Genomic DNA, 260929 nt, shown 5'->3' with positions numbered 1-260929 from the left:
CCTTGCGGCCGTTAGAAAAAACGCATAAACCGCAGGGTTGAAAGCGTGTGAAAAAAGTTGCAGCTTGGAGGCCGGAAATTACGATACAAAACTACCAGTAATACTGCATTCATAGATGCAATGCAAGGTATACTTTTTCATCTGTTATCGTTAGCTAATTGAGCTTTTTTTTTTTTTACTCCGTTCATAATGCTAGCAAATGTTAGCAAAGCTACGGCGACATGTTTTGTTAGCATAAACCGGTTAATGTATGACATTGAAATAAAATTCAATTTTACCTTTGTATTTATGTAAATTTTGAGTCGCCACTTATCGACTTTTACTGGAGAAAAAAAATCGGCGTTATCCATTTTTGTTGACTTTTGATCAGATTTCTTTTCCGACGGCACTATGTCAGACTACTAGCATAAAATCTTGCCGCATCTTGGAAACAATACACCACCATATTATTATGATACCCCCATTGTTGTTGTTGTTTTTTTTAATGACTCATGCCCCCCCCGCCTCCTTTTTCTAACTTCGCTACATTTTTCCATCTATGCATTCAAATATCTACCACAAAAACCCTCAATTAAAGAAAGATGCTAATAATCAGTACTTTGACTTTTTACCAGTCATTTCTGTCTTTATAATTTTTTTTTTTTAAACATAACTATCTGTTCTTATCCTCAAGTACAGAGTGTGGGCACCTTTGCCACCTCTGTAAAAATAAACAAGTGTGGAGCGGGCGCAACGAAAAGGGAACTTCCTGTTCACTTTTTTTTCTTTTTTTTTTTGCCAAAAAACAACGTAAACAGAGCGGACGTGTAGAAACGCACACCAGCCACTTTCAACGATTTCCTTCGTTATTCCGCGTGAAAGGCGGCGTCCTGCAAATTGGCCGTCGGACCGTTTTTGGGAATGACGTGACGGCTTTACATCGCGAGTCGCAAGCAGGCAACGGATGATGGCGTATTTCGTGTCGGCGCGCGCTTCTTTTTAGTTTGTAAGTCACACCGATGTGCACTTGAATACGCTCTCCGGCTATTTTAGGCCCATCCAAGGTTGCGCCAGCTGCCAAGTCATGTGACATCACGCGACATTTTTCAGCAAGTGGATAATTTGTAATCTTGTTTATGAAGAGCTCCGTGTCGCCATTTTGGTTATTAACAGTTATATTTAACAGACCTGCCATTTTTTTCAAAACATTCATTCATCTGGAAACTTTCAATAAAAGATGAAAGAGTCTGTACTCAATTAATCAAATAATTTTTTCTCATTTTGGAAAATATAGTTTTCCCTTGACGTATGAGTTGAACTCATTCAGTAACGACTTTGTACCTCAAAGCATCCATATCGTTATCTCTCCACGTTGAGAAGAATAAAAATGCCTTTTATGCATTTCAGTGCCCCTGCGCTAATGCTAGTGCCATTGCGCTAACGCTAGCGCCGCGCTAACAGGGCCGGTTAAAAAAAAACAACATACTGGTAATAATCATTAAGACACATAGCAAATGCTAGCGCAGCGCAAACAGGTCCGGATCGGTAAAAGTCACTTCCTCAGCACATATATTCCATCTGTCTCACTCTTACCTTTTCCGCACAAGTGTCCCCCTGCAGCCGTGAGAAAAAAATGCACAAATTAGCCGCATCACTGCATAAACCGCAGGGTTGAAAGCGTGTGAAAAAAGTCGCGGCTTAAAGGCTGGAAATTATGTTAGAATTATGAAAGACAAGACTGTCACAACTGAGTTGCAATAATATTTCGTGTTTTTTTGTTGTTGCAGAGGATAAAGAATACATGCGCGTCAACAACTGATTTAAGTTTACAATTCTTGTGATAGCCACGCTAGTTTCACTGACTCTTGAATGGTGTTTTGCATTGCGTGTTAGCATTAAGTTAGCAAACTTTTGCAAGGCAAAATTAATGTGCTTTGGATAAATACATAAACATATCATTCTCTTAGTTTCACGTTTAGTTTTACTGTAAAGAAGAAACAGCTTGAAGTCTTGAATTGTGATTGTTCCATATCACATATGTCAAACTCAAGGCTCGAGGGCCAAATCTGGCCCGCCACATGAGGTTATGTGGCGCACGAAGGCAAATCATGGATATCAACTTCCATGTTTTTTGTGATAATGTGGAACAAAATTTCAAATTGTCACATCCATCCATTTTCTTTGCCGCGTATCCTCACGAGGGTCGCGAAGGAAAATCACGTCTATCAACTTCCATGGTTTTTGTGATGATCTGTAACAAAATTTTAAATTGTCACATCCATCCATTTTCTGTCGCTGCTTATCCTCACGAGGGTCGCCGGAGCCTATCCCAGCTGTCAACGGGCAGGAGGGGGGGTACACCCTGAACTGGTTGCCAGCCAATCGCAGGGCACACAGAGATAAACAGACGCACTCGCAATCACACCTTGGGGCAATTTAGCGTCCAATGAATGTTGCATGTTTTTGGGGATGTGGGAGGAAACCGGAGTGCAACCCGGAGAAAACCCACACAGGCACGGGGAGAACATGCAAACTCCACACAGGCGGGTCCGGGATCGAACCCGGGACCTCAGAACTGTGAAGTGTAAATCCTTCAGGTTTATTTCCGATGTTCCAGGCGAAGCAACGCGAGGGACGCCATTTCCCGAGCGTGACCTTCACTCCCAAGCGAGGAATTGTTTTGAGACGGTTTAAAGGTGCAAGTGAAAGTTGTTCTCGACGGACTCCACTTGATGGTGTGTGCACGGTGTCGAGTTACGGCGCAAGGTCAGGGCACACCGTTGGGCAAGGATGGCGCGCTGCCGCAAGCTAAATACAGCGAGCAATTACACGCAAAGGAAGTCAATTACGTGCTCGCCGTAACCGCAAACATGTTTGTATACTTTTTTTAAATTTCATTTTAATAACGCCGCCGACTCCAGCCTTAGGGAAAAGAAGGCAAAACGTCTCTCGGGGCGCAAGGCGACAAACGCGCCGCAGGCCGCATTCCCGAGAGCGGATCACAATGTACCCGGCGTGCGGGGTGGGGTGGGGGGGGTTTGAACGCCTCGGTCGCCACGGTAACGGAAATGTCAAGGAGGCGGACGGAGAGGACCGAGGGGAGGGAGGGCGACACCGGTTGGGAAGTCACAAATCTTCAGCACCTTGTTGCGCGTTATTAATAATTATGCCGGTGAAAGACGCACGCGGGCAATCGCGCCACCTTCAACGGAGATGACGCGTAAACGTGACATCCGAATGGCGTTTCCTCGAGATAACGTGCGTCGGAAAGAGAATAATCAAAGCATACATTTCAAAGCTAAACTAAACGGTTTTCAATTCAAGGCGGTGTCGTTTTGCTTCGTTCAGTGGGCGAGAAGAAGCAAATGTTGCGGCGGGGCGACTCTCGCCGGCGTCACCCTGGCAACACGCCCGCACGCTCGCAACGCCCTGAGCATCCTCGCCCACTTCTTGGCTCTGTGTGATTTCTTTTTTCCCCTTCATTTCGAAGACAAGATGGCCGTGATGATGACACTTTGGATGACCCCAGGAGTGCATGAAGGTGTGGAAGAGAAGGCCGGCGATATGTTTGACACCCAGAGAAGTATCCATCCATCCGTTTTCTTTGCCGCTTATCCTCACGAAGGTCGCGGGGCAATGTTGGAGCCCATCCCAGCTGTCTACAGGGCAGGAGGTGGGGTTACACCCTGAACTAGTTGCATGCCAATCGCAGGGCACACGGAGACAAACAGCCGCACTCAAATCACACCTATGGGCAATTTAGAGTGTTCAACCGAGCGTTTGTGGGATGTGGGAGGAAACATGATCGTCCGGAGAAAACCCACACAGGCACGGGGACAACATGCAAACTCCACAGAGGCGGGGCCGGGATCGAACACGGGTCCTCACAACTGCGAGGCCAACGCTTTACCAGCTGTGACGCCGTGCTGCTGTTAGCACATTTACAATCAAAGTCGATGATCATGATGACGCGTCGTCACGCGGCGGGCCGAGGATGTCGGACACGCTGGCTATGGTCACGATGGCCGTTATAGCAAAATTAGCGAAAGGGCCCCCCGAAATAGACTCTTGGGTCACACGCGCAGCGCACCGTGATGCTACTTTTGGATCCAAATTGGTCTTTAAAAATACTTGGACTGGTAGTACAAAAACCCCCGCCCCCACCGCCACGCACCTCCCTCGAAACACACACTAAATTTTGATAGTAAATAATTTATACATGGCGCCACGGTGGATCAGATGAAAAGCGTTGGCCTCACAGTTCTGAGGTCCCAGGTTCAATCCCGGATCCGCCTGTGTGGACTTGACATGTTGACCGGTTTCCTCCCACATCCCAAAAACATCCACCGTTAATTAGACACTCGGAATTGCCCAAAGGTGTGATTGTGAGTGCGGCTGTTCGTCTCTATGTGCCCTGCGATTGGCTGGCGACCAGTTCGGGGCGTACCCCGCCTCCTGCCCGTTGACAGCCGGGATAGGCTCCAGCACTCCTCGTGACCCTTGTGAGGATAAGCGGCTAAGAAAATGGATGGATGGATAATTTATGCCCCAAAACAAAAAGGAACAATAGTTAAAGTCCGACGGATCTGAAGTAGTAGTAAGAAATGCGACAGTACAAACAAAACTGACGAGGAGGAGGAGGGTGAGGGCCGGAGTCCCGGTGGGGATGAAGTGTTGGGTGGTTGGGCCGGGGGGGGCGGGGGGAGGTGGGGGTTTGAATCCCACCAGTGTTGTGGCGCTTTGAATCGGTCAGCACTTTCTCAGAGAAACTTCCCAGCAAAACACAGCGTGACTTCACACACAACACACACCACAACAGACTGACTGCGGTAAACAACAACAAAAGCCAACAACTGCTCTTTGTTTACAAGGTGTGGTTTTTGTTTTGCTTTTCCTTTAGCCGATGGTTATGAAACCACTTTGGCAAGCATTTACCGTAATTCCCGCCCGACAGAGCGCACCTGGTTGCAAGCCTCACCCAGTACATTTGTAAAGGAAATACCATTTGGTACATACATACGCCGCAGTCGTGTAAAAGCCGCAAGTGCCCACATTGAAACACGAGACAGTACACAGAGAGTTTAATGCTAGCGCCGCCGCGCTAATGCTAGCACCACGCTAACAGGGCCGGTAAAAAAAAAAAAAACATACCTGTATAAATAACTGAGACACGGGAATAACACGCTAACGCAGCGCTAACAGATAAAAGTCACTTCCTCGGCACGTATATTCCACCGGTCTCACGCTTACCTTTTCCGCTCGAGTGCCCCCTTGCGGCCGTTAGAAAAAAAATGCAGAAATTAGCCGCATCGCCGCATAAACCACAGGGTTGAAAGTGTGTGAAAAAAGTCGTGGCTTATAGGCCGGAAATTATGGTAAATTAACATCTTAATACCCATTAAAAAGCAACTCAATAGGCTGAATATGCACGGTTAACCCCTTACATACTCAGAAAAGTTTGTTTTTCTTTTAGCCGATGCTTATGTAACCACTTTTGCAAGCATTTACCGTAATTCCCGTCCGACAGAGCGGACCTGGTTGCAAGCCTCACCCAGTACATTTGTAAAGGAAATACCATTTGGTACATACATACACCGCAGCCGTGTAAAAGTCGCAAGTGCCCACATTGAAACACGAGATATTTACAAAGAAAGACTAGCGCCGCTGTGCTAATGCTACTGCTCGCGCCGCCGCGCTAACAGGGCCGGAAATAACACACCGGTAAAAATCAATGAGACACGGCAGTACCACGCTAGCGCAGTGTGAACAGGGCCGGACCGGTAAAACTCACTTCCTCGGCAGATATATTCCACCAGTCTCACTCTTACCTTTTCCGCCCGAGTGCCTCCTTGCGGCCATTAGAAAAAAAATGCACAAATTAGCCGCATCGCCACACCGTATGTGACGTCACGTGACTCAGAAAGCGTAACTGCCATTGGCTGGCTGTTCGGTTCTGACCTGAAGTAACCCCGCCTGGTGGCACAGACGGTTGAATTTTAGACAGCGAATTGTAGCAATTTTTGAAAATGTAATTACATTTCAAATTCAAATCCTGTTTTTAGTCGCATTTCGAATTCAAATCGCGGTGGCACACATTTACTTCGATACTCTACATCAGGGATGCCCAGACTTTTTTACCCCAAGCTCTACTTTACTTCCATAGTACCGCTGTAGCATTGAGAAGGAATTAATTGTCCGTTTCTTGACGTCAAGACTGGCTAGCAATAGGCTAGATCGGGGAAAGATCTGCCGTCTATAATTTGACGTAGACAATTATTATGAGGATACGGCTCGGGAACTGAACATGTGTAAGGCCTCAAAATAAATTGTATCATAAGCTTTTAATACACCGAGTTGAAAACGATTAGGAAAACGTTATCTCGGCGTGGACGGGGGATGCCGTCCCGTCGGATCTCCGGTTGCACAACAGATGGGAAAGCGCTAAACGGACCAGACGGGAAGGTGACCGGGTTACAGGGCTAAGTGGGATCCCGACGGCGGGGCGGAGACGAGCTCCCGTAAACCGGGGGAGGGGGGGGCCGGTCCGCTTCTGCGCCGCAGCTGTCGGCGGCTGGAGCGAAGCCGTCGGCTGCCGGGAACTTCATTTTTTTTTTTTGTTCTTTCAAAAAAACACAGCGCCACTTGTTGACATATCAACTTGGATTTTAGCGATTCCTGGAAGGATTTTATCAGGATTTTGACGAGAATTCCGGGTTCATCCGTTCATTTTGGATCACAGCGCACATTCAATCCATCTTTTATTTATATAGCTACACATATCTAGCTTTCGTGTTCACAAAAGCAAGACAAAGTGGAGTATGCACGTATACTGGATATCATATACAAAGTCAACACACCCCTATTCAAATGCCAGGCTTTTTTGAGGTTAAACTAAAAAAAAAAATACAGCACGGATCAAAACTTTGCCTTTTCTCAGCACCAAAACCTATTTCACGAATAAAATGTGCCGATTTGTATACTGTATATGTGGTTGTAATACACTGATGTCAAACTCAAGGCCTGGGGGCCGGATCTGGCCCGCCGCACGATTTTATGTGGCCCCCGGAGGCAAATCATGTGTATCAACTTCCATGATTTTTTTGTTCAAATCTGTCCCAAAATTTCAAATTGTCCTGTCATGTCATTAGCCAAGCCACTTATCCTCACATGGGTTGCGCGAAAGCTGGAGCTTATCCCAGTTAGCTTCGGGCGAGAGGCGGACGACACCCTGAACCGGTCGCCAGTCAAGTCGCAGGGCAGATATCGCACGCCGCTCCCACCAAAGGCAGGCGTGTGTAACCACTACACCGTCAGTGACTCTCAAATTTCAAATATTCATGTCATAAATGATAACGTTGAGCTAGCAAAAGCATTTTTTTTGTGCTACCAAACAACAATAGCCGGAAAAACCCATTACCCTTGAGTTCTGATTCCAAAACTACAGCGAATACTTGGTTCTCGAACGTCCCTGTTCTTGCACAAATTGGTTTTCTCACGAAAATTTTGCGATTTTTTTTGCTTCTGTTTTCAAACGAAAATTGGTACTCGAACGCCTGCGACAAAACCTGTGAATAAAATAACTGAGCCACGACACGGGTCGTTATTGTGTGTAACGCAACCTCTGTACGCAGACGTGGGAAATATCCATTCGGTTTTTCGAACAAATCGGTTCTTGAGGAACGGATTGTGGTCGAGAACCGAGGTCGTACTGTAGTTCATGAATTCCATGTGTAAATATGATGAGACAGTTAAATATTTTTATGGTTTCATAACGGCCCTCTGAGGGAAACCCTAAGGAAAATGTGGCCCATGACAAAAATGAGCTTGACGCCCGTGCCGTAATACATAACATAAAGGTCATAACCTACGTCAAACAACCTCGTCAAATCTTTTGGGTCGCCCTACAACAAGGATGACATAACACGTCTCGTGTGGAAAGCGAAGCCAAGTCGATGGTGCAAACACGACGCCACAGCCTGCGGCCAACAGTATTTGTACCATCAACATGCAGATTTTGGAGACGCGAGAAACGGCGCTTGTTCATTCACGGAGCAAAAAAGCACAAAAACATACCGAGTGCGATGAGTTCAGTTCGGGAGAGTTTTGCACTCGCGTCGCGGCGTTATCTGTTTACACAAAAAACAGACGCTTGGCACCTTAGTCGCGCTGCGTTGGGTCGGAAATCAGAAAAATGTAAACATCACCCGGGCGACTTCTTTCTCTGGCTCACTGGCGGTCGAGCTGACACGACGAGGTCACCGGAGATTATTTAAAGGGGGGCACATCATGGAAATATGAATTTTAATCGCTCATATACAACCTTTCTGTTCTCAAGTTTTATGTTGCATTGAGGCTGATTTCCATAGAAACCACCAACACGCCGAGTTTCCCCACGCAAGCTAGGCTGGGTGATGATCCAGAGGCACTTTCGGGTGACTCCTGCAAGATGAAATACTATCATGCAGGAACAGCAGGTTAGAGTGAGGAACCCTGGAATATATGAGCCGAGGACGTGACTTTTACCGGTATGTTGTTGTTTTTTTTTTTTTTACCGGCCCTGTTAGCGCTGTGCTAGCGTGGTGCTGCTGCGTTACTGTCGCGTCTTAGTGATTTTTACCGGTGTTTTTTTTTTTTTTTTTTTTTTAAACTGGCCGTGTTAGCGCTGTGTTAGCGCTGCACCAGCGTGTTTCTGCCGTGTTACTGACGCATCTCAGTGATTTAAGTATGTTTTTTTTTTTTTTTAACCGGGCCTGTTAGCATTGCGCAAGTGTGAGGCTGCTGTCTTACTGCCATGTCTCGGTGATTTTTACCGGTATGTTTTTTTTTTTAAACCGTCCCTGTTAGCGCTGTGTTGCCGCAGTGTTACTGCCATGTCTCAGTGATTTTTACTGATGTTTTCTTTTTTTTTTTTTAACGAGCCCTGTTAGCCCCGTGCTAGTGTGTTTCTGCTGTGTTACTGACATGTCTCAGTACTTTAGGTACCTTTTTTTTTTTTTAACCGGCCCTGTTAGCGCTGTGCTAACGTGTTGCTGCTGTGTTACTGCCGCGTCTCAGTGATTTTTACCGGTATATGTTTTTATTTTTAACCGGCCCTGTTAGCGCAGCGCTACCATGTTGCTACTGTGTAGCTGCCGTGGCTATTTTTTTTTTTAACCAGTTCTGTTCATACTACCATGTTGTTGCTATGTTGAGCTAGCTAAGGTATTAAAACTTTAAAAACTCTGTGTACTGTCTTTCTTTGTAAATACCTCGTGTTTCATTGTGGGCACTTGTGGCTTTTTTTTTTGCGGCGTATGTCTGTTTACAAATGTACTGGGTGAGGCTTATAATCAGGTGCGCTCTGTAGGCCAGAAATTACGGTAATTGCCTGTTCTACGCTTCAGCTTTACCTGGGTCGTCATGGTAACAAAATCCACACTGCCATTGGCCCTTCAATATACATCCAGTGGTGTCCAATCGCTCCCTTGCGCGAGACAAGTTTGCCTTCTCAAACTTTCTAATTTCAGCAAGACAAGAAATAGATGTGTAACCCGTGCTAGAATTATTTATACTTGTGTAATTTGGATGAAAGTGACAGAAATGTTACCCTAACGGAGACGTGAACTTCATTAAACTTCAAAACTAAATCAGAGGAATGTCCCTTGAAAGGCGGTGTTGAAAAAGCACCGATTTACACGGTGTAAAATGTCCCACAACGGAAATTGCGGCTCAAAAACGACAAAATCACGCCAGTCGGCGTTTACTGCGACAGACTGCAAAACAAACAAAGGAACCCAAAAACAAACGTGGTGTTGGTGGCCGGGTGGCTGCCTGAACTCACACACACAGTAAAAATGTTTGACGCCCACCTACGGGTGAAAAGATGCGCCCCGATTCTTTTGTTCGCAGTAAAAAAAAAAAAAAGGAGGCCAGGGAGTAGCGCAAACGGGTGAAATACAGACTTGCAAATATAAACACCAGCGGGCGAGGCAGGTATCCTTTTGTGCGCCCCGATTGATGGCGGCGCGGCCCCGCCCACTCCCGGCGAGACCGGGGGGGGGGGGGGGGGGAGGCGGACCATAAAACACCTGTGACCTTCTCCCTTTTTTCCCCCTCATTTGGACGGCGGCAAAGTGCCAGTCTCCCGATTCCCACCCGCGCTCCTTTTAATACGAAACTCAATATCTAGCGGGCAGCGCGGTGCGTAAATTATAACGGTTGTCGCTTTTTGTGTGTGTGTGTGTGTGTGGTCCTGTAACGGGGGGAGGGGGAGATAAAATGCCAACTTGGGTCACGTGTTCGAAACCAATCGGTTCGCTTTCAGCGATCCGCAGTCAGGTCTGAAAAATTGCAAAGGATATTGCGTGGAAAATTTATGCGAGGAAAATAACGACGACATCCGGCGGGACTATTAATGACGTTTCCATTTCTTTCAATTTTTAGTTTTTAATTAATTCTAGTTACAGTACAACCTTGGTTTTCGACCATAATCCGTTCCAGAAAACGGTTCGAGAAGTGATTTGTTCGAAATCCAAAACAATCTTTTCCATTGCAATTAATGGAAAAAGAAATAATGCGTTCCAAGCGCAAGAAATTTAGCTTTTTAAAGCATTTTTTTTTAGCTTTTCCTGATAATAAACTGCATAATAGAAACACATGCACAGTTTAAATAATTTATATAATTAAATAATTTCAGAAATATATTTATTTTGTGCTTAAAATGTATGCTTTAGTAGTAGAGTAGGCTAGACTGGGAGTGCGTTGCCGGATCTGTCGCGACTCGACCCCAGTCTTGTAAACTTTTTTTCATGAACAACACTGCAGAATAACTTTAAACAAGCAAAAATGAGGGGTGGGGGGAGCAAATAAATTTTTTTATTTTTACAAAAAGTAACATACAAAAACATGAACTTGTAACCTCGAGTTAACGAAATCTTTGAAACAAAACAAAAATGCAGATATGCTCATGGAACAGAGCATTTCTAAAGTTCACAAGAAAAAGCAATCCAAAACCACCCATCCATCAATTTTCTTTGCCGCCTATCCTCACGAGGGAACGGGCTTGTCAAATGTGAGTGACTGATACTCAATCATTACTCCGCACGTGTGTAACGTGAATGTACAGAAATCAAATACTATATAAGAAAAAAAGGCCATCCAACCATCCATTTTCTTTGCCGCTTATCCTCACAAGGGTCGCAGGGAGTGCCGGAGACTATCCCAGCTGTCAACGGGCAGGAGGCGGGCTACACCCTGAACTGGTCGCCTGCCAATCGCAGGGCACATGGAGACAAAGAGCCGCACTCGCAATCACACCTACGGGCAATTTGGAGTGTCCAATTAATGTTGCAGGTTTGAATTTTTTGTTTGAAAACCGATTTGTTCAAAAAGGTCTGAAAACCGAGTATTCACTGCATTATGAGATGAAAATGAACATTCGATTGTGCTGGTTTTTGGTCTTCGGGAGAGTTCCGCGGCGGTTCTCGCCGGCGGGCCTACGAGTGTCGCCGCTTTCGTCTGACCGGCGGCGCCGAGAACAACAACAAGCCCGCTTGAGAAAGCCGGGTGTCCATTTTAGGGGAAAGCAATCATTCAAAGTCGCCTCCGTCGCTTTTAAAAGTCAGCCCGGTCCGCCGGGGAGCGGCGGGAAGCCTTCCAACAATCAGTTCCCCGCCGCGGGTGGACTTTCGGCCGGCCAGAAAAATATATTAGGAACACGAAGAAACCCAAACAAAGTCTTCCAGGCGGTTTTACTGCACTGAATCCGGCCCTCTTAAGATAATACTTGTAAATATTTGTGGCGGTTTATCAGCATGCCAGCGTTTCCATAAAAAGTCGCTATCGCAGGGGAAAAAAAAAAAAGCACTTTGGGGAAAGCTTGGGAAAAACAGAGTCAGCGGAGGAACGTTTCACTTGCAGCTCCTCTTTTCAAGATGTGAAAAGTCACGGCGTTAAGCAATCGCGGATGAGAAATCGTCTTTCCAACAAAGACAAAGAACGGACGGGAACACGAGCCGAGCGCTCGGTGGTCCATTTTCTGCCGGCCGGGCTCGCTTTACATTCACAACATCGCAGACGGATTCATTTCGCATCACGGTGATTATGTTAGCATTCGTTATTATTATTAATATTGTTATCACAGCGTTTCTTTAAGTGTAGCGGTACACCGAAGAGACTCTACAAGTCAACAGATCCATATTTAATCAGTTTGATTTCGTGTTCATGTTTAAACTGCGCAACGGTGGACGACAATAATATAAAAGGTTCTATTTAGGAAGGGAACAGGAAATAGGCGGCACGGTGGATCAACTGGTAAAGCGTTGGCCTCGCAGTTCTGAGGTCCCGGGTTCAATCCCGGACACGCCTGTTTGGAGTTTGCGTATTCTCCCCGTGCCTGCGTGGGTTTTTTTCCGGGTGGGCACTCCGGTTTCCTCCCGCATCCCCAAAACACGCAACATAAATTGGACGCTCTAAATTGCCCCTAGGTGCGATTGTGATCTTTGTCTCCACGTGCCCCGCGATTGGCCGGCGACCAGTTCAGGGTGTACCCCGCCTCCTGCCAGTTGACAGCTGGGATAGGCTCCGCCACTCCCCGCGACCCTCGTGAGGATAAGCGGCTAAGAAAATGGGTGGATGGATGGAAAGGTAAATAATCCAATCACTTTTCTGGGAACTTGGTGTAAAACCTTGAAGGAAAATCATTTCTGAAAAACGCATGACAATGGCTCGTCCTGCAATTTGAATAAAAACATTTTTTTAAAGGGCTCACAGAGACAGAACCCAGCATACACACAAAATCTAATTAATAATCATATTAAGTATTTTTTTAGATAAAATATTTTATTCATTTCTGTTTGGTTTATTTTTAGAAGAAACTAAAGGGACTTAAATAAAAAAAAATAATGGGTATTATTCTTGTTCAAATATATTCATGATAACATTTGATAAGATTTTAGAAAAATATTTTGAATAAACAAAATATTGGTTTAACTTGAAACAAAACTGGCTCACATAAGGAAAGAACACTGAACACCAAGTACTGACCACAAATTTAAACAATGTTAATAATAATTCATGATATGCAATTATCTGTACTTATAAAAATGCAAAAACAAAAGTGTCCCATTCGGTCTGAGTGTGAATGCTTGTCTCGGTCTATGTGTGTCCAGGATTTAGTCAGGCCCGAGCCTGACAGAAATAAAAATCAAGATTCAAGTCCAAATCGGTCATTATTATTTATTAAATTTTATCATTTATGAACAAAGGCTCTCCTCAACATTTTGGAAAGAATGTTTTTTTTAAAACTTTGTTTTTGGGTAGACAGCCATCTAGTGTCTGTTCAACACAATCGCACAGTCAACCGCAGCAGGTGTGGGGCAATCTTTTTTTTCCCCCTGAAAGTTTAGATGTCAATCTTTAGTTAATTCACTTTTGCATCGAGAGAGATGATAGAGAAAATATCCATCCATCCATCCATTTTCTTAGCCGCTTATCCTCAGAAGGGTCATGGGCAGTGCCGGAGCCTATCCCAGCTGTCAACGGGCAGGAGGCGGGCTACACCCTGAACTGGTCGCCAGCCAATCGCAGGCAAAATCGAGACAAACAGCCGCACTCACAATCACACCTATGGGCAATTTAGAGTGACCAATTCATGTTTTTGGGATGTGGGAGGAAACCGGAGTGCCCACCCGAAGGAAACCGGTGCAGGCACGAGGAGAACATGCAGACTCCACACAGGCGGGTCCGGGATTGAACCCGGGATCTCAGAACTGTGAGGCCGATGCTTTACCAGCTGATCCACCGTGCCGCCCGCTCTGGAAAATATGAACTCCAAAATGATGAATTTCTCTCATTTTGGTATTTGTAGGTACGCCGTTGATATACATTTATGCATCCCAAAATTAAGAAAAAATATTTTAAAACACACGTTTGTCGGACAGCAAACAATATTGTCGATTGTAATATTTTTAAGTGCCTATGAGATGAAAAAAAATCTGAAAATTAAAACAGAAATAAGTCAGGGAACTAAAATTATTCGGTCATGAAAGACGAATAACGGGGAAAAAAAATAAGAGGCCTGAACGTAAATGGAGTCCCCGCGTGTACCACCAGGTGGCAGCAAAACCCAATAAGAGTTTTGATTTTTGTCAGTCCATATTGTGCGCTTATTAAGTGCTGCGTAGAAATTCCACGCGAGGTCATTTTTGCCCGAGTCGAACTTTCGCCGTGTCATTCAAAGAGTTTCTCATCGCATCGGGCACAAAATGAGACACCCGAGATGCCGGATTGGCCCAACAAATCGCTTAACACAAAATAATTTGAAAGGTGGGCCCGTCCAATCCAGCCCAGTCATGTAATTATGTATTCATTTACTGTAGGCGGCACGGTGGATCAGCTGGTAAAGCGTTGGCATCACAGTTCTGAGGACCTGGGTTCGATCCCTGTGAGGATAAGCGGCAAAGAAAATTCATGGATGGATGGATTTGATTTATGCCCCAAAACTCACCAAAACAAAAAGGAACAACAGTTAAGTCCGACGGATCTCAAGTAGTAGTAAGAAATGCGACAGTACAAGCAAAACCGACGAGGACCCGCGACCCTCGTGAGGATAAGCGGCAAAGAAAAGGTATGGATGGATAATTTATACCCAAAAATCCACTCAAACAAAAAGAACAGTTAAGACCGACGGATCTCAAGTAGTAGTAAGAAATGCGACAGTACAAGCAAAACCGACGAGGACCCGCGACGCGACCCTCGTGAGGATGAGCGGCAAAGAAAAGGGATGGATGATAAGCATATGAAGTTGGAAAAGTGGAGTCGAGGGAGTGCACACGCAAGTCCTCAAATATCAGCGGTCTCGCGGTGCGTCTCGCGGGGGCTCCCGGTCAACGTGACGCGACGGAGGCGAGCGCGCATTCCTGCAAGGGAACCGAGACCCGTTTGGCTTGGAGGGCGCAAAAGGGAAGCGCACAGCTGAGCCGTGAAGAACCCACCTGGGGGGAGGGGGAGGCTCACGGTGGCTCCCGGCGACCGGCTCCGAAAAGCGGCGCCGCCGCGCGGCTTCGGGCCCCCTCGTGGATCTCTCGAGAGGAGGCGGCCCCGTTCCCGGGGAAGGGAAGGGAAGGGAAGGGAAATCCCCCCCCCCCCCACCAACCTTCCCGTCACATTTTGGAAAATATTTCTGCAGTTGCTAATATGGATGGGGGAGGGGAAAAGGTCTGCTGAATGAATGTTAATAGAGGGACCTCGGCATCATCCAACCATCCGTTTTCTTTGCCGCTTATCCTCACGAGGGTCACGGGGTCCTCGTCGGTTTTGCTTGTACTGTCGCATTTCTTACTACTACTTGAGATCCGTCGGACTTAACTGTTCTTTTTGTTTGAGTGGATTTTTGGGTCTAAATTATCCATCCATCCCTTTTCTTTGCCGCTTATCCTCACGAGGGTCGCGGGTCCTCGTCGGTTTTGTTTGTACTGTCGCATTTCTTACTACTACTTGAGATCCGTCGGACTTAACTGTTGTTCCTTTTTGTTTGAGTGGGTTTTTTGGGCATAAATTATCCATCCATCCGTTTTCTTTGCCGCTTATCCTCACGAGGGTCGTGGGTCCTCGTCGGTTTTGCTTGTACTGTCGCATTTCTTACTACTACTTGAGATCCGTCGGACTTAACTGTTGTTCCTTTTTGTTTTAGTGGGTTTTTGGGCATAAATTATCCATCCATCCGTTTTCTTAACCGCTTATCCTCACAAGGGAGTCCTGTAGCCAATCCCAGCTGTCAACGGGCAGGAGGTGGGGTACACCCTGAACTGGTCACCAGCCAATCGCAGGGCACATGGAGACAAACAGCCTCACTCGCAATCACACCTATGGGCAATTTTTGTTGCGTGTTTTTGGGACGTGGGAGGAAACCGGAGTGCCCAGAGGAACATGCAAACTCCACACAGGCAGGTCCAGGATTCGAACCCGGGGCCTCAGAATTGCCAGCTGATCCACCGTGCCACCTATTCTTCTCATCTTTGGGGTTTTATATTGTTTCACCGATGATTTTTTTTTTCAGGGTGCGTTTGTGCGCCAGGGTGCGCTTGCTACCCCACGCGACACGATCCATAATTTGCACTCGTTGGTGTGAAAAAGAGACACTGTGAAGATATTTTCAGTGTGAGCGAGGTTGAGGCCCTGAGGGGGTGGGCCGAGTTTTTTTTTTTTGGGGGGGGGGGGTTAGCTGCAGGGAGATCCTGGGTTTTGATTTCTTCAGCTCCCGGGGGGGGGGGGGGGGGGGGGGACGCGAGGTAATTTGTTGTGAAATTTCCAGTCCGCTTTTGTTTTGCAGGTGCCGGAGAGAAGCAATTTGCTATGCGTTGCGTTGTGAACGCGGGCGCTGCGTCGGAAGGGAGGCGGACTCGAAACCAGCGGTGTCAAACTCATTTCCCCGTCGCGGGCCGCATTTTAGATACGGTTTTCGTCAGAGAGCCGTTACGACTGCGAAAGCATAAAAATCTTTGATTGGCTCATCATATTCACACACGAAAATGATGGCGTAGTATTGGAATCAGAAATCAAGGATAATGCTTTTCAAACATTGTTTATGTTTGGCAACTCAACATTGTTTATAATATCTCGATGTTATCGTGAATGATATATGACAATTTGAAACTTCAGTACAGATTTTCGCAAGAGTCGTACAAGTTGATTTAACTTTGCGGGCCACATAAAATCATGTGGCGGGCTGGATCTGGCCCCCGGGCCTTGTGTTTGACACCTGTGTTCTAAACCAACGCCGCGTGATATTTTAATTTGCGTCATCATGATGTACGTGGGGCGGCACGGTGGATCAGCTGGTAAAGCGTTGGCCTCGCAGTTCTGAGGTCCCGGGTTCAATCCCGGACCCACCTGTGCGGAGTTTGCATGTCCGGTTTCCTCCCACATCCCAAAAACATGCAACATTAATTGGACGCTCTAAATTGTGATTGTGAGTGCGGATGTGCCCTGCGATTGGCCGGCGACCAGTTCAGGTTGTACCCTGCCTACTTCCTGTTGACAGCCGCCACCCTCGTGAGGATAAGCGGCAAAGAAGATGGATGGCTGATGTACGTGCGCAGTAGTCACGTCGCAGGGTCTGCTGCGATGTTGGTGTTCTGTAATATACGGTGAAGCAACTGTAATGTTAAAAGTGAACAGCAGAGGGAGCTTTTTGGGGAGGCAGACAATTGCGAGTCCTCAAGGTGCGTTCAGGGACACTGAGTTCTTTTGTAACGCAATACATAACTGTAAACATGAGTTGCTAGGGAAATTATTTGCGTCAGATTGCTCTCGCTAAAACACAGTACGATCGCACAGTGAATTATTACAGTGGATTATTGTTTTTTTTTGTAATATAAGAGTAGAATATTGATTTCGTTATTATAGTCAGGAATCTAGGAGACGCATAATCCACACAGGATTCGGTTTTGAAGCTCCTTGACAACCAATCATTGCCTGGCATTGGCTGGTGGGGGGGGGGGGTTTACCGCACTGTATTATTTTTATTATTAAACCACAAACAATAATCGCATAATCTTCCAAGGAAGAAGCAGAATTGCCCGGCCAACGTAGCTAACGTACATTAGCATCCTCAAAGAGCCGAAATTGGGGAGAATAAAAGGAGTGAGTTATATTTCTTTGAATATTTGAGAAATAAATATGTAAATATCGCCTTATGAGCACAGGTTCATACGCGGGTATAAATATTATTAAGTATTACAGCAAAACACACATACACACGACGTGCATCCACGCATTCGGCCGTGTTGCTAACCCAAAACGAATCCTTTCGCCTTTATAACGTGGGACCGCACGGAGAGTCGAACCCAGAACCCGCGGACCGCGAGACACACGCGCTAACCGCTCTCAGTTTTTCAAAGCAGCAGAAAATTCCCAAAATGAAAATATTACAAATGTGCGTGGGAGGTCACACGCGCCAGCAACGTAAGGATTCAGGCCAGAGCACGTTTCGGGGCCCGCAGACTTCGTCGGAGTGGCTTCAATTTAAGGGGAAAAAAAAAAATAGAAAAACTCTTTGAATCGAAAGCCAGAATAAGGAGAGTCCAATTCGAGCCAGATGTTGCGGCACCGCTCAGTGAACCAACTCACAAGGTGTCCCGCAGAAGCAGCCAAGAGTCTTTTTCTTTGTTTGGACTGCGCTGATTGCGTCTTATGTTGTAAAACCGGAGTCCATTAGGGAGAAGGCGGGCCCGCGCGGAACAAACGGTCGCCGGGGAGCTGCCGAGAACCGAGCCCGACGCATCTGGCCGGAGAATGCGACGCTCGGGCCGTCGCGTTCCAGCAGAGGCGTCTTGTTTATCTTAAAGTCCGCCCGGGGAACCGATCGGGTTAGCACCTGTTTTACATTCCGGACCGAGGTCGGCTTGCGGCGAGCGGTTCTGCTCCGTTCTCGCGCCGGCCTCGAATCGCGCAGAACGTACAAACGGGCTCGTCTTCACGTTTCGAGAAATCGTGGCACGTGCATATTTTGCCGGCCTGCATTGCGCAGTTGTGTGCGGTTCTTTTTGGTGAATTGTAAAATGGGGAATAAATGTAATCATTGAAATTGAAGTCTTATTAAATTCTTGAGTGCTGTCTCGAAACTTGTGTGTAGATTACACACGAGGTTATTGAAATTGCTTATAATTTTTGTTGTAATTTTTTTTGGTTTTAGGGTTTTTTTATGTTCAATTTTCGGGAAAATTACTGTAGTAGTTTTTGTAAATATATATAAAAATAAATACATAAAAATTACAATAATACTCAATCCCCCAAATTTCAAAATGTTCAGATATTTTTTTTTATTCTAAACAGTTGATAAATATTGTCTAACATTTTTTTAAACAGCTTTTGAAGTGTTCCAAAAAATTTCCGTGAATCTAATTTTTCCTCACTGCAACGGTTTTAAAAAATTAATAATATTTTTCCAGTACATTTTCTCCTCAATAAAAACAAAAAAGTCACTACATTTCTCAAAAATCAAACAAACTTTTGAGGATTTATTTTAAAATAAATGGGGAGGATTTCGCCACTTTCGCGCATATATTTTAATGAGGCTCTTTGGAAAAATCGTCTTGACATTTTCTCCACAATCTGCAGAATTTAGTTTTATTAAGTCAAAAAAAAATCAGCCAAAATCTTTAAAAAATATGCTGTTCACTCCTGTAAATGGCATTGATTTTTTTTTCTCTCAAATTATTTTTGAAATAGTTGAAGGAAAAAAAAAACGTATTTGCAATCTTTTTACTGAACGGTTTTCCACGTTTCATTTTAATTTTTATTTTATTATTCTGCATAAAAAATAATTTGAAAAAAATAAAAGTTTGCGGTTATTGCAGGTCCAAATGCAATTTCTCAAGCATTTCCCCCTAAATTTCCGAAAATCTTTCCTCAAAAAATTCTAAATTTTCAAGAATGCTGCATATAAAAAAAATAAATAAAAGTTTGTGATTATTGCAGGTCGAAATGCAATTTCTCAAGCATTTCCCCCTAAATTTCCTAAAATCTTTCCTCAAACAATTCAAAATTTTCAACAATGCTCTCTAGTTTTTATCACTTCCATCTTTTTAAAACGCACAATTGATTAGGTTGTTGCAACGGCTTTTCATTTCCTCCAAGAAATTTCCTCCCAAATATTTTCTCCTGAAGTTCTCCAAATATTCTGATGAATCTTTTCAACATTTTCCTTGTGCAAAACGCCGCGCTTTCGTCTCAACGTCGAAGTTCTCCCGAAAGCCGCGGTGGTGCTTTTTGTCGTCTCGGCGTACTTGAAAAAAAGTGACGGGTGGAGGTGGGGAGGGGGGCGCATTCGCGGTTGTCGGGACAATGGAAAGAATCCCGGGAGAGACGCTAATGGGTCGGACATGCAGCTGGAAATGACGGCAAACAAAATGGCCCTCGCTATCTCCCTCTTCGGCGTCTGATTGGACCTGACCCGTGAACCTCGACGACTCCTTCTCTGCACCCTCTGAACGGCTGTCCCAAAGTATTTATCGCCCCCCCCCCCTATCTCTGGGCTTCCACTCATTTCTGGAATGACGGCCGTAAGACAGCAAGGTCTGAGGCCTTTTCATAGCACGTAGGCGAGACTGATCCAAGACCGCGGATCCCGAGCGCAAAGCGGCGCCAGGTGTCGCCGGCTTATTTACGCGCCGTTTCCACGCAGATCATTCGCTGCCGCGAGTTCACGGTTACAAACAAGACTCGACGGACGGGAAGAGCGGATGCCTCACGTCGGCGGGCTATTCTTGTGGCCCGTTTAGTTTGTACTCCACTTGTGGAGTCGAAGATTGCAAAGTGGGGGGTCGGGGATTAACAGTGAAGCGCCGTTCATCATGGGGGCGACATTCCAGACCAGATGAAAATCGGCTATTTTGGGAAAACATTAAGTTTTACTCTTCCCACACACATCAAAACACATCGAACGTCAGGGGCGGACTCGCCATGGGACAAATACAGACCACTGCCCGGGGAGGGGGGGGGGGGGGGGGGGGGGCGGGCGCAGAAATCCAAAGGTTCCCCCACCCCCAAGCGTCTCACAAAAAAAACATTATTATTATTATTTCAGTTCGTTTAAAGTGCTTCAAACAGATGCTTAATCTATGATGATCGTGCAGCTCATCTTCCCGTTGCGCGCATTCGCGAGTACGAAACCAGTCGGAACGGTTGCGCCGCATGAAATGTCGCTTTTCGGCGACGGTGAAAGTGACGGGACGATTCCCTTGTTTGATCATAATCCTCAACGAGGATTTCAAGGACTTTTGCAAGCTCATTTCTGCAAACACACTTTTTAGTTGATAAACATTCTCATTAAAAAACTGTTGCAGTTCATGGATACGGAGTTATCAAATGACGACTGCAATTCCCGGCCTACAGCGGGCACCTGATTATAAGCCTCACCCATTACATTTGGAAAGGAAATACCATTTGGTACATACGTAAGCCGCAGCCGTGTAAAAGCCGCAAGTACCCACATTGAGAGAGACATGGAAACACGAGATATTTACAAAGAAAGACGGTACACAGAGAGTTTAGGTGTGTGTGTGTGTGTGAGCTGTGGTCAACAGCAGCACCTGTGTGAGTATGTGTTGAAAAAAAAAATGAATGGAAAATGGAAAACCTAATGGCTTCCCTTTCCCACTTGTGAGGGAATTGCAGTTTAAAATAAAATTATACAAATATAATCCATTTTTAAAATAATAAATTAAAATATAAAAAGTATTACGTACAATGGACCTGTACTTGGGCAGGGATTCTTTTGCTTTTCCACAAAAGAGAGCCACACTTTCACTTTTTCACTTATTTTTTTCCTCTGTAGAATAAATACACTTTGTATTGTGGAAATTTGTGGTTTATAACGATCATTTTTATAATTAGTAATTAATAATAAAAATAATAAATCAACTTCTTAGTAAAATACATTTTCATTCAAGGGTTAAAAAACTTTTATTTAGCTAACATTTTTACTTATTTTTTTATGTACAATGAATTTAAATAAAATCATTATTTGTTTCATAATTTCAGGCTTACAGTAATATTAAATTTATTTTTTGGGAACTTTCACTTCTACACTTATTTTTTTCCTCTGTAGAATAAATACACTTTGTACTGTGGAAATTTGTGGTTTATAGCAATCATTTTTATAATTAGTAATGAATAAAAAATATTTATTAACCTTTTAGTAAAATACATTTTCATTCAAGAGTTATGAACTTTTATTGAGGTAACATTTTTACTTATTTTTTATGTGCAACAAACTTAAATATAATCATTATTTGTTTCAGAATTTCAGGCTTACAGTAATATTAAATCTATTTTTTGGGAACTTTCACTTCACTTATTTTTTTCCTCTGTAGAATAAATCCACTTTGTATTGTGGAAATTTGTGGTTTATAGCAATCATTTTTATAATTAGTAATGAATAAAAAAATATTTAATTAACTTTTTAGTAAAATACATTTTCATTCAAGAGTTAAAAACTTTTATTTAGGTAACATTTTTACTTATTTTTTATGTGCAACAAACTTAAATATAATCATTATTTGTTTCAGAATTTCAGGCTTACAGTAATATTAAATCTATTTTTTGGGAACTTTCACTTCACTTATTTTTTTCCTCAGTAGAATAAATACACTTTGTATTGTGGAAATTTGTGGTTTATAGCAATCATTTTTATAATTAGTAATGAATAAAAAATATTTATTAACCTTTTAGTAAAATACATTTTCATTCAAGAGTTATGAACTTTTATTGAGGTAACATTTTTACTTATTTTTTATGTGCAACAAACTTAAATATAATCATTATTTGTTTCAGAATTTCAGGCTTACAGTAATATTAAATCTATTTTTTGGGAACTTTCACTTCACTTATTTTTTTCCTCTGTAGAATAAATCCACTTTGTATTGTGGAAATTTGTGGTTTATAGCAATCATTTTTATAATTAGTAATGAATAAAAAAATATTTAATTAACTTTTTAGTAAAATACATTTTCATTCAAGAGTTAAAAACTTTTATTTAGGTAACATTTTTACTTATTTTTTATGTGCAACAAACTTAAATATAATCATTATTTGTTTCAGAATTTCAGGCTTACAGTAATATTAAATCTATTTTTTGGGAACTTTCACTTCACTTATTTTTTTCCTCAGTAGAATAAATACACTTTGTATTGTGGAAATTTGTGGTTTATAGCAATCATTTTTATAATTAGTAATGAATAAAAAAATATTTAATTAACTTTTTAGTAAAATACATTTTCATTCAAGAGTTATAAACTTTTATTGAGGTAACATTTTTACTTATTTTTTATGTGCAACAAACTTAAATATAATCATTATTTGTTTCAGAATTTCAGGCTTACAGTAATATGAAATCTATTTTTTGGGAACTTTCACTTCACTTATTTTTTCCTGTGTAGAATAAATACACTTTGTATTGTGGAAATTTGTGGTTTATAGCAATCATTTTTATAATTAGTAATGAATAAAAAAATATTTAATTAACTTTTTAGTAAAATACATTTTCATTCAAGAGTTATAAACTTTTATTGAGGTAACATTTTTACTTATTTTTTATGTGCAACAAACTTAAATATAATCATTATTTGTTTCAGAATTTCAGGCTTACAGTAATATTAAATCTATTTTTTGGGAACTTTCACTTCACCTATTTTTTTCCTCTGTAGAATAAATACATTTTGTATTGTGGAAATTTGTGGTTTATAGCAATCATTTTTATAATTAGTAATGAATAAAAAAATATTTAATTAACTTTTTAGTAAAATACATTTTCATTCAAGAGTTAAAAACTTTTATTTAGGTAACATTTTGATTTATTTTTTATGTGCAACAAACATAAATATAATCATTATTTGTTTAATTATTCTAGGCTTACAGTAATATTATATTTTTTAAAATAAATCATGTATCTTAATTTTCGATGAACACTTGGGCCTTCTACGGTGACGATTTATTTTATATTATTTTTGTGTTCCGAAATGCTAAAATAGCAGTAAAAATGGCAACAAAACAACACCCCCAACAATTAGTTTGGAAGTTTTATGAGGTAATGAGAACCGCTTGCCGCTGGGACCTCATAAATCCTGCGAGGTTTTTTTCTTGTTTTGTTTTTTTCCCCCTCCTCGGCTCATCCTTCTGAACTGGAGCACGTGAAATTTCCTGCCAGATGTTCTCGGAGGGGGATCTTTCGAAAGGCTCTCGACGTCTGATGTCGCTCGCACGCGCAACGATTAGCGGCGACGTCGACGTACCGGCTGCTTCGGCGATATTAACGGGTCACGGGGTTTGGTTCGTCTGTGCAAAAAAGTCCAACCCCGACTGCAGTTTTCTTGGATACTGCAAAAGTGCTGGCGGGAGAATTGAATTGAAATGACCCCGATAACCTCAGCGAGCGGCTGCGGAGGGGGTTTCGTTCCTCAGCACAGGAGACGTTGAGGCATTTTTTTTTAATACTACTGTGTTTGATTACCGTAATTTCTGGCCTGCAGAGCGCACCGGATTATAAACCTCACCCAGTACATTTGTAAAGGAAATACCGTTTGGTACATACATACGTCGCAGCTGTGTAAAAGCCGCAAGTGCCCACATAACACAGCAGAAACACGCTAGCACAGCGCTAACAGGGCCAGTTAAAAAAAAAAAAAATTAAACATACCGGTAAAAATCACAGACACGACAGTAACACAGCAGCAACACGCTAGCACAGCGCTAACAGGGCCGGCTAAAAAAAAAAAAACAATTTAAACATACCGGTAAAAATCACAGACACGACAGTAACACAGCAGCAACACGCTAGCACAGCGCTAACAGGGCCGGTTAAAAAAATATATATATATATACCAGTAATAGTAACACAGCAGCTACACGCTAGCACAGCGCTAGCAGGGCCGGCTAAAAAAAAAAAAAATTTAAACATACCGGTAAAAATCACAGACACGACAGTAACACAGCAGCAACACGCTAGCACAGCGCTAACAGGGCCGGCTAAAAAAAAAAAAAAAATACCGGTAAATATTACTGAGACACGGCAGTAACACAGCAGCAACACGCTAGCACAGCGCTAGCAGGGCCGGCTAAAAAAAAAAAAAAAATTTAAACATACCGGTAAAAATCACAGACACGACAGTAACACAGCAGCAACACGCTAGCACAGCGCTAACAGGGCCGGTTAAAAAAAAACATACCGGTAATAGTAACACAGCAGAAACACGCTAGCACAGCGCTAATGCTAGCGCAATGCTAACAGGGCCGGTTAAAAAAAAACATACCGGTAAAAAGTCACTTTCTCGGCACACATATTCGACCAGTCTCACTCTTGTGTTTTCCACTCGAGGGCCCCTTTGTGGCCGTTAGAAAAAAAATGCACAAATTAGCCGCATCACCGCATAAACCGCAGGGTTGAAAGCGTGTGGGGAAAAAAGTCGTGGTTTATAGGCCGGAAATTACGGTAGTTCCGTAGCCACACACGTACACTCAAAATAATGGTATCGCAAATCATCCCCCTCCTCATATAAACATATTGAAATATCTGCTAATATTACTTCCATCTGCCCGAGAAAAGAAAAATGAACAAAAACGTCCCATGTACTTTAAAAAACTATTGAAAGTACAGTATAGTCATGAAAAATAGAAGGTAAAGAATAGTTAAAATATTAAATGTTGCCAAATTTTGTGCTTCAATTCAATGGACACTAGTCTGCACCTTTTGGTGTTCTATTTGTTAGCTTGTCTATGGTGTTTTTGCTAGCATGCTAAACCGAGGGTGTCAAACAAATTTTTCTCGCGGGCCACATTGCGGTTCCAATTTCCCTCAGAGGGCCGTTATGACTGTGAAACAATACCAATATTTAATCGTCTCATAATATTCCCATCATCAATTTATGATCTACTTTTGCAATCACAAATCAAGGGTAATGTGTTTTTCCCACTATTAATATTTGGTAACACAAAAAATGTTTGGAATATCTGCAATTTATCATTTATGATGCATGACAAATGGACATGTTTGTACAATTTTTTTTTTTACAAGAACAATTGAAATTGACACTCTCGATTCGGCTTCGCGGGCCACGTAAAATCGTGTGGCGGGCCGGATCTGGCCCCCGAGCTTTGAGTTTGACACCTGCGTGCCAAACAGACTTTGATGGGCCATTTGGGAATCACTTTTAGTGCAGTTACAGCTCATCTGAAGATAAATATGAATTACAAAAATTTACATTTGTGAGGTGTGCATGCGTGGGAAGAAAATGGAAAAAGCCAAATATGGTTAGAAATTCCCTTTTTTTTTTAAATGACTTCATTAATGCCGATGATTAATCCAGATGATTTCATTTTGAGGATATTGAGTCGATCGCAAATTCCCTCAATGGAACATTCAGCCGACGATGGTGATGATTTATTTTAGTGGGTACGTCGTATTCTACACGCGTAACTATAGAGTATTCCGAAATATTAAAATAGCAGTAAAAATGGCAACAAAACAGCCCCCATCGTTCGGGTGCACCCCGAGCGGGCGTCGTCGTCTTACAAGGTACCGGCCGCCGAACAAAGAACGGCTCACAAAGCCGCCACCCTTTTTTCAGGGTTCCTGACGGGAGGCCGGAGAGTCCGATCCCTGAAATCTGGGCGACATTCAAGCGTCAGATGAAATCACGACACGTTGTAGCGACGCGTTCATTTCCCGGACGGCCTCCCGAGACGAACATTGGACACGAATCCTTCAGGTCGATTTCATGCCGTGCGTGCATTTGTTTTTTTTTTTTTTGTCCCGAATGAAAAAGACAACGCCGATCCTGGCGGCCTTCCTTTTGTGAGTCGTGATTTGAAGTCGCTTTGCTTTTTCGTCTTCCCTTTCAAAAACAGAAGTTCAAAATTGCCTCAACAGCGGATCGGAGATTTGGCGGGATCCAGCCGCCGTTCCGTCGATCGGCGGCGAAAAGTATTTGCCCGGTTGTCGCTTTCGACACAATCGTAGTAGTCTTGAGGGTTTGTTGGATTTTGGCACTCCCCTTACACGCAGGTGGGCTCGGTCCAGAAGGGTCCAAAGGCCTCCGATGCGAGCCGCAAAGGTGCGAAATGACCAGGTTGCGGGTCGACTTCCATGATACAAAACAGCGACACGGAAGAAATTCCCCCACTTTTAAAGGCCGTGTAAAGGGAAATACAGTATAGTGATCGTATTCAAGTAGTACGATCATTTTGAGTAACTGACATTCATATTTGTCACCACAAAATCCGACTATCCTGATAAAGGGGCTTGTTTACTTAAAAAGTATTTCCATAAAATATGACTTAGTATGACTAATCTTGAAAAAAAAAAAAAAAAACTTTGTACGGTACATAAATACACATTTATCCCTGAATATTGGAATGACTATATTTGTAAAAATGATTGATTTTTTTCTCGTCTTGTATACGGTAATTCCCGGCCTACAGAGCCCACCTGGTGATAATCCTCGGTACGCAGAAATAGTTTAATGCTAACGCGGTGGTGCTAACGCTAACGCGGCGGTGCTAATGCAGAGGTGCAAACGCTAACACTAGCGCGGTGGTGCTAACGCTAACGCAGCGGTGCTAACGCGAACGCGATCGCGGTGGCGCTAACGCTAACTAGCGCGGCAGCTTTGAAAAAACTCGCGGCTTGTAGCCCGGGAATTACGGTATGTATATTTTCTTCCCTTTTTCAGTCCAGTGCAATATTAATATTAACTAATATTCCTTCCTTATATTTCCCTTTTTTTTGTATCAAAATACTGCCGTGGCGACCACGTTCGCCTCTCAGTAAAGAGTTCCTCGGTTCAAACCTCGGCTCAGAACCTCGTGTGTGGACTCTGCATGTTCTCCTTGTGTTTGTGTGGTTTTTCCTCAAAATAGTCCGTGAGAGTGAATATGAACTTTTACAATTATGAATTTTATACAGGTGGAATTTTTCAACATTCATGGCTTTTTGTATTGAATCAAATTTTTGTGCCTGTGTAGGAATGGCTCATGTAATTGTGTACTTCATTTCTGCATATCCGACATTCATCACATTGACTTTTGTTGCCTTTATTTTTGGTGTTTTATTCACAAGAGGAGCGAAAAAACACTCGTCCGATTTTACGTCCCCGTTGTCCGCGGATGTCACGCCAGGGCTACGTGAGTTATGAAAGATATGCGTACTATATTCAGGCAACGGCGAGCGTATGAAGTTTATTTAGGTGAAAACAATCCCTCTTAGAGCTTTTGTGTTGGCATAACAACCACACAACCGCGATGTTGCGCTGTAAATCTTGAACCCGGATGCAACCGTCTGAACGCTGATTTTTCAAAAATAATTCAGCTGAAAATATGCTAAAGAGCAAACAAATAGTCCGTAATACAATTGCCGTGACCCAGAGGCGGGTGGGTCAAAGGTCTTTTATGCAAAAGTATGCGCTCGCTTTTGTACGCGGTGTTGTGTCAGTTCGAAAGAAACGTGGAATATCAGTCACGCCGATGCGTTCAAATGCTTTCGAGACGAGTGAAGCACGCGGCCCGACAAGAAAGACCGCTTACGTCCGTCGTCCTTACGGGACAATGACTGGACCCAAAAAAATTTTAAAAAAAATTAAAAAAAATCAATAACAAGTCCACCACGACAAGCTGAGAGAACAGCACAATAATATACGGTGAGGCATATTTCCTGGCGGTTGTCGTACGGCTATATTTTCTCAGATGGTGTCAATACACAATTAGATGTTATATTACTATAGCAGGACGGCACAGTGGATCAATCCCGGACAATAAAATAAAAAGTGATTTAAAAAAAATATATATATATTTATTTTAATTTTTATTTAACCCTGAAAAATCTGACACTTTCAGAAAATTATTCTCTGGACTCCAATTTTTCGATGATATTAAACCTGTTGCAAATTTGCAACCCCTGCCCGAAAACGGAGTCATTTGTATGATTCATTTAATTTTTACTCCACCACTTATTTAATGAAATAATTCTGAATGATCTATATTAGCAATTGCTGGCATTTATTCTTTATAGTGAAACAATTGTTCAATAATTTATTGAGATAAAAACGAATAAATACATTTTAACCAATTTTGCTTCACAACTAATTTTATGGGCAACACGGTGGCTCAGCTGTAGAGCGTTGGCCTCACAGTTCTGAGGTCCCGTGTTCGATCCCGGCCCCACCTGTGTGGAGTTTGCATGTTCTCCCCGCGCCTGCGTGGGTTTTCTCCAGGCACTCCGGTTTCCTCCCACATCCCAAAAACACGCAACATTAATCGGACACTCTAAAATTGCCCATAGGTGTGATTGTAAGTGCGGCCGTTTGTCTCCATGTGCGCAGCGATTGGCCGGCGACCAGTTCAGGGTGAACCCCGCCTCCTGCCCGTTGACAGCCCGGATAGGCTCCGGCACTCCCCGGGACCCTCGTGAGGATAGGCGGCTAAGGAAATGGATGGATGGATTACTATAGCATAGAAATTGGGCCATCCAGTCAGTTTCAGCAAAATCCGGCCTTGTATTTCGATCAGTGTGCTGCAAAAGACATTTTGTCTGGAAAGCAAAACTGGTCGTTGACTTCAAGTCATGCAGTTCAACTATGGAATCGTTTGCTCGGTTGCTGGACGATTCCTCTCATCGATTTTGCTTACGTCGCGAAGGAGCGAAGACATCACGCGCACGTTTTTGGTTCTGGACTGTTGTTTCAGAACGATAGCGATCATGATTTTTTTTTCTTTAAATATATACACTGTATGACAATTTGAAATTCTGGTGCAGATTTTTGCAAAAATTGACACTCTAGATTTGGCTTCGTGGGCCACATAAAAATCATGCGGCGGACCAGATCTGGCCCCCGGGCCTTGACTTTGACAACTGTGCATGACATCATCGCTGCTCTCCACGGATGAGCAACCAATAAATGCTTTATCAAACTATTACATTCCTGTAACAGTTGGAGTAAAATTTCAGCCCTGCGCTGATTCTGCGCTAATCTATTGTATTATCACGTCATAGAATGATATTCTGCATATAACGCTAAATATATTATATAAATCATTTGTATTATTTTGTTTCCTCACCTAATAAGATTGGATGAAGAATTATTTAATAAGGTAGTATTTTTTTTTTCAATTGCCATCCTACCTTGTTTAGCCTTCATACAATATCCACCCATCCATTTTCGTTGCCGCTTATCCTCACGAGGGTCACGCCTATCCCAGCTGTCAACGGGCAGGAGGCGGGGTACACCCAGAACTGGTCGCCAGCCAATCACAGGGCATATCGAGATAAACAACCGCACTCAGAATCACACCTAGGGGCAATTTAGAGTGTCCATGATTTGGGGATGTGGGAGGAAACCGGATTGCCCACCCGGAGAAAACCCACGCAAGCACGGGGAGAAGATGCAAAGTCCACACAGGCTGGGCCGGGATCGAACTGTGAAGCCAACGCTTTACCAGCTGATCCCACCGCGCCGCCCCTTCACACAACAGAACACCAGAAATAGTTTTGCGCTCACCCGCATTTCACCCCAAGCAAATTTGCGAGTAAATTCAGACGACTTACTGATAGTTTCATACAATGTAACAATTTTGGTGGTACGTCATGAGATTTTTGTGCGCTTTTGGGGGGAAAAAAAGATTTAGATCACACGAGCGTCAGGCTGGACAGGGCTTAGCGTGTCTGTCTCAAGGTTCCGAGGTTCTGGGTTCGAATCTCGGATGGCTGCCTCTGTTGCGACGCGCTGCAGCGAACGAACGGCAGTGGGACTTCCCAGCGTTGCCCGGCCCGGTTGTTGTGGCCCGATTTGCGCTCCCATGGCTACGGCCGCAGCACACAAAGCCAAACAGGATTCCTTTGTATGCGCTGAGCGCAATGCACACATTCTGCGTGCGAGCGCGGCGTCAACGCGATGACAAGGGCATAAGCCGTTTTCGACCCGGAGGTACCGCAGCTCTACTTTTGGCTCCGGGCGACAGCTGCTTCTCTATTGTCAGTCAGCGAGGCGTGACTATTTTTTTTTCCCGGCCTATTTTTATCATTCATATTCAAAAGGTGACAACTGCGACCTTCCCGAGACCAAGAATGTTGTTTGGAAAATGACGTTATTATTGTAGATACAAGCCCGGATTTGTTTTTTTTTTTTTTTGTTTGTTTTTCAAAAAAAAGGTCATAAATCCTTGAAAACAAAACACATAAAAAGGATTATAAGCAAATATGTTGTAATTAAAAGTTAGATACAAGTGTATTCTGGTTAAAAAATGCACAGTACCGGATTAAAAAAAAAAATTTTATACCACAAAAGTATAATCTCAAAAGATACTTTGTTCTCAAAGTACCGTCATCGTGACCAAGATTTAAATACAGTAGCATAGTAGGGCCTAGTGTTCATCAAAAAACCAGGAATACTACTAGGACAAAAACTTTCCCTCAATGATCCTTCAATGAAAGAGCACTATATAAATATTGAAAAAATTTTTAAATGAATACTCGAAAAGATTAAATGCAAAATGATTGACCCAAAACGTCCTAGTTTTGAAAAAATAGATGATCAAAGCGGGTAGCATGGTGGCTCAGCTGGAAAGTTATGAGGACCTGGGTGCCTGCGTGAGTTTTCTCCGGGTGGGCACTCCGGTTTCCTCCCACATCCCCAAAACATGCAACATTAATTGGACACGCTAAATTGCCCGTAGGTGTGATTGTGAGTGCGGCCGTTTGTCTTGATGTGCCCTGCGATTGGCTGGCGACCAATTCAGGGTGTACCCCACCTCCTCCCTGTTCACAGCTGGGATAGGCTCCAGCACTCCCCGCGACCCTTGTGAGGATAAGCGGCTAAGAAAATGGATGGATAAACGGATGGATGAAAGAAGACGTTTAAGATACTTTACTTAATACGACAGTAGTGCCTCGGTTCTCGAGCACAATCTGTTCCAGGAGCCGGTTCGAGAACCGCAGTGCGAGTTATGTTATTTCCGGGTTTTTATCGGGGGTTCGTTCGAATTGACAATAACAAAGAGCTTCGTGGTTGGGTCAGCTGGTCTTATTTCCGGGTTTTGCTAGGGGCGTTCAAGTACCCATTTTCGTTGGAAAACCGAAGCAAAAAAAAATAAAAAAATCTCGAAACTTTCGTTCGAAAACCGATTTGTTTGAAAAACGAGCCGTTCGAAAACCAAACATCTAATTCAGTGATTCTTTTGCATATCACTAGAGGGAGCCAAAGTACTACGAGCGGTAATCGTACCACACTGAGGACCACCATCTTTTATTTGGATCTTTTCTCAATTGTCGGAGTGATGGCGCTTCGTCTGTACGATTGCATTGCGGCTATTCTTAAGAACAAGCAGAAGCTTTGTGACGGCGGGCAAACAAAAACCCTTCCGGACCTCCAACACAGCCGTCAACACTTATGAAAGAAGCGCAACGTCCTCCGTGTAACTTTACTACGCCTGTCGCCGTTTCCAGGGCCTCGTCATCGTCACCGTCTGCTCCTCCTCGACACCCGGGGAGATTTCCGAGGCGTTTGTCCGAGTCCCATCGGGTCAATCGATTGCGGCGCCTCCCGTGAGCGACAACAGCCGTCCTCGCGATAAGACCCGAAGACCTCCGGACAGGAGAACTCCTTCGGGGTGGGATTGAGCACCAGGATGCGTCATGTTAGCGTGGAGATAGCCGCCGTCGCTAAGCAACCGAAGCCCACAGGCCCACTGAAGGAAGTGAACAGACATCCTAAAGACGGGGGAATCGCCCGGAGCGGAAAAAAAACTTCACATGGATGAAGAGTATTTACAAAGGAGAGAAGACCAAAAAAAAATGAAACGATGTGGGAATTGATTTTTCTTTGTCTTCAGATTCTTCTTCTTCGTCTCCTTTCGGCTTGTCCCGTTAGGGGTCGCCACAGCGTGTCATCTTTTTCCATCTAAGCCTATCCCACCCATCCTCCTCTCGAACACCCGCAGTCCTCACGTCTTCCCTCACAACATCCATCAATCAACCTTTTCTTCGGTCTCCCTCTCGCTCTCTTCCCTGGTAGCTCCATCCTTACCATTCTCCTACCATTTTCCTCACTTCTCTCGCCTCTGGACATGTCTAAACCATCGAAGTCTGGACTCTCTAACCTCGTCTCCAAAACATCCAACTTTGGCTGTCCCTGTAACGAGCTCATTTCTACTCCTATCCAACCTGCTCACTCCGAGCGAGAACCTCAACATCTTCATTTCTGCCACCTCCAGTTCTGCTTCCTGCCACCGTCTCTAATCCGTCCATCATGGCCGGCCTCACCGCTGTTTTATAAACTTTTCCCTTCATCTTAGCGGAGACTCTTCTGTCACATAGAACACCAGACACATTCCGCCAAGTGTTCCACCCCGCTTGGATCAGTTTCTTAACTTCCTTACCACACTCACCATTGTTCTGGATTGTTGACCCCAAGTATTTTGAAGTCACCCACCCTCGCCATCTCTTCTCCCTGGAGCTTCACTCCTCCTCCTCTGCCCCATATATTCCGTTTTACTAACTAATCTTCATTCCTCCCCTTTCCAGTGCCAGCCTCCATCTTTCTAATTGTTCCTCCGCCTGCTCCCTGCTTTCACAATATCATCTGCGAACATCATAGTCCAAGGGGATTCCAGTCTAACCTCATCCGTTGGACTATCCATTACTACCGCAAACAGGAAGGGGCTCAGCGCGGATCCCTGGTGCAGTCCCACCTCCACCTTAAATTCTTCTGACACATTAATGGCACATCTCATCGCTGTTCTGCTGCCCTCATACATGGCCTAACATATTTCTCCGCCACGCCGGACTTGCGCATCCAGTACCACAGTTCCTCTCTCAGTACTCTGTCCTCGGCTTTCTCTCGGTCTACAAAGACACAATGCAGCTACTTCTGACCTTCTCTGTACTTTTCCACAAGCAGATAACTTTATTCTACTATTTAACAATACACCCCACATTATTTTTAGTGAAACTTTTTGCGTGTATTCGCTGGAGAGATGACGCCTTCTCATAAAACAAAAAAAAAAAACACCTCGACGGTGGTAAACCACGATGCTCGGCGTTCCGAAACCTGAAGTACGGCAGTGCAAAAACAGCAGCAGGAAACGACTCCAAATTGCATCCAGAATTGTGAGTTTATGAACAAATCGGTCCATGGGGGGGTATCAAATCATCCAGAAAATATCTGAGACCTGGGTGAAATGATATCTTCCAACAAGTTATTTATTGATATTATTAAAAGTAGTGTCCATTACGACTGCAAACAGGAAGGGGCTCAGCGCCGATCCCTGATGCAGTCCCACCTCCACCTTAAATTCTTCTGACACACCTACGGCACATCTCACCACCCGATGTCCAAAATGTATGTAATAATAATATATATATAAAATGACGAGTCTTCCTTTAAAATGCGACTTATCAACGAGAACCTAGCCACGCCCCCAAACGCACACATGTCCAACAATCGATCACTACAGTACGCAACCAATTGATTGTTTTGGATTCTAAACAGAAACTACTCGATACGTGTCGGCGGTTTCAGCAAATGGCGCGCTTTGCCCGCACGTCGGCGGGGACCCGCGGTAAACCGGAGATGTGTTTTCGCGACGTCTGGTCCCGCGCGTCCCTTTCGACCTCGGCCGCCGAGCACGCAGACGGAGTCGAGCGCTTTCAGCGGCGTAACGAGACAAATTGTTGGCTTCCTCCCCGACGCTCCTGCAGGTGCACTTGGGCCTGAAATTGCTTTGTTTAAACTTGTCAGCCTGGAATGGAGAAGACCTTGGCTTTTTTTTTTTTTTACATTTTGTTTGCTTTTCGACAGCTGAGCCCCCATTTAAGGAGTCAAGACACTTGATGAATGCAAAAATATGTTTTGATCATGAGGACGTTGTCTTTTTTTGTGCGTGTTTTCCCAAGTGTTACAGATAAACAAATCCAAGTAAGTGTTTTGTTTCAGATGACGCTGCAAAAATGAAACTCTGGCCCCCGAAATTGATGTGTGATGTTTTCCTTTCCCAATTTGTTCAGAGGACAAAGGTCAACGGCGCGCATTCCTGAGAGCGTCCGCGGAGAAATTCCTTTCGCTGTTTATAATTGGGCGCAGCTGTCAGTCGAGTCTGCTTGCAATGCGTCACCTTCAACTCGTCGGGAATGCGTGCAGCAGTTTTTTGTTTTTTTGTTTTTTTAAAAGGCTTGTAAAACGGAGCGGAAGCTCGGCGGCCAGTTTGTGTTGACTCGGTTTGAAAAAAAAAAAAAGTGAATCGGTGCGGTTGTTTGCCTCCCCGGGCCTGGCCTATTTGTTCATCATCCGTGGCTCGTCGCGGGCGCGTCGCCGACGTTTATCTTTCGGAGCAGAAGACGGTAAATACGGGCGCTGTCATGTCTCTTTTTATGCAGTACGGCGTATCTCTGCTGTCTCGCAGTATGCGGTTAACGCTGTTCAAACAGCCAGTTCTCGGGGGGGGGGGGGGGGGGGGCTACGAAATCCGCAAACGTGATTCGCACAAAAACGTAGAGTACCTACAAAATGAAAATCCCGTGTGCGAGGGCCATGATACCGTGCGGTGGTCTGTGCAAGCCACGCAGACAATACAGCTCGTGCACCAAAGTCACGTGACTGGCAGGAAGCGTCGGTCAAACAAAGCATCGCTCAATGCTAAGTCGGTCGGAGACGACGCGAAAATACGTCTTATCGCGCGACGCCCGGAGTTTTGTCCGATAGCGTTAAACATTTCAAAGGTGGTAATAAACGAAGGTACGTGGAAAAATGAGAGACGCTTGGCATAGAGGGACCCATATTTAATGTCGAAGTCGATGTTTTCAACGAAAAGAATGTGGACCGAGCTTGGACAACTGGATCTACGCATGTATCTGCTCAGTAAGTCGTCGGGATGCACACGGAAGAGTTTGGAAGCGTAGGAAAGTCTGGAGGCATACAAATACTTCATTGCTGGATCTGTTCTAAATCAATAATAGATAAATAACACATGGTGATGGGGCATACACAATACAATTTTTACTGCCATACCAATATTTAAATAAATGATCTCGTATTCATTAACTATGATTGGGGGAAAAAAAAAAAAAAGACAGCGAGTTGGCTCCTCGTACATGGAAGCGTGTTGGAGCCACATGTTAAACTTCCGTAAACCTCTCCGTGACAGACTTAAAAAACAAAATGCATTGTTCTCAAATGAGTCCAATGCGTATTTAAAAAAAAAAACAAAACAAAAAAAAACGCTGGCATAGGCTTCAGCCCCCGTACACAGAAGCGTGTTGCGGCCACACGTTAACAGAACTAAACATCACTGTGTGAGCGCCAGTTTCTTTTCTTTTTATAAATACGCATTGGACTCATTTGAGAACAATGCATATTTAAAAAAAAAAAAAAAAGTCTGTCAGGGAGAAGTTCACCGAAGTTTGACGTGTGGCCGCAATACGCTTCCGTGTACGTTGGCGACGACTCCCTGTCTTTTAAAATTTTTTTATTCTTTTAAACGCTTTGTTCTCAAATGAGCCAACTTGGCATAATAAATACTTCTTGGTAATTTGAGATTGAGAAGAATAATTCCTACCTGAAATGAAGCGATCGCTACACGTTCATGTGTGTTTGTTTGGGCAGAATTCATCGATATTTAATTGCCGAAATCCATCAATCTTTTCAGCTGGTATTCCGTTGAATGACGTATTTGAATATCTGCCTCGTCTGTTGTGACAGCCAACAGCACAACAAGTCTCGGGCATTGTGAATATTCTGCTGCGGTTCAATGCCCCCCACACTGTCGAGAAGTTCTTTTTGACCTGCAATATGGCGCCGTGAAAATGGTGACGTCTCGTGCACCTGCTCTCAAGACAGAATTGCTGCGAGAGCCGAAACAAGGAAGTGATAAGCTTCCTCCTTGACAATCGCAACATGTTTTTTTGCTTCAATAAAAATTCTGCGTCAGAAGTTTGCAGTTGGCAACTGTTTGCCAACTGCAATTTTTCCGTGACGGTCCATTTTCGTGAGTTTTCGCTATTTGATGCTAACGAGATCTATAACGACAATTCCATTCCGTGATTGGTTGAATGTCTAACAACAATTGAAGAATCGCATTCCCTTTCCAGTCACAGCGACAATGCGTTGATTGTCCACGGCGTCCATTAAAAATAGGCGTTCTCGCCATGCGTGTGCGCAGCTGCCCAAAACCAAAGACATCGGCTCCACCTCCGATCAATTTTTTTTCGGTAGACGCTTCACGGCGGTCGTTTATCGCCACAGACTCGAACAAAAGCGGAGAGGAATCAAACACACGGCGGGTCTTAAATCAAACGGCCGTGACACAAGGTAGTCGTTCTCTAATCCGCAGAGGCCGCAATCGAGTAAACGCACAAACGCTTCGCTACACCAGTCAAGTGCTAAATGACAAAAAAAAGCCGACAAACAAGACAGAACGACGCGGAGCAGCCGACAAGCAGTGGAGCGCTCGTTCAATCCAAGATAAACACTTTGGCCAAAGCCACAAAATTACAGTTTTTAGGCTTGTGGGCAAGGTAATGGTAGTCGAGTTTTTTTTCGGGTCTTTTTTTTTTTGGCTTTTCTTTTTTTTCTTGGAGATCTTTAGGAACCACAGAACCAAGCAGTACTTGTCGCCAGTAGAGGGTACTGCACTTGGGTGTCGGTTGTCAATTTTTCCCCCCAAAAATGGCATCAAATTGAACTACTTCTACAATTTTAAACAATTCTGGAGATTTCAGTGTAAAATGCACTTGATTCATCAACGAGGACATTTAAAGTTTCAGAATGAAGATGAATTGAAGACGATAAAAGCAGGGGTCGGCAACCTATGGCTGGCGAGCCACACCTGGCTCTTTTGGTGGTTGCGTATGGCTCGCCGAGCGCTCCGTATACAGCCGGGGTGTTCAATGTGTCCATCGCGATCGACCGCAAGGAAGTTCTGGTCGACTTTCTCGAACAACGACCTGATGCACGGCCACACACTCTCGTTCCTAGTTTACCTTGCACCGCCCCCCTCCGCTCTTAAAGGGGTACACTCGTAATTACAAATGTTGCAGTCCTTGCGCAGCCTATCAATGTGACTTATAATGACAGAGTGCTTACGCGCTGCCCAACACCGGAATTTTGAGACATGCCTCTGTCGTCAAGCATTTTTTCCGAACACACATAAGCGGGGACGAATGAAAAAAACTCAACCTGCAGACCAGCTGATTGTGAAAACTTGGAACGCACTTCCCATACCACACACTGCGGCGTGTGAATGTTGCTGTACTGACAATGTTTGGTTCTACCAATGCATATGAAAAGTCTTTCTCCCATCAAAAAAATATAAATTAAGACCAACCCACGTTCACGAATAACGGATGGAAGTCTCAAAGGCTGCATGACGTTTCATTTAATGACGTATGAAACAGACGACTATCAGCAAAGAAGTCGCATTAATGGCAAAAAGTACTTTTGTCGTCATTGGTTAGCAATAGCATAATTATAACATATATCTCGGTATATTGGTTTGGTGGCCTCCGCATCGGATCTTCGCTCTTTGCGGATGACGTGGTTCTGTTGTCTCCAGCTCTCACTGGAGCGATTCGCAGCCGAGCGTGAAGCGGCCGGGATGAGAATCGGCACCTTCAAATCCGAGACTATGGTCCTCGGTGAGGTGTTCCGGACATGTCCCACCAGAAAGAGACCCCGAGGACGACCCAGGACACGCTGGAGAGACCATGTCTCTCGGCTGGCTTGGGAACGCCTCGGGATCCCTCCGGAAGAAGTGGCTGGGGAAAGGGAAGTCCGGGTATCCCTGCAGAAGCTACTTCCCCTGCGAGCGGTAGATAATGGATGGATGGATGGAAGTTGACGTAAATATTTGGTTAGTTTTCAAAATATTGGACGGCTCTTTTGGAATTACATTTGAAAATATTTGCCGTTCGTGGCTCCCTCAGCCTAAAAGTTCCCCGACTGACCCCTCGCGATAAAGTGAGTGACTGACGAACGTCTCCAAATGTAATTTAACGGTAAACATTGCCCGAAGACGTTTTTCAGGTTTATGATGGTGAGAGTTTCACAGAAACTTATTTTCTTTCACGTAAATTTTGTTTGACCTCACATGTCGGACTGAAATGTTTTTGTTTGTTTATTCTTCCCCATGAAGATACATCTCGGCGTACGCTCGCCGAGATGACTTTTATGCTAATGCGATGTTTGGGCTGCGGCGTTCCGACTCAGGGTCGGAATTGAAACAGCTGCCTCCGCTGCTTCGCCTCCAGCTGCTCCCAAATTGTCCCGCCATTAAGCTATTACACATTTGCGAGCAGAGCGCCGGGCGAGCCCACTCGGCGCTACGTGGACTGCGTGATCTCCGCCCTGTTCTAAAATGGGTCATTACGCGGCGTTCTTATGATCCAGCTTTCGCTCCACACCCCCGTGATACAATTAGGTCCGCTATCTAACTGCAGAGGCAGGTCGGGAGGTCTCTCTTGTAATCCAGATGGTTCGGTTTTGCGCTTCTCGTGAGGCGCAAGGCAAAATATATCACAGGTAATTCCCCGAATCGTCACCGTGACGTTGAATTTCAAACTCAACAGCTGTTTTCATCTGGGTCTATGAGAACACCGGGGACGCTATGAATGAAACCGCTCCAGTGCGTCATCTTAATTAAAGATCCATCAATTTTCTACGGCGCTTTTTCCACATTAGGGTCGCAGGTGAGCGAGGGCCCATCCCAGCGGACTTGGGACGAGAGTTACGGTACATCATAGATATGAAGACGAGATCAGCCAGCGCGCTGGAGGAGCTCCGCTAAGCGACGCCACGTTCCATGGATACTGAAATTACCGTAATTCCAAGCTTACAGAGCGCACCTGGTTACAAGGCTCACCGAATTTCTCGAGTGCTAACATTAGTGCTAACGCTAGCGCCGCGCTAATGCTTGTGCTAACGCTATGCTAACGCTTGTGCTAACGCTAGCGCCGCGCTAACGCCAGTGCAGGGCTCACCAACGCGGTGCCCGCGGGCGAATGGTAGCCCGCGAGGACCACATAAGGCGCCCAAGAGGTATGTTCTAAAAATACCATAGGCCACAAATTGTTACTATTACTTGTGCTTTAAATTCTGAATCTGACTTGCTTACGTGAATTAAAAATTTTAAATACCTGTAATGTCATTTGCTACAATAAATTAAAACAAAAATATTTTATGTACGTGTAAAGAACCGAGTCCGAAATTTGCCGCAGACAGGTCACGTAGCCCCTTCATACGATCGGTGCTCACGAAGTAGCCCTCAGCCTCAAAAAGGTTGCTGAGCCCTGTGCTAGTGTTAACACTAGCGTGGCGCTAACGGTAATGCCGCGCTAATGCTAGTGCCGTGCTAACGCTAACAGTGCCGGTTAAAATCAAACTTACTGGTAAACATCACTGAGACACGCCAGTAAACAAGCAGCAACACGCTGGTGCAGCGCTAACAGGGCCGGTAAAAGTCACTTCCACGGCACACATATTCCACCGGTCTCATTCTTAACTTTCCCGCTCGAGTGCCCCCTTGCGTCCGTTTGAAAAAAAATGCACAAATTAGCCGCATCACCGCATAAACCGTAGGGTTGCGACTTGTAGACAAACATTAATTCATCCATTTTCTTGGGCGCTTATCCTCACGAGGGTCGCGGGGAGCGCCGGAGCCTATCCCAGCTCACAACAGGCCAGAGGCGGGGAACACCCTGAACTGGTCGCCAGCCAATCGCAGGGCACATTGAGACAAACAGGCGCACTCACAATTAGAGTGTCCAATTACTGTTGCATATTTTTGGGATGTGGGAGGAAACCGGAGTGCCCGGCCAAGGTTCGAACCCGGAACCCCAGAGCTGTGCGGCAGACGTTGCCAACTCTTCTCCGCCACGCAAACGACGACACCGAAACGTCTTCTTTTATTGCAGAGACGCGGAGCGGCGAGGGGCAGACGAGAAGCACAAGCACACATTGATTTGATTCGGAAAAAGTCTCTCGTTTTGGGGCGCATCCAAAACTCGCAAACTCGTTGAGGCATCGAGCAAGGCGGCAAGCAACTTCTCCCGCAAGTCATTCCAGGCAGGGCAAAAGCCGCCCCGTCGTATAGTCGGTAGTACTTCATTCGGCATGTAATGATTTATATAACTGGTACGCTCTCTCATGTTTGTTTCCAAGAGTGGTTTTGTTGTTATTTTAGGGCCCCCCCCCCCCCCCCCCAAAAAAAAAAAAAAAAAAAAAAAGGCCGCATGCTATCGAGGTGTTGCACTGTTAGAAATTCAGGTCGGGAAGACATCTGGCTTTTGTTATGACAGCACTGCTTTAGCTGTAAACAGCGGCTAAGCAGTTAGCGGCTTGGGAGGATTGGAAACATTCACCGAACGCATGTTTCTGATTAGGGAAGCCGACGGGCCTAATTGCACCGCGCTCTGCATCGGATAGTGCAAAAAAATAAAAAAATGAATAAATAAATCGATTTTGTAATGATTTCACGCCCGCAGAAAAATGAACCTCTAAAAGTTACATCATGCAGATGGCAAATCTACGGGAAAACAGGCCTTAAAAGCCACATCGGCAGAATTAAAACTGCGGTTGTGCCACGTTAGCATATCAAAACCAGATCGTCTGTGCATTACCTCCCAAGTACAGAGACTTGCTAGTTTTACTTTGGTATTTTTTGTTTTCCTTATAGGACATTTTTGCCGCTACTGATCTATTTTTTGACTGAAGACTTTGATTTGGAGCTTTTAAGATATTTAAAAGTAAAAGTATTGTTTCAACTCCTGCAACTTTGCACTGCACTACTGTACTATATAGAGAAAAAGTATAGATTCTGAAATGTAGTTACCGTATTTTCCACACTATAAGCCGCACCACATTATAAGGCGCACCTCCAATGAATTGTCTTTCTAAAAACTCTCATATATAAGGCGCACCCAATTATAAGTCGCATAGAATAGATGCTACAGTAGAGGCTGGGGTTACGTTATGCATCCATTAGATGGAGCTGCGCTAAAGGCTCAGTACTGATCCATGTATAAGGCGCACCTCGGGTCAGTATTGATCCATGTATAAGGCGCACCTCCAATGAACGGCCTTGCTAAAAACTTTCTCATATATAAGGCGCACCCCATTATGAGGCGCATAGAATAGATGCTACAGTACAGGCTGGGGTTACGTTATGCATCCATTAGACTGCGCTGCGCTAAAGGCTCAATATTGATCCATGTATAAGGCGCACCTGATTATAAGGCGCACCGTCTGCTTTTGAGAAAATTAAGCGTTTTTAGGTGCATCTTATAGTGCGGAAAATACGGTATCCTAAGTTCGAAAGTAAGTCAAAACGAATATTTACTGTCAATTATATCGTGTCTATGGCAGGGGTCTCAAACTTGTGGCATCTTTCAGTGAAAACTGATCGTGGTGTCGCCATGGAGAGTTTCATGGCTAGTTTTGCACACACCTTGTTTACACCAGCATCCTTGCTTATCTTATTTTTTGCAAAAAAACAAACAAACAAACAAAAACAAAATAAAAAGATGGGTTTTTTTCGTTTTTTTTTTTTATTTTTATTTCTCATTTAGCTAGAATGTGCCCAGAGCGGCCCCCCGAGGTGAATTGAGTTTGAGACCACTGGTCTCTGGTGTTTGCATTAAATGTTAACGACAAGTTAATCACCTTTTGTTTAATTCTATTTTGTTTATTGGTTTATTTTTCATGGCGAGGTATGGCCGTACTATAACCGCACACAAATAAAAGTTCAAAAGAGAGCAAAGTGTTTGCATTTTGGAATAATGCACATTGATATACATTTTTCACATTCATGTCATGTGTTTTCCTGATTTCAAAATAATGAAAAAAAATACAAAATTGAAAGCCATGTATTTCAAATAGTTGACACTCATTAGTACGGAAGCGTATCACTACCACAACCAAAAAAAAAAAAGGTCACGTTTCACATAATTATGTAAAACTTTTCACATAATTATGTGAAATGTATTGAAGATCTGGGTAGATATACAGGATTATTTTATATGTTTGATATATAACATAAAAAGGTCTCCACCAAACTGAACCGGAAGTCTTTTGAGGGTAACGTTTCACATAATTATGTGAATTTGATTCACATAATTATGTGAAACGCGACCTTTTTTTTTTTTTTTGGTGTGGCAGTAATATGCTTCCGTACATTATCAATCATTGCAGTATTTTATTTTATTTTTTTACTGACCAGTACTGTTGCCCTTACATTTGTCGTGGATTTCATTTCCTATTTAAATGCTTTTTTTTTTTTTTTTTTTTTTTAATATAGCGCTTGCCATTGAAGAGTCTTTGAAATGCAGAACGGCGGCAAAGTGTTTCTGGCAACGCGGAAGGCCGCGTGGATACGTGCCACACGCTTGCAACTGGAGCCGATCGCGGCTGAGGCCTTCCACGACTGCAACGTTTAACCGGGATTGTATTCGTGTGCTTTACAGTAGAGTCTGCCAAACGTTCAATATACACATCTTACCGCTAAACGTACGCATTCAAAGACAGCACTGAATTACATTATTACTCGCAGAACTGCAATTATGATCTCTGGGTCTACCATTTGACACGAGTGCCTTTGTTCGTGGGCACTCAAGAAAAGATTGCTTATTTTTGTGAGTGGGGTGCTGTTTTGCGGCAATCCTAAGTAAATGCTTTTTTTGTTTTAACTCCACGCAGAACTCGGATTAAGACTGTCTCGACCTAAGACGTTTCGACTCCGTCCGCCACTTTGTCCGGCTAATTCTTGCCGGTGTTCGTGCGCCGGGACTACCTTCGCATTTTTCGCCCTCCCTTTTAGACATTATCGCCCCAAATGAGGAAGCTGCGTCTTTTAGCGATGCGTCTGCGGCCAAAAGAAATTCCGTTACCATGGAAACGAAGCTCAAGATCATGTAAAGATTGGAGAAAGGAGAGACAGCAACACCACCAAGGCTTCAGTCGGGCGACCGTGGTGACAATTGTTAAAGACAAATCCCGTATTTTAGCGCATGTGAATGGTTCTGATCCCATGTCGGATACGACCATCACAAAACAGGTTCTTTGGTACTTGTCGAGATGGAGAGGATTGAGGACCAGGCTCCGTCGCAATACCTAAGAACCGCCTCCCCTTCTTCTTCTTCTCCATCCACCTCTCAGCAGTAATGCTAAGCACATCTTGTTTATTTCAATGTCTTTGTCTTTTATTACAAAGTATTTTGATATAAATACTGACTTTGGTGGTGGAATCCGACTTAAGTCGCTACTGCAGGAACGGACCTCAGTCGTAGACCGAGGACTCCCTGTATCGCAATCCGTCGAGGTCATTTGGGAGGACGGTAATCGTTATTCAGGGTTCAGAGATTGATTTCTTCGGGGGAAAAGAATTGTCAAGAAGCGCTCGTAATAGAATGTGCGAATAACAGAGCCGCTCAGGAGCAAGAACAAAACCCGCCGCAATCACTGAAACTCGACTCGGCCGGCGACCGGGAGGAAACCTTTCTACGGAGGCGTTCGAGCGTTTGGAATCGACAAGAACACGGCCGGCAAGCTAATGAAGAGAGTTCAGCACCCGGGACTGAATGAGCCGGATCCCATTTCAAATGTTGTTGACTTTTCATCAAGTCGCGCAAGCGGGAAGTAGAAACGCTGATTGGGATCCAGGCCCAAAAACGGCACATTAGTTTGCGCAATTAAAACGGACAAAATACTTACAGTGGACCGCTCGAGCCGAGGAAGCCACAGCAGAATGAAATGAGCGGTTTGTAGAACTGCAATAACGTTTCGAAATTACAGAATTACCACAAACTACTGATGTTTTCTTCCAATGTATTTTTTTGGGTTCATATTCACAGCTGGTCGGTTTTCCATTTCAACATATCGCAATGGGAAAATAAGGTTAAATGTTCTAGTAGGGTGTCTTTTGCTTTCTAGGAGAAGCCAGAAGTTTTTTTTATTTTTGTATGATTTTTGCAAATACAGTACAGCCTCGGTTCTCGAACGTCCCCGTTCTCGAACAAATCGGTTTTTGAACGAAAATTTAGAGATTTTTTTGCTTCTGTTTTCAAACAAAAATCGGTACTCAAACGCTCCCAACAAAACCCGGAAATAAGTGAACCCACGCGGCAAGATCAGCTGACACACGACACGCTTTGTTGTGAATTCCCACCCCGCCGAAAAAAGCCAAAAATAACAGAACGCAGGAGGCCCGACCAGCTGACCCACCCACGACGCTCTTTGTTATTGTCAATTCGAACCAACCCCCGAAAAAAACCCGGAAATAACATAACTCGCGCGGCGGTTTTCGAACAAATCGGTTTTCGAAACGCCTTCGAGAACGGATCGTGGTCGAGAACCGAGGCTCTTCTGTGCTGGCTGCTATTCGGAAGTGTTCATAATACCTTCCACCTTGACGAAGGCACGAGTTCAATCTAAAGAAGGCGAACCCCAAACGATTACGCTTCCGCCTCCACACTTCACTCGAGGTTTGGTGTTCTTTTACTGATGAGCAGAGTTGTGTTTCTGCCAAATTTCATCAGACCATCTTTCGTCTTTCTTCACCCCCCCCCCCCCCCCCCCAGCCCAGAGAAGTATAAAGAATTTGCTCCATACACTAACCAGCCAATACTTGTCTGGAATTTCTGCAGCTTCTTTATGTTGCCACCTGCATCGTGGCAGCCTCACTAGCATGTTTTTCATCAGTTAACGGGAACATTAACCAGTTCTTGGGAATGTTACGATCTTTACATCTTACCCAAAAAGAAAAGGGGCAAAAGATCAAACTTTTAGAAGTCTTACTCCATCCATCCATCCATCCATCCATCCAACTATCATCTACCACTTTTCTGGGTCGGGTCGCGGAGGAATTTGCTACAGCAGGGATACCCAGACTTCCCTTTCCCCAGCCACTTCTTCCAGCTCTTCCAGAGGCTTCTCGAGGCATTCCCAAGCAAGCCTAGAGACGTAGTCTCTCCAGCGTGTCCTGGGTCGTCCTCGGGGTCTCTTTCCAGAACACCTCACCGGGGAGGCGTCCGGGATGCATCCGAACCAGATGCCCCAGCCACCTCATCTGGCTCCTCTCAATGCGGAGGAGCAGTGGCTCGACACCGAGCCCCTGCCTGATGACCGAGCTTCTCACCCGTTCCCTAAGGGAGATCCCGGACACCCTGCGGAGGAAACTCATTTCGCCCGCTTGCATCTTCTTCTCTTCTTCAAAACAAATCGCTGAGCTCAATTGTCACGCGCAAACATACTGTTCGGTTTTGTTTTTCTTCATAGTCTACAGTCTACTGTGCACCACATCAAGAGCGGCAACGTAGCTCGGGAAGAGATTCAAAGATTAGGCCGAGGCAAAAACAAAGATGGCAGGCTGCCAAGGCGCTCGGGGTTCGTCAATTGCGTCAATACTCATCGGAGTTCCTTCTTGTCCACTGGATTATTCGGCACCCCCACAAAATTCAAGTCCCCCCACCAAGCGTCTAAATGAATAGCACAAGTAGGGTTACAATAATACCAATAAATATGAAAGGATTTCTGTGGATTTGAACAAGAGCTTCCTTTCATGTTGACATGCGTTTGGTTAGCGCCATGTGGCTTTGTGGTTTTTAACTCCATCGAGAAAAAAACAGCTGTATACGGAACACAATTATAAACGTGTTTTTCGCACTACCAGAACTCAAAGGTCGACGACTTTATCCATGTACTCAAAAGGCATATCGCTCACAAATATTGTCCACAGATCAGTTCAAATCTGCGCTAGTGACCAGCAACCTCACAGGTACGACGTACCAAAACAGGATGACGATTGAACACGGGTGCCTTCGGCTGCCCACAATAAAGGGCCACTCTAAAATGTGCACTTTGACAGTATTGAGGGGGGTCTGATGGAGTGAGGAAACCGGTCAGTTTCTAGTGTGACCAGCGTTTGCCTCGCAACGTCGACACGTCCTTCGCGTAGGGTTGCTCAGATTGCTGATTGCGGCTTGTTGGTCTTCAACAACAAGCTGTCGTATGCGTCGATCCCAGAACATCCCAGACGTGCTCAATGGAGAGCAACGTTACCCGAGAACGTTTCTGACAGAAAAGTCTTTGGTTTCCGAAAAACGATTTTCGGTTTTTCAGGAGGCTGGCCTCAAAGGATCTTAGATGTGAAGATGCTGGACGTGGATCTATGAGGCTGGTTTGATGCAAAATTCTGTGAAAGCCATTTTGAAAGTGTTTACAGGAGAGAAATTAACATTTCATTCGAGGGGAGTCAACGTGGCAGCGCATACGGATTTTGGTCTGTGACAAAATCGCATATTTTGCAGTGGCCTTTTATTGTGGACAGCCTAAGGCACACGAGGCACACTCGAAAAATACTTTACAACTCAACATCGATGTACGACGACAATCGGCGTAATGGTGGGTTGAAGTTTTAATAGTTGGCTTTCAATGCTTTTATGACGGACTGTCGAAAAATCTCTTTTTGTAAAACTACCGTGCTGAAAAAAAAAAAAGATCTTTATGGCCTCATCAATTACAGTCATTTCCGGCCTACAAGCCGCGATTTTTTTTGACACGCTTTCAACCCTGCGGTTTATGCGATGATGCGGCTAATTTGTGCATTTTTTCTCACGCGGGCACTCGAGCGGAAAAGGTAAGAATGAGACCGAAGGAATAGATGTGCCGAGGAAGTGACTTTTACGGCCCTTTTAGCGCGGTGCTAGCGTGTTGCTGCCGTGTTACTGGCGTGTCTCAGTGATATTTACCGGTAGGTTTTATTTTAACCGGTCCTGTTAGCATTAGCGCCTTGCCAGCGGCGCACTAGCGTTAAACTCTTTCCGTGTACCGTCTTTCTTTGTATATACTCGTGTTTCAATGTAGCACTTGCGGTTTTTACACAGCTGCGGCGTATGTATGTACCAAATGGTATTTCCTCTACAAATGTACTTTGTGAAGCTTATTACTAGGTGCGCTCTGTAGGCCAGGAATTCACCATCTTTACCTGACTTTAATCACATTAGAATTAACGACAAAAACTTCCGAAACAAATGGCCAATAATTATGCTTTCTAATCGCAGCTGTGGATGGATTGCCTGAGCAGAGGAGAAAGGAGTAGTAGTGCTAGTAGTAGTAGTCGGAGTAAAGTACAGTGAATACTCGGTTCTCGAACATCCCCGTTCTAGAACAAATTGGTTTTCAAAGAGAAAATTTCAAATTTTTTTTTTCCTTCCGTTTTCAAACAAAAACCGGTACTCGAAGGCCACCGACAAAACCTGGAAATAATAACTGACCAGCTGACCCACGACGTGCTTTGTTGTGAATTCCCACCCCGCCGAAAAAACACGGAAATAACATAACGCGCCCGCCCTGACCAGCTGACCCACCCACCCACCACATAGTTTTTTCCGTGTGAATTCGAACACCTCCCTCCAAAAAAGCCCAGAAAAACATAAACCTAATATATATATATATATATGTTTCTTAAATTACTTATTTGTTATAAAAAGTATTTAAAATATACATGTATTCCTACGATGCAGTTTATCATCAAGAAAAGCGGCAAAAAAATGCTTTTAAAAGCTTAATTTTTTCAGCTTGTAACGCATTATTTCTTTTTCCATTCATTGTAATGGGAAATATTGATTTGGTTTTCGAACAAATCACTTCTCAAACCGCCTTTTGGAACGGATTCTGGTCGAGAACCGAGGCTGGTTTGTGATCAACATTTGAAAGACGAGAGAGGACAAGTCCTTGTGGGAGATCTTTGCTCTCAGCTAATGTACAAATCGTGTTGTTTGTAGTTTTGTAGCGCAGCACATGAGAATAGGCTTTTTAAACGTGCTGGATTACCACAACAAACGGACACGGCTTGAAGCTAGGAAACGACGTGCAGTGTGACGTGTGAGCGTTTTAAACGCCGTCACAGCGTCCCACGTTCGGTAATCCATTAATGTGGCACACGGTCCAAGCGGTCCAGATATGTGCGGTGTATTTATGACTCCTTGCAGGCTAGACGCTCCACGACGACAAGCAGTGTGCATGATTTAAAAACTCCGACAGAGGCTGTTTTCAAGTTTTTCCAGTCGTCCCAACCCACCCCCTCCCCCATCACCCCGACTTGTTTTCAACTGGGCGCCAAACTACGGAATAGTTTGCACTTGGTGGGGGGGGAACCAGAGGAGCTCCGTGTGTGTGGCGGAGTCCAACGTTCGGATTGGTTTGCGCAATCCGAAAAGATGGCCGGCTGGAGTGGCGTCGCACCCGGAAAGCTTTCAAGGTTCGATCGCCCACCGAGCTGAAAGAAAGCCGAAATCCGTCTTTCTGATGCAATCTTCAGCCGGATGATTCTCTGGAAACAACCTCAACTCCCGGCGTCAACACCCGACATCATTATTGTCACCATTCACATAAACGTCATCGTGTCACGGCCTCACAAGCTTATTTATTCTCTTCCAGCTGCTTGTATGATTCCCCCCCCCCTCCCCCCCCCTTCGTATCTCATCATTAAACATTAGACCGCATTCGTCACGGCGGCGTTAAGGTACCACCCACGCTTTTCTATTGATTTTCTACTTGAATCCTGTCATTTCATTCGAAAGCCGATATTTTCCTACACCTCCAAGATTGCCTGAAAAGACAGCACTCAAGATGGGAATTATAATGAATATAAAACAAGGACGGTCCCAAAATTCAAACTTGCAACGATTAGAAATATGAGACAAATTGTTACAAAAGATGGGAACTCATTTTGCGGTGTAATGAGAAGAAATCTACGTTCCTAACCTCACCTATGGGCACGACCTCCGGGCTCTCCCTTAGCCATCGGGTGAGAAGCTCGGTCATCAGGGAGGGGCTCAGTGTCGAGCCGCTGCTCCTCTGCAGCTGTCAACGGGCAAATCAAACGGAAATGACTTTCTTCAGGCTTTTGATCGGTTCTGCAAGGTTTTACACCAAGTACCCAGAAAAGTGATTGGATTATTAACTACTCCAGCCATCCATCCATTTTCTTAGCTGCTTAAGCTCACAAGGGTCGCGGCGAGTGCTGAAGACAATCCCTTCTGTCAACGGAGTACACCCTGAACTGGTCGCCAGCCAATCGCAGGGCACACGGAGACAGACAACAGCCGCACTCACAATCACACCTAGGGGCAATTTTAGAGTGTCCAATTAATGTTGCGTGTTTTTGGGATGTGGGAGGAAACCGGAGTGCCGAACTCGGGTCCTCAGAACTGTGACGCCAACGCATTACCATCCGAACCACCGTGCTGCCGTAGATCATTTTTCAGCGGAAATTAGAGTTATTGTTGTCTGTGTGTATCCTGGCTAATGGAGGGCGCCTGAACCGGGAAGCGCATGAAAGGAAATGGCCTTGAACCCCCGTTTTGAAAGGGATGTCATTTTCAGAGAGGTCGGGAAAAAGCCCGCACCTGCCTATAGAGGTCCTGACTTGCCCCTGGATTGGCCCGAAACCTAATCCGTAATGTCATCTCAAAACCAGACCGCGAGAGAAGAAATTGAGCCTGTGAAAGGGTTGAGCATTTTCTGGGCCAGCCACAACAACAAGCGAGCAACATGCGTTATTTCTGTATCATCCATCCATCCATCCATTTTCTTAGCTGCTTAAGCTCACAAGGGTCGCGGCGAGTGCTGAAGACAATCCCTTCTGTCAACGGAGTACACCCTGAACTGGTCGCCAGCCAATCGCAGGGCACACGGAGACAGACAACAGCCGCACTCACAATCACACCTAGGGGCAATTTTAGAGTGTCCAATTAATGTTGCGTGTTTTTGGGATGTGGGAGGAAACCGGAGTGCCGAACTCGGGTCCTCAGAACTGTGACGCCAACGCATTACCATCCGAACCACCGTGCTGCCGTAGATCATTTTTCAGCGGAAATTAGAGTTATTGTTGTCTGTGTGTATCCTGGCTAATGGAGGGCGCCTGAACCGGGAAGCGCATGAAAGGAAATGGCCTTGAACCCCCGTTTTGAAAGGGATGTCATTTTCAGAGAGGTCGGGAAAAAGCCCGCACCTGCCTATAGAGGTCCTGACTTGCCCCTGGATTGGCCCGAAACCTAATCCGTAATGTCATCTCAAAACCAGACCGCGAGAGAAGAAATTGAGCCTGTGAAAGGGTTGAGCATTTTCTGGGCCAGCCACAACAACAAGCGAGCAACATGCGTTATTTCTGTATCATCCATCCATCCATCCATTTTCTTTGCCGCTTATCCTCACAAGTGTCGCGGGGAGTGCTGGAGACTATCCCAGCTGTCAACAGGCAGGAGGCGGCGTACACCCTGAACCGGTTGGCAGCCAATCGCGGGGCACATCGAGACAGACAACAATCGCAGTCGCAATCACACCTAGGGGCAATTTATCCATCCATTTTCTTATACCGCTTATCCTCGCAAGGGTCGCGGGGAGTGCCGGAGCCTATCCCAGCTGTCAACAGGCAGGAGGCGGGGTACACTCTGAACCGGTTGCCAGCCAATCGCGGGGCACATCGAGACAGACAGCCGACGCAGTCACAATCATATCTTGGAGCAATTTAGAGCATGTTTTGGGGATGTGGGAGGAAACCGGAGTGCCCGATCCTGGATCGAACCCGGGACCTCAGAACTGTCAGTCCAACGCTTTACCAGCTGCGCCACCGTGTCGCCATTTCTATATCACAAAATTCAAAATTTCTCAAATTTCTCAGGAAATGAACCAGTGTTTTCTATTCTTTATTGAGGCGAAGCACATACTTTAAATCCACCCATCCGTCCATTTTCTTAGCTGCTTATCCTCACGAGGGTCACGGTTATAACACCCATTATCCAAGCCGCTTATGCTGACAAGGAGCCCAACCCAGACAGCTTTGGGCGAAGGGCGGACTACACCCCGAACTGGTCGCCAGTCAGTCGCGGGGCAGATATCGACACCGTCACCGAGCGGGAATCGATCCCGCGCTGCCCGCACCAAAGTCAGGCGTGCGTGTCACTAACGGCACACCACACAACATAAATGTCACAAATAAAGAAATATGGATCATCTGCTATCTAGTCGAAGAATCTTCAATAGTCGCAAGCATAGATCGACCTGATGATGGGGATTATTGATCAAATAATCAGTAATCTTTTAATATTCTAAATAATTGTATCAATTAGAATTAAATGAAGTATAAATCATGCCATTAAAAAGATAGAACTGCTTCTTGATTTATTGCTAAATATAAGATATTGTAGTTATATTATTATAACCTATTTCACATACCAGGTTTGATGTTTAGCTGTTTTGGAGCTCACGCGGACCATCTGTTGATCTTAAAAATCAAATCTGACCCTTGAGCGCAAATGTTTTTGTCCGCCCCTGTTATGAATTCTACATTGTGCTGAACCCGAGTAGAATAACGACCTTGGGGAAAAAAAAAAAAAAGTCTGTATTCTGAGCTCCGGAATATTTTCTCTCTCCAATTTCGCCGCGTTCACTGCAGCCCATCACTGTCATAATCTCGTTATTGATCAGAGAGACACGAGTCTCATGTTCACATCTCCGCCGCACCTCCCATCAGTCTGACGTGGATTTAAACCTGAGCTTGAACGTTCCGTCCTTGCCCCCGACTTCTGAAAGTGGTGTTTGTCCTTTGCTGTGATTCAGACACTTAAGTGAAATTATTAAAGTCTACAATTCCCGCTGTAATATTTTGTCTGTAATGTTGGGCAGGTTTTCACGACTGACGTACGACCGAGCGACGCGATCGAAGCGGACAACAGGAAACAAATTACCGGATTTTCCGCTCCATAAAGTCTCATTTTCGGGGTCTATTTCTGTCGTCTCTCATCCGTCCATCATGGCCGGCCTCACCGCTGTTTTATAAACTTTTCCCTTCATCCTAGCGGGGACTCTTCTGTCACACAGAACACCAGACACCTTCCTCCAACTGTTCCACCCCGCTTGGACCCGTTTCTTCACTTCCTTACCACACTCTCCTTTGCTCTGGATTGTTGACCCCAAGTATTTTGAAGTCACCCACCCTCGCCATCTCTTCTCCCTGGAGCTTCACTCCTCCTCCTCTGCCCCATATATTCCGTTTTACTTCAACTAATCTTCATTCCTCTCCTTTCCAGTGCCAGCCTCCATCTTTCTAATTGTTCCTCCGCCTGCTCCCTGCTTTCACAATATCATCTGCGAACATCATGGTCCGATGGGATTCCAGTCTAACCTCATCCGTCGGGCTATCCATTACTACCGCAAACAGGAAGGGGCTCAGCGCGGATCCCTGGTGCAGTCCCACCTCCACCTTAAATTCTTCTGTCGCACCTGCGGCACATCTCATCGCTTTTCCGCTGCCCTCATACATGGCCTAACATATTTCTCCGCCACGCCGGACTCGCGCATCCAGTACCACAGTTCCTCTCTCGGTACTCTGTCCTCGGCTTTCCCTCGGTCTACAAAGACACAACGCAGCTCCTTCTGACCTTCTCTGTACTTTTCCACGAGCAGATAACTTTGTTCTATTATTTCACAATACACCCCACATTATTTTGAATCAGAGTTTTTGCGAGTATTCTCTTGGCAGTTGCTGGAGAGATGACGCCTTCTCATAAAACAAAAAAAAAAAAAAAACACCTCGACGGTGATAAACCACGTTGCTCGGCGTTCCGAAACCTGAAGCGCGCCAGTGCAAAAACAGCGGCAGGAAACGACTCCAAATTGCATCCAGAATTGTGAGTTTATGAACAAATCGCTCCATGCGGGGGGGTATCAAATCATCCAGAAAATATCAGTTATTTATTGATATGACTCAAAGTAGCATGAGCTGACTCCTTTTCACTTCAATGTCAGTTTGTGACACGCGGTATTGCACCCAATCCCGCTTTTTTGGGGGGGTTTTACTCGCACACATCTCCAGCACATCTTACCCCCGCTGTCTCCGTGTCAAACAAGATAGAACAGCACTGTTGCTTTAATTATGTTTGCCCTCAGGCTTCCGCAGTGTGACATAGCACCACTGCCAACGTCTCCACGCCACAAGGAAAAGACTCGCCTGCAATAAAGCAGTTTATTTGAGTCTTATTTTGGCATTATCAAACAATGGTGGAAGTGTTTTTGCAAGAAAATGGAAAAAAAAAAAAACATCCAATTTAATTTGTCAAATCCCAACAAAAATGTACCGTATTTTCCGCACTATCAGGCGCACTTAAGAGCCATTCATTTTTTCAAAAGCTGACATTGCGTCTTATAATCAGGTGCGCCTTATACATGGATCAATATTGAGCCTTTAGCGCAGCCCATCTAATGGATGCATAATTGAACCCCAGCCACTACTATAGCGTCTATTCTATGCGCCTTATAATGCGGTGCGCCTTATATATGGAAAAAAAGTTTTAAAATTGTCCAGTCATTGAGGGTGCGGCTTATAGCGCGGAGAATATGGTACTCAGAAGAATGCTGACGTCCTCCAAATTGGAAATATTGTGGTTTATATCGCAACAAATGATTCCTGCAGATTTTTGAGGCAGTCTTGCTAATCCACAGTGAACATCGGTCTCAAACTAATCTTTTTTCGTGCTATGTAAGTGTAATGCCGCTAAGTTCCAAGTGAGGGGTTGTGAAATAAACACTGTTCACATTAAGGGCGGCATTGGCCTCACAGTTCTGAGGTCCCGGGTTCAATCCCTGACCCGCCTGTGTGGAGTTTGCATGCTCTACCGGTGCCCACGTGGTTTTCTCCAGGTGGGCACTGCAGTTTCCTCCCAAATCCCTGAAAACATGCGACATTAATTGGACACTCTAAAATTGCCCATAGGTGTGATTGCGAGTGCGGCTGTTTGTCTCTGTGTGCCCTGCGATTGGCTGGCAACCAGTTCAGGGTGTACCCTGCCTCCTACCTGACACCTGGGATAGGCTCCAGCACTCCTGCGACCCTCGTGAGGATAAGCGGCTAAGAAAATGGATGGATGGATTTGTTTAGTGCTCTTCAATTGAAGGATTATTGAGAGAAAGTTTTTGTCTTATTAGTATTCCTCGTTTTTTGATGAACACGAGGCCCTACTACGCTACTGCATTTTTAGCTTGGTCACGATGACGGTACTTGGAGAGCAAAATATCTTTAGAAATTATATTTTTTTGTGGTATAAAATATATATATTTTTTAATCCAGTACTGTACATTTGTTAACCAGAATCGAGTTTGCATTTAACTTTGAATTACAACATATTTGCTTTTAATCCTTTCTGTGTTTATGTGCCCCCCCGCCCCCCGCGACCCTTGTGAGGATAAGCAGCAAAGAAAATGGATGGACGTTCGCATTAAAAGCATCAATTAAACAGGACGAAAGCGGGATAGATCGCCGCACTACGAAAGTACCACGCCAGCTTTCCGATCGTTTACTCTGATGTGAAAATCGAGATGGCGTCTTGAGTGACAACATGATTCTCATTATCTTGTGACAGCCACGAGACGCACGGTCGGCGCAGTTCAGATGTTCGGATCGCGGAGTTGACTCAGCGGCACGCAAATGCGCCCACGTAAGATCTTTCCTCCTCTCTGAGGCCCTGCCTGGAATGCAGACTAGTTATGATGAACACGACGGCGTCCGTGAAAAGCAAATTGCTGAAAACACTTTGTGGTCTTTGAGTCCCTGAAGAAAGATCAAGAAGCTTTGAAATATTTATATGTATAGATCATCTCAAACATGGTATGGAATCTCGTGCTGCAAAGCAGTACTCTTTCCACGACATCAGTAGAATGTGATCTGTGGCACCGTTTAAAACCGGCAGCCGCTCATCCAGTAAAAGCCAAAGGATTTTCTTCTCGTTCACTCGATTATATTATATTATATCTTCTTCATTTGTGTCATAATTCTCCAAAAGGGGACCCGAGGGAAACAAATGTGTGGGGGCGGACTGAGGTCTTTTGCAAAGTGCACGATGTGGAGAGTAAAACTGGCAACTGAGGACAAGTACTTTGGGCTGAGCCAGACAAGCGTCAGCCAAGGTCAAAGGCGGTATCAGGATCAAGACTGCCAATCATCGCAGAGCGCACAGCGACGCTTGGGGATTGGTCTCGAAGACGGCCTAAAAGGGAGAAGTGACTGACAAAAAAAAAAAAAAAAGCAACTAAATCTGGTGAACTTCAGAAATAGAAATACACCCAGGGCCATACGTCAACAATCCGCTAAAACAGTCACGATTTCGATTGTCTTTGAAAAGTTTTCATATGGCGTCAACAGCTTCATCAAAAACATCTGGTTTTCCCCCCAAATTTTTGCGCATTTTGAAAACCCCTCCTTACTGAATCCAGTGAAAAGTTCCACATCAGGTTTTCCCATAGGAAATAATGTAACTGCGAATAATCTGTTCCAAACACCCAAACATATGAGCAAAAACTATGTTGCATAACTTAACATACAAAAATAAAGTGAAACACTGTATACTGTATGTAAATGACTAAAGAAATCAAACACTTGCACCTTTCCTAGAAGACTCACGGCATATGGAAAACAGTGAAGGAGGGCTGTTTGGAAGGTTAAGCTGCCATTTCCAGACTTTGCAAGAAGTTCTTTCTGGAATTCTATGGCGTTTCCCATCACTTTTACCGTACTGGTGTGAGAGTCTAACGGACACCAGTCACACAAAATTCTGTCATCGATGTGGACTTCCCACAGATCCTGGTGAGATCAACAACATTTTGGTCCTCGGCTACAAGTTCTACGTTTCTCTGGAGTGCCGTCTCTTTTGTCTTTGTCATCGACATTTCAAACTTCCTTTTCCTTTCGGCTTGTCCCGATTAGGGGTCGCCACAGCGTGTCATCTTTTTCCATCTAAACCCATCTCTTGCATCTTCCTCTCCAACACCCACAGTCTTCATGTCCTCCCTCACCACATCCAGCAACCTTTTCTTTCTTTGGTCATCCTCTCGCTCTTTTACCTGGCAGCTCCATCCTCATGTCCAAACCATCCGAGTCTGGTCTCTCTAACCCCGTCTCCAAAACATCCAACTTTGGCTGTCCCTCGAACGAGCTCATTCCTAATCCCGTCCAACCTGCTCACTCCGAGCGAGAACCTCAACATCTTCATTTCTGCCACCTCCAGTTCGGCTTCCTGTTGTTTCTTCAGTGCCACCGTCTCTAATCCGTACATCTAATCCGTACCTCACCGCTGTTTTAGAAACTTTTACCCTTCATCCTAGCGGAGACCATTGTGTCACAAGAAGAGTTCTGAATGCTCATCCCCATTTCAAACTCCATACCGAAATGTATGGACAAAACAGTTGCCATGTGGCGCCATTCCGGCGAGCTGAGTAAGCGCTAGAATTGACAAGGACGGGGGTTTGAATTACATCTGGAGTTTGGGGAGAATTCAACAGGAAGCGAATCAATCTGAGGATTAATTGTTACACCACATCCTGAACAGTAGACGGCCGATACAGCCGGCGGAAGACAGCTAAAAATGAAGAGAAATACAGACAGCATACAAGCTTTCGACAATTCGTATTGTGATTGACTGACGCATACCCGAGATACCCTCCCACCCCCCCCCCCCCCCAAAAAAGAGTCTCTTTGACCTTCACATGAAGCAGAAAAGTATCGTTAGGAACATCTTCCTAAAAATTCATATTCACGGTTATACTTTGAAAAACAAAAACAAAAATCTGAGCCTTATACGGCAGGTCCAGAATTGTTGTCTTGACATTCTAGTCATGAAAACTGACTGCAGAGGCAGACTAACTGCACATTTAAGGAGTCGGTTCACCCCCCCAACTTTCAGGTTCGAGGTGCACCGTGCCAATGGCGGCAAGAGGATCATTAAACGCCGCCTCCCTTTGTGTGGCAGCAACCATTTTTTTTTCCAGCAGCACATCTCCTCTTTGTCCGCGCTGGATGCGACAATTCAGAAAGCACAAGAAGAGACCGGCGTAGATACCTGACAAATGAACGCAGCCCTGCCTTGGACTCTGTGGAAGACTAATGTCCAAGAGGAATCAATTTCCTGCTATGAATCTCAGCTTAGGTGACAAAGCCACAGGATGTTTTGCGGGGGATCGTGCGCACACGTGATGGAAACGGGAAAATAATATGTGGAAAAACAGATGTGGAGAGATTGTAACATATTTGATGAATAATCTGTGAACGTTATTAAAAAAAAAAAAAGCTGGTCTTGAGCTATTCATTCATCTATATCAAAATTCAGTTCTGAGATGCTGGCTGGTCTCCAACCAATTTCAGGAAATTGAAAATGGAAATGTTCTGCGTTAGAGGTCGCCACAATGTGTCAGTTTTTTCCATCTCAGACTATCTCGCGCATCTTCCTCTCTAACACAGACTGTCCTCATGTCTTCCCTCACCACATCCATCAACCTTTTCCTTTGGTCTTCCTCTCGCTCTCTTCCCTGGTAGCTCCATCCTTACCACCCCTCCTACCAATTTCCTCACTCTCTCGCCTCTGAACAGGTCCAAACCATCCAAGTCTGCTCCCTCGAACCTCGTCTCCAAAACATCCAACTTTGGCTGCCCCTCTAATGAGCTCATTTCTAATCCTATCCAACCTGCTCACTCCGAGCGAGAACCCCAACATCTTCACTTCTGCTACCTCAAGTTCTGCTTCCAGTGCCGCCGTCTCTAGTTCGTACATCATGGCCGGCCTCCCACCGTTTTATAGACTTTGCCCTTCATTCTAGCGGAGACTCTCCTGTAGCAAATGGTGGCCACTGTTGTCTGAAATGCAACTGACGTTTTAGCATTTTTTACCAGATTTTTGCTAACTTTAAGTCTACTGAGATCACCCGTGAAATACTGAGATCGTCTGTTGTCATGTATAATGTCGGCCTAATCTCCGAGGTTTTGTTGCCCTAATTTCTCCCTAATTTGTTTTTGTTTTGTGTCTGGGGTGTTTTATTCTGTCCATTCAATGGCTAATTATCCATAGCAAAATTATCAATGAAAGCTGCTGTAATGAACGTCGGCTATTTTCATCCGCTGTTAGACAGCACCTCACGTTCTTTTGAATGTTCAAAGTTCGAGAGATTTTGTCGAGGCCGACGTGCTTTGCATTCATCCCGTTATATCGTGATTGAAATCTGTGAAAAGAAATGCATACGAATGAAAGCAAAATGGGGATAAAGGGGTGTTTGCTATTGAAATCCCGGAAACCGAAACGTTCCGAGCTGTTAGAAAAGGCTACAAAGCTTTGCTTTGCTTCTTATCAGCCCGAGATGGGCAAAAAAGAAAGAAAACTACACGGGGGTGTTTATCTCCAAAGCTTCCCTTTGATACTCCTCGGTAATAAATCTGTCTCCAGTTTTCAAAGCCCTGATACGATTCTGTGGGACACACTCAGTCAGCGTGTCACTTCAAAAACCTCGATTTAACTCGCATACCGCTTTGGGTTTTAAGGGTTTCAAACTGGTGCCGGAATATATTCCAATTCTGCAAACATTTGCTCTCATTGTCCACACCAGCCTTTATGCTAATGTGTTATTGTGACAGGAGGCCAGCGGGATCAAGTTACTTCTCCTATCTACAAACAGATTTTCCCAAGAGAGAACAAAAAAGAGAAGCTAATTGCGGGTTTGCTTGTCACCGTGATAAAGGCGAGATACCCGAGGAATAAACACACACTCTGGCATCGCTAAGCTAATTACTTTTGAAATTGACTCATTTATCTTCATCTGAAGAGCTAGCAGATAAGAAGACTGCTGTATAATTTAGCTACGCTATTGATCTAAAGGAAGACGAGGAGTGGATCCCACCCGCGTCTCAATAAATAAAAAACGATTGTTTGTCTGATTTTTTTTTTACACTATAAAGGCTCAAGAGGGAGATCAGTTCTTCTGCGATTTACAGGGTAATGACCCTCCTTGTCGTGGTGGAGGGGTTTGTGTCCCCCAGCGATCCTAAGAGCTAAGTTCTCCGGACCTTTCTGCCCCTGACAGGTTCAACCATGGTAAACAGGTCCGAGCTGAGGGATAAAATAAAGCACAACTCCACTGATGTTAAAAAAATACCGGAAGATGTTTCCCCTGTCCGGAAATGGGTCACCGTGGTCTTCCTCTGGAGCCGAGCAAGCAGTGGAACTGGGGCTCCAAGGCAAGCACAGCCTGGAAGGGTAAGGTGGGTCCCCTTCCCATTGGTTCACCGCCTGTGGGAGGGGCTATAGGGATTGGGTGCAGCGTGAGTTGGCCGGCGGCCAAAGGCAGAGACCGTGGCGATCTCATCCCCCAGCTACAGAAGCTGACTCTAGGAATGTGGTTTCACCTTGGAGGACGAGAGGGAAGCCTTGCTCTCCAACGCTCACTGGAGCGGTTCACAGCCAAGTGTGAAGAAGTAGGGATGAAAACCAGCACCTCGAAAACTGAAACCATATTCCTCAGTTGGAAAAGGGTGGAAACCCCTCTCCAGGTCAGGAATGAGATTGTGCCCCGAGTGGAGGAGTTCAGGTATCCTGGGGTCTTGTTCACGAGTGGGGAAAGAATGGAACCAGATGTCGATAGGCGAATCGGTGCAGTGGCTGCAGTGATGTGATCTGCTGTGGTGATCGAGCTTAGCTATACTGGGTACTGCGAGAATGACACTTCAAACGTCACGGATGGTCATCACAAGCTAAGGCTGCCAAAGCTATCAACCAGAAACACTAAAGCTCTGCTTCACTTTTAGGTTGATGATACTGTCCAGCCCAGTTTTTACCTAGGTATCATTCAATTAATACGTTAATCGGTGGAAAAAGTCAACGTGAGGTCAGGCACCACATGAAACTATTGGCTTGATTAGATCAGTCAATCATTTTGTTTCTACTTCTACACTCTGAATTTGGCCCAAACCAATGGGAGGATCCATATGGACTGTAATGTTCAGATTTGAGCTGACAACTGGGGATGAGTTTGGGTCCATGGACTACAGTATCTCATTTAAGACTGCTGACATTTGAGATCATCGACATTCGGCTCAACCGAGGGATCACTTTATCACAAACTGAGATCCATTTGACGCTTCAGCGAGTGCGGTGCGAAAGGGTCTCCAATCTCCGATAGCACCTGTGCGTCTACTCGCAATCATTCTGTTCACGTAGCCAGAAAAATGATGATTATCTCGTGCCAGGGGGCTCTGAAGTTTGATTTTTACGAGTATTAGATGATGTACTCACAAAAATAATTCCACTTGTAGTTTCTGGCCAAAGACACTGAAATGTTTTTAGGTTTGATGGTGGTAACAATTCAACGTGACATCCTCAAATGTTCATCAATCGAGCCACAAATCCTGCTCATTCGAGTACATTCAGGTAGTAATTGTGTCACGCTTCGGATGAGCCCAAAGTCAAAACCACAAACGACTGATATGTAGTAGTCCCTTGAATTCTACAAGCTTTCTCGGAATGTTTATCTTCTCATGTGGTCTTTGATCTCACCAATTGTTTCAAGATCTGTGCTATGATCATCCATCCATTTTCATCGCCACTTATCCTCACAAGGGTCGCGGTGAGTGCTGGAGCCTATCCCAGCTGTCAACGGGCAGGAGGCGGGGTACACCCTGAACTAGTTGCCAGGCAATCGCAGGGCACAACAACACAAACAGTCGCACTCACGATCACACCTTGGGGCAATTTTAGAGTGTCCAGTTAATGTTGCATGTTTTTGGAATGTGGGAGGAAACCGGAGTGCCCGGGGGAAACCCGCGCAGGCACGGGGAGAACATGCAAATTCCACACAGGCGGGATTGAACCCGGGACCTCAGAACTGTCAGGCCAACGCTTTTACCAGCTGATCCACCGCGCTGCCAACATGTCGTCCTTTCTAGACTATAAGTCGCGACTTTTGTCACTCGCTTTCAACCCTGCGGCTTGTGCAATGATGCGGCTAATTTTTGGATTTTTGCCAACGGCCGCCAAGGGCGCTCGAGCAGAAAAGGTAAATAGTGAGACAGGTGGAATATATGTGTCGAGGTCGACGCAAATTTAATATAACTTCACGCTTTGTGCATGAATAAAATTAGCACGAACAGACCCTCATCACGGAAAATGCAAGAAGAAATGCATATGAGGCAGCTTTCGAGTTAAAAGCAGTCAAGCTAGCTGATAAAGAAGGAAACAGAGCTGCTGCACGTAACCTTGGCATAAATGAATCGATGATGACATGCTGGAAACGGCAGCGGGACGAACTGCAGCAATGACGAAAGACGAAAAAAAGCTTTCAGAGGTCATAAAAGCAGGTAGCCTGAACCGTGTTGCTGCTGTGTTACTGCCGTGCCTCAGGGACTTTTACCGGTATGTTTTTGTACCCAGCCTTTTCGTGCTGTGTTACTACCGTATTGGTGCTGTGTTACTGCGCGTCACAGGCACTGTTTGGAAAGAAAAGCTAAGGTATATTATTAGAAATGTATAAACTCTTTCTGTGTACGGTCTTTCTTTGTAAATATCTCACGTTTCAGTGTGCGGCTTACTTATGTACTAAATGTTTTTTCCTTTAAAAATGTACTGAGTGAGTCTTATAATCAGGTGCAGAAATTACGGTATTTGTAGAAGTCAGTGTTTTATTACTGCTACAGAAAAGTTCAGATCTGAGGCCCCGTAGCTCAGTGGTCAGAGCACTGTTTGGGTAAACCAGGTGTTGTTGGTTCGTATCCCACTGGGGCCTCCACTCCCTGAGAAGGGTTGCGTCAGTCAGGAAGGGCATCCGGCGTAAAAATTGTGCCAAACATATATGTGCGTTCATCTGAGATGATACGCCGTGGCGACCCCGAAAGGGACAAGCCGAATGGAAAACAACAACAACAACAGAAAAGTTCAGATCTAACGGTAGTTTCAGCAGCTCAAAACTGCTAAACTTACCTTTATGAGTTGTCGAAGAAGATCTCTGGATTATAAGAGTACTCCATCACACAGTTTTACAAGTTTGACAAGCTCGTGAAGATCAGGAGGGCTTGTTGAATAAGTTTTTTAGACTCGTGTAAGTCATGAACCAACTTCCTTGGGATGCGGCTTAGTGTAGTAGCCTCCACTCTCGACATATGAAAGCGGTGGGAGGTATCGTCAATTAAGTGTGAAATGATCTACACGGCAGCACAGTTCTGCGACAAGGCCTTGAATTTCCCTCGACACGCGCTTAAGAAAGAACGGGAGGGTACGTGTTGGTCTCGCTCGCCTTATTACATTTGTATTATTAAAAAGTCAAAGTTGGCCGGCTCACATCTGCCGCGATCACTTGAAAAATGAAATCAAGTGATAAAGTGATTTCAGATGGGGGACGCTGAACTCATTAACACGGTTCACTGCCGCAGCTCCAAAGCGTCACTCTCCTGATATTAATTAAAAACGCAGATCGGCGGACGAGCTCCCCTGATAGGGTTCGTTTGTCTGCACAGTGAGAGAGATTTCATTTCAAACTTCTTTTGTGCGTAACACTCAGTTCTTTGTTTGGTTATTACAGTTGCACGAGAACGAGTACTCCATTGAAAGCCGGTTCCCTGACTGCCCCGTGCCAAGAGTTCATGCTCAGGATATGTCAGATCCAAACCACACTTCCTGTAGACAACGGTGGCTGAAGACACCACACGCCAATTTGTCAATGTCACTGCATTCAGGAGAAGAAACACTTACGGGCTGGACTATTCCTGTGAAGACGTCACGGGCAAAAACCGTGCACCTGACTCGGAATGGCTGCCCTTCCCGTGACAATCGTTCCCAACAGTCCGAGCAAGCTTCTGGATTTGTGGGACCGCCGAGTCCATTATGTATTCAGGTATCCCGTTTCCCTTTTGTCAAACGTCCCACGAGAGACGCGGCATCGCCCTCGTTGCCATCTCGGTGCCCGTCAATACTGTGAAATTTATACCACGTTAAGTATCTTGAGAGTAAAGGCAATGAATGCGACGTGTATCTCTGGTGACCGGGCTTTGCGTGTCCAAGTGATCCGTTTTAGCGCGATTAAGGGATGTGTAAATATCAGAGGTCTAAGTGTAACAGCTAAAGTTTTCAACGCTTTAACCTTTGGCAGTATTCCGAGGTACCATCCTGGACGCCAGCGGAACCATAGATCACAAATTAACACGCAACACTCGGTAGGGTTATTTCATCGCAAACCCGACTTCCCTTCGTCGTAGCTCTGCGCGTGCATTTCAGCAGTCAGTCGCTGATGAATTGAAAACTAAATTGAGTTTGTGCTATGTGCACACCAGCCCCGTCAAACACTAATTTGTGGTTAGGCGGGGGGGGGAGCTACCTGAAGATGAATATTCTTTTCATGAAATATTGCGCAGTGTTCCAATTCTTCATGCTGCCAACACTCAGTGCCAATGCAAGCAGCACTTTTAGGCCAGGTTGTGAGAAAATGCCATAGAGTGGCACTCTTGATGAGGATGAGCAAATTCCACAGTCATGCAGTGGATCGAAGTTCCATTCATGCCCCCCACCCGCTGGGTGCGTGTCTTTGTAAAAGCATGTAACCGCACACAACCTTTTCCCGACTGTAATCCTGTAAACGGCGAAATACAACCCTGACGCCGAAACACCTTTGAACTTAATATGTTGCTCTTTACACATTTCGGAATTAAAGGGCCATATTAGCGGCCTGTCAGAGTTTCAGATCTCTTCTCTTTGCTGGACTGCATTCAATACTCTTCACCTTTTTTTTTTTTTTTACCACCATGAAGCTAGTTTGAGAGGAGAAGAACAAGAAGATGAAGCTAGTTTGAGTCATTCGTGCCCTGCAAGGAATGTGCTGGACACCTTCTTCTTTTCCTTTCGGCTTGTCCCGATTAGGGGTCGCCACAGCGTGTCATCTTTACCGTCTAAACCCATCTCGTGCATCTTCCTCTCTAACACCCACAAGTCTTCATGTCCTCCCTCACCCACATCCATCGACTTTTTCTTTGGTCTCCCTCTCCCTCTCTTCCCTGGTAGCTCCATCCTTACCTTTTTCCTACCAATTTCCTCACTTCTCTCGCCTCTGGACATGACCAAACCATCTTAAGTCTGCTCTCTTGAACCTTGTCTCGAAAACATCCAACTTTGGCTGCCCCTCTAATGAGCTCATTTCTAATCCTATCCAAGCTGCTCACACCGACCGAGAACTTCAACATCTTCATTTCTGCCACCTCCAGTTCTGCTTCCTGTTGTCTCTTCAATGCCACCGTCTCTGATCTGTACATCATGGCCTCACCACTGTTTTATGAACTTTGCCCTTCATCCTAGCGGAGACTCGTCTGTCACATAGAACACCGGACACCTTCCGCTAACTGTTCCACCCCGATTGGACCGGTTTCTTCACTTCCTTACCACACTCACCATCGCTCTGTGTTGTTGACCCCAAGTATTTGAAGTCACCCACCCTCGCAATCTCTTCTCCGTGGAGCTTCACTCTTCCTCCTCCGCCCCTCTCATTCACGCACATATATCCATCCTAGCGGAGACTCTTCTGTCACGTAGAATAGAATAGAATAGAATGTGCTGGACATGTTGGGCTTTAATTAACACACGTGGACGTAAAGAGGTGACAAAAACAGGCTGCTCGCAAACCAATGAGGTGACAGTATTACCGCAAGAGGTTAACAGAAGTCAGCAGGTTGTAGAGCATTTCCTGTTCAGGGATTCTACCTCTGTAGAAATGTCTAGATCTTGACTTAAGACATATTTCTAACACAGTCGCATTTGGCTAAACCACACTTAGTATGAAACCAATCCCTAACTTGGCCGCGGACCCTGACTGATCTGGAGCTCGGCGTGTTTTACTGCCGCTTTTCCTCCGCCCTCCCGCTTTCTGTCCTTGCAAGGTATCAATAACGAAGGATTCTGAATCATACGACCGGGCTGAAATCTGAGGCGGACCACTTCCCTCGAGGCGTTCCTCTGTAGGATTACGAAAGGATCAAAAAGGAGAACCACCGTCCCTGGAGGTGCCAAACCGGCGGCACTTCAGTTCAATAAATGAACCGTCACGACATTTTAAAACAACATCTTTTATGTGATAAATGTTTCCCCACCCGGCATCCATTTCAGTTCACAGCCTGGTCTTGGATGGGGAAGCCATCCATTTGCAGTCCCTTATCAAAGCTTCTTCCCATTTTTTTCCCCTCAGAGTTTTTATTTTTCAGAGGTTTTCCTTGCCAGGATGGGGGTGTCGAGACCAGGGGGGGGTCATTGACAGACGACGCGCCTGTGAAGCCCTTTCAGATGCTTTTGTGATTCATGGTTATTTAAATTGACCTGGCAGAAACTCAAATTGTCTCCAGAACTGAACCGGAGAGTCCAGCTACTCCGGCAAGCTTCCGATAGTGACAAATGGTATAAAGCTTCTGTTTTTAAAACATATTTCTGTCATCACAACACACAGACACATAACTAGAATATGGCTAATTCATACGGTTAAGTGATTCTGGAATGTTTGCGCAATACCAGACTCCTAATTAAAGCTGTAAAAGCTTTACAAGCCTACAAAGCGATCATGATGTTATTGCGCGATTGTGTGAAATTGACTCGTGCCTTGGAGCAGATCAGGCTAAATGAAATGTTCAATTTGTCCCCAACAAGGAGAGGCAATCTCGATTCAGTCTCAAAATGTAACGCAAACTATGGGAATTTGAGTTCCATCTGTGCAAACGGGAATTTTGACCCCTCATCTCCAAGAAACATTGTTTTGCTCAACAGCGGACAAGGAAAACAGATTCCAGAACATTCAGAGAGCGGAAAAAAATAACCACTAGATTAATTATAGCGGTAAACGTAGCCTCAGTGAGTGTTAAGATTAGAGTTTTACAACCAGTGATGATCCTGAAGACAAGATATGTTCATGTTGACGGGTAATGTGAATGAATCCCTCTGATTTATAAATGAGGGCAGCATGAGCCATGACCGGAATTGGTAATATGGACACTGTGGGTAATATCGAATTGGATGGACGGAAAAAAATGTCCACAGAGCTGCAACTGTGCTATTCCCGCGGCGCCCTGACCGCTGGTTCGCTGATGAATTCATTAAGGTCATCAGCCGAGGTCATGCTTTCACGGTCATCTACGCCACATGACCATATCTCCTAGTTCATTATGTCGGCATGAATCTGATATTTAGAGCATTGCATACATTTCAAGATGAGCGAAATTCCCGGCCTACACAGCGCACCTGGTTAGAAGCCTCACCCAGTACATTTGTCAAGGAAATACTATTTGGTACATACATACACCGCAGCTGTGTAAAAGCCACAAGTGCCCACATTGAAACACGAGATATTTATAAAGAAAGATGATACACAGAGTTTAACGCTAGTGCTGCCGCGCAAATGCTAGTGCCGTGCTAACGCTAGCGCCGCGCTAACAGGGACGGTTTAAAAAAAACGTACCAGTAAACATCACTGAGACACGGCAGTAACCCGCTAGCGCAGCGCTAACAGGGCCAGATTGGTAAAAGTCCCTTCCTCTGCACCTATATTCCACCGGTCTCACTCTGACCTTTTCCGCTCGAGTGCACTCATGCAGTCATTGGAAAAATCAAAAATCAAATTAGCCGCATCACGATACAAAGAAAGTTTAAAACTAACGCTAACGCTAGCCCTACACTAATGCTAACGCTAACAGGGCCTGTTAAAAAAAACCTACTGGTAAAAATCACTGCTACACGGCAGTAACACGCTAGCGCAGCAGGGCCGGACCGATAAAAGTCACTTCCTCGGCACATATATTCCACTGGTCTCACTCGTACCTTTTTCGCTCGAGTGCCCCCCATGCGGCCGTGAGAAAAAAATGCACAAATTAGCCGCATCACCGCATAAACTGTGTGAAAAAAGTCGCGGTTTATAGGCTGGAAATTATGGTCATTCGTGATGAAGACCTGGAATAATACTTGGTTGTGTTCATGACACAATTATTGCTGGACACCGTTGCCTAAAATATGATCAAAAGCATTTTGTGGTTCTCGTGGCAACAGTCTTGGAGAAAAGGCGGTGTGAGGTCATCTACTCTATTGATCCTAACGAGAAACTGGCAAAATTGACATTTCACTGTCGGTGAATATGAAGGCGGTGACTCCAAAACTGGAAGGTAACCTCGTAGGTTTTTGTCCCAAGAGCTTCGCACTTCGGACTTGAAATTTCGGATTCTTGTGTGTTCTGCTGGCAAAATTGACTGACACCGGCATCCACCACCCGGGAGATCGCTTCAGTTTGCGCCGCTGTATTACGTCGCTCCATCCACCGTCGCATCGTAGGGAAACGCCGACGGCTTTTGCCCAAACGCCCAGGTGTCATTGAATATTTATCAAGTGTCTGGTTTGAGAGGGAAAGATTTGGCGGGTGCCCTCAAGGCCTTGCAACTCAACACCCAGTAATAGATGCTCGAAAACGCGGCTGTCATTTTCTGCCTCTGGGACGACTTGGTTAATTAATTACATGTCGGCTCTTACACCGCGGACCATGAGTAAACCTTTCCAAATCGGCGTGATGTTAAACTGTATTCATCTGAAAGAATTATGAAACTGCGGGGGTGTTGGGTACACTGTCATTCGCCTTTCAGAAGATCTCTTTGTGGCATTATTAAAGTAAACATTAGCTCAGATGGTGCGTCGTCTATTTCAGTCTGATTCAAACTTGTTTTTCCTTGTTTGAACCACAACCCCTTTTTCCATTTTGGTTCATTCATTTTGGATGGTGCCAATCCAAAAATCTAATTTATGTATTGGACTGTTGGTGAGGTCTGGAGATTTTCGACCTGCAGAAAATGTTTACAGTATCCCGTCGGAATGTAGAATATTCCAGCTTCCTCCCTCGCGAATTACAGAAACATGCGTGTCGGGTTCCGTGAAGACTCTAAAGTGTCAATAGGTGTGAATGTGTCCCGCCGCTGGCTGGTGACAAGTGGGGGGTCTACCTTGTCTCTCGTCCAAAGTCAGCTGGGACACTCCTGGGAACAAACGGTCGAGAAAAAGCATGCATGGATAATAAAGCGATGGGTTGTTTTCAAGTGACGTCACCCGTTGTGCTGCCTCGGACGGCGGCCATTTTTCGTCCCTGAGCTCCGTTACTCATACGTACGCAAGGCGGACGACATCATGTTTCGAACTGCATTTGTCGAAGACGCGACCGACAGCACGGCAAGCCCAGACCGACTATTAGGCTACCTGGCGTACACGCATCATGGGACTTAGGACTGCGTCATAAAGGCCCCTAGATATTTTACTCTATGTGACAGAAATTATGAATTATGACCAGTGGGATCGAACACTTGTCTGCTCAAGACACTTCGTAAATAGTTAGTACAGTCTTATTTTTTTTGTAGTTAGATTGTTGTAACTAACGAAAATTGCTGCAGCGTGTGCTGACCTCTGTAACGTCCATGCACCATTCCTCGTTGCTATAAAAGCATATTATATAAAAAATATATACATATATGGGCGCTTTCCTGTATGCTAACACGGAAAAGGAAAGGCGGTGGAATATTATTATTATTTTTTTTAATATCGAGCCAAACTCCATTTATTCCATTTTTTTTTTTCAAAAAGTAAAACCCGTATATTAGTTCACCACAAGCAAAGTGAAATATTTCTTGAAAATTTGATGACAATGGCAGAGGGACAAAAGAATAAACAAATCCATATTTCGCAAAATTCTCGAATTTTTCAAGTGACTAACAAAAAGGGATTTTAAGTGTAATGTTTGCCTTCTGAAAATAGTGCCGATTAAGCTCGTTAGCTTAGCTCGGCGACACGACGATTGTGGTTGAAGCCGGGCAGCGTGGTAGCAGCGTCGAGCAATCGTCCACAAAGCGAATTCTCCGTGAAGCGCAGAGCCGCAGAACGTCCAAAGCCTTTCGACGGAAGCGTTAGACGATGTCCCCAGTTATGCAGCCGGACTTGTGTACCGGTTGGCGACACTTTGTAGAGCGCGCCGACTAGCAACTCTAGAAAAAGCTTCAGCGAATTGGCGAGATTTGTCGGACAAAAAAAGGTCAGAAGAAGGCTCTCTGATGGTTAGCAAGTCCTCCCTTGTGTACTTGAGTCCCGAGATGGCCGTGAAATAGAAAAAAACACAAACAGTAAGCGAACGCATTCCCGAGGCTACAACACTGATAAGCGCTCGGTAGGGAGGTTCAATGGCGGCGCGCAGCGGTGTGTGGCTAATTCAGCCAAAAATGTGACGTCAGCGAAAACAACCTATTGGCAAAGACCAGTTAAGTCTGGTTTTGGATTTAGCAGCACTGTTTGCCTCTTACTACTACGCTATACGTCTCAATCCGGACAAGAAATGTAAGATACATCCATGCACTTGGTTTGGACCAGTGAAAGAAGACTGTCATCTCATGTACATTGTTGAGATGTGTCAGATTTGGATCACAGATACGCAGTTTACCGAGGTTTTGAGTAACGCTAATTCAAATCACATCCACGTGGATCAGTACCACACTGCTGATGTCGCTCTTGGTCACATTAGCTGGTAGGCAGAGCGTGTGTAGAGGTCAAAAGCAACCATCACAGTGCGTGAAGCAGTGTTTGACGCAGTTTAATTCTTCATTACTTCAAACGAAGTATTTGAGTTAAAGACACCGCGGCGTCGCCATCGATCGCCTGCAACTGGAACATTTGCGCTTCTCGGGTCAAGGGTATTAAACTCAAATCATCGCGTTCTATTGTTTGGCGTGTTGGATTGATTTTTTTCCCGGGTTACACCGACGGGGGAGGAATACGGTCGGCCGGATAATCTCGCACGGGGCGAACTGGATCTATCCGAAAGCAATTTGTGAAAAGCGATACAACGTGTAGCGTCAATCGCTTCACTCTGCTCGACGAAAAGACGGCAAACTTAAGTGTAATGTGATAGAATTTCATAAAATCTGTTGGAAATGTCAGGATTCCACCTTTTTGGAGAGAGACATGGTCATACGGCGATCATTCAAGTCTTCAATTTTTAGCCTTCTTGCATGAATCCTGATTTTGGAGCAGCTGTTCGCAGACAGCATCGAGATTGCTTGCAGGCCTTAACAGCGCAAAACTCCACTTCAGAAAGGCCTGCCAGGCATTATAAAGATGATCAAGGCCGCGCACAGCCAGAATCTTAATTCTCAACCAAGACTTTCTTTTGGCATTTTCCCTCACGGGATTGACACAGTAGGTATGGAAATCGAACACGTTTTTTTTTTTTTTTTTTTTTAAATGCCACAACTGAATTCAAGATCTTTCCTGCAAAACTTGCACAACTTCAACACCCAAAACCGCCGACTGTTCAGATTAAAACCTTTAAAGTGGAACTAAACGTCTTGTAAATTTGACACGCCACGGAGGAGGGTTTTGCTAATACCGCCCAATTAGAATGAGGCTTCAAAGTCATAAAAGCGAGACGCTTTCGCCGCGCTTGACTGCTTTGGGTGCGTCCGTTGAGCGGGTTGAAACCCTTCCCCGCTCGACTGTCAATCAAAAAGGCCACTTACAACTTACGTAACAGGCTCACACGCCAGCCATGAGACACTCTAAATTGTCTACGCCAGCGTGGGGCCACTCACGTAACTGGACTTTGACCCCCACCTCACCCCAAAAAAAAAAAAAAAAAAAAAAAAAAAAAAATCAGGAAAACTGAAACGGTGAAAAACTGTTTAACGCTATAGCTCCACAATTAAAGCCCAAGTGTCATGCATATAAACATTCTAAAATAGATATTGTAATGAAAAATACATATGACATTATTCACGTCAATGTCTCTATAAAAAAATAAATACGAGCTGTTGCGGAAGCGTCATTCGACATTCAAGTGGTAGCCATATTGGCTGGATCTTCTGTCAGTGATGTCAGACTGGGACGTTCGCCATTGAAAACACGCTGTGGCGCCCACTACAGGAGGCGAACGCGCCCCTTCGGACGCGGAAGCTCTTTTTGAAGAAGGGAATATCTCACAACCGAGTGAATATTACCCTATCGTTTCGAGCCATTTTTAGATGATTATGCGGATCACGGCCAAACCGCATGCAGCCAAACCACCTCCCCGGCCGATCCACCTCCGCGGTGGCGATGAACAACAGCGCGGCCAAACCGCCTCCCCGTCCGGTCCACCACAGTGGCAGTGATAAAAACAACGCCGACCGCGAGCGACGACGACGACGACGCCGCCGCGGCCAAACCACCTCCCTGTGCGACCCACCTCTGCGGCGGAGAGGGACCACCGCGGCCCGCCGCCGCGATGAGCCACCCCCTGGCCGAACCCGGCGGTGATCCACAAGGCCAGCTCGGCCTTGTCGACGAGGCCGGCGCCGATCCACAAGGCCTGCGGAGGCCGCCCTTCAGCAGCTGCTGCACGGAAGCCTTCCGATGCGCACACTAACACATTTAGCACCCCTGACTTACGGACTACGTCCCCCCCTGTTTTTTTTTAGTAGCTGTATACACACCTCCCTGTCATTTGGAACCCACAAATCGCTCGCCCTTTATACCTGACCTGTGCAATCCATTTTTCACGCCGAACCGGGTCTTTTGGAAAAGTATGAAGAGCGAATCCATCCTCCCGAGGGTTCGAGCAATATCCAGCAATACAACGAGCCGGTATTTTGGCTAACAGGAAGGAACAACGATCTACCTTCCAGGTGGTAAAACTAGTAGAAACAGACGAGACCGCTTGAGTGCGGCACTGCCCTTCACGTCACTTCCTGCTTCTTCTCGAAAACAAATCCCTCGAGAGGACTGTCGTGGCGGGAGTTACAAAAATGCAATATCGGTCAAAATTTTGTGGTGAAAAAACGGATGGGTCCATACCTTCTTCTGTTTTTGCATTAATAACATACTAAAAATCATGCATTTCATGAGAGTGGACCTTTAAGTACTACATAGTTCTCAGTCTATGCAAAGACATATGATTATTTTACAGGGTCTTTCGAATTACCCCCGCTCAAAGCGCGCCGACGAGTATCTTTTATTTTTAGCAGCCGCTCTTTGCTCGCCAGCCGTGTGGCATTCACTTGAAATGCAAGGGCCGTGCGGGCCAGACAATATTTTCTGGGGTGAACAGATAAGCGAAGACACCCCCTTTTGTGTCAGTCGACAGTTTGAGCAAAAAAAAAAAAAAAATCCATCAGTCATTACAAAAGTTAAAACAATAACCTTCACATGAACAATACAGAGGATTCTTTCATCCAAGCGACATTCATTTTTGCGCCGGCTTTGTTTTATCGCCACTCGCGACATTTTCATGATTCACTCACTCTTGGCAGTCGTTGTTTCCACAGCCGATGCGTTTCATGCCAAAACAAGTGAATTTATCGCCGTCGCGCGTTTATATTCCGACCCTAACAATGTGTATCTGCGTAAACAGAGGTGGAAAAATATGGTTCTTTTCCTCCCTCGGCCTTGTCAGATTTGCGCCCATTAAATTCTATATTGTACTCCAAAGCTCGGCGTTTTCCTTTTGTTCTCCGGCGGGTTTATTCATCCGGATTTCCTGTCGTGTCCTCCACATGAAAAGCACGCAGCCCCTCTCCGACCGCTCGCTCTTCAAGCGCCGTGGGGGCTCTCGGAAAAAAGCTAACGGTCACTGCGGGGCCCGTCGGCCTTTTGCCAAAGCGTCGGCTTTGTACCTACTCCGCTGCTGTCCGACCCCCGCTGCCTTGCACCTTACTACAAATGTCAACGAATATTGATTTAACACCTCCTTCGCTTCAGGTCGCTGCCTTTGTGCAACCGCAAAGAAAAAAAAAGGGGGGCCTGACCTCCATACGCGTCGCAGCTAGACTCTAAATATTTAATCTCAAAGTGGAAATTTCTTTCTGCGGTTTTTCAACCGTACCTAGAAGTGATTCCCGACTGAAACGACACACCACTAAAGGAATATAAGCTCCGAAAATGCGCCCCTTGACCGTGTCCCACTTCCGAAAGAAAAATCACCATTATCACCTAAATTCTGGTACCATCCATCCATCCATTTTCTTTTGCCGCTGATCCTCACGAGGGTCGCGGGGAGTGCACCCTGAACTGGTTGCCAGCCGATCGCAGGGCACATAGAGACAAAAACCGCCCACACAATCAAACCTCTGGGCAATTTAGAGCGTCCAATTAATGTTGCATGTTTTTGGGGACGTGGGAGGAAACCGGAGTGCCCACCTGGAGAAAACCCACGCGGGCACGCGGAGAACGTGCAAACTCTACACAGGCGGGTCCGGGATTGAACCCGGGACCTCAGAACTGTGAGGGCCAAGGCTTTACCAGCTGATCCACCGTGGCACCTACAGTAAATCAATACATAATTCAATAAAACGTAAAGAATGTTGACATTTTGCATTGTTCGAAGGCACTTTACGAAGGCAAAGTTATGTTTTTGTTTTAAATCATTTTTTTTTTTTTGTTCAGTTGGACAGTCAAGTTCGATTGCTCGCTGACGCACGTAGATAAGCAAACGAGTTTTTAGGATCTGTGAGGAAGCCAAAGTACGTCTTAAAACCCGTGCAAGCCACTGGAAGAACATGCAAACTCGACACAGAAAAGGGTTTCAAACTCGCAACCTCTGAACAGTGGTTTTGCCAGCCGCCCCATGACTGTGCTGCAAACTCTACACAGGCGGGTCCGGGATTGAACCGGGGACCTCAACGCTTTACCAGCCGATCCACTGTGCCGCCATTTCTCTATCGCTAAATTTGAAATTTCTCACAAACAGGAAATGAAGCAGTTTTCTGCTCTTTATTGCGCCGAAGCAACGTATTTTAAATCCACCCATCCATTTTCTTAGCTGCTTATCCTCACAAGGGTCCCTTGTGATACCCCCTAAGAAAAGATTGAAAATAATCTCAAACCCCACAAAACCTCTGGAATACAAATACATTGGACAAAGGCCAGATTTTGTCAGATTTCCGACTGTCATTGGCTGAATTGTTACCCGAAATACTCGGTATATGATTCCCAAGGTTCTTCTTGCACGGCTGATTTTTCTCATTAAGAGCCAGTTGACTGTAAATCCTCACAGGGACGGAGGGTCGCTGCAATCTTCTGATAACCTCTAACGCTTGCGTTCTGTTTGTTGAAAATCCTCTTAGAGACCTGGAATGTAAAACAAAAACAAAAACAAAAACAAAAACAAAAAAAGAAAGACCCCGACTTCGCAATGGTTAAATGATGGTCCTGATTTTACTGGCAAGTTTTGACCCAAATTAATTACAATCAATTTGCACCGAACACAAATCGGTGTCAACGTTTTGTAGGATCGATGAACGGATTAATCCGAGACGAGAAGACTGGATGCGAGGACGGACTTGTAATCGTTCCATCTTTAACACTCTCCAATGAGTGTGGATGATCGAGTTCTTTGTGATTGCGTTCTGAGAGGAAGATTGACCCCCCCCCCCCACTCCCCCTCCTGGTCTGTATTTTCATGTCCCGGTCCCTCTTCCCCTCGCCTTGCTTACCCGGGGGAGCGCTTCTCGGTAACGCTAGATGCATCCGTTGCGGCACTCGTTCTCATTCTTTGACCCCTCAAAGACCTTTGTCGGAAACAAGAGCCGTCGCTGTCGACATATTGTGATGGATTCGGTTTTCTCACTTTATTTGGGACACGGAAGAGTATTTTTTGACCACATCTGTTAGCGACAATAAATTTGAGAACGGATGAAAATCCAAAGACCACACTTTTGAGAAATCTCTGCGAAATATGACCTGAGAAAAGAGGGAGGAGGTGTCACCGCATTGCCTTACGCTCACGAGGGGGAGGCGGGGGCTCGGGGGGAAGCAAAGCATCAAGAAAACTGTACGGTGGGCTCGTTGCCATCACAGGAACAGCCCGGTAGTAACGTTGTCAAGGAAAGAACGAAAACTATAATCTAGTGCTTCCTCTAAAACCAGATGTCTCGGTAAAATCGCCAATATGTAGTAATTCTGCCTTAACATAATAGTTTCAAAATCGCATTAAGGGCGCAGTAGCTTGCGGTAAGGATAATAACATCTGGTTGAATGCCACACCGACTCCAGGTCCGGATCGTTTATTTTTGTTGTCCATTAGCGGATGTCGGACAACATCTTTTTCTTGAGCCTAGCCTAGCAGTATGGTTAAGTTCTTCCCGGTATGGTATCCATTATGGCCGTTTGATTTGTAATTGCAACCAAAATGGCCGAAACTCTTCCAACTTATCAGCTCACTTTTCACGTGGTACCGATTTCAAAAGTGCGGCAAGGCCTGATCTTGCAGGGTACAGTTTAGACCAGGAGTGCTCAACGCGTCGATAGCGATCGACCAGTCTCGGTCGATCGCAGGGACGACGTCAACCAATGTTCGTGCGCATTTGTGTACCGCTGATGCAGTCTCTTCGCAGATATTCTGCGTTGTGTGCAAAAAAATTAAATAATGCAATGCAAATTGAAAGTATCACATCCAGCTATTCAGTTTTTGGCATTTTGCAATGTGATTCAATGACCAAAGAGAAGGTTTATGGATGTGGTGAGGGAAGACATGAGGGCAGTTGGGGTTAGAGAGGAAGATGCAGGAGATAGGCTAAGATGGCAAAAGATGACACGCTGTGGCGACCCCTAACGGGACAAGCCGAAAGGAAAAGAAGAAGCAATGTGATTCAATGAGTGAGGGATGACTGGTTGGTACATCCAATGGCACAATTCACACACGTACTGTAAAAAAAATGAAAAGAAGAAGCCGCTGGTTTCTTTTAGGCAGCATACGGAACTTTCTCTAACAACGACCGCTGCTTCGCCACACTCTCTTTGCCTAGTTTACCTTAACCCCCCCCCCCCACTCTTAAAGACGTACACTCGTAATTACAAACGTTCCAGTACTTATGCACCACCATTAATGTGTCTTATAATGACAGCGTCCACCACCGCTGCTGCTGCTTTAGTTAGCAACACAGTCTGGGCTACATAGAGCAAAGACGAGCTAGACATGCTGCCGATGTTTACTTTCAATATTAATGGAGAAACTTGCAAAAAATGCTGTTGTTTTAGGATGCAATTACTGTCAGAGTATAGAGAATTTCAAAATTCCACCTGGGCACAGCCTGATCCATAATGAAAGCACAGACAATTCAGCGCAGAAAAAGCTAATTTGGTTTCTTAAATATAGGAGGCAACATAACATTCATTTTAAAACGGTTTGGGAGGAGCATCATCATCATCACTCCCCGTTGTCGGTAGCTGGCTGCTTGAAAAGTAGCTCATGGGGTAAAAAAGTCTGGGCGACCCTGGTCTAGAAGCTTTGAGCCACAAACGTCACTTTGATCAGATTAACTGCAAATGCAAGATTATTTATGACTGATTCATGATGCTGAAAGTGAAAAATCTCCTTACCCTTTTGCTAGCTTAAATGCTAAAAGTCATTCAAGCTTGCCATATTGACATCAGGTGAAGTCAAATCAAAAGGCAAGGCTACCGGACACAATTTCACAAATAGAAATCACGTTTTTCTTTCTGTACTTGTTCTGTTCCATTCTTTCAAAGGTTCAACCCGCCCGTCGCCAAAAGGTTTCCCCTTTGTCACGTGATGACGGATTGCAATCGCATTTCATTTAAAAGTCACTCGGTCGCGCAGGTAAATGAACTGCGGGTGGGCGTGTTTATTTTCCACTGGAGGCTCAGACGCATGCACACAGCCGCAGTTTGAGTGACATTTAATACGCCGGTATTTATTTTAACTGACAGGTGATAGGATCGCTGCGTGGGTTATTTCCAGCATCGGTGACAAGTACATGTCGCAACAAAATACAACGCCAAAATAGACGCCGACTTGCGTGTACAATAATGTTCTGTCACTTGCATGACTTTTGACTTCACGTTTGATAAACGGTTTCCATCAGTTCCCAAAAATACAACAAAAGTTAAATTACAACTTCAAACACAATTGATAAATTATAAAATATAATTAAATCCGATAGATCCATGATTGGTGCGAGATCATGATGCAGAAATTATGTTGTTAAATTTATGTAGCAGCAACAACTGTTCGGAACACGGACAAAGTCATTTGCACATAAGTAACAGGTGAAGAATTTCAAAAATATTTTATGCACAAAACTAGTATTTTCATTTTTCACATTGTGTAAATTTCATGTAAAAAAATGCAAAACAGTTGCGCTTTCTGCATGACATTAAAGGTCAAGTGTCATGCCTATAAACATTCAATAAAATAGATATTGTAATGAAAAATACATATGACATTATTCACTTCAATGTCCATACGAAATAATAAATACGAGCGGAGAGCGTGTCATCCGTGCACAAAGTTCATCCGAGTGGTAGCCATATTGCCTGCAACGTCATCGGCAGACGTCAAACTGGGACATTCGCCATTGCAAACACGCTGTGCCATTTATTATGGGACACGGAAGCTCTTTCCGAAGAAGAGAACACTTCACAATCAAGTGACGTGAAGTGACCGGGGCAATACTACCCTATCGTTTCGGGCCATATTTAGATGATATGCGGATCACTTCTAACAACAGACTCCCAGACAGAGCCAGCCCGGCCAAAGCCGTGCTTAGCGCCGACGGGCACATCGACACATTTAACACCCCTGAGTTATGTGCGCAGATCTTTTGTTATATTCTGAGTGGATTACATCCCCCCCTCAGACTATAACTTTTTTTTAGTAGCTGTATACACACCTATCCGTCATTTAGAGCCCAAGACGCTCTCATCCTTTCCCCCCGTGCAATCCATTTTTAACGACGAACCGGGTCTTTTGGAAAACTATGAAGAACGAATCCATCCTGCCGAGCGTTCGAACAATATCGAGCAATACAACGAGGCGGCATTTTGGCTAAAACGAAGGAACAACGAGCTACCTTCCAGCAGGTAAGACAGACGAGTAGAAACATACGAGCCCGCCTGAGTGCGGCACTGCCCTTCACGTCACTTCCTGCTTCTTCTCAAAAACAAATCCCTCGAGAGGATTTTCATGGCGGGAGTGACGAAAAGCCATATACGGCAAAATCATGTTGTGTGGTGAAAAAACAAAAAACAAAAAACGGATGGTTCCATTCCGGCTGCCTTTTCCCCCCCCATTAATAACGCACTAAAAATTATGCATTTCATGACAGTGGACCTTTAACAAGCAAATGTTCCAAACCAATACTGGCAGCAATTAATTCCACATTCACGGAGTAATCAAGTGGGCTAAATCAACAAATATTAGCACGCTCGCATTAACATTTAACTTGGTGAGCAGTCGCTTAGATTGTTGAAATCAATGTTATTGCTCAGATGAGAATTTATGCGCTGTGTGAGTTGTTTAGCTCACGTGTTTAATTGGACAGTATTTTGCTCAAATCCTGGCAAGGCACGATTTGTACATTATGCTAATCACAATTCGATGTCCGGGAATATGAACACACGGCTCATCTTGCGCTAGCGTGTAATGGCAGTTCAGTTCATATACGAATGCTGCACCGTGGCGGGCCGTAGCATTCGGCTCCCTCTCTCGCAGCACGATTAGTGTGCTATAGTTGTTTTTAATTGGGCCTGATTATCGGTTGCCAGTGCAGCGGAGGGAAAGGTCATTTCGCCTGCCATTCAGACCCCCTTTTTAGCCAATCATCGCTCAGCGGGCCAGTCTGTGCGCCGTCAACCCCCCCACCCCCCACCCCCGCCCCTTCCACTGAATCATTGCTGTCGAATGTTATTGTCTCGATCCCAATCGTTATTCCCATCAGTGGAAAAGAAATACTGCCAATGTCAGAACGTAGCCTTCCGCGCTCCTCGTGATCTTCTCTTCGACTAAAAGCAAGTGACCTGATTTGATCGTTAGGAAAAATCAAATCAAATAAAATAAATCACGGTTTCCTGCTTGAAAGCAACTGCTGCGGTCTTACTTTGCTCGAGATTATCAAATGCTTTTGAAAACAATTCCTCAAGTCCGAGTGATTTCTTTCTTAATTCAACCTTTTGCTTGGAAGCTAATTAAATGTATTACAAGTGAGGATTTCCTCGGGGAAGTCGTAAAAAAAAATGTTTAATTATCCACCCTAATTGGATGTTGACCATATCAGCAGAATGTTTGACCGCTGGCTAAACGTGTTCCGTGTATCACTGTTGCTCACTGACTGAGCGCGTCGCTATTAAAGTCGAGGTGAGGGTGGCTACTCTAAGGGATACTTTGTATTTGGCCGGTCCTGTCCTTGATATTCACTCAGGTACTTTAAAGCGGTGGTATTCATTATCCGAGTCCGAAAAATCTGTTATTTTGAAAAATGATCGGATTCTCTTGGTTATATCTCGCTCGCTTTAATTTTTGATTTAGCCACACAAGCTAGAAAAAACACGTCTTTGGAAATTTTCTTTTCGATGGGGAAAAGGCCCAGTGAAGAGATGGAAGAAGAGCCAACAACTTGCAAGGAAAAGAAAGTTATTACACCACATTAAAACACTCATTTAAAGCCCAAGTGTCATTCCCTATAAACATTCTTAAATAGATATTGTCATGAAAAATACATATAACATTATTCACTTCAATGTCTATACGGAAAAATAAATGTGAGCGGAGAGCAAGTTGCAGAAGCGTCATTCTACGATATCCAAGTGGTCGCCATATTGACTGCGTCTTCTGTCCGTGACATCAACCCGGACATTCGCCGATGGTGCACCCTAACTATGGGAGACGAACACGCCCCTTATGACACGGAAGCACCACACAACCGAGTGAAGGTGAAGGTGGGTGTTCACAGACGCCGCAGTTCTGAGCAACACAGTCGAGCCGGGGCGCTTTATGCATTCTCGGCTGGGTTCTTCAGAGCCACCCCCGTCGCAAAGCCCGACGAACGCGGCGCCTCAGCCGGTGCGGCTGATTTTCTGCGCCGTTTGTAGCATATAACGGAGCCGAGCCGTGCTGCTTTTAGGGGTATGTTCGAAGCCGGCGCAGTACTAGTTGAACACCGTCGAGCCGGGGCGCATTACTGCCTACCTGTGATTTGGAACCCACGAAGCTCTCGTCCTCTGCGCCCGTGCAATCCATTTTTCACAACGAACCGGGTCTCTTTCAAACTTATGAAGGGTAATTCCATTCTCCCGAGTGTTCAAGCAATGTCCAGCAATGCAACGAGCCGGCATTTTGGCTAACACGAAGGAACAACGAGCTAGCTTCCCGCAGGTAAAACTAATGGAAACAAACGAGTCCGCTAGGGGGCGCCTCTGTCCTGTACGTTACTTCCTGCTTCTTCTCGAAAACGAATCCCTGAGAGGATTTTCATGGCGGGAGTTACAAAAAGATGTATCATGTTTTGTGGTGGGAAAAAAAAAACGCATGGGCCCGTATTGGCTGACGTTTTTTCCCTTAACAACATACTAAAAAATCATCCATTTCATGACAGTTAAGTTGCGCCTTTTTGAGGAGCTTTGTGAAGAGATGGACGCAGATGCTTCTCTTACAGCGGTTATCCGGAGGGAAATCGCTCACAAGAGTGTTTAAATCACGAGAGCCGCTGCAAAGATTTCTCTCATTTCCGACATTTCTGTGAACCGGGGGGTTTTCCGGAGTGACAGCGACCAAAACAACACAACGTAATCGACTGGATGTACCGTCTCGTTGCAGAGAAACAAGCTCAGGGCTCCCATTGATTTAGCGTTACGGTGAGCTAAAATTTTCACGCGCTTTAAATTCATTTTCCGGAGCTGTATCTTATTTTGAAGGCTTGTTTAATCGTTACTCTTGTGACCAGTTAAGAGAGCGCTAGGGCTGTGGTCGACTGACAAATTTATTTCAGTTGTCATGGAGTGTTTAATAATAAAAACGAAAAAAAAAAAAAAAAAAAAAAAGCTGAACTGCTGTGAGTGTATATTTAGATAAAAGAGAAAGAAATTTAGCGTGGCTGGTTGTTGTTCATTTTGTTATTTTTATTTCATTGTGATATTCTCATTTTATTATTCATTATCATGTATTTGATATTGAAGACAACCAATTTTCAAATCAAACAAACTACTTAAGCTCCCCCCTGTAAAAATTGTTGGTTGATTTGAAACTGCGGCTTATGAAGGAACAACTTGACCAATGACAGTACGGCAACGTGCGCTATTGTGCATCGCTGGTTACAGTCCAAAGGTTGCCAGGGTTCCGCTGAAGGATGACGGGAATGACCCGGCGAGACCGTTCTCCAATTTGTTCGGCGGCTCCGCGGGAGCCCGGAAGGTGCCTTTGGCTGAAATGTTGCCTCTTAAGGCGAGCGGGCTGAGAAATGAAGATTTATCTGCACATCTGTGGGGCGTTCGGCGTTCTGGATCACACTCCGCGCGTCTTAAATTCCCGCGGCGTATGCCAACTAAAGTAGTGCAGTGTACGGTTGGTGTAATGGCTACACACTCACTTTCGGGATAATCTTGAAGCATAGAAAATGGAACAACTTTCTCTAGACCTTCATGCGGCCATTTTATTTGTCTAGGCTGAAATCTCACACAGTAGTGCCCGCTGCAACTGAACCTTCATTTCCTGTCAGCCCCCAGTGCAGACTCTCCCCAAATGTGACCTCTCACACAGTGAACCCCCATGAATGGACAATAGTGCCCTTCAGTGGGGCCCCGGGGCCATAGCGAAGCCTGCAGCTGGAGCACATAGTCGAGCCGCCCTGGCCCGAAGGCACGCTAACAGCTGAGGAAGATCACTGAACTGCCAAAGGGGACTTTGGGGAAATGCTCAGGAAAGCACAGATGTGAGGGATGAAAAGTGACCTCCACGGCATGCAACGGGATCAAAAGTTTGAGCTGTTTATTAGATGCAGAGGCGGCGTGGCCCTAAACAGGTGCTCAGGGCTTGAAAGAAGAATCTCGCGGGTGAACCCCTGGAAAGACCCTCGCGCTTCAAACAAAGGAGCCGGAGGATTGGAATAGTTACTATGAAATCGTACGAGACAAAAATAATAGAAAACAACTGGATCAACGTTGAGCTCGATTCTCAGTCATCCGGATCACCGGAATCCACAAATCGGCGGTAACTTTACTTCTTCTCGGTTGTGGAAGGTCTTTTATACCCTTCGGTGTGGATGAACTGAGAAGAACGACGAAGACTTTTGGATTTCAGGTGAAATGCCCTCAACAACCCAAAAACCCAAAGTTGACTTTTAATTAGAATCAGTTCAAGGCTGGTTTTAGGGAAGGTCACTGGCCTTATCGTGGTAGAACCAACCTGGGACTGAGTCCCGCTAAGTGACTGTCGGTGTGAAAGCGAGTGTGAGACGTTTTCTGTTGTTCTCTGCAATGCAATTGCACGACGACCATTGCTGAGTGTAGTCAGCCATTCGACCACAAATATCCAAGACCCTGAGCAGGATATGCAGTAGAAAACGATGGATCAAAGGATTCAGACCTTTTTGATGTGAACCCAGAGTTGCAAGTTGTTTCAAACATCGTGCCAAAGTATTGTTGTGCGTTGATCAAGTGCAGAAACTTGTTTTTCCAAAAGACTAACATGTCAGGAATGCCAGTGGTTGTCTGTCGTTTCCCGCGATTGTCTGACAACTCATCCAGGGTGTAGTCAGCCCTTAACCCTGAACTGGATAAGAAAACGGATCGACGTGAGGATACTGACCTTTGGATGCGAACAGTTTTGCAAGTTGCTTCAAAGGTGTCAATCAAAGGGTTCTTGTGAGTTGATTGAGTGCAGAATATTGGTTTTCTTAACCGCTAAACCGTCTCACCTTGCCATGAGAGTTATTTGATGTGCCGTGAGGCAAGGCAGACAAAAGAAATGTGCTCGTGAGCAGGGGGAAACAAAGTAAAGGAAGTGTTTGAACAAGACAAACGATTAAATTATGCCGTCATCATCAACATCAGTCTTCCTTCTCCCCCTGAAGACGTTGACTTTAGCGCTTGAGACTGCTCGGCAACGTCCTCCAAATACTCGCCGTTGCCCTCGCCCTGCGTCTCCAAATTATTAGCATAATGACGCGTGCTGCGCTTTGGTGATGCCTCTTAATCAACTCCGGAGTCGCTTGCCAGGAGGCAAATAATGCATTCAGATGCGCAGTGTCGACATCTTGCGTCTTATTTTTAGATGATTGAGTCGAGAAAGGAATATCGATGGCGGCGCAGGCTGAGTGATGCAAACGTAGTCAGCAAAGTCAATTGACGTTTGGATCTACGACTAAGATCCGCGAGAGTACGTTCATTTCTCACTCTGCACGGGTTGTCGTCAGGACACTGGAACAGAGATTTGGCGTCCTTCTAATCTCACCCTGCAGGAAAGACAGTGTGCTGGGTCCACTGGCGGAAATTGACATTCCCCCGTGCCTGTTTTGCAACTCTGACAGTGGCCTCGACGCATTTCTTAATACGATAATAGGGGGAATAATCGCTAACAGAGCAGGAGCACACACTGAAACACTGCTACGGCGTACAAGAACCTTGTCAAAATTCACTAGCATACACAAAAAAACTACGGAATATATTACACCATCAACCCTGGCAAGGACACAAAAAGGTCGGACTGCTCATCAGGCGTCCTGTCGAGCAGGCAATGGCACCGGTGGGAGCTACTACTGGAGAACGGGAAACCCCTTCGACCAATTTCTGACGGGTGTTTTCAAATTCCCGTTTGACAGAGTAATCGTGGTTTTCATAATAGTGATGGTATTGAGCGGTGGATTAAGTCGGGTAAATCTCCCCTGGAGGCCCAGGAACCAATTGCAGACGGCGCACGACTGATTCGAGGCTCCTTTATATCGCAACAGATGTGGCTCGAGAGATGTGCGGGCATTCCTCCTCAAATATCTGATCTGCAAATACACGTCATCCACGTTTGAAAAATCGGGACACAATACAATCTTTGACTCATCAATCCAAGCAATTCACGTCTTTGGATTGATTTCCACAGTGGCCGTAAATTCCCTATCCGTGTTTCCAATTGTGACAATGCAAGATTAAAGTCGTGTCCATATTTCACCCCGGGCGTGCTTCTTCCTCCCTTCTCAGTTTCGATATTTCAACACAGGGCGAAGGGGGGCCGAGCGCGCACGAGCGAGCGAGGGCCGCACCCCGCAGCCGCGCACCTGGAACGGCTCCCGTGAACCCAAACGCCTGTTCACGCCCGAGGCCGGCGCCGCCGGGCCGCCGCCATCGCGCTCCCGTCGGCTGCGTCAGGCCGACCAATTGAACGTCAGACTAAGCGAGCTTCTGTCGGGATGATCAATATCTCATTGCGCTGATCTATAGGCACACCCACAATCCAATACGATGGTCCAATCTCACTTGGCCAGTTAAACCAGCAGCTCACATATTTTAGCTGGATAAACATTAAACTTGTCGATTGACAGTAGTGCATTCTCTGACGTGAGCGATCATATTTTTGGGAAGGAGGAAGCGAGGGAGTGTTCCATCAGCTGTTTAATTTCAGACGAAGAATGAATAGCGGACGTTTGTCAAGTTCTGTTGCCGCAAGTGCGGATTTCGACACTTTGGTTGCTTTGGAAATTCTCGAGATTGCGTGTCATCTTCCTGTCTCCGTATCGCTTCACAAAAACAACAAAAAGACTTTGACAAGTGACCACAAGATCTTAATGTGGGAGGTCGAAACCTGGCACAGCAGGCCTCAAAAGCCTCGTGCGTGACAATTCTACGGCTAGCTGACGAAATTCCTTTCCATTGCTTGAGTAGACTCCGACCGTAAAGACACGGAAACACAACATACATCAGATGCCATTAAATAGTAATATTTTGGAGTATGTCAGTCTCATCAGTTTATAGTACCACAATTAATTTATAATCCAGAACTTAATTAATATTTGATTTTTTTTTTAACTACCTAGGACAGGGGTGTCAAACTCAGTTTGGTCGCAGGGCACATTGTAGTTCCGGTTTCCCTCAGAGGGGTGTTATGACTGTGAAACCATAAAAATCGTTTATCGTCTCATTATATTGACACATGAAATTGATGATTTACTTGTGGAATCAGAACAGAGGCGATGTTCAGAACTGTGGAAACTACAGAGGAATAAAGATGATGAGCCACACAATGATGTTATGGGAAAGAGTAGTGGAGGCTAAACTCAGGACAGAAGGAAGTACATGCGAGCAACAGGATGGTTTCATGCCTACAAAGAGTACCGCAGATGCATTATTTGCCTCGAGGAAGTACAGAGAAGGTCAGAAGGAGCGACATTGTGTCTTTGGAGACCGAGAGAAAGCCGAGGACAGAGTACCGAGAGAGGAACTGTGTGGTACTGCATGCGCAAGTCTGCTGTGGCGGAGAAATATGTTAGTTTGAGGATGCGCCGTGGGTGTGTCAGAAGAATTCAAGGTGGAGCTGGGACTGCATCAGGGATCCGCGCTGACCCCCTTCCTGTTTGCGGTAGTAATGGATGGGCTGACAGACGAGGTTAGACTGGAATCCCCTTGGACGGTGATGGTCGCAGGTAATACTGTGATTTGCAGTGAAAGCAGGGAGCAGGCAGAGGAACAGTTAGAAATATGGAGGCACGCACTGGAAAGGAGAGGAATGAAGATTAGCCAAAGTAAAACCAAATATGTACATGAATGAGAGGGATGGAGGGGGAAGAGTGAGGCGACAGGAAGAGATAGCGATAGTGGACGACTTCAAATACTTGGGGTCAACAATACAGAGCAATGGAGAGTGTGGTCAGGAAGTGAAGAAACGGGTCCAAGCAGGTTGGAACAGCTGGCGGAAGGAGTCTGGTGTTCTATGTGACAGAAGAGTCTCCGCTGGGATGAAGGGCAAAGTTTATAAAACAGCGGTGAGGCCGGCCATGATGGACGGTGGCACTGAAGAAACAACAGGAAGCAGACCTGGAGGTGGCAGAAATGAAGATGTTGAGGTTCTCGCTTGGAGTGAACAGGTTCGATAGGATGAGAAATGAGTTCGTTGGAGGCACAACCAAAGTTGGATGTTTTGGAGACAAGGTTAGAGAGGGCAGACTCAGATGATTTGGACATGTCAAGAGGTGAGAGAAGTGAGGAAATTGGTAGGAGGGGTGGTAAGGATGGAGCTACCAGGGAAGAGAGCGAGAGGAAGACCAAAGAAAAGGTTGTCGGATGTGGTGAGGGAAGACATGAGGACTTGTTGGTGTTAGAGAGGAAGATGCACCAGATAGGCTCAGATGGAAAAGATGACTGCTGGGGCGACCCCTAACGGGACAAGCCGAAAGGAAAAGAAGAAGAGACTTCTAATAATTCACGTTTCTTTTTTTATAACTGCATTTATTTCTCCTTTATTCTTGGACTATTAGAATTAACATGACACGAGTATCTTTAAAGTTGTTACTTTCTTTTTTGCTCTCTTTTCTGGCCTCAATGTTCCTTTTCTGCAGCGTGTTTGATACCGCTCGCGCCACTTTGGGCGTGTTGTTTTCCAAAGTGTTTGAGAACGCTTTTGACTCATTGACAACGCAATGACTTAACAAACATGCCGTCTTCTTCTTTTTTTTTTTTTTTTTTTTGCTTCCTTCCACCCAAGGCCAGCGAAATACATACATTATTATGTAGCAATTCTAAGAACGTACACTATTCAGGGTGTCTCAAAGATGAATTTTGTTTTGTTGCCAGTGCGAATGGCAACAGTGCACCACGGCTGCATCTTCACTTTTCCTGCAGATACGTTTGCTTTAGCCGCAATCAGAGGCCACCTTCCATTCGTTCCGTTCCCCGACAAACTTTCTCACACCTCCCTTTTTTGTGTGTGCGTTTGTGTGAATGTCCAGTCAGTCAAGCCGATACCCCGGTGAGGGTCCAATTAGAGCGCCGAGATCGCCCCGGGGGCTAATTTTCTGCTCGGCGTTTTGGGGAGCCGGTTGCCAGGCGCAGCCACCTGCGTTAAAATCATGAGCAGTGCTTTGGCGTGTCAGCCTCACACGCTAAACGCTACTAATTCTCTTTGGTTGCTTCTAAATCCATTAGCTGCTCATCATCGATTATGAGAATATTAAGCTTTGTGGTTAGGTCGAGGCATTACATGAAAAAAAAAAAAAAAAAAAAAAATCACACCTAATATGGTTTGTTTTTATTTCCCATCTCATTATTAATTCAGTTATCCTCGATACATTTGATCCTCTTGTTTATTAAATGATGTTTCAACAAGTTCAAATGTGTTTAAAGCATGTGGGAGGGGCTTAAATGCATTTCAAAATACAGTACAACCTCGGTTGTGGACCACAATCCGTTTCAGAAGGCGGTTCGAGAAGCGATTTGTTCGAAAACCGAATCGATATTTCCCATTACAATTAATGGAAAAAGAAATAATGCGTTCCAAGCCTAAAAATTTTGGCTTTTTAAAGCATTTTCTTTTAGCTTTTTCTGATAAACTGCATAGTAGGAATACATGTATAGTTTAAATACTTTAGATAAAGAAATAATTTAAGAAATATATTTATTTTTTGCTTTAAGTATATGCTTTAGTAGTACAGTAGACTAGGCTGCGAGTTCATTGCCGTATCTGTTGTGACTCGGCCCTCAGTCATGTAAAAAATTTTTAATCAACAAAAGTGTACAATAACTTTACACAACAATAATTGGGGGGGGGGGCAAAAATATATATTTTTTTATTTTTGAAAAAAGTAACATACCAAAACATTAATTTGTAACCCAAGTTAACAAAATCTTTGAAACAAAAAAAAAATGCAGAAATGCTAACGGAACAGAGCATTATTAAGGTTCACAAGGAAAAAGCAATGCAAAACTATCAACTATCAAATCTCTTTGGTGGGGGTGACTCGCCCCCCTTGGAAGTTCTTTTCTTTTCCCAAAGAACTGATCTAGTGTCACTTCTTTGGAGCCATGATTGGAGGTTCATAGTCTTCAATAGGAAGAAAAAACAGTCCGTAAACATTGCTACCGGGACACGTCTACGAACAGAGGCTGCGTTTTTCACAATAGCAACGCGCATCGTGGGTCAGATGGTCGGGCCGCGCGCATTATGTTATTTTTTGCTATGTTTTGTCGGTACCGATTATCGTTTGAAAACAGAATAAAAAAAAAAAATCTCGAAATTTTCGTTCAATAACCGGTTTGAGACTTTCCAGAACTGAGCATTAGCTGTATTTTCATAACCTCTATATTGCTTATTTCCACCTCTCACGGGTAATGTGGAACATAACTCCGTGATGAACGGGGAATATCTAATAACCGCTATTTGTATTGTTTTCCTTTAGAAACTGCTTATTTGTTGCACTATAATCAATGATGGTGCGTAAAATTTGTTACGAGTAGAAATACATAGATATTGAAAGACGTCTCTTATTTTGTCGTCTTGAGCAACGTTTCCTTCTAAGCTGCGTTGCTGCGCAATTGTGTAATTGTTGCACAGTCTTGCCTGACATTTTTTTTTTTTTTTTAACACGGAAGCAAACCGTCTTTAAAAACGGTCTGCTGCTCAGCCTACTTCTACTTCCTAGTTTACCTGAAACGGCCCCCCCCCCCCTCCGCCCTTAAAGGGGTACACTCATAATTACAAACAGAACACACACCTGCACCTTTATATCTGCGGGCATGACTGGTGGGCCACACCCGTAACTTTATATCTGCGGGCATGACTGACCACACCCGTACATTTTTGAAATGTGAGTGACTGATGTACAGTATACTTCAACTGTATGTAATATGCAATTTTATGTTGAATGTTTTACCTTTTTTTGGTTTTGTGTATTTCTGAGCAATATAACCACGATCACGATATTTGCTGGAATGTGAAATTATCATCACTGTGAGATTCCCACCCCGAATAGGTCCCACATACTAATAACACCTCAACAGACATCATACAAACGCGTTCACAAAAGGGATTCAGTCTTTTAATGATCCGGAGGCAAGTCCACCGCAAGGACTCGGCAAGACAGCAGACTGACATCGGGGAGGGGGTGCAAGAAAAACCTGAACCATTGTGGACTCATTGAACTTTATATAAAGAACGTTTCTCCCGCGAACGCCCCGTCCAAATCGGCACAAATAGAAATATCACCCAGGAAACCCCTTTTCACTGAGCACTAGCCAATGAGCTGTCACTCGCTGCACTCTCCGGCTCGCCTTAATGATGCGTTCGCTGGACTCCCGGGGCCTCGGCCTGCTTTGTTCATGCGTAAAACACGCACGCTGCACTTTCCTATGGCAGCTTGCGTAGACTAAACCCAAATGTCATGCATCCATTATGACATTTTTTTTTTTTTTTTTTTACTTTAGATGCAGTTGTTATTTTTGGCTCTCTATTGCCGTGAATATCTGTCTTTAGTTCACCATCAACATGTGTTCAACAGTCTTGTGAGCTGGAGCACTGCTTGGTTTTCAAGCCAGGGAGGATAAAACGAGGGAGGGTCTAGTAGCCAATATGTGAGATTAAAGGTAAGGACTGCGTTAGAATAAAGTATTTTCAGATAAGCGGCCTGTTTGAGAGAAGTGGGGTTGGGGGGGGGGGGGGGAGCGCTATTAATTGAATGGAACAAAGGGTCAAACACAAAAGTACGCCATGAAAACCTCCTCAAGGAAGATGACGTGGAAAATGGTCAATCGTAGCTTAAATCGGAGCGCCCGACCTCACTCACGAGGTTCTCGAAAGCCGCACATCAACGCACAAAGTCTCTCTTTACATTTTCTTGTAATGTATATGCTTGTTTATATTTTACAATACAGTGTTATCTTACATTATGAATTTTTTTAGGGGTGACTGGAACCGATTGATGGCATTTCAATCCATTTCAAAGGGGAGCATTTATTTGATATACCGTGCAAGTAAATCGGAGTTACGAGCTTGGAAGGAAACAAGCCAAGTTGCCACCAAGTTTATGGATCTTCGTGATAAGCGATCACAAGAATATTTGTCGGGTAATTGATTGTTGATTTTTGTTTTTTCCATGGCGCCTTTAAGGAATTCTAATGTACTAAAATTACTCTATAAATACACTTTCCTTGCTTTACTTGGCTGCAACCCAGAGACGATCTATTACTTTAATTAGTTTGTCCCCCGAAGAAGAACATGTTAAGTCTATATCCACAAGGACGACTCCTTTAGGCAACATTTATCTGCGCAATATGAGAGTTAATAACATTCAGAGCGAAATTTTACTGAGCTAGCAAAGGTAGCTTACAGGCTAGCAAAGTTTGCATCTGTGTATTTTGGCATATTTTCTTCCATGTTTAAATTTTCCAGACTAACTGTCATTGTTCACATTGCTTCCAGCGTCGACTGTCTAAGTGTCATCCAAAAAAAAAAAAAATAAACATTCAGATAATATTTAGGGACATTCATGAGTGTTAATTATCTAATTAGCTCATTAAATTTAATTTCCCCCTGTTGATCAAGTATCTTTAGTCACACACTCATCTGTGGTTGTTGTCGCAAAATGAAAACGTATTCCATACATTTCTCCAAAATAAAAAATACCGTAATTTCCGGCCTATAAGCCGCGACTTTTTTTTTCCACACGCTTTCAACTCTACGGCTTATGCGGTGCTGCGTATAATTTGTGCATTTTTTTTTCCCTAACAGCTGCAAGGGGGCACACAAGCGGAAAAGGTAAGGGTGAGACCGGTGGAATATGTGTGCCAAGGAAGTGACTTTTACCGGTATGATTTTTTTTTTTTTTAACCGGCTCTGTTAGCGCTGTGCTAGCGTTAGCGCTGCGCTACCGTGTTACTGCCGTGTCTCAGTGATTTTTACCAGAGTTTTTTTTTTTTTTTACCGGCCTTGTTAGCGCCGCGTTAGCATGTTGCTGCTGTGTTAGTGGCGCATCTCAGTGATTTAGGTATGTTTTTTTTTTTTTTTTTAACCGGCCCAGTTCATGCTGCGCTACCGTGTTGCTAGTGTGTAGCTGCCATGACTGGTTTTTTTTTTACCGGTATGTTGTTTTTGTTTTTTTTTAACAGCCCTGTTCGTGCTACCGTGTTGATGCTAGGTTAAGCTAAGTTAAGGTATTAAAACTTTGAAAACTTTATGTAGCATCTTTCTTTGAAAATATCTCATGTTTTAATGTTGGCACTTGCGGCTTATACACAGGTGCGGCTTATGTATGTACCAAAGGGTATTTCCTTTACAAATGTACTGGCTGAGGCTTATAATCAGGTGCGCTCTGTAGGCCGGGAATTACAGTACATATCACAAATAATTAATTGGTAGGCTGGTGAAATTTGGAACTACGATATCTTTTTATTTCAAAGAAAGTTCTTTCAAGTAAAAGTTTTGTATTCGGTTGTCTCAGTCCGCACACAATACTAAACGGAACTCCGTGGAACTGATCGGTGGTTTTATCGTGTTTATCAGGCGTGAAAGTTTTCTGTTGTAAAGAGTCGTCAAAGTAAAAATGTGTTTACGGTGACCTACTGCGGATTTGAAAACGGCGAAAGGATGAAACGGACGAAATATGCGACACGGCATCCGTCGTCGTCGCGAACGGGCCGATTAAGATCTCGATTCGACGGCGCGTTTCCGCACTTTTGAGCGCGATTCATGTTGTTATTTCTTTGCTCCAGTGGGAAGGCAGAAGAGGGCTTAGTGTAAACTTGTCAAGGGAGCTTCTGTTTTTCTTTTTCAGGTGAGTACCCTTCACAGTGCCCCGGCAATCGCAGAACCCTTGGTTATTTTTCAGCGAGTTCTTCGGGTCACAGTGTTCCCACCGGGGGAACTCTCGACTAATACACTGCCGCATTATGGTCCTTGAATGAGAATCGCAGCCTCTCAATGTGCATTCCACTGCGTTTCTGTCCTTACAGAGGCCAGTGAAAGAGAAATCAGCATCTCTATAAAACGCTCTGTTTGGCACACACCCCCCCCCCCCCCCCCCTTAAGCCCATTCTCTTCAGTTTGGAATCCGTAGGAGGTTTATTTGAGATGCGAGCGCCAGTGTGACAACACTGGGCTTGGGAAAAAAACTTTTCGTTTGCCCTGAATGGGGGCCATTTGAAGAACCGGACGTTTAACCTCCCCACCCCACCCCCGCAAAGCCCTTCAATCAGAGGGACAAAGACTATTCAAGGAACGTAGCGCTTCATTGCTGGCTAATTTGAAAGAGTGTCAGAACCCTGATGGTGAATACGGCGGTGGCCGACTTGGGATCAGATGTTTTTGGATACAAAGTCAAGGCTCTGCGTCGCTTCTGGTGTTTGAACCTGAAAAGCCAGAAGTGCGTCGATTATCAGGCCAAAGACATTCGGCGTGCCGCCAGAATCTAAAGCCTCTCCGACAGGACTTCAATGTCAAGAAGTCTCAACTTTGTAGGTCATTGCCTGATTTTCCTGCCCGAGGACTCCCGATAACACAGCGTTAGGCAGCATCGCTTCTCAAAAGTCCCGGTTTTCGAACGAAAATTTCGAGATTTTTTTTTTTTGCCTTCCGTTTTCAAACGAAAATCAGTACTCGAACGAACGCCCCCGACAAAACCCGGAACTAACGTGTTGCGCGCGGCTAGACCAGCTGACCCACGACGCGCTTTGTTGTGAATTCCCACGCCGCCGCAAAAAACCCGGAAATACCATAATGCGCGCGGCGCAAGCAGTTGACCCACCCAGGACGCGTTTTGTTATTGTCTATTCGAACACCCCCCGGAAAAAAAAAACCATAAATGACACTGCGCACTTTTGTTATTCTGTACAACGCAGCCTCTGTACACAGACGTGTCCCGGTAGTTTATTATCGCGGGCTACCGTATTAACCCCCAATCATGGGTCCAAAGAAAGCAAGTTATTCTGCACTTTCGTTAATAAAAAAAAAGTTTACAAGGCCGGGGGCAGAGTTGCTACAGATACGGCAAAGCACTCCCACCCTAGCGAACTCTACTACTAAAGAACACATTTTAAAGAAAAAATAAATCTATTTCCTAAATTATTTTATTATATAAAGTATTTCATCTATACATGTATTTCTACTATGCAGTTTATTATCAGGAAAAGCTAAAAAAAAAATGCTTTAAAACGCTCGGAACGCATTATTTCTTTTTCCATTCATTGCAATGGGAAACATCGATTTGGTTTTCGAACAAATCACTTCTCGAACCGTTTTCTGGAACGGATTGTGGTCGAGAACCGAGGCATCACTGTATTTGGGTGTGGCCGGGAGTCTCTTGAGCACAAATTATTTTTTTTACGGCGCAAATTGTGCTTTAAAAATGAATCTGCACCAAAAAAAAAAAAAAAGGGAGTGCCTGCCTTTTATTGTCCCAACAACCTTGGATCAATCCGTCGCAGCAGATGCACCCCGGCTTTCAGGGAACAAAAATTCCCCAAGGGTGAAGTTGACAAAAATCCAATCGGGGCACAAACGCCGCACACTTGGCGTTTCAACCCCGTCTGCCGCGGCCGATCCGCGCCTGTGCAAGCGGCGCTTCGACACGTCGCCAGAATGTCACGCGAGATCCAAACGCGAGGGGTGTCAAATGACGGGAGGCCTTTTAACAAGCTACAAATAAAGCTTGAACGGGGACGCGGCGTGACGTCAGGTGATTTGTTTTGGTTTTTTTACGAAGCCATTTCAACGCGCCGTACACTCGGGCTCCTCGCACATGTCGTTTTTGGCTGCGCGAGTGTTTAGCTAAAACAAACAGCTTTTTGGGAGGTCCGAGGCTTTAATTAACACCGGGGCTCGGCTTGACAGCTGCGATGGCGGCGAGGGAGCCGATCGCAGGTGCCGCGCGGGGGTACGAGCAGGAATCCGAGCAAGTGTTTGACGGAAGAGGGCCACGCGCAGAAGTGAGATGACAGGTGCCTGGACTGATCCGGCACCCCGCAGCCAGAATTAGTTCACCTTCGGGGAGCTCCGGCAGAAACGCGGCCCGGTTAATGAAAATGACAGCATCCAAATGACTTACGCACTATATTCTTTTTGACATGAAGAAGGTGTCACTGAAATTTATGGATGGATATTTCATTTTCGCCAGACCAGATTGGACATGTTATGATTTCACACACACACACACACAACATATTATTAACAGGCTAAATCCTCAGCTCTTAATAAGGTGTCAATGAAAATGTGGACATATATTTCCGGGTGGGATATTTCATATTTTGAGATAGCTTACCACAACTGACTTTCATTTGAAAAATGTCGACAAATTGCAGCAGAAGCGTGCTATTGTTTTTTTGCGGACAGTGTTCGGGGGACAGCGTACGTACCTCAAAGCAAATGCAGATTTTGTACTCAAGTACTTTAAAGGTCTACTACCACAAAAAGCATGATTTTTGACATGCTTTTAATCATAAAAAATAAAGGCAGTGGAATGGACCCATCCACAAAACATCATTTTGACGTGTACGTCTTTTGTCATGAAAATCCTCTCGAGGGATTTGTTTTTAGAGAAGAAGCAGGAAGTGACGTTCTTAGCAGACGCCCACTCGGGCGGGTTTGTGTGTTTGTACCAGTTTTCCCTGCTGGAAGGTAGTTCGTTGTTCCTCCGTGTTAGCCAAAATGCCGGCTCGTTGTATCGCCGGATATTGCTCGAACCCTCGGGAGGATGGATTCGCTCTTCACGCGTTTCTAAAAGACCCGGTTCGTCGTGAAAAATGGATTGCACCGGTGCAAAGGAAGAGAGCTTTGTGGGTTCCGAATGACAGGAAGGTGTGTATAGAGCTATTAAAAAAAAAATACTAATAATAGTTGGGGGTGGGGGTGGGGTGGCAGCTGCGTCGTTCCTTGCCGACGTCGTTCATCGCTCTATCCGGCCACGGCGAGCCAGCACGGCCTGGCCACGGCGTTGTCGTCACTCGCGGCTGAATACGCTACATACCGTCATAATGTTGGGGACTCTGTTGTTCGTTAGAAGTCATCCGCATATCATCTAAATATGCCTTGAAACGATAGCGTAATATTGCCCCGGTCACTTCGCTCAATTGTATGTTCTCTTCTTCTTCTTCGAAAAGAGCTTTCGTGTCAGAAGGAGCGTCGGAAAAATCCGAAAATCTCGGCAGGTGCCACTTACGTGTTTTTAACCCATTCGTGGGCAGCGTGATTTTTGGGACGAGATTATAAGTTAGTAAAGTTATCACATAACTTAACCATAAACGAAAAAGAAGTGTTATTTCCTTGATTGTGGCCTGTTCGGAGACTTTTATCTCAATAAGGCAAAAAATTGTGAGTGACGTCTGCTGATGGCGTTCCAGGGAATATGGCCGCCACTTGGATGTCGCGTGAGACTTCCGCAACTTTGCGCACGGATCTCTGCTCATATTCATTTTTTCGTATAGACACGGAAGTGAATAATGTTATAAGTATTTTTCATTACAATATCTATTTTAGAATGTTTATAGGCATGTCAGTGGGCCTTTAATAGTGAAGCATTACGTCAAACTAATTTTTCTCGCGGGCCACATTGTTGTTCCGGTTATCCTCGGAGGGTCGTTATGACTGTGGAACAAAAATATTTTATCATGTCATCAAATTTACATAATCAAATTATGAACTAGTTTTGGAATCGGAAATCAAGGGTAACGTGTTTTTCAACTAGTCACATTTGGTGACACAAAAATGCTTGTAATATATCATTTGTGATATGACGATTTGAAATTTTGGTACAGATTTTTACTGGAATGGAAATCGACACTCTGGATTTGGCTTCGCGGGCCACGTAAAATCACGTGGCGGGCCAGATCTGGCCCGCGGGCCTTGAGTTTGACACCTGCGCCCGAAGTCAACCATTTTCCACTGTGTCATACTTTGAATTATACAGTGGAATCGAGTTGTTTTTTTTTTTCATCCCCTTGAATTTACCACATAAAGGTAGCAGTGATGGAAAACATTTAAAATATGATAATGACCACACAATTGGAAATATGATACTAAAAAAAAAAAAAAAAAAACAGTTCACGTGTTAATCGCGGCTGCTCGGTACAACATGACTAAGTCGACAATGCCAAAAGGTCTCCGTGGAAAGAGTTACTCCTGTAGTGGAATTTTTTTTTTTTTTGAAACATTCCAACGAGCAGAGGGTACAAGCGGCCAAAAATGGATATTTTCTTTGTTTGAGACAAGTGCCCGCACAAAACCCAGCAGCTCGACTCCTCCGTGTTACAGTAAGTAAGTACAGTAATAGCCGGCCAAGTTTCCATCAAAAGACGGCGCGCAAGCCAGGGCCTGCTTCTTAAAAGGCTGCCATTTTGACACACGCTGACGATGATGCTCATCCAGGCTTTGTGCCGAGGATTAGAGGAGCCACAAACATCGCCACCGCAGAGAAAGAGAGAGAGAGAGAGAGACTTTCAAAAATTGTTACGTACATTTTCTCACCGATTTCAAATGCCCGAAAAAGTCACGGCAAAGCTGCACGGGGATCGGCACGCACAGGCGGCGCCGAGGGCAGCCGATCCTGTCGGTCTGAAAAGTGAAATCGTACGTTGAATTAGCCAGTCGCCGGGAGGGAAACGGTTAAACCGATAATCCGCAGTGTTATGGGCAAACAAAGTAGGCTGTCTTTCATTGAAACGGCTTTTATCGCGGAGCTCGCAGCACGTCACAAAGCGGGACCGGGTCCTCTCCGACTGTTTTCCGGCCAAAAGAACAGCGAGAGCCATCGAGTCCAATCAGCGACGGTCGCTTGCGTGACTCCCAACGTGGAAACACGAGGGAGCAGGACCTTTTAAGAAATTTAACAGTAGATATGTACACTTCGGAAAGGGAACGAATCGACAAAAACTGCGTAAAGTGCGTTTGAGCACAAATGGTGCGCGTTTTGATATTTGTGCCATCTGAAACGATGGATTTGTCGGCTACCCCGCCGCGGGAGTCGTTTCTTAAATGAGTTGGTGGTTTGCCAGTCCATCGATCTTTCCATCCTCCCATCCATTATCTACCGCTTTTCCGGGTCAGGTGGCAGGGGAAGTAGCTTCAAGCAGGGATACCCGGACTTCCCTTTCCCCAGCCACTTCTTCCAGCTCTTCCGGAGGGATCCCGAGGCGTTCCCGAGCCAGCCGAGAGTCATGGTCTCTCCAGCGTGTCCTGGGTCGTCCTCGGGGTCTCTTTCCGGTGGGAATTGCCCGGAACACTTCACCAGGAATCCGAATCAGATGCCCCGGCCACCTGATCTGGCTCCTCTCAATGCGGAGGAGCAGCGGCTCGACACTGAGCCCCTCCCTGATGACCGAGCTTCTCACCCGTTCTCTAAGGGAGAGTCCGGACACCCTGCGGAGGGAACTCATTTCGGCCGCTCGTATCCGGGATCTTGTTCTCTCGGTCACGACCCACAGCTCGTGCCCGTAGGTGAGGGTGGGAACGTAGATCGACAGGTAAATCGAGAGCTTGGCTTTTCGACTTAGCTCCTCCTTCACCACAACGGACCGATACAAAGTCCGCATCACTGCAGACGCTGCACTGATCCGTCTTTCGATTTCCGGCTCCATTCTTCCTTCACTCGTGAACAAGACCCCAAGATGCTTGAACTCCTCCACTTGGGGGAAGGATCCCATCCCCGACCTGGAGAGGGCACACCACTTTTTTCCGACTGAGGACCATAGTCTCGGATCTGGAGGATTCTCATTTGCCAGTTTGCCAGTCCATCGTTTCAAAAAGTATATATATATATATATATTATATATAAAATATTTGTCAAAATGTTTGCCAATGTTCTGAAAAAAAAGTCATTAAATCAGAATTTAATTCAATTTCAAATATTGTACGGTTTTTGAATTAAGAGAAGGAAACTGAAAAAGCATTTTTTTAACAAAAAAATAATCAGATTAATTATTATTATTTCGAAAATAACTGTCCGTTGTGACCCTGCACTCAACTGACATTGCGAAGAAGCGCCTACTCAGAAGAAAACTTCTGATCTTCGACTTTGGCTTCGCGAAATAGTGATTTGAAAAAAAGCAAATGCACCTTTGACTGCGGCCTGTTGACTTTGGCAACGAATGCGGCCGCAGTAGATCAAGCCCGAGCGAGGTCCGTCGGCGCTGATGTCTGAACGGCCCGGGCCCCCCTTTTGACTCGCTGCTCGCGCTCTTCCCTGCCGGGGCTTAGTTCAGCTGTCTCCCGGTGCCGATCCCAAACGGACGCCTTCGAAGATGTTTGCAGACGCCATTGTGTCGAAGCCTTGCGGGCTGACAGTTCCTTCTGGGGAGTGAAGGCGCAAATAGACGGGGCGGAGGGGGTGTCTCCCGGATGAATAGCGGAACTATGAATAATGCGGGAAATGTATTCATTCAACGCCACCTAGATTACAATTATTGCGGAGGGCAGATCAATATAGTACGAGGGAAAAGGTTCACGGCACTTTATTGGCTTTGTGTTGGTCACGACCGAAGACTTATGAGAACGTGCATAAAAAGCAACGCTTGTTTGCTTGCTTCCTCCATCTTTACTGATAGAATATTTGAAATACACACAAAAAAAAAAAAAACGGAGCAAAAGAGGCAGATTGTGTTCGGTCATGCGGGATCCGCCGTATGCTCCAAAGTTTAGCCGTACGTGAAGAAAGAAATTAACGTAATTTCCGGCCTATAAGCCGCGACTTTTTCCACACGCTTTCAACCCTGCGGAAATTTGTCCATTTTTTCTAACAGCCGCAAGGGGGCACTCTAGCACAAAAGGTAAGAATATATGTGCCGAGGAAGTGACTTTTACCAGTCCGGCCTTGTTTGCGCTGCGCTAGCATGTTACTGTCGTGTCTCAGTGATTTTTACAGTTGGTTTTTTTTTAACCGGCATGGCGCTAGTGTTAGCGCAGCAGTGCGAGCGTTAGCGCGGCGGCGCTAGTATTAAATTCTTTGTGTACCGTCTTTCTTTGTAAATACAGTAACGCCTCGGTTTTCGAACGTCCCCGTTTTCGAACAAATCGGTTTTCGGACAAAAATGGGGAGATTTTTTTTGCTCCTGTTTTGGAACGAAAATCGGTACTCGAACGCCCCCGACAAAACCCGGAAATTACATATTGCGCGCGGCCAGACCAGCTGACCAACGACAGGCGTTGTTTCGAATTCCCATGCCGCCGGAAAAACCCGGAAATACCATAAGCAGTTGACCCACCCAGGACGCGTTTCGTTATTGTCTATTCGAACACCCCCTGAAAAAGAACCCGGAAATGACATAATGCGCGCGGCGCAATCAGCGCACTTTTGTTATTCTGTATAACGCAACCTCTGTAAACAGACGTGTCCCGGTTGTGACTGTTGTTTTTCTTCTCATCTCATTCTCACCATCTCGTATTAACCCCCAATCATGGCTCAAAAGAAGGCAAGTGGAGGTAAAAAGGCTGCTGGTGCTGAAAAACGAAAAGCTCTGCGTAAAACTGTCCACTTCAAGAAAGAATTGATAGCCGAATACGAATCTGGTGTGGGTGTTTGCGAGTCGCTACAGATACGGCAATTCACTCCCAGTCTAGTGTACTTCTAAAGCATACATTTTAAGCAAAAAATAAATATATTTCTGAAATGATTTAAACTATACATGTATTTCTACTATGTAGTTTATTATCAGGAAAAGCCAAAAAAAAAAAACGCTTTTAAAAGCCTATTTTCTTTAGGCTTCGAACAGATTATTTCTTTTTCCATTCATTGCAATGGCAAACCTCGATTCGGTTTTCGAACAATTGACTTTTCGAACCGTTTTCTGTAACGGATTGTGGTCGACTTTTCAATGCGGGTTTCAATGTGGGCGCTTGCGGCTTTCACACAGCTGCGGCGTATGTATGTACCAAATGGTATTTCCTTTACAAATGTACTGGGTGAGGCTTGTAAACAGGCGCGCTCTGTAGGCCGGGAGATGTCACCGTGGGGTTTGCCGCAGAGATACAGCGGGGAGCACAAGCGGCGCTCACCGTAATGTGGAAAAAAATAAAAACATCCATTGCGGCTGGAATGCCAACGAACATCTGCTCGCCGTCTTTGAAAAATCGCCAAAAACTGTCACATTGCAGTCTCTCTTCTGGCATGGAGTTATTTTTACTTCATCGTTAAAGATTTGTACTTCATTTTAATGCTGCGGATGAGAACGAATACGGCAATTTTGATTTTAACGAACCACGAACGAAAGCTATCTGTTGATGACGGCTGCCGCGACTCGACCGGACCTGCGGAAGGTCTCAAACGGGAGCCTGAACAGATAATTTTCTTCCTCGAGCACGGTGAGCCCCAACCAAACAGAAGCAAAAGAAGCAGCAGGTCTCTCTTGCGAGCCGTATTTGACCTCACATTTTCATTTTACCGTTACCGCCGCGGAGTTTCGCTGAACGGCAAAAAAATGCTGAGCGTGAATGAATGAGGCCGGGGGCGGGGGGGGGGGGGGGCGCAGAGTAAAGGGAGCCCCAAGGTTGTGGAAACCAGTTTTTCTCGGACCGGACCTCGCCCAGGTATCGTTTGATCATCGAAAGTCAGTCCGTCCATTTCCAGACCGTTAAATCGCCGTTGATAGATTTCGGTCGTTGAACAAATCTACGGTTAAAAACTGATCTAATTTGAATGACAACTGACAATCGTTTCCTAACGACATCAATTTGAATTTTCGAAGAGCCTCGTTTGTATTTTTATTTCATGGGAAAAACAGACGCGTCTGGAACTACAACTTTTAATAACCGGCGCGTATGTTTCTATCAATCAATCATGCAAACACTGCATCTGGATTTATAACGTAGCACGGTTGAAACAATGCGACTGGAAACGGCGAGGGCATACATAAATCGACGACATTTTCCGTCGCATCAGCATGTCGGCGGCGTCTCGTTTGGAGCCGTTTTCAGCGGAGAGCAAACTGAAACAAACGCGTACCAGATAATGTGAAAAACGACAAGACTTGAAATATGTCCTTTGACAAGTCCAAGCCGTACAGTCGTGAATTATCTTTCCGATAAGATTATAAAAAAAAAAATTACAAAATAAAGTGTCGACTCCTACCCTCGCTTTAATTAAACTCACCGTTGAGCAAAGCGGCCTGCAAGTTGAGACAGAAAAGATCAACTTGGCCTAAAGGCAACGATGACTCACTGATGTTATTCAGTCTCTGGCAATGGGATTTTTTTTTTCCTGGTTTTGGAAGAGGAGGAGGGGGGGTGGGAGGCGGTTTTGGAGTCACTTCCTGTTTCACAACTTTTCAAGAGAGCGACACCGTGTGAGGTGTTGCTAGGACGAGGCGTCACGTCAAGTCGACGGGCTCCATCGTCGTCGCGGCGCTCCCCGACGAGCACCTGACAAAACACCGGGGTGACGCCTCGTCTTTGTCGGAGGACTTCGGCTGTGGGGGCGGGGGCGGGGGCCGGCCCATTGGAAAACGTCATGACGTGTCATTAAGCGCAAGACATGCCGCAATCAATTCACGCGTCATTTCCTTGAGGTTTGTCCCATCCGATGAGCCTTTTTCGACTTTGACGCTCTAAATTACACTTATCACTTTACCTTGACAGAAAAATCAAAGCTTCGCTTAGCCCGAGGGAGACGTCGACCTTCTCAAAGGGCCGCAGCTGCTCATTTTGTATTTTCCTGTAACGCTACAGTGAAGAAAATAAGTATTTGAACACCCTGCTCCGACTTAGAAATCGTGGAGGGGTCTGAAATTTTCACCGTAGGTGCATGTCCACTGTGACAGAGATCATCTAAAAAGAAAAATCCAGAAATCACAATGTATGATTCATTTGTGTGATACAGCTGCAAATAAGTATTTGAACACCTGTCTATCAGGTAGAATTCTGACCCTCAAAGACCTGTTAGTTCGCCTTTAAAAGTCCATCTCCACTCCATGTTTTATCCCGAATCAAAACTTGTAACGTGGTCAAGACCAAAGAGCTGTCCAAAGACACCAGAGACAAAATTGTACAACTCCACACGGCTGGAAAGGGCTACGGAGAAATTGGTGAAAAAAGGTCCACTGTTGGAGTAATCGTTTGAAAATGGAAGAAGCCAAACATGACGGTCAATCTCAATTGCAAGATATCACCTCGCGGGGTCTCAATGATCCTTAGAAAGGTGAGGAATCAGCCCAAGACTCCACGACAGGACTCGGTCAATGACCTGAAAAGAGCTGGGGCCACCGTTTTTCCAAGGTGACGTCATGGTTTGAAATCATGCGTGGCACGGAAGGTTCCCCTGCTTAAACCAGCACGTGTCAAGGCCCGTCTTTAGTTTGCCAATGACCATTTGGATGGTGCAGAGGAGTCATGGGAGAAAGTTTTGTGCTCAGATGAGACCAAAATGGAACTTTTTGGTCATAATTCCACTAACCGTGTTTGGAGGAAGACAAATGATGAGTTCCATCCCAAGAACACCGTCCCTACTGTGAAGCACGGGGGTGGTAGCGTCACGCTTTGGGGGTGTTTTTCTGCACATGGGACAGGACGACTGCACCGTATTAAGGAGAGGATGACCGCGGCCGTGTTGTGAGATTTTGGGGAACAACCTCTTGCCCTCAGTCAGAGAATTGAGGATGGGTCTTTCAACATGACAACGACCCGAAGCGCACAACCAGGAAAGCCAAGGAGTATATCAAGGTTCTGGCGTGGCCCAGTCAGTCTCCAGACCTAAACCCAATAGAAAATCTTTGGAGGGAGCTGAAACTCCCGTGTTTCTAAGAGACAGTCCAGAAACCTGTTTGATCTAGAGAAGATCTGTGTGGCGGAGTGGGCCAAAATCCCTCCTGCAGTATGTATCACACAGATAAATCATAAAAAAAAAAAAAATTACACATTTTTCTTTCTAAATTATCTCTCACAGTGGACATGCACCTACGATGAAAATTTCAGCCCCCTCTACGATTACTAAGCGGGAGAACCTGCAATGGAGCAAGGTGTTCAAATACTTATTTTCTTCACCAGTGGACTTCAATTAATCCTGATCCAAGCAGCTGAAATTTCTAAAATTCTCTAATGACGCCCGGCACAAAGATGAAGACGTCCGCAAAGACGACTTTCCCGCTGTAAATCTACAGTTTTACAATTCAGCATTGCGACATGATTGACGACATCATTATTTTTGAAACGTTTTAAACGATCTAACGAACGGGGACTTGAAATTAGAAAATGGCATACGTGACGACGACTTTGGAATGAATCCCTTCTCGAGGCACCACTGAATTCCACTTTTGAGGGGGGGGGGGGACCATAAATATTTCATCATGGAAATGATTCTCAACTAGGAACCAGAATTGCACATTTATTTTCCTTTGCTGGCAGAGGATGAAATTATGCTCTCGGATGAACTATAATCGTACATAGCGAGCGACCCGCGCTAATAAATGACGGTACGACGGCCAATTTAAATTGCTAATGAGCGCCGTTTTGCACAGACAACGCCGGGGCTGGCTCAGACCTTTCATACGCCCCCATTTGCTAAATTTGCTTCTACGACCCGTGATGGGAATAAAATAGAGTGAAACGGAGCAGCTTGCGGCTCGCTCGGCTGCGGAATTTCAGAAGGTTCTGTGTGGGTGGTCCGTTAAAGGTGATCTATGAATAACTTGTGAGCCAACAATGCGGCAGATTTACTCGCCTACTGAATGGACTCAATTTGGAGCGTTTCTTTCTATAACTCTAAATTATGATCGCGATATCACGCTCAGCAAAAAAAAAAAATTGTTTCTTACTCCGTCCTGAGCAAGTGATTTTGGGTGGCCGATAATTTGCCCGCACCTGCAAAAACTCGAGCTTTTCACTGCGTCTATTGTGACAAGCCGGGACAAAAGGAAGGGGCAGGGTGGAGCCGCCGCAGCTGTGCACACAGGCCCACTCGACAGGACACGCTAAAAGTTCAACAACCGCAAACAAGACGCCGGGACTTTCGAGACTTCACATAAATTCGGGCTGCCTTTTCTTTTTTCTGTTATTGTTTAAAAACAAAACAAAACAAAAAAAAAAAAAACACCCACAAAATGGCCGCAAGCACCTTTACAATATACAATGTGGTCAGTCATGCCCGCAGATATAACGTTGCGGGTGTGATTAGGGATGGAATCTCATGACTTTAAAATAATTTACTGGATTAATATAACATGGGTAAATTAAAAACAAGATAAATAAATACACGGCGGCACGGTGGAGCAGCTGGTAAAGCGTTGTTGGCCTCACAGTTCTGAGGACCCGGGTTTGATCCCGGCCCCGTCTGTGTGGAGTTTGCATGTTCTCCCCGTGCCTGCGTGGGTTTTCTCCGGGCACTCCGGTTTCCTCCCACATCCCAAAAACATGCGACATTAATTGGACGCTCTAAATTGCACCTAGGTGTGATTGTGAATGCGTCTGGTTTGTCTCTGTGTGGCCTGCGATTGGCCGGCGACCAGTTCAGGGTGTACCCCGCCCGGCTCCTCCACGTTGACAGCCGGGACAGGCTCCAGCACTCCCCGGGACCCTCGTGAGGATAAGCGGCAAAGGAAATGGGTGGAAGGATAAACAAATACATAAAATAGAAAACAAAATTTCAAACTCAGAAATAATTCATTTCCAATTTCAACTGATATTAGTAGAACATGATATTAAATGGTATTAAAATAACTTTGTGAATTATATAACATAAGTAAATAAAAAATAAAATAACTAAAATAGTCAACAAAAATGTCAAACTCAGATATGAGTGGACCACGATATAAAACGGTATTTAAATATATATTCTATGAGAGCGAGAGAGCGACCATGAAATATAAAAGTCTAATCGTATTAACAGTTGTCAATTATATAATACTTGAGAAATTTACGTCCAATGTTTCCCGGTTTGGATACGCTCCCGGATATTTTTTTTTTTTGCTCCGCGGCTTCCGTATTTGATCAAATCGGAACACAGAGTGCACAGCACTTTGCCGCGAACGTCCAATTTTTGTACGTGTTCGGTTAGACACGTTGATACCGTTTTCGTTGCACCTTTTTCAAGCCATGCCGTCCGACACAGTTTTTCCCCCCGTAGTTTTTATCAATTCCCCTTGCACGATCTTCATCTTTTCGCCATAACTCGATAACATATGCGTACGTATGTCTAGAACTATGCCGTAGTAAACAGAATGCTTATCTATGAAATGTTAACATCAAAGTGAAAATACCGACGAAATACCGCCAAAATGCTGGCGTAAATCGGAACGTTGTCGTTAATATAAACGCCATATTTAATGGCGTGAACAGATAGCAATGCCGTTTTCCGCTATCGCAGCTGTGGCTAATTTCACGACGAGCGTCGCCGACAGATGCCGGCGCCCGGTCTTGATCAAGCCGTGACCCAAATTTTCTCAATGGATTTACACATTTCACAAAAATGACAATTCCAGCTGAAAAAAAAACTCAGCGGGAGTAGAAACGAGATAGCGAATCGCGCGAGTTGACACGGAGCAGCCACACAATAACCGCGTAACGCCGTCTTTTCCATTTTGCGTCGGGATCTGAGAGGCGGGAAATGAAAAAGACAGCCGTCACGCGGAGATAAGCTTTGATTCAATGCGTGTCGCCGTGGCCCCTTCCCCACAGGTGTGGCGTCGCCACGATGGTTCACGATCCAAAACTGTTTCCCGCTCACCGAAGGTTCCTGAAACGTGTCTTTTGTATTGAGGTCGGAAGCGCTTTGCGGCAATGCTAATTATCCGCCTCGCCGTCTTCGCGCACCCAGTCAAGCGCGGTCCGCAGCCGGAATTAAACGGGACGCTTTATTCTCCGGAGTCCGCGGTCGGGCTTTTCAAAATCATTCACCTTTTCTGCCGCGGGAGGAGAAAGGAGATTGCGTAATGAGGGTTTACGTATTCAAGCTCACTCCTCTGCGTACGCGAGCGTCGCCGTATTCGTGTCGTTACGGAGCGTGGAAAATAATTCCGCGCGGCGTCCCTGCGGAGCGCCGCGCATCACCTCTTAATGGAGTTTTGCAATTCATCCTCACACCTCATTATCAACAACGCAGACTGCCGGATGCACGGCTCCGTTCTGATTATAAAATATAATCGCAATCTTTTGACGACAAGTATCTTTTTGCACTGGGATCGCGCCTAGTTAATACATGCGTACAGTATTTGATCTCCGTTGTTAAAAATGAACAAATCTCTTTAGCGTAAAGATATTTGTCACACCTTTATGTCGATGGTGCGGTAATTCTGGGAAATTCCGTGTCATCGCGGTTTGAAAAACGTTCTCATCATTTCTTGCATCTGCCTCTCGTTCAGATCCGAGTCATGCACGATGTGTCGAGTTTCGTCCTTCCCTCGCTCTGGCCCGACCCCTCCAAAATGTCGCATCGTCACAATCGGTGATGCGTTTCTGTGCTTTTGCAAGTAGTCACGAGCCACCGATAATTTAATAAATCTGCTCCCTACAAGTGATGAGGTAAATGTGCAAAAACGGTATCTCTGCGTAAAAACGTTGACGCGTCAGAACAGCTCTGAAGGGTCTGTCGGTTTCTGGTTTCATCCAGCTGTCGGGGATGTCTTTATATGGTCGTGTCCGTGCAGCACGGGGGCCCCGCCGGTCGCCTCGAAGTCCAACAATCGGAACCAGCGGGGAGACGTTTTATTTCCGAACGCGATCGCCAAAGGAAAAAGCAGCTTTAACTGTTCCCAAATCTTACTTTGTATCAGATTCCTCAACTCCGCTGATTTCGTTTAGAAATGTGGCTTGTAAATTCCAAATGGGATAGAGTACGACGAAGCGCCGCGACATGGCCGCCGAAACTGTCCGTTCGGGTTGGCGTTGCTGGAGAGAAATTCACGCGGCGGCTCGCTGTCAGAAATTGTAAAGGCCGTGACTGAAGCATTTATTTTGTAGATTTGATAGATAATCCATTGCTGTTGATTCATTCTCGGGGAGTTTTTTTTGTTGTTGTTTTGTGCAAAGCTATTTTCCCATCACGTGGAAATATTACCGTAATTTCTTGAGTATAATGCGTCCTGAAGTATAAAGCGCGCCCCCAAAGTTGACCTATAAAAATCAGGAAAACCCTTCTACCAATGTATAACGCGCACGCACCGCCAATTTGCCGCGACCCACACGCTCACAAAATTAGAAATGATTTGTATTTAGATTTTGTTAGGTTTGTACTTGGATTGTTTTTCAAAAAAAAAATGACCGTACAACGATTATTAATAATAATGTACATGTGCTGATGTAGCAGTAATATAATCTCGGGTCCTGGTCCCTGGAATTGTCAGAACAGAATCCCTCGACCAGCTAAAATAATTGCTCAGTGATGGCACAACATTTTATTAATACTGTTAACACAGATTTCGGTCTTAAAAATATAAAGTCTTTGACAATGTTTATTAAACAGTGCATGAAATATTCGTAACGTTTGTGCACAGTGAAGTTTATCCACGACATTACAGATCCTCGGCTAAGGCTTCAAAGAAAGCATTATGACTCATCTCCAATCGGAAAAAGATCCATCGTAGCTCGCTTTGGTGCATCGTTGTGGAACACATCATTGATGATTTGAAATGTTTTTTTTAAATTTCAAGCGTTTGGGTTGCGTTTGGCTCCAATCCATAGCATAGCGTCAGGTGGCTATCAAACTACGGAGAAACGAGCGAAACGGGCAATTTTTTTAAAAAAGCGAGCATTTCAATTGTGTGCACGCTCCCGTTTATTTTTTTTTTTAATGTCCTCATGACGCTGGTATTACGTACTTCGATCTCACGTTGTTTTGATACCCACCTGAAGCCACTGAAGCGAGCTAGCGTTGTTTCGGACTGCGGCGCAACTTCCGGGTTGCCGGCGTCATCGACACGAGTGACGACACGTTTCTTTAAAAAGCCGTTGTAGTCGACATTTTTTGTCTTAGTTTAAGTTTAAACAAATTCACGGGTAGTCGTTTCCGATCTTTGCTGCAGTAGCAACAAGCATGCTAGGCTAACGGTCGTAAAATGCAAGCTCCTGGAGGAGCTCTGAGTGCTCAAGTTGGGGGCGCACCTTACCGTAATATATATCTATATATATAAATGTGTAGCATATGACATCGAATATCATCTCGAAATGTACATGTATACAGTTTTTTTTTCCACGGTATGCTACATAGTATACGACTATCCAATGTGATTGTGTTTTTTAGTTTTCAGCTATACCTAAATATAATGCGCTCTGTTAACCTTTTTGAAAATATTTTGCGAAAAAATGTGCACGTTATTTTTGAGAAATAACAGTATTTTTAAACACAGATAGATTGATTTCACCAAATCGCCAAGGAATTATAGTTTGAAAAAAAAGAAAAAAAAAATCCAGTCTGAAATTTTCTTGCAGTGAGCAAAAAGGTGGAACAAACCAATTTTCAGACATGCCAGAAACTCATTTAAAGTCAGCAGCAGGACACTTCATTCCCGCTAATAAAGCAAAAATACGACAAATGATCTCATCATCTCTGAAACGCCCGTTAAGCGGGCGTAAGCGGTCCACCGCACGGCCGGCGTGAGCCGCTCGCACGAAAAGCGGATTGGTTCCGTTTCCAAGGCGGCGTGTACGGCAGCCGTCTTTGAGAAGGCGGCTCACGTCCGGCACCTTCGACTAGCCTTTCATGTTCTTCTTACGGCAAGCCAAAATACGCCGCCTCTCAACGGGGATCTGGAGAGGGCGTGCGAGTCCGAGACCGGCAAACGACACGAGCGGCTTTCTTGCCGGATACGCGAAAGGATGATGTCATGTGAATGGCTCCGTACTAATCTAGCGTCTCCTGCGTCGTATTTGGCAGAACGCCACAAAGGCCCAGTACCGAACCGTTTCTGCCCCGCCATCCGTCTCGATCGGTATCTTGGCAGAGAACGGTAGCTGGGAAATCTCTACGCCCTCCGGCGGGATGAATTTTTCCTGATCAGAGGAGAAACCGGAGCCGGGAGAGCCACCCGCGTGGGCAAGAAATTCAGGCCGGAGAGGAGGGAAGGCGGGAGGCGGCGGGGGTGGGGGTGGCTTGCAGCGGAATTTTCCTGCTTGCAGCCTGATCCCAAAACACAGGTGCAGCCTCAAAGCCCCCCCCCACACCACTCTTAACCTATCCCCCCCCCCACACTTTACCCTGCTGCTGTGTGCCTATTTCCATTAAACTCTCATTATGGCGGATTTGTCATCTTCTAACCTGCTGGGTTTGTTTTAGCCGATTGCGACCACAACATAAATGCGCATGCTGCGCAGCGCCGTCTTCAGATGCAAGTTCGCCTTGTTCCGTCACGAAGCTCATAAGTCAAAGCACTTGCATCTGTTCCAGTGCCTCTGCCAGCCCCGCAAAAATATCGTTTTTTTAATGAATAATAAAATATCCCTCTGGTACGATATAATACTTGGAAAAACAGAAGAACATACGTTGATGACTTTGGTGCAATTCACCGGACATTGTGCTGTTCCTTGGCATTGTCAATACAGACATACCGGTCCCTGCTCCTGAATAAACCGTCCAGCCATTCATTTTCTTAGTCGCTTATCCTCACGAGGGTTTGCGGGAGTGGTACGGAAGGGCTTTTATTTGCTCACCCTCGCAAAGCTTCTGCTTGTTCTTAAGAATAGCCTCAATACAAGAGAACAGACTAAACGTCGTTCCTTCGACAATTGGGCAAAGATCCAGACAAAAGATTTGAAAAAAAGTTTAGTCCACTGGTTCTCAAAGTGTGGCGCAAGTACCGCTTGTAGTACTTTGGCTCCCTCTAGTGACATGCAAAAGAATCACTTAAATATATGTTCAAACTGAATGCAAGTAAAGTAGCTGAAACTTCGTTCATCCGGTCCATCCAATTTCTGAGCCGCTTATCCTCACAAGGGTCGCGGGGAGCGCCGGAGCCTAGCCCAGCTGTCAAAGGGCAGGAGGCGGGGTACACCCTGAACTGGTCGCCAGCCGAACGCAGGGCACATCGAGACAAACAACAGCCGCACTCCCAATCACACCTACGGGCAATTTAGAGTGTCCAATTAATGTTGCGTGTTTTTGGGATGTGGGAGAAAACCCACACAGGCACGGGGAGAACATGCAAACTCCACACGGTGGGGTCCGGGATTGAACCCGGGACCTCAGAACTGCGAGGCCAATGCTTTGCAGCTGATCCAACGTGCCGACCTTAATAAATAATAATGGTTCTTCGCATTATGAGTGTTGTTACAGTAAATTATCGGTATGTGTGTTGCGCCACCGTTTGTGTTCAAATAGCCTTTGCTCAATGGGTTGGACACGGCAACGCTGATGCTGTTTGTTAGCCCGTCTATGACATTTTGCAGCGTTAGCAAGAACGAATCAGACCCTTTTCTGTTTTTTTTTTTTTTTTTTTTAAACAGACAACAGGTAATTCCCTGCTTAACGTTTATTTTGACAGTAAACTTCAGCTGGGAGTGGCATTAAACAGCTTGAAGCATTTTTTTTTTTTTTGTTTTTTTTTTTGAAGAATTATTCACTACGTCCCAAACCGCTGTCCCATTTTTGTTGCTCACAAGTCAAATCGAGAAATCAGCCAAACGCTGGACGCCACCTTGAAAAACTCGTAAGTCTGTGGCACCGCAAACTGGCTCTGTTGAGGTCTCAAACGACGAAGGAGGGAATATTGACGATATTAAAAATGAGGCTGGCCGTGTCTTTGGCTGTTGGCAATGCTGAGGAGTGGTTCAGCTATTCAGAGGCAAGTGAGGAGGGCTGCGCAGCTGAGGGGATCGTTGTCTCCCTCGCACTTTCTAACGAGCCATTTCACAACATCCACGCAGCAGAAGCAGAAGCAGAAGCAGAAGCAGAACCGGCGGCGGCGAAGGCTTCTCTCCACCCAAATTAAGTTCCTTTCTTCGCGAAATGTGGCCAGTCGCGGGACTCACTCTCGCATTATGCCTTTGGATCGAGCGACCGGCGCTCGACCGCGAGCGGCACGCGTGATTTGCGCCGGTTTGGATGAAGCTCAACTCCGACGAGGCACTTTTTTTATTTCCGCGCCGGACTTCGATGCGTGCGCGCCGGCGGATTTTGCGCGCACGGAACCGCCGAGCGGGTCTGATCTGGGATTACACTGACCCCGGACGTGCCGGTTTTGTTGCGAAGTGAGGGGGCTTCCCGGACGGGGTCCGCGCCTGGTCCGCCGTCCCCCGGGTTCCTGCAGGACTCCATGCAGCCGCGAAGGTTGGTTTTCACTTTTTTTTTTTTTTTTTTTTAATAGTAATTCATATCACAGTTACGTCACCGCAATCGAACATTATTTTTGCAAACTCGCTGCAAAACCTGTGGAGCGTCGCTTTATTTCTCGACCGTTTAGCACGTCTTAAAGCCAATCAAGGGGAGCTGTGAAATCACCCACGACGCCCCCCCCCCCAAACACCCACCCGGCCCCCACCTGCATGCCTGTCTGCACAACTTCATGTCCATAAAACCATAATAATAATAATCTGCAATTAGCAACAAACGAGCTGTCCGATAAGTTTGAGCTTTAATGACAGCCTGTCCTTCGTAACGTCATATTTTTATTATTATTTTTTTTTTTTTTACATTTTACAAGCGCCATCTGTCGGTACAGGGGGGATCAGTCTTCCTGAGAATTTTAATATCAATCATTTTCAGCTTCACGGGTGGGTGAATACTGTCGCGGTGGTCGAATCTCTTCGCAGGTTTTTTAACAAGCGGAGTCACGTGATCGATGCATTGTTTTATTGTGATATGATGCCTCCGATGTGACACAATATGGATTCATAGATGGACTGGACAGCCTTAGCCTGATGGCACAGTTTCATAAATCGCTTTGGAATATTGTAGAAAACCATAATAATGAAAAGAAAAAAAGAGTCCAGTTGATTCATCCTTTGGGGATTACCATGACCCAGATGACAGAGAATTTACATTTCATTTTTTGATTGATATTGTTAATTAATTTAGTCGCGTAATTCCCTGAATCGGCAAACAATATGTACCACAAAGACACTTATAAAGATGACAAATTAATTGCTATTTCAGAGACTGGAGCTGCCGTTTGGATCACAATTATTACTTTCCATCTTAATAAAAAAAAAAAAATGGGCAGGCATTGTACATATTTCCATACTTGAGTCAAATGACACTGAACCAGGACAAAAATCACATTCGTGTTCTGTCATTTTAGATCCACATACATATTTTCAGACGGCATTCAAGATCACAACAGCCACCGGACGTGTTCCTGTCAATCATAAAAGGCCGGAGATGAATGTATAGAGCAACTGTGCGGATTCATATAAATGAATAAATAAACGATTTTGTCAATTTTTAATGGTAACGGCAAATAAACGTATCCGGAGTGTACCTTATCATTTTCAAATTAGAAATCATGGCCTTGACGTTGCCCTTTGGTGAGAGCATTACCCAGAATGATCCATATCCAAATATCGGCGAAAAAGTCATCAAATCGGGCGACGATGCCGGGAATTTGTCGGGAAGGCTCGCCGGGCCCGGTTGCGAAAAGATGAAATCCGTCATACGTGAGAGGACTTCCGAGAGAGAAATTTTTTGGTGTGTATGGAAAAAAAAAAAACTACATCCTGCCTCAACCTGGGTACACGTGACAAAAGAGACAGAATCGCGATTTTTTTTTTTTTTTAATTTTTACAGACTCGGGCATGCATATTAAAACCATTCATTACTACATATTGTCCTTAAATGTTATTATTGTATTCTGTTTAAATTCAGCACAATGTGGTTCAAACTAAATCAAACTCATGATCTACCGCCATCACATCAAGACGTACAGAAACTGACAAAATGGACCCGCGACCCATTTTGGAAGCCAACCCAATATTTGAGCCATCCGATGGCGCCCTGGCATGTGTCGATTTGACAAAAAAATTGCTTCTCGTTTGTCACGTTCGGGGTTCTGTGGGAATCCGCCTCGTGTCTCGCGTTACAAAAAAAAAAAAAAAAAAATTAATGGACAGTGACTTTTTTTTTTTTTTGCTTGTCATTTCTTCCACTGTGGTGAGACTTGCACTCATTCGTATTGGCCGAATGAGCTATTTACTATGAATTATTATAATTATGCTGGAAGCAAAACCTCATACGAAGCAGCTTTTTTTTCTTTTTTTTTGCACGGCTTTACTACCAGCGTAGTGTTTTCCATTTTTTCCCAGATTAGTCCACGGCCATTTGCATGCTACGTTTTTATTAACATATGATCAACACAAAAATTGATGTTTGGGATTTTCAAAACAAAAATTACATACACACGTGCATTTTTTTTTTGTCCTTTTCCTCAAGCAGTCATCATATGATATGATGAGCCGATAAAATGAGCAATATCTGGCCTAACCTTCTGCTTGTAGGAAAATCTAGATCTAGATCTATCTATATATCAAAATCTAGATCGGGGGTGTCAAACTCATTTTGCCGCAAGCCACATTGTAGTTCCGGGCCATTATGACTCTGGAACCATTAAAAAAAAAAAAATAATAATAATCGCTTATCGCCTCATCATATTGACACGTGAAATTTATGAATTACTTTTGGAATCAGAAATCTAGGGTGATGCGTTTTTCAACTATTGTTGATGTTTGGTAACGTAAGAACAAACAAAAAAATGCTTGCAATACATCAAGATGATGATTTATGATATGACCGTTTGAAATTTTGGTACAGATTTGAACAAGAATCACGGGAGTTGACGGGCATGATTTGCCTTGGCGGGCCACGTGAAATCACGTGGCGGGCCGGAGCTGGCCCTCGGGCCTTGAATTTGACACCTGCGACCTAGAATATTCGGTGGGTTGCGGTTATGCTTCCTGATATTGGATCATAAGGGCCCCACTGAAAAAAAAATGGAGAAAAAGTGCCGCATATTTACGACAATAACATTTTTACGAAATGTTACAGGATTTAAAAAAAGATATATTACATCGTAATATTAAGGCTATAAAGTTCTTCAAGTGCAAGAGTTTGACACCTGTGATCTAGAGGAAACCACTGCACCCGAGGAAAAACAACCAACCAGAGACAAAAGCTATAACCTGCTATCTATCTATCTATCTATCTATCTATCTATCTATCTATCTATCTATCTATCTATCTATCTATCAAAAAAGACATTTTTACTAAGGAGAAAAAAAATTACAAATATAAAGAAAAGGAAGCCATGATAAATAATGTTGCTATTTTCTATGTGACTTTACCAACACTTTATTCCATCTTTCCATCTATGGCATGGGTGTCAAACTCAAGGCCAGGGGGTCCAGATCCGGCCCGCCACGTGATTTTTACGTGGCCCGCAAAGCCAAATCATGTACGCCAACTTCCGAGATGCTTGTTCAAATCTGTATAAAAATTTCAAATTGTTATATATCATACGTCATAATCTTGAGGTATTGCAAGTGTTTTTTTTTTTTTTACCCATTACTCTTGATTTCCGATTCAAAAAGTCACGCATAAATTTCACGTGCCAATATGACGAGGCGATTAACGATTTTTATGGTTTGACAGTCGTAACGGGCCCTCTGAGGGAAACCCGAACTACGATGTGGCCCGGGACAAAAAAAAACGAGTTTGACACCCCTGATCTACGGCAATTCTTGCAATTAATTCTTTAAACCAATATAAAGCAAAAAAAAAAAAAAAAAAATGGATTTTGCACATTCTTGAATTATTTAGTTCGCTCTATTTGAATGTTCAAAATGTCTCCAGAATTGTCAAACTTTGATTTTCAGCCGTGTCGTCACGTGCGGACATCTTCGATATAGTTTGAAAGGGAATCTTGCGAGGGGTCGGCTAGTCCGCGGCTCGAGGTGTAATATGAGGAGGGGGAGGGAGGATTCGTGAAGGCGCCCCCCCACCCCGCCGAGAACCGTGATTGGTTCCCCGGGTCTGGCCTCTCTCTCTCTCCCACCCCCGGCTGGGGGGCACGCAAACGTTTGCGGCTACCCAAACGGTCCCTCGCGCGGAGGAACGCAATGACCTGCCCGCTGCCTTTCGAACCGCGGCTGGCTAGCTAGCGAGCTAGCATTCGGTCCACTTACCGGTGTGTGTGGGGGGGGGGGGGGGGCGACTTCACACATGTTTTCCGGGCCTTTTTTTCCCTGAACTTGTCCCGCGCCGTGTCGCCCCTTTCAAGCAGGCAGAGGAGCGAAGGGCGACCCCGAGCTGGATGGATGGTTATGGGGAAGAGAGGCAGAAACTCGCCGCTTCAAGTGTGCAGAGTCCTCGCCGTCTTCCTGTCGCTCTTCCCTGCAGGTAAGAACAGAAAAAAAATTGGCAAAACTTCCACCATTTTTGTTGGCGATTTTGGCTGACGAAAATTGTTTGAGAACCAGCGCAAAAAACAAGCAAAATGCTAAAGAGGTATCACGGTGTCCAAACTATGGCCTGGGGACCTTTTGCAGCCCGCCGTCCATTGTTTTAGTGGCCCACGGGATCACAACAAAACTATGGTGTATGAGGGAGTGGGTTGCAACACACAAGATGACTACGACTACTACTACTACTACTAATAATAATAATACTAATATTAACAATACTAATAATACCAATACGACTAATAATAATAACAATAACACCAATACCCTGCAACCCTTGTAAGGATAAGCGGCAAAGAAAATGGATGGATGGATAATACTACTACTAACAATAGTAATCATAATAATACCACTCCTAATAATAATACTACTGCTACTACTACTACTAATAATAGTAATAATAATACTAATACTGCTACTACTAATAATAACAATACTAATACGACTAATAATACTACTAATAGTAATACCCCGTGAGGATAAGCGGTGAAGAAAATGGATGGATGGATAATATTACTACTAACAATAATAATCATAATAATACCACTACTACTAATAATAATACTGCTACGAATACTACTACTGCTAATAATAATAATACTAATACGACTAATAATACTACTAATAATAAGACCCCGTGAGGATAAGTGGTAAAGAAAATGGATGGATGGATAATACTACTACTAACAATAATAATCATAATAATACCACTCCTAATAATACTACTACTACTACTACTAATAATAATACTGATAATAGTAATACTAATAGTAATTATAATACTACTAATAATTATTATTAGAGGGAGCAGAGTGCACATTGGCGCAGCTGGTAAAATGTTGGCCTCAGTTCTGTGGTCGCGGGTTCGATCCTGGACCCGCCGGTGTGGACTTTGCATGTTCTCCGCCGTGCCTGTGTGGGTTTTCTCCGGGTGGGCACTCCGCTTTCCTCCCACATCCCAAAAACATGCAACGTTATTTGGATATTCTAAATTGCCCGTAGGTGTGATTGTGAGTGCGGCCGCTGTCTGTCTCGATGTGCCCTGCGATTGGCTGGCGACCAGTTCAGGGTGTGCCCCTCCATCCTCCTGCCTGTTGACAGCCGGGATAGGCTCCGGCACTCCCCGCGGCCCTCGCGGGGATAAGCGGCAAAGAAAATGGACACGGATGTTTGGTATCCATTTTTCAAAAGTAATTAAAAGCTGTTTAATTGCTCGGTTTTCGGGTTTTTCGGCTTTTACCTTTTATTTTCGTTTGAACACCCCAACGAGCGAGAAACGGCGAGCCGCCGGGTGTCGAACTGACGGCGGTCTTCACTTTCGACGTTTGAGGAGAAGTCGTTTTGTTTTTAAGTGAAAATCCGACATTTTGAGCTCCCACTGCAAATCGTTGCGAGTTTTGATTTTTGCTCGGCCAGAAAGCAACGAGAAAGCGCGTCTGCTGCTTTGTTGTGTTTGGGCCGCGGGGGCGTTTTTTTGCTTTTGCCTTCTAACGGTAGCTCACGGGAAGTTAAGACCACCCCACCCGCCTGGCGTTCGCTCATACCGAAGAAGATGTCGAGCGGTTTTTATTACTGTCTCCAAAACTAATTCAAAAAGTGTGCGCGTGTGTTGGGGGGGGGGGCGCAATTTGATACTTAAGCGAGCCCCTTTGAAACGATTCCTTTCTACAGAAACATGTCACTGACTGGTTTAAAGTTACTGTGGCAAAAAGTATGCGAATAAAAACATTTTGATAACGCCAATGAAGAGAACGACGGCACTTGATTGCACGTTATAATGTGAATCATTTCACGTGATAACGTCAAAAGTTTCATGTTCACTCGGGAATGTTTGCCAAACCCTTATCAGTGAAGTCACTCGCCGCGCAACAACACGGTGATAACGTGCCGATAGTTGAGATTAAGATTGTTTGATTGTCATGGTCAAAAGATGGCTATTTATAATAGGGCTGCAAATGATTATTTTGATTAAAAATTTAGGGGGGGGTGGGGTGGCTTCCCTTGATTAAAAGCCAAGACATTATATTTCAAAGTGACAGACAAGACAAGGCAACTCAATCAAACATTTTATATATAAATGTACCTTTTTTTTTTTAAATGCCTTCTACAAAAACAATAATTATTATAATTTGTATTTTTTTCCCCAGAAGTAGCCGCTACATCAGGGGTGTCAAACTCATTTTTGTCGTGGGGCCACATTGTAGTTCCGATTTCCCTCAGAGGGGCGTCATGGTGAAACCGCAGAAAACCTGAATCGCCTCATCATATTTACACGTGAAACTTATGAACTAGTTTTGGAATCAGAAATCAACCAAAATGTGGTTTTTCAACCGTTGTTCAGGTTTGGTAACACAAAAATCATTTGGGACGTATGACAATTTGAAATGTTGTGACATATTTTCACAAGAATCACAGATTTTGACACTGATGATTTTCCATCGCGGGCCACGTAAAATCATGTGGCGGGCCGGATCTGACCCCCGTGCCTTGAGTTTGACACCCGTGCACTACATCTTGGAATCTTCTCTGTACTACTATTTATAACCCCCCCCCCCCCCCCGCCCCAACCCCTCACCCCTTGCAGTCGCCAGCGTTAGTTTGGATTTAAACAACGGGTGTCAAACCGAGGCCCGAGAGCCATATGCGGCACGCAGCAAGATTTTATGTGGCCCGCAGAGGCAACTCTCGTTTGTGAACTTCCATGGTTCTCCTGAAAATCTGTACCAAAAATTCCGATTGTCACATACCGTAAATTACAGGTGTCAAACTGAGGCCCGGGGGGGCCACATTTGGCTGACAAAAATAACTTTGACACCCCTGCTTAATATCAAAATTGCAAAAACGTGCACCTTAGGTGGGTTTTCCTGTGGCACAATCATATAAAGAAGTCTTTAATAAGAGTTTCATTTCTGCCACCCGGAAGCAGCCTGGCGCCGATTCTTTCCAAACATTCCGAGACGCTGTTTCAGTGAACACGGGCTTCAGTTTTTTTTTTTTTTTTTTTTCCATCTTCCCCGACCAGTGAGTCTGCAGTGCAAGATCCTCAAGTGCAACTCTGAATTTTGGGCCTCCACGAGCAGCTCCGGGCCGGAGGAGGAGTTCTGCACGGCGCTGCGGGCGTACAACGGCTGCGTGCGGCGCACCGCTCGCACCTGCCGGGGCGACCTGACCTACCACTCGGCCCAGCACGGCATCGAGGACCTCATGAGCCAGCACAACTGCTCCAAGGAGGGCCCCACGTCGCAGCCGCGGGGCCGCACCCCGCCGCCCCCCGCGGCCCCGCCGCCCGACAGCCAGGAGCGCTCCGACGGCCCGGAGGTTTGCCACTACGAGCGCGGCTTCCCGCGCAACGCCGCGCAGCCCGACTTCACGCACTGCGGCTTCTTCGGCGACCCCCACCTCCGAACCTTCAGGGACGACTTCCAGACGTGTAAGGTGGAGGGCGCCTGGCCGCTCATTCACAACAAGTATTTGTCGGTCCAGGTGACCAACACCCCCGTGCTGCCGGGCTCCTCGGCCACTGCCACGAGCAAGGTGAGCCGAGGGGGGCCATTTTCTCTTTTAGAGCGAGGGAGGGAGGGGCCGAGCCCAAAAATGTCTATGCCATTGTGATGGGCTTTACTGAGTCTTTGAGAGTACACCGGGTACCTTGACCCACCAGTCCCCAAGTTACGAGACAACGTTTGGCCTTTCTCTGTCTTCTGTCGGAAGCGTATTGCTGCGACATCCCAAAAAAAAAAAAAAAAAAAAAAAAAGTCGCTATCATGTTATAACGTGATGCTTCACGTTATCAAGTCAATGTTTCTCGTTGTAACAGGACATGTTTCACGCTATAATGTGGTTGATTACACGTTATAATGTGAATCATTTCATGTGATAACGTCAAAAAATTCATGTTGTAACATGAAAACTTTCACGTTATAACATAGTTAATTCCATCTTATTGTGTGAAACTTTCACGTTATAACATGATATGCTCAACCTTATAACGCGATATGTTTCATGTTATAACATATGTTTCACGTGATAATGTGGTTGATTACACGTTATAATGCGAACCATTTCATGTGATAACGTCAAAAGTTTCTTGATGTAACATGAAAAGTTTCACGTTATAACGTAATTCATTTCATGTTATAGTGTGAAACTTTCATGTTACAACATGATATGCTCTATAATATAACATGCTCCACGTTATGAAGATATTTCATGTTATAACATGTTTCACGCTATAATGTGGTTGATTACACGTTATAATGTGAATCATTTCATGTGATCACCTGAAAAGTTTCATGTTGTAACATGAAAACTTTCACGTTATAACGTAATTCATTTCATGTTAGAGGGGTGAAACTTTCATGTAATAACATGATATGTTCTACTTTATAACATGATTCGTTTCATGTTATAACAAAAAATTAAACAGAAATTAGAAAATAATGAATACATAAATTTCACCCCTCTTCAGCCGGCCCCCCAAAAGCCAGTTACTTCTGGTTCTACTACATTACGACATGTTCTTGCTCCAAGTGTAAGAGGCAATATTCGGATACACCGAGACTCCGTAAAAATCTCACCAAATCCACGTTTTGTGCAACACACCATGAGAGTCCGCTTCCCGCTGTGTCTTCCTGTACGCCACCTCCGAAGGATGTGAGTGACCACAGTTGACGCCAACTTTTCAAGTTATAATGTAGAACGTATTAAGTTTTACTGTGATATGTATCATGTTATAATGTGATAAATGTTATAACATGAAATGAGTCACATTATAATCTGTAATTAACCACATTATAACGTTAAACATATGTTATAACATGAAACATTCACATTATAACGTGATAGCAACCTTTTTTTGGGGGGGGGCTGCAATACACTTCCGTACGCTACCGTTCGTTTCGAAAAAAAAAAAAAAGACTCATAGTTCACGACGTATTTTCAGCTGTTTATTGATCAAAAATGCAAATACTATGAGATACAAATAAAATGAGTACCGTAATTCCCGGCCTACAAGCCTCGACTTTTTTCACAGCCACCGCACTAGTTAGCGTTAGCACCACCGCGATAGCGTTAGCACCGCTGCATGAGCGCTGCCATGTTGGCGTTAGCATTGACAGCGCCGCGTTAGCACCGTCGCGTTAGCGCGGCTGAGCTAGAGTTAAACTCTTTCTGTGCACCGAGGCTTTCCACCAGGTGCGCTCTGTAGGCCGGGAATTATGGTACATTCGCAAACAGCCCCAGTTGGACAAAATTAAACCATTGTGTTATTTTTTTACATTTTTCTCATGACATCTTATTATTTTTATGCAATTAAGTGCTATTTTTCCTCTGTCAAATATTGAAAAATGTCAGTGGTTTTTGGGGAGGGAGGAACGGATTCAAGGGATTATTAATTCATTTCAGTGAAAAACGTCGACTTGAGTTGCGATCTTGGTGAAAAAAATGAATTGTACAGTGAGGCCACGTTCATTTTTCGGAATATGTTCCAGACCCACCTGCGTGCGCATCGCCGTCCTGCATCTGCGTGTTTACATACGCGCCTCCGAGAGGTGAATCCTGGTGGTGTCGAGCCCGCGTGAGTGTCCGGGCGTGAGCGGCGGGCGACAGCAGCTGAGTTTGTTCTCTCGTGTATTCGAGAAACAGCTGAAAATCTGGCGGCTGTGGCTCCTTTTTTCCCCACCACATTGGTGAAAACCTGAAAAAAAGACAACTGTAAATCTACAAATTTCCACAAATAGATGTACAGCCCACAAAAAATGACCCTTATGAGGATAGACGAACTGTATGTTCATGTGAAAAAAAAAAATTGATTTAGACTTTCTGATCCTTCTTAATTTGTGTGTTGCGTGAAATATTTAAACTTTTTGACCTTTTTATCCGCCCTTTGGCCTGAAGTCTAAACCGGGCTCAAGTCTTTTTTGTGTTCTTCATCATTTCCGCAGCGTTCAACAGCCGCGTGAAAAACGACCCTCGGTAAAATTCCGCTGAGCTGCTTGAGATTCTCACGCCGATCTTTGCCACCGCTTTGCAGTTCACCGTAACAGAAGCCGTCCAATCGCGTGCGCGGTGGAATCGTTTTCGCTAATCAGAAGTTTCTTACTGGCTCTCTATGAAGCATATTTAGCGTTTGAAGTTCTTTTTTTTGTATTTTTATTTTTCCGTTGCACAACTTGGAAGGAAAGCAAAGTGAAAACGAGGCATCGGGCCAAAGGCACCTGTGCAAACAATCTGCGAAGAGATCAGCGTCAGCCCGGCAACGTTAGCGCACATAAAACCGTCTGGCCGGCTGCGAGCGGAATAACATTAATATCATTTTTCGCCGCTTTTCCCTCTGAAAATCTTCCACGCTGAACCGAGCGCCGCGGCCGCGACTGCGACTCGTCGTCGGCGTCCCCGCGGTGGGCGACGGCGACCAGCTCGGCTTCGTGAGCTGCAGCGTGCGTAGGTGGGGGGGGGGGGGGGGCTGGCCCCAACGCTGCTCCCTGGAGCATATGCGAGGGGGGGGGGGGGGGGGGCTCGGGGGGGTTCACTGGCAGGTTTCGCAACGCTATGAATGGCTCGTCTTTGTGTCTACACACTGAGGCCTGATTTTTTTACACACTGCTCACACTGCTGCTGCTGGATTTTTTATTTTTATATTTTCGCAATTTTTTTTTCTGTGAGGGGGGGGGGGGGAGGCGTTTACCTTGGCCTCCCCCCACACGTCGAGCCAAGCTGAAACGTGACACTAAAGCCGCCTGCGGTGGACGAGGTGGCACAGAAACGTCGGAGAACTTTCCTCCCGGCGAGATCTTCGTGTTTACGGTCGAATCGCTCTCTGTTTGGGTTTCGGATCAAAAAGTTCGAGTCCCGCAACGTTCTGAAAAAAGCGCCGGAGCGTTAAATAAAGTGCCGCCGTGCAGCAGAAAGTAATAAATGTTACAATTCCTGTAAATTTTAAAAGTGCAAAAGAATATCACATGCTCCCATAATAAATAGTATAAAAAGCCAGCTACCGTAATTCCCGGCCAAAAGAGCGCACCTGGTTATAAGCCTCACCCAGTACATTTGTAAAGGAAATACCATTTGGTACGTACATACGCCGCAAGTGCCCGCATTCAAACACGGGATATTTACAAAGAAAGACGGTACACAGAAGGAGTTTTCAAAGTGTTAATATCTTAGCTTAGCTTAACATAGCAACAACACGGTAGCATGAACAAGACCGGTAAAAAAGAGGAACATGCCTAAATCACTGAGATGCGGCAATAACACAGCAGCAACATGCTAATGCTAGCGCAGCGCTAAAACAGCCGGTTAAAAAAAACGTACCGGGAAATATCACTGAGACATGGCAGTCACAGAGCAGCAACACGCTAGCACGGTGGTAACAGGGCCGGTTAAAAAGAAAATACTGGTAAAAATCACTAAGACACAGCAGTAACGCAGCGGCAACATGCTAGCGCAGCGCTAACATGGCAGGTTCAAAATACGTACCGGGAAAAATCACTGAGACATAGCAGTAACACAGCAGCAACCAGCTAGCATGGCGCTAACAGGGCCGTTAGAAAAAAAACATACCAGTAAAAAAATCACTGAGACATGGCAGTGACATAGCAGCAACACACTAGCACAGCGCTAATAGGGCCGGTTAAAAAAAACATACCGGTAAAAATCATTGCGACACGGCAGTAACACAGCAGCAACATGCTAGCATGGCGCTAACAGGACCAGTTAAAAAAAAAAAAAAAACGGTAAAAATCACTGAGACACAGCAGTAACACAACAGCTAAATGCCAGCACAGCGCTAGCACGAGCACAACGCTAACAGGGCCGATAAAAAAAAAAAACAAAACAAAACAAACAAACATACCGGTAAAAGTCACTTCATCGGCACATATATTCCACCGGTCTCACTCACACAGTCCCCCCTTGCGGCCATAAAAAATGCACAAATTAGCCGCATCACCGCATAAGGGTTGAAAGCGTGTGAAAAAAGAAAGTATGGTAGTTCTAAAATTTAAAAAATGCATAACGGAAAGATGTAGATGCTCAACATGATATGCGGTACGTGCAAATATCGGGGAAATCCCGGAGAACTCCGGCGAGTAACATCGTTTCTGTTCCTCGTCCTCCGCAGCTGACAATCATCTTCAAGAACTTCCAGGAGTGCGTGGACCAGAAGACGTTTCACGCCGAGACGGACGAGCTCCCCGCCGCGTTCGCCGACGGCTCCAAGAACGGCGGCGAGCGCCACGGCGCCAACGCCCTGCGCGTGGTGGAGAAGGTTCCCGGCCGCCACGTGGAGATCCAGGCCCGCTACATCGGCACCACGGTGGTCGTCCGGCAGGTGGGCCGCTACCTGACCTTCGCCGTGCGCATGCCGGAGGAGGTGGTGCGCTCGGTGGAGGAGGAGGAGGACGACGACGACCAGGACTTGTACCTCTGCCTGCACGGCTGCCCCGCCGACCAGCGCATCGACTTCAGAAAGGTCCCAACCCAGGCCGCCGGCGCCGCCCGCGGGTTCACCTACCGCTCGGCCAGGGCCAAGTGCAAGGAGCGTCTGCCCGTGGAGGACTTGTACTTCCAGTCTTGCGTCTTCGACCTGCTCTCGTCCGGGGACATCAACTTCACCATGGCCGCCTACTACGCGCTGGAGGACGTGAAGACGCTGCACTCCGACAGCAAGCGCTTCCACATCTTCGAGAAGGACGCCTTCGCCAGCCGGGCCGCCGCGCCGGGCGCGCGCTTCCTCGTCAACCTCTCCGCCGCCCTCGTGGGCGGCGCGCTCGCTCTGCGGCCGCTTTAACGCGGGAATTGCGGAAATATTCCAAAACTGGAAACCTTCCATGGGAATTACAATACGTAGCGCTGCGTTCCCGCGCGCCGGGCCATCATCCGTTTTTCGCCGTATTTCCCTGTACCTCCAATTTTGACGATGGCGACGGCTCCTGACGCAAAAACGCGACATACTTCTGTATTTGCGTGGAATCCGGTTCTTTTCGTCAGTATTATACTCAAATGCGGGGACGGGAGGGTATCGAAGGTTGCCGATACCGGAAAGGAGCTCAAATTCCGATTTTCTCCCGTGGGAAATCTTTTTTTATCAGATTCCACATCCCAAACGGGCAACCGAATTAATATTTCTGGGACGTTTCGGTAACATTTCTGTGGAAAACCTTCCCGCTGTTGAGAATTCCCAAATTTCGCAGCCCTTTTTCCTGCCCCGGTACAGACGTTTCCCCGTCGGAGAGCCGTAACCTTTATTTGCGGCGAGGCTAAACGGAGGCCTCGCTACCCGAGGAAAGACGGCACGCACCGCGTCGTAATTCACGCGCGGGTCAGTTGAGGGTTCGAGTCCTCGCCAAAGAAGCGGAGCCCCGTGCCGACGGTGACACTTTCCAAGCAGCATTTAGTCCCGATTTCAAACTAATTCGTCTTGGTTGGTTTGATTTTAACACTGAAGTATTTGTCACCGCCGCCCCCTTTTGTTATTTTATTTTCATTTTTAGGGGGGCGGGGCTTTGATGAGAGCGGTGACGAGATTTAATGATTGTAACGTGGAATCTTTGCGGAAGTATATCTGGGCCTTTGGAAATTGAATTTGGATTTCGAACAGTTGTGGCGTTCCCAAGCCAGACGAGAGACTTAAGTCTCCCCAGCGGGTCCTGGGTCGTCCCCGGGGTCTCTTTTTGGTGGGAATTGCCCGGAACACCTCACCAGTCAGCTCATCTGGCTCCTCTCAATGCGAAGGAACAGGGGCTCGACACTGAGCCCCTCCCTGATGACCGAGGTTCTCACCCGTTCTCTAAGGGAGAGTCCGGACACCCTGCGGAGGAAACTCATTTCGGCCACTTCTATCATGGATCTTGTTCTTTCGGTCACGACGCGCAGCTCGTGCTCATAAGTGAGGGTGGGAACGTAGATGGACTGGTAAACTGAGAGCTTCCCCTTTCGACTTAGCTCCCTCTTTACCACAACGGACCGATACAAAGTCCGCATAACTACAGACACTGTACCGATCCGTCTGTCGATCTCCCGCTCCATTCTGACCTCACTCGTGAACAAGACCCCAAGATACTTGGAACTCCTCCACTTGGGGCCGGTACCTCATCCCCGACCCGGAGAGGGCAAGACGGCCTTTTCCGACTGAGGACGACGGTCTCGGATTTGGAGGTGCCGCGTCGCACTCGGCTGTGAACCGCTCCAGCAAGAGTTGGAGATCAAGTCTTGATTAAACCAACAGAACAGTTTTTTTTTGTAAACCAACAAATTTCTAATACTCATTTTTTAACCGCCAAAAAATCTAGTTAAATGAGATCTATTTTGCCCAAATCAACTTTTTACCATATTCGGTATTCGGTAAACATGAAATATTAATTTAAACCCTTCATGCATTCTTGAGTTTCGGGGAGGCCTGAAGTCAAGTCATTCGGATTTCTCGAGCTTATCTATGTCACTAGCAGAGATCGCCGCCTTCCCTTTAAGCTCCCAGCCACACGGAGGCAAGCAATCAGAGGAAAGGAGGCGGTCTTGGCCAAATACGGACAAAACTGACACAAAACTGGGTCAAACAGAAGTAGCTGCCGGAAGGGCCTCTTGTGGACACTTGCATGACAAAACTTTCAAAGTTAGCGCCATCGAATCTTGTCTTGAAATTTTTACATTGAATTTTTACTCAATATTTTGATGGTTAAAAAAAACCCCAAGAAATTCAAATTAAAACTCATACGGCCCAGATATATTTCCATAAATCTTGTGTTCGTAGGTGTGATTTGTATTGTGACTTATACGGTAGCTGATGTGAGATTGTACATAGCGCGTGTTTGTGCGGGTGTGCGCCAATTTGTGTTCATTTGACTATTAACTGTGAATGTGAAATATTTTAATTTTAATTTTTTTTTTTTCAGTCATGAACAGCGCACCAGCACAATCTTTGCCTTTTTGTGTTTTGCGCCGCTCATGCTTGCCAATGAAAAGCACTTTATGTTTTCATCCAGCTTTTTTTGTGTTGTGGTTGTCGCTATTGTTGTTGACGTGCGTCGTCGTCGTCGTTTGGAATTCAAAAGGAATAAATCATAGTAAAACAGCTGGGACGTGCCCGAATAGATCAACTTGTATGTTTAAGGAGAAAAGAAAAAATAATGTGGTGCCACCCACACCAGCTGTTTATAATGTCAATTATTTATTGAATAAAAGAAAATGTCTTGTTAGTGACTTGTGTTCTTTTGTTTCCTTTGCATTTATATTATGGAAGATTTCTACTGCCCCCTGCTGGATATGAAGAAGTACTGAAATGCTTGCGGCGTTTTTACCTATTTCTTCCCAGTGATTAATTGTTAATCTTGAAAAGCATATTTTAAACTAATTAAATGAGCTGCACGTCATATAGATTTTGAGATTTCAGGGCTGAATAATTGAATCGACGGGAAAAATCATCGAATAAATTCGTGATGAGATTTAAAAAGGCAACTTCAGGCGGTCACGTGGGACTCGGTTGCTACGCCGGGATAGGCTGTCGTCAATTTTATTCACGATTAGTTTCATCTTATTACAATGGCTTTAAATCACATCCACCTGCTCTTTTGAGTTCAGTTTTTACAGAGTTTTCATTTTTTTAAAGTTTCTTTTTTTGATGAAAGTATTTTTTTAAATCTTTTGAGGTTTCTCGGCCGAATACATGTTTATTGTTTTATTTTTGGCGTGGGATCCGAGATGTGCTGCAATGGTGGCACAGAATGAATTAATTAATTACATTTTCATCATACTAAACTGCATCAAGAAATTGTGGAGCTTTTCATGCGTTAGTACGTATATAAAATCAAGGTAAAAAAGAAAAAAAAAGAAAACTCAACCAAACAACTCACTTCACAACAACCATCATTTTTGGAAGACAGAAATAGCTAACGGTGCTTCAAAAGAGGCTTTAAGCTGTTTGATGGCGCTCCCTGTTGAAGTTTGCTCTCAAATGGAACATAAAACAAAGAGAATGATACCTTATTAAAAAACAAAAACGAACAAAAAACAACCACACAACTTTGCCTTGGGAAAGTCTGTTAGCGTCATGCTAACACACGTTGCAAAATGCTACCAATATGCCCTCATTGAACTCGCTGACGTCATTGGTGCCGTCGTTAAAACACTTGAGTGTAGACAGACAGAGATTACTTACAGGCATGTACTGTACTCTTCATCTTCTGCGAAGAACCACTGATCTAAAAAAAAAAACAAAAAAAAAAAAAAAAACTGGATGGCTCATGAGCCACCAAAGGTGAAGCCCCCGAAAGCAGGTATCCGCCATCTTGATACTCCTCAAAACAACTATGACCACCTGTGCGTTCATCGCCAGTTTCGTGGTTGTGAGAAAACATTCCACGGGTAAGTTAGAAAGATTTACTTTGACACGGTTAAATTTGGTCTGTAAAGGGGTTTATTTTTCATTTATTTTTGATGATCTTAATTCACTTGAATAAAGTTTTGTTTACGCTTCTTGTTGTTCTTGTGAACTGTTCACTCTCTGCGACGTCAATATTTTCCCCAAATTCATCAGTGGGTAAGGAAACGCATTTTCTGTGAAATTTTTTGATGAATTTCGTAATACGGAACTCCTTAAATTGAATTTGATTTTCAAATGCGAGGAAACAAGTTTCAACTTTTTGTCTGAAATAGGACGTCGCAGAGACAACAAATAAACAATGCGTTTAACGTGAATTTTCCCATTGTGAGTCCTTATTTCCAAAAATATATATATCTGATTGACTTAAAATGTAATGTTTTTATGCCAAAAAAATTATTATTTTTTTTTGCTATGTTATGGAGAGTGTTTCAGTGTTTTTTGGGAGACCTTAACATGTCACGCAAATCGGGCCCTAGGTAATATGCAAGGTTTCTTGGTAGTCACAGTGTTTTGCACTTAGCCATTTTTCGCTTACCAAGCTGGATTAAAAATCCTTCATGTTACCAGAACTGAAAAAAAATGTCAAGGTCACACGACCAGTTTTAATTCTACATGCCAAACTTTGATAAAACCCCCGCCATAATCCGACCTGTAAACCACGCCTTTTGGGAGTACCAAAATGGCGGCCAATCGACAGCGCTAGATATGGATGCGCTATTCAGTCATATTTTTAGATGTGTGATAATTACTGATATACTGAATTTTGACAAACTTCATTTACATGTAGTAGTATATATCACACTGCCCTCTGGTGGCCATGGCGCACACGCACACACCAGAAGTTGCAGTAAATTCGATTTTTTGTTTTATGTTATTAAGACTATTACTTTAGGTTTTTTCATGTTCATCTTTTAATGCTATTGCATGAAAAACATTACTAAAATGTTGCCGTTTTGTGGGGCGGGGGCAGCTCGAAACAGGCCACAGCGTTTCCACTCATTTCATTTTTCCCGAATCATCTTTAATTGAAAAGTCATGGTACAGTCACAAGCGGACATGAACTTCTTGTCCTTTTTGCTTAACAAACTTTATTACATATGTCCAAACATATGTACAAGGAGAACATTTCTCATCAAGAGTGGTCGTTGTCGTCACAAATATAAATTATTTTTCGACTGGAGCTTGCTTGACGCGGTGCAGGCAGAGGAAAACACTTTGCATTTCTACGACGCATAATACGCGATGATTACCGCTGAGATACGTGGTCCCTTCACCAGTTGCCACATAATTGTTGCCGTTCTATACTGTCTTTAAAAAGTGACTGTTGTAATACATTTTTTTTTAATATATATTAGGAGCATTTCTGTTTGATGTTTTTTTTTTTTTCCTTTTCCCTTCCTAACAGTGCAAAGACCCACATGAAAATACTGTTTTCACTCTGGGTTTTCAAAAACTCCTCAGGCATTTTCAATTTACAGATTATTCGTACTAATATTTCAACAACAACAACAAAAAATTTGTTTTGATTGCGCAACATGAAATTTGTCTGCCGTGAGCACGCCCACAAAAAGTCTCAAAACCCCAAAAGGCAGGAAGAGGTCAGCCGTTTTCGGATCAAATTTAATTCTCGGGTTCTCGCTACCAAATATGAAAAGGGGTGCATAATTCTGTTCAGTGTCAACATTGGAAGCTAAACAAACCAAAAATTCACAAAGTTTAGTATAAAACTTAAAATATATTTGCGGAGAAATGTTTTATTTTTTTTATCTTAATCAGCATAATGGGAATTTGTTGATATTTGTGAATGGGGGTGTGTGTTAATTTTGGATGGATTGGACTCAAATCCTTTGATTTGCTCTTGATTGTTCAAAGACATTTAAAACTTGACAAAGTTGCACTTGAAATGTCGCGCTTGTTAATTGCATTATTTTTGCATAACTGTCTTCCACCACAAAACAATGTTCATATTTAAGCTTATTGTGACCCAAAATTTCCAGCTTAACTTACCGCGGAAAATTTCTTCCCTTTTCGAACCCTAAATTTGAACCTCGAAGCAGCCCTCGGTGAGCGCGATACCGGGGGCCGCGTCAAACGTTCACGTGTGCCACCCACGGCCCGCACTCCCCCATGTTTCTCACCCATCGTGATATATAAATACTAAGCGGCAAACCTCCGTCGCTCAGCAGTGCGCACGGACTACTACTATAATATACCACACAGAGTGAAGGCACAAACGGGAAAGGGGCGACACAAAATGGAGGACCACATTTGGCATCGGGAGTAAATGTCCTTAAAATGGCGCACACAATTACACATTCGATCAGACATACCGCGGGTGAAAATAGCGAAAGGGTCATCGTAGCGTTGTGATAAATACTGATTCTTCCATTTTCATTTTCCACAAAAGGGGGCCTTCCTCAGTAGCATTATATTAAAAAAAAAAAAAAAAAATCTTGAGTCTTTAGAAGAGTGAGTCTCAACCCCGGTGGGAAATTAGCTACTTCACTGGTCTGAGGGGGGAAAAAAAACATAATAATAAAAATGTAGGTACTCCAAATAATGAATCTTTGCTCATCTACCTATAGCAGTGATGGATACTGTAGCCACAAGCAAAACAATGCAAAGTTCTTCCGTTCGATGGCAGGAAGTACAAAGAACCCGTTGTGCCGTTGATACCACACAATCACAGCTTAGTGTTCAACTTTCCAAAAAAAATAAAAACTACATTTGTGAAAACACGAGCTTCATATTTCACTATTTTTTTTGTGATATTTGCGTATGTTGATGTGCCTTTTGGAGACTTTTCTGATACATTTTGGGGAAATGCCGCCCTGGAGTAAAATGCCGTGGTGTCGTTTTGTGTTCCGCGAAATTCAATTTTGGGGAACTTTCCACGGTAAACCAAGTGACAAAGTGGCTATTTTGCATTTAGTTGACAGAACCATCCATCCATTCTCTTCACCGCTTATCCTCATGAGGGTTGCGGGGAGTGCCGGAGCCTATCCCAGTTTCAACAGGGCAGGAGGTGGGGTACACCCTGAACTGGTCGCCAGCCAATTACAGGGCATATCGAGACAAACAACCAATCGCACCGACGGGGCAAACGTAGCGTCCAGTTATAATGTCCCATGTTTTTGGGATGTGGGAGGAAACCGGAGTGCCCACCCGAAGAAAACCCACGCAGGCACATGGGGAGAACATGCAAACTCCACGCAGGCGGTTCTGGGATTGAACCCGGGATCTCAGAATTGTGCGGCTAAGGCTTTACCAGCTGAACCACCCCCACCAAAAAAAAACATAATCATACGAACGGGACCCCCACCCCACAATGAGCCTGGAAACATTTCAGGGACTTAAAGAGAAGTTCAGTGATCGAAGGCCAATGAAGGGGCCTCACTCCCAATGCCAAAATTCTGCAGTGAATTTATGATCATGATAGTTGTATTGAAGGAAAAAAAATAACTAATTGGGGATGAATCAAAAATAATTTTGGGGGGGCTCCACCATTTTAACTTCCCATGGAATTTACCGACAATTTTCTCTAACAAGTGCTGCAAAAAAAAAAAAAAAAAAGGTGCACATGATGATGACAACATTCTTTTGTACTCACATTGTCCGATGACGTTTAAAGCTAAACGCAGAAATGAACAAAAATGCTCCTTGTTGTGGTTTCAAGGGGGAAGGAAAAAAATATATATATATAATAATAATAATAATAATAAATCAGGCACTTTAAGGTCAGTCAACAGTTCACCGTGTCCCAAATCCACCCTTAGAAAGTAGTCCATGGGACTAAGCATCCATTCCACAGCCTCCAGTTTTCATTGAGGGTGCTTGTCGCGTGTCCGCTCGCCTTCAGCTTATGACTGGTCCGGTCCTCGCGTTTAGGACTTCCTGTTGTTCCAGGCGCTTTCGGCCGGGGCGTTGTGGTCCGGCGGCGACGACAGGGAGTCGTGCGGCGATTTCTGACACTGCTGGGAGCGCGGGTCCAGCGGCGGGGGTTTGTCCGGGTAGAAGGGTCTGCCGTAGTGGTCTTGGCTCGGCGGCGCCCCGGACCGGTGGTCCGGCATCCGGCGGAAGTCCTGAGAGGGGCCGTCGCGTCCCTGGTGGTGGTAATTGGAGTGGAAGTCGTCCGGGCGCCTTCTTTTGGGGTCCTGGTGCCTGGAGACACAATGGATGGAGCCGGGTTAAATTCACTTTGCACCTGAAGCTAATAAATTAATGAAATTATGTACCTTCAAGTACATTTCAAAAACGACATTTTTACTTTTACATAAGGAACTGCGATAAATCAATTCTCCTACTTTTGATAGAGTAGATTCTTTATTTTATTAATCCTCACAAAATGTATTCCATATTGGTCTTAGATGTCCTCCGTGCCATTTTTTACTTCAGGTTCTGCGGGTCGGTTTACCTGTCGTAGTAGGGGCGGTGCGCCCGGTGGTCCCGGTCGTTGCCGTACAGGTCGTAGGGCCTCTTGCGCGGCGAGCTGTTGTTGCGGTAGCCGCCCGAGCTGCGGTACGAGTCGCCGTGGGCGTGCCGGTCGCCGTAGTGGTCCTTGTAGCGGTGGCCGTCGTACGGGTGGTGACGCTCGCCCTGCCACGACTGGTTGCTGTTGCCCGGGTGGTTGTACTTGCGCTGCCAGTCCCCCCGGTCTGTCAGTACATTGAGCGCCATTTAGGTTCAGATTGATACTGTTAAGATTACACATACAGTGAATACTCAATTCTCAAACAAATCAGTTTTCAGACGCAAATTTCGAGATTTTTTGGCTTCTGTTTTCAAACGAAAATTGGAACTCGAACAGCCCGACAAAACCTGGAAATAACATATTGTGCGCATCCAGACAGCGCGTAGTGGGTCAGCCTTTCTTGTGACTTTCCACCTCGCCGGAAAAACCGGGAAATAACAACGTTCGTGGCCCTACCAGCTGACCCACCCACGACGCACTTTGTTATTCTGTATAACGCAGCCTCCGTACGCAGACGTGTCCCGGTAGAGAGTGTTTTTTTTCTTCCTATTGAGGACTACTAATGCTCTGTTCCATTACCATTTCTGCATTTTTGTTTTGTTTCAAAGATTTAAGAAATTAATGTTTATGTGTGTTCCTTTTTGTATTAAAAAAAAAAAAAAGATTTTTTTTTCCCCCCTCATTATTGCTTGTTAAAGTTATTCTGCAGTTTTGTTGGGGGCCGAGTCGCGACAGATCCGGCAATGCACTCCCAGCCTGGCCTACTCTACTACTAAAGCATACATTTTAAGCAAAGAATAAATATATTTCTTACATTATTTTATTACAATAAAGAATTTAAACTATAAATGTATTTCTACTATGCAGTTTATTATCAGGAAAAGCTGAAAAAAAAATATTTTTAGGTTTGGAACGCACTAGTTCTTTTTCCATTCATTCTAATGGGAAATATCGATTCGGTTTTCGAACAAATCACTTCTCGAACCGCCTTCTAGAATAGATTGTGGTCGAGAACCAAGGCTGTACTGTACTTTAATTCTATTTCTAGTGCAAAGAAAATCCCATCCTTTTGTTTATGTAACGTAACACTCCACGAGGGACCGTCATAACCTTCCACGAATAGCAAAAAAAAAAAAAGAAACATTTTAAACTATAATTGTCAATATTAATATACTTGATGTTCAAATTTATTTCATTAAGATGCATCTGTACAGTCCCATATTACCTGTGCACGTACCTGCCCGATTACACAAATTAATCTCAATAAGGGCGTTACCGTCGTTGGGAAAGTGCCGTTTGTTGTAATCCCGGTGGTGTCCGTGAGGAGCCGACTGCATGGAGTGTGAGGGAGCAGACTGCGGACCCGCGGAGTCTCGACCGGACGCCGAAGCGTCCGCCCGGAAAGATTTTCCTCGACTGGGGGGCTCGTCCTTCTTCTTGTGCTCCTTCTGGAAGGATCCGAACAGAGCCAAATGTCGGGATGAGGGAAGTGGCGCAAAAGATGCTGATTATGCATTTGTGAGCCACTTGCCTCTTCCTCGTGTGAGCGTTTCTTCTGGGCCATTTTGTAAAGCTTGTGCAACTTCCGGGCGCCAAATTCCGTAAACTTGGACACAAAAATCCAGAGATTTCTGTGGAAAACATGTACGCCGTTATAAAATTTGTAGTATGAGTCATAGTGAGGTTATCTGTATCAGTACAGAAAGAAGACAAAGAATATGTATCTACTTGCATACGTTATATTATTTGTTATGGTATTCAATTTGTGTGTGATTATCCATTTCTTAAAGGGTTATAACGCCGCAAGATTTGTGCCATTTATTTGCACATCTATGGCGTTTGGCATTGTTTGCCGCCAACTTCAAGGCAAACCTTTGTGGTTTAAAATACAAGTGTACTTCATTTTTTCAATGTTTGGTTTAAGAGTAAGTTTCAACAGGGAGGGGAAATAAACTGTGTGAAGCCCATTTATTCGAATTATTGTCACTTTGTGCCAAACTGCAAAATGTGTACGCTTTACTTCTGATAGAAAGTTACCAGAAATATTTCCACCCAAATGCAATTCGCGAAAGCACAGCATCCGCGATCCGCCAGTCTTACCGTCGCCATATTTTCACATGCTCGGGGTCGCTGTAGGCTTTAAGGCACTCGGTGATCCGGTCTCCGATCTTCAGCAGGCACGTGCGCGTGTGCTGGAGCTGGTCCTGGTCCGACAAACCCTCGTCCGGTTTATCCAGCTGCTTCAGCGCCTTCTTGACCGGCCTCATGCGCTCCTTGCACTGGATGCGTTTGACGATCTTATTACAACCCGACTCAACCAACCATTCGGCACGTCGGCTCGTCTCTTTTTCAAACTCACAATACTGAAAGTCTCCTGGTCCAGTTCGTCGTCTTCCTTTCCTTCGATGGGAACGGGGTCGGAGCCTGCCGTGATGTGAACGGGTCCTTGACTTTTCCGGGGTTTGGCTCCTTTTCCCTGAAACATGTCAAACTAGCAGATTCAAACAAAGCAGAATTTATGCAAACAGAACAATTCTTTGTTTTTGTTAACCGGAGTAATCCTCCACAAGATTGAGAAAATGTGCCTAATCTTGTGGCCAATGTAAAAACCATCTACCTTCTCTTTTTTGGCCTTGTTCGCCTTCTTCTCTTTGTCTCCTTCCTTCTCCTTCTTCGGAGTTCCTTGCTTCTCTTTGTTCTCCTTGTTGTCCTTCTTCTGTCGCTTCTTGGTGGGGGACTTTTCGGCTCCTTCCTCCTGCTCAAGTGTGACATAACATAATTATTGCAGTGGGTATAAAAAGTCTACACAATCCTGTTTCAAATGTCAGAATGTGACCTATAACCTTTTTAAATCAATTTGGGGGGAACATTTCAAGAGGTTAAAAAAAAAAAACAAAAAAAAAAAAACATATAAATGACCCACAATCCCACCATGGAAAATTTGTAATTTGGAACACTTTCAATTATTCCAATGTTAACTTCCTAAGGACACCTACCGTAATTTCCAGCCTATAAACCGCGACTTTTTCCACACGCTTTCAACACTGCAACTAATGTGGTGATGCGGCTAATTTATGCATTTTTTTTATAATGGCCACAAGGTGGTACTTGAGCTGAAAAGGTAAGAGTGAGACCGGAGGAATATATGTGCCGAGGAAGTGACTTTTACCGGTTTGGCCCTGTTAGCGCTGCGCTAGCGTGTTACTGCCGTGTCTCAATGATTTTTACCGGTATGTTTTTGTTTTTTTTTTTAAACCGGCCCTGTTAGCGCGGTGTTAAACTCTCTGTGTAGTCTTTCTTTGTAAATATCTGGTGTTTCAATGTGGGCACTTGCAGCTTTTACACAGCCGCGGCCTGTGTATGTACCAAATGGTATTTCCTTTACAAATGTACTGGGTGAGGTTTAGAACCAGGTGCGCTCTGTAGGCCGGGAATTACGGTAATTGAAATTTTCTGCATTTGTTCTATCCCTTTGCAACTCGAATGGGGCCCAAGTTTTCCGTTACTGACCTTGAGCTCACCCTCTTCTGACGGATTGTCGGACAAGCGCGGGGACGAGATGTCATTGCCCTGCTCATCCTTGACTATCTTCTCCTTCTTCACCCGAGGTTTCCTTTTCTTCACTTTGACCTGATCGCGAAGAAGTCCGGATGAGTGACACTGGTTGAAATACGGCGGCAATGGCGGCGACAAGCTGACGGCGCTCGGCTTACGTCGTCCGCAGTTTTTGATATGTCTGCGTTGTCTTGTTCCTTTTTGAGCAGCTTGAGTAGATACTCGGCTCTCGCCTGCAGCTGTTTGGCCTGAGGCTTTTTGCCTGGATCATCAGGGAGGATCTGCGTGGGTAAAACAAACAAACAAACAATAAAAATCGGACAAAAAAGAAAATCTAATTGGTATTTTATTCGCTCTGGATTTTGATACCGCATACAGTTGAAGCCAGAAATTTACACTCACTGTATAAAAACACTTAATTTTTCGTTTCACTGTCTGAAGTCAAATTAGACTAAACCTCTTCTGTTTCCACACTTATTTATTTAAATGCCATAATAATAAGAGGTTTTCAAATGGAATTTTACAAACACAAACAGTACCATGTCCTTAAAGAACACGGGTAAGTACAGATGATGAAGTCATAGCTTTGGAAGCTCCTGATGGGTTAAGTAACAACATGAGTTAATTGACGGCACACATGGGGATGTATTTAAGGCCACACCTTGTTGGAAATCAAGGTCAAATCAAAAGAAATCATTTCAGAAAGAATCGTGGAGCTCCACAAGTCTGGCTCATCCTTGGGTGCAATTTCCTGATGCTTTAAGGTTCCATATTCATCTGTTTGAACACTTACATGCAAGTACAAACACAGGAATGTGCAAATGAACCCCAGAAAAAAATGAATGACAATTGTAAGAAAGTGTCATTATCCACAGTGAAACGAGTCCTGTACCAACATGGTCTGTAAGGCCACTCACAGAGAATGAAGCTATTATTCTTTTTTTAAAAACGTGAAACAAATCCACATTACCGTTTGCAAAAAGACATTAAGACAAAGATATTAACTTCTGGAGACATGTCCTGTGGTCTGATGAAACTAAACTGGACCTGTTAGGCCATAATGACCAACGTTAGATCTGGAAGAGAAAGGAGGAAGCTTGTAAACCTGAGAACCCCATACCAACTGTGAAATATGGAGGTGCTGTTTCGCATCAGGAGGAACTAGAGCACTTCATAAAGTAGACGGTATTATGAAGAAAGACCATTACATGGTGATATTAAGGCAACATTCTCAAGACATCAGCCTGGAAGGTAAAACTTGGGCGCAAATGGTCCTCCAAATGGACTATGACCCTAAGCCCACTGCAAATATGGTTCAAAAGTGGCTTAAAAATAACAAAGTCATGTCTTGGTTAGGCCATCTCAAAGCCCTAATCTGAATCTCATGAACATTTGTGAGCAGATCTGAAAAGCTGACAAACCTGACACAGTTCTGTCAGGAGTAATGGGCCAGGATTCCAGCAGAGTACTGTCAGAAGCTCGTAGAAGGTTACCCAAAACGTTTGAACCATGTTTTGCAGTTTGACAGAAATGCTACTCCATAGTAAGGAATGTACATAAACTTTTGACCTTGAATAAAATACAAATAATTCTAAGAAATTCTCTCGTTACTGTGGAGTTGAACAAAATGAAATCAAATTGGTGATCCTGACTGACCTGAGATCGGAGCGATTTTGTCTCATTTCACTTCAGGTGTGTCAATTACGCAGAGATTTGAAGTATTATCTGTGTCTTGTCTTGATGCCATGGGTACCCCGTATTGTACTTGCCTTTTCACCCAGCTTGAGGTCGGGATCGGTCTTGATGAGATCCCAGTTGCTGAATCCGTGCTCGTAAATTCCCAGTAAAAGCTGAACGTCATCTTCCACATTCCAGTCCACGTCGAAGTGGGCGACCTTGACTCTGCAAGTGAGCTTGAAACTGTGGGAAGACAGCGCAAAATCAGTCGTACGTGTAGCACATTTCCCTCCCACCAATACATTGGCCGCTTGCTTACGTATTCCTCTCGGCCGGATCGGACGGCACGGCTTTGTGTAACGGCTCAAACTCCTCCTCGTGCTGTATGATGGACTTTGCGTTGACCTGCACGCCCGAGATCTTGATGTTGATTCCTCGCCGTTTGCCGGGACCTTTCGCTGCAACGGCCGCATTTTCAGCTCAGCGGTATTCTTCTCTTTAATTGGAACGTGGAATCCGCAACAAGTAAGTCCGGTCTACCTTCAATTGGGTTCTCTTTCAGGTTTTCCTCGTGTTCTTGCACTGCAGCCATACAACTGGTGTGAATGAGTTCGCCCAGTCTCTTCAGGTCTGCGATCGACTTGTCGACCAGCTCAGAGTCCCGCGCTATGGCTTCCAGCCTGGGGAGACGAAAACATCCTGAACTGGATGTGCCGTACATTTTCCGCTTTGATAAAGTCCTGTTAAATTTGATAAGCACAATGGCTCAAATAGTGATTTTGTTTTCTAGGGGCAAAATATTAAAGTGGGGACAACTATTAGAGGAAATATGATTTTTAACCGTGCACTTACCTTTCAAGTGGAGCTGCAAACTTCTTGTAAGCCTTAATGAATCTGCAGCAAAATAAGGATAATTTGGAGTCATGTGAGTCAAAAGATTTCCACGATACTGCCACCAAAACATTAATAAATGCTTGACCTCCGTATTTCGGCATCGTTGAAACCCTCCACGTTGTTCTTGCGGGCTCGAGGCCGGCCTCTCTTCTTTGGCTTCTTGTCTTCGTCGCTGTCGTCCGTCTCGCTGTCGGAGCCCGAGGAGTGTTGCTTGAGCTTGGAGCCCACGTCGCTGTCGCTGTCATTGGCCTGAGCCTGAGACAGCACATTAAAGTGAGTTTCAATTCTTGATCCTTCGAGTTTGACGCAAACATGTAACAACCGTGTTATTAAAACACCGAGGAAAAATTGCGGGTGAGGGAATGCAAAATAAATCCCATTTAACTACATCAAACTAGTGTGTCTTACGTAGAACTGTTTGTATAAAGCTTAATAAGAAGCTTACCCGCTTGTTGGAACTTCTGCTTCTGGGCAACATGAAGAGATCCATTTCCCGCTGCTTCTCCTCCTCCTCTTCGACTTTACGTCGTTGCTCCTCGGGGATGATGTCGTCCCATTCCCGAGAAGGCTTCTCCTCGAGGTCAGGCGCACTCTCCTCCATGCTGGAAAAATTGGCCACCTGCAGGTACAAAAAGAGAGGCGACACGGAAGGTTATGTTTAATAGCACACTGGGGATGTCACAAGTTTACAAACCACCCAGTTGATGAACAATTTGGTTTATTAATAAAACTTAATGATTAAAATATGACCTTGGTTCATGAACATGGCTGCGGAACAGATCACTTGTTCCTTAAATTAGCTGTCAGTCTCGCTACAAGGAAAGTGAAAACTGCTAGCGAGTATAATTAGGAAAACAAAACATTTTACTGCTGACAAAAGGAGGAAATAATAGCTCAACATGAAAATGGTGTTGATGTTTGTCGTCTTCCTTGCAGATTGTTTTGGAAAAATCCATCATTCGTACTGTACTTATTATATTAAATATTGTAATTTCCGGGCTGTAAGCCGCAACTTTTTTCACACGCTTTCAACCCTGCAGCTTATACGGTGATGCGGCAAAGTTGTGCATTTTTTCCAATTGCTGCAAGGGGGCACTCGAGCAGAAAAGGTAAAAAAGGAGACCGGTGGAATATATGTGCCGAGGAAGGGACTTTTACCGGTATGCGTTTATATTTTTTTTGGGTGAACGGGCCTGTTAGCGTCACGCTAGCATTAGCGCTGCGCTACCGTTGGTGCCACGCTAGTGTGTTTCTGCCGCATCTCAGTGATTTAGTTTTTTTTTTTTTTTTTAAACCGGCTCTGTTAGTGCTGTGCTACCAGTTGCTACTGTGTAGATGCCGCAGAGTGTTTTTTTTTTTTACCGGCATGTTTTTTTTTTCTTTACCAGCCCCGTTCGTGCTATTGTGTTGTTGCTATGTTAAGGTAAACTAGGGTATTAAAACTTTGAAAACTCTTTCTGTGTACCGTCTTTCTGTGTAAATATATTGTGTTTCAATGTGGGTTTTACACAGGTGCGGCTTATGTATGTACCAAATGGTATTTACTTTACAAAAGTACTGGGTGAGGCATATATTCAGGTGCGCACTGTAAGCCTGAAATTACTGTAAATTTGTATAGTGGTTAACACCTAATTGGACTTATTAGAGGTGCAAACACACACATACTAAAAAACAACAACAAAATCAAAAAAACTTGATCATCAGTGAATGCAGCTGGGTCCACATAAACCTCCAAAGGAGGAGCCTCAAGCTAACATCTCGATAGCAGGCTCAAGACAGAGGGACTGGTCCCAGGCCTAGAGTGTTAACCGTACCAAGAAGTGAGCGTCTACCTGGGTCCACCTTTGGCCAGAGTACGGGGACTCGCTGGCGATAGTGCTAGCGAGGCTTTGTGGTCTGTTTCCTTGTAGATTTTTTTTTTTTCAAACCATACCAACTTGCACTGTGCTGGACCAACACAGCCTTGTTCACATTCACCATGGACACCGCGACCCCAAAATGGCCACTATGTCCCAAAATGCAATGCAAAAGCCACATTGTACTCTGGGATCCGGCAGCCATTTTGGACTAGCGGTATCCATGGTGAATGTAAATTGTACTAGATGCGAAAACGGGAAGATGGTGCCCAGTGATTTGCTGGCGAAACCAGTGGGTTTTTTTTCCCCCCACAATAAACAATCACTTCAATAAGTCATCTTAAAACTTCATTCTGGGTCTGGAACTGATTAATTACCTTTCCATCTATTTCAATGGGAAACATTACCTACAGAGTCACATAATGGATTAAATTCATGAACCCAGTTTACACTTGAGAATGCAATTATTTGAATAACTCTTACAATTCCTGGGGGGGGGGGGGGGGGGGGGGGGCCGAAATGGGCAAGGGATTAGCCTGTTTACATTTAACAACCTCAAAACTCTCATTTGCTGGTGCCCACATCACTCACTGGGCCAGGGGGGGCCTCTTAAAGCCATACACATTCAACGTCCCTTGTACCCAGTAAAACCTGAGGGATCGCAACCCCATGTAGACAAAAATATTACCTGCATGTGATAACATGGCTAATGAAGCAAATTTAATTTTAACCCAATTACTCAATGGGCTAATTGGCAAACTACTCTATTCTTAAAAAAAAAAAATTTAAAGAAATTGAAAAAAAAACTGCTGTTTTAAACGTTAATGTAGCAAAGTACAATTAACTTGCAGGCACCTTAAACTGAGACAGAAGTTCATCAGTTGCACTTTGGCCCTGGTCACTTTCTCTCGTTTCTGCCAACCTCAGGATCTCGTCAATGTCCATTTCCTGCGCGAAAAGACAACACATTGCTTTAATTTCTAAACTGAGAGACATATTTTTCAGATCTTAATTAGGATGAATGTGGACCTGAGGTTCAGACTCTTCTCCTTCTGCTTCTTTAAAGAGTTCTTCTGCACCAAACTTGAGGATAGCAGTGAGCTCTTCCTTGTTAAATGGGTTTGAACTGAAGTGCAAATAGAAGAGCAGCAGTTATGAATCACGATAAACTCACTCAAGTGACTCCAAAAGGTCTTACTTGGTGTTGCCCGAGTTGCTATCCAGTACAGTTCGACCGGTGGTGTCCATTCGCTGGATGACCAGATGGTCCAAAACCATCTTCTTCTTTGCCCTCTCGATGATGTCTTCCTCGACTGTTCCCTTGGTGACCAGTCGATATATATTCACCTACGACGGGGATGAAAGCACGATTATTGAAAAGTAATGTAAAAATCCCACTAAAAAGCTTCAGGATTTGCACAGATTCCAATACATGCATGTATAGAATCATGCTTGGGAACTGCGAGAGTGCACCGATAAAACCCTCCATGACATTGCTGATTAATTGACTTCAATTCAACAAAGATACAAGTTGCTTGCGATTTCCGTCATAACGTACCTGTTTCTTCTGGCCAATCCTGTGAGCCCTAGCTTGAGCCTGCAGGTCATTCTGAGGGTTCCAATCCGAGTCGAAGATGACCACGGTGTCGGCCGAGGCCAAGTTTATTCCTAAGCCTCCAGCTCTCGTGGACAAGAGAAAGCAGAAGTCCTGCACGACAGACAGTGCTCCGGTTATATTCAACAATACTTCCAGGAACAGGTATAAGAAATGAAGATAATATGGTTGCAAATGACTACCAAGTAATCAAGTGTGATTTTCGCATCAGTCAAACTCCATTTATAGTTTTGAAACTGCTAACATAAAGACTATTGTTCGATTGCTCATGTAGTGAACATACCTCCGAGCCTTCGGCATTAAAGTGGTCCAGTGCTTGCTTTCGAATTTCTCCCTTGATGGAGCCATCCAATCGCTAAAAAAAGAGAAAAGAGACAAAAACAATTAATTACAAAAAAACACTACACATAAAAGTCAATGTGGAGTTACGGTTTATCACAACAAATACCCCCCAGCTAAGAACAGCCGAGCGGCTTGCAGAGCCTGCTTGCTATTCCATGTAAAAAACAAATCGTTGATATAAATAACCGCATGAACTCTCAGCCTGGCCAAGTATGTGTGCCACAACGTTGATATTTGATCTACGTCAACATTAACACATTAATAAGCAGCATGAACACAGATGGAGACAAGACTTTTTTTAATCAAGGTATATGATATTTGCAGTGGGCCGAATGTCAGCCACCAACTGTGCAAGTTCTCCCAAGTTCTGGCAAAAAACAGTTTATAACATAATGTATTAAGATGAACGTTTATTATTGACCAAAGACTTGTATCCCACCATACTTGGCTCATAAATGCTTTAAAAATTAAACAATGTGACTTCTTTTCTACCTCATTTTGTCTCTCAAAAGTGTACATCCAACTAAAATTATAGGCTTCTCTCCTCTTCTTACGTGGGAGAATTTGCACAATTGGTGCCGGACTAAACATTTTTTTTGGCCCACTGTATTTGGGGACCAAAAAATGTTTTCCTGTAGACAAGTTTGAAGATTTCACATTAAAGGACGGGAGGATAGATGCAAGCTTGCATACAATAATTGTGTCCAACTGAGTGTGTGGGGACTGTTTCTGGGCTTTTTAAAGACTAAATTGAATACATTTTGTCAATTAACTTTAAGTGGGAATATTGTCCTCTCATGTCATTATTAGTAACCCCATACAGTGGTACCTTGGCCTATGTGCTAACGTGTTTGTTGCATCGCTTTGACAGTTGCTGCTTTGTGTTGAGAACAAAAAATGTAACTTTTTCTTAGATGAACCAAAAAAAAAAAATTTACATAAAAAGATTTTCCACCACGGTGATTTTTTTTTTAAATTTCAGCAGCAAGAATGGGGGAAAAAAATATACATTTGGCTGTAACTGCATTTGCCAATACAAGTATGACGGGATAAATACTATAAAAAAATTATGTCATAATTTGGTAATGATCACAGTTAATGAGTAAAAAATTATGTTGTGCCATTGAACAGTATGCAGAATTATTTTCATCCTATTACATAACAAACTTTAATAACTGTAATGCTGTAATGGTCTTCGCATTGTTTTTAAAAAATGGACATTCCAACAAATTGTTCTGGAAGTGAATTTTGATACGTTGGCCGTCAAAACCATAAATGCAACTTCTTTTGGTGTTTCAGTTTTCAGACATGAACTTTCATTTCGGTGAGTCACTTTAGATGATTTAGGGCCCAATTCAGACCTAACAGAGCACCAAGTCCAACGGTTACCACATCTGCCTCAAGAGTTCTGAGGTTCAAGGTTTGAATCTTGGCTTGGGCCTTTCTGGGTGAAATTTGCATGTTCTTCTGGTACTTGCATAGTCTCATCTGGGTACGCTGGCTTCCTTCCATGTTCCAAAAATATGCATTAGTTTAAGACTAAATTGCCCACAGGTGTGAATGTCAGCGGGTATTCTTGTCTGTATGTGCCCTGTGATTGGCTGATGACTAGACGAGGCTCTATCTTGCCTCTCACCCGAGGTCTGCTGGCTCTTGCACACCAGTAACCCTAATGACAAGCTTCACATAAAATGGATCGATGGATTCTCTGTTGCTATATTTGTTAACATGGCAAAAATCAGGCAAAATTGTGAACCCGACCTGGAATGGGTAACGTTTCTTGGCGAGGTATTCAGCCAGGATGTCCAACATCCTGACCATCTGCGAGAAGATCAGCACTCTGTTGCCTCGCTCCCTGAGCCGGGTGAGCAGCTTGTCCAGCAGCACTAGCTTCCCGCTGCCGCGCACGAGAGCCTACAACACATGACCCGAGCCGACGTTTGACGAGGCCACCATTCTGCACTGCTGAATTTGTTTCATAGCGACGCCCGAAGCGAAAGAGGGCCCGCATCACTAAAACGCACCTGCAGGTGTTCCTCTTGAGATTCGGGCTCCCCCTCGTCGGGCTGCTTGATGAGGAAGCCGTGGTTGCAACACTTTTTAAGCTCCATAACAATGTTCAGGAAGCCCGAGGAGCTGCCTCGAGTGCCTTTGGAGAGCGCTTTGTAATTCCGTGTTAAAATCCACCTGCAAGGGTTGACGAACAAATTAAAACGTGAAAATGTATATCTTGCATTCTTAAAATACTGCAGTAACTCCAAATGCCTACAATTCAAAGTTCAATCAACATTTTCAACATGTAAGCTACCTTCTCTTTATACTTGTATGACAGTAAAGTATTAAAATGTTGCAAAGAAAAGGTATATTATGAAAACATTTTTTGGTCTTTTGACCAGGATCTCAAAAAATGGTTTGAGTCTAGAAAGAGTTGCTCATGTAAAAATTTAGATTTTTATATTATGGATGGACCAATACCATTTTATTCTAGACAGCAAAAAAAAAAAAAACAACCTTACATTTGAGTACTCACCAGTACCATGTACTGATACCTGGTAGTAAACCGGTATCGATGTCATAGTATAGTTTTTTTTTTTTTTTTTTAAGTTTGACAAGTACAGTACAGAACAGATAGTGGGGATTGATATTCATTCTGGTAATAGTATGAAAACTACATACAATGACAGTTGTTTCAAATGTGGACTATTGTTTTTGTCTGTATGTCTACATGCTTGTATCATTGAAATGGTAAATAAAAAAAGAAAAACAAAAGAAAAAATGTTCTGTAAATGTTCTCATATTTTTATGATGTAAATACCAAATGAATAAAAAATCTAAATCCCCCTGCATTATTTCCTGTGGGGGAAAAAAAATGTGAACATTTGAACGACTTAAAAATAAACTGTACATGTTCCACTACATAATCTGTTAGAATGCAAATCAAATTAGGAAGGGCAAATAAAATCCTACTTGTAAAATTGTTTCTGCTGTGCACTCATGTCAACACGGAGAATCTGCTCCACTTTGGCAGGAAGTGATTTCTCCACATCCTTTTTGACACGACGGAGCAGGAAGGGTTCGAGGACTTTGTGGAGACTCTGGTAGCCGTTTTCTCTTCCTTTGCCGTGGTCGTCCTCAAAATCCTCCCACGAGTCAAACCTGAGCGTACAATACAGATTCAAACAATTAGTGCGAGCCCTCCTTCTTTGGGAAACACATTTATGGAGAAGAACATACTTGTCAGGCATGAGAAAGTGCAGCAGTGACCACAGTTCTTTGAGAGAATTCTGCAGCGGAGTGCCGGTAATAAGGAGCCTGTGATTCGACCTGAACTCCATTAATGTCTTGTACAAGAGGGAATCGTCATTCTTCAACCGGTGAGCCTCATCCACACCGAGGAACGCCCAGTTGATGTTGCCCAGGACTCCCTGAAGAAAACCATTCGGAAAAATTGCTTGTCTTTGTAAATGTGACTTAAAAAGAAAAACACATGAAACGAGCACCCACCTTGTCTTTCAGGAGAATTTCATAAGTAGTTAATAGTGCATTAAAACGGATTCTTTTAGTTTGGTGATTCACCCACTCGTAGTCACGGATCTATTCAGAGCAGAAGAAACGATACAGGGACGTTATATGATGAATAACATTGCACTTATTCTTGATTAATTCAACACATTGTGGGTGCAACTTTTTTTTTTTTTTTAATCACAACCCCGTCAGGTTCATGAACAGGTCTTAATTCTATAATAAAAATGTAGAACCCAAACCAAATAAAAAAAACAATAAAAAACCTGCAGCATGAACGAGTCACAATGCTCACGCATTTCAGATTTTTTTAGATTTGTATCATTTTCTTTTATTTACCTTTACCCTTTTGCAAGTGATGATGTGTCCTTGTGCTATATGCTTTTTTTTTTTTTATTATTCATTTATGTCAGAAAATTGTAACAAATTTACCAACACTGTTACGATCATTATACGTCACTCCAAAATATTACCTACCGTTTTGCGGCTCATGACGTCACCGAGGTAAACCACTACGTTCATGTCGGGGGCCCAGGTGTCAAACTCTCTCTGCCAGGACGTGAGCGTGGACAGGGGCACCACCACTAAGAAGGGCCCATACAGCTGATGCTGGTGGAACAGGTAGGAGAGGAAAGAGATGGTTTGGATGGTCTTTCCCAGACCCATCTCGTCTGCCAGGATGACGCTGTTGCACCTGGAAAAAAAAAGTGTGTGGGGGGGGGGGTATTTCTTACACTGCTCCTTTAACATAAACAATGGTGAGCTAACACTGTTAGAAAGTGATTTTTTTCCTCTTTCGTTTCTCTTCATGGAGCGAAAAATACTCCACGTAAGCTACTTTGTCTGACGTTTAATATCGGGCATAAAAAATAAGTTTAATGACTTATAACATTTGTGCAAAGTGCTAGTGTGTACATTTGTTTGAGTGATGTCACATTACTTTGTTAACCATGCTGGCTAATAGAGTGGGACCTCAGTTTTCAAACGTCTCTGTTTTCATACAAATCGGTTTTCGAATGAAAATTTTGTGATTTTTTTGCTTTGGTTTCGAACGAAAATCGATATTCGAACACCCCGACCAGCTGACCCACGATGATTTGTTATTGTGCTTTCGAAAGCACCCCTGAAAAAAAAAAACAGAAAAGACGTAAGGCACGCAACCGCGCGCAACGGAACCAGTCGATCCACACACTCCTCTGCGCACGGATGTGTCTCGGTAGTGACTTTTTTTTCTTCCAATTGAGCAATGTTAATCCTCGATCATGGCTCCAAAGAATATCTTAAATGATTTAATTATATAAAGTATTTAAACTATACATATGTATTTCTACTATGCAGTTTATTATCAGGAAAAAAAATATATATTTTTTTAGGCTTGCAACGCATTATTTAATTTTCCATTCTTTGTATTGGGAAAATGCGCTTCGGTTTTCGAACATTTAGGAATTGAACCGGCCTTCTGGAACGGATTTTGTTTGCGAACTGAGGCACCACTGTACTGTACTACAGAGTGGCCTCGCGTGCAGGTGGTTTGTTTGCAGTGAATAATTGAATAGTTTTTTGTGATCTGTCACTTGGGTTCATGATTGTCTGCGTTCTAGATGCAAGGTGTGTTGCTGGTTTTCTCATAATATTGTTTGTTACAGAGAATAGTAAATAATTCAATCCAAACAGACGACCAGTCTCTGTTCTTGAATTTAAGCACACCCTTCTGAACATTTAAACTCCAAGAGACAACTACTTTTTTCAATGATCATCACTATTTTATAACACACTACCTGCACCAGGAGTGAGCGAGCCAGTTGAGCCCGGCCAGCTGATAGTCTCTCAGTTCGAGGTTCTCATCTCCAATGTACGTAGGCTGCTTTTTCAGAGCAACAAATCTCGGCCTTTGTTTCAACACCTAAGACACCAGAAAATTCCAAAAAATATGAAGCGTTATGTGCTTTTATAGCGAAAACACCGTTGCCGGTTTGACTTGTACCTTGCAGTCTTTGGAGGGGACAGTTTTGCTGGAGTTCCGGCTCAAGAAGCTGTCTATGCAGTGCTGGAACTTCTTCATAACCAGCGCCCCGTCTTCCCAACTGCACTCCGAGTACGGGAGGCCCATCCACTTGCACAGGTACTCGGGCTCATTTGATGACGTCTTGTGACTGTGAGCTGGAGGAACACACATTTATTTGAGCACTCTCTTCAAAACATTTAAATTGTTACAAGACGTATGTAGTTACATGGGAAGTCGGAAGATCCGTGCGTTTTTCCTGTTTTGGTTGCTGGTGATGACATACATGGGAATTAAAATGGGGGTCTACGCCAATATCTGCACTGTGACGGGATCAACTGTTACCGATTACACGCTCCACAAACTGAAACTGCTTGTTCAAGTCTGCAATGAGCTCCAGCTGGCAGTTGTGAAACTCCACATCCTCAGGAGATGCCTTCTTCAACCTGAAATTGAAAAAAAATATTAAAATCACTGGCGTCCTACTATTTGATTAGATTATGATAAAAATGATTCTCACCATGCATTGAGCTCTTCATTTTTCTTCTTGAAGTTGTCCAGTTTCTTCAAACCCTTTACTTTCTGCTGTGTTAGCGAGTCCATGCTCTCCCACGTGTTGTGGATGTAAGACCAGCCCTTCCACTTGACCAGATACTGGGTTTCCCCCTCGTCGTTGTTCGGGTCAAAGCCTTCGCACGGGTCACCGTTCTCCTCCACGGCGTACATGGTTGTGGAAGCACCTGTGGCTGAAATTCGCAAAGACAGAAAAATCACATTTAGTGTCAAGCCTCGTTTGCAGTCAACAGCATTATTACACAGATTCGGCACCTCGTGTGGAGCTAGACATACAACGGTCCTCTCTGGTATAAACAGACACGTGCCAATAAATGAGAGCAAAGAACCTCTGAAGACATCCACTTTACACACTGCATTCCTCCTTTTTGGAGAATTTAGAAGATAATGAGGTTTGAATACAATTATCAGAAATTTAGGGCTGTCTTTCGTCTGTGAGCGACATTTGCCAGACTGCAACTTGTGTCAAGTTTGCTTGAATTTGGCTCAAAACTCAATACAAAAAAAAGTAGGCCACGTGACCTCCTAAGCGAAGTTATTAGTAAGAGAAGCTACCACTGCGTACGATTGTAAATATGTTTTTGATCACCTCCTTTTTTGCCGATCCTGGTGTCCATGACTTTTTCAATGGTCTCGCTGTCGTCATCCTGCTGTTCCTCGCATGCGTCGCCCGTCATCTCAATCAGGTCGTCGGAGTCTGTTTCAAAGTCGTGTTGGTCTTCTTTATAGCTACAAAAAAAGGAAACAGCACCTAGATGTATGATAAACAGCAAACGCTCACATATTCAACTTTCCGCATTTGACTCATGGCTGATTTTTGGAGATGAATTTATTTTCCTCACTGATAAATGCCACTTTCCTCATGTAAAATTCTTGCTTTGCTGCCATAGGGTGAAATCTTGGCTGTGAAAGGCCTTCAAGTATGTTGAACCGAGAGGAGGGGAGCATACCGTAATTTCCGGCCTACAAGATGGGACTTTTTTTCCCCACACGCTTTCAACCCTGCGTCTTATGCAGTGATGTGGCTAATTTGTGCATTTTTTCTAACGGTTGCAAGGGGGCACTTGAGCGGAAAAGGTATGAGTGAGACCAGTGGAATATATGGGTCGAGGAAGTGAGTTTTACCAGTATGTTTTTTTTTTTTTTAACCGGCCCTGTAAGCGCTGAGCTAGCGTTAGCGCCGCACTAGCATGTTGCTGCTGTGTTATTGCCGCGTCTCCGTAATTTTTACCGTTATGTTTTTTTTTAACTGGCCCTGTTAGCACCACGCGAGCGTTTCTGCTGTGTTACTGCCGCGTCTCAGTGATTTAGGTATGTTTTGGGGGTTTTTACCGGCTCTGTTAGTGCTGTAATAACTTGTTACTACTGTGTCGCTGCTGCGGCTGGTTTTTTTTTTGTTTTGTTTTTTAACCAGCCCTGTTCGTGCTACCGTGTTGTTGCAATGTTAAGCTAAGCTAAGGTATTAAAACTTTGAAAACTCTTTCTGTGTACAGTCTTTGTAAATATCTGGTGTTTCAATGAGTGTTACAATGTGGGCACTTGCGGCTTTTACACATGTGCGGCTTATGTATGTACCAAATGGTATTTCCTTTACAAATGTACTGGGTGAGCCTTATCATCTGGTGCGCTCTGTAGGCCGGAAATTACAGTAATTTGATCAGGCTATATCTTTATCAAAGAGAAAAAGATGTTTTTTCTGACATCTTGTGGCATCTATAGGCCATTACAAACATTTTGGTGCAGCGATCAATTAATCACGGACTTTACAGACCGAAAGTGAGATAGTAGTCGCATTTGCTTCAAAACTGCCAAAAGCCTAACGAAAAAAAAAAATGTACCTTTTGACTTTGGTCGCCCCTCTTCGACGAGTTTGTCTTTTTGGAGTATCGTCGTCGTCGTCATCCTCATCCTCGTCATCCTCATCCTCCTCGTCGTCGTCATCGTCTTCCTCAGGTGAGGATTCTTGTTTCCTTGATTTCCGTGTTTTTTGGGAAAGTTTTTTGTTTGACGATTTCGTCTGAGGTCTGTAAAAGAGCAGATGAAGGCAAAAGAAAGGGAAGAGGGTGGGTTGAAACACTTGAGAGAGAGCAAACCAAATTTGGGACAATTTTAAATGACATCTTCAAAGCAGGATCGGGGAACCTTTTCTCCAAAGTCCATGAGAAAGTCTTTTCATACAGTGGTACCTTGACCATGTTTGTAACTCAAATCACTCCCATTTTTAATAAACTTTCCCTCTTGAAAATGGATGGAAATGCCATTAATCGGTTTGACGCCACCCCACTCCCAGAAAAACCACTCCCGTATCATATTGCGTGAAAACAGAGTCATTATATAATAAAAGAGAACTTAAAGAAATACAATCTTCCGTATTTTTTTTCCCACTGAACTTTAACCTTATTTTTTGGCCATCCTTTCCACACTTTTAGTATATTTTCATAGACTGATGTCCGCAATTTAGAAATTAACAACCTTTGCTCCACTTTGAGCTTTGATCAACGCATTCTGCTTCACCAACTTTACTACAAGCTTGTGTTTGTGTTGGGATGTCAATGAATATCATCCTTTTCTTCTCGCCACTTTCTTAAAATTCATTGTAAGAAAAAGACAAATGGCACAAAATGCAGATAGTGTTCACCAAAATTACAGCTGAAACAAATATTTGAATAGCTCTAATAATTTGATTATAACCAAAAATGTGATGCAAACTACAATGCGGTGAAGCTTTGCAGTGATCATTATTCCTCACATAATAAATGTTACCATGGTGGTGAGTCAGGAGGCAACAGAGAGACAAAAAAAGTGTATTTCACACTTAAAAATGATAAAGTGCAATGTTAATCCTAAAAAGCAGAACTACCGAACGTACCGCAACAGCATACCTACGATCACCAACACAAGGTGTGATGATATGACCAGAAATGGGCAAAAACAATACCTGCATCTCACATGCATATTTTCTGTTGGTGTTATTATTTAATAATGGATGATGACTTTCATCCAGTTACTTGATAGAATTATCAGCTTTAATAATAACTTAGGCACAGAACAACTGTACCCTTGTACTGTCACTCACAAGTAGCCAAAATGAACTGATGACGACTTGATGGCGTGAAGCTCGCTGCTGCCATCTAGTGACAGAATGCCTGAGACTCTCCCGACAAACAAGCAAATGGCTTGTACCTTAAGTCAAAATATCACTGTATTCCACAACAAATTAAAAAAATAAGATATGAGCATGTGTGGGGTAATTTTTTGGGGACTTTTGTTTTAATGTTTTTTTTTTTTTTTTTTGAATTTTTAGAATTGCATAGCAGACCAGATCAAACGTTCCCAACCCTGCTTTACGTCAACCATGCAATAATAAGACAGACAATATGGAAACAAGATGACCAGCGGGTAGCTGTCTGACGGCCAGGCCTCGCTAAGCTCTTACCTTCTAGCAGGAAGTCTTCTGGATCTAACTTTTTTCTCTTCCTGCTCACTGTCTGTACTGCTGGAAGCTTCCTCCTCGTCATCATTTGAGTCATCATCATCATCATCATCATTCCAGATACTTCACAACAAAGAGATGCCACAAGTTCACCCACACGGCCCATCACCGCTTGGTTTTAGTTCACCAATTGCAAATTTGTCATTTTGGGTGCAGTTAACACAATTTGAAAAACGTGAAAGAAGTTACTAATTGAAGCATTTCGAACGGAGATAACGTCACCACCTGGCTGACTGCAATCTGACTTGGCCAACAGACACCCAGTGCCAAATGACAATAAATTATACGGAACACAAAATCCAAATATTGACCAAATGTACTGATGAAATGTTGGCTTCAGTGAAAAGATATGAAGTGAACAAATAAGAGTACAAATACTCACTCCTTCTTGACACGAGAGCTTTTTCTTTTTGGACTTTCACTTTCTGAGTCACTGCTACCCTGTGGAAAAACATCAATACAGTTTTTAAGCATCCAATTCTAACCTTTAAAAAAACACTACATGTGGTCCACTGTTTATGACATTATCAACATAACACTTTAAGGTTATGAACAGCGTGGTATTAACTAGTTTCTTATGATTAAATCAATATTCAGCACCAACGCCAATATAGTACAACCTCAGTTCTCGACCACGATCCGTTCCAGAAGGCGGTTCGAGAAGCGATTTGTTCAAAAACCAAATCGATATTTCCCATTACAATAATGGAAAAAGAAATAATGGGTTCCAAGCCTAAAAAAAATTGGGCGTTTTAAAGCATTTTTTTTTTTAGCTTTTCCTGATAATAAACTGCATAGTAGAGATACATGTATAGTTTAAATACTTTATCAAAGAAAATTGTTTAAGAAATATATTTAATTTTTGCTTTAAATCTATGCTTTAGTAGTAAAGTAGGCTAGGCTGGGAGTGCATTACCGTATCTGTTGCGACTCGGCCCCCAGCCATGTAAACGTTTTTGTATTAACAAAAGGGTAGAATAACTTTAAGCAACAATAATGAGAGTGGGGAAGCAAATCAAAGAAATGCTAATGGACTAGAGCATTATGAAAGTTCACAAGAAAAAAAGCAATGCAAAACTATCAACTACTGTAACAAATCTCTTGGGTGGGGGTGACTCAACCCCTGGAAGTCCTTTTCTTTTCCCAAAGAAATTATTTAGTGTCACTTCTTTGGAGTCATGATTGGGGGTTAATAGTCCTCAATAGGAAGAAATAACAGTAAATGTAGCTCGCGGGACATGTCTGTGTACAGAGGCTGCGTTATACACAATAACCTTGTGGGTCAGCTGATCGGGCTGCGCGGGTTATGTTATTTCTGGGTTTTTCGGCAGTGTAGGAATCCACAACAAACCGCGTCGTGTGTCAGCTAGTCAGGCCCGCGCGTGTTGTCGGGGGTGTTCGAGTACCGATTTTGTTTCGAAAACAGAAGCAAAAAATTCTTAAAATTTTCTTCCAAAAACCGATTTGTTGAGACGTTCGAGAACTAAGTATTCACTGTACTACATATTTTTTTTATCTGTTTAGCTCTTCATTTTCAATGATAACATGATCATTGCATTTATGTACAAATATGGATTACTTGTCATTGAGGAACTAAACTCTGTAGTAAGCAAAGAACCCGTCTCTTCTGTTTACCCCAGCGCCGATGTTCAAACGAGATGGTTCCTGTCTACTGCGGTTGGACCTTCTGACTCCGTAGACGTCTGGATGCTCCTCCCACATCTGAAATAAGATAACGACCCGTAACATCCTGGAAGTGGAGTACAAAGTTGAAGGCGGTTCTGTTACCTTCTTAACATCAGCCAGGCGCTCCTTCTTCTTAACCGGCTTGTCCTTGAGGTCGCCGCTAGCCTGCCTCTTGGACTCCGCAGACTCACTTTCACTCCCCGACCGACTCTCGGACCCGGACGAGCTGTTGGACTCTGAGCGGCGGGGCTGTCGTCTCTCGCTGCCATGCTCGCTCTCGGACTGACTCCCCGACTCTGACCCAGAGCGGTTGGACTCTTCTGTAGCTGAATTGCTATCAGAATAAGAAAGCGCCCCGTTTCAAGTTACGTATTTACAACATGCCCATGTCTTTTCTATTTCTTGCATGTCTGTGTAATCATAGTTACTAAGTTGTTGATTGCTTTATTTGTCTGGATTAATTTCTTTATTTTATTTTATTTTCTTTGCACCTACCATAGTTCAAAACACATCAATGCTGAATGGGGGGGAAAGCGCCGCTACTTTGAATCTACTCAGTTGGTGCAAAGTACTAGATACACATACACAGCCACATATACTTCACTTTTATCCCATTGCCATCTCAGTACAAGTAAAGCCAGCGGGGCTTTCGGTCTTAACAATCCATCCATCCATTTTCTTTGCTGCTTATCCTCACAAGGGTCGGGGGGAGCGCTGGAGCCTATCGTAGCTGTCAACAGGCAGGAGGCGGGGTACACCCTGAACTGGTTGCCAGCCAATCCCAGCTCACATCGAGACAAACAGCCGCACTCACAATCACACCTACGGGCAATTTAAAGTAATTAATGTTGCATGTTTTTGGGATGTGGGAAGAAAGGCACGGGGAGAACATGCAAACCCCACACAGGTGCAGCCAGGATCGAACCTCCGTACTGTGAGGCCAATGCTTTACCAGCTGAGCCACCGTGATTTCACGGAACCATTACATTTTTTTTAACAGAATTTGTTTTGTAAGATCAACCTTAAAACAAAGATAACCATCATTTTCATCTTTCACTTGTTTTGCAATTTTGGAAAACTTACTGTTGAAAAATTTAGTGTGTTAGATGCTTTGTTTATGTGCCATGGTGGTGCAAATGATTAGCATGTTGGACTCACAGTTGTGAGGTCCCGGGTTCAAATCCCAGCCCCGCCTGTGTGGACTTTCCGTGTTCTCCCTGTGCCTGTGTGGGTTTTCACTCCGGTCTCCTCCCACATCCCCAAAACACGCACTAAGTGGAAACTAAATTGTCCCTAGGTGTGATTGTGACTGTAACTGTTGTCTGTCTCCATGTGCCCTGCGATTGGCTCGCAACCAGTTCAGGGTGTACCCCGCCTCCAGCCCGAATTGACTCTAGCACTCCCGCGACCCTCGTGAGGAAAAGCGGCTCAGAAAATTGATGATTTGTTAAAGTTTTTATTTAACATTACAAGTCATGGTGCTAAGCCCGGAGCTCATTGGTCTTTTTGTTCGAAATTTTAAAACGATGGGACAGGAGATCCGTTTCTAGAACTGCAGGTACACAGTGCACTGCTTTAGGCACTGACGATGCACATTCTGTAGTCTGGCAAAACTTGTTTTTGGAGCGTAACCGCCGCCAGAAGCGACAGCCGTTCCTGTCGCCGGAGCTGCAGGGTGGGTCGTCAAGCAGTTCACTGAAAGGCTCTTGGCTTAGCATGCTTTTTGCGTTTTGAAGGGCCTCAACATTTAAAATTGGGATTTCAATGGGAAAATTCAAAGAAAAAAAAATTGAAATAAGATTTGTCATGGTATAGATTAAACTCTTGAGTCAACTACCACTGCGTGAAGTTTAAAAAAAAAAAAAAAAAAAAAAAATCAACATTCTTTCTGTGCACGGTGGTGGTATTAATGCAAGTAAAACTTGCTGGAAAAAGTTTTTCAAAGCTTGTTTGGTACAAAGGGAAATAAGAATATAAAAGGGGGGAATCATGTGGTCATTTGCTTTGTCTATTAGAAAAAAAGGGGGGAAAAGGATTAAAATTGCAAATCAGAGACTTTTATCGAGCACTCATATTTCTAGGTAATTTTATGACCGATGATATTATTATTAAGTGCATGAAAACCTACAGGCAAGAAGGTAATACAGTACCCCCAGAAACAATTCGTTTTAAACATCTTGAAATATTCGTACTACATAACTGCTAAATAGAACTGTTGATGTAATCTATTTTAGTTATGAGATGCCGCCAGTAAATCAATGTTAAACGTTGGAATGAAGAAACAAAAGAACCGTCACGTTTGTCTGCGGTGTCGTTCCACACTCGAACGCATGAGGATGCCATTCAGCCACAAACTGCTAACGCTCCAACTGAAGCCCCATAATCTAATATGGTGAATTTATGAAGTCTTCATGACATTTAAGGAGTAATGCCTACGACTGAAGTAGTGAGAAATAAATACTCGGTGACCTCTGCTGATGACAAACACAGAAGAAGGCCGCGTCCCCTTTAAATGACTCACAATGACTGTCACGACTGATGAAATGTCGGATTTCTATTGGTCAAAGCGTTGCTAGGTAATATTGCAGCCAATTGTGGGCCAAGCTATTCAACACTTCCGGTTCCTGGGCCGCACACATGAACGGAGCAATCTAATGACAGCGAGGGCCCGATTTGAAAATGATCACCAATATTTCACTCAACTTGGATTGCTCGTTTCGAAATGCTTACGTATTTCGTGTTTGTTTGCTTCCTGCGCTCGAAAGGGTGAAGAGAGGCACTTTGGCCGCAAACAAAAACAAAACTCAATTTGACGCTTTACTAAGCTAACCAAACTAAAATGGCTGCCACGAGTGCACAAAACACACAAAGTAGGCAAATACATGTACTCAAATATTTTCAGTAGTTCATATAAAAATGTGCCTTCAGCATACAACAAACATTTCATACGTTGGTGATGCTTTCCATTTGGGTATTAGAATTATATTTATACAAATACAAAACTTTCAGTAAGTAAATGTTCTCTAACAACATGCAAAAACTTGTTTATTTTTGCAAAGTCGGGAATTAAACAAAACAATACACCTACTGCCTACATGATTTTAAAAGCGAATAAAGCGTAAAACGAAAGAAAAAAAGTAGCCACACTCAAAATAATAGCTCGTTAAAATTATATGTTCTTGATTGTGTAAAGTCAAGAGAAAAATACTCAGACCCAAAAAGAACCTTGCTTTAATCAAAATCATACAAACTCGGTTATAGGACAGTCGTAATATTTGGCTACACGGTATTAAAAGCAAAAACGTGCCAAGTATAACAAACTGGTGTTCCAATCAACTCAAAGTGATTTTAGTTTTTGAGAATACAATTTGAAAGGTGCATTCACAGGGGGAAAAAAAAAGTTCAAATGTTATAGACAACTTGTTCCATTTGACTTAACTATATTTATGGTGTCGTGTGGATTTTAGAACTAGGAAGGACAATAAAAAGTGTTCCCATTTGCATAAAATTAATATGCATTCTGGACGAGAGTGCAGAAACCATCGTGTTTTGAACCAGAAGTTATTTGGGGGGGTCATATAACGTTGAGATGAGAAAATGGTGCAATGCAGTAAATTCTAGGCAGACATACAAGGTCGTGTTGTTTCGAAGGTAAATAAACAATGTTAAGAAATAGTTCGGAACAATTCAAGCAATAGATTCGACTGGGGGTTCGAACGAGCCCATCTCCTGAGAAAGTACCCCCCTCCCCCCAGCACTGGGGGCCCGTGCACGCTTACTAGTAGTGAACAAAAATACTCCGAAAATCAGGGTGTGGCTATTAAACAATAGCAAGGTCATCGGTGACACTGGTGCACTTCGTCCGTGGCACAAATATGCAAATCATACCCCCCCTACCCCCCCCCCCACGACACATCCACTCTCACACGGTTGATCGACCATGTTTGACAAGGTAAACAAGCCGTGCAGACGTTAAAGTCTATTATAGAAACAAACCGAATTAGTTCCATACCTGGATGCATTGCTTTGAGTGGATCCTTCATCCCCTTGCTTTTTATTTCTGTTCTTCATGGTGTGGCGATTGTTGACAACAAAAACAAAACAAAAAAAAAAAAAAAAGTAAAAGTCCTTTGGGAGAGATTAACTGGTGTCCTGGTATTCGAGTCAAAAAGTTCCAGGAGGCACAAAGTAGCACACAAGTCAAGATTGCCTTCGCCCCTGGGTAGGCGGTTTAAATCCCAAGCGGTTGCAAATCGAGAGGAGAAAGGGGAATTAAATACACATGATTGACCATTTTATATATACATGTATTATATACAGAAAAAACAATTGCTAGTGCTATTTCCATTAGCCTACATGTGCCAGCTATCTGTTTTGTGCAAAGGGGCCGAGTCGCATCAATTAATTCTAACTGCGTCATCAGAAGAATGACAAAATTAAAAAAATAAAGTTAAACATGAAGACAAGTGTGGGGTTGATAACGCAAGCTATGTAAACATAGCAATCCCATAGCGAGACAGCAGCCGATTGATTTAACTATTTCCTTCCGATTCGCCGCGGATGCAAAATGAAATAAAACGTCAAAACAACAAGCAGACCCCCCCAAAAAAGGACAGTTATTTGTAATTAAATACAAAAAGAACCACGTTTTAAAGACATTGTGGGCCTCTCCGGACCTCCTCGGCTGTCAGGCAGCCTCAGCGAGACAAGAGGCGAGCGAGCAGCACTCTAAAAATGGAGGCTCGCCATGGCCGCCGGAGCCGTGCATGGAAAACAACGACGAGCACTCCCCGCAGCCCACACGGCTCCTTCGACGCGGAAAAACGGCCCGAAAAGCCCGGCGAAACGGCCCGAAACGGCTCAAAACGTCGAGCGGGTCAGCGGAAGCATCGCTTAGACGGAGCAGGACGTCGCGTCAGTCGACACGGGGGCAAGAAAAACGGAATGACGACAGCCCATAGCAGCCTTCCTAAGGATCATCCGCCATCTAGAGCTCCTTCCTAGCGCTGAAAGCCTTTGATTGACGTTATTTTCATTTAGCCAACACTCAGGTGATGTGCAAGTCCCTCCCCTTCATCTTTAACTTTTCGTTTATGGAAACGTAGAATTATGTTCATCACTCTTAACAAGCACACACCGACCCCCGAAAGTGAAAGTGTTCCTTTACTACTAAATGGACAAAGAATAACGAGTCTAACAATTTTTTTGCAGCAATTGCATCACTTCCTGTTCGAACAGGAAGAAGAACAGTCAGAAGCCATTTTAGGAAGCTTTAGGAAACCATTTCATTTCTCAGTAAATGCCAGTTAACCATTTCACAGCCATTGTTTTACAACTGTTTTATTGAATTATCAACATCGTATTTGAGTACACACTGGGAAGAATGACTAAATACCCAATTAACATCCATTTACTATACTTGCAGAATAGTATTATAAAAAGCAATGACAATACATGACCAGTTTCTGGATGACATTAGCCTCATAAGTACATTGCCCAATATTAATGATTGTTTTTTTTTTTTTAACTGTTGCAGCCACATGAAATACAAATAAAAAATTTTGAGATATCAAATTGAAAATATCAATGGCACCCTATCTAATGAAACACAGGAAAAAATACAGAACATACTCTTTATTAACAACATAAACACCAACGTACAATTGCCAAATTTCTGGTTCTCAAAAAACTAGTAAAATAAGTCCAACACACAGATAGCAACTGTGTTCCGATGTCCAGTGTCGTAAAACGTATTTTAAAATCCATATGAAATCTCGTCCAAAAAACAAAAAAATTCAGCTTGTCAAAAAATTGCCATCTTCACGTGAAACAACGCTATCTTCATTTAACACGGTCTCCAATGTCAGCGAAATCCAGTTGAATGGGGTCTTGATAGGACAAAAAAAAAAAGAAGGAAACATTTCGTAAGCCCACAGTACATGTCAAACGATAAACTCACGGTCCTGCAGTTTTTAAAAATCGAAAGTTGATTACGTCTTTTTGTCAAATGTATGCTACCTGTTAAAAAAAAAAGCAATTCAACAATTCACCACTAGGGCGTTTAGCGCATATGGCTGAGCCATAATCTTTTGTTATTACTGCAAGCAGACCAGCACTAAGTAGTCATAACAGAAAAGACAACCAAAGAAAAGAAAGTATTTTAAGGGTTAGTCAAGAAAGTCGTCGGCTTTCTAATAGTGTACAAAAGACGACATTTTCCATTGGTTACAATTGTTTGGAATTATATAAATTCTGATTTTTTTTCAACAAATTAGAAACTTATCGTCAAGGTTTTTTGGCCAAACACCTAATCCGAAGGTTTTAGTGGTACTTGGATTCAAATGTTTGTTTGGGTTATTTCATGTAATTTGGATTTTCATACAAACTTAAATCATAAACAATTAGACCCATGAATTGAAATAGCAGAAGTTGACCAACAACAAATTATTTGTGTTGAAGTATTTTTCCCCCATTTGAAGAGATGGACTCATAATCCTGACGTAAAGTAGTAATTGATGAATGGCTGACATGAGATTTGCCAAGTTTACCACAAAAAAATTGAGTTATTACATTTTTTTGCTATAATGAGATGCATTAATATTTGAAACTACTTACAAAACTAGATATTTTTAAACCAGGAACTTGCAACTATTACTTATGTTTAATACAATGGCTAGTTTAAAAATCCAGTACTGTTCAGAATCCAGAAATATTTTTGTAATCGAGCAAGTCGAGGGGTGGGGGGGTCACTAACAAGTCCACACATTTCCAACAACTGGAACTTGAGCTTGCCATTGTGGTTCAGAGCAGTCAAGGAGCTAATATTTGAAGCCAATAGTCATTGCCGTTGAAGAAAAAAATATGAATTCTGAACACAACGTTGCTAAAATGCCTTTGCGCATTTGTATTTAAAACAGCTCTTCCGATTGGTGACATTTACAATAGACTTTTGAAAATGTCAGAAAAAGTGCAGGGAGCTCAATGGCTCAGAAGCACATCTTAAATTGAGTTTAACTTTTACAAATTGCTTCCGAAGGCTTTCTACAATTCCAATATACGGGAACTGAAACGGTAAAATACTTAGTACTTACTTAGTAGTAAGGTAAAACAAAAATAGTGGAGGGGGTTACCAGGCTCAACAATGTTTTTCTTTCTAACGTGAACTGAAAACTCTTACTGTCTTTTAAAGTTAACTGAAAATCAAAATATTTGACTGAAGTTTACACTGTTTTAAATTGAACGATTATCAGCCATGGGATAACCAAAAAAAAAAAAAAAAAAAAAAGGCCAATGCCAATATGCGTCAAAATGGTGAATATCAGGGGTGATAATCGATCTGGAGTGTTTCTTGGATCCCGTCAATCCAGATGAAGCTTGCATTTCTACTGTGAGACATGTTGGGTGGAATTGCGATGAAATCGGCTAGATGACATCAAAACATATCAATGGTACAGTTAAATGTAATCATAATGTAATAAACCTATCACGACAACTACCACGATGCGAGCCAACATTTCGAATAACAGGTATATTGCATTAAATCTCCAAAATTTGTATTTTTTTTTCTTTGCGCTTCTTATTTTCTTCACATTCATTAACATGGAAGGTGGCGGAGCCATTCTGTTGACCAATCAGTGTATCTGGCTCCACCCCTTAAATTCGAGTGCCAGCAAAGTGGGCCATTTAAGGATCTTTACAAATGGAGAAACGATAAAAGCTGCCCAATACCAAAAACAGTTTCAACTCTACCATTTCATGGAACTGAGGGCCATTGTCGCATTTTTGGTCAGTCACCTAGCTAGGTCTTGTTAGTCGTTAAAAGTGAAAGTATTTTTCACATGCAAATATTGTAGGTTAATGTGAAACGCCTAACATAAAAGTAGTGATCTCATGCCCTTTAAAATAGTCACATTTTCAAATTGAAGAAAGATGGAAACACTTACAGAGCTGTCTTCTATTGGTCCCGATTTGAAAATCCTCTCAACAGTCCATGTCTCCTCTGTTGGAAGAGATCCGGACAACAATGAGTGATACCCGAAATTGAAATGATCGGATATAAAATTACTACTTCGTGTGCCTGGCATTCATTGTGGTTTAGGTGTCTCAACAAACATGTCGACTTAAGAACGACACAAGGTAACCTTTTATGAACTGACTCTGATCAGGTATGAAACCCGATCCTTCATCATAAAGTAAGGGATCTAGATGTAAAGCCTTTGGAAACATTTTTTTTTTTTTATATTTACTTGTAGTCAATTACAAAGCCATTACTTGTAGAAAGCTTTCAGATTTCCCAAAATGGGGCTGCATATTGTTTCACAACTAATCTCAAATTGTAATCGGTCTTTGTCAATTCAGTAATCAAGAATAGCTTCTGGATCAGGTATTCGGAACCAAGGTTATGAGGTATTTTACGGAATGGAAAAACATTCCCAAAATTTGTATGAAATTGCATTTTTCCCCTTCAGTTCTAAATTTGTAAAAGTGTGTGTGTGTGGGGGGGGGTGTCAGGGAGGGCAAGGGCATTCAAATTTTCTTTAGGTGGGAAGTAAATTAAAGTTTGGCAATGGTTGACTTAACGTCCAAGAATAACTGCGCGTACATGCGCAAGACATACTTTTCTAAAGCATTACTGGGTTTTAACGGATGCTTTTGAGCTCCCAAAGAAAGACTGTTTCCAAATTATTTGGTCAAGTGTCGTTAAAATTCCCCAAAATTCTTCAAAACTCCTTGCGTTCTGATCACGATTTAAGATCTGAAATTCTAAGCCAGGACAATTTAAAGGGATGCAAGTCGACAAGGTTCTCGACAAAATGTGGATAATAGTAACGGTTCCTGGTTTCAAATTGGCCAGCATTGAGCTATTTTGGCAAGTTAACCAAACAACAGAATACATTACGTTGGATGAGGTAATTTTTCAGGGTATTGATTTGATCGCAACTACCCTGATCTGGTTGCCCAGGACGAGCAATGAGAATGAAATGAATGAGAATAGCCTTGGGCACAATGTGCTAATTTGCTTGGCTATTAAGTCATTTGTGATTCACAAAATGATGACCGTCTTTTGGGTGAATTCATCAGCAAGTTTCATTGTGTCACGTTGGTATGCTAGCTAGGGGTCCACCGTCGTATCCTGCACAACCAGAAGCGAAAACTACTCCATTGGCTTGAGTCGATTGGAAAGTTTGGTCGTTTGCGTTCGCGTCAAGTATTCTTGTATGTCAGTCTGGAAATGGGACATTTGTTGTTGTAATCTTCTATGTTCCAGCCACCATTAATGGCAAATTCAAAAAAAGACCACAAAGGTGTTCAAGAGCTAAGAACATGATCAATTTCAACGTATCTCGAAATCATTTGGTGAACGAGGATCCTTACCTGCAAACTTCCAAAACTTACACTTCGATTAATCTGATCTGACACGAATACCGAAGACTAAATTGTTTCGAGTATTTACATAAATGTATGTCAGTAAGCATGATAGTTGTCAAGTGGATTTGGTGAAACAGGATGCAGAGTCTATATTTAGAACTGGATTTGTTTTTGCACGTTATGGTAGCTAGCCAAAAATCGTTACGAATGGATGAAACAATGAGCTAATGTAAAAGTTTCTAAAAACATTTAACATGACGAATGAAACGCTAATATTGGGTACTTTGTACACTGAAAATGCAAAAAAAAAAAATCGTAGCAAAAGAGGTATTATGGTAAGCATATCCTTCCAACATCGTAGGCACTAAAATGTAGTTCAAACAACTTTATAGATTAGCACATTTTTTAAATTGTATCCCTGCTTAGTGTTCAATGTAGCGATCATAAACAAGTTTTCAGTCTTCGAAAAACACTTACGATAAATCGTAACGATTCCATCCGAAACATCTTCGTAGCTTGATATCAACCCTTTAAAACATAAAAGGTTCGAGTTACGAAATGAAACGACAATGGCGCACCCTAGTGGCCAAATGTAACTAGCAGTAAATATGGATGGAAAACATGGAAAAGACTTACCATTTTTTTGGTGGGTCGTACGATCTAGTTCTTCCGTCGCATTCTGTTACACGCCAAATGGAATCCCTTCAAAATACAAAATGTATGCAATTTCGATTTTAAAAATATATCTCGTCTTAGGATCAGATCAATAATACTCTCAAAATCTTGTGTAATGTTAAAATGTGTTTAAGTATCATGGTAACGTGCTTATTTTGTGGGGAAATGCTTAAAATCTCTAGGGGGGGGGGTCATTATGTTTTTCTCTCTACTGTAGTAACCTAAAGAGAATAGTTGCGCGAGTACCTCATTTTTCTTCCAATATAAGCGACTTCTTTATATTGACAATACATAGTTTGAGATTCACTAAAGGTTCAGTATTTCATCAAGCTGTTTTTGTGTTCCTTAACCAGTTGTATCTTTGTGAATGTGGTTTGAGGAATATTTTTATATTTTTTTCTCCTCTATTTAATAACATATTTAGAGTTAACTAAACACATATGTATGCTCTTGTCCACTAAAACTATCCTTTAATTGTCTTCGCAGGTTTAAGGGTTCGGCATGGAGATGCTAAATGTGTGGTAAAATTGAAATTAAATCTCCATTCAGTCCCCTGAAGGGTTAAAAGCCAACACCCTATTTTGTCTTTCCAAATATATCAAGTATTTTAACATTTAAGAGCTTCAATTGATCAACATACCAGGTTCAATACATTTTACAAATACTCAATGAATCATTTGTTGAGAATATATTTTTACATTTTTTTTTCAATTTTAAAAAAAGATTTTTAATTTTTAGAGTCAAAACGTATAAAAATATAAGACTGAAAATTCTTTTGACGATGCATCTTTCTCAACAGTGTCTTCGATCATGTGTTGGGAAAACATTTTTTGAAAATATTTTATACAATTTACATTAAGACAAAAACGGTCGAGAAATAATCTAAAAAGAAGGAAAACACATCAAAAACCACAAATCCATATAGGGTTTGTTACAAAGTACCTGTACACCGCGTGAAAACGAAATATTTGCAAAACATCGTGCTTTTATTCGACAAAAACACCAACAAGGGCATTTGTCCTTTCAAGGACAAAGGAAATTTTAAATGCGTAGGTCGAAAGACAAGCAAGAAATAGCGAGAAAAATGTCCCTTTTTTAAATATCCTCGATGTAAAATCAATGCATGTTGAGCAAACAAGTCTTTTCCCCACACAGAAACACTTCATATAGTTCGAATTTCGTCGTCTGTATCGTTGTCTTTATTTCAGTCAGCAACACCATGGCCATTTTTTTTTCCTAACAGTCGTTCTTTTCCACCATATTGCCTCGTCCCTCCCCGACAGTCGACGCGCTTTCTCGCCTTCTAACGTGTAATTCTTGCATGTTTTTCTTACCAACATCGTCGGCCATGCCTATCCGCCGTCGTCTGCCCCGGTCGGCGTGCAGTTTTCTGGCCATTTTCGTCGTTTCGGTGGCGGTTGGAGCGACATGGCTCGGCCGCGCTCTCCCCTCCGTTGTTGCCCGCTTCCCTCCTCTGCTGCGTTTGCCCTTCCTCTCCGCCTCCCGACCAGCTCAAATCCTTCGGCGGCTCAGCCCACTTTTTTTGCCTCGCGACGTAAGCGAAGCTCCACTTCCTCCCCTGCCTCGTTTGTGGGGCTAGCAATGGCCGCCCGCTGCTAACGTCGTCGTCGTCCATTCGTTTCTTGACGCTACAAAACCATTTTGACAGACGTTATCGAGAAATACATTTCAGACAATTCAAAATATATTGCGAGCAAAACACAAACGTAGGTGGCTGACCACCAGAAAAAGTTTAAACTATAACACTTTGCCTCGATTATTTCACGTAGCTAGATAAATATTTCAATGTAAATTACACTTTTATTTACCCGAGTTTGAATATTTGAAAAAAAAAAAAAAAAAAGGGTTTTAGCACCAAGCAAGGATATGTTTAATAACCACTTTAATCAGCAAGAAAAAACACTTTTAGGTTAGTGGAGGTGCAATCGATTATCAAATTAATAACTTTTGATAATGAATTCATAATTTAGAGACATTGCTAAACTTAAAGTTGCTCTGATTTCAGCCTCTCAGCTTTAAACAGTCTGATTTCTGTGGTCACCCAAGAAAACTACAATTTCATTAAAAAAAAATTCAATTTCATGTCAACATGTTCTTGAATAAAGGGAATTTTTTTTTAAGGTCGATTCAACAAATTGAAAAAAAATAATCAGTAGACTAAGTAAGCATCAATCATTATTGCACTTTGGAGCTATCAGGGCCCTTTTTTTTAAAAAAACTACAGCAATTATATGTCATTATTACACAATTGCTACACATTGTAGGCCGCACAGTCCAGTTGTGATTGATTTGATACAGTAAGAATCAACTTTAAAATGATAGATATAGCTAGAAAAACATGGCAGCGCTAGTAAAAACACGCAAAAGTACGCACAAAAGTTTAAAACAAATGCTTTCTAGGCATCTTTTTCATGTACTGTAGATTAATAGTACATAACACTTTTGGGTGGCTAATGCTAACCATGCAGAAATTTACACATTTGAGACTATTCTTTTTTTTTCAGCTTGTCCCATTAGGGTTACAAAGACATATTGGGGGGGGGGGTTATTTTTTGCAATTTGAAATTGAAAATACGCAATTCAGTCAACTGTAGTTGCCGGAGCAGAAGCCATGTTATATTAATCAATCACATAATTTTCCCGGAAAGAAGTCAATTAACCTTGCTTCGTTGATTACACGTCAAATTTAGATGTTAAACGCTGTCCTTGAGTTTCTTAAAAGGTGTTTCTAATTTGTATTATTAATGTGATATCAATAGTAGGTCATTCAATCTTTTTTGCCATCACTCTCGTATTAGAAGTAGATCATTTATTTTACGTTGTTTGACTAACTTCCCCATTAATAATAGGTCTTAAGATAAATAGTTTCAAAACATTGCGATGGTGGTAAAAACATGGGGGGAAAAAACAGCAGAAATGTTTTCATATTTGTCTTTTATTGTTGACAGCTTGATTGAGTCGCAATCACAAAGAAGATGCTAAGATAAAAGATTTAAATGTGAAGTAACCATTTGGGGGAATTGGCAAATGTTGCTTGATGGAATAAATATGAAAATCTCAACAGAATCCCTCCTCTTAATTATTATATCCGTTTCCTTTCCTTATATTGACCATTTTGAGCTATTTTTGAACGATAAGTTCAACGGGGACATCCAAAGTTGGCCAATTTTGGGCAGTTCAGTCAGTTCAGCCTTTGTTGGCTGCTGTGGGAAGCCCCGCGGAATGCGCCCCCCCCCCCCGCCGCAGCCAATGAGACGTTCGAAAACCGCGGCGCATGCGCACTGCACGGGGAAGGTTTCTTTAAAAAGATCCGCCGCCTAGCAACAGCGCCGGCCTAGTCAGGCCCGTACAAAATGTCGTCTTTGTAAAGCGAGTGAACGAACACGTTGCCTGTCGGGCGGGGGGGGGGGAGTAAGCGCCCACCTACCATATGTCTCAGGTTATCATTGCATCAAGCAGCTTCTGTAAACTCAGAGCCCCAAAAATGTAAACGGACAGCAGAAACAAGTTTTTCTAACGCGAGAATAAAAAATTGAGACCAAAAGAAAGCTTTTCAAAACTTTTTCCAGCATTGATGTGACATATAACTGTTACTACTCACTCATTTGGAAAAAAAAGACAGTGAGATTGCGATTGCACAAGTGTGCACACCCTCTTTATGAATGCAGTTGGAGCTGTGTTCAGAATCAATCGCATTCAAGCTCAGGTTAAATGGGTTCCGAGTCACACCTGCGACCGTATAAAGGGCCACCGATTAACTAACACTAAATGATCCTGATCCTATTTCTCCAGACCCTGTTGGAGCAAGGCGTGCCTCGCAAAAACTGCACAAACAGGATTACATTAAATCGTTTCCTGTTTCTAAAAATCTCCCTATACGGACAAACACGTCGGATTGCAGGTTTATCGGTTAATTCCAACACTTTACCTGACATGCCAAATGTCAATTTTTAAACACGGGCACTTTAAGAGCTTCGTCCACTGGGATGATGGGATGACTCGGCGAGGTTTGTTTTTAAATGAGTTCGCACAATCTGCAAAAGCGAGTTGGACGGCGTAACACGATAAGGCGGCCGTGCTCTCTTCATAAAGGTCACAAATTCTTGCTGCATCATATGACAGTAAACAACAAAATCTCTTTTTTTTTTTTTTTAAGCCACTTCACATCCACTTTGAGCAACATTGTTTCTCTTTTAAAAGGTCAATTTTGAAAACACTGCGATAGAATATGCAACCACCAAAACTATGCTTCAATAAATGGGCACTGCTCCCCCCCTCCCCTAAAAAATATACATTATTATATGTATATGTATTTTTAAATGCAGTCTATAGTTGTTTTGTGCTGCCACCTGGTGGGGTCTCCTCGAGCTCAACCGGAACACGCAAGTGAGTAAAATGTCAAAAGAACGCGCAATGTCTTAGTTTGAGCATTTAGAGCATGACACGTCAGTAAACTAGTGTAGTTCTCGTGATCACGTGATGAGCTTGCAATATCTTAAAAAAAAAAAAAAATTTTTACATTTGAACAGTAAAAGCAATGTGTCGCAAAATAGAACCTCTCTCGGCTCATTTCATTTAGCACATTCAAACAAAATACCAGAACTGTGAGTCAAAAATAAGACGCAGCCGCACACACATACTGAATGTTTTACAAGTAAAGTTGTACACAATTTTAGTAACAATGACAGTGTCAAAATTGGACTGAATTAGTTAATTGGACTGTAGCGGCAAGATATGTATGACAGACACACGAAATATTGTCATTTCGTTCAGACGCTGGCAACAAATTCTCAAGATTTGAGACGCAATGTCAGGTTGGGCATTTTATAATATCCAATTTCCCTTCAGTATCACCAAAACTATTTATTGACTAAAGGCACAGTAACGGTGGAACGGTTGAACAGCTGGTAAAGTATTGGCCTCAGTGTTCTGAGGTCCTGGGTTCGATCCCGGCCCCGCCTGTGTGGAGTTTGCATGTTCTCCCTGTGCCCGCGCGGCTTTTCTCCAGGCACTCCGGTTTCCTCCGATGCATTAATTGGACACTCTAAATTGCCCCTAGGTGTGATTGTGAGTGTGGCTGTTTGTCTCGAGGAGCCCTGCGATTGGCACCTCGTGAGGATAAGCGGCAAAGAAAATAGATAAATGGATGGTGCAGAAACCCGACCCCTCCATGATAAGTGAAAATGAGCAAAATAGATATCCTGTACCTTGTATTGAAATAAATCCATCAATTTTCTTAGATGCTTACTTATCCCCACAAGGGTCAGGGAGAGTGTTGGAGTCTATCCCAGCTGTCAACGGGCAGGAGGCAGGGTACACCCCGAACTGGTTGGCAGTCAATCACAGGCAAACAGCTGCACTCACAATCACACCTATAGGGGTAATTTAGAGTGTCCAATTAATGGTGCACGTTTTCGGGATGTGGGAGGAAACCGGAGTGGCCGGGGGAAACCCACGCAGGCACGGGGAGAACATGCAAATTCCACACAGGCGGGACCAGGATCGAACCGGGTCCTCAGAACTGTGAGGCCAGCACTTTTCCAGCTGCTCTACCATGCCGCCTATTTAAATACACTCTGGGCATATTTGTTCAAATTTCATGGCACTTGAAATTTTGAGGTTTTCCAAAATATTTCGTCTTTTACCTGATGGCCATGGAACAAATTATCTAGTGTATTTATTTTCATTTGGTGATGTGAAGTCAGATTATTATTTTTTTTTGTAAATGTCACATAAGTAAGTTTCTTTGGGCTTGTCCCTTTCGGGGTCGCCACAGCGTTTCTATGTTTCGTAAATTTCGTTCAGATGTCGAGTGCTGACGCGAAACCGGTGACATCAGTCGTGGAGGGGTTGTGTCAATTCCGAGGCTCCCGTGAAAGCGTCACGGGGCTACGTACGTCACAGAGCGTGAACAAGAGGGGCCGGTTCTGCTGAGCGTTTCCGGAGGCGGATAATAATCCCCAACCTTCCAATTCCTAATGCGAGCACGAAAGGCATCGGCCCCCGACTCGCCGCTTTTTGGAATGCAATTCAACTTATAATAAATTGAAATTAATTGTAGATTTTGGACTCGTCGCGATGTACATTTTTGTGCGTCGTTTTCTTTATTTTGTGAAATAGCTAACCAAAAAAAAAAAAAAAAAGTCAATCGTTTATAATGTGACAGCTGTCGCCGCGTATGTAGTATTTCCATTTTTCGGAGGAGGGAGGGGGATCAAACCATCACCTGTATCTCGTCGAGGCTCCATGGCGACATTTTATTTGGCTCTCGCGATCATCGCGGCGGCGTTGTGGAGAGTCGGGGGTGAGCCCCGAACTCTGCCTTCCTCTCCTCCCTCGCCGTCGAACGCGACGTCGGCAGTGTCGTCGCCCGCCGGCCTCCGCAACGGCACCGGCAGCCGGGCGGCCGCGGGGCCCCCCGCCTGGGCCCTGACGACGCATCTCCCCACGCTCAAAGTCATCGTGATTTGCACCTGCGTGTTGACGGGCGCCCTCATCAGCTGCCTGCTCGCCAAAGTCCTCAGGTAAGGCCAAGTCCACGTCAAGCCGCCCCCGAGTCCAAGTTCTCGTGCTCCTGTTTGGTGTCAACAACTACACGAAAAAAAAAAAAAAAAAAGTGTGATCTTGGATGAAAATCGACTTCCTGTACTAGATTATGACATTAAAATTCTTCCCGGCGATTATTATCAAACACGAGAACCATCTCAAAAGTTTTACTGTAATTAATATTTACTATAATTGATTTGTAATTTTATAGTTAACTCAAGCGTGGATGGTTTATGGCTGTATCGTGTATCCGCACTATTTGGCGAGTGCTGTTGTTAGTTTTCCTCTCTCACTTCCTCCTCTTCCCGTCCAGATGGGGAAACTGTTTCATTTTCACAAATTCGTGTCACAAGCACTGATCTTTTTTTTTTTTTTTTTTTTTAAAAAAAGAAAAAACTGGATCGCGCATACAAATCGAGCGGTATGTCGATTGGTTGAAGCCAGTTGGCCGCCATCTTTGTACTCCCAAAACGTGCAGAGGTCATGACTTACAGGTTGGGTTATGGCGCGTTTTTCCCCTCAAAGTTTGGCAAGTAGAATTAAAATTGGCCGTGTGAGCTTGACATTTTTTCAGTTCTGGTAAAAGGAAGGATTTTTAATCCGACTTGGCAAGCCAAACAAAGGCGAAGTGCAAAGGAAAAAGACATATAACACCGTGACTAGCAAGAAACCTTGCATATTACCTTGAGCCCGAGTTCCATGACATGTTAACTTTTCCCAAAATACGCTGTGAAGCATTATCATCATACGATAGCAAAAAACAGGATTTTTTTCGTCATTAATAAATTATTTTGCAAGTCAATCAGTGAGATATGTTTTGGGAAACAAGTACTCGCAATGGGAAAATACACGCTAAACGCGTTGTTCATTTGTTGTCTCTGTGACAGAAAATTTTAAACTTGTTTCCTCGCATGTGAACATCAAATTCAATTTGCAGATTCTGTATTATGAAGTGCATCAAAATTTTCACATAAAATGTGTTTTCTTGCTCGTCCACTGATGAACTTTGGGAAAATATTGACATCGCTTTTTTGCGGAAAACCGTCGACCTGTAAAGGTGAAGCAGAGTGAACAGCAACAACCGTAAACAAAACTTTGTTCAAGTGAATTAAGGTCATCAGAAAAAAAAAAAGAAAAAAAAAAACCTTTACAAACAAACTTTAACAGTGTCAAAGTAAATCTTTCTAACTTACCTGTGGAATGTTTTCTCACAGCAACAAAACTGGCGATTAACGCAGTTGGCATGGTTGTTTTAGGAGTACCAAGATGGCGGATGGCGACTTCAGCTTTGGTGGCCAATGAGCTTTCCAGTCTTTTTATTTTTTTTAGATCAGAGGTTACAAGTGAGAATAGTACAGTAGTAGTAAAAAAATGGAATAGTCCATTGCATGTGAAGGAAAGGGGGAGGGCGGCTGGAACAGGCATGATAAATCGAGGGTTTTTTTTTTAAAAATATTTTTAAGTACACAAAGTCACTGTAAAACAGTATAATCATCCTTTGACAAAAAACACTTTTCATGAAATGTAGCATGACTAATATTAAAGAGGAAAAATTATTTCCACTTTGTTTGAACACAAGGCGTTACAAGTGTGCTCAACCTTTTGCTCTTTGGACCCCCACCCTCTTTCTGAAGTCATCCCAAGTCTAAAATTAACCTGTAATGCGTCACGGTCTCTCAAATTCTGGAACTGCTGGATTGCTACAATATTTCATAACTTTCAAATTGATCGAAGACCCCCAGTCGGTTTTGGGCCTCAGGCTGTTTGTCTGACGCTCTCCCATTCTAAAGGTTGTTTGTGCCGAGGCTCAACTCCCAGCATGTGATTGCGTCGACGCCATGTGACGATCGGGGACGTCAGACCAAAGGCCGGGCTGTGTTTAATCGTCTTCCTGCAAATGAGGAGTGCTCGCCAAACCTCATTTATGATGATGATGATCCTCATTTTTTTTAACGATTGTTTACCTCTCATCTCCTCATGTACAGTGACTTGAGCAAACAAAAGTAAGGACGTTTATGTCTTGAAGTTCCCGTCGTCAAAGTCTCAGAGACGACCAGTTCGTGTCTCAAAAAGTTTAGTTTGATTCTATCCATCCATCCCATCCATTTCCTTATCCTCACGAGGGTCCCGGGGAGCGCTGGAGCCTATCCCAGCTGTCAACGGGCAGGAGGCGGGGCGCACTCACAATTACACCTAGAGGCAATTTAGAGTGTCCAATCAATGTTGCGTGTTTTTGGGGATGTGGGAGGAAACCGGAGTGCCCACCCGGAGGAAACCCACGCAGGCACGGTGGAGAACATGCAAACTCCCCACAGGCGGGTCCGGGATCGAACCCGGGACCTCAGAACTGTGAGGGCAACGCTTTACCAGTTGATCCACCGTGCCGCCTAGTTTGATTCTCTATGAGCAAAATTAAAAATCCTTTCTTTCCACCATTTTGATTCATAAATTTACATGAAAAATAATGTCATCTATCGCATTGCTAATAATTTTTATTTGTTTTGCCGGGCAGATCCGGGAGGAGGATCAGAAAAACCCGCAAGTACGACATCATCACGACGCCCGCAGAGCGAGTGGAGATGGCCCCCCTGAACGACGACAACGAGGACGAGGACGACTCCACCCTGTTTGACGTCAACTACAGGTTTGCTCGCAGTGTCCGCCAGCAGCCATCCGACTTAATGGAATCACAATAATAATAATAATAATATCTGACATCTGTCGCTCGGCGCACACTGACGACGCTCAACTTCTGCGCTCTTTAAAGGCTTCTGCAACAGATTTTCACGAGTGGGTGACTGTCGGTAACTCGATTATCCGTTTCTATTCTGTGTTATTAAATTATGGCTACGGGGGCCTTTTCCATTTGAATTTCGCCATGACTATCGCACCGTGCGGATTAATACGAATATAGTACACGTGTCAAACTCGAGCCCGCCACGTCGTTTTATGTGGCCCGCGAAAGCACGTCACACGCATAAGTTCCTGAGATCCTTGCTAAAATATGGACCCAAATTAAACATTATCACATGACAAAATATTGCATCCATTTTTTTTTTTTGTTTCCCATCGCCTTTGTTGATACAGTAACGGAATCCTTTAATTTTGATTTCAGAATTGTTTATTCATCCACACCGGGGGTGTCAAACTCATTCTTCTCGCAGGCCACGTTGTTGTTCCAGTTTCCCTCAGAGGGCTGTTATGACTGTGTAACAAAAATATTTAATCATCTCATCATATTTACATCAATTTATGAACTAGTTTTAGAATCAGAAATCAAGGGTAACGTGTTTTTTCGACTCTTCACGTTTGGTAACACAAAAATTCTTGTAATATTTCAACTTTCTCATTTATGATGTATCCAGCCATCCATCTTCTTTTGCCGCTTATCCTCACTAGGGTTGCGGGGAGTGGCGGAGCCTCTCCGAGCTGTCAACGGGCAGGAGGGCGGGGTACACCCTGAAATGGTTGCCAGCCAATCACAGGGCACATTGAGACAAACAGCCGCGCTCGCCATCACACCTACGGGCAATTTAGAGTGTCCAATTAATGTTGCATGTTTTTGGGATGTGGGAGGAAACCCACGCAGGCACGGGGAGAACATGCAGGATCGAACCCTGGTCCTCAGAACTGTGAGGCCAATGCTTTACCAGCTGAACCATCGTGCCGCCCATTTATGATATATGACAATTTGAAATTTTGATACAGATCTTGACAAGAATCATCAAAACTGACAGTCTAGATGTGGCTTTGCGGGCCATATAAAATCATGTGGCGGGCCAGATTTGGCCCTGGGCCTCGAGTTTGACACCTGTGATCTACACAATTTGTTGTGCATATGCAATAATGTGGTTTCACAGTAATAACAGCCCTCTGAGGAAGTCATAATTACAATGTGACCCGCCACAAAAAATGAGTTTGACACCCTTGCGTGTATGTGGCGCCTCAAAACATTGTTTCTTGATAAGAACACTAGGGGTCGCTGTTTAGCCATTGCAGCAAGTTGGTGTGCGCAAGAGTCAATCGCTCAATGGACCTTTCCGACTGGCGATCTTAAGCTCCGCCCCCTTAGCTACAGTTGCCGTGTCCCACAAGCTTTACCGCTCACATCGAAAATGGCGACAGAACAGAACAGGTTTGGAGCGGATTCTCTATCGCGTATTCCAGATAATATTGCGGTATGTTTTTTTTTTTTTTCTGACAATTGCGTTGGACTTGTCCAAGAGAGTTCTACAGAGAGGTCTCAACTACTTGACACAAGGATATGTACACGAAATTAGGATTTTGGACGGAACAGGACGCAATGTCAGAGTAACAGCAAAATGTTGGCGATCGATGCAAAAAACAACAACAAAAAAAAAGATACTTCTCCCTCACTTGCCTTCGGACATACAGCCTTGTGTTTGTTGATATTGTCCACATTTAGTCGTACGTGCGCTCATCCGCGAGCCATAATCCATCGTAGACACTTCGTCAACCGTTTTAGGCTTTGGGAAATGAATCGAGCGGTTCCCTTGTAAGCTCGCCGGATATCTTTCATCAGAATTGCGCGTTCCCGAGCGCATCTGAAGACCGTTTTTTTCGTAACATTAACTTTTCCAGGCGCACACTACTAGCAACCTGCATTGCTTGTGGGACAACGTGTCGGCAGGGGCGTGTTTAGTCAATGCGGGCTATCTGATTGGCTATTATTGTACGAGTGATTGACAGGTCGGAAAAGCCCATCGAGATGGAACAGTTCAACCGAACTCGAGTGAACTTTTTTCGTGATTGTCCAGACTGGACACGCTCAGCATGCCTTTTACAAAATCCTATCACAGCTTATTGTCGGTCATGTAATATTATTTATAAAACCTTTAAAAACAAAGCCTTTTAGTCTAGCTCCCATTGAGCTAATTTGTACAACATAATTCACCGCTACGGGGTTTTCAGCGGCATTTTATTAAGAGATGATTTCAAAAAGGCCCTTTAGTGGATGTTTTTACACGCACGGAAAATATGAGCTATTAAATAAAGTACGGTCGAAAAAGAAGCTCAGTTGCGACGTGATGTTGACACAAGGCCTTCAGCCTTCCGCCCTTTGTGCCGTCCCACGCGCGGGCGCTTCCTCAAGGGAAGATACGGCGTCCTGTTTACCGGCCGCTCCCGTCCAACCCGTTCGACGACGGGACGGCGGCTGAAAACCTCGAGCGACAACACTTTTCTGCTTTCCCGCAGGTGAATTCAGCGCCGACTCAAATGTGACGGCGACGACGTTTCCCCTTCCGGATGGAGACCCGCGTGACGAATCCCCGTTTTTGTCACGTGGGAATAACACGTTGATCCGCATTCGTGGTACACACACGCACACACACTGATACCATCTTCGTCATAACTCTGATGGAGAGCCGCTGGAAGCCATGCGCAAAACACTATCAACAATTTGTACACGCATTTTTTTTTTTTTTTTAATTTGATTTCCATGGCAAATATGTCTACTAACCAGTCTTTTTGCGCACACAAGGCTCACTGTTATTAGCAATTGGGTAAGCCTTTATTATTATTTTTTTTATTATACTATATGTGATCTTTCTGATTTACTGCAGTAGCTTGCATATCTGAATAATAGAATTCTGTAATATTTTGTAGAGGACATCTGTTTTGTGTTTAAGTCTGTTATCCATATTTGAAGTTATGAGCACATCAAGGTTGTCTTTAGTATTTTGAATTCAAACAAAAAATGTGATTAAATCATTGCAAAGGGTGGTTGGTGCAAGAGTATGAATCCAGAGGTGTAAACCATAGTGTTTAAATACACAAAACTGTTTCGTGATGGGCTTATCCTCATCGGGGTAAGACACATTTGAGGAACTTTTCACTTTAGAACACAAACTGTGAACTGTGTAGTTTATTGTTTGCCTGATAGCATCACTGCCGATGTCATTTTGATCTTATTTTCACAATATCACCCCAAAAATGCCTGGGTGCGGTCAAAAGAAATACTTTTTTTTAAAATTATTATTATTATTATTTTTTTATTCATCCAGGTCACGGTGATCCGAAAAGTTAGAACCAAGTTTGGTTGTTTTCTTTAATTTATGAACTAATTATGAATCAGAAATCATGCGTAATGGGTTTTTCAACTCCTGTTCATGTTTGGTAATGGAAAAACGCTTGCAATATCTCAACTTTATCATTGAAATGACGATTTGAAATTTTGTTACAAATTATCACAAAAATTGTGAAATTTGATGGACATGATTTGCCCACGCGGGCCACATAAAATCATGCGGCGGGCCGGATCTGGCCCCCCGGGCCTTGAGTTTGACACCTCTGATTTAAGCAATACTATTGTGCTTACAATATCTTCTTAATCTGTAAGAGAAGCGAGTGAGAGCAAAAGTGAAGGCTTAAAAATGTGAATTCCTTCTAATTTGATATTTGCTTCAGTTTAGTGAATGTATATTCCCTAAAATGTTTCAATAAGTGATTATAATTGAATAAATACATTTGAAAAAAGCCGCTTTGTTTGAAGTACAAAGAGTCACACGTCCACCACTGCGTCGGCTCTGAAAACATCATTTTAATAACTGATCTTTATTTGATGGCAAAGCATGTCTATTCTATGAAGTTGTTTCTTTGATCAAATTTCGAATGCATCATCACATCAGTGGACATTTTGTGTCGCGTTTTTGAACATACAAACAGAAGTACAAAGGTTGAATGTCTGACAAATCATGTTTTGGATTGTTTATTATTGATTTTTTTTTTTTTCTTTTTTTAAATACACAACCACTATTCATTCCAGTATTGCCTCGCGGTCGAATCGATACCTGGAATGTGCAGCGCATGTAAAGTGGTTTTGCCCAACGATGTCACGCTGGGAGAAAACCAAAAATTGTTCATCCAGTGAATGTTTAGAGCTCGTGCGCCTTCGTCATAAAATCACGTGACTTTCGTTTACGTCGCCATATTGCCGGTCAAGCTAAGCATTGCTCAATGCTAAGTCGGTTGGAGACGACGCGAAAATATGTCTTGTAGCACGACGCCCAGAGTCTTGTCCGATACCGTTAGACATTTAGAAGGTGAAAAAATTAGGCATAGAGGACCCGTATTTGATGCCGAAGTCGATGTAGCGTAGAAAAGTCTGGACGCATACGAATACTTTGTTCCTGGATCTGTTCTCATCATAGTGACGGTTTTGACAGCTCGTGAACGCGGAAGTGTGTTCGGCCACACGTTAACCTTTGCTGGAATCCATCGATCTTTTTAGCTAGTAATCAATACAAAATGCCAATATTTAAACAAATGACCATTAACTATGATTGGGGAAAAAAATTTAGCACAGGGAGTCGGCTCCTCCGTACACGGAAGCGTACTGCGGCCACACGCACACCTCCGTAAACCTCTCTCTCTCTTTTTTTTTTTTTTAAACACGCATTGTTCTCAAATGAGCCAATTTGGCATTATAAATACTTTTTGGTAATTTGAGATTAAGAAGAATAATTCCTACCTGAAATGAAGCGATCGCTAAACAGGGGTGTGTGTATTTTGGTTGGGCAGCATCCATCACGTTTAATTGCGGAAGTCCATCAATATTTTCTGGTCTTTTCAGCTGGTATTCCATAGAATGATCTCTTTAAATATCTTCTCTCGTTTGTTGTGACAACCAACAGCACGACAGTTCTCGGGTATTGTAAATATTCTCCTCCGGTTCAATGTCGAGCAGCTCCGTTTGACCTGCAATATGGCGCCATAAAAACGGCGACGTCACGTGCGCGAGCTCTATAGTAGGATTCCATTTGACTCTGCGTACAGCAAACCTTCTTGTATAACAATCGGTTATGACGTGTTCTTTTCGACGAGCGTGGCAAATTCAATGAAGCCTGTTAACGGAGTTTAAAAGGCCTTCGCGTTCCAGAAGAGGATTTGAAGCGGCGCCACAAGGGCCTCCTCTGTTTCCATGTCTGTGAAATAAAAACACTTTGAACTGTCGATTGCCTTTTTTTTTTTGTTTGTTTGTTTGTTTTTTTTGCATGCCAAAAATACATTCATGTTGTCATAACTGAACACTTGAAATGTCCTTGAGTTGAATTCCGATTCAGAAAATACAAATACAGCAGTTGTTGAATAGCAAAAAGGCATGCAAAGGTTAATATTGTTTAGCAGGAATTGACAAGACATAAATAGTAGTAGTGAAGAGGAAGAAAAAGAAAAAAAGCGGAAGCTCGCTAATGCTACCAAATTTAGCAGAATCTAGAATGTGTTTTCCACGAGTTGCGTGCCGTTCGCTGCACCCTCCAGACTGCTGACGTCCGCCGCGCATTTTTCTTAATTGTTAGCACCGCGAGGGGCATCCCGCGTCAACAACAACGACTCCTTTGTACACGTAACGTGGCTGCAAAGCACGACGTACTGCATGTTGAACGCAGTACTGTACATTCGGGGATGCGTGAGCATTTGATGACACCTTGAGTGGGACAAAAGGCAACCCAAAAATCTAGTCTAGTGACAAAAAAGGTGCTTTCTTTAACATTAAAATAATAGATACTGTATGTACAGTTTACTTTACAACTCAGTTACATACGTTTAAATATTTGATTACTCGCACATTCACATTATCTTTCCTCAGTGTGTTAAGTTTCATGTACCGTAATTTCCGGACTATAAACCGCGACTTTTGTCACACGCTTTCAACCCTGCGATTTATACAACGATGCGGCTAATTTATGCATTTTTTTTCCTAACTGCCAGACGGTGAGAGTGAGACAGGTGGAATATATGTGCCGAGGAAGTGGGTTTTACCGGTATGTTTTTTTTTTTTTTTTTTTTAACCAGCCCTGTAATCGCTGTGCCTGCGTTAGTGCTTTGCTAGCACTATGCTGCTGTGTTACTGCCGCATCTCAGTGATTTTTACCAGTATATATATATATATATATATATATTTTTTTTTTTTTTTTTTTTAACCGGCCCTGTTAGTGCTCTGCTAGCGTTAGTACTGTGCTAGCGTGATTCTGCTGTGTTACTGCCGCATCTCAATGATTTTTACCAGTATGTTTTTTTTTTTAAACCGGCCCTGTTAGCGCTGTGCTAGCATGTTGCTGCTGTGTTACTGCCGCGTCTTAGTGAAGGTATAATATTAAAACGTTGAAAATTTTCTGTGTACCGTCTTTGTAAATATCTCATGTTTCAATGTGGGCACATGCTGCTTATAGACAGGTGCACCTTATGTTTGTACAAAAATGTTTTCCTTTAAAAATGTACTGGGTGAGGCTTATAATCAAGTGCGGTTTATAGCACGGAAATTACGGTCTGCAATTCAAATATTTGAAAATCACAAGCACATCCTTTATGTCTAAAAACAGATAAAAAAAAAAAAAAACCTCTAAAGGTACTGCACTTCCATAGTAGTAATGGGACCGCACTGATAACTTGTGACAGGTATTGTAAAATTATGACACTTACAGTTCTTATCAGATTACTACTTTACACCATACCACATTAATCGCTGAAACATTACCGTCATAGAATTGGAACTTTTTGTAATATTCGGGCTTTATTGTCATGTCCTTTCATTTTCCAACACTATTGTTGTAGAATTAAGATTTTTTTTTTTTTTACCCTCCAACGTATTAGATTTACTGCTTTAGGTAGTTACTTGTAATCGGATATTTTTTTTTTTACTCATTCCGGCTTAATTTAAAACTTACTTTTGAACTTTTTGATCATGAAATGAATGAAATAACTTTTTTTTTTTAAAAAGACTACAATGCTGATATTAAAACTTAATTGAAAATGTGCAGTCCAATTTTTTGGGGGTTTTTAGATACCACTTTGTGCTCACATTATATTTTGCTGCTATTACGACTATCGTAAAAGTACGATTTTGTAATATTGCAATGCTATTTTGAGAAAATGTATGTATTTTTTTCCATTCCAAAATTTGCCCTGATGTATATTTTTCACCTTTTTTGGTACTATTTTATTTCCCGTGTCCTAGGTATGTTATTGCTCATGTTTACTCGCTAAACTAGCATACACAATATCAACATTAATAGACGTCAAGCCCGGAATTCCTCACGTAAGCCTTGCGTCATCATCTGACTGTTTTTCTTTAAGTTCAAGCACGTACGGCGACTCCATTCTAAGATTCTACACTACCTTGTACATTCATGTTGAACATTCGATTCTCAGAGGTGGAGTTCCCGATTCTGTGGACACAAGACTGTGTGGACAGCTGCTCCAACCTCATTCGTTTCTCACGGAGGCGCCGCATAGGACTGCGTCCTCCCTTTTCTTCATTTGGGTCCCCCAGGGTCAAAGGTCAAAGGGATCCCGTCGACGTTTTTGGGTCACCCACAAAGCTGTGAAAGTGGGGAACTGTTTTGAAAAGATTATTCTTATTAAGAGAAAAAAAAAGGCAAGATTTGAATCGGGGTTTTACTGCTTCCATCTTGTGGAGTAAACGGTTTGAAGTCTGTTCTAAACATAGATTGGGACGGAGTTCTCGGTTTATGATTGACCAAGGGTAAACCGATTCATCGAGGTTACAAACAGCACGCAATAATGTTTAAATAATAATATATTTACCGCCATTCTTTCTATTGGATTATTTTATATTTATGGCCTGCAAGTGTTTTTCACACAAATACTGAGTTTCTGCGGCACAGCGTCTCAGCTGGTAAAGCGTTGGCCTTGCAGTTCTGAGGTCCCGGGTTCAATCCCGGACCCGCCTGTGTGGAGTTTGCATGTTCTCCCCGTGGGTGCGTGGGTTTCCTCCCACATCCCAAAAATATGCAACATTAATTGGACACTCTAAATTCCGTCTGTTTGTCTCCATGCGCCCTGTGATTGGCTGGCAACCAGTTCAGGGCGTACCCCGTATCCTCGTGAGGATAAGCGTCAAATAAAATGGATGGATGGATACTGAGTTTCTCACTTGCGTGTCTTGAGTTTAATTTATGTGTAATCCATTTGAATTAAATCGTTTATTTCCCTATATTCAAGCACAGTGTTAACATTAATAAACTGCAAAATGCTACATTGTACACTACATTTTTTGGGATTAAACGTCTGTTTTTTTTTTTGATGAAGGATTAAAATACTATTTTTGGTGGTGATGGTGACGGTGTTATTTTGAATTTTTTTTTCTTTTTTTTTTTTTTTTTTAGCACCTACATGGTAAAAAACGATTGAGAACTGTTCAGGGATTTATGACTTATAGCGCAGTTTTAGTCAACAACTGCCTTTTAGGTTTAACAGCAAAAAGAGCTCAGGATAGACGCCGCACTTACATAAAAGTGGTTGACGAGCAAAATTGCTATCAAAGTCGTCCACCTGCTCGTACCAGGAAGTGTTTCCATGGCTAGTTGTTTTGGCTCTCCTTCGGCGCTTCCGCGCCAGCGTCGCAGCTCCCGGTGTGGAGCCGCAGCGCCCCCTGTCGGTGCAAAGCGCTGAGCGTCCGAAACTCCAGCGGCATGGCGTGCGGGCTGGAGCTGGAGGTGTACTCGTATCTGAGCGTGTCGTAGTAGTGGTACTTGACGGCTTTGCCCTCCGCGTCGCGGGGGAAAGGCCAGAAGCCGTACAGGTGGATCTCCTCGCAGAAGCGGGTGGCCAAGGTGTACATGAGGAGCCCCGTGGTCGGCCGCTTGATGTGGACCTTGTTGGTCAGCCAGTACCTACAAACGAGGACGGCAACTTAAGCAATAACATCTGAATATCTGTACGCAAATGTACACGCGTGACAACCAATATTGTTGTATCAATTTGAACTGCTTGGTGTCATTTTCGAAAACTGACCCCCCCCCCACCCCACAGAGGCTGCACGGTGACGAGGCTGGTAAAGCGTTGGCCTCACACTTCTGAGGTCCCGGGTTCGATTCCGGCCCCGCCTGTGTGGAGTTTTCTCCGGGTACTCCAGTTTCATCACACAAACCCCAAAACATGCAACATTAATTGGACACACTAAATTGACCCTAGGTGTGATTGTGAGTGTGACTGTTGTCTGTGTCTATGTGGTCTGCGATTGGCTGGCAACCATTTGAGGGTGTGCCCTCCCTCCTCCCCGATGACAGCTGGAATTGAGGATAAGCGGGAAAATAAACTCCGGACTGCTGGCCTCTGCATAATACTTATAGAGACTTGAAAGTTCAATTGATCCCATGACAAAATATTTGTCTGCAAAATCATCTTTCCTCATTGAAATGAATGCAAATGCCAATAATCCGTTCCGTCCGGCCCCCAAAAAACACCTACGAAATTTTTGGGTAGCGGGCTTTTTTAAAGGGAAAAAAAATTGTACGTTACAGCATTCTACTTTTGAAAATATACACACTAATAACCACAATTAAATTGACCATGAATAATTCAATAGGGTGGCACTGTAACTCAGCTGGCCTCACAGTTCTGAGGTCCCAGGTTAAATCCCGCCCCCCCGGCTATATGGAGTTTCCATGCTCTCTCCAGGCACGCCGGTTTCCTCCCACATCCCAAAAACATGCATCCTTTGGAGACGCTAAATTGCCCCTAGGTGGGATTGTGAGTGCGGCTGTTGTCTGTCTCTATGTGCCCTGCGATTGGCTGGCGACCAGTTCAGGGTGTACCCGTCCTCCTGCCGATTAACAGCTGGAATAGGCTCCAGCGCTTCCCATGACCCTTGTGAGGATAAGCGGCCAAGAAATTGGATGGATGGGTAATCCCCCAGACCTTTCCGGCCGGTTTTTAATTGCATATTGATGCCACAAAATGAACGCAAAGTGCACAAAAACACTGCATCTCGCATGCGGGTCGTGCGATTATTGTGCAAAAAAATTGCTGCAAAAATTTTGTTACACTCACATTGGACGAGGTACATAAGGGCTGATGCGTGCTGAAAAACGACAAGGTCAGGAAAGCACTTATAGTATATTTCACTACCTTCTAACCCATAAAAAAAAAAAAAAAACATTTTTGGCTTCCGTCGACAAAAACATTTCAGCGGAGTGAATGTGCTGAGCAGGCACAGACGGCTAATGGCAAAAGTCGGAGTGCGCTTGTTAGCCGGGCTAGCTAAAAGCCAGAGCGTGAGGTTTGTTTTTTTTTTTTTTTTTTAATAATGAAGGGAAAAATTGAAAGCTCCACAAAAGTGTCATAATATGGAAAGAAAAAAAGAAAGACAGCAGGTTTTTCCATAACAGCCAGCAGGCGATGATGGATTGGAATCGTTAAAAGAAATCAGTGGGCATCTCGAAACAAATAATAAGGGAAATAACAAAAAAAAAAAAAAAAAAGAGTAGAAGGAGAAAAGCGTGCTCATTATTTGCGATATTAAGCAAGTCACAACGGCAAGCAGAATCATTTCAACACGCCGCAGGAAAATCGATCGTCCCGATGAATTCACATTTTTGCTCGGATGGGAGTTCAAGAAACGCGGACGGCGGATCGGTCAACAAAGGTCGCCGGTAGTCCATCCGCGCTGAAGACTTAATTCAAAGGAAGCGATTCGCTGTTTCATAAAGAGAAGAGAAGCCGGCACAGACAAAAAAAATGTTGAAATGTTGCCGTTATGATCGAAACGCCGCAAATTCATCCCGCCGTCAGTCCGTTGATTTGTTTTCGGGAGCAATTTCCTGTCATCCGCTAAAAATGTGCAGTCACTCTTTTTCCGCTCAGCAGCAAAAGTTGCCGCGGTGTTGTTGTCAGGTTGAAGGGAAAAAAAATGAAAATATGTTTCTGCTTCTCTCAGGATGCACTCGCTAGTTGTGCGTCGTTACATTTTTTGCTTATATTCCCCGACAATGTTTCGTACTAGTTATTTAAATTTATGAATGATGGGATGGTTGTTTGTGTTGAATAAATAAATAATCGCGTAAAGTGGGGGAAAAAAAATCCTCGTTAAAATCAAGCCTTTGTCTCTGCTCTCAAACGGTGTGGGCGTGTCCACCGAATGGGTGACATCACAGCGTACTGAAAAATGGATGCTCCGTCCCAACGTGGTCCAAATATAGAAGTTGAAAACCTGCACTGGAATTGATCCCAGCGGGTTCACCGGCAGGCGCTCGAAAGTGGCTACGCCGGTTCAAAGTCCTGCTCGATGCTGAACTTGTTTCGTGTGTCCCTTCTCTTCTTTTGTTCTCCAGAGCGCTCACACACTCGTGGCTGACAGACAACGAGGCACTCGAAAGCGGCCACACCGGCGGATTATCGGAAGGGAAGAGGCGGATTTGGGGTGTCGCCGTCACAATTATGCCGGGTAGCCACGATTGCGCCCAAGTTCTTCCCAAGTGGGGGGTCCACTGGGCCCCATTTTGGCCACAACCGAGAAATCAGAGAAACTAAAATGGTGTGACGCTTTATCGCCACAATTCAGAAATACACAATTCCGAGTGGATCGGCTGGTAAAGCGTTGGCCTCACAGTTCTGAGGAAACCGGGTTCAATCCCGCCCCTTGCCGTGCCCGCGTGGCTTTTCTCCGTGTATTCCGGTTTCCTCCAGCATCCCAAAAACATCCAACATTAATTGGACACTCGAAATTGCCCATAGGTGTGATTCTGAGTGCGGGTGTTTGTCTCGATGTGCACTGCGATTGGCTGGCGACCAGTTCAGGGTGTACCCCTCCTGCCTCCTGACCGTCGACAGCTGGGTTAGGCTCTATAGCCCTCCCTGCAACCCTCGTGAGGATAAGCACAAAGCGGCAAAGAAAATGGATGGATAAATCTGAGTCATTATCCAAGCCGCTTATCCTCACAAGGGTTGCGGGAAAGCTGAAGCCTATCCCAGCTAGCTTTGGGCGAAAGGCAGAGCACACCTTGAACTGGTCGCCGGTCAGTCGCAGGTCAGATGTCGACACCATCACTGAGCGGGAATCGATCCCACGCAGCCTCGAGGTATTGTTTTCCCCGAGCGTTTAGAATCCAAAACAAGTACCGGTAGTACCAGATTACAGTTTCTCGCCCTCGGCGGGGGGCACCTTACCCTCTGACGGCGTGCAGCAGTCGCAGCGAGGGGAAGGCGGTGCGCACGTCCGCGGTGTGCTGCAGGATGAGGCGCAGGGCCCACTCCACGCGCTCCTCCCCCCCTTTGGCCATGAAGGCCGGGATCCACAGCACGCTGCCGCCGAGGTCCCGGAGCCGGCGCACGAAGCGGAGCCGCCACTCGTCGTCGGCGAGGTCCTGGAACGCTCGCTGCACCACGGATGGGTTCATGGTCACCAAGTTGGTGCGATGGCCCACGTCGGCGGCGTATTCCTCCACCGGCGCCAGGTTGCACCTTCAAACGAGGAGAGCTGGTCTGAGTCTTACAGTTCTGTCAGTTCCCGGTCCGGGCACATCGAACCCTGTGATTAGTGGGCCCTTTTATTCGACTTTAATGCATTTATTAAAGTATAGTATTAGCCTGATAGCATAATTGTTGAGTATACTATTAGCATGATAGCATAATTGAGTGTAGCATTAGCCTGATAGCATAATTATTGTATAGCATTAGCATGATAGCATAATTGTTGAGTGTAGCATTAGCCTGATAGCATAATTCTCGAGTGTAGCATTACCCTGATAGCATAATTGTTGATTATAGCATTAGCATGATACAACAATTGTTGAGCATGGCATTAGCCTGATTGCATAATTGTTGAGTATAGCATTAGCCCGATAACATAATTGTTGAGTACGGCATTAGCCTGATAGCATAATTGTTGAGTATAGTATTAGCATGATAGCATAATTGTTGAGCATGGCATTAGCCTGATAGCATAATTGTTGATTATAGCATTAGCATGATACCACAATTGTTGAGCATGGCATTAGCCTGATTGCATAATTGTTGAGTATAGTATTAGCATGATAGCATAATTGAGTGTAGCATTAGCCTGATAGCATAATTATTGTATAGCATTAGCATGATAGCATAATTGTTGAGTATAGCATTAGCCCGATAGCATAATTGTTGTGTACGGCATTAGCCTGATAGCATAATTGTTGAGTATAGTATTAGCATGATACCATAATTGTTGAGCATGGCATTAGCCTGATAGCATAATTGTTGAGTATAGCATTAGCCCGATAGCATAATTGTTGAGTATGGCATTAGCCTGATAGCATAATTGTTGAGTACGGCATTAGCATGATAGCATAATTGTTGAGCATGGCATTAGCCTGATAGCATAATTCTTGAGTGTAGCATTACCCTGATAGCATAATTGTTGATAATAGCATTAGCATGATACCACAATTGTTGAGCATGGCATTAGCCTGATAGCATAAATGTTGAGTACGGCATTAGCCTGATAGCATAATTGTTGAGTATAGCATTAGCTTGATAGCATAATTATTGAGTTTTTTTTCTCGTTTTGACGCTTTGTTAGCATGAGACGTCACGTGACTAAGAAAGCGTAACTGGATTGGCTGGTTGTTTTGTTCTGACCTGAAGTAACCCTGCCTTTCTGAACACTGAATTTCGACATTTTTTAATTCAAATCCTGGTGGCACGTATTTACTTCCACAGTCCACTTTGAGCAAAACATTTTGGGTGACACCCAATGCCAAATTGTGATATTTTTATATTTTTTTTTTCCCAATGAGCGGCGGTTTCACAAGAACGACTTTCGCTGCTGAAACAGCTCGACGAGGACGTCGACTGACATCGATCCCCGACGCGCGAGCGACGACCCGAGTCGATTCTTCGGCTCATTAAAGAAAAGCCGCACCCCCTTTTGTTCCCGCCGTTATCATGCCGAACGTGTCGGCGAGTCACGACCTTTGCTCATCAGCATGCCGGGGGAGGCCGGACAAAAATCACGGCAAAAAAAAAAAGACAAAAGGTGGCGGCTCTTTTTGAGTCGGACGGGGCGCGCTCGCCGTCTCCCCCGCCAGACGTTCCATTCCGGAATACCGACCGGGGTCCCTCGTCGTTTGCGTCTGCCGTCACATTAGCGCCGCCGACGGAATTACGGTCGTCCGTTGACGGCGAGAAATCGTGACGGGTGGCGCAATCTGCCGTCCGTCTGATTCGAGCCGAAAACACACACAAACACAAAACGTCGAGTAAACGAGAACAGGACCCCTGCGAGTCCTCGGCTTCATCAAAAATGCATGCGCACAAAAAAAAAAAAATGGCAGTCTTGCATATAATTGTGCTTTTAATTGCTCCCAGTCTGATTGCTTCAAACTTGAATTCATGATGGCGGGCGGGGGGCGGGGGTCTCTTTAAAACAGGAAGAAGCCGCTCCGAACCTGAATTAAAAAGTAAGACGGCGTTCTCTTGTCAGTGCCAATTAAATCCCGAGGAGATAAAACGAAAGCCAATTTCTCATTTTACATTTCACTTGCGGCCCACTTTGAACTCGCATGTTGCCCCCCCCCCCCCCCCCCCCCGAGCGGGTCCGAGCAAAAGCGTCCGCGTTTGACCCGGATGCGGCAGAACTTCCGGCGACAAACAACCCAAACGGTTATTCGATTAGGAGTCCAAAGAAAGTTGCTTGGAGAGGAAGAGCCAATCTCGAGTCGCACAAAAGTTTCAGATATTAAATAAATGGCAGTCACGGGGCGGAAATACATTTCTGCTCCTCTGCGCTTCGGATACCGACACGAGATAAGAGTGCCCAACGACTTTCGGCGCAGCCATAACGTTGCAGACGAGCTCGTGAGACCGCCGGGCCGGCGAAGCGGCGCAAACGGAGGAGGGAGAGGGAGCAGAATCGGGGGCGTCGGTCCGGCTTCCTGCTAAGGCTAAAGAACAGTACACACAGGTCACCACGACAGAGTCTGTACCTGACCAACACCGGATCCATCGCCAACAAAATGGCGATCCGGAATTACAACTTGGCACCCGAGGATGGCACCTTCAAGTGTCTGGATATTGTACCCAAGGATGAACCATTATTCTTTTTGATTTCCAGGCCGATTTGTTTTGATTTTCCCATGAAGTTTGAGGTGCGGCCTTAATACCCAGGCTTCCCTTTCCCCAGCCACATCTTCCAGTTCTTCCGGAGGGATCCCAAGGCGTTTCCAGGCCAGCCGAGAGACATGGTCTCTCCAGCGTGTCCTGGGTCGTCCCCGGGGTCTCTTTTGAGTGGGACATGCCCAGAGCACCTCACGGGGGAGGCATCCGGATCAGATGCCCCTGCCACCTCATCTGGCTCCTCTCGATGCGGAGGAGCAGGGGCTCGACACTGAGCCCCTCCCTGATGACCGAGCTTCTCACCCGTTCTCTAAGGGAGAGCCCGGACACCCTGCGGAGGAAACTCATTTGGGCCGCTCGTATCCGGGATCTTGTTCTTTCGGTCACGACCCACAGCTCATGCCCATAAGTGAGGGTAGGAACTGGTAAAGTGAGAGCTTTGCCTTTCGATTTAGCTCCCGCTTTACCACAAGGGACCGATACCAAGTCCGGAGACATTGCACCGATCAGTCTGTCGATCGCTTGCTCCAGTCTTCCCTCACTCTTGAACAAGACCGCGAGATACTTGAACTCCTCCGCGACCCGGAGAGGCCACGCGTCTCCAACTTGAGGGAATAATAATTTTAACGCGGCCCCCAAGAGAATGCGACCCGTAACGAAAATGATTTTCACACCCCTGATTTTCATTTGTAATATCGTCAAATTTCTCGTTGACGCAAAAGATCGGCCTTTATTTTTGCATTTTATTCTCTTCGGAAAACTAAATCCCTCGCGATTGGTTGAACTGAAATACCTGATGACGAAGTCATGGGAGTCGATCTGGGGTCCGCAGCCGCTGTTGAGGAGGATCCCCGAGTTCCCCACGATGGCGCACAGCCGATGGTGCTGGTTCTTCATGGGCGACGCGCTCGGCAAAAGACGGTAGAGGTTCTCCGAGATGTTGGTGGTGCTGTGGCGGTCGAAGACGTAGTGGACGACATCTCCGGGTCTCAGCGAGCCCTTCAGGATGGAGATGTCTCGCTCCGGGTCCAGAAATCTTAGGATGTTCTTCCTGGGGAACAAGAAAAATATGCATCTAGTTTTAAAAAGACACGGCGGTACCTCGTCGTACGAGGGACGCAACAGTCGTTCGGTCGATTTTGAAACGCCATCTCTGCGTTCCAGCTACCCAAAACAACCCGGATGAAATGTTTTCATGTTAATATAGCACTCCAGTATCTGGTACTTCATAAATATGTACAGAAATAACACAAGAAAGCAGAATTGCGTCGTGATTTCTTGGTTCAAGGCCCACTGACCTTGAACTGCTCCACAGAAATGAACGATACACAAAGAAAACGGTCACAACTACGTGTCCCAGTAAATTGCAGTAATATTAGTCATTTTTGTTGCTGCGTTATTTGTGTTATAATATCTTCTGTTCAGAGGTTAACAACTACGACATCAATGCTGGTTTTGCTAGCCCGCGTTTGGATTTTTTGTGTTTCTATGTTCGGATGAAGATATTCGTTATGCTCTGCAAAAAACGACGACTATTTTTGCAGTTAGGCGAAGATGGTCTTCTTCTGTGTGGCACCAACAGGTCCACAAGTACGTACAGTGAAGAAAACAAGTATTTGAACACCTGTCTATCAGCTAGAATTCTGACCCTCAAAGACCCGCTAGTCCACCTTTAAAAGTCCACCTCCACTCCGTGTAGTATCCGGAATCAGATGTACCCGTGCGAGGGCGTGAGCTGCACAGAAAAGACACCTGTCCACCCCGTACAATCAGTAAGACTCAAACTTGTAACATGGCCAAGACCAAAGAGCTGGCCAAGCAAGTCTCCAGACCTAAACCCAAGAGAAAATCTTTGGAGGGAGCTGAAATTCCGTGTTTCTCAGCGACAGCCCAGAAACCTTGTCTGATCTAGACAAGATCTGTGTGGAGGAGTGGGCCAAAAACCCTCCTGCAGTGTGTGCAAACCTGGTGAAAAACTACAGGAAACGTTTGACGTCTGTAATTCTAAACAAAGGCCACTTTATCAAATATTAACATTGGTTTTCTCAGGTGTTCAAATACTTATTTGCAGCTGTATCACACAAATAAATCATTAAAAAAAAGTCATACATAGTGATGTGATGTGACAATATAGCAGGGTGTTCAAATTCTTATTTTCTTCACTCTATGTATCCTACTGCCCCCTGGTGGCTCAGGCCCACACATTTAAAGGAGCAGCACAACGTTCATTGAATTGAAGCATAAAAAATATGAGCCGAAACTGCTCATTTATGTTGTACTTCTGTCGCTCATAGCTGTGATTAGATAAAAACATGTACTGAAGGTACCTGATGAGCTTGGACAGGGTCTTGTTGAAGGTCCAGTTGGATGATCGGATCGCGGCGCTGTTATTGAAGCCTGGGCGGAGCTGATTTATTTCGGCCCGTGTGGGCGACGAAGTGCTTTCCGCGCGTTCCGCCGTCTTCCTGCACGCAAATACAAAACCACATTTACTCCATTTTATTTTTTTTTTAATCAACTAAGCGCAATACAAAAGTTGGCCTGCGGGGTCGTACATGTTAAAAACACTGGAGGCTAATTTGATACGTCGGTGCAGCTAGCGGTAGCGCAGGATTCGGTTCGTTTTATTCTCACACATAATTTCGGTTTCATGACTCACGTCCGTGCGATGAGAAGAAATAGCGACGTAAGAACGAGACTTAAATGTGTTGAGTCTGCTTCTCATTTATTATTAAAGGTAAAGTCGTGAGAAGATTTCGATATTTAAAAGTTTTTGGGGGATCTTAGTGTTGGTTATAATCAGGGTTTATTTCAACCTAATAATATAGGAAATTATAGATTTTTGGGGAGGGGGGGGGGCATGGAAGAGAGCCTGCCTCCTCCAAATAAACAGTAAGCAGATCCTCGGTCCGGGCTATCGGCGGCTGCCAACTGACAATCCCGTCCCAGCGGCGACCGGATTCCATCCCGTCAGCCCGGCGTGCGCAAATCCCATCGCATGTTGTCTATGAGCAGGTGCGGACGCGGCGATGGGCGATTCCGTTGCAGACCTGCGTGCTTCGGGGAAGAGCCGCCTCATCTTCGCCTGCCCGCTACGTCTACAAATACACAAACAAGAGTTGTGTGTATAGAGAAGAAAATTGCTTAAAAAATGAAAAATAAATAACGGGATGAATGGGTGTTACTAGGCCGCCCTTTGTCGCCGTGAGAACGAATGAAGGTCAAAGGCGGGTATTTTTAGAGCAATCCGCGGGAACGAGCGGATCCAATACAAGAGCTGAAAATATTCGGATAAAACAGGAAGTGCCGTAAATGGGGAAATAACCCAAGTAATTGTCAGCCTCAAATTTTTATACTTGACTATGTTAGCGCCTTCAACTGTGACTGCAGTATAGCATTAGCCTGATAGCATAATTGCTGAGTATAGTATTAGTCTGATCGCATAATAGATGAGTATGTCGTTAGCCCGATTGCATAATTGTTGACTATACTATTCGCCTGATACCATAATTATTGAGTATAGTATTATTCTGATAGCATAATTGAAGAGTATGGCATTAGCCTGTTAGCATAATTGTTGAGTATAGTATTAGCATGATAGCATAATTGTTGAGCATAACATTAGCCTGATACTGTAGTATAATTGACCCCTCCGTACAGGGCACTTGACCACGCCTCCTGAAGGGACGTTACGCCTCGTGCGCTGACGTAAGACAAACAATTCGTAAAAAATGGTAAATACAATACAATACAATACATTCTGAACTGAGACAGACGCCATGCTTCTGATTTCATTCAATCATTCACACGTAGCAATGTTATGCTAGCAGAGAACGTCTCATTCATTTATACCAGACGTGTATTAAAAATCAAATATAGGGCATATCTTCGTGCAAACACAGTCTGGTTAAGCTTCTGGCCACGAGCCGGCAAGAAAGCGACACGTTTGTGCAGTCCGATCATCGCTAAATATCGCTCAACAAAGAATAAGTGTGTCAATCGTTCGCACGCAGCAGTGTTACGCTAGCGAAGAACTTTGAATTCATTTATACGAGACATGTATTGAAAATCAAATATCGGGCATACCTTGGTGCAAACATTTGCGTTCCGGTTGATATTAGATGGATTTAGTTGACGATGCGGTCTTCCACAAAGTTTGATCCATCGAAGGCATTTTTCGTACTGGGTCTTCGGTTTTGGAAAGGGTACCTAATCGAACTCCACCAACTAGCCTTTCAGGATACCTGTCGTCACTATTACAAAGTCCGTGACTACACCTCTTAACCATATTTTTTGTTAAATAACACCAAATACGCGACAAAAAGGCTAACTAAACCTATACTGGACCATGCAATGTTGTCAGAGAAAATGGCGGGAGCAAAAACGGGCTTTGGTCTATGCAGATCTCTGGCCTCTGATTGGTCAGTGACGCAGATTGCGCAATACCACGGCGGGGTCAATTGTTGAGTATAGCATTAGTCTGCTAGCATAATTGAGGAGTATGTCGTTAGCCCGATAGCATAATTGTTGAGTATAGCATTAGCCTGATACCATAATTATTGAGTATAGTATTAGTCTGATAGCATAATTGTTGAGTATAGTTAGCCTGATTGCATAATTATTGAGAATAGTATTTTTCTGATAGCATAATTGAAGAGTATGGCATTAGCCTGTTAGCATAATCGTTGAGTATAGTATTTGCATGGTAGCATAAATGTTGAGCATAGCATTAGCCTGATACTGTAGTATAATTGTTGAGTATAGCATTAGACTGATAGTATAAATGTTGAGTATAGTATTAGTCTGATAGCATAGTTGTTGAGTATAGCATTAGACTGATAGTATAAATGTTGAGTATAGTATTAGTCTGATAGCATAATTGTTGAGTATGGCAGCTAATTCCAAACTTTTTTATATGGTGGTCAGTTGTAGATTTCCACTAATCATGATCTAGATTATGATCTAGATCGTGAGGTTCTCAAATATTTTACACAAAGTACCTCCTCAAAAATACATTTGAAGGACCGCCAGAATGACCAACAAAAAACACATAAAAGCGTACGTGTTTAGCAATGAGGCAAAAGTTTCATTTCAAAAATATGTTCAATATTTTTTTTAATATTTTCGAGTTTAAGCGTTTACTGTACCTGTACTTAAATATTGGGGGAAAAAATGTATTGCACATAAAAGACAGAAAAAAAGTCAACATTTTCAAAAGTCTAAATACAAATGTATTCTCCTTCAAAGTTAATAAATCCGAACTGCAGTGAACAAATTCTAAAAACACATTCAAGCCAAGCACTCCGTTGTTGAAATTTTTAATTCAGCGGTACGGAAAGTGAATGAATTCAGTAAATCTTTTATGTACCACTAGAGGGAGCCTGTGTACCACTCGTCGAACTCAGATAATCACTGCTATCGGGCGTTTAATTAAAAAAATGAAATTGCTTTGTAAATATGCCGTATATGTTGACTTTGCACGGAATAGCCGTTGGCCTGACCGCATTTTCCATTTTTGATCCATACCGGTGCTCCCCGAAAAAAAACGTCAACATACCCACGTTGCTTTCTCTAACTTCCGCTAACAGCATACTTCCTTGGCACCAATGACGACTTTCCTACTTGCCAGGTCTTTGCCGCCATCTTGTGACATTCTTGAGTATTCCGAATTGCGTTTTTCACGTGTTTGGAGCTTGCCGTTTCTAATATTTTACTACAACTGTTTGGCACGAGCTCGATGAGGATCGGGGGGGGGGGTGTCAAGCCACCCCCCTTTTTTATCACCTCCATTGTTGTAATTGTAGGCAACTTGATTAATTCAGGCGGAGGTGAAAGTGCTTCTTCTTTTCTCCGAAGACAAATCACAAGCCAATGCGAACTCATTACGCCCACCCGAAAAAAGAAAAACGGAAATGTGAGCATCCTCACGACGCCCGCCCGCTAAATTAAGAACCGTTGCATGTGCGCGATGTAAGAAGGCCGCTTGGCTCGGCGTGCGGGTGACGTTGGGGTTGATTTCCGCTGCACGGCTTCAAAATTCAATTCCGGAGGAAAGAAAAAGAACGACGGAGCAGCTTTTTTTTCTTCTTTTTTTGTTCATTTTTCCAGTCCATCGCCCTCTTTCCTTTCTGGCCGCACGTTGAACAGCGCAAATGCGGCCCCGATCCCGCACGCAAGCGCCCACGAAGCCTTGGGACGCCGCGCCTGCGTCAGCACAAACGAACCACAAAAATACGAATAGAAAACAACAAACTCCGGACTGCTGGCCCTCGCGTCGTATTTATACGGACTTACAAGTTCAAATGATCCCGTGACAAAATATTTCTACCCCAAATCATCTTTCCTCTTTGAAATGAATGCAAACGTCAATAATCCGTTCCAGAGGGCCCGCAAAAAACACCCAAGAAATTTTTGGGTCGTGCCTGGAGGAAACCCACGCAGGCATTCCTCCGGGCACTCTGCTGCCCTGTCGTTCTTTTTGCGCCCACCCGGAGAAACCCCACGCAGGCACGGGGAGAACATGCAAACTCCGCACACCGGACCCGGGCCCTCAGAACTGTGAGGCCAACGCTTTACCGGCTGCTCCACCGCGCCGCCCAGTGTGTGTAGTTTTTCCGCGATTTGAATCTCAGTTTGTGACAAAAACGGAGCTTTCGGCCCACCCGGAAACGTGTCACAATTACCGCCCGCTGAACTGGAGCAATATTAATCATTCTTTGCAGAGGATAAAAAATATAGCCATTGATTTGCTCTTCACAGAGGACGGCAGAAATTTGAGAACATTTCCAGTCGGGAAGCAAAAATTGTCCGAATTTGGACAATATTGTGATTAAATCAGGTCTTGAAAAGCAACATCATTGTTGGGCTCGCAACACTCAACACGACAATGAGTGTCGACCGGAGTACTCACGAGGCTTCTCCTTGTTCTCGCTCCACTCGCGCGAGATCGTCAACGACGAGGACGAGCACGAGGAGCGAGACGAAGAGGAAGAGCAGCGCGCGGGACGTGGGCGCCGCGGCCCGGGCTCGGTGCCGGTGCCGACCGCCGCGGGTCCGGCAGCAGCACGAGGAGGACCGGTCCATCTCCCTCAACCCCGACCGGGCGGTTCACCTCGCTCTGGTTCGCATGCGGACGCGTGTCTTTGTTGTGATCGGCGGTGCCCTCCCACACGCGCCGCGGTCCAATCTCCACGAGACCGCCCCCATCCTCTCTCTCCCCGGTGCAACTTTCCAGAGAGGGCAGCGGCTCCAGAGGCGGGGGGTGGGCTGGAAAACGAGGGGGGGGGGGGGCGCTCTGAGACCACGTGCAGTCTTAAAGGAGCAGCTGGTGCAGCGCAGTTTCACTCCTCGTCCAAGCTTTTGTCACGAATTTTGCAGTATTACATTTGGATTAAAATAAAAGCACTCTCTGAAGATGTTGGACAAGACACAAAATGCGGAGGGATGTCAAACTCACTCTCGTTGTGGTTCCGGTTTCCCCTCAGAGGGCCGTTATGACTGCGAAACAAGGCAAATATTTCATCATCTCATCGTATTTCCATCACCAATTTATGATCTACTTTTGGAATCAGAAATCAAGGGTGATGCGTTTTTCCAACTATTCATGTTCAGTAACACCAAAAAATGCTTCGAATATCTCCTCTTTATCATTTATGATGCCTGACAATTTGAAATCTTTGTACAAATTTCTTACAAGAAGAATTGAAATTGACACTCTGGATTTGGCTTTGCAGGCCACATAAAATCACCAGGCGGGCCGGATCTGGCCCCCGGGCCTCGAGTTTCACACCTGTGAAAATATGACTATTTGAATAATTATACCTAATAAAATTAGTATTTAAATAACTATATGACTATTCCATTTGTATTTTTACGTTTTCCTGTTTTATTTATTTTTTTTAATTTTTCAAATTATTACTCTGACGTTTTAACATTACTTTTTACATTACATTTTTAAATTAACATTTGAAGTAATATGCTTCAAGTTATTTTTTTTCAAATATCCATTAAACACATTTATTTTGATTTAAAAAAAACCTATATTTTTACTTAATACACTCCAAGTTCCTTTTTTTCCATGTTTCAAATATTCATTAAGCACATTTTATTCTATTAAAAAAAACGGGTACATTTTTACTTATTACACTTTTTGTTTTAGCATTTTTTTAATGCTTTGCCCTTTCACAGAACTCATTTTACAAATTTATTTCATACAGTGTTGTGGAAAAAGCAGTTTCCCCACTTTGACGCGTAAGCTCATCATAACTAATGTAAATATCAAAGAGAACCTCAAAGAAAACCAAAGTCAACAAAAAAAAAAAATGCAGTTGTTGAACGGGGATTTTATTCCATAAAGATGATTTTCATCCGTTCCCCTCTACATAATATTACTACATGCAACGTTGGATAATATAAAAATACATTTAGCTAAGTGGCCACCTCCTTCCGATTGACGCTTGCTGATTTCTACCATTTGGGGGCGGGGGGAACGACCCCCCCCCCCAACCCGTGCACAAATGTACTTTTTCATTGAAAAAAAAAAAAAAACAAAACAATTCCAGAGAAAAACATATGGCATAGAAAAAAAAAAAAAAGTGTACGAAAAGGTTCCAACTAGAACTGCGGAGAAATCAGTAGTCCAATTCTTTCCGCGGGGGGAATAGAAATAAACTTAACGTTGGTTGGTTGGTTGGGTCGACCTGATGCGGATTCGGAGCTAGCGCAAAAACTGATGTGCGACACGTTTCGTCTACTCTCACTGCAAACCATCCTCTTCTCTACTACCACGCAGACTATCTTTTAATGTTGACATCGAATATAGACCATCCTGGCCTTCAAAAAGATAAATATATTACTCGTTTTTCCTCATATTATTATTTTTTTTTTTTTACTTCGTCAGTACACACAAAAATGGAACTTTTTCACCCGGGGAAGTGTCGCAATCCAAAGAACAATAATCTCATCGGTACAAAAAAAAAAAAAAAAAAAAAAAAAAAAAAAAAAAACTCCCTTTTTTAAGACAAATTCGGTTGGGGTGAAAGAAAAGTCACGGCAGACGGGAAAAAGACGGCGCGACGTTTGCGGGGAGCGATTGCGGCGTGACCGTCGTCGTCGAAAAGGTTTCGGGTGGGGTGGGGGGTGGGGGGGTGTCCACGGGAGTCAATAGTCGGGGGGGGGTGCGGGGTTTTCGCACTTGACTTGTAAACAGCTTGACGGGGCAGCAGCCACAAACTTCGGTCGGAGCGTTTTCAAAGGCCACTTGTCAAATTTCGGATGTAGGCTTTAAATAACGCATTTTTGTCATTTGTCATTTTTTTATCGCTTCAAATTGAATCTTGTACCAGTTCAACATGTAATTTTCCATTTCAACTTCATCCTTGTAATAATTCTAGTCAATGTAGTATTATTGTATTATTTCCGGTAATCTGGCAACCTCGTAATTCTACAACTTTATCTCTCTTATTTTCGTAATATTTCAAACACATTGTTGTATTGTTGTAATCTTTACAAACAAACGCATATCAATATGAAAACATCGCTTCTCGCAATACTTCATTTGAACTCTCGACTTCCGTTTTGAGAATATTCTAGTCCCATATTTTCCAAGTGGCCCCGACGCTCCTCGAAACGCCCGCCTGCGCGGTCACGTGGCGCGCTTAACCGCTGCCGCGCCGGAGCTGCACGAGCGGTCAAAGCACGGAACGATCTCGGCTCTAAATAAACGCGTCGTCGTCTTCGTCCCCCCGACGACGGTTGCGGGAGGATTTCCGACGTTGGAAAGTTGCCACGGGGAGTTTTATTTTGTCTCTATTTCGACAGGAAGAAGGTTTGCAATTGCTTATAATGCCACAAGTGCTTTTGGCACCACCTCGTGGCATTGATGGGCAATGACATTATTATTATTTTTTTTTTTTTTTTAATAACACGTGCGTATGGCGACCCCTAACGGGACAAGCCGAAAGAAACTTACCATGTCCCAAACGATGGCTTGGAAAATTGGATGGATATCAATGACACTGACATCCCACCAGGGGGCGGCAAAGCAAAATTTGGTAAATTAGCAAATGCCGTCGGGTTGATTATTTCCAAAATTTCCCATCTTAACCTCCCGTGGAAATTCACCACGAACTTCCCTTTTCAACCGTACCAGCGCCACCCACCCCTGCTACAATGGACCCTTGTTTTACCAGGACGGCGAGTTGTAGCAGCAGCAACGGCGGCCAGGGCCGAAATTCCTCGGCAAAATCCAGAACGGGCGTCCTGGTGCCGGCCGGGTCCTATAAAACCGACTCCATGTTTTCGCAAAACTCGTGGTCCTCCAGGTTGTATATGAACTGCGTCCTGTCCACTTTGGGAGCGTCCGTGAGCGACGGGTAGAAGTCGGCCGGCGCCATGTGGGCCTCGTGGCTCTTGATGTAGGCGTTGTAGTTGCGGCGGAGGCAGTACCACGTGGTGGTGTACAGCAGGAAGGCCACCGCCTTCAGGATGATGGCCAGGCTCACGTACAAGCGCCGGTAGGACAGGTTGTCGTACAGCAGGCAAGCGCCTTTGTCGCCGCAGTCCGAGCTCCAGAACAGGCACGTGGAGTCGATGCCCGCGCCGAAGATCAGGGGCGGCGGGATGAAGCCTGGGCGGTGAACACGTGACCAAACGGCTATTGTGACTTTTAAACGCAAATTCACACAGTACCGTAGAGGACGAAGTATAAGTTTGGCCTACAGGAAACTTTTGGACTTTGTCGAGCCGTCGCGATATCGCCTGGTGACTTTGTCCACCTCCAACGCTTTTCTGTGCTTTCCTGGCAGCTCGAGAGCTACGAGGGGGAATGCTAAGCGATAAGTGCCACTCGCTAGATATCGCTCAAAGTGTCATTATCGCTAGAGGACAAGGAGTAGCTACCGAAGCTCGCGACAAGACGACACAGACACGTCTTTGTCCATATTCAACAGTTCTCTGTGCTTTCCTGGCACCTCGAGAGGTACGAGGGGGAATGCTAAGCTATCAGTGCGACTCGCTAGATATCGCACAAAGTGTCATTATCGCTAAAGGAGAACGAGGAGTAACTATCGAAGCCCGCGACAAGACAACACTGACACGTCTTTGTCCATGTTCAACAGTTCTCTGTGCTTTCCTGGCAGCTCGAGAGCTACTAGTGGGATGCTATGCTATAAGTGCGACTCGCTAGATATCGCGCAGTGTCATTATAACTGAAGGAGGACGAGGAGTAGCCACCAAAGCTCACGACAAAACGACACTGACACGTCTTTGTCCACGTCCAACAGTTCGCTCTGCTTTCCTGGCAGCTCGAGAGCTACGAGGGGGAATGCTAAGCGATAAGTACGGCTCGCTAGATATCGTGCAAAGTGTCATTATCGCTAAAGGAGGACGAGGAATAGCTACCGAAGCTCGCGACTAGACGACACTAACACGTCTTTGTCCACGTCCAACTGTTCTCTCTTCTTTCCTGGCAGCTCGAGAGCTACGAGGGGGAATGCTAAGCGATAAGTACGGCTCGCTAGATATCGCGCAAAGTGTCATTATCGCTAAAGGAGGACGAGGAATAGCTACCGAAGCTCGCGACTAGACGACACTAACACGTCTTTGTCCACGTCCAACTGTTCTCTCTGCTTTCCTGGCAGTTCGAGAGCTACTAGGGGGGATGCTAAGCGATAAGTGCGACTCGCTAGATATCGTGCAAATTGACATTATCACTAAAGGAGGACGAGGAGTAGCTACCGAAGCTCGCGACAAGACGACGCTGCTTATGTCAACCAGAAGAAGACTGGAATATCAAACGGACATGTTTAAATTGTAACCACAATTTCATATATTACCTTGGATTGAAAGTACACGTAACTGCTTATTCAGTCACCTACATTTGAACAATGTACGGGTGTGGTCGGTCATGCCCGCAGATATATAGTTGCGGGTGTGGTCCGCCAGTCATGCCCGCAGATATAAAGTTGCGGGTGTGTGTTCTGTGTTCTAATTATGAGTGTACCCGTTTTAAGAGCGGAGGGGGCGGTGTCAGGTAAACTAGGAATTGGAAGTAGGCTGAGCAGCAGCTCGAAGACCGTGTGCTTCCGCGTTTCCAAAAAAAAAAAAAAAAAAAAAGGGTGCGACAAGTGCGCGATTGCGCAGTGGCGCAGCTTAGAGGGAACAATGGTCAAGACTACGCAAACCGAGCGACGCCTTTCGATATCTATGTATTTCTACTCGTGACTAATTTTACCTGCATGATTTTTCGTGGTCGACTGTGCAGATTGGCAAGTGCGATGGCGCCCGTCAAATCAGACTGTTATGTGTTTGGTATTTTTTTCCCGCAGGTATTTTCCCCACTTTATTTTTTTCTTACCAAGTACTTAATGGCTTTATTGTACCGTAGTTTCCGGCCTATAAACCGCGACTTTTTCCCCACGTTTTCAACCCTCCAGCTAATGCGGTGATGCGGCTGATTTGTGCATTTTTTTTCCTAACGGCCGCAAGGGGGCACTCGAGCGGAAAAGGTAAGAGTGAGACCGGTGGAATGTATGTGCCGAGAAAGTGACTTTTATCGATGTGTGTTCTTTTTTTATGGCCCTGTTAGCGCCGCGCTAGCACCCTATCCTCCTTTTGTTCCCCCATATTGTCTGCGTGTCACTCTCAAACTCAACGGTGTGTGCGTTAACACGGGTATCTTCCTTTTTGTGTACGCGTGTGTCGCTAGCAGTTAGCGTGGCGCGAGTGGTTAGCGCCGCGCTGGCGCCCCATCCCCCTTTTGTTCCCCTATGTTGTCTGCGTCTCACAACGGTGTGTGCGTTAACACGGATATCTTGCTTTTAGAGTACGTGCGTGTCGCTAGCGGTTAGTGTGGTTAGTCCCACGCTAGTGGATAGCGCGTTTTTTTTTTTTTATATAGCGCTGTGCTACTATGTTTGTACTGTGTAGCTGACGCAACCGTTTTTTACATTTTTTATTTTACCAGCGCTGTTCAATCTACCGTGTTGTTGCTATGTTAAGCTAAGCTAAGGTATTAAAACTTTGAAAACGCTTTCTGTTTACCGTCTTTGTAAATATCTCGTGTTTCAACGCGGCCACTTGCGGCTTTTACACGGGTGCGTCTTATGTATGTACCAAACGGTATTTCCTTTACAGATGTACTGGGTGAGGCTTATAACCAGGTGCGCTCTATAGACCGGAAATTACGGTAATCAGATTGTGTACAGATTGTTTACAAACTTTATGAAAATGCTTTGCACTGAAGAACTGTTATCAATATTGTGCAAAGTAAAACATCAGGCGGTCTTACCGAGGAGTCGGAGCAAAAGAAACAAAACCCCGAGCGCGTAGGACTTGAGTTCGGGGGTGACGGTCCTGATGAGGACGATGACGGAGGGCGTCTGGGCCATGGCGCCCACCAGGCTGCACAAGCAGATGATGCACAGGAAGATGAGGAAAGCCTCCTGGCAGCCGGTCGTCGGGCATTTGCCCGGAACCGCCGTGGCTAATTCGCTCTCGGCGGACACGCAGGCGCATCCGCTCAGGTTCTGCGTAGAGACAAAAAAAAAAAAAGAAAAAAGACAATTCAGAAGGGAACTGGAGCGCTACGGCCAAACAGAATCTGCTCGGTGCGATTTTTAATGGTCTGAGGTTCCCGCTAGTGGAAATAAGACACCTCGGGACTCAAACGACGGACATTCTTAGATTTTGATAAAGCTTGTGTGGCTTCATTTTGTTATAATTGGCTTCTGCATTTAAATTTGAATATTAGGTCGCCAAGACATTTCACTTTTTAATCGCATTATGTCGAACAGCTATTTTATTAAGAAATGTCATTTTGAAAAATTCCAATAATTGCGCACAAAATTAACCTTGTCACATAAACATTTAAATTGTAATATATATATAAGCAACATTTCCAAAAATGTATTTTTTATATACTGCAATTTCTGGCCCATAAGCCACGATATTTTTTCCACCCGCTTTAAACCCTGCAGTTTATGCGGTGACGCGGCTAATTTGTGCATTTTTTTTCCAACGGCCGCAAGGGGGAACTCGAGCGGAAAAGGTAAGCGTGAGACCGGTGGAATATATGTGCCAAGGAAGTGACTTTTACCGGTCCGGCCCTGTTAGCGCTGCGCTAGCGTGTTACTGCCGTGCCTCAGTGATTTTTACCGGTGTTTCTTTTTTTACCGGCCCTGTTACGCGGCGCCAGCATTAGCGTTAGCATTAGCGCGGCACTAGCATTAGCGTTAGTGCGGCGCTAGCGTTAAACTGTGTGCCGTCTTTGTAAATATCTTGTGTTTCAAAGTGGGCAATTGCAGCTTTTACACAGCTGCGGTATTTTTAACCAGCTCTGTTAGCGTGGCGCTAGCGTTACCGTTAGCACGGCGCTAGCATTGGCGTTAAACTCTCCGTGTCCCGTCGTTCTTTTTAAATATCTCGGGTTTCAATGTGGGCACTTGGGACTTTTACAAGGGTGCGGCGTATGTATGTACCAAATGGTAATTCCTTTACAAATGTACTGGGTGAGGCCGGGAATTACCGTACATAATAAAATACTGTTAAAACGTTATAAAAATATTTCATTGTCAATATTCTCAACTACATCAGACCGAAGTGGAAGAATCTCATCCTTAACTCACATTATATTCAAATACAGAAAAGATTCAACGTGATCGTTTGTTGAATTCAAATGTTCACGCATTTTGTCATTTTCAAAATTGATTCCTTGTCAAAATCACCGCAGTGTCCTGTAAGGTGTTCGCTATTGGTTAGGTCTCTGCAACCCCCCTCCCCCCTTTTCCATTTTTCACACGGCGGCCCGGAAGCAGACCTGAGCGACGGCGTGCGTGCATCCGGCGAAGCAGGCCGACAGGTAGGTGACGTCGTTGGAGCCGCACACGGGGCTGATGGACGACGTGAAGCAGTTGCACCGACTGATGCACGGCGCTTCCGGCTTCTTGCCCACCTGCAACGTGCTGACGACACACAGACAGGAGACAACGCTTACTTGGAACCGACGTCAAACCATTTATCGTGAACTCGCCGCAAGAGTTGAAAATCCAGAAGTGATTGCCTCCCCGAGAGAAGTTTGTAATTACATGTGCATGCCACACGATGGCAGCAAAACACTTAGAAAAGATGACTGGACAGGACAAATCATCAACATCTGTTTTTTTTTTTTTTTTTTTGGTCTAAAAATTGGGAGCAAAAAATTGAGTTGCAAGTGCAAAATGGTGGTAGTGAACTTCACAATAAGCAGCAAAAGGAGACCTAATGCTTGCTTTATGATGTTTATGGACACTGACATTTGAAGTTTAAACAAAGCACTTAACTCACAAAGGTCTGCGTACCCGTTTAGCAAAATCTTTTTCTGACACCACATAACACGGGTGTCAAACTAATTTTTGTCGCCGGCTACACTGTAGTTCCGTTTTCCCTCAGAGGGCCGTTAGATGGCTCTGAAACCATAAAAATCGTTTAATCGCCTCATCATATTGACACGTGAAATGTATGAATTACTTCTGGAATCAGAAAACAAGGGTAACGTGTTTTTCCAACTACTGTTGATGTTTGGTAACATAAAAACGCTTGCAATATATCAATATTATCATTTATGATAATGCAATTTGAAGTTTTGGCACAGATTTTAACAAGAGTCATGGAAGGTGACGCGTGACTTGCGTTCGCGAGGGCCACATAAAATCATACGGTGGGCCGGATGTGGCCCCCGGGCCTCGAGTTTGACACCTCTGCCACATACGGAGGCAATCTTGAACACAACACAACACCATAGATGTGGAGAAAAAAAAAAAAAAAAAACAAGCGTGGATGTTGCTGTTGTTAGTTGACCCTTCAAGCAACAGATACTTGAACGCAAATGCTGCAGCAACATATGTAAACAGACAATATAAGAAATTTGGCATTTATTCTTTACCCTTAACGAAAAAAATATTACCACAGCGTACTGTGTCAGTTGTCAAAAACCTTGCATAATTTTTTTTGTCTGCAATAACCTGTGCGGCGGTGGCCAAAGCCAGAAGCGGCACATTGACGACAGGCATCGAAGTACGAAACTGTGATGCGCAAGCTGTTTAATTTTTTAAAGCATATTCCATTACTCTATGTTGTTTTGAGATTTTATTTCTTCATTTAACCATGAAATCTCCTGCCGGGTCTTCAAAACATTTTTCAAGGAATTGCTGGCCATGAAGCGGCAGCAAACACAAAATATGCGAGACATCAGTATTTAATATCTGCGTGTCGGGGAGGAGTTAGGTTTAGCCTGCGATGCTAGTGGAAATTTGCGCATGTACGCGTGAACCGAAAAAAAATTGTCAGTCATTTACGTTTCAGGTAAGTACTTTTAAGCAATTACATTTTAAACTATTAGATTCGATGATACGCTGCGCCGACCCCTAACGGGACAAGCCGAAAGGAAAAGACGACATTTTAAACCATTAATATGCACAGTTCTAACAAAACAAAATCAGGGAAGCATCAATTCCTTTCAAAAAAATGTGATGATTGGGTGGCACGGTGAAGCAGCTGGAAAGCCTTGGCCTCAGAGTTCTGAGGTCCAGGGTTCGATCCCGGCCCCGCCTGTGTGGCGTTTGCATGTTCTCCCCGTACCTACGTGGATTTTCTCCGGGCCCTCCCGTTTCCTCCCACATCCCCAAAACACGCGACAAAAATTGCCCATAGGTGTGATTGCGAGTGCGGCTGTTTGTGTCAATGTGCCCCGCGATTGGCTCGCGACCAGTTCAGGGCGTACTCTGCCACCTGCCCGCGAGCCTCGTGAGGATAAGCGGCCAAGAAAACGGACGGAGGGAAACGTGCCGCTTGTCATTTTGTCCGGCCTTACTTGTTGCCGTACATGACGGTCACCCCCGCGACGGAGCCCGTGTCGCAGCCCAGGAAGAGGAAGGAGACGTAGCAGGCGGTGGAGATGAGGTTGACCAGCATGGCCATGCGGATGGCGCCCAGCGCGGACAGGTTGAGCTTCTTCACCAGCAGGCCGCCCATGAAGATGCCGAGGCAGGCGCACGGGATGGCCGTCATGCCTGCGAAAAAAAAAAAAAAGGTCAATCAATAAATTTCAATTCTTTCAGCACACGCGTACGACGGAACGGGCGAGGGTGTCGCGTCCGACCTAGCAGCTGGTTGGCCGACGTCGTGGTGAGGTTGAACTGTTGCTCCAAGTATTTGGCCAGGAAGGCGGCGAAGCCGGCCACCACCGCGATCTCCATGCAGGCGGCCAGGATGATGCACGTGAACACCGGGTTGGACAGCAGATGCTTGGTCACTTTGGGGATGACTGCAGGGGGGGGGAAGACCGCGATGACACCGCGGCACGGCAGGTGAGCTTGAGCCGGTCGCACTCACCCAAATGATAACTGAGAAATCAATAAAATCTTTGCAATGTAGGAGGAAAATGGATTGATATTAGTGGATTCATTTCATTCATGGCTTTCGTTTGCTTAAATTGGGTTCAAATTCATCCATCCATTTTCTTAGCCGCTTATCCTCACGAGGGTCACAGGGAGTGCTGGAGCCTATCCCAGCTGTCAACGGGCGAGACCCTGAACTGGTCGCCAGCCAATCGCTGGGCACATCGTGACAAACAGCCATACTCGCAATGACACCTGGGGGAAATGTCCAATTAATGTTGCATGTTTTTGGGATGTGGGAGGAAACTGGAATGCCCGGAGGAAACCCACGCAGGCACGCGGAGAACGTGCAAACTCCACATGGGCGGGTCCGGGATTGAACCCGGGACCTCAGAACTCTGAGGCCAACGCTTTCCCAGCTGCTCCAGTGTGCCGCTCCGTTAATTTCTTTTGTTAATATTTCGTTAACAGTTTTGAAGACAGAGAATGTTGAAAAGACATGTATTGACGCGTTCATTTTCCGTGCCGCTTATCCTCACAAGGTCCGTGGAAGTGCTGGAGCCTATCCTGGCTGTCAACGGGCAGGACGCAAGGTACACCCTCAACTGGCAACAGACAAGAGTTGCGCACTCACAATCACACCTATGAACAATTTAGAGTCTCCAATTAACCTCCTGAACGTCGACAGCTGGGACGGGCTCCAGCAATCCCCGCGACCCCCGTGAGGATAAGCGACAAAGAAAATGGATGGATGGAATCTTCGAGTAGCACAAGAGGGCGCCTGTGGACCGCCATGATCACGCAAGATGCTCACCCCTCAGTTGCTGACAGCAGGTGGGGCTGTTGGCCCGCTCGTGGTTGCTCACGGCGCCGTTGCTGGGCTTGGGAGTCTCAGAGTCTGGGCCGAGAGGAACCGGAGGAAGCATGGCCTGCTCGCTGTCCGGCCCCTCCTCTTTGTCCTTGACGGGCAACGACTGAGGGAAGCCGAACATCAGGATCGCCGAGCAGAAGAGTAACGCGCCGCACAGGAGGAAGCCCGCCCACCAGGCCCCGATCCACCGCGGGTCTTCCGGGGTGATGCTGGGCTTGTCTGGGGGGGGGGGGGGTGTCACGTGCAGTTCACCCAAAGACATGAACACGCGTGGAACGGGGCAACTCACCTATGTCGAAGATGGCGTCCACGTAGAACTTGGTGCAGACGGAGCCCAGGATGAAGCCACAGGCAGGCCCGAAGACCAGAGTGGAAAAGAGGATCCCTGTGCAGGAAGAGTACAAAGACCAAACGCTAAATGGGACACGCAGTACTCGGGATACTGACTTTGTGCTTGTATAGACCTTTTCACCATGATGTCACAGGTACTTCCACGGCATGTGGTAAAAACTGAATTGCCCCACAGTTAGGGATGTTCGAGAACACTTTCCTTTATTCAGAACGACCAAGTATGAGTACTCTCCAATACCATCTTGTTTGACACAGAATACAATTAGCTGATGTGTCAAAATGTCATGCTGTAGCACCAACTATTGGCGAGGAGGACTTACACGATGCCTGAGTATCGGTGGCTGGTCTCGGCAGCCTTCGCGAGTACCTGATACCTTGAAATAAAGTTGGTACCATTCCAACAGGTACCTGGTAAACTTCAGTACTGCTTGTAAACAAACCCCTTTATCTACGTTATTTAACAAAGGCAGAGTGATTACAAAAATAGCCTCAATGGCTTGAAGTACCATCTAAAAAAATACTTTTTTCAAAAATGAAGTTTTTAACTTGAAAAATGTACTTTTAATACTACTGAAAGCCACCGTAACATTAAGCAGTTTGAACTTTAATAACACTGTTACAAGGAAAAATAATTGGGAATACAGTCACTCTCTTTTGACGATTGTATGAATATTTTTGAAATTGAATATCTATTGACCTCTTTAAAAATATCTGTACAGTGTCAATAAATTATCAGTGTGGTATTAGGGTACAACTACATACTCTGGTATAACAACTCAGTAACTTATTTTAAGCTCTTGAGATCCCATCCATAATCACACCCGTAACTATATCTGCGGGCATGACTGACCACACCCTGTACATTTTTCAAATGCGAGTGACTGGGAATAATAATGGATTTTTTGAAAAAATGATTGTGAGTGCTCTACTGTGCAAAACCCAACAAAGGCGCTGTTGAGTCAATCTTAACTAGCATGCGTACAAGAACTATGACAGACCGGCAATATGTCAGGCAACGTGATGATTACTACAACTGATTATAATAATAAATAATAAATAAATAATATTAAAATTATCATAAATAATAAAATTAAATTAAAAATAATAAATAATAGTCAAATAAAATAATTGGAAATCTGCTCGTGTCATTCCCCAGTTGAACCCAAGTGGAGATAAAATCGAGTTGGTCTAATGACTTGGATGTTTTCTTTTCATTTGATTGTATTCTGTGTTGTACTCCGAGAAGAGTTCCAAGAGCAAGCAATGAGGTCATGAGCGTCCAAAAGCTATTACACGTTGGAAAGTGGGTGGCTTAATGTGACGAGTCACAAGACTTCCTTCCTCCCGCTTCGCTGTAAATGTTGGGCAACAGTGTGAGATCATTTTAAATTGTCAAATTGTGCTACCTTGACTTAAGAGTGGCCCAACTTGCTACGTTGTTTTTTTTTTTTTTTTTTTTTTTATATATCTGGTTATGCTTTGTTTTATGTCTTTTGTCTTGGGCCATGAGCAACAAGCTTTAGATAGTGATTTATTACATTTACATCATCAATAAACTACGACAATCAAAGACATGAAAAGATGCGTGATTTTGCAGAGAGCTAAATTCAATCTGTAGTCCAGATGCAGTGCTAGCTTTGAGCAGTTAGGGGCCGCTTCCAGTCGAAGTTCAAACGTTCAACAAAGACAATTTCACATTGTGTATTTAACCTAGCCACGCAACCACCGCAACGACTTACAAAAGGCCGACAACCTAACGCTAACAAACAATGCAATGCTAGCAAAACAAGCAATGACCTTGCTGTAGTAATAACCCTTTAAAAGAGATGTTTGAACAGAAACAATGCAGCAACAAATGTTGACAGACAATATTTTCAGGCGTATATTTTTTATGCTCTGTGAAAAATGAGCAATATTACTGCGACGTATTTACCGTAATTCCCTGCCTACAGAGAGCAACTAGTTATAAGCCTCGGTACACAGAAAGAGTTCGACGCTCGCCTTGGCGCGGCGCTCGGGTTAAACTCTTTCTGCCCTGCTAAAATTTTAACAATAATTTAACATTTCTAAAGAACTATAGATCTTTAGGACCCAGGTTCTACAGAATTTCTATAGAGACATTTTTCTTCGGTAGAAATTCTATAGAAAATCACAGCAAAAGTTCTATAGAACAAGTTGTTCTGTACAAATTCTATAGAATTCTATCGATTTTTATAGAATTTCTAGCAACGTGTGTACCGAGGCTTATAACCAGGTGCGCTAACGTTAGTGCCGTATCACCGCATAAACCTCAGGGTTTGAAAGTGTGTGAAAAAAGCCGCGGCTCGCAGGCCAGAAATTACGGTAGTCCCTTAGTTGTGAAGCTCTTCTTTTTCGTGTCTGTATTATACAGCCCCCTAGTGGCCAAGGCACATACACCATAAGGAACAGTCAATGGCCATTTTGCCTTTCCGTCCACGAGCAAACACTAAACAGCCTCTATGTTGCAGTAATACAATTAAGCAATGGACAGAAAACAAACGGTGGCGCAACCCTCGGGGACTGACAACACAACAGGACTCATGGGAATATATCTGCAGAGAACGCCTAACACTAGTGGCACAGTGATAAGATGTGAGGAGTTCACACATCTCAAATGCACAGAGTGCTATCTTCTTATTCAAAAGCAGATTGGAAATGGAATGTTTTCAAAGTGGTTTTCTTTTTACACTCATCAAGCTTTTATGTACTTTAAAACACGATTTGTATCGTTAATAAAGGATTTAGGACGGCAACAGCCCAACCGCGCTGGCCCTGGGAGATCCAACACAAGTTTAGCAATTGAAATTCACTGCGAAAGAACGTCACGCTCCGCTGCCTTTCGGGCTCATTTTCCTCTCCAAACAAGCCGGTTAATGTTTAAAGCTTGAGCGCTTTGTTTAAAAACGACTTCTTCAGGTAAGGGTTGACTCCGTCGTACTCTTCTCAAGGTGGGCCAGATGTCAGCGGACAGCACCCGGGACGAAATCTGCCGCCCAGACGCCCCTCCGACACGATCCCTCGCACGATCGCTGAGTTAGCTTCAAAAAACAAAACCCTCCCATTGGCCCGTCGGACCGGCCGCGGGTGGGTCTAATCAACGGCGCGCCGCGTAGATGTGCGCTTGCCAGAAGCGGCGGTTACATCGCACGTCGACACCCTCCGCCATTCAAATAGCGGTTGCGTTTCACAGAAAAAGAAATTTTTTTGAGAGGGAAAAAAAAAAAAAAAACAACATCTTTATAGGGCTTGAAGTTGATCAACATATGTTGAAAATATTTGCCTTTTGGAAAATGCAACGGGAGGCAGGAAATTCCTGTTTGGATTATTTTTTTTTTAATCAGTCACTTGTAAGCAGCTTTTTTATAATTATTTCATTTATTTATTTTGCATTTTGTTTCTCACCATTTAAAAAAAAACAATTTCATCCATTCGGCACTCTGACTTATTATTTTTTTATTTGCTATTTTTAGGTACTTTACTTTTTTTTTTTTTTTTTTAGGTACTTTATTTAGTTCCCTTTTTTAATGACTATTCCACATCCATTTATTTTATTAAATTATTGACAAGTGTCATTATGTGGGGGGGGGGGGTGATTTTTATTAATTCTACTTATTTCTTGACATGCAGTCGAAAGTTGTGGTTATGAGTGAGGCTTCCACGTAAATGAAAGCTTGCCTCTTCCTTTTGCAAACTTTTGAGGTTTCATCAGGGGAAGAGGAAGACAAAAGTGCAAAAGCAACCACCCCCGCCCTTCTACAAGTGGACAAATACATGCAGTGACAATATAAAATATACATTTTGCAGTAAATCCAAAACAAAGTGCAATGGCAATAGAGCATAGAATACCCATCGTAATTCCGAATCCAAAAAGTGCAAACTTAATATTAACGTGTGTCCAACAATATTGCTTTTGCCATCTCAGTTTCTTTCAGGGAAAGTACATAAATCACAGTAACTGAGATACACACTCATACTGTCGATATAACGTCACCCATCAGCGCAAGTGCTGTTCTTCCATTTCATTTCCAATAAGCGAAAAGTAACTTTAGATCTTTCATCTCAGGTCCAACTGAAAACAAACAAGTACCGTAATTCGCGGCCGACAGAGCGCACCTGGTTATAAGCCTCATCCAGTACATTTGTAAAGGAAATACCGTTTGGTATATACATAAGACGCACCTGTGTAAAAGCCGCCAGTCCCCACATTGAAACACGAGATATTTACAAAGACGGTACACAGAAAGCGTTTTCAAAGTTTTAATACTTTAGGTTAGCTTAACATAGCACTAACAGGGCCAGTTAAAAAAAACCCATACCCAAATCACTGAGACGTGGCAGGAACACAGCAGCAACCGCTAGCGCGGCACTAACGCTAGCATGCGCTAACAGGGCTGGTAAAAAAAAAAAAAAAAAAGCAAAAGACATCCCTGTAAAAATCACTGAGACACAGCAGTAACACAGCTAATGATAGCGCAGCGCTAACAGGGCCGGTTTAAAAAAAAAAAAAAAAAACATACCGGTAAAAGACACTTCCTCAGCACATATATTCTTACCTTTTCCCCTTGCGGCCTCTAGAAATAATGCACAAATTAGCCGCATCACCACATAAGCCGCAGGGTCGAAAGCGTGTGAAAAAAAGTCGCGGCTTAGAGGCCAGAAATTACGATATATTGTTTTTGCCATCTCACTTTCTTTATGGGAAAGTACATAAATTACACTAACCGAGATACAAACTCTGTTCTTCCATTTCACTTCCAATACACAAACGGTAACTTTAGAGCTTTCATTTCATGTCCAACTGAAAACAAACAAGTATGCAAAACTGCACAATCATATAGCTCAGAATCAGCTTTAATGACCAAGTGTGTAAAACACACGAGAAATTTTTCCTCCAGCAGTCGGTGCTGCCCTGGTACCGCGAGCAGAACAAAGAAAAACATAGCAACAAGAACAAAGAACAAGAGACATTTCTGTTTATAGGAGCTATTCCTTATAAGACGTGCAAAAAGAAAAACTGATGCCCCTGACGCTGTCCAACTGTGTGTCAACCATTGCGACCTTCAAGTTCTTGGGAATTACAGTCTCAGGGGGCCTGAAGTGGGAGACGAACATCAACTCCATCCTCGGAACTGTGTACCTCCATCACAGTCTGGTTTGGGGCCGCCACAAAAAAGGACAAACTCAGACTGCAACGGACAATCAAAACAGCTCAACGGATTGTCGGCACCATGCTAGCCACTATTGATGACTTGCACGCAACGTGAACTAGGTCCAGAGCAGGCAGGATCCTCTCGGGCCATCCACAACTGTGCCACCAGTTTTTCCAGTTCCTTCCGTCGGGAAGGCGCTACAGATCGCTGAAAGTCAAAAGTAGCTGGTACACGAACACTCTGGTAATTAAGTCGTTAACGCACTATTTTTCTGCCTAGTGCCGTGTTAAAACAGTCACTCACATCCTTCTGGTGCAAGGTCGCCACGGTTGACACACAAGATAGTTGGACAGTGTCAGGGTTGTCCATTTTTCTTTTTCACAAGGGGATTAAAAATGAAAACTTGACTGGGCTAAAATCCATTAATTCCCCGTGAAGTACAATACATATCCACAGCCGTGAGCAAAATTTGCTACGCACAACCGCGCCAAGATCATTTTTACCCTTCTGGCGGCCCCGATACCAGATAAGTGAAAAACAAACTTATTTGGTCATGTTGTAGTTCACTGAAGCCCTTTAGTGTCCCGTAAATGATCCTCCTGGGGGAGTACGTCAGATGTAATTTAATAACCCAGCTCTGCTCTCGTGTTTTTGCCTCCATCTAATTTGTTTTGAGACCAATAGAAGGAGCCTGGCAAAAGTGACTGCCCATGAGGCTTTCCCTTTCCGGATTTTAAATACTGCGCAGACGCAGGCGCTATTTGTTCAAAAGGAACTGCAATGCACGCAACAAAAAATAAAAATTGTCGTCTCAAGACATAGAATGCATTCCTGAAAAGAAAATGGGAAATTTCCAGTCTAGTACTCATAAAGGTTCTTTGCAAAGCCACTACACACTTGGAGAACAGAAAAATTAGGTCTGGAACTGGTTGCCCAGAGGAGATCTGTTGTCTCATCAGGAGAGTGTCCAGATGTCTCCGGGAGCGCGCAGGAACATCGATGTTTTTTTTTCTCCACTGATTATGCCAAACCTTTTGGTGTGTTGAGAAGTTCTACACCAAGTTCACCGTATAAAAAAGTGGCTCACGGAAGGTTCGCGTGAACAGCGTATCCAATAGGTCATGTAATACGTACCCTATTTTGATAATATGATGTTTAACTGTCTCTCATTTAATAGTGTTTTGAAAAGATTTTTTTAATCGACAATTACGAATTTTCAGGGGCGCTGCTATTTTCGTTCTTCGTCTGACCCGCGAGCTCCGGCGGCAGGCCGCGAGCAGAGTTTCGGCGGAGGGTTTTAGCCGAGCTTCGGTGGACGCGGAGGCCTTTAGCCTAGGTTCCGTGTCCGGGGCTAACGGCCTGCGCCGCCTGGAAGCTCTGCTAACGGCCTCCACAGACGTCGGAGCTCGGCTCACGGCCCGCCGCCAGAGCTCGCGGCCTGCCTTCGGCGGGGGCGGAGGCCTTTAGCCGGAGCTCGCTCGTCAGACTCCACGGCATTCCCGTCCGAAGAACCATCTCCGGCTATCGGCCCGGAGCTCCCGGGGGCCTTTGTTTCCGCACTTATGTCCTGCACGTAGGCCTCCGAGTAGTCAGGCTCCGCGTCATTCCGCCCGTAGAACCATCCAAATATTCAACATTAATTACAGCCACAGGTTCAAATCTGTAAAGAAGTATTCCTCCGTCTTCCCGAACAACCGATATTGCTACTTCTTCATCAGATGAGGATAAATACGAGAAATCGGCACTGGGAATAAATGGTGATGTAATCGCGCTTTTGTTGCGGCACGGTACACGTCACATCCGCGCACGTAGGTCATGCGACTCGCGAAAATGGCAGCGCCCCTGAAAAATCGTCATTGTCAATAAAAATCTTCTCAAAACACTACTAAACGGGAGAGGATTTAACATCACATTGTCAAAATAGGGTGCATGTTACATGACCTATTGGATACGCTGTTCATGCGAACCACTGGTTGATTCAACGCAAAGATGCCAACCATCCTAAACCGTCTTGAGCATTTAAAAGCTTGGGGAAAGTCCATCTCACTCACAGAACTGTATTTAGGAAAAGTCCCCAAAGTTGAGCTATTTTGGCAACAAAAACACTCGTCAAATGCATTGTCTGCTCTATCCAGCTGCAGTTATGTTTTTTTTTTACTGTACCAAGCCAATTTTTTCCCTTCCCCCAATAGATCCTCCTCAAGTTGTCTCGCTAACCCACCGAGCGAGATAAAACACAGCGGCCTGTGCCACTTTCGCGAGGGACCACACCCAAACGGAGCTCGGGTTTTATCATTCCGAAAGATAAAAAGCAACTGGATCTTACAGCAAAGAGGAGTCTGGACACAGACGACCAAAAAAGGCTGCGTCGTATCTAGGAAAAGATAAACAGTTTTCAAACAAAAGGCCATCTCTCCTCCTCCTCCGCCATCACGTGAGGTCAGGACTTGAGAGGAACGCGGTTAGCAATGGAAGGCCACACATTTGGCTAATGTCCAATCCACAAAACGAAAAAGCCATTCAACAAACCAGACCACCACCCAACTTCTTCATAAATGGTGCAATATACAAAGGAACTTGCTTTATGTCAAAAGTCATCAGAATTCATTCAATCAGCTATACACACTTGTTGCTTAGCTAAACTAGCTAGGCTTCTTTTCTCGAGTATGCTAGCTAGCTCAAAATGTGTTTGTGACTGCTTTCATCGACTAAAAAAAACAAAAAAAACAAAAAAAAACCAAACAAACACCCAAGAAAGGAATTTACAACAATATTCCTCGTCTACAATCTGGTTTACGGCCATGCTACCCTGAGAACGCCCGATCTCGTCAGATCTCGGAAGCTAAGCGGGTTTGGCCATGGTTAGCACTTGGTTGGGAGACCACCTGGGAGTACCAGGTGCTATAAGATTCTCTCCCCGGTGCAGAATGCAGAGGGGTTGGATCATGAAGGGCATCTGGCGTAAAACTGTGCCAAACAAATATGCGTTTATCTGAGATGACAAGCTGTGGCGACCCCTCGCGGGACAAACCAAAAGTACAAGAAGAATTCCTCGTTTTAAGTCTAAAAACAAAAAACTGTTCACAGCAATGGAACGCACACCGTCGAACAACCACGCTTCATGGCAAGTCGTCATAAATGAAGGTCAAAATGTTGACGCCATGCTTGACTTTCCGTGTTTTCCATCTGTCGAGCACACCCGCTTTCGTTGGAGTACCGTAACTTCCGGCCTATGAGCCGCGACTTTATTCACACGCTTTCAACCCTGCGGCTAATTTGCGCATTTTTTCCAACGGCCGGAAAAGGTAAGAGTGAGACCAGTGGAATATATGTGCAGAGGAAGTGACTTTTACCAGTGTGTTTATTTCTAACTGGCCCTGTTAGCGCTGTGCTATCGTGTTGCTACTGTGTAGTTGCCACGGCAGTTTTTTTTTTTTACCGGTATGTTTTTTTTGTTTTTTAACCAGACCTGTTAGTACTACCGTGTTGTTGCTATGTTAAGCGAAGGTATTAAAACTTTGAAAACTCTTCCTGTGTACTGTCTTTCTCTGTAAATATCTTGTGTTTCAATGTTGGGACTTGCAGCTTATGTATATACCAAATGGTATTTCCTTTACAAATGTACTGGGTGAGGCTTATAACCAGGTGCGCTCTGTAGGCCAGAAATTACGGTGGTTGGACATATGTTAAGATTAATTTTTCATTCCTTGGATTCGTAATTACGGTGGGTATTCTATTCTCCATTGCCGTTGCGCTTTGTTTTGGACTTGAAAGGTAAGAGTGAGACCGATGGAATATATGTGCTGAGAAAGTGACTTTTACCGGTATGTTTTTTTTTTTTTTTTTAAACCAACCCTGTTAGCGCTGCGCTAGTGTTAGCACTGTGCTACCTTGTTGCTGCTGTGTTACTGCAGTGTCTCCATGTTTTTTTACCAAAACGTTTTTTTAACCGGCCCTGTTAGCGCCACGCTAGCGTTAGCACCTGCATTCTGATTAATTGGAAACCAACAACGACTCTCAGAGCTCAGGGAAGAGTGTACAATAAATGAATAGAAACAAGAAGTTAGTTGTCAATTCATTAGAAAGTGAACTGAAAGCACGCAATTCGAAATTTGGACTTGCCAGTATCCTGAAAAACTAAAAAAACTAATGCCTGAAAATCCGCAATAAAGTGGGAAAAACTGTACAGGCCTGTAAGACCACTAACTGGTTTTTAACGTACGTCCTTGTACAGTGAAACAGCTAATTAAGAGACCTGCACAAAATGAGCCCAGCATGAGCCGCTTATTAAACAAAATACAAGCACAGAGTGTGAGAACGACATTAACACGAGGCATTACTTCTAATTAGATGTTGATTTTATGGTTATGTAAAACGCTCGCACGAGCCAACAGGTAAAAGTCACGCAAACGTCGGGCCGCCTCGGTGCGAAGTCGATTTGGACGAGACGCGTTGGGGGGATAAATGGCTGATCTGCTAATCCGCCGCGACGCGCGAACGGCATTGGACGGCAGCTTTCACTCGGGATGTCAATTCAGCTTTGTTCCAAGTGGCTTTTGGGATGCGTGTCACTCATCCGGGGAGGGGGGCGGGGAGACGTGTTGACATCAGTTCAGTTTGAACCAATAAAAAGTCAAAAGTAATTCACTGATTAGCTCATTTATATCTAAAAATGATCAAATTACATGTGCAATCAGTTATGTTTCAAAATACAAAAAAAAAAAAAAAAAAATTAATGGAATACAATTCACATGCCGACCTCCTTTGTTGTTTTTTTTTGAAATTCTCCCAAATTCATGCAGTAGCCAAATGTGTTGCATTGCGGTCAAACTGGTGATACGACGTGAGCAAGACTTTCCTGGTGTGCAACATAATCCTCTCGGCTGCAACGTCAAAATAAATGATTGTGTTCCTCGTCTGCGGTTTCCTATAGTGACTCTTTTGATTGTGCAGAGGCATGACCTAAATAACGAGCTTAAAGTGGGCTCAAGTCAGACTCGAAGGCCGTTTCACCGAGTCACTAAAAACTTCCGCTCGCCCCAAATCCAGCAAAATTTACTAAATCGAGCCTTCGGGACACGTCCTGCTGGGATCTCGTCCCCTCCAAACAAACTCCACACGTGTTTTGGGCAGGGTAAAAAAAAAGTTTCTCTCGTGACATACGGTTGCTAAATAAAAAGTGCAGCTGCTGAACGTGTTTAAAACTTTTAATTTTGACCCCACAGGATGAGCGGCGGGGTTAGGACAGAGCTTAGAGGGTATGGCTAACGTCGTCGCGATAAACCGCGCTCGCGCTCAATCTGAGGCTCAAAGAGGCCACGGCCTGAAATGAGAGGTCAAGCAACCAATGCACAAATGACCGTAATTTCCGGCCTATAAGCCGCAACTTTTTTCACACGCTTTCAACCCTGCGGTTTATGCGGTGATGCGGCTAATTTGTGCATTTTTTTTCTAACGGCTGCAAGGTGGGCACTCGTGCAGAAAAGGTCAGAATATATGTGCCGAGGAAGTGACTTTTACCAGCGATGTTAGTGCTGTGCTAGCATTAGCATTGTGCTAGCTTGACTCAGTGATTTTTACCGGTAAGTTTTTTTTTTTTTTCCCCAAGCAGCCCTGTCAGCGCCGCTTTAGCGTTAGCATTAGCACCGCACTAGCGTTACCAACCTGTTAGTGCCACGCTAGTGTTAAACTCTTTCTGTGTACAGTCTTTGCAAATATCTCGTGTTTCAATGTGGGTTACAACGTGGGCACTTGCAGCTTTTACACAGCTGCGGCGGATGTATGTACCAAATGGTATTTCCTTTACAAATGTACTGGGTGAGGCTTATAACCAGGTGCGCTCTCTAGAAAGGGAATTACGTTAAGGGTAAAATATCATAAGGGTGGTTATTCTGTTCCCTTTTTCATGATATTTTATGGTGTCTTTTTAGCATGCGCTAGGTACTGATTTGAAGGGACACCACAGCTTTAAATCCCATTTTAAAACTGCTCAAATTTTCCATCAGCAGTATGACCGAGTTTTTTTTTTTTACCTCCTTGTTAAGTACAGGGCGAGGTCGAATACTGAATCACATTTATGAACGCGTCACCCAACATGCTTAAAAAAAAAAAAAAATAAAATAAAAAAAATCAAGGGGATCTTATTATTCTAATACAATTTTGAAATGAACATTCGCAATCAGCTACAAAAGTTAGCGTCCACAATTGGTGAACTCGCCACTAGTGACGCACAGAATGTTCAGCCACCAGAAATGCCCTCAAAAGTACTTTTCAGCCGAAAGACTTCTCTGGTGACTCAAGAACACGCAGGACTGTCAGATGTACTCACACGTGCATATACTGAACATGCTTATGCAGATGTTGAATGCATTTGAGTTGCGTTTATGATAGCGTTTCACTTTTATTTATGAGCGTATTTGACAAGTGTTTATGAGTGCAAATGTCCTTTCAGTAGTGTGTACGAGAGCTTTTTGAACAGTGAGAGCAAATCCCAAAATATCTTCCGAGCGGCCTTTTACTTTTATCCCCGCCTCCCTCCCAAAAAAATTCAAAAGAACATTTTAGGTGTAAAAGATCTTTAAGATATACCTACGTTCTCAACAATACAGTACTTTAGTCTTTTGTCTTTATACACATTTTTATAACTTACCTTCAACTATATTGAGTTTAATACAGTATTTCGAAACAAAACGTGGGAATGATTTGGGTTCATCTGTAAATCAAGAGAGAGAGAGGGGGAGTCAGATCACTAAACAACCGTAATTTCCGACCTATAAGCCGCGACTTTTTTCACACGCTTTCAACCCTGCGGTTTATGCAGCGATGTGGCTAATTTGTGCATTTTTTCTAACGGCGGCAAGGGGGCTCTCGAGCGGAAAAGGTAAGGGTGAGACCGGTGGAATATACGTTCCGAGGAAGTGACTTTTACCAGTTGGACATTGTTAGCGCTGCCCTAGCGTGTTACTGCCGTGTCTCAGTGATTTTTACCGGCATGTTTTTTTTTTTCATTTATTAGCCGGGTTAGCGCAACGCTAGCATTAAACACTGTACCGTCTTTCTTTGTAAATATCTCGTGTTTCAATGTGGGCACTTGCTACGGCTTATGTATGTACCAAATGGTATTTCCTTTACAAATTTACGGGGTGAAGGCTTATAAATCAGGTGCGCTCTGTAGGCCGGGAATTACGGTATGTCAATTGGGGGGGAGGGCTGTCTTGAATTTACTTAATTTGAACATTTACACTGGTTGCATATGATTAGAATCTGTACTAACATATATTATTTGACATTAGTGAGTGAAAAAGGGGAAACCTCTGTCAGTTGGCCTCATTTTATTCACATGCAACCCAAAACCAAGTACTTTTTCCACTGTAATGGTTCAATGTTATTTTATTCCTGACATATTTATGCACGTTTATACTTGCAATCTGTGCATCCAGGGTGGTTCTTGTGTTCCGTGAATATACAAAGCCACGTCTGATGCGTTGCTTGAAATGTACACACAGAGACATTGAGGAAAAAAAGAAAATCAAAAATGGGCACTTGGAGCAAAAGTTTTCTGACTCACAATCCAAGTTTAAAGCCAACCCTTTATGTGTACACAAATGATCTATTTTTCCATTTCAAATGATTTCTTTAGTGGAAAATTGTTTATAAATTGAAGTGTGTCTTCATACAAACTGACACACAAGAATGCACCCCCCTCCCCAACAGGAATACATCCCACACATTTTTTACAAACACACTTACTGTATGTCTGAAGAGGAAAATCAGATCTCTGTCCTTTTGTTTGATTCAGAACATCCAACAACCAAGTGGCCACATCTCGTGACTCTTTGGATGACAACGAAAAGAAAATTCACTTTAAACACACGTCGATAAAGTATGAGTAAAAAAAATAAAATAAAATAAAATAAAATAAATGAGAGCGTGCGAGAGAGAGCGAGAAATGATTAAGCCCCGTAATGGAAACTTACAGAATCTAAAAATATCTATAATCTAAAAAAATCCACATCCCATACTCCAGTTATATAATAAGACACTGGAGCCATCATATTAAATGTTCGGACTTGCGAAGGGAACAAACTCCTTTGCGGATAAATTCAAAACCGGGGAAGGTTGTTTCAGAAGCGTACCGTTTGGATTCTAACCAAAATCAATCAATCAGACAAAACGTGCCCGCTCCCGAGTGATTGATCGCGTTGGGACGGGCACAGCTGCGCGTCCAATTATTTGGCAATGAAGACATCACGAGCGACGTGAGCGACGGCCGCAGTGAAAGCTAAAGTGAAGCGTTATGCAAATGAGCGCTAGCACCGCCACCTACAAGGACATTTTTCGAAAATGACATTTTGCCACGTCACGGGAACAATGCTGACTCAGCTGAGGCCAGTCGGCAGCCTGATTAACACAAACACCCACGTGCTTAACTACAACGTTTTAATCCTCATGTGTGGTAAAATAAGACCTCCAAAGACAAAGAACCTTACAATTATCTTGAAAGCATTTTTGGGAAAAATAACCTTACCATCACCTTGAAAATGTTGAACCAAGTCACAAAGTCAACCTTGACTTGTGAGTCACGGCGCAGCGACGATCGGCGCCGCCATTTAGGCCAATGCCATTCGTCTACTTTAAGATGACCTGGAGGAACATAATCTTTTGAGTCCAATTAACCTAATGTCAGGAAGACTTGAGAGCACTAATTGACCTAAATGAATTACGTTTCTCCTCGTTTTTCTGAAGCACGTACGACGCACTGACCCTTCCCCGATCATTTAAACAAGTGAAATTCCACAGTCTGTTTGCAGCGCGGCGTGAGCCGTTTCTCAGCCGGTCGAGACGGAGCAAGACACTGCGCGCATTGTTTGCCGGCCGAAAGGTAGGTGGAGGCCAGCAGACGCGGCAGCTGCTCTGGCGACCATCACCGAGACTGGGAGATTCGGGACAGTGAGCAGCTGCTAACAGCTTCTTCGCCAAGTCCTGAGGACTGACTTACCAGGGTTGAGGAGGCACCGAGTGGAGTGCCAGGATTCGGGCAAAAGTCAAATTCAAACCATGAAACTTTCTTTGGTGAACAACAACAGGTTTTGCCGGTGGACCAAGTTGTGCTAATGTTACCTGGCCATCCAAGTGCCAAGTGGAGCAAGTCAGAGGATTTCACCTCATGATTCTGATTTGCTCTGACGTGCACCGTGAGCTGTAAGGTATAAACTAGGGTGTGGGTTTCCTAATCAGCCATCCACCCATCCATTTTCTACCGCTTTTCCTGGCCGAGTCGCGGGGAAGTAGCTTCAGCAGGGATACCCAGACCTCCCTTTCCCCAGCCACTTCTTCCAGCACTTCCGGAGGGATCCCGAGGCGTTCCCAGGCCGGCCCAGAGACATAGTCCCTCCAGCGTGTCCTGGTTCGTCCCCGGCGGAGAGTGCCCGGAACACCTCACCAGGGAGGCATCCGGGAAGCACCCAAATCAGATGCCCGAGCCGCCTCATCTGGTTGCTCGACACTGAGCCCGGATGACCGAGCTTCTCACCCTATATCTAAGGTTCAATGAGTGAAGGAAGAATGGAGCGAGAGATCGACAGACAGATCGGTCTGCAGTGATGCGGACTATGTATCGGCAGCAGAACTAGAGTCAGCCACTGACGACGTAAAAAGTTGACTGAGTACATATAAAATACCGCCCCGGGTATTGATCCGAGTGCATTTAATTAGGTGCATTTTCCACCACCCTCTGCGCCACCACTGATCTGCGTATCTTGCTCCCGAGTAATCCACGGTGCAACCACTTATGCCCCACTCAATCAGCGGGGCTTGGGATTTGCGGTAAAGCCAGAAGCGAAGCGTGGATGCGCACTTACGCAGCGAAGTCCTTGTGCAAGGTCACCTCCTTCAATTCTGGGAGTCAAATTGGCCGCGTAAGACCAGAGTTGAGTGGCAGAGCGTTAGGATTTCTAAACTTTTGAGTGGTTTCCAAGTGGAGAGGAGTGGACAGAGAATTTCAAGCCAAGAGTAAAACAATCAAAAACATGTCCAATTGTGAGGCAATGGTTTGCTGCCGTGGCAGTGCTTATGAGCTCTCTCCCCCCACCACCCCCTACCCCAAAATGGATGACAAAAATCCTGTTTTAATCAGCAGTGTCAGAGGCTGACCTAGATTGCCTTGAGAAAGCTGCGTGGTGGCCGAGGCTTACCGATGAAGGAGAAAGGTGCCACAAGCAAGCTTTGGCCCAAATACTTGTCACCAACCAGCGCGAGGCCACCTGGAGCGCCGGTTTCTGGTTCCTGGCTACTCAGCCTTGCTGCAGCTGCTGCCGCAGATGGCAACATAAAGGGGAAAAACCTCATGGAAATATCTGGAACTACTGACGGCAAGTTGGCTTCCCTCACAAATGAGTGTAATTTTTAAAAATGGCCAAGAACTTTGGGGTGCATGATGGGAGACTACAGGCTTTCCACTCCCACTCAAGTTCGTTTAACAGTGAAACACAGAGTGGAGGCAACAGTTAAGTGATTCCAACAACACTTAAGCCGCAATTAGAACCATCCATCCATCCATTTTTCCAAGCCACTTATCCTCACAAGGGCCGCGGGAGTACCGCAGCCTACCCCAGCCAACTTCCCGCGCAAGGCGGACTGCACCCTGAACTGCTCGCCAGTCAGTCGGAGGGCACTTAGACACCATCACTGAGTGGGAATCGATCCCTCAACGCTGGCACTAAAGTCAGGCATGTGTACAACTACACCACCAGGGACACATTTAAAATCATGAACCAAATTTTGTTTTAAACCTTCAAAGCAACAGCTTCATACTGGGAAACATTCCATGTAAGCTAAAACTGTATACAGGGAGTCCTCGGTCTACGACTGAGATCCGTTCCTACAGTAGTGACTTATCTCAAATTTTGACTTAAGTCGGATTCCACCATTAAAGTCAGAGTTAACATCAAAATACTTTGTATAAAAAACAAATTTATTGAAATAATCAAGATGAAGTACTTAGCATAACTGCTAAGTAGTGGATGGAGAAGAAGGGGAGGCGGTTCCTAGCTATTACGAAGGAACCTGGTCCTCAGTCCTCTACATCTCTACAAATATCAAAGAACCTTGTTTTGTGATCATTGTACCAGACATAGGAACGGAACCGTTCACGTGCGCTAAAATACGGGCCTTGTCTTTAATAACTGTCACCACGGTCACGTGACTGAAGCCTTGGTGGTTTTGCTGTCTCTCCTTTCTCCGTTTCCATGGTCATGGATTTTCTTTTGGCTGCAGAAGCATTGCTAAAAGACACAGCTTTCTTCTTTGGGGCCATAATGTCTAAAAAGGAGGGCGAAAAAATGCAAAGACACTCCCGGCGCACAAACACGGACTAGCATTAGCCAGACAAAATGGCGGACGTGGGACGGGCGTTGTAAAGTCGAAGAGTCTTCGGTCGAGACCGTCTTAATTTTGACAAAATGGGAAAAATCTTGACCTCACATGCAAGTTCTGCAGGATGGATGGACAAACGCACCCACATTCCAAGAACTTATTCCCAGAAAAGTGGAGCTGTTTTAGCCAAAAAGGGGAACTTCGGCGTTTAATTTCTCCATTCTGTTGGCGCGAAAAAATGAACCACAGTATGTAAATTTATTTGACAAAGATCTGCTCAGTGAAATGTCGTTAAACGACCAGCGCTAATGTCTCTTGTCTGGTCAACTGGTCGCCATAGTCAAAGGTTAGTAATGCAGAATAAGTGCTTTGTTTACCACCACAAGTTGGCCTGATAATTAGGAACTATTACAGTTGGAAGTGTGCCTAGCGGTGAGACAATTCAACTAGTCAAGAAAACAGGCACTGCCAAATTTACAGTCTCGCTGTAAAACTACTGTCACCCACCACCAGGAAATACAGCACAAAAACCACTTGTTTTCCCGGACAGTCTGGCCGATAGCGAACAGATTAACTATCAGTACAGGGATACTTTATGCGTGTATAGTTTTGGTATCCTTACAAAACAGCGGACTCACTGGGCGAGGCGCGCTCGTGGGCGCCCCGATGCCGTGTTCCCAAGGAGCCGCAAAACAGCTAGCGGTCGAGTGATGACGTCACCTTTTGAGTGCATCTGGGTTCATTAAACGCGATAAGTTTACCACAACTCCACTGACTCATCCCCGCCACATCCAGACATAAACAATCTTTGGATGGCTTCCAAAAAAAAAAAAAAAGAGTCCGCCCGCCCTCGTGAGTGTGCGGCGGGACAAAGACGAGTGGGCTCACTTCCCGTGTGACTTTTTACTTGAAATGATCGTCACTGATTAGCCTGCGGGCCACGGCAGCCTGTTGTCGGTCAGCTGGATATGAGAATGTTCACCACCGTGCAAACGGACCTAACCAACGGACCATCCTGTGCGTTACAACTCTTCACCGCAACACCGCTCCTCTAGAGGTAAAAAAACAACGGGGTGTTGCTCGTCAAACTCCGCACGCAGCTTATAGCAAGGCCTGGAAAAACCCATTTAGGATGTAATCCTTCAAGATGACATTCACATGCGCCGAGTTTAAGTAGCTTATACAAACGCCCCGCTGCAGTGACTGGAGTTTCGGCAGGAATGATGAAGTGTCTCTTGAGGACCTTTTGTCAATGTGACTACCCGCCACCCAGCCCTCCGAAAAACACTCAGGGCTAAATTTATCCTGAGTGGAAATTGTGAACCGCATCATCATCATAAGAAATGTTCAGTTGCGGCGGTGAATAGCAGCAAGTTAGCAAGACCCAAAAAACAAAACAAAACAGAGAAACCTCAAGCGAAGACACTTATCCTGTCTGGAGCCACAACAAAGGCCTGTCGTCCTGCTCAACACCTAGCTGCTAATCCCTCATTCCCGGTTTGATTGTGTGGAAAAGAGCGAGACAGAGGAGAGCGAACGTCCCGGGCTGCTCTCGCAGACACCGAGGCTGACAGGGAGTGCCGCAGTACGCTGGAAATTGCAACTTTGGGGTCAGATTGGGGCGGCCGATACGGTCTCAAACAGAGTCGACTGAAGTATTTGCATACAAGTACAGATGCTTATGTAAAAGGTAGAAGCAATGATTCAACCCCTGTAAGTAATAAGTACATGCAAAAATTTACTCGAGTATAAATGAATTCAGTAAACGGGTGTTTTGATAACTTGGCATAATGAAAAAAAAAAAACTAAAACTTTTGCCCCCGTTACAACTGACAGTCCACACCCTGAGAAGCAAAAAAATGACATGCTCATGCTGTTGTTTGCTACCGCTCTCATGCTACCAAAACAATGTTTCCGTAACTTTGCTACACTGTAAACCGGCTAACAAAAATGCATTTTTCTTTTGTGTCATCATTTAAACGCCGATTTTAACAAAGTGAGGAGCATGTAGAACCTAAAAATTGGAGGTAACTCACTGACTAGCTTGTTAGTTTTGACACACATAGCGCCGTCATTTGCACATCTAGTTACCTTTTAGCGCTGCTGTTTGAGGGTGTGCGTGACCTAAGTGTCAAAAAAATTCAGATGTCATCGATTGGCTGCCGTGTTCATCAATCATGCAATGGGGTGGATGATAAGCTGGAGTCTTTTTTTTTTATTATTATTAAATGTCACATGATGTCATGAGATCCAATACCGATTTAATGCAACAAGTTTTTTCCAAGCGTTCACAGTTTGGACAATAAAAGTAACGTCGCTGATTTGCCTCATCAATTAATCATGCATCACTCCCTTTATGTGCAATACCATACGGCTCTCCATAACGTACATTACAGTTTAATGAACATTCCCCCAGCTGTTTAAAAGCTTCAGAGCAGGGTGACGTCACACGGCCGCTGTAAAAACCACTCACAGTGTGTTCCGTACAGTATATTTATGCAGGCAGGGGATCCTGTGGGAAGAGCCAAAATTAGCAATGGATATTGAAAGGTCATAAGAGCAGTGGGAATGGGACTCCTGTTGACGCAGCTTGTCCAATCACATTTATTGGCTTTAACCCGAGACGACGAGAACAGACAAGAGTGGAGGAAAAACCAAAGCAGAACATTAACCCCTAAAAGATGTGAAAAGGAATTCCTTGAAAATGTTGATGTCGTCCTACAGGGAAGTCGAACCGCAAGAGCCAGACGTCTCGAAGGGCTGAGCAGACTTTGCTGGAGCTTGTTTTACTGTTGTTTAAACAGCGCATTTCTGCAGCGCAGTCTGCGGAAGCCTCCGGAGGACTTGTTTTTCACAAGCCTGTGTGGTATGCAGGCACGGCCCAGCCCAGTCCGATCCAGCACACGGCAAGCCGGTTGGCATTCCTGCTCCATGCAGCAATTAAGGCTCATCTCGAGGCCTCTGCTCCCTCCCTACACAGCCGTAACCCAACAAGGCGGGACGTGTCTTTGTTCAAGTCTTTCGATTCTCACCTCGGCATTTAGTCCTCGTCTCTAATTTTAGCTGCGACACGTTTCTAGGTGACAATGAGCTTCTAGAAAAGCAGCAAGAAAACTTGTACAACGAGAAATCAAAACCAAAGACCAACATAATTTAGTCTGCTGACTCCCCTACAAAAAAAAAAAACGTTATCAGGCATGAGGATTTCGGCAAGTATGGTAACCGATCTTTCGGTTCTGTTGATTTTTGTCCTGGGAAACGATTTTTTTGGTTCCCATTGATAATGCTCATGGGAACCGGATTTTATATGTACTTCAGAATAAAGCCTTAGCAGGCATTGAGCATTTTGTTTTTACGCTTAGCGACATGTTTGACTAGCGTTTGAGTGACCCGGATATGAATAACTCGACCTTGCGCATGCGTAGCGCAGAAGCGGAAACCGGTGCTGTTTGTAAACCACACTGACAAAGCTGGGCGTTTTAATCATTAAAAATAAAGCTGTTCATGTAGGTTTGTTTTATACAGATTGTTGTATTTCGTTGAGAACTTGTTTTACATTCCACAGATGGGTGAATTTTATTAAAAGTAACCCCTGAGATCTGGGGAAACGCACTTTCGGTTCCGTGTTTTCTCAGGCTGGGTAACGACACGGTAACGGAACAATCGTTTCCGTGAAATGCTCATGCCTGCGTTATGAAAGTAATCTGTTCATAAAATATTTGTACCTGTACAAGCAAAGTTTGATTTAACATCCCTCATTAAAGTTAAGCACTGTTAATCAAAACAATCGTTATGACCATTTGACAATGCGTAAAGAACAATAAATGATTCATCAAATAACTCGAACAATTACATTCCATAAAAGTTTCAGCAAAATCTCTGCCTCAATTTTTCCCAGACGGACTAATGTGACTGCAAGTTGAATCCCCCGCCCTGTGAATTTGGGAACATTTCACAGATCACACTGAAGATGAAGTGCAACGTGTACCACAGCGGAACATCTCCGTTTGCCGACAGATGGTAACGTATCAATGTTAGCTATTTTATTTTTTTTAGCTATAGACACTTCATCGAACATAGACAACAGCCAGCCAACCAACTTGACGCTCTCATTCGATGATGGCCACCCCACTCATGAATTCAGGCCTTGCCCTGTCTAGCCTAACACGTCTGTCCGGGATGCATGTGCAAAGAGCTTCTTTCAAATTTCTCCCCAGTTTTCGTCAAAGCACTCCTAAAATCCTCTTTAAATGCTCCGTTGGGATGTAACATGAGTCAGATGATGGGTGGATTAAATTGTATTGTTTGAAAATCCATCAATAGAGCTAGACTTACAATGTACGTCATTTTTTCCAACATGGTTCATACCATTGCAAGGGTTTCTTTCAATGAAATCCAAAACTGCGGGAGATATGCAAAAATTGACAGGAAACAAGCAAATCGTCTGTGAGCGGTACGGCAACGTGACGGCGCACACGTAAACGGATGAATAATGCAAATTAATTGTCGGGACGTGAACGCAAATCTTGCAGAATTCAAACAAGCTCGGCCATTCATGCAGCTGGGGGCCACATGACATGCCTGCAGCAGAGGGATTAGGACGATCAGCTGAGCGCGACTCAATACCACATTGTTCCCCGCTGCTCACCGCTTGTTTTTCCTCCAAAGCCCGCAGCTTATCAAAGGAGGACAGGACCAAAACGCCTGCCAAAATCCAATCACTCCCAGTCCACTTCTTAGCTGTAAAGTGCAAAAAAAAAAAAAAAAAAAACAGCAGCCCTGGTGCCACAATGTCAAGGTTTTTGGGCAGTTTGAAATGCACCCGCCCTCCCGCCTACACCCAAACAAAACACGGGGTGCTTTTTGTAAAGCAAGCTCATGTTCGGGACAAACAAACATGACAAATGCCAATTGAAGAAATCATCTTTGGCCTTGAGATTACACAAGAGTGTTGGGGCTTTGTTGGCAGGCCGCATCTGCATGGAGGGGCAAAAGGTGGCCACGCAGCACGCGAGGGTGTGCCGGCTGGAATCCAGCATCCATTCGGCCTCTCATTGTCTCTGCTGCAAAGCGATCACAAACAGAAGCGCCAAATTGAAGGCCTGTCCACCATGGACTTGATCCGTGGAGCTTGTAGTTGCACTATGACTGATGACCTTCAAGTTAAATTGTTATTTAATATTAAATATTAAAAGTAACGTATGAAAATAAGAGTTTTATGTATCTCATCTGGGGAACAGTGATCTTGGATGGTTTATCATGTGTTATCTTAAAGCGGAAATCCAGTGGTTTGCATTAACAATGTATCCAATAGGTCATGTAATATGTACTCTATCTCATTTAATAGTGTTTTGATGAGATTTTTATCAACAATTACGAATTTTCAGGGGCGCTGCCATTTTTGCTCAGCCGGGAAGCGATCTCACGGCTCCGTCGCTCGGCGGAGAGAGCTCGTCAGACTCCGCGTCGTGCCACCCGAAGAACCATCCGAATATTCAACATTATTTACAGCCGAGCGGCGGAGCTGTGAGCTCGCTCGGCCTTGGAGCAAGCTCACAGCTCCCCCGCTTGGCGGCAATATTTACAGCCACAGGTTCAAATCTGTATGGAAGTATTCCTCCGTCTTCCCGATCAACCGAACGACCGAGCCGCTCACGACTGTGTATGGAAGTACTCCTCCGTCTTGCCGATCAACCGATACTGCTATTTCTTCATCAGATGAGGATAAATCCGAGAAATCAGCGCTGGGCATAATGGTGTCCCGTTTAATCGAGCGTTTGGAACGGCACGTAACACGTTACATCCGCCCACGAAGGTTAATGTGACTTGCGAAAATGACAGCACCCCTGAAAATTCGTAATTGTCAATAAAAATCTTCTCAAAACACTATTAAATGAGAGAGGATTTAACATCACATTGTCAAGATAGAGTACACATTACGTGACCTATAGGATACATTGTTAATGCAAACCACTGGATATCCCCTTTAAATAATAACCACTATTATAATGACATTTTTTTGCAATGTGAACTCAAGGCGCCATCTGGATTGGAGGCAGAAAAACTGGGACTTGGGAGGGCCACGTTTCAGTTCTGCCATTTCAAAGGCCGTTTATGTCTACAGTGTCGCAATTTTCAGTTTCAAGACTGTATCTTTATAGGCTTGGCATTTGTTCCATACTATAAAAGAACCCCAGCAGTACTAGACCCTGCCGTCAAGTTTGAAAATCTAATCAATCAAACCACTAGAAAGTAACTGCTGAGCCTTGTTATTGAAACCTGGCTGTTTTGTACCAAATAGTCGAAAGTTTTACACGCAAGCGGGAAGACCCAATAGTGTAAAGTCATCCAAGCAAGTATTTCTTCAAGAATAACCAGTGCCTAGTTCCATTTATCCATCGCAGAATTTGAACACTCAGCAACTAAAAGTGGAATCGATGCAATAAAAGAAAATAACCTGAATTTATGCAGTTCCTCTTGTACAAAAAGTAGCAGCAACGAAAACAGCTTACAGGTTTGAGCTACCTTTTATATACGGTACGAATGAAGATAAACATCGGCGCAGCATCCCTGACCGGCCATTGCACATCAGGAAATGTGCACAGAAAGCACTCGGAATGCTGTTTTGAAGAGCCACATCAGCAGCGTCTCGTTTTAAGAGGAGGGCTCGAGCGAAGCAAAAGACATTTGAACCCGCATCTGGCCTGCGCCGCCGCCGCTCAAACAGTCGTTAGGAAGATTAAAAATGTGCTCACCTGGCAATCACACAGACAGGCCCGTGCTTGGGTGGCTGGCAACCGGCGAGCGTGTAAGTAAGTAAATAAATACACTGTTGGCTCAAACTATGCTAACATTGCACCTGATGCCAACGAACCAACGTGCATTATGTGGGTAGACTTCGGTTCTTTAGGAGATTAAAGGGAGGCTTTTGGGAATGAAAGAGCGTCAAAGCAGTACTACAACCAGATTAAGGAAGAAAAAACACGCAACGCACCACAGGATAAATTGATCAGGATAATCTTTAAGAGACAGCTGAGAATCAACCTTTGAAATGAAGCAATATCACACTTTTTAGTACCAGCACCAATGTGCAGTCCAACGGATGGTGAAAACGTCTCCCGAGAACAGGAATTTATTTCAAGGTGTTTATTTGTCATATGTTTGTGTGTACACTAAAATTCAGTGAAAAGTAACGAAGACGGACTCGTGTCGCGCACTTAAATTCCGTGAAAATAAACGAGGTGTACGTACTTAAATTCCAAGTTAAATAGTATACAGTCCGTATAAAATAACATCTAATAAAACTGCAGTATAAACCGTGTGTGATTGCATAAACGAGTGTTTGAGAGACAGGATAGGAAGTGACGACTTGTTTGGAAGCAAAAGCAAGATTCCACCGCCCTTCTGGGTAGAAGCTTGAGGAATACCAAACAAGGGTATTGAACACCGTGTCCAATACAAAACGCCAACCAGAGTACACCCTAGGTGTAGTGTGTTTGCTCCAAATTCGCAAAATGGGGAAAAATATTTGTAAACAAAAGGAAAAGGACAAATTTGTCAAAGCACAAAGCCCAGATCAGCAAAAATATTGACATAAATAGATTCCAAAATAGAATTTCGCTGGCCATCTTAATTCGCGAACACACAGAACAAGAACAAAAGTGCAAGAACAAAAGCGGGACGAGCATGCTGCAGTAGACAACGTTGTGGTTGCTGTAGTCACTACAGCAAACTTCATTCAGCCCACCCGGCCTGACTCAACAACACGAAAGACAAAACTAATCCACAAGACAATTTCTAGGTGAGGTTTACTGTTTGAATCTGACACCTAAAATAAATTAGGAAACATTGCACAGTATTAATCCATTTTCTATACTGCTTATTGTCACTAGGGTTGAGTGCCAAAACATTCAACTAAACCACGTTGTGCCAAAGGAAATTCCGAAAGCTTAAAGCTAACAGAAAATGGAAAACGCTGTAGGTGGGCTGACGGAAATTAGCATCAATGTGGCGGCAATTTTAAACCTGACAACGGCTACATTAACAGAGTCTCGAGCTACCAATTCCATTTTTTTTGTCACCTACGATTCCACTGCTTTTACCGCTTTAAATGCCAAATTTCATTACCGTGATAACGCCAACGCGTATCCTGCTTTAGATGTTTGTGGTTTGTCCGTGTTTTCTTTCTCACCTATGTAGAGGGACGAGTCTTTCTTCTTGACATGATCGTCAATGTAGGACACCCCGAGGGGCTGCACAGGCGTCGCTCCGATCCCCAGCAGGACCTGAGCTCCGATTAGCAGCAGGTACATCATGTTGGTGTTGGTCTTGTTGGCGCAAGCCGTGTCCTCTGCCAACTGGACCTCCCTGCTGCTGGCATTGGAGCACACGTCCCGCCCCACGTGAGTCCTCCACGTGTCGCCGATCTCGTACTTGTTAGTCAAAAACTCGGGGAGAGCGGACAAGAGGGCGCCGAGCGCCATGATGATGCCCCCGCAGCCGATCAGGCGGGGCCGATGCGCCTTGGCGCCGAAGTAGCTGACAAACAGGATCAGGGCCAGGTTGCCGATCTCAAAGCTGCTGGCGATCACGCCGACGTCGGCGCTTTGCAGGTTGAAGCGCCGCTCCAGGGTGGTCAGCACACTCACCTGCAAACGACGGCGCACGGTTAAGTCGGGAGTAAAACGCAAGGACATATTCAAAAGCCAGAGCTGGAGTTTCACAGTCAAAATATAAACACTCCCGTGTTTTCATCATCCATTACGTTGCCTTTCCATTGGAAAACGTCAAAACAACTACGCGGATCAGTTGTTCCAGTGTGGTGCATTGGTGCCGACACGCCTGTTTCCCATTAGCTGGCCAGTCGTGCTTCAATTTCCACGACTGTAAACGAGGAACAGCTCATCCTAATATTCTCTCTTCCCCCAGCTGTCATCTACACGCAACAGAAAGAATCCACTAACTTCCCGCAGAAAGTGCCGATCAGATGATCAAATAATCACCCATCGGGCTACTTTCAAATCAGTCCCAAATGGTCCTCATGAGCACAATCAGGATTTTCCATTTTCCCAGGGATTCCTTCAAAAAGTCTGCAGCTATGAGAATAAATATCAACTTGTGGTTTTACACATTTTTCCACTGAGTGCTCAATCCGCCTGATGCAATTTCTGCTTATTTTGGATGACTGTTGATCAGTCGCGGGTGTACTCCACCTCTCAACCAGAATCTTTTGGGTTGGGAACTCCGCGTGAGCCTGCATGGTGTAGAAACTGGATGGATGGTTGTGTGGATGACTACGTAAACAAATGAATTGATTAGGTTCGTTTACCAAGTCTTACGCCCATGTTACCCTGAGAATGCCTGATCTCCTCAGATCTCGGAAGCTAACCGGTTTTTGGCCCTGGTTAGTACTTGGATGGGAGACCGCCTGGGAATACCAGGTGCTGTAAGCTTCTCTCCCCGTCTAGAATGCAGAGGGGTTGCGTCAGGAAGGGCATCCGGCGTAAAACCGTGCCAAACAAATATGCGTTCATCTGAGATGACAGGCTGTGGCGACCCCTAACGGGACAAGCCGAAAGGAAAAGAAGAAGACGTTCGTTTACCAAGGCCACAGGTGCCGCTACAATCCCTAACCATATAACTGTTTGAGGCTATCAGAAACCGGAAGACGGTCATTTGGGGAAAAGGAATCGGAGCTGCCAGGTTACCTGGAGTCCCCCCATGTCGTGTCATTCTGGACCAGACAAAAAAAAAAAAAAAAAGCCCCACTTCAAGGATGCAGCCGAGCTTCAAACCATAAACCTTCAAACTGTGAGACAGACGTACTAACCACGCGTGCCTGGAGTCATTCTTGAACATTCAAAATGAAGAAGGCTCAAATGAACAAATGGTTTCAGTTTTACTGACCTAAAACAAGCGAGAATCAGAAGGAAACTATAAAAGTTTTTTTGTTGTTTTTTTTTTTTTTTTTTTTTACATTTAGTGTGTGTGTGTGTGTGGTGTTGTTTTTATGTACAAAAGGGAAAAATCTGGAAGTGTCACATTTTTTTTTAAAAAAGTGGTTCTCTGCAGAAGCAGAATCGCAGCAGGTTGTTCTCGCAGCTGTTGTGACAACTACGCCGTCCCCTTCACGAATCGTCACAGCATGGCGAGCCCGACCGGTGGAAACGCTGAGCGCCGAGTGTCCTTGGGCCAAGAGAGGGTTGACGGAGAACTTCGGAACGAGCCGCGACGTCTCTTCCCCCGCGGCGGCTCTTTCTCGCGCCGGATAAAGGCCGCATTAACGCGCGGCCGGCTGCCTCGGCCTCGCCCGGGATCCGACGGGGGTGGCGACGTCTCATCCTGTTCTTGGAAACTTGTGCCAGGGCTGACTGCAACCTGTTGACACGACAGCTCTGGTGCAAGGCTGCGAGGAAGTAATCATCCTGTCCAATCAGATACCATTCAGCGAAGGTTAGCCTCAGCACGAGACGTGAGCGAGAGCTGAACGACGCGCTGGGAACACGTGCTTCACGTGTTCATGTTTTACATGCTCGTGCACTTCCACTCTAACGTCGACCAGACAGCCTTCCAAGAGGTTTTGAACTCAACATAAATTACATCATGTAGGGGGAAGGAGCAGACTGCCTACTAGGGAGAAACCGCAGCTACATCTCGTCAACCTCGCCGCTCGAAATGCAGGGGGAAGTGTTTCACAAGTTGCGTGGCAACAAAATAAACCTCACCCAGTCGTGGGACATCCCATTGCCTCACAGAGAAGAACGAGTCCTGTCAAAGGACATTTTTTCCTGCCTCTTGGCTCAGACGAGTCTGCTGGGAGCTTTGAGACGAAAGAGGCTCGAAATGTTAGTCGAGGAGGGAACAACAAACGCTAACTTCCTCGCGTAATTCTCTTGAGGTATCCAATGTCACTTAATTCTTCCAAAAACGATCATTTATTACTTGCAAATACATCTTTCTTCATCTATCTGTGCCAGCGACGTATCGTGACAGACAGAATAATTGAACGCGCTCCCGTCGGAGGGCAGAAGTTACAATAATTCATACAAAACGATGAGTCACGGCTTCCTGCGAGAAAATGTACTTCCCCAGATTTCACGGTGTTCATTTTCAAAGTAAATGGAGAGCTAATGATTTCAATTTTCATACTTGGGGGGTGGTCTGTAACCCAACCCCAGCGATGGACAGGGGGGATTACTATAAATATAGTCCAGATTTCCATATCCTTTCAACTGCCTGTCACTTCGGTTTTGTAAAAATTAACCTGTTCAAAGGGCATTCTGAATTATGTATCAACTCTCGACGGCCGCAGTAGTGTTAATGATAAATATACCTGGGTGACAAAGCGGTAATTAATTCCGCTGAATTATTAATTACCACTTGACTTAATTTGGCAATGACTCCCTAAAACGACAGACATGAATACGTTTTGAGTTTTTGGATATGGCTACGGTTCAAATGCTGCTCAGGCGTTAGCGGTATCAACCATCACGAAGGCTATACAGGCTATACTCTTTAAAGGGATTGCTTTGGTGATCAAAAGCTAAGTGTTCCGGCTTATTTGAGCCGTCTGGGTAAAAAAGCGACTTCGGTACCGCTAATTGCAACATATGACGACATTTTGCCACCTGGCGCGTTGATTACAGCTCCGGGCTAATTATCAGCTCTCGCAAAAAAAAAGAAAAAAGATCGCAATGATAGCGAGGTTTGTCGGTGCGCTGACAGCAAGCGCTTTTAGATCCTATCATCCAATTAGGGACTCTTATAGATGGCACTTGATCATCCAGAAAATCTCAGCGTGCTGGCGGCAAACGTCATAAGCCGGCGAGGGTCAGGTGCCGGCTGGTCCGGGTAATTGTTCCTATGACATTTACGGCTGTGTTTGAACAGGTGTCCAAACCACTTGAAAAGCCTTCTGAAGGTTTACTGCGTTATTGACTTGGCTTGTCGACGTTTAGATTCAGTATACTGAGAATTTGGAGTACCCAAAGAGTACTGCTGTCCCTTGAAGTACACAGTACACGCTATGATGAATTAGCGGACTGTTCAATTTCCAGGAACAATTACGTGCAAAAGTCAAGCATTGCCTGTGAGAGAACCATCGCAACAGAAAGCAAACTTCCTTAGCAGGGTCTTCAGTAACCCCATTTGACTCTTATTTATAGTTTTGCACCAGTTACACAAATGTAACAAATTGGCCTCATCTGGAACCAATTCCATTGACAGGCGTATTACGCAAATTGTTAAGGGGTACCAAAATTAGATCACCAATACTGTCGTACCATAGGGTTAGTCAAGGTACTCATTTAACTGTCTTTTAGGAACTTCATTTCCAAGTAATTTCCTTCTGGAAAGTCTGTCTTGGGATTGCAGTTTGGCTTTTCCAGAACAAACACACTGATATCAGTATAGGTGCGTCCCAAACAGTATATTATTTTAAAGTTTCCTCAAAATGACCTTTTTTTTTGTGCGGCCATACCTATATCCAACCAACCGGTCCACAAAAGACCCTCGCTTGTTACATTTGTACCCACTCTGCCCTTTTCTCCAGTAACAAGTCATTGTATGTACTCATAAAGTTTTTCAAGGTACCACAGCTTTCTCCTGCACGTGTTCTAACTGGAGACCGGACGCTCCACCGTAAGCACAAACATTAACATTCAAATGTTTATTTATTTCAAGCGAGTTGAGGAAACAGCCCCCACCGAAAAATCAACATTGCTAACGCCGGCGCGACAAGTTCACCGCCCGAGGTCGTAAAGTGAGTCCTACGAGAGAGAATCGATGTTCAAGGTTGCCTCGACTTTTGTGCGTTTTAATCAAATTGGTAGATGAGGAGCGAGGAGGAACACTGCACGGCGCAAGAGTTTAACCTTGAAAGGCATTTCTGCAAGCATCAATAAAGCACTGGCATCCTAAAAGACGATTAATCTCAAGATGTAAACGCTTTAAGGTCATTGATTAGTTTGGCTCTTTCATTAAAGGAGCTAGCCAACATTTTTTTTCCACCCTCTTGGTAATGATTTCCAGAGAAAAGATGCCGCGCTCAGGAACATGATTCCACCTTTGGATGGACACAAGCTTGTCACTCAAAAGTATAGTCTAGGCACAATTTGATTTTTTACAGCTTTTTGGCCTTGAAAACAGGAGCCCAATAATTAGCCTTACTCATATTAGTGTATAAGCTAGCTTCAAAACCGTATAAGTGCAACTTTCCCATGCTTCCTGTTGGATCCAGTGTGCGTTCCAAGTGCTATCTGATAGCATATAAACCCAAATTCACCATCGATTCAGCTATTCCTCAAAATCATCGGTGTCAAACTCAAGGCCCAAGGTCCGGATGCGGCTCGCCACATCATTTTACGCGCCCCCGCGGAAGCAAATCCTGATCGTCAACTTCCGTGATTTTTTTTTTGCTAAAAGCTGCACCCAAATTCCAGATTGTCAAAATAATAAACAATAATGTCATATACTGCATTTAAGTGTTACTAAACCCCTTTTCTACTGTTAATTAGTCTTTAATACTTTGGACAAACTATTGTCCTTGTGTTTTGATTTCAAAACTACTTAGCCCTAAATGTGTTGGGTACTGCTATGAGGAAAGTCATAAATAAAATGCGACCCCAGACAAAAAGGAGTGTTATTCAATTTAGAGTCGACTTACGCCCATGTTACCCTGAGAACGCCCGATCTCCTCAGATCTCGGAAGCTAACCGGTTTTTGGCCCTGGTTAGTACTTGGTTGGGAGACCACCCGGGAATACCAGGTGCTGTAAGCTTCTCTCCCCGGCTAAAATGCAGAGGGGTTGCGTCAGGAAGGGCATCCGGCGTAAAACTGTGCCAAACAAATACGCGTTCATCTGAGATGACATGCTGTGGCGACCCCTAACGGGACAAGCCGAAAGGAAAAGAAGATTCAATTTAGAGTCGAAATTGATTCACCTTTGGTCCGCTTGGCGTGTCACGGAGTTATATGCACGAGGGACATATTGGAACAAAAAAAAAACCCCAACAAAACGGGAACCAAAACAAGCAGCTTCAGAGTGAAACTGATGTGTTCAATCTCAAAATTTAATATTTAGCGTCAGTTTGGATTCCCATGTAAATGCGGAACAAACTGGAATCGGATAAGATTTGAAATCGTCAACAGGTGATTTATTTGTATTTCTACATCTTAGTGAATCGAAATAAAATCATTTAAATGAATACCGAATAAAATCACAAGATATAGAATCTAAATTTCATCAATTTGTGATTAACAACAACCGATTGATCTTATTTTAAAAGTGTGCACCTTATTTTAATATTCCCCTTGCTCCCGATTGATTAGTATAAGAAATCATTGATCTGCGACATCTGCTTTTTAAAAAAAAAAATGCAACAGCCAATAAGAGATTTGATTTAAAATTGGGTAAAATTCAGGGATTTGTCTTTAATTAGGCATTTAATTCTTCATATAAGTTGATGCCACGCTGCTGAGAGTTCCCAGAAGAATTTTGAAACAAATATCTGTTGTAGATTACAAAAATAACACATTTGAAACGTCGCAAATCCTAAAAGCCGTTTTATAAACATATCCTTTAAGACAGTTAAACAAAAGTGAAGCACCGGAGTTGAATTTCCACTCCGATATTTTTCCCTTTTAACGTCACATGAATATCGGCCATCGACTTCCTTGACTATTAATTATGGATATCGTCGCTGAAAAACACAACTTCACTTTGGAGTTGCCGGTTCTATTTTTGACACAGTGAAAGCTCCCCGTGCTTCCTCATTTTTCTCGTGTGAGGTTCCCCACAAGTTACACATGCTTCCGAATTGCTCCCGTGCAAGTTCCCCCATCCACCAGCCGTGCAGTGGGAGCCCAGGTACCCCCGGCCTCCCCCCCACCTCCGCCCCACTCACCAGGTACGCTCCCACGGTGCCCTGAGCCAACATGAGGGCGCATTCCGAAATGAGGAAGATCTTGATATTTGAGAAGCACGAGGACTTCTTGCGGGGCTCGTCCGCTTCCAGCATGGTGTCCCGACCGCCCCGGTGTGACTCCCGGGGACTCTTCACCTGCATGCCCGGCCGCCGCCTTCCGCCCGGTTCGCGGGGAGGAACACGCGCACCGCTACCGGCAGCAACAGCAGCAGCAGCAGCAGCAGCAGCAGCTCGCGGCGTCTACATCCGCGTCGACCCACCTCGTCGGAAAGGTTTAACGCCAACCCACCAGGGGGGTGGGGGGGGGGGGGGAAATCTCCGCAAGCCTACTGGAGGAAAGTAAGCGGCACACGTCCGACCTCCTCCCCGGCGGGTCGCCTGAACATCACCGCCTGCCTCCTCTTCCTCGTCGTCGTCGAACGCGGGGGCCGCGAGACGAGCATGGGAGCCCCAAAGTGTCCTCCGCGCGGAGGCTCGACTCTCGACAGTCTCGGGCAACTCTTTCTCGGGACTGTGGCGACGTCTCCCCGCCCCCCTCGGAGGATCGTAACGCGGGACACGAGAGGAGGCGAGGCGGAGGCGGAGGCTGTGCTCAACTGGGGAAACAAAAATCACACCCCAACATTAAAATAATTTTTACAAATAAAACACTTTATTGCGTTGCGAAACTGTAACGTTTCAAAGAGGGGGGGCGGGGCGGGCGTAAAGTGACGTCGGGCCGCGTAAATATTGCGACGCGTGGCGATGACGTCAGATAACGAGACGCTTCTCTGGAGTTTGAAATTTTAAGATTTCCGACCGGCATTTAACTCCTTCAGATATCTACAGAGAATATTATGATTTATATATATATATATATATATTTTTTTCATATGGAAAACGGTGTACATCACTTTTTAAGGCTAAAGATCAAAGGATATCAAAGATCTAGATATTCAATTTATAGATATTAAATACTAGATACTATAGAATAGATAATAGATACTATATATTCGATAGATATATCTAAATATGTAGATATTTATCAAAGGATAAAAGTAGACCGAAATACTTTATAATGATGATATTTTCGCTTGAGTTAGTGGCACGTTTTAAAGGCCCCTTTAAAATACTTTAAAATTCGTCAGAATTGGTTTTAACAGTACATTAGCATACAATTTAAGTGTTTTTTTTTTCGTTTTTTTTTTAAATGTTATCCGTAGTGGACATTTTTGGTTATTTCTTCAGTTTTTGTTGTTTCTCTGGAGCAACACGAACTGCCACTCTTAAAGGGCCACCGTCATGCCGATAAACATTCTAAAATAGATACTGCAATGAAAAATACATATAGCATTATTCGCTTCAATGTCCATACGAAAAAATAAATATGAGCGGAGAGCGCGTCATCCATGCGCAAAGTTGCGGAAGTCTCACTCGACATTCAAGTGGGAGCCATATTGACTGCATCTTCTGTCCGTGATGTCACACTGGGACGTTCGCCATTGAAAACACGCTGTGGCGCCTACAACGGGAGGCGAACGCGCCCCTTCGGACACGGAAGCTCTTTACGAAGAAGAAAACATCTCACAACCGAGTGAAGTGACCGGGGCAACCATATTTAGATGATATGCGGATCACGGCCAAACGGAATGCGGCCAAAGCATCTCCGCCCGATCCACCTCTGCGGCGGCGACGGACAACGGTGCTCGCGAGCGACGACGAACCAAAACCGAGCCAAACCGCCTCCCTGTTCGATCCACCACTGCGGCGGAGATGAGCCACCGCATCCGCCGATCACGGCTTCAGCCGGGGTGGCACATCGACGGATTTAGCACCCCTCATTTACGGATTACGTCCCCACCCCCCAACTAATTTTTTTTTGTTTTTTAGTAGCTGTATACACACCGAACTGTCGTTTGGGACCCACAAAGCTCTCGTCCTTTGCACCCGTGCAATCCATTTTTCACGACGAACCGGGTCTTTTGGAAACATGTGAAGAGTGAATCCATCCTCCCGAGTGTGTGAATATTATCCAGAAATACAACGAGCCGGCATTTTGGCTAACACGAAGGAACAACGAGCTAGCTTCCCGCAGGTAAAACTAATAGAAACAAACAAGTCCACTTGGGGGCGGTCCTGCCATGTTTTTCACTTCCTGGTTCCTCCCGAAAACAAATCCCTCAGGAGGATTTTCATGGCGGGAGTGACAAAAATCCATATACGTCAAAATCATGTTTTGTGGTGAAAAAACGGATGGGTCCATTCCGGCTGCCTTCTTTCATTAATAACACCCAAAAAAAAAAAAAAAAATCTTGCATTTCATGACAGTGGACCTTTAAAGATTTTAAGGGGTTTTTTTTGGAGGGGGGGGGGCGGGGTTGTTTTTTTTTACATGGGCTCTTTAAAAAATGAAAATCTATCGGGCCTCAAACCACAGACTTCCGATCGTGGCAGAATCCATGACCATAAATCCCAAAGCTGTGAATATTGATGTTTTAGATGATGAAAAAAATGAGCAATATCTTGTATATATGTTACTAAATCCAGAGAAAATGGCTGCCATCTTCTTTCCAATTTACTGCGCCAGATTTGGAGCTTGTGAATTTCGAGGTCCACCAAAATCAAATGTTCAACTTTTGCCCAAGCGAATACTTAATTGCGTTGTCAACAAATCCCTTTACCACCTATTTTTTCCCCCATTTTTCAATTTTTTTTAGATTTTCTGCAGCTGCGACAAATATGCAAATATTTCTCGATTTTTCAAGCGAACGTGGCAAAAATCCCATTTTCAACTACTAACACCAACATCCCGCCATTTTTCCTCCAAAACGTCAACATTTGGGTCACAAGTTTTCTTGCCTTCTGCCCGATGACAGCTCGGATTGGCTCCGGCGCTCCTGTGACCCTCGTGAGGATAAGCGGCTATAACTTCTGGCGAATCGAGCTGCTCGTGACAAAATTCAAGCAAGGATATCTGAATATGTCTCAAACAAGAAAAATTGAACCTTGATGAGCAAACGGTTCCATTTATTGGACTATGGAAAATTATTATTTATGATTATTATGTTATTAAGTTATTACAATGATCACACAAGAAAGAATTCAAAGTATTAGTTTTAACCGTTGCCGAAGAGCGTCCGTCTCCCCGCAGAGTGTTATTGTGACAAGATGTACGCCGCGTGGTTAAAAATGGCGATGATCTCACTTTTGTGAGCGCGAGTCGGGCGGCGACGAATGCCGCGCGATCCGCTCGCCTTTTGCAAGGCGCGCTCGTGTAAAAAGCTCTGCACGTTCAAAAATGTCAAAAAATTGTGAGGAACGCGAGTAAAACGCCGAGTGCAGTTGAATCATAGCGTGCGTTTCGCAAAGGGTAAAATATGTAAATGATGTGAAATGTCAGGGATGTGGTACGAAGGGGGCGTGGCCATTGTTCTACTTTCAAAATGACTCAAGTCGGACTCATCCGCGTCTAAACATTTTTCTCTAAGAGGAAACGGGGGGGGGGGGGGAGTAAAACTTCAAGCACCGATTTGAAATTCTTTAATATATCAAAAAGGCTAAATAAATACATCCATCCAGTTTCTTTGCCGCTTATCCTCACGAGGGTCGCGGCTGTCAACAGGCAGTAGGGCAGGGTACACCCTGACCTGGTCGCCAGCCAATCGCAAGGCACATTGAGACTGAAAACAGTCACACCTATGGGCAATTTAGCGCGTCCAATTAATGTTGCATGTTTTTGGGGATGTGGGAGGAAACCGGAGTGCCCCGGAGAAAACCCGGGTCCTCAGAACCGTGAGGCCAATGCTTGACCAGCTGCACCACCGTGCCGCCTCCCGGGGAAAGTAGTGTCTGAATATTTCATGGTGTGTACACACTTTAACTCCTCCCAGTTCCTCTGAGATTAGTCATTCTTCACAGAAGACAAAGAATATGACTGAGTACTGTTACATGGTTGGTCTACGTAGGCTGCTGCATCGTTTGTGGTTCAATGTCCATTGCTCAAAGGGTTATAACACCACAGCGTGGATGCTATCCGTCAGCCTCGGGGAGTCAAAGTCACGTTTGTCGCGGGCCACATCGAAGTTCCAGTTCCTCTTGGAGGGCCGTATGATCGCCTCATATTATTACATGTTCACAAATTGATGATAACAACTATTGGAATCAGAAGCTGAAAAAAACTTTCTTCGACTGTCAGTATGAGGATCGGCAACAAACAAAGTGCTTGCAACATCTCAGAGTTTTTAAAAGTGAAGAAAATAGCAGGAAGCAAGAAGTGGATGCACATGATTTTGTTTTGTGGTCCCCATAAAATGATGTGGCGGGCCGCATTTGGCCCACGCGCCACCAGTTTGACACCAGCGCGTTCGTCCAGATGTTTTTTTGGGATGTGGGAGGAAACCGGAGTCCCCACCCGGAGAAAACCCACGCAGGCACGGGGAGAACGTGCAAACTCGACACGGGAGGGTCCAGGATCGAACCCGGGACCTCAGAACTGTGAGGCCGACGCTTTCCAGCTGATCCAACATAGAACATTATACTGCATTTTACCTTGTCAAAATAACAAAGGATATTCAATTTACTTTCAAAAATCACGTCACCGGTACGCTCGGCGGGCCGCACCTTTTGGTGCGGCAGGCCGGCGTGGGGCCCCCGAACCTCAGTTTGCCCACCCCAAACTTATTTTGACCGCCGTGCCACGTCTAAACCCGCTAAAACTTTCCACAGCTTTTTAAACAGATCGACCGGCGAGAGCCGCACGCGGCGCGTCTCTTTTTCGTGCGTATTTGGGAACGCCGGTCAGGCGGTCGGAGGGGCCGGGCCGGTCCAGGGCGGCTGCCGGGAATGTTCGAACAGGCCGGCCGCGCATTGTTCTGCCCGGAGAAGCCGAGGCTATTTTTAGGGCTTGGAAAAGGGTGCGGACGCTGGAAACGAGGCCCCGCCCGTCGGCTGGGGGGGGGGGGGGGGGGCACACACACATCATGAGGAGGGGTTCGGGGAGGGGGGGGGGGCGTTGATGTCTCCGGGGCGTACTGGGAGTCGACTTACTGTATATGCCATGTATTGTATTGAATTTCCTGTATCAAATTTGGAAAGGGCGGGGGCGAGGAGGGGGGGGGGGGAGCAAACCATTTGTGATTCAAGAGGCTGCCGCAACCAAGCAGAGACGGTGGAGTCTTCATACTTTTGTAGCAATAAGCAGAAGAAAAAGGATAATAATACATACACACAATTCTTACTTTGCTATTCTTTCCCACTCAATCTCGGTTTATGAGATCAAATAATAGCGATTACATAAAGGGTCTACAACAGTGGTCTCGAACTCACTTGACCTCAGAGGCCCGTTCCGGCGAAGGCTGTGCCGCACATGCGCGCAATTTAGAATTTTTAAAAAATATGTATCTTTTATATTCTTTAACACGAGATCAGATCAACAAGGAAACCGGTGTGAGCAAGTTGTGCGCAAAGCTACTACTAAAACTCTCCGTGGCAACGCCACTGTCATTTTCACGCAACGAAAAATGTTTCTCTGCTCGCGTCACGCCTCCGAGAGCCGCGACCCCGCCGCGATCGGTGGGTTTGATTGATTGGTAGGTCCGCACACAACGCTGTAAAATTGCCATTTATATCAAACCTTCGGGCCGCGCTATCATTTAACCTTCACGGTCAGGTGGGGGCCTACAAAACATCATCTCGCGGGCCGCACATGGCCCACGGCCCGCAGGTTTGAAACCTCCGATCGCCGGTATGAGTATCGATTATCACTCATCAACTTTTGAGAGGAAAAAAAATTTGTGAAACAAAATAGAACGGGTTAGACGAATAAAATGTGTCAATGCAAATTACATATATCATACAAATATGTAATAATAATATACAATATACATATGAATAAAAGTAAACATTTAAATTAAGTGTCCCATTAACACTGTATTTGTTGGAATTGTATGTTTTCGTTCCTAAAATAAATTTTATATGAAGTTTATCAGTGCAACAATTTTTTGGAACGGTTTAATATTTTAGCCAGCAGCACGGTGGGTCAGCTAATAAAGCGGTGGCCTCACAGTTATGAGGACCCGGTTTCGATCCCGGCCCCCCGCCTGTGTGGAGTTTGCATGTCCTCCCCGTGCCTGCGTGGGTTTTCTCTGGACACTCCGGTTTCCCCTCACATCCCCAAAATATGCAATGTTGAGTAGGCTGGAACGGATTCATGCAATTTCCATTCATTTCAATGGGGAAAGATGATTTGACATACGACCGTGGAATTATACTTCGATCTCAAAGCACCACTTTACTTAAATAAGACTCCATTGTAATTTATTGCACAGAAAGTTTAATCTAAATTATACCTTCAATGTAAATATATTGGAGACTCTAAAATTGCCCCTGAGGTGTGATTGTGAGTGCGACTGTTGTGCGTATCACGTGCCGCGTGATTGGCCGGCAACCAGTTCAGGGTGTACCCCTCCTTCTGCCCGTTGACAGCTGGGATAGGTTCCAGCACTAGCCGCGACCCTCGTGAGGATAAGCGGCAAAGAAAATGGATGGATGTATATACAGATGGAGAAGAAGGCTCCTGTCATATTACATAGGATAAAGAATACATGCCTGTCAGTATGGTTGTACTGTCCACATGTGTTGCTGCACCATTTTTATTCACCAAGTGCTAACTAGAATTGCAGCTATCGCAACGTCGTTAGTTTTGTTAGCCCGTCTATGACATTTTGCATTGTTTTCGTATTAAGTGTTGTGTTTTGCTGAGATGGAAAATTATTTTTGTTTTATATTTAATTCTACATTAAACTACAAGTGAGAGTGGCAATAAACGAAAATTTTCCCTGCCCTGGGATCGGCCGGCAACCAGTTCAGGGTGTATACCGCCTCCTGCCCGTTGACAGCTGGGATAGGCTCCAGCACTCCCCATGACCCTTGTGAGGATAAGCGGCAAAGAAAATGGATGGATGTATATACAGATGGAGAAGAAGGCTCCTGTCATATTACATAGGATAAAGAATACATGCCTGTCAGTATGGCTATACCGTCTACATGTGTTTCTGCACCAATTTTATTCACCAAGTGCTCACTAGAATTGCAGCTGTCGCAACGTCAACATTAGTTTTGTTAGCCCGTCTATGACATTTTGCATTCTTTTCGTATTAAGTGTTGTGTTTTGCTGAGATGGAAAATTATTTTTGTTTTATATTTAATTCTACATTAAACTACAAGTGAGAGTGGCAATAAACGAAAATTTTCCCTGCCCTGGGATCGGCCGGCAACCAGTTCAGGGTGTATACCGCCTCCTGCCCGTTGACAGCTGGGATAGGCTCCAGCACTCCCCATGACCCTTGTGAGGATAAGCGGCAAAGAAAATGGATGGATGTATATACAGATGGAGAAGAAGGCTCCTGTCATATTACATAGGATAAAGAATACATGCCTGTCAGTATGGCTATACCGTCTACATGTGTTTCTGCACCAATTTTATTCACCAAGTGCTCACTAGAATTGCAGCTGTCGCAACGTCAACATTAGTTTTGTTAGCCCGTCTATGACATTTTGCATTCTTTTCATATTAAGTGTTGTGTTTTGCTGAGATACAAAATAATTTTTGTTTTATATTTATCGATACATATTTATGATATATATGGATGGATGGATAATATTTCATTCCAACTACATTAACAAAGGTAGCCAACGTTTTTTTGCACGTGTGTTTGTGATTTCTTATAAGGTGTCATTTTTAATCCTCCATCTTTTCCATCATAAATCTTTTTTTCCCCCTTTATTTTACATTTACTCTGAAAATCTAATCAAACAAAATGTCATGCAGATTTAAAAAAATAATAAAAATTTCTTCCCGTCAAGCTCACGTCACGAGAATCTTTCGGAGTGACTTCGCCACGAGTGCTCGCTGCGACTGAGTCATAGCTCTTGCGATATGAGAACCCGCTCGTGTCCCGAAGATGACGCGTAATTCCTGCGAGGTGTTTATGTGTTACGTGTGCGCGCCCCCCCCCCGTGACCTCGCGCCGTGTTGGGGATGTTGCCGCCGGCTCCAACGAGGCCTGGCCCGCCTCTCCTGAGGCTTTGCGGCCGGAATTTTACCTGCGGCGCGCTTGTTTTAACTGAGGCCAGATGTTCGTTCCGTTGATGTTCGATATCCGTCCATCCATTTCCTGAGCCGCTTATCCTCACAAGGGAGTGCTGCAGCCTATTCCGGCGGTCAACGGGCAGGAGGCGGGGCTACACCCTGAACTAGTCGCCAGCCAATCGCAGGGCGCTTAGAGACAGACAACAGTCGTACTCACAATCATTTAGAGTCTCTAATATATTTATATTTAAGGTATAATTTATACTAAACTTTCTGTGCAATAAATTACAATGGAGTCATTATTTAAGTACAGTGTTGCTTTGAGATCTAAGTATAATTCCACACTTATATGTCAAATCATCTTTCCCCATTGAAATGAATGGAAATTGCATTAATCCGTTCCAGTCCTTCATAAAATACTCACCCCAAAATATGGAATGGTTTTACAAAAAAGACCACTCTATTCTATTGTCATTATCCAAGACGCTTATCCTCACAAGGGTTGCGGAAAAGCTGGAGGCTATCCCAGCTAGCGTCGGGCGAAAAGCGGACGACGTCCTGAACTGGTTGCCAGTCAGTCGCATTTAAACAATGGTGATGAACTCAGTACCGTAGTCACCAGATGAAAAAGTTTGCTCGTAATCGAAACCCAGTGCGCTGTCTTAAAAGTCTGATGTGATACATATTGTTCACATTTAGTTGTACATGTGGTCTTCCACGACCCTGAATCCATCGTAGACGCTTGGTCAACTGTGTTTTAGGCGTTGAAAAATGAATCGAGCGGGCCCCTTGTAAGCGAGCAGGATGTCTTTCATCAGAATGGCACGTTCAAGTGCATCTGAGGACCATTTTCTCCGTAACATTAACTTTTCCAAGCGCACACTACTGACAACCGGCATTGCTCGTGGGACAATGCGGCGGGGGGTGCGCGTTAAGCCGGGGGTTAACACAATGCGGCTGACCTAACCCGAACCCTAAGATCCATTGGACTTTATCTTGAAAAATATGTAAGCTCGGTGACGCTTACTTCACGGCAGCACCGTCGTGCTCATTTTCCGATATTTACGCGCGGCTTTAGCATGAGCGTGTTACAGCGGCCTCCCATATCAAATATGCTTTTGAGGAAAATAAAGCCCCTCACTCGCTTCTGTCTCATTTTTTTTATGTATGAAAACTTAGGCCTACAACAGCACCGTACAGTATATTAATTTTGGCTACGCTGGTCGTACCTGGAGAGCTAAGCAATTTACGTGATCGTACTCGGTAAAAAAAAAAATTCGACAAGCGCCGCCGAGAAATCCCTCGACATCTTCCTCCATCGTAGCTTTTGTGTTCCAGAATGATCCTCGGTTTCATCAAGTGCCCGGCAAAATGACAATAATTTCAGATAGCGACTCAGCTGTCGTGTAATTAGCGGCCATCTGCGCTCGCGGTTGATTTTTTTTCCTTTTGCGGAAAGGCTTTAAAACGCTCGTCGCTTGTCAGTCCTCGTTTGCCGCGACACGGACAAGATGGAGAGTAACGGAGGGGCCACTCGCCCGCACGTCCGCCGAGGTCGAGGCGCGCCCCGGAGTCGACCCCGCCGCGTACAACTTCAAATGGAGAAACGATCACGAGGCGGGACTCTCGCTCTTCGTTTGGTAGCCGCAGCCTTGTCTAAATATAACCCGCCGCTGTCTGCTTCTTACATATGAAAAGTGTATCGCGCCGCCTCTCCCGTCTATTTTTAAACCGCTATCAGTCGCGGGGCCGGCGCGCAGCGATAGCGACGCGCTCCATTTTTCTTACTCTCTGGGTTCGATCAAGCCACGGGACGCCGGCGCTCGTTTTTAAAGCCAGCTTGACTGACGAGGCCCGCGGTTCAATCCAAATTATGCTTATAATGCTGTTGAAAATGATCAGCCCCGTTCCTGAACACATTTGCACCCGCTCTGACCGGTTAGTTTGGGCTTCAGGAGCTTGGCTGATGCTATGTTAAAAAAATCCATCCATCCATCCATTTCCTCAGCCGCTTATCCTCACGAGGCTCGTGGGGAATGCTGGAGCTTATCCCGGATGTCAACGGGCAGGAGGCGGGGTACACCCTGAACTGGTTGCCAGTCAATCGCAGGGCACATCGAGACAAACAGCCACACTCGCAATCACACCTCGGGGCAATTTCAAGTGTCCAATTAATGTTGCATGTTTTTGGGAGATGTCAAATGATCCTTCCCCATTGAAATGAATGGAAATTGCATTAATCTGTTCCAGCCTAATCAACATTGCACGTTTTTGGGATGTGGGAGGAAACCGGAGTGCCCGGAGAAAACCCACACAGGTACGGGGAGAGCAGGCAAACTCCACTGTCGCCTCCCAACACTTCCAATTGTCATATATCACACCTACGGGCAATTTAGAGGCGACCCCTAACGGGACAAGCCGAAAGGGAAAGAAGAAGATGAATTCATGTCGCAAGTTGCACTGCACGGTTAGCGAAGCATCCACGCAGAAGACGTTTGTCCCCCATGAGCGCAAAATATGATTTTCCCGAGGATATCGGTCGGCGCTTGGAGCTGGTAAGACCGACGGCGTCCGTCCGTCCGTCCGTCCGTCCGACCGTCGTCAGGCGTCCGCTTTCACAAGGCAAAGCTCTCATTAGGCAGCTGTGAGGCAGGCCCGCCGAAGAGCTATTAGCATATCACCCCCCCCCCTCCCCGCCCCCCAGCAGGAAGGAAGCTTTCACACTAACACCTTCACAATTACAGGATGAGAGCTCGGAGAAATCGTGGGGGGGGGGGGGGGGGAGGACCAGCATGCATTGGGACTTCAACGAATTGGCTAAATATGTCGCTAATTTTGTGTTCATCAAGTTTAAAATGTGCAACGGTTTCACTTCGTGCTCAGCCACTTTCACAAGTCGACATACATTATTGGGGGAAAGTGTCCATCCATCCATTTTCTTTGCCGCTTATCCTCACGAGAGCCTATCCCAGCTGTCAACGGGCAGGAGGCGGGGTAGACCCTGAACTGGTTGCCAGCCAATCGCAGGGCACATCGAGACAAACAGCTGCACTCAGAATCACACCTATGGGAAATTTGAGTGTCCAATTAATGTTGGAGGTTTTTGGGATGTGGGAGGAAACCCGAGGCTGTTCTCCCCGTGCCTGTGTGCGTTTTCTCCGGGCACTCCGGTTTCCTCCCACATCCCAAAAACATGTAATGTTGATTAGGCTGGAACGGATTATTGCCATTTCCATTCATTTCAATGGGGAAAGATGATTTGACATACGAGCGTGGGATTATACTTAGATCTTAGATCGACATTAATTCTTCTGCTTCTTTTCATTTCGACTTGTCCCGTTAGGGGTCACCATGGACACTCTAAATTGCCCGTAGGTGTGATATACTGACCATTTGAAGTGTCGGGAGGCGGCAGTGGAGTTTGCATACTCTCCCCGTGCCTGCGTGGGTTTTCTCCGGGCACTCCGGTTTCCTCCCACATCCCAACAACGTGCAAGATTAATTGGACACTCTAAATTGCCCATAGGTGTGAATGTGAGTGCGTCTGTTTGTCTCGATGTGCCCTGCGATTGGCTGGCAACCAGTTCAGGGTGTACCCCGCCTCCAGCCCGTTGACAGTTGGGAGAGGCTCCAGCACTCCCCGCAACCCTCGAGAGGATAAGCGGCTAAGAAAATGGATGGATGAAACACATTTGAAGAGTTTTCATCGCATTGATGTGATGATGAAACATGATGAAAAACTTTTAAGTGTTACTGTGAAGTTTATAGTGACATCGACCTATTTGGGGTATTTTTATTGCTGTCAAATTTGACCTGAACAGTACGTGAGGATGAGCTGCGTAGATACTTTAAGGAAACTACGAATCATAAAACGGGACATAAACTGAGTGAGTCAAAGGACAAAAAAAAAAAAAAAAGATGAAATCATCTCAGCCTTCAGCCTCCAGTGGCAGAGAACCTTTTCAACAAGGGGGGAGGGACGGGACGGGGGGGCGGGGGGGGGGGCAATTAGTCAGCGTTCCAAAACGCTCCGCGCCAAACGGCACCCAATCAAAATGTCAGCGGCTAAAATAAGCAAAAGGCGAAACCGTCCGCGCTCTTATTATTTCATATTCCGAGAGCATGCGAGGGCCCGCTTCCCCCCCCCAAAGCGTGGAAAGGACCCCGCCCTGTTCCGGGACAAAATTCCAACTCAAAAAAAAAAAAACCATAACAAAAAAAACTTTCATTCATGACTCGGTTCCCCTTCGAGATCGGCCAGATTGAAGCGAGTCCAAAGTCGATTAAAGCCTTTTGTATCCCATGGAAATTCATATTTTTACTGTATTTCTGCCACGCACGCGGGTGTGCCGTTACTTTGGATATTTAGGGATATAAATAGGAAATATATTTATATATCTAAATATATATAAATAATCTTGGGAATTTTACATAATTCAGTGAATAAAATCTATTACAATTATTTAAACATTAAAATACTTGTTGAATCGATAAATTGAGACATATTTAATTGTACAGTTTTTTTAAGAAAAATGTAATTGTTATGCAGTTGTGCCTTCACATGAGGAATAAATTTGTTTTGTGAGCATCATCATAATAATGCAAAGGCCAGGAATCTTTTCCGACAAGCCGCGACTTTTTTCACAGCCGCCGCCGCGCTAGTTAGCGTTAGCACCACCCCATTAGCATTAGCTTAGCACCGCCACGTTAGTATTAAACTCTTTCTGTGTACCGAGGCTTATCACTGGGTGCGCCCTGTTGGCCGAGAGTTATGGTATACTTCAAGTATCTCAATATTTCAAAAAATCTTATTACATAGGATAAAGAATACATGCCTGTGAGTATGGTTATACTGTCTACATTTGTTGCTGCACCCTTTTTATTCCCTAGGTGCTCATTAGTATTACAGCTATCGCAACGTCAACGTTAGTTCTGTTAGCCCGTCTGTGGCATTTTGCATTGTGTTCATATGAAGCTTCGTGTTTTGCTGAGATGCAAAATTAATTTTGCTTTATATTTAATTTTACATTAAACTTCAAGGCTCAGCTGATAAAGGGGTGGCCTCACAGTTCTGAGGTCTCTGGTTCAATCCCAGACCCGCCTGTGCGGAGTTTGCATGTTCTCCCCGTGCCTGCGTGGGTTTCCTCCCACATCCCAAAAACATCCAATATGAATTGGACACTCGAAATTGCCCCAAGGTGTGATTGCGCGTCCGGCAGTTTGTCTCGATGTGCCCTGCGATTGGCTGGCGACCAGTTCAGGGCGCGCCCCGCCTCCTGCCCGTTGACAGCTGGGATAGGCTCCAGCACTCCCAGCGACCCTCGTGAGGATAAGCGGCAAAGAAAATGGATGGATGGATGGATGGATGAATGGATGGATGGATAAGAAGGCTCCTGTAATAACAGTCATATTACATAGGATAAAGAATACATGCCTCTGACTATGGTTATACTGTCTACATGTCTTGCTGCACCCTTTGTATTCACCAGGTGCTCATTAGGATTATCGCAATGTCAACGTGAGTTTCATTACCACGTCTATGGCATTTTGCATTGTGTCCACATTAAGCTTTGTGTTTTGCTGAAATTTGTCATTGAATTACTATATTAAACTCCTACATTAATCTCCAAGTGGAGTGGCAACAAACGGAAAACCTCACTGGGTGCCAACCTGCTGTTTGTCGTGAAGTTTGCTGACATCATCCGGCACTTGTAGCTCAATATTTGTTCTCGACTCCAGGCAATCAAATAACGCGGAACAAAGCAGAACAAAAACACCGCCGCACAACATGTTGACAAACTGGTGAGTCAACCCGTTCACAATTCAAGGTGTCACTGTAATTTGATTTTCTGTATCATCACGAATGATGTGTCTGTTTAAAAGCTGTTTGACAGTTTGACAAAACAGACGTTCAAGTTCCTGGATGCCAGCTAGCAAATGATAAAAGCCCCGCCCCCGTCTAATAAAAAACGAGAAAAGCAAAAAGTGATCACGAGACGTGACTGCTGCTGCCGGACGTTACGTAATCGCGCTGATTCCATGAGACACAACAATCCACAATACGACAGCCGGGGAGCAAGATGAATATCTTAATTTGTTTGCTCTGCTAGTCCGTGCAGAAGGAAAGGAAGGAAAAAGTCTGCGGCAGGAGTCCCGCACTTGGGACTTAGCTGACAGAGTTTTGCCTGGGGGAGGAAAAACTTTACAGTACGCCGATGAGGTTTTTAGCATACTGCGTGCAGTACATTCTGTGCCGAGAAAAGCCCAATAACAACGATAACAAATGAGGAACTAAAGATCATTTTCAAAAAGCATGTCTATCTTGTAATAAAAAATATTAATACTAATGAAAAATATATAAAAATTATGGGAAAAAAGTTGCCTCAACAATTTGACAAAACCCGATAAATTCCCAGAACCAGCTCCAAATGGAGCTTTCCGACCCGTCAATCACGCGTACAATAACAGCCAATCGCGTAGCCGCATTGTCTTAACCCACTGGTGTCAAACTCAAGGCCCGGGGGGCCCAGATCCGGCCCGCCACACGTTTTTTTGTGGCCAGCAAAGCCAAATCTCAAGTGTGAATTTCCGTGATTCTTGTAAAAAAAAAAAAAAAAAATCTGTATCATAATTTCAAATTGTCACATATCATAAATGATAAAGTTGAGAAATTCGATTGTTCTGTAGAAATTCTATAGAAAATCACACCCATAGTTCTATAGAACAAGTTGTTCTGTACAAATTCTATAGAATTCTATTGATTTCTATGTGCAAAATTTCCTTTGAATCATTTTTGGTCTTGCTGTCATACTTGGTGAGCACACACAAAATTTATGAACTAGTTTGGGAATCAGAAATCAAAGGGAAGGAGTTTTTTTTCAGCCATTATTCATGTTTGGCAACACGGAAAAGGCTTGTAATATCTGAATACTCACATTTATAAGATAATTTGAAATTTTGGTGGAATCACAAAAGCTGACACAGATGATTTGCCTCTGCTGGCCGCAGAAAATCATTTGGAGGGCCGCATCTGGCCCCCCCGGCCTCGAGTTTGACACCTGTGGTTTAAATGTAGAACATATCGAACCTGACTCAGTTCTAAAGACTACCATGATGTTACTCGTGATCTTTCCAAGTAAAAAGTACTCACCCTGCTTTACATGCGCAGTACGATTCCACAATTTTATCCTGTTGGCTTTCAATATGAAGTTTGTGACGCGTCAAACTTTTTTTTTTTTTTTTTTTTGCATCGATCGGCAACATTTCGCCGTCCTGTTCCGTACAAAATCTTAATTCCCTGTACATATCCTCGCGTGAGAACTCTCTGTAGAACTCCCTTGGACAAGTCTGATGCATTTGGCAAAAAAAAAACGAAAAAAAAAAACATACTGCAATATTATCTGAATTACGCGACAGAGAATCCAGTTCAAACCTGTTCTGTTCAGTCGCCATTTTGGAAGCTTGTGGGACATGGTGAATGTTGCTAAGGGGGGCGGAGCTTAAGAACACCAGTCAGAAAGGTCTATTGGAAGCAGGTAAACATCCCTTGCAAGGATAAGCGGCTCACATGATGGATGGATGTGTAAACTCGAAGTATGCAGGCTCCCTCTAGTGGTATGTAAAAGAATCACTGAAATGTTCATGTGTTACGAACTGTTTGTATTTCTACAAATTTTGCGCAAAATTTCCTTTGAATCATTTTTTGAGCAAATTTTTCATTATGTGTTTTCAGTATTTGCTTGTATTTATTCTATTTTACGATCATTTTGAGGATTCGCCATGAAAATGAGTTCGCAGCACAATTGTCATAACTTTTGTCCGTTAAAAATTATTAACAGTTCACCCGACTTGAAAATCGCACTCAACTTTTTGCGCCGTTTCTCCCTCAGCGGGCCTCAATTAGCTCGAAGGTGACTCGTTTCATTTTCTTTTCTACGCACGTCATGGGACTCGTCAATCCGGTTTTATTTTTATTTTTTGGTTTTCCTGGAGTTACAACGCAAATGCTCAACACCCAAACGACACAACCGGAGGCCAGCTGTCGTCGCGGCAACCCGAGACGCGTATCCCGTTTTAGGGCGGGGGCAGAAAGACCTTCCCGACATTCAACAATTTGAATTTGTTACAAACGCACGTCAAAAGTGATGATGTTGATGATGTGTGTATAATGTGGATTTTGGAACACCGGGATTTGTGACCTATTCGTCAATTGAAATCCAACCGTCGACTGCCATTGACGGACATTTCCGTCAATTTGAACTTTGTCCGTTTTAATGAACATTGTCGATGACCGGTGGATTTCCTGTTTGTAATGTTTATACACAAGTGAGCAGTCATAAAATAAATATGTACCTGAACCTCTCATCATGATAAAAGGGGACATTCAAATAGGATATCAACTAGGGCCTGATATTACGTCTTAAATCAGCTGATTTTTACCAATTTTCATCGGTTTTAAAGTTAAATGCGGATTGGCATTGTCTTGTAACACAGTATAATGTTGTGGCAGACCTTCCCGACATTCAACAATTTGAATTTATTACAAACACACATCAAAAGTGATGATGGAGTGTGTATATTTTGTACTTTTGAACACTGGGATTTGTCAGTTCCTCATTTTCCAAATGTTTTCGGAGCACCTCATCGAGGAGGCGTCCAGGAGGCCAACTCCTGCGGGGGATGCGACGGCATCTGACGACCGTTCGTAAATTGAAATCCAACCGTCGACTGCCATTGGGTGTACATTTTCGTCAAGTTGGTAGATGGGGATGCAATGTCTTAAAAAAAACAAACAAACAAACGGGAGTTGTCTCCTCCGTACACGGAAGCATGCTGGGGCCAACCTCTCCCCAAATGAGCCCAACGCATATTTAAAAAAAAGAAAATAAACCGTCGGTTTATGTAGGTTAATGTGTGGCCGCAACACGCTTCGTGTACGGATGAGCCCACATCTTTGTCCTCTTTTTTCTTTCTCCAATCATACTTAATGAATGCGAGTTTGTGTAAAACCAGCGGTCATTTATTTAAATGTCGGTATTTGTATTGAATACTAGCTGAAAAGATCGATGGATTCCGGCAAAGGTTAACGTGTGGCCCAACACGCTTCCGCATTGACGAGCCGACAAAACCCATGTGGAATTGATTCCTGATTGAGAACAGATCCAGCAACAAAGTACTTGTAAGCGTCCAGACTTTTATACACTTTCAAACTCTTAAGTGTAAATCTCGCCGACTTACTCACCGGATCCATGCGTGGATCCAGTCGTCAGAGAAAAGCGGAAGCGAATTAACAGTCCAATTTCTTATCGGCATTAAATACGGGTCCTCTATGCTAAGTTTATGTAATTTTTCCACGTGCCGTCGTTTATGTTCACCTTCTAAATGTCTGACGGTATCGGACAATACTATAAGACATATTTCCGTGTATTTCCGACTTAGCATTGAGCAATGTTTAACTTGACCGGCAATATGACGACGTGAACAAAAGTCACGTGATTTTATGACGTAGACGCACGAGCTCTTTAGAGCGTTTATTCTTTTTGTACATTCCACTTTTGCGTAGCGGTTATTTGACCGGTTTTGAAGTCAGCGGAGGGCACTTACGAGCTGGCTGTCGAGGCGCACAGATGGCCAAAGAATGAACATCAAGCGCGCCCTCGAAAACGAGGTTGACTTCCTTTCCTGACCGCAACCCCTGAAAGAGGCAAGAGTGGAATTAATACGCGCACATGCACACAAAGAGCGAGTGTGTCCGTTAAACCCATAAGAAGATTTACTTGCAGAGGTACGGCCTGCCGAAGGAGAGAAGCTTAACGGGGAGGCTACGGACCCGACGTCCCGTGACAATCGCCGGCTGCCGACGGAGAAATTACCTGAATTTGAACTTTTGGCCGTTTTAATTACTACTGGCGGATTTCCTGTTTGCATTGTTGAAACGTGATTGAACCCCTCATAATAATGAAAGGAGACATTTAAAGAGGGTATCGAGTAGGGCCTGATAGTATCTCTTAAATTGTTGTTGTTGTTTTTTTTAAATTCACATTATTTTTAACAATTTTCCTCTGTGGCAGGTTAAATGCTCATTGACATTGTATTGTAACGCAGTACAATGTTGCGCTTGTAATTCATATTTAGTTTCAAGGATTCCGAGACAAAATAATAAAGAAATGTATATTTTTAAATTAATAAAAATCTGTATCAGAATTTTACTGTACCAAATAATGGAATCAGCACCCCCCATAATACGTAAATAAATACACAGATAGATAGATAGATAGATAGATAGATAGATAGATAGATAGATAGATAGATAGATAGATAGATAGATAGATAGATAGATAGATAGATAGATAGATAGATAGATAGATAGATAGATAGATAGATAGATAGATAGATAATCCGTACGGCACGGTGGATCATCTGATAAACCGTTGGCCTCACAGTTCCGAGGTCCCGGGTTCAATCCCGGCCCCGCCTGCGTGGGTTTTCTCCGGGCACTCCGGTCTCCTCCCACATCCCCAGAAAACATGCAAAATTAATTGGACACTCTAAATTGCCCATTGGTGCAAATGTGAGTGTGGATGTTGTCTGTCTTCATGTGCCCTGCGATTGGTTGGCAACCAGTTGACAGGCTCCAGCACGGCCCGCGACCCTTGTGAGGATAAGCGGCAAAGAAAATGGATGGATGATCTTGGCCCTAACATACTAATACACACACTAATATACAGAGCAAGTACTGGTATGTCACATTAAATGCAGCAACGTGTTATGAAGAAAAGTCCTCGTTAAATGAAATGTGAAATTATATTAAATGTGTTCATCATGTAAAAGTCTAAGCGGGGCCGTACCACATAAGTTCCCACATACCTCGAATGTGTCCAATATGTCACATTACTGCAATACATAGAGTATGTTGAGACTGCAAACAGCAACAATCTGATCAATTATGGCAAATGTAAAAGTGGACGCTCGAAAACGGGAGCCCACGCACGCGCACACCCGCCACGTCGTTTCGACAATCGGCCAATCAGCGTGCAGCGGCAACCGGAAGCAAAAGTGAAAGTCACCGGCCTTTCTTGACGTCTGCTGCCCTCTAGCGGAAATTTCATATTCCCGCGAGAAACGACAAAATTGGACTCAAGTTTAGGTAGTCGGCAGGTTAAAACAGCAATTATTATTAATATTATTATTATTATTATTTCACCGTTGTCGCGTAAAGATTTTGTAAAAAAAATAGCTCTCTCTTTGATTTCAGGAGACAGAATAGTTTCAAAGCTTCAGGCCAGTCAAATGATCATTTTTCTCCACCCAATTTTGCATTTTTCACATTTCCAAATTATTTTATTTTTATGAGTAAATGATAACAAAATCATCCAAGATATCCTTATTGTGTAAATCGCTTTAAAAAAACGTTGATCAGACCCCAGGAAATAATTTCCCGTGTTCACATAACTGAATAAATCAACAAATAAATTCCAAATTTGCAACAGTTTTAATATAATCGAAAATTTTAAATCCAGAGTATCATTTTCTGAAAGTATCAGATTTTTCTCTCTGCAAAATTGTATTCGTTATTCTTAATAGATTGAGGAAATGAATTTGTTTTTATTTTTGTAAAGTGTCCATGCACATATTTTTTACGTGTTTATTTATATTTCATTTCCATTTTCATACTCAAACAAAAGCAATACAAATCATCCAAAGGTTAATATTCCATCATTCTTATTTATTGCATCACAAATCTATCAATCCGAACAATTAATAACGTTTCTTGAGGTTTAATAATGACACAATAACTGTGGAAAAAAAGGCGAAACTTGTTGTCATTGTTGTTGTTGCTGTTGAGTGAGCCCCGCCCCTTCGCGCGCAGGCCCGCCCCCAGAAGGCGCGCGCACGCGTCAGACACTTCACACCCGGCGCAACGGCTCAGTGGCCTCGTGGGCGCGCTACAGGATGGAGGCTAACGTGGTCGTGATGGGTACGCAGAGCGTGGGAAAGTCCGGTAAGAACGACACGATCATCATCATGATCATAATCGTCATCATCATGATATGAGCTGAAATCGTCTGTCATGTCCCGCAGCACTTACAGTGCGCCTGTTGACGCGAAGATTCATTGGAGAGTATGGAGATATTGGTGAGCTTTTGTTTTTGTTTTTTGCCACAAAAATAATGTAAACATACGCTTCTGGAAAACGCGAAGAGACCAAACTCGCACCAACATTTTCGGCAAATAAAAATCGGTCATGTTGCAGCGCTCTCTCCATTTCTTCCGGACTTGTATGAATATGTAAAGGTCACGTGACCGTGTCAAAAGTAACTTGGCTTTTGTGTCTCAGAGTCCGTCTACAGTCACAGATTCATGGTGGAGGGCAGGGAAATTGCTGTTAATATTTGGGATTCGCCGTATTCTCAGGTAAGCGCTTATCACGGGTGCGCTATACATAGGTACAAGAAGCAGGCAACCTAACGTTATGAGCTAGCTAGTGCTAGCACTAAAAATTTGTTGGTAAACATCCATCCATCCATTTTTTTTTTTTTTTTGCCGCTTAGTCGTGGAGCCTATCCCAGCTGTCAGCTGGCAGGAGGCGGGGTACACCCTGAACTGGTCGCCAGCCAATCGCAGGGCACATAGACAAAGAGCTGCACTCGCAATCACACCTAGGGGAAATTTAGAGTGTCAAATTAATGTTGGGTGTTTTGGGAATGTGGGAGGAAACCGGACGTGCAAACCCCACACAGGCGGGGCCGGGATCGAACCCGGGTCCTCAAAACTGTGAGGCCAACGCTTTACCGACTGCCCCACCGTGCCGCCCAAGTAGAAGTACAGATACCAAAAAAAAAAAAAAAAAAAACAGCTTCAGCTACTTTACTTAGGACGAAGGTACAGACTGCGAAAAAGGGGCCAGAAAATCGGAAAATGCGAGGTTGATTGAAGACTAAATTGTCAACAACTGTGAGTGCGTGTGGTATTGAACGCAAGCTACTGCAAAAGCAGTGAACAAACCTTGTGTCAAGGTTATTTGTTCCTGTTGAATGATATCCCTACTTGAGCGCAGTTGTTTGTGTAGCAACGATTCATAATTGTGTACATGCGTGATGGATGCTGTTGACCTTATACCCATTATTCCGTGTCTGCTGTGTATTATTACAGACCGCAGTCATTAAATTAATAGTGACGTGTGTTGTTCTTTTATAATCCCCCGTCCGAGTCTATTTTACGGCCTCTGTACGCGAATACAAAGGGATTGCTCCCTTTATCCTGCTCATAGTGGAGGTACATATATTTGGAAATACCGTAATTTCCGGCCTACAGAGCGCATCTGATTATAAGCCTCACCCGGTACATTTGTAAAGGAAATACCATTTGGTACATAAATAGGACGCACCTGTGCAAGTGTCCACATTGAAACACGAAATATTTACAAAGGAAGACAGTACACAGAAAGAGTTTTCAAAGTTTGAATACCTTAGCATAGCTTAACATAGCAACAGTACGATCCCGGTAAAAAAACAAAACAAACAAAAAAAAAAAAACAGCCGTTTCAGCTACACAGTACCAACACGCTAGCCCGGCGCTAACAGGGTCGGTTTGAAATAAACATAGCGATAGAAATCACTGCGACACAGCAGCAAGAAGCTAGCGCAGCGCTAACAGGGCCTGTTCAACAAAAAAAAAACATACCGGTAAAAGTCACTTTCTCGGCACTGGTCTCACGCTTACCTTTTCTGCTGCAGTGCCCCCTTTGCAGCCGTTAGAAAAAATGCACAAATTAGCCACATAAACACACGGGATTGAAAGCGTGTGAAAAAAGTCGTGGCTTATAGGCTGGAAATCACGGTACTTTATGTATTTTTGAAGCTGTTACTTGGTGCAAAAAGTTTTGAAAAATCACTGCAACTAGCAGGACCAAAGCGCGATGCGGAGATGAGTGCTGACCTCGACGTTTCCTTTTGACCAGGACGTCTCGGCGAAGGCGTCCCTCCTGGACAGGAAGCTCCGATGGGCCGACGGCTTCGTCCTGGCCTACAGCATCTGCGACCGCGCAAGCTTCAACGGCGTCGTCCGCCTGGTGCGCACCATCAAGTCCGCTCGAGGCCACCTCGACGCCGACGAGACGCCCGTGGCCATCGTGGGCAACAAGCGCGACCTCCACCACCGGCGGACGGTGACCAGCGAGGAGGGCCGGCTGCTGGCCCTCCACGCCGGCTGCCTCTTCTACGAGGTGTCTGCGGCCGAGAACTACCACGGCGTGCTGGCCGTTTTCCACGGGCTGACGGGCAGGATGAGGGACGCCAAGACGGCCGCCAAGAGGCCGCTGGGCCTCAGGGGCATCGTCAAGACCGTGTCTGCCGTGTTCGCCAGGCGACGGACGGACTCCGTTTAGGAGAACCGTGGGGAGGGAGGACAGAGGTGCGTCGTGGGAATCCCATCCAGTGTTCCAAAGACACTAATGACGCTTGAAACCTGAAGACATGAGCGGAAACAAGTACTGGGTACTGTACAGTGGCAGCGAAGTCAGCTCACTTCCCAATTAGCCGAACTTTGGCAGATGGTGAACAAATCCATCCCCCCCAAAAAAAAAGAGGCTTCAGTCTGTTTATTGCCACTCCCTGTTGAAGTTTAATGTCAAAAACAATTCAACGATTCAAGGATTGTGTATCAAAAACTTTCCGTCCACTAGCTAACACTAAATAGCATCTATGTTGAACTCCTCCAACCAAGGAACGGACAGAACACAAACGGTGCCGCAACTCCAGAGACTGACAACACAACAGGACTCATAGGAATATATTTTTCATCATCTGCAAAAAAACGCCTAATAATAGTGGCGCACTGATGAGATGTGACGAGTTCACACATCTCAAATGCACAGTTCTGCCGTCCGTCTGTGTTGTACTGCCCCCAGGTGGCCGAGGCGA

The 260929-nt window shown here is 44.2% G+C and overlaps 6 protein-coding genes, 3 long non-coding RNA genes and 2 pseudogenes across 30 annotated transcripts; 6 read left to right on the top strand and 5 right to left on the bottom strand.

Annotated features, from left to right (window-relative positions):
• Positions 1–110538: 110538 nt before the first annotated feature.
• rgma (repulsive guidance molecule BMP co-receptor a) lies at positions 110539–126542 on the top strand. Of its 2 annotated transcripts, none has more exons than XM_061823174.1 (4): positions 110539–111231; positions 115175–115290; positions 118375–118886; positions 123472–126542. In XM_061823174.1, exons 1-4 carry the CDS (start codon positions 111218–111220, stop codon positions 124138–124140), a joined length of 1311 nt encoding a protein of 436 aa, XP_061679158.1. In that variant the 5' UTR covers positions 110539–111217; the 3' UTR covers positions 124141–126542. The 2 variants fall into 2 exon arrangements, with proteins under 2 accessions (XP_061679158.1, XP_061679157.1); XM_061823173.1 differs by having other exon boundaries at positions 115172–115290.
• Positions 115147–127701, bottom strand: LOC133502407 (uncharacterized). The gene is made up of 3 exons (XR_009795476.1): positions 127504–127701; positions 120848–121047; positions 115147–115284 (listed from the first exon to the last, which is right to left on the bottom strand). It is a non-coding gene; the product is annotated as an uncharacterized LOC133502407 (long non-coding RNA).
• A 1018-nt stretch (positions 127702–128719) lies between these two features.
• On the bottom strand, positions 128720–169846 carry chd2 (chromodomain helicase DNA binding protein 2). Of its 10 annotated transcripts, none has more exons than XM_061823543.1 (43): positions 168687–168928; positions 164793–165107; positions 163420–163485; positions 163261–163311; positions 161358–161413; positions 157427–159302; positions 153517–153748; positions 153364–153450; positions 152111–152169; positions 151672–151791; positions 150074–150259; positions 148825–148964; positions 148183–148408; positions 148008–148108; positions 147892–147933; positions 147645–147820; positions 147439–147563; positions 146138–146354; positions 145643–145732; positions 145373–145563; positions 145106–145294; positions 144163–144325; positions 143900–144052; positions 142080–142151; positions 141740–141889; positions 141380–141528; positions 141211–141307; positions 141037–141129; positions 138771–138944; positions 138411–138580; positions 138284–138325; positions 137972–138111; positions 137751–137889; positions 137524–137674; positions 135913–136035; positions 135710–135829; positions 134817–134957; positions 134559–134675; positions 134300–134478; positions 133731–133830; positions 133476–133647; positions 132143–132383; positions 128720–131889 (listed from the first exon to the last, which is right to left on the bottom strand). In XM_061823543.1, the coding sequence occupies exons 6-43, from the start codon at positions 157483–157485 to the stop codon at positions 131613–131615; spliced, it is 5403 nt and encodes a 1800-aa protein (XP_061679527.1). In that variant the 5' UTR covers positions 157486–159302; positions 161358–161413; positions 163261–163311; positions 163420–163485; positions 164793–165107; positions 168687–168928; the 3' UTR covers positions 128720–131612. The 10 variants fall into 10 exon arrangements, with proteins under 10 accessions (XP_061679527.1, XP_061679528.1, XP_061679521.1 ...); XM_061823544.1 differs by having other exon boundaries at positions 134817–134954; positions 168687–168926; XM_061823537.1 differs by lacking the exon at positions 168687–168928 and adding an exon at positions 169706–169846 and having other exon boundaries at positions 134817–134954; positions 153364–153748.
• fam174b (family with sequence similarity 174 member B) lies at positions 169038–177998 on the top strand. Its single transcript, XM_061823558.1, has 3 exons — positions 169038–170003; positions 172538–172669; positions 175243–177998. The coding sequence occupies exons 1-3, from the start codon at positions 169726–169728 to the stop codon at positions 175244–175246; spliced, it is 414 nt and encodes a 137-aa protein (XP_061679542.1). The 5' UTR covers positions 169038–169725; the 3' UTR covers positions 175247–177998.
• On the bottom strand, positions 169935–195066 carry st8sia2 (ST8 alpha-N-acetyl-neuraminide alpha-2,8-sialyltransferase 2). Of its 10 annotated transcripts, none has more exons than XM_061823551.1 (8): positions 194789–195066; positions 190815–190976; positions 190206–190343; positions 188672–188929; positions 184957–185250; positions 181299–181682; positions 180166–180368; positions 169935–170070 (listed from the first exon to the last, which is right to left on the bottom strand). In XM_061823551.1, exons 1-6 carry the CDS (start codon positions 194959–194961, stop codon positions 181370–181372), a joined length of 1338 nt encoding a protein of 445 aa, XP_061679535.1. In that variant the 5' UTR covers positions 194962–195066; the 3' UTR covers positions 169935–170070; positions 180166–180368; positions 181299–181369. The 10 variants fall into 10 exon arrangements, with proteins under 10 accessions (XP_061679535.1, XP_061679537.1, XP_061679533.1 ...); XM_061823549.1 differs by lacking the exon at positions 169935–170070 and adding an exon at positions 176020–178474; XM_061823550.1 differs by lacking the exon at positions 169935–170070 and adding an exon at positions 176020–177971.
• Positions 195067–196200: 1134 nt separating this feature from the next.
• Positions 196201–238234, bottom strand: slco3a1a (solute carrier organic anion transporter family member 3A1a). Of its 2 annotated transcripts, none has more exons than XM_061821729.1 (9): positions 237920–238234; positions 231208–231664; positions 206411–206506; positions 206065–206340; positions 205013–205177; positions 204725–204923; positions 202694–202838; positions 201167–201404; positions 196201–198505 (listed from the first exon to the last, which is right to left on the bottom strand). In XM_061821729.1, the coding sequence occupies exons 1-9, from the start codon at positions 238079–238081 to the stop codon at positions 198156–198158; spliced, it is 2088 nt and encodes a 695-aa protein (XP_061677713.1). In that variant the 5' UTR covers positions 238082–238234; the 3' UTR covers positions 196201–198155. The 2 variants fall into 2 exon arrangements, with proteins under 2 accessions (XP_061677713.1, XP_061677715.1); XM_061821731.1 differs by lacking the exons at positions 231208–231664; positions 237920–238234 and adding exons at positions 219393–219476; positions 221837–222135.
• On the top strand, positions 214435–214553 carry LOC133502798 (5S ribosomal RNA; annotated as a pseudogene).
• On the top strand, positions 223932–236609 carry LOC133501776 (uncharacterized). 2 transcript variants are annotated; one of them, XR_009795273.1, is made up of 4 exons: positions 223932–224073; positions 226915–227036; positions 231216–231418; positions 233088–236609. It is a non-coding gene; the product is annotated as an uncharacterized LOC133501776 (long non-coding RNA). The 2 variants fall into 2 exon arrangements; XR_009795272.1 differs by lacking the exon at positions 233088–236609 and adding an exon at positions 231945–233007.
• LOC133502826 (5S ribosomal RNA) lies at positions 236674–236793 on the top strand (annotated as a pseudogene).
• Positions 238235–256994, bottom strand: LOC133501777 (uncharacterized). Its single transcript, XR_009795274.1, has 3 exons — positions 256875–256994; positions 255612–255702; positions 238235–238536 (listed from the first exon to the last, which is right to left on the bottom strand). It is a non-coding gene; the product is annotated as an uncharacterized LOC133501777 (long non-coding RNA).
• An 880-nt stretch (positions 256995–257874) lies between these two features.
• On the top strand, positions 257875–260579 carry si:dkeyp-59c12.1 (Ras-related and estrogen-regulated growth inhibitor-like protein). Its single transcript, XM_061821732.1, has 4 exons — positions 257875–258009; positions 258090–258143; positions 258346–258422; positions 259969–260579. Exons 1-4 carry the CDS (start codon positions 257961–257963, stop codon positions 260392–260394), a joined length of 606 nt encoding a protein of 201 aa, XP_061677716.1. The 5' UTR covers positions 257875–257960; the 3' UTR covers positions 260395–260579.
• Positions 260580–260929: the final 350 nt, after the last annotated feature.

Source organism: Syngnathoides biaculeatus, chromosome 6 (assembly GCF_019802595.1).
Source record: "Syngnathoides biaculeatus isolate LvHL_M chromosome 6, ASM1980259v1, whole genome shotgun sequence".
NCBI lineage: Eukaryota > Metazoa > Chordata > Actinopteri > Syngnathiformes > Syngnathidae > Syngnathoides > Syngnathoides biaculeatus.
The sequence above is the reverse complement of the archived record's forward strand: the minus strand, read 5'-3'. Positions and strand labels throughout refer to the sequence as shown.

Bases quoted from the DNA above. Each gene is read 5' to 3' on its own strand.
- rgma (XM_061823173.1), top strand. The intron at 115,291-118,374 runs GTAAGAACAGAA...TTCCCCGACCAG, and splicing joins CCTGTCGCTCTTCCCTGCAG to TGAGTCTGCAGTGCAAGATC. The intron at 118,887-123,471 runs GTGAGCCGAGGG...CGTCCTCCGCAG, and splicing joins CGGCCACTGCCACGAGCAAG to CTGACAATCATCTTCAAGAA.
- chd2 (XM_061823537.1), bottom strand. From the start codon at position 157,485: ATGAAGAACAGAAATAAAAAGCAAGGGGATGAAGGATCCACTCAAAGC. The intron at 147,564-147,644 runs GTACAAGTCAAA...CTGGTGTCTTAG, and splicing joins TCCCCTCCAAAGACTGCAAG to GTGTTGAAACAAAGGCCGAG. The intron at 145,295-145,372 runs GTATGTTCTTCT...TTGTACGCTCAG, and splicing joins CACTTTCTCATGCCTGACAA to GTTTGACTCGTGGGAGGATT.
- fam174b (XM_061823558.1), top strand. From the start codon at position 169,726: ATGGCGACATTTTATTTGGCTCTCGCGATCATCGCGGCGGCGTTGTGG. The intron at 170,004-172,537 runs GTAAGGCCAAGT...TTTGCCGGGCAG, and splicing joins CTGCTCGCCAAAGTCCTCAG to ATCCGGGAGGAGGATCAGAA.
- slco3a1a (XM_061821729.1), bottom strand. From the start codon at position 238,081: ATGCAGGTGAAGAGTCCCCGGGAGTCACACCGGGGCGGTCGGGACACC. The intron at 201,405-202,693 runs GTCTGCTTCCGG...GTCTCTACGCAG, and splicing joins GCACGCACGCCGTCGCTCAG to AACCTGAGCGGATGCGCCTG. The intron at 198,506-201,166 runs GTAAGACCGCCT...TTCACCGCCCAG, and splicing joins TCTTTTGCTCCGACTCCTCG to GCTTCATCCCGCCGCCCCTG.
- st8sia2 (XM_061823551.1), bottom strand. From the start codon at position 194,961: ATGGACCGGTCCTCCTCGTGCTGCTGCCGGACCCGCGGCGGTCGGCAC. The intron at 190,977-194,788 runs GTGAGTACTCCG...GTGTATTTGTAG, and splicing joins CGAGAACAAGGAGAAGCCTC to ACGTAGCGGGCAGGCGAAGA. The intron at 185,251-188,671 runs GTATTTCAGTTC...CCTCGTTTGAAG, and splicing joins TCCCATGACTTCGTCATCAG to GTGCAACCTGGCGCCGGTGG.
- si:dkeyp-59c12.1 (XM_061821732.1), top strand. From the start codon at position 257,961: ATGGAGGCTAACGTGGTCGTGATGGGTACGCAGAGCGTGGGAAAGTCC. The intron at 258,010-258,089 runs GTAAGAACGACA...CATGTCCCGCAG, and splicing joins GCAGAGCGTGGGAAAGTCCG to CACTTACAGTGCGCCTGTTG. The intron at 258,423-259,968 runs GTAAGCGCTTAT...CCTTTTGACCAG, and splicing joins GGGATTCGCCGTATTCTCAG to GACGTCTCGGCGAAGGCGTC.